This window comes from Miniopterus natalensis, chromosome 19 (genome assembly GCF_054644295.1).
Source record: "Miniopterus natalensis isolate mMinNat1 chromosome 19, mMinNat1.hap1, whole genome shotgun sequence".
Classification (NCBI taxonomy): Eukaryota; Metazoa; Chordata; class Mammalia; order Chiroptera; family Miniopteridae; genus Miniopterus; species Miniopterus natalensis.
This window is the reverse complement of record NC_142099.1, coordinates 39,237,995-39,516,724: the sequence shown is the minus strand read 5'-3', so window position 1 is coordinate 39,516,724 and position 278,730 is coordinate 39,237,995. Positions and strand designations below refer to the sequence as shown.

Genomic DNA, 278,730 nt, shown 5'->3' with positions numbered 1-278,730 from the left:
TCTGAGAGATCATTGTTGGTGTATAAAAATGCCATTGATTTCTAGGTGTTAATTTTGTATCCTGTTACCTTGCTGAATTCATTTATTAAATCTAGTAGTTTTTGGTGGAGTCTTTAAGGTTTTCTATGTACAATATCATGTCATCTGCCAATAATGACAGTTTTACTTCCTCCTTTCCAGTTTGGATGCCTTTTATGTTTTCTTCTTGTCTGATCACTGTGGCTCAGACTTCCAGTACTATGTTAAATAAGAGTGGTGAAAGCAGACAGCCCTGTCTTGTCCCTGTTCTTAAGGGAAATGGTTTTAGGTTTTGCCCATTGAGTATGATGTTGGCTGTAGGTTTGTCATATATGGCCTTCATTATGTTGAGGTATGCTCCCTCTTTTCCCACTTTGCTGAGAGTTTTTATCAAAAATGGATGTTGGGCCCAGTCGGCGTGGCTCAGCAGTTGAGCATCGACCTAGGATCCAGGAGATCGTGGCTCAATTCCTGGTCAGGACACATGCTCCGGTTGCGAGCTCGATCTCCAGTTGGCGTGCAGGAGGCAGCCGATCCATGACTCTCTCATCATTGATGTTTCTCTCTCTTCCTCTCCCTTTCTCTCTCTGAAATTAATAAAGATATATTAAAATTAATTAATTTTTAAAAAAGGTGTTGGATTTAATATTAAAAGTGGATCTTACACTAATTAAGCTTTCTTGTGTTAATAAAAACTTCCTTTTAACTATGAAAAAATGAGTGTTGGATTTTGTCAAGTACTTTTTCTGCATCTATTGATATGATCATGTGATTTTTGTCTTTCAATTTGTTTATGTGATGTATTTATTGATTTATTGATTTGTGAATATTGTACCAACCTTGCATCCCTGGAATAAATCCCACTTGGTTATGGTGTATGATCTTTTTAATGTTATTGCTGTGTCCTATTTGCTAATATTTTGTTGAGGATTTTAGCATCTATGTTCATCAGAGATATTGGCCTGTAATTCTCTTTCTTTGTAGTGTCTTTATCTGGTTTTGGAATTAGGATAATGCTGGCGTCGTAAAAAGAGGTTGGAAGAGTTCCTTCCTCTTGAATTTTTGGAATAGTTTGAGGAGACTAGGTGTTAGTTCTTCTTTGAGTGTGAACCTGGTAGTTTTTTTATTACTGCTTCAATTTCATCAGCAGTTATCAGCCTATTCAGGATTTCTGACTCTTCCTGATTCAGCTTTGGAAGGTTGTATTTTTCTAGGAATTTGTCCAGGTTGTCCGGTTTGTTGGCATATAGTTGTTCATAGTATTTTCTTACAATCCTTTGTATTTCTGTTGGGTCAGTTGTTACCTCACTTCTTTTGTTTCTGATTTTGTTTATCTGGGTTCTTTCCCTTCGTTTCTTGATGAGTCTGGCTAAGGGTTCACCAATCTTGTTTATCTTTTCAAAGACCCAGCTCTTGAATTCATTGATTCTATTGTTTTTTTGTTCTCTATGTCATTTATTTCCTCTCTGATCCTTATTATTTCCTTCCTTCTACTTCCTGGGGCTTTTCTTGCTGCTCTTTTTCTAATTCTTTAAGTTGTAGGGTTAGATAATTTACTAAAAATTTTTCTTGCTTGTTGAGGTGGCCTGTGGTGCTATGAACGTCCCTCTCAGGACTGCTTTCCCTCTGCCCCATAGATTTTGGGTTGTTGTCTGTTCATTTTCATTTGTTTCCAGGAACTTTTTGATTTCTTTCTTGATCTCATTGGTAACCCATTCATTGTTTAACAACATGTTACTTAGTCTCCATGTGTTTGAATGTTTTTGAGTGTTTTTACTGTAGTTGATTTCTAATTTCATGCCCTTGTGATCTGAGATGCTTGATATGATCTCCATCTTCTTGAACTTGTAGAGACTTGTTTTGTGTCCTAACATGTGGTCTGTCTTTGAGAATGTCACATGTGCACTTGAGAGGAATGTATATTCTGCAGCCTTGGGGTGGAATGTTCTGTAAATGTCAATTAAATCTATATGATCTAGTGTGTTATTTAGGGTCACTCTTTCCTTGTTGATGTTTTGTCTGGAAGACCTATCCAGTGAAGTCAGTGGGGTGTTAAAGTCCCTGACAATGACTGTATAGCTGCTGATGTCTCCCTTAAAGTCCTCCAGAAGTTTTTTAGGTATTTGGATGCTCCTGTATTGGGTGCATATATGTTTACCAGGGTTATATCCTCTTGTTGGATCAATGTCTTTAGTATTATGTAGTGACCTTCTTTGTCTCTTGTTATGGCCTTTACTTTGAAGTCTATTTTTTCAGATATAAGTATTGCTACTCCAGCTTTTTGTGTGTGTTTCCTTTTGCAGGGAAAAAATTTTTCCATCCCTTCACTTTCCCACTGTGTGAATCTTTTGTTCTGAGGTGGGTCTCTATAAACAGCATATATATGGGTCCTGTTCTCTTATCCATTTGGCTACACTATGCCTTTTGATTGGAGCATTTAATCCATTTACACTTAAGGTTATTATTGATAGATACTTATGTATTGCCATTTTAATTCTTTATGCCTATGTTCCTCTCTCTATTTCTTACTATTATTACAGCAGTCCCTTTAACATTTCCTGCAATGCTGGTTTGGTGGTGATAAACTCCTTTAGCCTTTTTTTTTTTTTTGTCTGGGAAGCTCTTTATTTCACCCTCTATGTTGAATGATAGCCTTGCTGGATGGAGGAGTCTTGGTGTCAGATCCTTGTATTGCATTACCTTGAACACTCCATGCCATTCCCTCTGGTCTGAGGTGTTTCTGTTGAGAAGTCAGTTGACAGTCTAATGAGAGCTTCTTTGTTGATAACTTTCTGTCTGTCTCTTGCTGCCTTAAAGATTCTTTCATTGCCTTTAATGTTTGGCATTTTAATTATTATGTGTCTGGGCATGGGCCTCTTTGGGTTCATCCTGATTGGGACTCTCTGTGCCTCCTGAGCTTGTGTGACTTTTCCTTCACCAGGTCAGGGAAGTTTTCTGTCATTATTTCCTCAAACAGGTTCTCTAACCCTTGCTCACTTTCTTCTCTTTCTGGTACCCCAACGATGTGGATGTTGTTACATTTTATATTGTCCCAAAGTTCCCTTAAGCTATCCTCCTGCTTTTTAATTCTTTTTCTTCTCTGATTGGGTGGGTTTTTTTCCTACTTTGTCTTTCTAACCACTGGTTTGATCTTCTGTCTCATTTAATCTACTTTGGGTTCCTTCCAGTGTATTCTTGATGTCAGGTATTCTTCATTTCTGCCTGGTTCTTGTTCATGGTTTCTATTTCTTGTTTCATGCTGTTGTAGTTCCCACTAAGTTTCTTAAAATTCTCACTAAATTGAATATCCTATAACTGTTACTTTGAATTCTGTAGCTGATAAATTGCTTGCCTTCATTTTGTGTAGCTCTCTTTCTGGAGTTTCCTCCTTTTCTTTCATTTGTGGGTTGTTTCTTTGCCTCCCTATTTTTCCTGACCCATTGTATTTGTTTCTGTGTATTAGATAAAATTTCTATGCCTCCCAGTCTTAGTGGGGCGGCCTTATGTAGTAAGTGTTTTGTGGGACCCAGTGGTGTGTAGTCCCCTTGATTTCCTGAGCTGGGTGCTCTAGGAATGTCCCTTGTGTGAGTTATTTTGGCTCCCCAGTTGTAAGTGGGTCTTGAGTGTTGTTGTCCCATTTGTGGGAGGAATGGCCTCTCAGGCTGGCTGACTGTGAGGCTTGCCCCCGACCATGTTGTACAAGCTATTGTGCAGATGCTTACAGAACAAAACACAACAAAACAGCCCTGGCCAGTTTTGCTCAGTGGTTAGAGCATTGGCAGACTGAAGGATCCCAGGTTCAATTCCAGCAAAGGGCCTGTACTTTGGTTGCAAGCTCAATCCCCGGCTGCAGTGGGGGTGCATGCAGGCGGCAACCCATTGATGTGTGTCTCTCACATCAGTGTCTCTCTCCTCTTCCACCTTCTCTGAAAAGCAATGGAAAAACATCCTCGGGTGAGGCTTAAAAACCCCACACACAACACAGCAAAACAAGAAGCGAAACAAAACACACACATAACCCTACAGCAACAAAGGCAACCGCAACAGCAAACAGGATTAGGAAGGAGAACAGAGAACAGTAATAGAAAAGGAAAAAAATACAAGGAGAAATAGCCCTGGCCGGTGTTGCCCAGTGGTTAGAGCATCAGCCTGTGGACTGAAGGGTCCTGGGTTCGATTCTGGCCAAGGGAACGGACCTTGGTGGCAGGCTCGATCCCGGACGGGCGAGCGCGGGAGGCAACCCACCGATGTGCCTCTCTCGTTGCTGTCCCTCTCCCCTCTCCTCTCTCTCTGTAGAGCAATGGAGAAAATACCCTCTGGTGTGGGTTTAAAAAGCCTACAGGGAGAAATGAAGGGGAAGGAAGAGGAATATGAAAGTGCATAGGTGGAAGAAAGAAAACAGGAATAAGGACTAGGGAAGGAGAGGGTTATGAAAGGAAGGGGAGAGGAAGAAAGTGCTGGAGGACAGAGAACAGAGAAGAAAGTAGGAGGGAGAAGATGAAAATAGAAAGACAAGGGCAGGAAGTTAGGGCAGTGACAGTGAGGAAGATGAAGAAAGGACAGGAAGGTGGCCTTCGTCTCGGCACAGCCAGTCCTCTCGGGAGCCCCTTCAGTCCGCTCTTTTGCCGCCTGCGGCCGACTGTGCTGTCTGCCAGGCCTGGGCTTCCCCACAGGTGCTCAGGTGTGACCACTGTCAGGAACGACCTCCTTTGGCTCAGTCACCTGTTTGAAGCTTCAAGGAACCCACAGTTTGCGTCTTTTTCCACAGGGCCTGGCTGCACGTGGGGGGGGGGGGGCAAGCTGCACTGGAAGGTGGGTTTGTTAGCAGCCAGGGCCCAGGGCTTGGTCAGCAAACTTCCCCAGGTTCCCCAGCTCCACAGCATCCGGCCTTCGCCTGCCGGCCAGCTGTCAATCTTCATCACTCAAAAGTCTATTTCTGAAAGGGCTTTAGGCAGGATCTGGAGTCTAGACCTCTGGGTCTCCTGTGAGAGGCAGGTGCTGTTCAGCTTTCAGGGAAAATGGTGAGTGTGTTTTCCTATCCCCGAGCTACCACTCTGCAAGTGTCCCAGAATATTACTCTGCCCTCGGCTGGACTGAGATCCTCGGATGCAGTTCAGTGGGATCAGCTGTGTACCAGGTGTTTCTATCAGTTCTCCTGTAGGGGAGCACCAGACAGGTTCCCAGGGTAGTGGGGTGGATGGCTTCAACCCCACACCAGTCTCCGAGCTCCGAGACTGTTCAAACTCCCAGGCTTGTCTCTGCTGCGAAGGTGGAGATACAGGGCATGGCAGGCGGGGCTCCTGAGGGCGGGGAGGGCTGTATCCCCTAGGGCCCAGTTTTTACCTTTTCTTGAGCTGTGCCTTCTGGGAAGGGCCAGCACCTCAGGAAAAATGGCCTTTTCAGTTTGGGTGTGATGAGAACAGATGTAGGTCTCCCAGGTGCTGCTTTTCCAATCTCCCCACAGTGCTTCCCACCCCAGCCTCTGAGGCACCTTTGGTCCGCACCGCCCCCCCTCCACTGAAGTAGCTGCTAAGGAAAATCCTGTGTTCTGGGTTTAAAAACAAACAAACAATCCCCTGTGGCTTTAACTCCGAGGCCCCCCCCCTTTCCCGCTGGATGTTCCGGGGGTGTGGAGCGCAGACAGGGCTCCTGCCCGGATCTCTCAGCTCCCTCTTCACTGCCGCTGCCCCCCAGGAAGCTGGGTCAGCCACTCTCTGACTTGGGCCTTCTTACCAGTCTTGGGGGTTTTCTGTCTTTCCTTGCTATGTCTCCTCCTCAGCTGGACCTCAGTTGGTAATTCCCGGTGAATGTTCCCCAATTTAGTTGTGTTTCCAGTCTGGGCCTGGGAAAGGTGCGAGAAAGGTCTATTCTGCCACCACTGTCTCCTCTCGATCTATACTTTTTTCAAATGCATAAAAAATTAAAGCATTCACAAAAAGCACAAAAATGTGGTACATTCACATTACTTTTGTTTTTTTAATCCTCACCTGAAGATATATTTTTATTGATTTGGTGGGGGGGGAGAAACATCAGTCGGTTGGGATGGAACCTACAACCAAGTTATGTGCCCTGACAAGGAACCAAACTGGCAGCGTTTTGTTGTGTGGGAGGGTGCCCCAACCAACTGAGCCACCAAGCCAGGAGCTCACAATTTTTTTTAAATGCAAACTAAAACTCATGAGATTGGCATATTCCAAAGTGTTGAAAACATACTTGGTTGCCTGGGTCCAGCCCCCGTGGTCCCCAAAGGTGTGGACGGGGTCAGCGAAAAATGATGGAAGTACATGGAGACTGCGTTCAGAGCACTAGGAGAATCAGCTTCTCCTTTATCGCCTTGTTACAACTGTGTTTATACTATTTGGTTTTGTTGCTGGTTAAACAACATGACATCATGCTATGTTCCAGTTTCTGTTTTGGCCTTTCCCAGTTAATGAATATACCTTTTTATCTGACCTTTGCTAAAGAATTTACATCTGTTTAGGTCTGTTAATTTGTCTTACCTACTGTTTATATTTCTGTAGGCTTTTCTACATGTCAATCCCTAGTTTGTTATTTATATTCTGAAGTTACTATTTTATGGCTCTACCACATAGCTAAAAGGAGAATAACTCAACCAGCTTTTCTTATGTAAATGTTATGCAAGTCCTAAGTAAGGGTTCTGTAGCTTGCCTGTGATTGTTTTTAGCTATGGTGATTGACCGCCTCTCTGGCACCTAGCCTTAGTCTCTCTGCTTACATTCCCTGCAGCAGTCCGTCCTCATTGTAATATTCTGTGTATAATTATTCTGTGTATGATAAGGGTTCAGATATAGATTGAAATAACTTCTTTCCTAGACTGCTCTTTCCTTGTGGGGATTCCCAGAGTTTTCCATTAGTATAAACATCCCCCAGTAATACATTCCTCACTGGGAACTCCCTGGTGGACTCCCTGTGGATGGCCCTGCACCAGTGAGTCAGCAGGGCCCGGACCCAGGCCTCTTCCCTGGTGGGGAGCTTCCTGTGGTAATGGGCCTAACAAGTCCTAAACTTTCTGCTGACAGTCTGAGTTCCTCATACGCGGCACATGATTTTCCGGTACTCCTTGGGGCTTTTACTGAATCTTTGTCTTTTCCAGTCCCATCCGACTCCCCTTGCTAGGGAAAAGTTTCCAGCTAGGGCAATGCCCTTTCCTGGTGCAGTGACTCGGGTAAGGATGCAGAGCCTTAGAAAGGGGAACAAGCATGGGAAGAGGGATATGCCATACACCAAGTCCCACGGAGCATTTGCTGTGCAAATGTCTCCTCCTTGAAGGACTGTGTCAAGCAGCAAGGATGGAACGGCTCCTGGCACTTGGTTGCCCCGGCTATGAGGAAACAGGTGGTCTAATACGTTGAGTGTGGAGATGCACACTAGTAGGGGAATTTGGCAAAACCCAGCTAGCACAATTACTGATGACTTTTCATGAAGCAATCTCACTTCTAGAAATCTATCCCAAAGATACTCTGGGAAAAAATGAAAAGAAGTGTACACTATTAAATGCAGCTACAGACTGGAAACAACCCAAATGTCCAAATGTCAGTAAAAGACCATGGAACCTCTCTCCACACAACAGAGAATTATGCAACTGGAAAAGGCAGTGAGGAAGGTGCTACTATGGAGTCATTATCAAGAAATACTTTTAAGTGAATAAAGCACAGTGTAGGACATGTGAATAGTATGCTATTGTTTATCAGAAAAGGAGATGTAAATATATGTATTTCTAATACAAAAATGATGGGAAAACCTTTAGGGAGAAAGAAGAAATAAGGTTGAAAGGGTGGGGGTAGAAGACAAACTCCTTTGAATACCTTGTTTCTCAGAGTTGATTTTGGACTCATGTAAATATTTTATGTAATTATACAATAAAATTACATTAAAAGCGAAAGCAATTCCTAAAATAAAAACACATGAATTCTCATTTTCACAACCGACTTTTACAAAAGAGATACTGGCTGTAATACAAGAGCTATGTAGACAGGTTAACATCACACATTTCATATCGTTTTCTGTCTTGAGACCAGGCCTCCCTCCGCAGACAGTGGTCTCAGAGCCAGGGCCCCGCACCCTGCACCGCTGAGGGAGGCTCTTTTGCCTTGTCTGCTGCGGCCATACCCTTTTCCTACTCAGGCATTAGGGTCACGAGGAGGATGTGGGGGGAGATAATGGAATAGCAGAGTCGGAGACAGTCAAAATTTAGAAGAAAGCAGGAGAGAAACGCGAGAGGCTCTGAGAGCCAGGGTTTGGCTTCCTCAGCCGAGAGTCGGGAAGAAACGTCAGCTTCCTCTTGGTGGAGGGTTCCCACGGCCTCTGGCCAGAAAGAGGCCGTCACCATGCCCCCTGGCTGCGAGCCGGGACAACCCCACAGCGCGTTTCCTTCGGGAGAGACCCCGGGGAGAAGTCGTGCGGGTGGGGATGGAGAGTATCCTGAGCCAGGCAGGCTGGCGGCGAATGCGGGCATCCCTCCCAGCCCACAGGATGCCAGGTGGTGACGGGGGAGGGGCGGGCACAGCCTCTGCAGTGCCGGCCAGAGGCGGCCAGACGGTAGTCCCCATTGCACGTGGCCTCGAGAAAGGCCTCGTGTCCTCGGCCCCCTTGGGTCTCCTCGGGCCTCAGCAGTGGCCTCCCTCGGGGAGCCTCTAGTGTGGAACCTCTCCGGACAGGATATGCCGCCTGTCACACTGTGGTCTCGGTCTCGCCCTCTGCGGAGAAGTTTGAGGGCTGCAGCTCAGCTCGCACCCCTAATCTTTACAGTTTCCATAAGAATTCAGAAAGCAACAGGCACAAAAAAGTCCTTAGCTCTGACTCCTTATATAGTGAGATCATGGTGCTTGTCTCGTTCCGGCTTTTCCCCCACTTAGCATAATGTCCTCAAGGTCCATCCGGGCTGTCACAAATGGCACAATTTTATTCTTTATAATGGCCGGATAGTCCTCCGTTGCGTGTGTGTGCGTGTGTGCGCGTGCGCGTGTGTGCGCGTGTGTGTGCGTGTGTGTGTGTGTGCGCGTGCGTGTGTGTGCGCGCGCGTGTGTGCGCGTGCGCGTGTGTGTGTGCGTGTGTGTGTGCGCGCGCGTGTGCGCGCGCGTGCACCACATCTTCATTACCCATTCCCCGGGGACACTGTGTCTCCGTGTCTAGGCTGTTGTAAATAATGCTGCAACCAATATGGGCGGCACATCTCTTTTGAATGAGTGCTTTTCTTTTCTTTCGATAAATACCCAGAAGTGGGATTGCTGGGTCACATGGTAGTTCCATTTTATTTTTATTGTTTTGAGGAAACTCCACAGTGCTTTCCGCAGAGGCCCCATCACTTTACATTCCCGCCAGCGGGCGAGGCCCTCCCTCCGCAGCCCGCCCAGCTCTCGCCCTCTCCACCGAGCCCTGCTGCCCGGGAGGCGCTGCCCCACTGGGCTCCGACTGGCGGTTCCCTGTGAGCGGCGCCGTCGAGCATCTTTTCAGTACCTGTCGGCCGTCTGCAGATGTCTTCTACGGAAAGATGTCCACTCAGATCCCTGGTCGTTTTTAATCGGATTGTTCTTTGTGTTTTGCTATTGAGTTGTATGAGTCCATGTATTTTGGACGTTAACCCTTTATCAAGTATGTGATTTGCAGACATTTCCTCCCACTCAGTACGTCGCCTTTTCGTTTTGTTTGGGTTAACGGGGTCCCACTTGTTTATTTTTACTCTCGTCTAACTTCTCCTTTGGAAGGAGATCAGTTAGATCTACTCAGAATCCATCTTCTCTCCACCCCGACAACTCCCGGGCAGCTGAATGAGCGAGGCCGCGGCCAAGTTCCCACGCCGGCGTCGTCGGGGTTTTATCGATTCTCCTGGAGCAGGAGGCTCAGATTTCTTCCGAAGGGACCCCACCTCCAGGGCGTCACTGGGCCACCTGGGGGTGTCCTGCGGGGGTGTCGGGAAGAGCCCCAGGCTCCCAGCTTCCCACCGTCTCACCCGCGGGCACTCCCCCCCTTTCGTGGGCGGCGGGGGGCGCACAGCCCTGGTTTGATTGGACTTCACAGCGGCCCCTCCACACGCTCCACGGCGAAGGTCGCTCTTTGTGGGGCTGGTCTCAAGCGACGCCCCGATTTAAACAGGGGTCTGTGGACAGTCAGTCCGCGGCCCGGGAGGGGCCGAGCTCCGGCGTCTGCTTCCAGCTTTGTTCATCGTAACACCCGCGTCACCGTCATTTCACGGGCCTGCTGAGGCGCTTCAGGGACGCTGCGAGCCACGCGGACACGCGGGGCACGTAGGGCAGCGGCGCCGTCACGGCGGGAAGCGCGCGTCGCACACGGTCCCCGCCGCCGCGCGGTTAGAGAACCGCTGCCCCCTGCTGGCCGGCCGGGCGGCGAGACGCGGGCGCCCCTGCGCGGGGCGGCGTCGCGACCCTTCTCCCCGCCCCGCGGCCGCGCCCCGCGCTCTGCGCCGCTTCCCTCCCCCCACGCGGTGCGGGGACCGCGCCGTCGTGACTCCTCAGTGTGGGGAGCCGAGCCCTCCCCGCGGACAGTCCGACCGGCCCGGCGGACGCCAAGGCTCCGGGCTGTGCGGCCCCGGGTGGCTCCGGGGCCTGTGGGGCGGGACGGGGGCGGGGGAGAAGGGGGAGGCGGGGGAGAAGGGAGGAGGGGCAGGGGCAGGGGGAGGAGGGGAGGGGGGAGGGGGAGGGTGTCTGACCCAGCCGTGGCGCCCGTGGGGTGTCAAGGCGAAATCATATGTGCCGAATGATTTGGGGGAAGTGAGTGTGAACATGTCTGTATTTTGTTTTTGAACTGAAAATTTTCTCAAAAGCTGGCCTTTACGTAAGCAGACTGCTCTTTTCTCCTGGTTCCTCTTGTCCTTTTACCAGGCTTGAAGTGTGTGTTGCACCGAGTCAGGTCACATACACTACTCGTTTCTATTTAGTATTAATAGCCTTTTATTTTAAAAACTTTTTATATTTTTGGAAAGGTAATATCTGGACATAATAAAAATACATTAAAACATTATGAAAGTATATGCACAGAAAAGTATGTTTTCTTTCCAGCTCTGCCCTCTCAGTTTCCCATTTCCTTTGCAAGGAAGCAACCATGTTACCAGTTTCTTGGATGCCCTTCATAAATAGCATATATATTTATATGTGCATAAATATATTTCCTCCATTTTCCTCACCCAAATACCACATATTATATGCACTGCTCTGCATTGAACCTTTTTCAGTTGACAGCATATCTTGGAGACCTTGAATGAGTCCAAAGGTGAACTGGTGCAAGATGAGGATTGAAAAGTGTCCTTCTATGGTTGGGCTTTAAGTACTTCCAGCTTTTTGTCAGTGTAGGCAGAGGGGCCGACTATGGGAATTATAGATGTGCTTCTGGCCCTTGCCATGCATTGGCTGTTTCTTTCTAAACAAAGGGAAGTGGCGGTCCAGTATTCTCACTGAAGCTGGCAGGCTGGTGCAGCCAGAGATTCCTGCCTCAACCCGATGCAGCCCATTCCCCCAGCAGTGTGTGCAGGTCTGAAGTGCCTAAGCCTGAATGGGATGAATTAGGGGCCTGTGCAGCAGCCTCTAGGAAAGCCAAGGTTGCTTTTATTTCAGCAACTAGATCCCCAAGTAGAAAGCAGTTGTTCGGACCACTGCTTTCAGGCCCAAATGCATGGCACACAGTGATTTTGTTATTTCTTGGGCAAGCCTCACTAATTGTATCCAGAAACTCTTCAGGAGGCTCATCATAGTTCCTTGGACCTGGGTGACAGCAGCCTGGGCTGTGCACGAGGGCAGAAAAGGGAGCAAGGTGAGAAGACCACGTGTGCCCTTAGGGAAATGCTGACTTTACCACTTCCACAAACAAGGCCTGTTTCCCATCCCTGGATTTCCCCCTTGCGCCCCACCAAAGACCAGACTTTGGAAGATCCTGGCCAGTCGGGATGGTGAGGCCTCTCACCCTCTATTTCTTTGTATTCTTCATTTTAGCCCTGAAATATTCTGACCAACAGAGATGGAATCTTTTCAAGGTCCACAAAGCTCTGAGGAGTTTGCTCACCCTCCCTGCCCCCAACTGCCCCAGCTTACTGGCATCTGCTTAAAAAGGAGCTAGTGGAATGGGCAACCTACTGGTGCTGGAGGGGTTGGTCTGGGACAAGGGTGAGGGGGAGGATCGAACGACTTTGGGCTCAGGACAGAGAAGAAAGCGGCCCCCCGAGGAGCTGTCCGACACCTTCCCTGCTGCTGTTCGGCTGTGTTTCTGTTTCTGGTCCCATCAATAAGCCCCAAGGAAACCCCACGTTGTGCTGGTTACTTGCACTTTTTCCTCTCAGATCCGGTCTCTGTCCCACATCTGCACTGCTCTGCGTTGCAGAAAAACGCATTTCCAAGGCGCCCATCCCACGCACAGTGGAAACCAAACTCTTTGCCGCGTCTTACAAGGCCGCCCACACCTGGGGCTGTGCATTCTCCTGAACACTGCCCGTGGGTTGGTCGGCCGGGCTGTCCGCCAAAAGAGCGAACCGCCTCCTGTTTCCGCCCGGTTTCGAACCGGGGACCTTTCGCGTGTGAGGCGAACGTGATAACCACTACACTACGGAAACCGGCGGCGGCAGGCGCGGCGCGCGCGCCCTTCCCTCCTCCAGCGCGGCCCCTGGTCGTCAGCCCGGCGGCCCAGCCCCGGGCCCCAGCGCTCGGACAGCCCCGAGCCTCGCACTGCGGCGGCCGCGCGCTCGCTGCTCGCCGGCGGTGTCCTCGGAGCTGCGGGCGGGGAGTCCGACCGCCCCGCACTTAGCGCCCCCGCCCGGCACCGGAGGAAAATTGTGCCGGCGACACGCAGCAGGAGGACTTGGCCAACTCGGGGACGCCAGCGCATATTTGAAACGATAAACATACACCTCACGTTTGCCAGCACTTGATTTAGGAGCGCCTTACCGAGAAAAAGCCGGCTCGCTCCTTCCTGGGCGTCCGCGTCGCTGGCCGCGCAAACGCCCGCAGTGAACTGCAGGACGCCCGGCGGCGTTGCCGAGACGCGCCGCGTGCGGGGAAACCTCCCAGGTGGGACCCGGAGTGATGCTGTGACGTGTCGTTAGGGGGACTCTCGGGAAAGGAAACGCACAGCCGGGAAGAGCTGGGTTCCCCTCTCCCGCACTCCCGCAACACATTTATTTAGTTTTCCAGCACTGCAATGCGGGAAATGTTAAAGATGTTTTAAAATGTGTAATGCGAAGAGGCTGAGCTAGGTAAATTTGACTTAAATTTGACTGCCTGTTAAAGCCAGGTGGCTCCTGGTCTTATCGGCACTAGGAGGCCTTAATATTCGAGGAAGCAGGAGAGAGTGGAGGCCTGCCCACCTCAGAGGCGGGAGCGAGGGAGGGTGCCTGGGGTGCAAGGAATCTCTGTGGATGGTGTTTAGGACCCCAAACATCTTGTGGAAAATGACAGCCGCGGTCAAATGACCTCATCTTCTCAATGGTGGGGAGTGAAATTACCTGGGGAGGCAGGGAGTGGAGACAGTTTGGGGAGGAGTCTGGTGAGAAAGGCATCAGAAAACGAAGAGGGGGGTGGGAGTGTTACTAAAAAGCAGTGAACACTAGCCTGCTCTTGGGTGATGCAAATGCCTTGGGCCCTGGACCAGCCGGGGCTGGCTGGCTACTCCAGGGGCTAGAATCTGGTGTGGCCTAGAGGAGAAAGTGGGTGTGGGGTGAACAAGCAAAGGAGAGAGTGTTGGGGAAGGCAGGTGAGAACCCCAGGGCGTAGATGACATGGGTTGAGCCTGTATAGAACTCAAGAGACATCAGAAATGCCAGTGGACTGAGCTCTCAGCGAATAGCAGAGTCTCTTGGGTTGAGCCGCTCTAACAGAAAACCCACAAGTTGGCTTAAATAATGAGGGGAAACATCACCTCACATTTCTAGGTAAGCCTGGGCTTCAGGCCAGTCTTGATACAGGCCCCTCAAATTATCTTGTTTCTCTTGGTCCTCCGTCCTCAATGTGGGCTCCATTCTTAAGCAGGGTGTCCACTCATGTTCTCAGAACGCCATCAGAGGCTTGGACTACATGCTCCCTGATTCATTTGCAGGAAAAAGTGTTTCTTTCCCCCAGAGCTCATAACAGATAAAGGGGACAGGATGTGCTGCTTAGTTGACCAGTTCAGGCCTACTCCTGAAAGCCAGCCGTGGGCTTAATCCGGCTGAAAACCTGTGGCTGACGAATTCGGAGTATCTCTAAGAAGAAAGAAGGTAGAAATGCCGAGGTGGCACCCTAAACGCTCTCTAGGGAAGGTAAGACCGCAGTGTTACAGAACTGGGGGAAATGGTCACTGGCTCAGGTGCCTGCGCTGGGAGGCAGGAGCACGGCGTTGGCTCGCAGGAGCCTTTGGTAGATGGGCTGGAGCACCCTACCGGGCTCCACCTACCACGCCTGGCGCAGGTGGGCAGGCGGAGTTTGCAGAGGCCCCAAGGGTGCCAGCTAGGAGCTGACTCTGAGGAGGGAAAGGGCTGCGATGGGTGTGAATCCGGCCGGGACACCGTGGTTTTGTTTGGCGGGCTAAAAAGTTGGGCAGCTGTCAGGAGTGGGACTTGAACCCAGGGCTCCAGGGGAGGCTGCGACCCGAACGCAGCGCCCTAGACCCTCGACCACCCTGACAGCAGGCTGGGACCCTGCCGCTCGGGTGGCTGAGACCCAACGTGAACGCCCGCGCCCTCCACCGCCGTCGCTCCAGACCCGCGGCCGTCTGGGCGCCCAGCAGACCCGCGGCGCGCGGGCGGACGGGGAGCGCGGACAGCCGGCTGGCTGGCTCGGCCGCCCACGGCCTCTCGCCCCGCGGCCCACTTGCTGCTGCTCGGGCCCCACCTGCCCTCTCGCGCCTCTCTCTCCCGGCGCAGCCCGTGCGTCGGAGGCCACAGGGAGCGCGCTCCGAGTTTTCAGCGCCACCCAGGTCGGGGTCCGGTCGGGGACAGGCTCCGGGTCCGTCTCGGACTCGCGTTTACCGGCTGCTTGGTTGGAGGACGCGGCTGGTTCGATGGCGGGTAGGGCACCTGCCGGTGGCTCCGTTAGGCAGGGCGGAGAGGGCCGGGGCGGGCGTCCGCAGGCCGCCGACAGGTCTCCCCCCTCTTCGGGGCAGCGGCAAGTGGCCCGCCCGCGAGCGGGCCCGGGGTTTGACTGCCCAGCGGGAGGTGACGTGGACTTCTCGGGGGCTGACCCGCCCTCGGTCCCGCAGGCTGCCTAGAGGGGCCCGCGTTCTGGTCCCGCGTCCTGGGGCCGGCGCGGCGTGGGCAGCGGGCAGCTGGGGCGCTCGCGAGACTCGGCTCAGGCGGGGGGGGGGGGGGGCAGCAGGCGGGTGCCGCGGGCGGCGCGGGGCTGCGGGTGAGCCCCGGTCTCCGGGGAGTGCGACGGCAGGGTCCCCGCGCTCGGGCGAGTCTAGAACGAGGGCTCGAGCGCGGCCGGGTCCTGCTGCCTTCCGAGCAGTTGGTTCCCGGCCAACGCAAAGGCCTGACCTTTCCGGTGCTTCGGGGACCTAGTGGCCGCTGCTGGACGCTAGGACCTTCGAGCCGGGCCCTGGAAGCCCTGGGGGTCCTGGGCGTTAGGCGCCTGGCGCGCGACTGCCAGCGAGTGTGGGACAAGGAGGCGGGTATTTTGCGGGTGCCGCGGGCGCGGGCGCGGCGGGAGGGGCGGCCGGGCGCCGTGTGTGGGGCGCGCAGGGAGGCCAGCGCCCGCTCCCTGGTGGTCTAGTGGTTAGGATTCGGCGCTCTCACCGCCGCGGCCCGGGTTCGATTCCCGGTCAGGGAACGTTTTTCTTCTCCCGGCCTCTCAAGCCCCGGCGCCCTTCTCTTTTAGCCGACGCTCGCTCCTCTCCCTCGCCAGCCCGAGGCCTTCAGCGCACCCCCCCCCTCCTCGGGAACGCCTCACTCCCCAGCCCTCAGCTCCAGACCACAGGGCCCAGCGCGGCCCGTCTCCCCGCGGCGGCCCCGGAGCATACAGCCCCCCCGCCCCCGCCCCGACGGTCCCGCAGCCCCGGCGTCGAGCGGGACAGGGGGAGCCTGGGAAGGGGCGGGGTTGGAAACCACACCTGCACCTTCGAGTCGGGCAATCTGCCCGAGCCCGCAGCGCTGCCCTTGGGTGCCCTTGGGTGCCCTTGGATGCCCTTGGGTGCCCTTGGCAGCCTCTGCTGCGGTGGCTTTCCTGCCGCGCGTCGGGCCCAGACCAGCCGGTTCTACCGTGAGCCGGTGATGGGGCCCAGGGGTGCACGTGCTCTCGGGAGGCGATGGGAGTGGAGCGTGGGACTACGGCGACCCGGAGATGGACGTGTGGAAAGGAATCTGGACACGACGTCCGAGGACCTGGGCCACCGACATCGGACAGCGGGAGATAGCGGAGGCCAGTGGGCACGCCCAGCAGCCACGCTGGTGGGAGGCGGTGCAGGCAGAGGGGCGAGAGGGGACTACTGGCCAACGTCGTGTTCGACTTGCATCCCCACCGCCGTCCATCCTTTCCCGCGGGGCAAGGACGTTAGGGGAGCACCCTCGGTCGCTCCCCACCTGCGCCCCTACACCCACCAGGGAGACCTGACTCCTACTACCCTCCCGTTCCGAGCCCTTCACGCTGTCCCCCCCATGTCTCCGTCTCTCTGTCCACCTGTCTCTCCTGCCCGTGCTCCCAGGTGACTCGCCTCGGTCTCCTTCCTGCCCAGTATCTCCCGCCCTTTGCGGCCAGAGCCCGACGTCTGTCCACACACTGCTCTCTTCCGGGCGAGGCCCTGGCCCACGAGCCGCACCCACTTGCCAGCCGCACACTCACCGGCGGGTTTCGACAGAGCCGCGTCGCCCACGCCAGAGAGCCCTGGTCTTAGGCCCACCCGAGCTCGGCGCCATCGCAGGCAGTTCCCTCCCGGGCTTCTCAGGTGTTGGGGGTGATTGTGGGTGGGTAGCGGTGAGGAATGAAGGCGTTCGTGCCCGTGGGTGGCCTTCCACGAGGGGGTGGGGAAGGGCTAAATAACTCCATAAACAGGAGTGAGTGCTGGGCTGCGCGTTTGGGGAGGTGAGAGGAGGGTGGGCTGTCCCGGTGAAAAGCGGTGGGGGGGAGGAGGGGGCGGCTGGCGGTGCTTGTGGAGGTGGTGAAGGGATACTGGTAGTGGTCCTGGTGGACTCGGTGCTGTTGGTGGCGGTCGTGCTGGGCTCCAGGGAGTTGGTTTTAATGGTGAAGCAGCTGGCCAGTGTTTGAAAAGTGTTGTGACTGAGAAGAGACCTGGAATTATTTTGCACCTACTTGTGGGCCACATTGACCTTCTGACCCTCCAGGAAGATGTGATCTCTCCATCTCCTAAGAGTGGCCACATTCCTGCTCCTGGCTGTGCCAACACAGTGTACTTTTTGGAGTGTGGTTGGAGCAAGCCAGAGAACTTGGAAAGGTGGTGAAAGGTGGGGGAGTCAGGGTGTGCGGGCGCCAGTTAAATGCAGTGCACCTCGGTTCCCTGTATCGAAGGGCATGACTCAAGCGTTGTGCAGGTGATCAGGGTCACCGGAGGTGTTGGGCACAGGAGGTGCTTAGCAGTCAAGATGTTGGGGCATGGGGTTCAGCTCCTGGGCCCAGTGAATCCCCTGTTATGGCAAAAGGAGAAGGGTGTGTGTGTGTGTGTGTGTGTGTGAGCCGTCAGGTGCAGGACAGATGCCTTAAGCCGAAGTCTGAGCTGGGGAGCCAGATGTCTCAGCTGCAGGACCAAAAGAGTACAAGTTGCATGGGCCTCCAGAATGGAACCTGGGCCTCACCGCGTGGCAGGCGAGAATTCTACCACTGAACCAACCATGCACCAATGGGAAGGAGGGTACCAGGGCCCGTGCCAAAACCTGTCCGATTTCAGCAATAGGCCAACCTGCAACCCAAAACGAGGCTGCAGGCACTTCTATGACCCTTGGGCACCGCGCACAGCCAAGGAGGGACGAAGAGACCAAAGACTCTGCTAGCCAATCCTGCGTTTTCTCTGCGGGCCAAGGCCGCTCCCAGACTCAGTGTCACCAGAGGGGGCCAGGAGCTGGACCAAGGCTGGCCCACGCTCCTACCCCAAGCAGGGCAGGCGACGTGTGGCCGGCGCAGCTGAGCGCCCACGGTCCCTTCAGCGACTCCCAGGGGCGGCCCTAAGTCCCTTGGGGGTCTGGGTTTTCTGCCTATTTGTGGTGCGGGAGGGAGGGTGGAAGTGGGCGGTGAACGGAGGGTGGAAGGTGGAGGCCAGAGTTTGCAGAAACCCAAGGGTGCCAGCTAGGAAGGACTGCGATGGGTGTGGTCTCCTGCAAAACGTTGCGCAGTTGTCAGGAGTGGGATTCGAACCCACGCCTCCAGGGGAGACTGCGACCTGAACGCAGCGCCTTAGACCGCTCGGCCATCCTGACGGCAGGCTTGGTCACACTGCGGCTCACGTGGCTGAGACCCTACGCGAACATCTGTGCCCTCCACCCAACCTCGCTCTGGCGGAGTGGCTGTCGGGGTGCCCAACGGACGGGCCGCGCGCGCGGGCCAGTGGGGAGCAAGGACAGCCGACTGGCCTGGCTCGGCCGCCCGCGGCCTCTCGCCCCCCGGGCAGGGGCACGACGCGCGCCTACCTGCTCTGCCTTGCGGCCCGCTTGCCCTCCCGGGCCTCTCCCTCCCCGCGCGGCGCCCGCGGTGAAGGCCATAGGCAGCGCGCACTCGGAGTTTTCAGCTCCACTCGCGTCGGGGTCGGTCTCAGCCTCGCGGTCAGGCTGCTTCGTTGGCAGACGCGGTAGGTTCTGCGTCGGGAGCCACCACTGGGCGGGCGTGGTGCGGGAGCCCGCGGAAGCCGCGGCCCAGAGCGCAGCCTGCGAGAGGCGCGGCCGGGCGTCCTCGTTAGTATAGTGGTTAGTATCCCCGCCTGTCACGCGGGAGACCGGGGTTCGATTCCCCGACGGGGAGGCAGGTGCGCGCCTTTTGGTTCCTGGATGCCAAATGCGTGAGCTTTTCCCGCCTCTGCCCCTCGTGGAGGCGGAGGCCCCAGCTGTTTCCGCTTGTTCCCCAGCATCCGCCCAACCCCCAGCACACCTGCCCGCAGCCCCCGCAGGGCGCTCTGTTGCGGATCCCAGCTAGGGCCTCCTCGGGCCGACGCAGTCGGGTCGACTGGCCCGGCGTGGCTGTTGGAACGTGCTCCCGGCGACGTGCGGTGCGGCCCAATGGAGAGGGGCTTCTGCTACCAGGGGGCTGGAGCCCGAGGGGCAGGAGCGGCCGCGCAGCGAGAGCGCCCCCGGGAGGCGGTGGGCGGGGAGGGTGGCAGCCGCCTGGGCCGGGGCCGCGGTCTCTGAAAGTGCCCCTCCGTGCGGCGTGGTGGTGGCGGGCTGAGCACAGCTGCCCCGGGTTCGATTACCGGCCAACGCAGCTGAGCGACAGTTTGCGCAGCTCCTCAGAGCGCGCCTCCCCCGAGCGTGCGGGGCCCCGGGCCCGGCGGGCCAGCGCGGGAGGCGGGCGAGGGCGCGTGGTGGGCGGGGGAGACGGGCGGCGGAGCTCGGAGACGCAGGGGCGCTGGCGCCGATGGAGAAGGGCTTTTGCGCGGAGCGCGGCGGGAGGAGCGGGCGCAGGAGCTGCGGCGGGAGCCTGGCGTCGCTCCCGGGGTCTAGCGGTCCGGGCTGGGCGCTCCGGGCGCCGCGCCGCGGGCTCGGTTCGGGTCAGGGCGCCTTCTCTCCCCTCTGCCTCCTACGCTGCCCGAACAGTCCCCACGCACCTTTTAGCCGAAGCCCGCAGCCGCCGTCTCCCGACGCGGGGCCGTCGCGGCCTCTCGGCTCCTTTCACGTTTGGGCCCAGCCTCCCAGGCGACGGCTTCCCGCCGGCGCGGGCCTTCCTCCCCCGGGCGGCCCTCGGCGCCCCCCCCGCCTCGGGCGCTCGCCCCCCCCCCCCCCGCAGCCCCAACCGAGGGGCCCGGGACGCCCGCCTCCCGCTGCGACCGCGCGAGCACCAGGCCCCAGGCCGACCACGGCACGTGCTCCGCCGGACGGACCCGCGGTGGACAGGCCACCCCTTCGGCGGGAGCCCGGGGGCGCCCGCACCTGCGCCCGCACCTGCGCCCGCACCCGGCCGCCTGCCAGAGCGGCTCGCACCGCGAGGCTCCGTCGGCCGCCGCTGGGCAGCTTTCCCGCGCGAGCCGGGTCCGAAAACAACTTTCAAGCCTTATTTTCAAGAGTTTACCGTTTTCATACAATTTCTTCTTCTGGTATCTATGGTGCCTTGAGATGTCTCCCACGCACCGACTCTGGGTTTTCTCAGCTCGGAGCTCCCTGTCGCTCCTCGCAGCCCGCGGGTGTCCTCTAAGCCCTGGAACTGCAAGTGCTGGAACTGACGCTCCGGTCAGAACCCAGAGGCTCGCCCGGGAACAGCCATCAGTGTCTCTGCGTTTTCACACCTCTTCTAGTTGGGCCTCGGATCCCTGGGCCAGGGGCCCGCGCCCGCCTCGCCCCTCCCGGAGCTGACGCGCAGGCTCTCGGCGGCGCGGCGACCTCGCCTGGCGCGGCTGTTCATCGGAAACGAGCAGGCGGTGCCCGTCTGCGCCCCGCTCCGTCCTGTTGCCATCTCGCCCGGTTTTTCAGTGTCTGCCACTGTCTCGGCGGTGTCCAGGTGCGGGTTTAGGAGTTTAGGTTCCGAGCATGAGAGTCCATTTCGGGGGGAGTGGTCCTTTGCTGTCTTCATTTCTGTGGTGGGCAGTTTCCCTCCCTGGCTGTGCCCCAGCGGATACAGATGTCATTTTGGCATCTTTCATCTGTGGCTGCATCCTGTTCCATGCAGCGTGGACCATCCCTGATTTCTAGTGTGTTGCGTGAATGCTCACCTTTCCAAATATTTTACAACTTCAGAATAATCATAGTTACAATCTATTTCCTAGTTTCATAGATCTATCCTTTGTAGTAGCTGGTATCATATGAAATATGTCTGTTTCTTTATGTTACTGGTACGTTTCTTTCTCCTTTGATACTTTGGCACTAGAACTTTTGTTTCTGTTACTCGATTGCTTTTCCAATTACTGACACATATTGTGGGAAAATGGTTTGGTTCCCTGGGATCTCGCTTATAGTAGCCTGAGGCTCACAGTTTCTATTTCCTCTATGCACTTCAATACTTTTGTGATGGGTCAAATAGTCAGACCTACATATTTCAAACCATAGTACCAGAACAATTATAATATTGGTGTGGGTAGATTATTTCTTTGTATGACAAAGTCACATGTTTTTACATGAAAAACATTCAACTGCTCAAAATCCCCATACACAGGGTCAAGTGGCAAAAATAAAACAACAGAAACATTGGCAATATTTGGACCAGGGAAATCAGTTGTATTCTCTATAATATTTTCTCAGAAATCAATAAGGAGACCAGGCCCAGTGGGTATGGCTCAGAGCTGAGCATCGACCTAGGATCCAGGAGATGATGGTTTGATTCCCAGTCAGGGCACATGCCTGGGTCATGGGCTGGATCCCCAGTGGGGGGCATGCAGGAGGCAGCCGATCAATGACTCATCAATGATGTTTCTATCTCTCTCCCTCTCCCTTCCTCTCTCTGAAATCAGTAAAGTATAAATATATATTATATATTTTTTAAAAAGAAAAAGAAAAGAAAAGGAGACCAGAACAGTTGAAAAAATATGTACAATCCACGAGGGTGTTCACAGAAGGATTTCAAATAGACAAGCCCTATATCCCTTCTTGCTAGTAATCTATGAAATGCTGATTAAAACAAGCTTGTGAAATTTTATTTTTTAAAATATATCTTTATTGATTTCAGAGAGAGGAAAGGAGAGGGAGAGAGAGAGATAGAAACATCAATGATGAGAGAGTCATTGATCGAGCCCGCAACCTGGGCATGTGCCCTGACCCCGGAATCGAAACCCCGACCTCCTGGATCCTAGGTCGACGCTCAACTGCTGAGCCACGCCTGTCCGGGCGCTTGTGAAATTTTAAATACCTTTCTCATTTTAATATGAACACTTTCATACTAAAAGCAAAAGTGAAAGAATTTTGCTCTGAACACTTGTGTAGTGGCTTCATAGTGTCCCTCTAAAATTCATATGCTGTCTGAACCTCAGAATGTGACCTTATTTGGAATAGGGTCTTTGCAGATGTAATTAGCTAAGGATCTCACGATAAAACCATTCTGGATTAAGGGTGATCCCTAAATCTAATAACTGGTGTCCTTATAGAAAGAGGTTGGGACATATAGAGACACAGGGAGGCCATGGAAGGAGGAGATGGAGGCAGAGCCTGGAGTCACACTGCCACAAGCCAAGGGATCCTGGGAGCCATCAAAGGCGAGGGGGAGGCAAGGAAGGGTACCTCCCCAGGACCCCAGAGGGAGCAGGACCCTGCTGAGGCTTGATGGACTTTGGCCTCTGAAACTGTGAAACAATACATTTCTGTTGTGTAAACTACTGAGTTTGTGGTGCTTTCTTATGACAGACCTGGGAAAAGTTACAGTGCAAGTGGACAGTGGCACTAAAATCTGAGAGGGTCCCTCACACATTTGCCGTTTTCTCTGAAGTTTTCTGTTTGAAGAAGAAAATAGCTTCTGCAATCCTGTTTTATTTAGGCAAATACCAAGCCGTGAGATGAGCCCTCAGGAAAACTGTAAGTTAAATGCCTTCAATTTACAGCTTTCCATCCCTCCCCAGAGCCCGCCCCAACCGCCACTCTCCACCTTTGCCTCCTCTGAGGAAACCACCAGCTGGAGAAACTAGTTCTCTTTAAGATGCTGATGACTGTGTCCTCAACAAGGGAAAATGTGGATTGCCAGAAAACTAAACCCTCTCAGATTAGATTAAGTTAAGACATACGGACTGTATGAGACTATAAGCATATATGAGGAAACCTCAAAGACAACGGAAGACAGGACATGCCAGGCCGCACGCTGGCTGACTGGAAATGAAACTGAAAGCGGTCTTGGGAAGCCAGAACCGAAGACGTGACCACACTGGTCTTCTTTTCGCCATACTTCTCTCCAGTTTCAATAGTTTCTCTCTCCCTTCCTCTCTACTTCCCTCCCCATTCCTTCCCTCTCCCTCTCCCACAGGACTTGCTTTACTTCCACAGGCTCTAACAGGGTCTGATTCTATGTTCAATTAGGTACCTGCCATCATCTAAAGCCTGCACCTAATTTGCCTTTGGTCAGTCTAACTGTCCTCTGTGGACAGTGATGGGACCTGGTCTGCAGCGAGGTGGAGGATGGTGAATAAATTAGCTCTCCCAGTCATCAGCAGGGCACGGACAGTGGGGCAGAAATGACTTCCGGAAGCCTGGAAGGTCTAGGATGATCTCTGACTAGAGAGAGAAAGGTGAGATCGTAAAGCTCGGATCAAATGGGGAAGGAGAGTCATGCTTCCAGAAAAATCAAAAGGTTAAAAACCCTTGGTAACACGCATAGAAATAAAAACTACTTTTAATCGAACTTTTAATTAGGTACCAGATAGTGTCCATTGTACAGATGAGAAAATTGAAGTTTGAGAGCTGAGTACCTTTTCCAAAATCCCATAGTCTGGCTTAAAAAAATTTTTTTTAAACTGTGGTTAAAAACACACACACACAATTTGCCATCTTAATTACTTTTAATAATACAGTCAGTAGTGTTAAGCCTGTTCACGTTGCTGTGTAATACATCTCTAGGACTTCATCTTGAGAAACTGAAACCCTGTCTCCAGTCAACAAAACAACTCTCCGCTCCCCTCCTCCAGCCCCTGCAACCACTATTCTACTTTCTGTTTCTATGGATTTGATTATTTTAGATACTTTGTAGACAGTATTTGCTTTTTGTGACTGGCTTATTTCACGTAGCATATCGTCCTCAGGGTTCATCCACGTTGTATGTAGCACATGGCAGGATTTCCTTTTTTAAGGCTGAATAATATTCCATTCATTGTATGGACAGCTTTTTGTTTATCCATTCATCTGTCAGTGGACATTTGGGTTGGCTCTTGTGGATAATGCTGCAGTAAGCACGGCATGTGAAAATATCTCTCTGAGGTCTTGTTTGAATTCTTTTGGATACATAACCAGAAGTAGGATTGCTGGATCCTGTGGTAGTTGTATTTTTAATTATTTGGAGAAGTTCCATACTGGTTTCCAGAACAGCTACACCACTTTGCATTCCCACCAGCAGTATCTGCACATCTTCACCAGCACTAGTTGTTTTCTGTTTTGTTGTGTTTTGTGGCCCTTCTACTGGGTGTGAGGTGATATCTCTTGGTTTTGGTTTGCATTTCTCAAACAACTAGTGATATTGAGTGTCTTTTCGGGTTTGTTGGCTATTTATTTATCTTCTTTAGAGAAATGTCTATTCAGTCTTTTGCCCATTTTATAAATCAGGTTGTTTGTTTTTGGTTGCAGGAATTCTTTATATATTATGGATATTAAACTCATCAGACAATGATTTGCACATGTTTTCCTCTCATTCTGTAGGTTTTCTTTGCACTCTGTTGAATGATGTGAGAAGCTTTAAGTCTGATGTGGTCCCGTTTGTCTATCTTTGCTGTTGTTGCCACTATAATCTGACTTTTTACCATTATATCATGTTGCCCTACCGAGTCACGCTGCACAGTCGCCTGCATAGAGCATACAGCCTTTGACACTATTTTACGACTTTCTTAACGAAATTATTCTTGATCTTGAAAACGTTCTTTTGTGTTTGGACTGTTGGGGGCCCCCCGCCCCCGGCTCTGCGGCCCCCCAGCTCTGCCCCCCCCCCCCCCCCCCCCCCCCCCGCGGCCAGGGGCAGGGGTGCGTCTGTGCAGCCGCTCGGTCGGCCGCCGGCTGGGTCCGGGCTGCTGACCGTTGGCAGAAACGGGCCTGGTGACCGGGAGCTGCGCCGGGCGAGGCCGTTTCCTTCCTCTTTCTCCAGCCGCCTCCGGGCCCCGCGCGCTCCGGCCCCGTCTGCGTGGACTTTGGACCCAAAATGTTTCCGACCCTGCGTCCCGGCGGCGGGTGGCTGCTCCAGGCGCGGACGGTGTCGGCTCTGCTGCTGCTGGGTGAGTGGGGCGCTGGGGGAGTTAGGGTGCGCTGTGGGGAGTGGGGCGCTGTGGGGAGTGGGGCGCTGGGGGAGTTAGGGTGCGCTGTGGGGAGTGGGGCGCTGTGGGGAGTGGGGCGCTGGGGGAGTTAGGGTGCGCTGTGGGTGAGTGGGGCGCCGTGGGGAGTTAGGGTGCGCTGTGGGGAGTGGGGCGCCGTGGGGAGTTAGGGTGCGCTGTGGGTGAGTGGGACGCTGTGGGGAGTGGGGCGCCGGTGTGAGTGGGGCGCCGGGTGAGTGGGGCGCCGGGGGAGTGGGGCGCTGGGGGAGTTAGGGTGCGCTGTGGGTGAGTGGGGCGCCGTGGGGAGTTAGGGTGCGCTGTGGGGAGTGGGGCGCTGTGGGGAGTGGGGCGCTGTGGGGAGTGGGGCGCCGTGGGGAGTGGGGCACCGTGGGGAGTTAGGGTGCGCTGTGGGTGAGTGGGGCGCTGTGGGGAGTGGGGCGCCGGGGGAGTGGGGCGCCGGGGGAGTGGGGCGCCGGGGGAGTGGGGCGCTGGGGGAGTTAGGGTGCGCTGTGGGGAGTGGGGCGCCGGGGGAGTGGGGCGCCGGGGGAGTGGGGCGCCGGGGGAGTGGGGCGCCGGGGGAGTGGGGCGCTGGGGGAGTTAGGGTGCGCTGTGGGGAGTGGGGCGCCGGGAGAGTGGGGCGCCGGGGGAGTGGGGCGCCGTGGGTGAGTGGGGCGCCGTGGGGAGTGGGGCGTTGGGTGAGTGGGGCGCCGGGCACAGGCGGGAAGGGGGAGAGGGCCCTGACCTCCTACCCTTCCCCTGGGCCCTAAGGTCACGTTCAGAGGTCCTTGCACAGTCCCTGCACCAAACATTCGTGTTTACTTTGTAGCCTGGTGGGAGACAGGGAGGAGGTGAGGACTTGAGCGGTGGGTGCCTTCCAGGACATCTTGTTTTGGGTGCTGGCGGGAGGAGTTGGGGCTCCCCCCCATTACAACATGTTCTCTGGGTTCCCTCATACTGACTGGCCTCTTCTTTTTCACAGCGTCTGCAGACAGGGGAGCTGGTGAGTCTGCTCTGTGCCTCCTTGTTTTATGGTGTTATTGCCTGTTCACTAAAAATCAGGCTTGGGTTCAGCATGGGTGGTTCCCCCTTTTTAGTGGGGCCTGGGGTTTGATTCTTGGTAAGAGTCCTGCTGGATCCACCAAAGACCCAAAGACACAAAGGGAATGAGGCTACTGGAAGTACATGGGTCTGTAGTTGGGTGGACAGTGGACTCTGGCCCAGTGCCCCTGGGAGCTCCTTTGACATCCATGGTCCCTCCAAGGTTATTTATTCCCATTCCTTTCTGCCCTCTGCCCCTCAGCAGGTCTCCCAAAGGCCGTGGTGAGCCTCCAGCCCCCCTGGGTCAATGTGCTCGAGGAGGACAACGTGACTCTGAGCTGCCAGGGGGCCCACAGCCCTGGAGACCACTCCACCCTGTGGTTCCGTGATGGGACCCCCCTCCTGACCCAGGTCCAGCCCAGCTACAGCTTCAAGGCCAGCAGCAAAGACAGCGGGGACTACACGTGCCAGACCGGCCAGGCCAGCCTCAGCGACCCTGTGCATCTGGATGTGACTTCCGGTCAGTGGAGGAGGCCGGGAGGGTCTGGAGGACGATGCTGTGGACTCTGCTGACCTGGCACAGGGCTTCTAGGAAAGGGGGTGGCCGTTTTCTGGGAAGCATGACTGTGAGCTGTTGGAAGTAGTTTCTGTCCAGTCATTTCCCCTCTCCCCCCACTCCTTTGCTTCTGTGTGGGTGCCTCGGACTATCTGAGGTTGTTTGGCCTCAGTCCTGATTGAGCAAGAAAGTGACAAGGCCACAGCCAGGCCACCAGGGGGTGAGAGAAGCAGAAGGAAATATTTGTTCCAGAAAACTGTCCTGCCCTCATGGCAGTGTGGTCAGCACCGGGGTGGAGGCCAGCAGAAGGCAAAGGCCCGCAGATGGGTGTGCCTGGCATGCGCAAGGAAGCCTTTCTGCCCAGGGGGCAGGAGGCTGGGGGCAATGGAATCTGGAAGATGAGGGCAAAAGTGGGGAGAGGCTTGGAGTTGGTGCAATGACTTCATCTTTTATTCCCAAAGGAGGTGAGAATTCATTAGATGGTTTAAATTAAGGGAGTCACATGATCTGACTTAGGTTTACGTATATCTGAGTGTTCAGTCTAATAGATTCTGTAGAGAAATCCTCCTACACACAAATCACGCCCCACCCAATCTCTGAAATGTGAACACGTTTATACTGTAGCTGACTTCAACTGCACCTTGGTGCATATGCCCTGAAGATGACTGCATATAAGCATGCAGTGTTAAAATTCTGCATAAGGGTGATTTTTTTTATAGTCTTTTACGGTTCTGGTCTCAAAGAGATCCTGGTGGTGGATTCACTTTCTGCTGATGGTGCTCCAATGAAAGGGGAATAACTATTGACATAGGTGTTCAGAACAGGCTCCCCAAGCTGTGCTACTTTGGCATGGGAATTATGTTGAGCTGAAGGTGTCGAGACCCAGTGGGTTCATGACGAACTCTTACCTCTCCCTTAAAGAAATTAAATTAAGAGTCATCACCAGAAATGACTTTTTATGGCCTGTCTAGGGGGCAGGGCAAACTACTAACAACTGACCGTCTGCTCTTCTTACTGTCCTGCGGTGACCTTCCCCCTCGGAAGCCTGGTGCCTCACCTCATCCCAAGCTCAGGATGCCACATATCCTTCACTTTCTCCTTCTGTCTGATTCTCTCATGTCTGTGGGGCTCCCGTACATATGCATGTGATTAAATTTATTCATGTTTCTTGTCAATCTGTCTCATGGCTATTTGATTAATAACCAAACAAAAGAACCTGGAAGGGTGGAGGGAAGTTTTTCCCTCCCCTACAGACTCAACTTCAAAACCTGCCCAATGACATCACCTCTACCTATCTGGTCTCTGTGTCCATTGCTGGCCCACAAACAGCCGGTTGTACTTCTCGCTTCTCCTACAAAATAGTAAAAAGTGAGATTTTATAAGTTGGATCTGAAGGGTCACTAGATGGGAAGCACCTGGTCCCGTCCCTACATTGTACAAATAAATTAAGCCCATGAGAGCTCAGAGCCCAGAAGTTCATGTAAAAGCCAAAATCAAGTCCTGACTGCAGGTTTCTGTTCCATGCTGTCTCATCAACTATGCCTTGCTTTTCACATTCAGAATGTGGTTTTCTTAAATGTTTCCATTTAAGAAATTGTAGCATTTATTTTTCTAGGATAGCAATAGCAACTGGATTTTTTCTAATAAGTTTTCTGAAACATTCTTTATAGTCTTGTCCTCCAAAGTGCCTGAACTTTGGAGTCTGACTACTCTGCTATCAATGAAGGGAGGTGGTGGTGGGGAGTGGGGATGTTTGTAGGCAGGGTGGGAAAAGCAATTTTACATTTGAAACCTGTTTTAATGCTCCTCTTGTCCAGAGTTGCAACTGAACACTGAAGTCAAAACCTCACACATTTTCATTGCTTCTGTGGATGGAACATTCCATTCAGGGCGGGCGAGGCCTTACTAGGGCTCCACTCACTCACTTTCCAAAACTTGTTCAGAAGTTGCCATTCAATTACTAATCTCTAGACCATAAACACTGTGTCCACACAAACTGAAGGCTTCAGGTCCTGTTCCATAACCTCTGTAGTTACTGAAGTGAACTAGTTTCCTGACTCCAGTGCAGTGTCACCGGTGTGTGTGTGTGTGTGTGTGTGTGTGTGTGTGTGAGGGTTCCTCCTCTTTATATTTGAAACTTCTGAAGACTTCTTTCCTTCAGGGGCCCCGCAGACTCACAGGTAACACCATGTTTTGCCTGTAAGAGAATGCTCACATGTGCCACGAAGCATCCTTTCACCTTCTGTGAGTAATGCAGCTGTGGGCACGATGCTGCAAGGGCCTCGGCACCTAGCCGCAGAACCTTTCCTTCCCTTTTGTGTCTTTCAGCCTGGCTGCTGCTCCAGACCCCTCGCCTGGTGTTCCAGGAGGGAGACACCATTGTGCTGAGGTGCCACAGCTGGAAGAACTGGCGTCTGTACAAGATTATATTCTTCCAGGATGAAAAACCCAAGTGGTTTTCCCATGCAAATTCCAGCTTCTTCATCCCACAAGCAAACGTCAGTCACAGCGGCGAGTACCACTGCTCGGGATTCATAGGGCAGATGTCACACTCATCACGGCCTGTGAGCATCACTGTCCAAGGTAGGAACCCAGGGTGTTGAAGGAGCTTCAGGCCTTGGAAGGATGTGTAGGGCAGGGATTCCTTCGGTACCCGTGTTCTCCTGAGTGAGCCTCTTTGACACCAGTGGGAACCCTCAGAGTCCTAGCTCCACCTGATTGCTGTGTGGACATGCAGTTCTCTTCCAGCTCCCTCCTAAAGGATTATAGAAATGGTGTCATTCACTTGGAGTGTTAACTCTCAGGGGACAAAAGCCACCTTCCCATCCTCCTAAATCCATATAGGAGACATCACCACCCTCCCTCTTTTCCACCTCATTCAGACCACTCCACTTTGTCACATGTCCCTCTGTCCATAGGATTCTGAGGCTTGCTTGTGTCTCCCTAGGCTCCAGGCTTAGCTCAGGGCAGCCATGTGGCATGACAGTCTCGCCACATGCCTTTCAGGGAGCATTCCAAACCATTTCTACCAGACGAGTGTTGGGCAGTGAACACAGCCCAGTCCTGGGCTCAGGAGGTGGTGCGGGAAGTACTGTTGATGTGGTCTGTGGGTTCCCTAGTTCACTGTTCTCCAAAGGCTGTTCTGCAGTCACATTATGTTCATAATACACATCAAAGGCTTCAAGAAGCTTTGTTGTAAAGAAAACTTTTAAATTAAGTTTCATAAGGCATTTGCAAAACCCACGTGACCACAAAACCTTTTCCTCTGTAACTTTGTAGGAGAGGAAGAAATGTCCTCTACCCTTCAAGCTTCTCTCATCTGGTCTAATAATTAAATTGATATGAAATAGATTAACAAGAAAATGAACAAATTTAATTACATACATACGTAGGGAACCCCACAGACAGGAGACGTTCAGAGACAGGAAGAGAAGGTGAGGAATATATGGCGTTCTGAGCTGAGGATGAGGTAAGGCATGGGGGCTTCAGAGGGCAGGGAGGTCATTGCGGGATAAGAGCACATGTTCTGTAGTTAGCAGTTTGCTCCGCCCCCTAGATAGGCCATAGAAAGTTATTTCTGGTGGTAGTATCTGGTGTTACTATGGGCAAGGCCCCTGATTTAAAATCTTTCAGGGAGAAGTAGGAATTTCTTGTGAAGCAGGGTCTCAGTTGCCTTCAGCTGAAAATATCCACATGCCAAAGTAGCACAGCTTGGGGAACCTGTTCTGAAACCCTTCAACTTCTGTCAGTGTCCCTCCAAACAGACGGGTGCACGATCACCCACTGAGAAGCGCTGACAGTGCTTTACTGGAAGGCAGGAGATGAAGGGGTGCTCTGCAGACTTCGGACCTGTCTACTCCTGACCACAGCCTTAGCCCCTAGCCTGGAGGACTTCACAAAGGGAGCACTGGGGACCTGACTGTTGATTCAGATTTCTGCTTTAACAACTGTCATCTCTCCGTTCCTCTGCCTCTTGTAATAGGTCCTGGGGTTCCATCCATCTCGCTGGTCTTTCCACCATGGCCCCAAATTGCATTCTGCCTGATGATGGGACTCCTGTTTGCAGTGGACACAGGGCTGTATTTCTTTGTGCAGAAAGAACTTCAAAGCTCAATGGGGGACTGGAGGGATGACAAAGTCACATGGAGCAAGAGATCTGAGGACAAATGACCCCTCATCCCCTGCATAAGAACTACAGCGCTTCTTCAGGCCAGCCCTCCCCCCCTCCCCCACCCCTCCTGGACGGCAAACAGGCAAAGGGGTCTGGGGAAAGGAAGGGCCTATAAGCTCCAGAGAAGCTCCACTAGGCTCGCCCTCACTGACGTCCTGGCGGTCAAGCTCTGTGAGGACTGACAGCAAATGTGTTCTCGCAGATCCTAGACAGAGGCTCCTCAAGGATACGAAAGCTCACTAAATTCTGCTTCTACTTTCAAAACAAACCCAGCACTCTGCCCATTTCTTTGCGCTGGCCCCTTGGTCCCAGCTGCCACCGGCTCACTTGCACTGCCACATCCTCCTCCTCAAAGGTCTGTTCTCACCACAACCACCAGAGCAATCTTTTAAAAATGTATTTTTCTGTCACACCTCTGCCCAAAGCCATGCATGCAGTCGTGTCCCCTTGCACTTAAGAGTAAAAGCTAAGGCCTTTGCAGTGTTCTCAGGCTCCGCCTGAGCTCGCTCCTCGCGGCCGCCCGCCCCTGGGTCCTTTAGCGCATCGGTCACACTTCTGCCCAGGGCTTGTTGCTCCCTGCTTCTGGAACGTTCTTCCTCAGAGATGCCTCGTCGCGCTTCGCCATGGTCTTTCCCGAAATGCCACCTTATTACTGGGTCTCTTTGGTCACTCAGTAGAATCCCACTCCCCCACCACTCGCAACTCCCCTCTCCTGCTCTGTTTTTCCTCATTGTGCTTACTACCAACCGATGCCCCTAATACGCTCACCTGGTCAATGGTTTAGTGCCCAGCCCTCCTGCCCTGGGAGTGTGGGCCCCGGGAGCGCAGGCCTCCGGCTGCTTCCCTCACTGCTGTGCACCTACAGTCTAGCTCAGGGCCTGGCACATGGTGAAGAGCTCAATAAATATTTGTGGAATGAGTAAATTCTTTAGTAAATTTAGAGAATTTTAAACCTTGAAAGTCCTCAGAAATGAGGTCATCCAATCTCCTCATTGTAAAACTGAGGAAGCTGTGGCCCAGGTGCTTGAAATGACTTGTTGAAGGGCATAGAGGTGGTTGGTCACAGGCCTTTCTGTACACGCTTTTGGATCATAGGACACATCTTGTTATACAACTTGCCTTTTGTACTCAGCCACAAGGGTCCCCCTCCCCTTCACAATGGCTATTTGTCATCAATGTCTGTTCTATGTTTCAAGATGCTCAGACTAAATTACTAAACATGAATGGATATACTGAACGGAAGGTCCGTGAATTAGCGGGTGAAGCAGCGAATGAGGCCGGGGGAGTGTGAGGCCGCGGTTGATGCGGCGGGAGCGCTGGACCCGCAGCCGGCGGGTGGGCGGGGGCTGGGGCCGCTGAGGGCCGGAGGCCAGGCGGCCCCTGGACGGCGGTCGCGGGCCAGGCCCCGCCCTTCCCGGCCGCACCTGCCCGCAGCCCCTCGGCTGAAACGCCCCGACGGTGACGGCGGGCCTGGGGCCTCGGCCCGAGAGCGAAGGAATTTAAGCGGCAACTTTCAAAAAGCTGTTGACGGAGAAAGGCCCGCGCCCTCTCCCAGCCCCGCAGCTTTCGGAAGGTGAAAGGCGCCGCTTTCGGGGAGGGTTTTAGCTTCTTAAAAAGAGCGGCGGTTGCCTTTGAATCGGGCAAATTACGAGGCTCCCTGCCCGCGGCCTTCGGCCCGCGACGAGCTGCGCGGTGCACCCGGCGTCCGCGGACGGGCTCGCCCCGTCCGCCCTGCGCGTCCCGCGGGCCCCGTGGGCTCGGGGACGCCGCCCGGAGCTCGAACGCGACGCTCGGGGCGCAGAGCGGCGGGAGGCCCGCGGGGGGCCGAGAGCGCGTCCGGGGCAGCCCCGCGGCTCCGGCTCGCGGAAGGCGACCTGCTGACGGAGGGGAAGCGGCGCCAAGAACCGGCCTGCAGCTCGTTGGTTTCTAGAGAAAGGCAAAGGGCTGCGGGGGCCGGGGGCCGAGCGCGGGGCTCCGCGGGGCAGGCGGGACGCTGCGCCGCCCCGCGCCGCCGACGGCCCGACCCCGGGGAGCTCGCCGCCCGCCGCACACCCGCGCGTCCCGCCGCAGCGGCCCCGCCCCGGCCCAGGCGCGCGTCCGCGGGGAGCCCCGGGGCCAGGCGGTCGCGGCGTCGCGCCAGCGCGTCCGTGGAGTCCCGGTGACGCCACGGGGGCCGTGGCCTCGGTCGCGTGGCTCAGGTCCGGCCTCGCTGACGGCTTTCGTTCTCCTGTGCGTGCCCGTCGCCGTCTTCAGTTCACACCTTGTGATTTAACTTTTTTAGCCTTTGCTCCAAGCGCGGCGTCTGGCAGTGTAAGTGCTGAAATGAGCCGCGTGAAGGCGCCCGCGAGCAGAGGGACGGACGGCCCACGGTAAGCGCCTGCCCGCGCCGGGACGGCCGGGACACCGGGCACGCACGCGGGGCACCCGGGGCCGCGTCGCAGCCCGCGGTCTGAGTCTGCGCTCCTAACGAGCGCCCGGGCTGCCTCGCGAGCCGCAGCTCCACTTCCATTTACCACAGCGAAGGAAGGCTCGGAGCGGTCAGAGGGATTCCCGAGGCAGCCCGGCAGCAGCGGCGCAGTTTGGCCGACGCCCCAGTCCCCCCAGGCCCCCGTCCCCCCAACGCCCCAGTGCCCCCGAGGCCCCCGGCCCCCGAGGCCCCAGTCCCCCCGAGGCCCCCGTCCCCCCAACGCCCCAGTGCCCCCGAGGCCCCCGTCCCCCCCAGGCCCCCGTCCCCCCAACGCCCCAGTGCCCCCGAGGCCCCCGTCCCCCCCAGGCCCCCGTCCCCCCGAGGCCCCCGTCCCCCCAACGCCCCAGTGCCCCCGAGGCCCCCGTCCCCCCCAGGCCCCCGTTCCCCCGAGGCCCCCGTCCCCCCCAGGCCCCCGTTCCCCCCAGGCCCCCGTCCCCCCAACGCCCCAGTCCCCCCAGGCCCCCGTCCCCCCCAGGCCCCCGTTCCCCCGAGGCCCCAGTCCCCCCAGGCCCCCGTCCCCCCCAGGCCCCCGTCCCCCCGAGGCCCCAGTCCCCCGAGGCCCCCGTCCCCCCCAGGCCCCCGTTCCCCCAACGCCCCTGTCCCCCCAACGCCCCAGTCCCCCCAGGCCCCCGTCCCCCCCAGGCCCCCGTTCCCCCGAGGCCCCCGTCCCCCCGAGGCCCCCGTCCCCCCGAGGCCCCCGTCCCCCCCCGAGGCCCCAGTCCCCCGAGGCCCCAGTCCCCCGAGGCCCCCGTCCCCCCCAGGCCCCCGTCCCCCCCAGGCCCCCGTCCCCCCGAGGCCCCCGTCCCCCCACGCCCCAGTCCCCCCGACGCCCCCGTCCCCCCGAGGCCCCCGTCCCCCCGACGCCCCCGTCCCCCCGAGGCCCCCGTCCCCCCGAGGCCCCCGTCCCCCCGACGCCCCCGTCCCCCCAGGCCCCCGTCCCCCCGAGGCCCCCGTCCCCCCCAGGCCCCCGTTCCCCCGACGCCCACGTCCCCCAGGCCCCGCCCTCACCCCCGGGGCCTCACTCAGCCTCCGGCTTGGCGGCGCCAGCTCCTCCAGGACAGCAAGGTTTGTCCGTAACTAGCGGCTCCCAGATCAGAAATTATCTCCTTTGTGATCGTCAAGAGGAAGGAATTGAAACGAGCAACTGCGCTCCCCTCCGCGCCCCGCCGGCCCCACGCGCCCCGCGGGCTCTTTTCCTGGCTTCGGGGACTCGGCAACCCGCGGAGGTGGAGCCCGTGGGGGGAGCGGGTCCGGGGGAGCCTGAGGCCTCGACGCCGCCGCTTGAGCGCTGAGAAGCCCAGTCAGCTACCGGCGAACCGAGGCCTGCCTTCGGTCAGGAGCCGCGGCCGCCGGCCCGCCCCGGGCTCGGCGTCTAGAGAAGGTTCAGCGCCTCGCTGTTGCGTAAAGAAAGGTATAGATAGGCCCGGAGAGGCTGGAGTCGAAAGGAAAAACATATTTTCATAGTTAGGGCTGGTCCTTTGTCCCAACTGCTCCCTGGCCCGACAGGCCAGTCTCTTACCTGCAGGAAGGAAACCTCAGCTCCACGTTCACAGCGCGGCACAACCTTCACAGTGGACACGCAGCGTGAAAAGTGGTGATGGACCGACAGTCCTTTCTCGGCAATTAAACTCTATGTGGGGAGGAAAAGAGTAAAGACACGTCTGTCAGGAGTGGGATTCGAACCCACGCCTCCAGGGGAGACTGCGACCTGAACGCAGCGCCTTAGACCGCTCGGCCATCCTGACCCGCGGAGGCGCTGTTGCTGCTTAAGGTTAGGTATCTTCATGATGGCAGGTTACGTCCGCTCGGAGTTTATTTATAGTGTTAAATAACCTAGAACTGCCCCTGGACTCTTTCGCCAAGCAGGGGCAATAAAGCTGCCTCCCTTTCCCTATCTCATCCTGCCTCACCATCCTAAACGGAAAAGACCCATTTTCCCGGGCGCCCCTTCTCTGGAGGGGCCGAGCCACGCCTGGTGGCACCTCGCCCGCGGTCTCCCTCACCCTCCGCCCCACATCGCCCGACAGGAGGAGCGAGTGCAGGTATGTTCTGAGAGGACGCCTCGGAGTCACCGACAAAATGCTCGAAGGCGCGCGGGGAAGGCGCCCGGCTGCACTAGGCTCAGGTAGGGAGCGGAGAGGCGCGCCGGCAGCGGGCGTTGGTGGTATAGTGGTGAGCATAGCTGCCTTCCAAGCAGTTGACCCGGGTTCGATTCCCGGCCAACGCAGAGGCTTTTTCTCTCTTTGCTACCACAAGGGGCCGCTGGATTCCAGAGGTTTCTCCTGCCTTTTTTGTAAACAGAGTTCCTAGAGGCTGTAGCCCAGCATCAGAGGAAGTGCAGTTTATTAATTGAATTAAATAAATGGAAAATCTTAAACACTCCCTCAGTTCAGCTACTGGGGATGTTTCAGCACTTTAGAAACAACTTGGGAATGAGCCCTCTACTTCCATGGTCAAGTTTATGAAATCTAAGTACTGGCCAAATTTTTCCGATGAAAATGTAACGTCCAGCTAAACCGTGTTGTGTGTAAGTAGCATACACAGCTGTGTGAACACTAAGTACGAAGAAATATAATTAATATGTTCATGTTAGTTACATGTTGAAATATTTTCATATATTGGGTTACATAAGGTAAATTATGAAAATTATCACCTATTTCTTCTTACTTTTGAAAATGGCTATTGGGAAGTATAAATTTCTACAGGACTCCCATTACGTTTTAGTAGTCACGCGCCGGTCTAGACAGCAAAGTTGCAACTTTGCTAGCAACCTGTATCTGTCACAGAATAAATAGCTCTTACTAAGTAGTTTACTAAGCAATGGTTTTCACACAACGTTGCAGAACATCCCCGCCTGACACGCGGGTTCGGTTCCCCGACGAGGAGGCAAAGGATGTCCTTTTTCCCTCCCTTTTTTTTTTCTTAAAAAAAAGATTCATGCACCTTTTTAAAAAGGTATATGCCTTTATCGATTTCAGAGAGAGGAAGGGAGAGGGAGAGAGAGATAGAAACATCAATGATGAGAGAGTCATCGATCAGCTGCCTCCTGCACGGCCCTGCTGGGGATGGGGCCCGCCGCCCGGGCGGGTGCCCTGACCGGGGATCGAACCGCGGGCTCCTGGGTCCTGGGTCGCCGCTCACCCGCTGAGCCACGCCCGGCCGGGCCTGCCCGTCCTTTCCTGAGTCCTCCCTTCGCTGAAACAAAAATTACTCTTACATAACTAGATTTTCTCTAAGGGTACCTTTCTCGCGTGAGAATTTCGAGGCGATGGGCAACAGCTCTGGCGGGTGCGGCCTGACCCTGGTGCTGCGTGAAACGCGTCGCGTCCTTACTCCCGCGGCGCAGCTCCCCGGACCCGCCGCCGGGGGCGCCTTCTCGCCGCGTGCTGTCCCCCCGCCCACCGAGCCCCCACACCCGCCTGCGCAGCGGAGGAGGACCCCAGGGCCGCGGCTCTGCCCCAGCCCCACGCTCGGAATTTCCGCCTTTCCCCCTCGTTCATCTCTCCCCGACCACCCGCGCGCTTCCCTGCGCCGCGGCGCCGCCGCGTCCTCAAGTCCGCCGCCTGCGCGAAGGCGCGCCAGCTGGGAAACGCCTCCCCACTTCGGTGACGGGAAGAAGCAAAGCTTTAGATCTGCACCGGACAGTCCAGAGAAATGAGCCCTGGTCTGACAGGGACCTGCTTTTACCACCAACCAACGGTCTGCTTATACTAAAGTCCTTTAATTCCCTCGGCTTCTGGTCTGCGAGGGAACAGGGCCAATTCCACAGGTTTCGAGAGCCTTCGTGGGAGTAAGTCCTCTGCAGTAATCCCTGCACCGGCACCTGGCTCATATTAAAAAATGTAATGTTTTTCCTGGATATAATAGTAATATATATGTTGGGGGCAGAGCTGTGGATCACGCTCTGTGGACGGTGATGGTGGGAGGCGGGAGGGCACCTAACAGGAAAGGACCGCGGTTGTCTGGTGATGATTCACCTCGCTAACGACAGACGCGAGGTTGTCCTACAGGCCCTGGGAAACTGGAGGACGTGCTCCGAGAGGAAAAACAGAGCTGCAGAAAGATAAAAGACACCTTGGGGCTGGATGGGTCCCTTGCTCAGAAAAGAAAATGCATTTTGAGAACAGGCCAAGGACAGGATGTGCTTTGATTTGGTTGCTGTGCCAGGACCCTGACCAGCTCTGGGAGTTTGCCTCAGGAATGGTGACCATTCTCAGGTCCCAGGAACTGGCAGAGCTGGGTTTTAACACCACTGAAAATTAACTACCTAGTTATCGGACTTCAGGATCCTGGAAGGAGACACTCGGACCACAGACCCTGCAGCCGCCCCGCGCCTCCCCCTGCCCGCAGCCCTTCCTCCCCCCGCAGCCCGCGGGCTGGCAGGAGGGGGCGGAGCAGCACTTGCAGGGCGACTGCTGCTCGCCCGCGCTGCCGCAGGATCGCGGTGAGCGCCGCGGGATTCAGCCCCTCTCTGCTTAATTGGCTCAAGTGGTGACAGGCAGCCTGGACCCACTGTGTCCGGTTTCATGTAGTTCTTGTAGAAAATATGGAAAATGAACATGTCACGAAGAAGAAAAGGCAGCCATATTTTTACCATCCAGGAAATACTTATTAATATTTTGCTGTATGTTTATCTCTGGTATTTTTAAATGCAAAATTGAAATCATACGGTGTATATTTTTAAATTTACTCGAGTGTTTACTTAAAATGTGAATATTTCTATATTCATTAAATATTACTCTAAAACATTACTCAGATGACTTCACTGTGTTGTGCCTTATGGCTACGTAATAATTTCTGTATCAGATCTCCTATTTTTGAGTAGTTATGCAGTTTCCAGTGTTTTCCTGTCTCCTTTGGGATGGCAGCTCCTGAAATCTCTGCTGAGTACGTGCAGCCCTTAGCCTCTGGCTGTATTTTCATCCTGGCCTCCTGGAGGCTCTGCTCAGTCCGCACCCAGTTCAAGGGTCAGCCAGAGAGGTGAGAGGGAATTCATCCGCAGCTGCGGCTTGCCGAAGGAGGCATAGTCATCTCCCTGGACGTCACTGGACAGGGTGGCGCCGCAGGAGGCCTGGGGGCAGGGGCAGGGGCGACGCGGTGCTCGCGCCCGGTGCAGCGAGGGGTCGGCCGGCCAGCGCCTGGACGGCGGGAGGCGACAGAGACTCAAGAAGCCTGTGGCCCTGAAATGGCCCAGGGACGAAGACGCGTCCCTCCTCTCTCTGGGTGGCTCTGGGTCATTAGCGGGCACCGGCCAGGAGCGCAGGTTGATGGTGTTGGAATAGGAGTCTCCGCGCGTGGACGCCGGGCCGACGTGACTGTGAAGCCCGTAGGCCGCGGGCACCTAGCGCGCCCGCAGGGACCTTCAGAACCGCTGGGTGGAGCATTCGGCTCCTTACTTGGACTTTATATTTTGCACGACATGACTGGTATTTTAAATTTCCACAATATTCGCGCCTGTGCACGTGAGCTCACAAACTGTCTAGATCGGCAGCAGCGCTCACGGCCGTCTTCCTCTGAGCAGGGCCAGCGAGCTCCGGAGCCCACCGGGCGCTCCCGGCCACGCGCGGCCGCTCGTCCTCCACGCGCCGCTCTGAGCCGCGAGGTCTGGCAGGTGCGGCCGGGGCCGGGCCGGGCTCCCGCAGCCGCCTGGGGTCCCGCGGCCCGCCGCGCCCCGCCGGCCCCCGCGAGGCTGCCGGTCCGAGCCCAGCGGGGCGGGCCCGCGTTTCGACCCGGCCGCGCCCGGGCTGCGCGCGAGGAGGAGGTCGCGGCGGCGCGGAGCCCGCGGCCGCGCCGGGAAGCGGGCCCTCTGGTCGGTACGACTTCCGCGAGCGGGAGTCCGAAGGCGCGGCCTCTTACCAAGGGGACCCGCCCCGACCTGCGGCCCCTGACGGGGGGCGGGAGCCCGGGCCCCGCAGAGCCTCCTCGCGCGCCGCCGGTCGGGCAGGGGCTGGGCGGCCCCCGCCGTCGGCTCTCCTGCCCCCGAGCCCGCTCTGCCGCCCGGCCCGCGGCGTCGGCGGGGCGCTCGGCCGGAAGGCGGCGCCCTCACCGCGGGGCCCGCCCGCGCCCGCGCCCGCGCCCGCGCCCGCGCCCGCGCCCGCGCCCGCGCCCGCGCCCGCGCCCGCGCCCGCGCCCGCGCCCGCGCCGCGGACCCCGCCGCTTGCCCGGCGCTGGCGTCTGCTCGGGCCCCGGGCCGTCCTCCCCTGCGGGGCAAGCTCCCAGGCGTCTTGGGCACACGCCGCAAAGGAGGCCTCTCCGCGCCTTCCCGCGGCCCGCGGGGCTCCCGCACTCGGGCGGGGCGCCGTGCGGCACCCGGCAGCTGTGAGTCGAAGGCCCGGCGTTCCCAGCCTGTCTCCTGTCTGCGCCCCACCGGACCCAGCCGGCTGGCCCGCGCCTCTGACCAGGCCCCCGCTCGGGCCCGCCCGCGCCCTCTCCTGCCCCACGCCCCGAGCCACCCGCCCCCTCTCCCCCGCCCCTGGAAAAGCCCGTCGTGCCCACTCGGCTGAGCGGCCTGTGAACTAGCAGGCTGACGGCTGGTTCCCAGGAGCTGGGGCCGGAGGCTGCGACCCGGAGCCGCGTCCGGCCGCCCGGCCGCTGGGGGGAGAGAAGGGCTCGCGCCCCGCCCTCAGCCCGAGACGGCGCGCGCGGCCCGTCCATGCTCCGTGGAATCGACTTCCTGCGGGAGGCGGCTGAAGCGGAGACAGAGCTGGAGCCCGCGCGCGCCGCCTGCTGCTCCGCGGTCCCTGAAGGGCCCGGGGCTCGGGGAGCCGGGGCGCGCGGGGGCGCAGCGCGTGCGGCGGTGCTACCCGGCGTCCGCCAGGGGGCGCTGTGCGCGCGGCCGCTGCCGGGTGCTCGGCGCCGGCCCCCCTCCCCCGCTGTGGGGCCCGCGGGCCCCGCCGGCCCCCCTCCCCCGCATGCCCGTGCCCCCCGGCGGCCCGCGGGCTCTCGGTCCGCCTTCTCAGGGCGCGGGCGGGGACACGGGCGGGCGGAGCGGCCCGGGACAGCGCCGTGGGTGCCGTGTCTCCTTTCCCGCCCCTTCCTCCCGCGGGGTGGGTGCCGATCCCTTTCCCGCGCGTTCCTCCCGCATCGCCCGTCCGTGGACCGCTTCTCCGCAGGACGAGGAGAGCGCGTTGGGGGGCACGCCCGGCCTCTGCCTTCCGACGGGGCTCCTGGGCACCCCCCGCGCGGCCTGGCACCGCCCACGCGCCCGCCCCGGGCCGCCTGCAGGAGCCCCGCGGAGCCCGAGAGCGTCTGCCTGGCAGCGGGGTGCAGGCCCCGGCTGGCACCGGCCGCCCGGGGGTTCAGGAGCGATGCCCGCGCCCAGGGCGCCGCCGGGGCCGCGCTGCTCCGCCGTGGTCTCCTCGTGAGGTGCATTAAATGCCGAGTCCCGGTGTCGTACACCTAAAACTGTCGTAACATTCTATGTGAACTATAAAATAAAATAGAAAAACAGATGGAGTACTGAAAGTGACAGTAATATTAAAAACAAGCACAGCCCCTTCCTTTCCACTGGAGCCCAAGAGATAACAGAGCTGGGGACGGCCTTCAGCGCGGGGTCCTGCCGTCGGGGGTGGGCGTGGGGTGGGCGTGGGGTGGGCGTGGGGTGGGGCGACGGCGCTGCGCGCGGAGGGGCGCGGGGGCTCTGCTTTCACCGCTCCCGCTCGTCCCCAGGGCTCTTGCTCCGCGTGACGCCGCCGTCTGTCCCGCCGTCTGTCCCGCCGTCTCTCCTGCTCCTCAGCAGGCTTCGAAGGTCCCTCCACACGGAGAAGTGCAGCCCCGTGTCCACTGCGAACAGCGCTCCCAGCAGCAGGCAGCACAGGGCGCGACGCCCCGGGGAGACGGGCGAGGCCGCGGGCGCTGCGGGGGGCGGGCCGGAGGGGCGGAGCTCAGGCGGCCGCTCGGCGCGGGAGCGGGCCGTCGGGGGAGGCGTTCCCGCACCTGCTCCCCGCGGAGCCCGGCCCAGCGCCGCCGAGCAGCACCGCCCCGCGCGCAGCGCCTCCGCCCGCGGGCCCGGCGGGGCGGGGCGAGTCGGGCGGTTGGCTTGCTGGGAATCTGAGGCAGTTGTTAAAGTTTAAGTTGGGGTGAGACCATTACTCCTTAATTGTGACTTTATCTTGAGTCTCAAAATTACTCATTGTTTTCACACCATGTGCGCTGTTCATTGTCACTAAAGGAAATCTGAAAAAAAGGTGAACCACTGAAATTCGCTACTTATTGGCAGAGAACCGGTACTATTTCTTTACCAAGGCCCAGTAACTAATCACCCAAAAGGGAGTGATGTGGAGCTTGTTGGCTTTCAGCCTCTCAGTCCTTGATGTTGTTATTTAAAACTCATTCCTTGCCACTGTGTACAAACTGGTAACATACTGAATTTTTTATTTCAGTTCTTTAACTCTTCATCTTGATTTAATTTCAAACTGACAAAAAGTTACTGGAATAGCACAGAGAACTCTCCCACATTCCCCTGCATTTACCAACTGTGCGCATTCTGACCCATGTGCTTTATTACTGGTCTCTTTCCCTCTCCAGCTGAGAGTGTTTACTTTAAATTTAAATTGTAATGGCATTATATTTATACAGATTATGACTTTGTTTTGTTAAAGTCTCAGAAGGTATGTGTGTATCTCACTGTTTTGCTATGTGGTCTTGGTCTGGTTACTGGTGGACGTTTTGTGACATCAGAAGCACTGAGTGTAGCGAGGGAAGCTCTGCCCCGAGGAGGGGGGTGTGCGCCACTGACACTGGACAACAGTCACCATAGGACATGGTGCCTGTCCGGTGATTTCATTTTGTCAAGTGGTTAAATAGACACAGGCTTTGACCCTCTGGTGTGACCTGCGGGGCAAATTAATTACCCCCCTTTATTTTACCTCAGTTCTTTCATCTGTACCATGGAGCCAGCATGACCTATCTCATCACGTGTTGGGGTCCCTGTGATCGCCAGGCAAGGCACCTGTGATGAAGCACTTAGCATAGCATCCAGCCCACAGACGGGTGCCCAACACATGTCAGTTGTCTTTGTTACAGAAATTGGGGTTCAGAGAGCAGTGGCTTAGCCAGTCACCTGGGCTCTGGGTCATCCAGGCCCATACCCCTCTCACCTTGAACAATGATGTTCACAGCCTCGGAAGACACGTTAAGAGTCCCGATGATCCCCCTGCAGAAGTAGGAGCCATTGTGTTTGCCAGATGCCTTGGGAATGTGGAAATCAAAATTCTGATAGGAAAACTGCACGCCTCTGCCGTTCTGGAAATATTGGACGTTGTGAACAGGAACGTTCTTCCAGCTGTGGCACCTCAACTTGATGGGGTCCCCCTCTTGGGCCACCCACTGGCGGGCCTGGAGCAGCAACCAGGCTGAAAGATACAGACCACAGGCCCAGGAGGCCTTGGTGAGCAGGGCCACGAACTGGAGCAGCAGACACTTGTCACCAGATGAAAAGCAGACAGGGAGCCCTTCCTACAAGCTCCCCTTGGAAAAAGCCTCCTGGCCTGTGAGAACTCAAGGCACACCAAGACCTTCTCTCTGACAGAGGAGAGGGACAGACAAAGACTGGGGCAAAGGGACGAAGTGACAGGCAGGTGAGAGGCCGTCTGCAGGGCGAAGGGCTGCCCTTGGGTTTGCTATGGCAGGTACCAGGAGCACCACATGTTCCAGGTCAGAGTAGAAATTGCATTTGAAAACTGTGATTTGCCTCATTAAAGGAAAGGTAGTCTTCAGAAGGAATAGATAGCTGAGAAATGTTGAGACTCTTGCAGCAGTCAGGAATGTGGTCCCTGGGTGGGCACAGGAGTGGCTACAGATACCGAGGGGGAGAGCTAAAGGCCAAGGAGGAGAGAGACAGGCGCGCCTGTGGTGCCCTGGGAACCGGGAGCCTCTGAGGGGCCCCAGGCCTCTGTAAGCCCATCTTTATCTCTGAGCACAGCTTTCAAGAGAAAATTCTTACGCAGCCGGGACAGTTCTCACAACTGCCTCACTCAGTAACCAGACTCCACACAGACAGCACGTGAACTCTGGTCAGGAGGTGAACCTCAACGATTAAAGATGAATTGCAGACAAATTTTAAAATAACATGAGGAACATTTATGAGACAATGTTGTCAAAAAGAGAATGCAAAAAGTATCTAGGCGCAGAAGACAAAAAGGAAGACAGTACACTTTCTTTTTTAAATATGAACTATTTTTCTCTGGGAGGTGGGACAACAGATTGTTTCAGTCTTTTCCCTTTTACTTTCATGTACTTTTGAAACCCAAATGAGTTTTGTAAGAAGAACAAAACAATAAAATTTACTCTAATTTAAAGAATCTAGTACCTTACGCTAAACAAAATTGGTAGCACATGAAAATTCTCTCCCTGGAATATTGACCAAACAGAAGGTAACCTTCATTATTTATTAAGAAATATCATTTATCTGCCCGGCTGGGCGTGGCTCAGCGGTTGAGCATCGACGTAGGATCCAGGCGATCGGGGTTCGATTCCCGGTCAGGGCACAGGCCTGGATTGTGGCTCGATCCCCAGTCGGGGGCGTGCAGGAGGCAGCCGATCAATGACTCTCATCATTGATGTTTCTCTCTCTCTCCCCCTTTCCTTTCCTCTCTCTGAAATCAATAAAGATGTATTTAAAAAAAATATCATTTATCAAAAGAGGCCACATGCTGATATATCCATTTGCTGTGTGAGCAGAGATGAATCGTTATTAGCGTAACGTGGTGGTTATAAGATTAGGTACCGTACGCACGTGGTCTTGTGGCCTTGGGGGAGCACACCTGCTCTGGTCTGTGCTGTCATCGAAATGTCCACATGTGTTCATCTGACAGGTATTTTATAGAGAATGTATGGTGTTGTGCAGACTGGGGACACCCAGATGACTAGGACACACCATCTGAGCCCCAAAGAGCCTGTAGTCTAGACTCAGAAATAATCCCAATAGAAAGTGGTAAGTGCTGCACAGTCTAAGATCTAAGGACTGCGCGGCCAGAGGATGGAGCCCAGGGATTCTGCCTGAGGAAAGTTAAGAAAAGGAAGGTACCTCGGAGGAGAGAAGTGGAGTGGGTCCCAAAGGGCGATCGGGGCTCGCCTGCAGAAGTCCGTGGTTGTGGTCCCCCCGGACTAGGCTTCTGAAGCAGGTCTCTAGGGTCAAATTCGAGACAAGCCAGTAGCCCCCAGGATTGATTTTTCTCCTGCTGCCTGCTGGCAAATCTCCATTTTATTTGGTCTTGGGTGGCATTTTCCTCCTAGCTAGACAGTAGACATCCCCCGTAGCTCTGTGCTGGAGGAGAGGTCAGCTCAGTGGACAGTCAGCTGCACAGGAGCCACCAAAACCAGCTTAGGGGCCCAATTCCATGGAGCTCGGTTGCAGGTCCACTGCATTAGCCCCCCTTCCCCTCCAGGCCAGTTCTGCCTGTGTCCATTTTACAAATGGGACAGCCTCGCCGGAGTCAGGCTTGCAAGGTGACTCGGCAAGTACCGGGCGTGTGGTGCAGTTACAGGGACACCAGGTGAGATCCCCGCTTCCAGTTCTCCCCTACCTGCCTCTGGTGCCTGGATTCCATTGAAAATACAGACTTTCTACAAGGGCGCACCCACACGACTGTCAGCTGATTTCTCAACAGAAACCTTGCAGGCCAGAAGGGAGTGGCAAGAAATATTCAAAGTGATGAAAAACATGGAACTACAACCAAGATTGCTCTACCCAGCAAAGCTGTCGTTTAGAACTGAAGGTCAGATAAAGAGCTTCACAGATAAGAAAAAGCTAAAGGAGTTCATCACCACCAGACCAGCACTACAGGAAAAGTTGAAGGGTCTCCTTTGGGAAGAAGATAATGAACAAAAGAATCTGATGAACTAAATAGATCCAGAGACATTGACGCATGTAACAGATGATCATATTTCAGAGGAAAGAGGGAAGTGGGGTGGAGGGTGGGAAGAGATTAACCAAAGAAGTTATATGCATATATGCGTAACCCATGGACACAGCCAATAACGGGGTGAAGGCCTGGGGAGAGGGTGGGAGCGAGGTGGAGGGGGCCAATTGGGGGGAAAATGGGACACCTGTAATACTTTCAACAATAAAGATAAATTAAAAAAAAGAAAAGAAAGACTTTAATTCCACAGTTGATATGCAAGGTGAACGGGCATGTGTGTATTAGGAGGACTGCATGCTGCCTCAGTTACGCTGTGAGTCTGAGTGTGGCATTGATGGGAGAGGGATATGACACTCCGCCATTAGGGGAGTTATGGGGCAGCTTAGGGCTTTGTGTGTCTAAGAGTGAGAGGAGATGGTGGTCCTGAGAACAGATCCACTAATTTATGCAATGAATACTATTGAGCCTCAGAGTCAGGCCCCAGCCTCTAGACCACACCATCCAGGTTGGGTGTGTCCTCTGTGGATGGGGCTCAGGTACTGGGTGGAGCAGCAGTCCTGTATCTGCTATATGCCAGGTTTAACACTGTGCCCTCCAGTGGTAGGGCCCTCTGATGTTACTCAGAGGGACCATGGATCATCTCATCTTAGTTCTAACCCCCAAGAACATCACCTTCTGGCTCTCCCCCAGTCTTTCCTGGCCTCTTGTGTCACCCTTTATTGGTGACTCCCCTATTCCCCATCACCCACTCACCAGCATGGACTTGGAGCAGCACCGGGTCACTGAGTTTGGAGAGGTTGGTCTGACATGTGTACTCCCCACTGTCATTAACTCTGGCCGATGAGATGACATAGCTGGAGTTCTGGTTTGGCAGGAGGTTTCCATTGTGCCACCACCGTGTGGAATCATGCCTGTTGGTGTGGGTCCCCTGGCACCTCAGAGTTACATTGTCCTTCTCGAGCAGCCTGTCCCATTCTGGGTACAGGGACACCACAGCCTTCCGGAGATCTTCTGAGGAGACAAGGGAATGTGGGTGAGGGCTGGGGATGAGCGTTCCCCACCCTGCATTCTGGGGGCTCCACACCAGAGTCCACCCTGTAAACCCACAGTTGGCAACTCTGCCTTAGTCTGTGACTCAGTCTTAGAGCATCTTGTCTTGGAGGCAGTTAGCCCCATTCTTGGTCTCTCTCTATGTTGAGGAAAACTGGCCAGAAAAGCATAGGGCTAAGCCCCAGTGTGTTGGGGCAATTGCCCCAGCCAAGCCCCCTACCCGCTGTTGCCATGGCCCATGCCTAGTGTCCTTACGGGCCTCACTTGATTAGTCTGACCCCTTGAAGCAAACTCACCAGCTTGGGTGCCTGATGAAGCTGCAGGAAAAAAGAATGAAACAAATATTGAGCACAAGTGGACAGCGGGTGCCTGCAGTGAGGGCTGAGCTTGGACTCCCCTGCCCACCCTGGCCCAGAGCCCGTGTTGCCAGGAACCAGGATACGTAGAGTGGCCAGCCGTCCAGGGACCTGCACTCTGGTCTCCAATGTCTGTGCTTCCTTCCCTCCTCCCTGCCATCCACCCAAATCCCTGTTTTCAGCACCACTCCCTTACTCCTTGGTCCCTGTTCAAACTCCCAAATTAAGGATACGCATTGAAATTCCCTGAATGAAAGCCTAAAAACAACCTCAACCCAAGTCCCCTGGGAAGAGTAGAGATTAAAAGTCTTAAAGAGGAACCTGGAATGTCACAATGGAAGAGACATACTCTTCCATACTCTTCAACTTACAGACAGGGAAACTGAGGACAGAGACGTCACAGTCCCCCTTCACCTTCGGATGGTGCCCAAATCAGAGCCAGCATTCCCCTCGTCTCTAGCTCCTAAATGGTTTGTCCTAGGAGCTAAATCTAGGGCTGTAGACATGAGAAGGGTCCCATCCGTGGCTTGATCCCTGGACATCCTGAGTGTCTCCCTCAGCGGGGACCCTGACTTACCCAGAAGCAGCAGGGCTGCGGTGAGTAGCAGCTGCCACATGCTGGCTGTGAGGATGAGTGAGTCACCAGACCTTGGAGCCCTGCGGTGACCTAGCTAACTTGAGAGAGGAAGTTGAACAGCCTTGCCCTGTACCCCACTACTCAATAGGTTCCTTTTTCTGGTAACATCATCGATTCCTGATCAGAACTCGAACAAGTGAGCCCTGGGTTGGGGGCGGGGAAGAGCTTGGAGGAGAAGCTCAGGTGGGTGTGTCCCTTTGCCCCACGTGGGCCTGTGCTGAGCACCTGGTGACAGCCTGTGGGGCACCCTCAGAAATCTCAGGACATTTTTCCCACCCAGGGCTGGGTCCATTCAGCACCAAGAAGGGGAGAGCTTGGCCTAGGGGACGGGCTGAGGGTGTTCCCTGAGGCTCTCTAGCTCCGTCTCAGGCCTCCCTCCTGCCTGGCCGCCTACATGGAGAGCAGGCATTTCAATCTTCAGACCCTACCGGTGTCCCTCCCCCTAATATCACCTCCACCACTTTCTTTCAAAATTAAAAACGCCTATGCCGTGGGATCTGTAATCCACAGGAGCTTCTAACTTTCTGTGTGAATTTGATCACAAGGTTCCTGCTGTCTGTGAAAAGAAACCCTGGCCATGGAGGAGAAATGGGCCTGGAGTTATTTTAACAGCTCAGGTGAGAGGTAGAGTTTCTCTGTTAAGGAAGTGGGCCTGCACTGGAGAGGTGGGAAGCAGGTAGAATGGGCAGGATGTGGGTGAGCAATTGGCCAGGAGGGGTGGCAGAGGCGGGGTCTGGGCAGTGCTCAGCCTCCGCTCAGGAGGATGGTGTCCATCTCATGGACGCGCGAACAGAGGGGGAGGAGCAGGCTTGGGGAGGGAGAGAGTGGTGGGGTTGGAGGCGGTTGTGGTGATTCAGGTGAGATGTCAAGTAGGCAGCTGGACACATGGCTGTGGAATTCAGGAGAGAGGTCTGGACCAAAGACAAGTTGAGGAGGCACCAACACGGTTGATGTTTTAAACTTTCAATAAAAGCTTTAGGTCCTTTCCCAGGAAAAAATGCAAATGAACACACCATTTTCCCTGTAACTCAAGAAACTCCCTGTGAGGCCCACCCAGACGCCATAGGTGCGGCAGAGCGGGGGTGAGAGCTCTGTGCCCGTGGAGGGCTGGAGAAAGGGGAATGGGGGGGGCAGGGGCAGGAACTTGGCTCATGGCAGCAGTCACAGCGTGCACCAGAGGGAGCTGCTGACACTGCAGATCGAGGAGAAGGGGCTGCCAGAAAAACAGAGGGGAGCCCAGAGGCCCCAACTTCAGGGAGGGAGAAGTCACTGTTCAAAACAGGAAACACTGTAGAAAAGTCCAGTGTGGCCATCTGGGGCTAGGGTTGGGACACAGAAGCTGTTAACTTTTGGTTGAAGGCTGAGTAGAAATAAAAGAGTTTTTAATGAATTACCAGTCTGTGTAAGCATCTCTATTATGAGGGCGCAGGGAGCCGTGTCTGGCCGCCCAGGAGCCCCTGCCCTTGTACTAGCACCTAGGTCTTCCTGGGGGACCCTTCTGTGAGCAGCCTCAATAGAAAGTGGTGATGGCCTTCACTGTAGAAACCAAAGGGGCTAGATCTCCCTTTTCCCACCTCGAGCTAGTGTGATGGGCTAAACTCTGTCTCCCCCAAATTTACATGTAGAAGTCCCAACCTTCAGGACCTCAGAATGTGACTGTATTTGGAGATGGGGTATTTAAGGAGTAATTAAGTTAAAATGAGGACATTAAGGAGGGCCCTAATCCAATAAGACTGGTGTCCTCCTAGGAAGAGACACAAACCTCCTAAGACACAAACATGCCCAGAGGGTCGACCATGTGAGGACATGGAAAAGACAGCCATCTGTATGCTGAGGAGAGAGGCCTTAGGAGAAACCACCCCTGACAGCACCTTGATCCCAGACTTCCAGCTTCCAGAACTGTGGAAAAATAAGTGTCTGTTTCAACTCTGTTGTCTGTGGTGCTTTGTTAGGGCGGCCAAAGAGCAGCCGTGTGATCTGCTCTTGGCCAGTGTGCCTCCTCCGGGTTGCTGAGTCCCAAAGGCCGGGCACGGGACTTAACTTACAAGGGAGGGAGATGGTGGTCACAGCAGTGGGATCGGCTGACCTGCCTCCAGATTACACCCAGTAAATTCCTTTCCTTTCCTACTATATCAGATTCTGAAACACTTGCTTAAATCAAGACCCTGAGTGATATCATGGGAGAGGAAAATCAGAAGCTTCACCTCCTAGAGGGAGATTTTATTTTGTTTTACATGAGAGACTTGAACTTGTTTACAGGTCACAGTGACAAGTGGTGTTGGTTTCCACTGCACAGGACTCCTCGGGAGGCGTGAGCCCACCAGTGTCCAGGGCAGGGGACACAGGCCTCATCTCTTGATGGTGAGAGTGAAGAGTAAGCACCGAGAAGACCGCTGTGTCCTTCCAGATCATTCCCTACACATCCGTGTTCAGGTAAACACACATCTGCCTGCACATATGTGCATTTTGTCCATTTTGTTGTTCATGTTTACATATCACATTACATTACACAACACAAACACACGCCACTCAATGTTTTACACATTTTTTAAAAATTGGAGAGCAAATGCTAAAAATATTTTTGAGGAATGTGTGGAAAGGAAGAATAGTGTCGCCCCCGACTTTCTTGCGTCTGAGACTGCATGTTTGCTGGGACCCGCTCTGGTCACGGAGTCCCGTCTCAGTGACTGTCAGCTAGAGTAAGGAGGACCCCCACCCCCCATTCTTTAGGCGCATCACTGGCCACAAAGAAATAAATGACTAAGGTCCACAGAGAGGCAAACAGAAATTTAACTGTCTTTTAAGGAAATATTCTACTTGTTCATTTTAATAACAAAATATAGTAACTTCTAAACTACAAATGCAACAGATATCAAAATCATTTAATAGAAGTGTTTACCGTTAGATCTCTGGTAAAATGAGGGAAAGAGCTAGGAAGGGAACCTGCCAGAATAAAAATAGGAGGAAGGAAAAGCTGAGAGGGAGACATGGAGACACTGATGGGGGCAGAAGGCACAGAAGAACCAACCAGGGAAACTGAGGAAGACAAGACCCCAGGATAGAAAAAATACGAAGAAAGATCCTGAGCCTCTGACAGAGTTGGACGTGCACAGGGAACGCACACCCAGAGGCCTGAACAGAGGGACATAGGAAGGCAGTGGCAGGGAAGACGGAGAAACCGCAAAAACAGGAAGAGATGGGTGGATGCAAATGGGCGAAACCAGGGGGACTGGACATCGACTGTGTGTGACCTTAAGCCACAGCCTGTTTACTGTGGCTGTAGTCACTAAAATAACACAGCCTGTTGAATATAAGACCTTTCCAGCACCCTATCTTGTTATCTCACCTCAGGACACATGTAGATTCTCTGCCCCCCAAACTAGAAAAATTTTAAAGTTTCAAAAGGAGAGTGTTGGTGAGGTGTTACCGGAAAAATACCAGTTGAGGAGGAAGTAAGTCCAGATTCTGGTTTCGGTCTGACAGTTAGGTGTTCAGCCACTTCTGTTCCGAGAGCCCTTTTCCTCGTGTAAGTGAGGTCACTGGGCTAGGCTGTGTTAATGTCTTTCCATCTCAAATGTTCTATGGTTCTGAATGCTGGCTTCCCATGGAAGTTTTGAGGCTTTGCAGAAGGCAGTAGCTTCTGTCATCTACAAATCCCAGTGAAAGCCAATGGACAACATTTGGGAGCCATAGAGATTTTCTAGCAGACCCAGCAACTTGCTCCATCTAGGATTTAAAGTTAATTCTAAATTATGAAACTCATGCTTTCACTCATATGCCAACTAGACAAAACCTTCTAGGAAGACAGAAAGTAACAAAAAAAGAAACTTTGGTTTTGAGCAGGAAATGGAGGTGCTGGTTGTGTTGAATGGTCATCAGTGACATCCCGCTAGAGACAAGGGGAAGTTTGGCTGCACCAGTCCCAGGCCCCCTCCCCTCTTCCTAGTCCCCCTCCCCCTCCTTTCCTCTCAGTCCCCCTTCCTCTCCTCCTCCTCCCAGTCCATCTCCTCCTCCATCTCCTCCTCCATCTTCTCCTCCATCTCCTCCTCCATCTCCTCCATCTCCTCCATCTTCTCCTCCATCTCCTCCTCCATCTCCTCCTCCATCTCCTCCATCTCCTCCTCCATCTCCTCCATCTCCTCCCCCATCTCCTCCTCCTCCATCTTCTCCTCCATCTCCTCCTCCATCTCCTCCTCCTCCATCTCCTCCATCTTCTCCTCCATCTCCTACTCCATCTCCTCCATCTCCTCCTCCGCCTCCTCCTCCTCCATCTCCTCCATCTTCTCCTCCATCTCCTCCTCCTCCATCTCCTCCATCTCCTCCTCCATCTCCTCCTCCTCCATCTTCTCCTCCATCTCCTCCTCCATCTCCTCCTCCATCTCTTCCTCCATCTCCTCCATCTCCTCCTCCATCTGCTCCTCCATCTCCTCCTCCATCTCCCCCTCCTCCATCTCCTCCTCCATCTCCTCCTCCATCTTCTCCTCCATCTCCCCCTCCTCCATCTCCCCCTCCATCTCCCCCTCCATCTCCTCCATCTCCTCCTCCATCTCCTCCATCTCCTCCATCTCCTCCTCCATCTCCTCCTCCACCTCCTCCATCTCCTCCATCTCCTCCATCTCTTCCATCTCCTCCATCTCCTCCTCCATCTCCTCCTCCATCTCCTCCTCCATCTCCCCCTCCTCCATCTCCTCCTCCATCTCCTCCTCCATCTCCTCCTCCATCTCCTCCATCTCCTCCATCTCCTCCTCCATCTCCTCCATCTCCTCCGCCTCCTCCATCTCCTCCTCCATCTCCTCCTCCACCTCCTCCATCTCCTCCATCTCTTCCATCTCCTCCATCTCCTCCTCCATCTCCTCCATCTCCTCCTCCATCTCCTCCTCCTCCATCTTCTCCTCCATCTCCTCCTCCATCTCCTCCTCCTCCATCTTCTCCTCCATCTCCTCCTCCATCTGCTCCTCCATCTCCTCCTCCATCTCCTCCTCCATCTCCTCCATCTCCTCCTCCATCTGCTCCTCCATCTCCTCCTCCATCTCCTCCTCCATCTCCCCCTCCTCCATCTCCTCCTCCATCTCCTCCTCCATCTTCTCCTCCATCTCCCCCTCCTCCATCTCCCCCTCCATCTCCTCCTCCATCTCCTCCTCCATCTCCTCCATCTCCTCCTCCATCTCCTCCTCCATCTCCTCCTCCTCCATCTCCTCCTCCATCTCCCCCTCCTCCATCTCCTCCTCCATCTCCTCCATCTCCTCCTCCATCTCCTCCTCCATCTCCTCCATCTCCTCCTCCATCTCCTCCATCTCTTCCTCCATCTCCTCCTCCTCCTCCATCTCCTCCTCCTTTTTACCAGACTTCACTTTTTTGCTGAAACCATGTTTGTTTCAAAATGCACACACATGATCTAATATATTCCTGCCAACATTTAATGACCTCTGACCCTCAGCTTCATGCTCACTTCTGGTTAACCGCAGAGAAGACTATTGTGTCCTTCTGGGACACATTTGTCCTCATGTAAACACACATCCACTTATACATATGTGTATTTTGTTCATGTTTTGTTGCTTATGTTTACACATTTTATTATGTGATTTTCAGCAACTTTATTTTTTATAACAGTCTCCCACACACAGGCACACAAATGCACACACCACTCAACATCTCTAACATTTTTTTAAATGAAAAAAAAAAAAATGCTACAAAACTTGTGAGGAATCTGTGGAAAGGAAGAGCGACTTTTGCCTCCTTAGAAGACTTGGGTCATGCCATCAGCACCAGAACAAGGGCCTTTCTTACACTGAGGTTGCCTGCCCATGGTTATTTCTCCCTCGCTCCCTGCTAGTGGAACATGATTCTGTTCAGCTACATGGTGGCTGTGAGCTTTAGTGATGGCTGAACCTTTTCCCAGCCCCAGGAGGTGACTTTCGTTTACCTTAAGTCAGTGATTCTCAAATTTGAGCTGCATCAGAGTCGTCTGGAAGGCTTGTTAAGGACAAGTTGATGGGCCTCACTCAGGTTTCCTGGTTCTGGTAGGGCCTGAGGATTTGCCTTTTTAGCAAGTGTCTGGGTGATGCTGCTGGCCTAAGGACCACACTTTCAGAACCAATGTGCTTGCCAGTGATTGACGTAGGACTGAACACGTGATATGTTCTGGACAGCAAACCCTCAAGGGCAACCTGCTGTGGGGATTCTGGGGCACAAGAAGTAATAAATCCCCTGCCAGGTTTGGGACATGGTGATGTTTAAGGATGTGATGCTTGGAGCTGCTGCCGTCATCTTGCTTCCATGAGGGAAGTGGCTGACATGCTAATGACAGCAAAGCAAAGACAAGGAATAATCTGAGTTACTAAAGGCATTATTGTGCTACAGGTTAACCAACCCTGGAGCTGCCTTATATTCAGACAACTTTACATGCAAGATAGCAAAATATTTTTTCTCGTGTAAGCAATGGGAGTGGAGTTTTCTGGAACTTGCTGCAGAAGTCGCCTGATTCATGCAGCTCTCTCTTAGTGCCCAGGGAGCTCAGCTGACAGAGCGACAGAGCAATTTATCTAAAGCCAGATTTTGTACATTTTTAGGTTGTTTCTAATTTTCATTATTTTCAATAGTGCTGCAAAGGCCAACAGTATTTTTTTTTTTTTAATATATCTTTATTGATTTCAGAAAGAGGAAGGGAGAGGGAGAGAGAGAGATAGAAACATCAATGATGAGAGAGTCGTCATTGATCAGCTGCCTCCTGCACGCCCCCTACTGGGGATCAAGCCTGCAACCCCGGGAATGTGCCCTGACCGGGAATTGAACTGTGATCTCCTGGATCCTAGGTTGATGCTCAACCACTGAGCCATGCCCGGCCTGGCCAACAGTATTTTTAAAAAATATATTTTGGTGTATTCCCAAAGGTCATTTTCCCAGAAGTGAAATTACAATGTCACAGGTATATACATTTGTAAGCTTTTGATAGTATTTCCACATTTCTTTCCAAAAGAACTGTTTGAATTTACTCTCCACCAGGAAGTCTATGAGAATCCACTGAACCACATTCTCTTTCTGAATCTTAGGTGACTCAGCCGGTGAGAACTGGGGTCCCACATTATATTTGCATTTCCTTGATTGCTAGTGTGTCCAGATGGTCCCTGGGTATTTGTTTACCAGTTGCATTTTCTGTATGAGGAGGGACGCTCTCAGAATAGCGTCTACACACTGAGACAGTTCATGCCAGTTTGACTACCTGATTTTGCATGTCTTTATTATATCCTGGGGGCCATAGTTCAGGTTTGGATACTCTGAGTTTGGGGTGCCTGTGGCACATAGCAGTGGTGGGTTCAGGACCAGCTGGGTAGCTGGGAAGAGAAGTTGGGTTAGAAGTAGACACAGACTAGAGCTGAACTGTGCTTGGAAAGCCGATGGAAGCCACAAGAGTGGTTCCTTCATTGCTGAGAACTTCAGGTAGGTTTATTTCCAAGAAGATAATTTTGAATCACTTAGAACCTCACTTGTCCTTCAAATGTCCTTGTCAAATATTTAGTTGCTACTCAGCAGGGGGCAGCGTCCAGCAGCTCTCAGCATGTTTGCCTTAGGATGGTGCCTCTCCTCCTGAGTCTCACCCAGGGATGCACAGAGACACAGGTACCAGTATGCGTACAGTTCAGGGTCACAGGCCATAAATGTTGGGATCTAACTACTCGTTTTCTACTACACCTTCAAATCCACCCTCACTACTGAGGGCCTAAAGCCAGGCTGTATATGAATGAAGCAGGTCTCGACTGCTGAATGGCACCGTCTGAGGCCAAGAGTAACCCAAGCCGAAGAGCAGAGCAATTGGCTTATAGCCAGAGCGTCCCCACTCCTTCTGGCTCCTGAACCTGCCTCTCACTCTTCCCATGTTAAAACACTCCGATCTTTAGTTTTCTTGAAAAATGAGTACCTTGCCCACTTTGTTACAACAGAGGGCAGTAGAGAGCAGCAAACAGCCTACATTTCTCAGCCAGAAATGAACAAAACAAGCCAGTCCATTGCAATATCCCAATGTCAAGGTGCGCAAACTGTGGCACAACGGACTTCCTGTGTTCAGGAATGGGGGAGACCTCTGTGGAGGCAGGACAGCCCTGGAGAGTCCGTTGCACTTAGACTCCCCCTCCTCTTGCAAGCAAGAGTTTAGTTGTGTGTGATTTATGGAAGAGTTTATGGAGAAGGTGTTGGGTCCTGAAGAATGTGTATGAGTTGGCAAGATAGCTTTGTTAACAGATAACAGTGTGGGTGAAAACACTGCAAATTAGAGTGATTATTGTGGATGAAAAGGGGCCATATGCTAACCAGACAAGCTCAGGGAGGGTCTGCATGGTGGCTTTGCAAACTCAGAGACCTAAAGGAACCACAAGGATGGTATGAAATTAAAACTTTTTTAACTAAAAGCAGTCTATGGTGGGTAGTTACTCCCTAAGGCAGTATTTTTCCCTAACAAAGGTTGATTTTCACCTTAACTAAGCCTGTCGGTTGTCTTTTTGCATCTGTGATAACATACCTGATTAACATGCCTTTGCAAAAACAAAGTACTTTTCCTTTTTCTGGACCCCTCAAAGCACAGGCACCACTCTGCAGAGGCCACAAATCCCCTAATTATCATTGTTATCATGTTAATTGTTGACTGTTAACTATCCTGCACCCACCTAAGTAAAAGAAGTGTGTCTATCATTTTACTTTTTATCCAACCCCAGAGGTTTCCCCACTTTGCTTTCTCCCGCCTCCCTAATCTACCACCAATGGATTTTATGTAACCCACTTACGTCTCATCTCCTTTTTTGATTGTAATCTATAAAGCAAGGTGCAAAACTGCCATTCTTGGGGCATTGTCTCAGTCCATTGAGATTCTGCTTCCTGGCATGTGTTGACAGTTTGGCTCAAATAAACTCACAAAAATTCTTCACAGGTTTGAATGTTTCTTACGTTAACATTACTGATATGTAAGTGTTGGTGGTGAAACGGCATCAGGTATTAGACCAGTGAGTCAGACTGGAATTTGGTTCAGCAACCTGGTTATTTGAGCACTGGTTACAAAAGAATTTAGGGCCAAGACTCAAACTATAAGAGAAAATGTATTTGGAAAGTCTCAGAGGTAGAAGTGAGCCGTTGAAGAAATGGGTTCAGGAAACAAGTTGCAGAGGCAGAAGAAGGGCCCTGCCAACTTAGGAGAAAGAGGGAGGCAAGGAAAACGTGGCTGGGGGAAGGGAGTGGGGAAAGGTGAGGGCATGCTCCATAGAGAGAGCCTGTCTTGAGGGAATTCATCTGGAGGTCTCAAGGGATGATCCCAATAGAATATTCATCAGCTTTCGGGGTGTGCTTTTTCAGGACTGTGGTCTCCACTGATTGGTCAGCACCAGGCCAGGTGATCATTGGTCAGTGCAGCTGGTCTCCCATCAGCCATGGCATCGTTTGTCTGGTTTTGCTGCTTTTCTGGGCCTGGAGCTGAAACATAGCTGAGGCCTGGATGTATTTGATGTGGGTCAGAACCTCACTGTCCTGGGTGCTGAATGCTTAAGGGCCATTCTCTGGCCCCCTTGTTCATTCCTCCTCCAAGGGAGTCTAACTCACAAGACTAGCAACATGCCGGGGGGAGGAAAGGTAAGGGGAGGGTCCAAACCGCATGACCAGCCATATGCTGGGGGAGGAAAGGTCACCCTGGGGTGAGGTCCTTGTGTTCCCAGTTTAGCCCGATGCTAGGCACCCGGGGCTTTACACCCTGGTGACCTCCTGTTCCTGGCCCACTGTCCTTGCTCTGCTCATGTCTGTGTAACTTCCTCCCACAGTAGGATGTCTTCTGGTTCATGTGTCCCTCCATTTTTTCTTGAGCTGTAAAGTTAGGAGGTTTCTGTCTAGAAATGGTGTGTTTTAAACACCCTCATCAAAACCAACTGAGAGTGGGGCCCAGTTATGATTAGAGGACTATGTGAGCAGGAGCCAGGCTGCGGTGGGGCTTTTCTAAGTGTCCTTCTCACCACCAGTTCAGTTTGAAATCTTTCCTTGAGCTTAGCTTTCACCACTGCCTGATGCTGTTTTCCTTGAGGCTGTGCTGTTTGAAACACAAACATGATTTTCATTTTGTGACTGCCCCAACCTTTCATGGTGCAAGCTTGCCTCTCTGAGCTGCTGTGCTCTTCAGCATTTTATCACGGTTATGTTATTAGTACCTGGTATTCAGACCTACCCTGCAGCTGACCTGCAGATGTGTCTGAAAGCAAAGCCCTTGTGGTTAATATTTTGGCTCTATAATCCATATTCATTTTTTCTAGCACTCACACTTTGCCTCAAGTTTTAATTTCAGTCACAAATGCAAAACTCCCTTCTGCTCCTGATGTAGGTGACGGGCAGGACACATCTGTGCTGTTTTTGTCTGTCTCCTGTCTCTATCTGTCCTCCCCTTTGTCATGAGAGTTCCTCAGGAAAGAGACTCCCGTCTCCTCATATTTCCTTTCTCCCCCTTCCCTGCACCACGTCTCTTACTGGCATGGGGTCAATATAGGGTTGAGCCCTGGGTGCCGACTGACTCACCGTCTCTGGTTAGCCCCTGCCCCTTGGGTGTCTTCTCCCTTGCTCAGCATCTGGTGCCTTTGCCAACCTCAACATCCTTCCCTCCAGTGGTTCAGAAAGACTTAGCTTCACTTCTGCAATCCTGCCAGGGCCCAAACTTTCTCCAGCCTGCCCATCTACACTGCACCTTTGCAGGGCAATCTCCTTCTGGGGCCTCCACTAAGACGGGGCACAGGAAAGAACAGATGCGAAACTGGGGACTACCACTCTCTCCTTATACAAAATAACTTCCCCTTTTCTAGACTGATAAACTGAGGGCCCATAGAGACTTTTCCATAAAGCTCCTCAACCAGCCACAACACTACCTTTGAAATTTGCACCATTGCTCAACTGCTTTGGGCAGAGGACCCCCTTCCCCCCCATATTCACATTCCTATCCCTTTAGGGTCGGTTCTTCTCTAGCGATCTGCCAATCAATGCACAAGAGGAACTGGTGGTGGGAACTTGGTGTGGATGAGATTTGTTCCAAACTGGGTCTGGATCCACCACACTTCCACCTGTCTGTGATCCCTCGTCCTCCAGTACTTCTGTTCTGAAGACCTGACTCTTCTGCTTGCTCCCCTGGGGGCAGCATGCCTGTTCTCTCCTGGCACAGCACCTGTCTTGGAGAGCGCTCGGGGTGACCTATCTCTGTCCCCACCTTCTTCCTGTGCGTTGCCCTGGGGAGCAGCATGCCTGTGTCTGACCTGGGATCCTAGCTCTCTCCTGTCCCTGCAGGTCGTGGAAGACTGGCCACACTCACCCTGATAATTATTATTGAAGAGATGATAGAATCTGGAGTCTGAACTGGGTAAAACTGGAAATGAATCAATGCTTATCTTCATTAACATAAGGTTAATGAGCAGGAAGAGCTCATTGTGGAATATTATGCAGCAATAAAAAAGAATGACATCTTGCCATTTACTTGAGACAACACAGATGGACCTAGAGGATATTAAGCTAAGTGAAATAAGTCAGAGAAAGACAATTACCATATGGTTTCACTTATATATGGAATCTAAAGAAACCAACCAGCCAAACCAAAGCAGACTCATAGAAACAGAGGACAAAAGGACAGTTGCCAGAGGGGTAGGAGGTGCATGAAAAAGGTGAAGGGGAATATAGTCAATAATATTGTGAGAGGTTTGCATGGTGACAGAAGGTGACCTGAAGTAATGGGGTGATCACAATGTAAGGTATAAAAATGTTGAATCACTATGTTGCACACCTGAGACTAATATAACTAATATAATATTGTATACCAACTATATTTAAATTAAAAAAATTTAAAAACAAATAAATACAATCAGGTCTCATTTCTCCCTCCCTACCCTGGGCCCTCCGAGATAACCCTCCCTTTGTCACAGGTCTTGGCTTCCTGGGAAGAGCCCTTCTCTCCTAACCCTTTTCTCTCCTCTCATCGAAGCTCAGTATCCCCCAGCTCTGAAACTGAGCAGTGAACAAATCTGCACTCTGAAGTCAATGGCCACAGAGCTCAGAGCATCTGCATTTCTGAAAAAGTTGTTAAAGGTGACAGCGCTGTCCCACAAGATATGAATTCCCAGGGGACATGAGTCTCCAGGCAGGCTCTGGTGGACACCTTGCGCAGCCCTTCTTCCCCCTGCGGTCGGCTTCCTGCCCAGGCTTCCTGCTCCTCGGGGGTCAGCAGCAGACTGCGGTGTTGCCGAGGGTGGCTCAGCTCTGGAGGAAGTGGCTAGAAGGAGGAAATCTTAGGGCGGACTCATAAAGCAATCATGGGAATCCACTGGAGGGTGGCTAGGGTACAAAGAGGAAGAGAAACAACACCCAACCAAGCAGAAAAGAGAGAAAAGAGCCCCTTGTGAAGCAAGTGGCTGGAATCTCAGGGAGTCCAGAGCTGGAGCCATTTGAGTTGATGGTACATATCTGCTCTTCTCAAAGTGATGCTTAAACACCAATCCCACTGGGAACATTGGGCCAGATTCTCCTAGTCTTTAATGACAATAAACACTAAATTTATATGTCAGCTTCTGGTTAAGAATTGTTAAAAACAAGACAACAGGCCCAACCAAAATGGAGTCACCTATGCTAAGTAAGCCCCACATCATCAAACCTAGACTTAGTTACAGTTTTGACTTTCTCCGAAATGGAACCTTACACAGGTCTATCAGGAATCGCCTGATCGGACTACTTAGGTGTCTGCCTGACACAGCCCTGCCAGCCCCTAAGGGAATGTGGCCTCACCATAACCAATCTCTCTGGCCTGGCGTAACTTTCTCGCCCTGCTCCTGTCTGCCTATAAAAGTCTCTCATTTTGCACAGCCCCTCAGAGCCAGACTGAATGCTGCTGGACTCATGAATCATTGAATAAAGTCAGTAAGATCTTTAATTTACTCAGTTGAATTTGTTTTTAACAGCATCATTCATAGGTTTTGTCATTAATATTCATGAGACCGTTATAAGGTAAATATTAATGTAATCTCCACTTTAAGACCAGCAGCAAGGCTTAGAAAGGACGGCTGAAACATCTAGGGACACACGGTGGGGACGGGGCAAGGCCCTTGGCTGGCTCTATTTCCAAACTCCTGCTCTTAACCACTGGGCTTTTTTGATTTCTGAATTAGTCATATCTTTCCTACCTCCTGACATACACGTTTTAAATCAAGCTGTCCCTTTCAAAGAACTCTCTTTTCATAGGCATATTCCAGTTTTCAACAAGTAGCGTGCCCTGTGCTTGTGTTCATTTCTTTTAGAAATGCCTCTTGTGTTTAGGGCGATTTTGTTCGTTTTTTAGTCTTTTCCCAACTGTCATGGGAAGAAGAGACTACTGTTTCTGTTTTGGTTTTGGAGGGGAGGGAAATAATTTTCCCTCTACCCCTCTAGGGTTTTGGCTGAGAACCCCCCCCCATAAAAGACAGATTGAAAAACAATTTAAATAACATGTATGCTTCCTGTATACCTGGGAGATAACCAGGAAAACCAAGTAACTCCCCCAAATGGCCAAGCCACCACCTTAAATACTATCTTCAGCTAAAGACAAAAGAAAGGTGTGTTTTTTGGGGGTCCAGTTTGGGGACGTTATCAAGAAAAGCGCAGCAGAGGGTGAGTTGTTACGCTGACTTAAGTCTGTGCCTTCTCCAACGATGATAAGAGTTTTCTTGTGAGTTAGAGTCACCTTGGTACAGAGATGGAAGCTTACCTTGTCAGTGTCTCTCACAGCAGGTGCTCAGGGCATCTCCTGTGTCCGCTGTTCTTAGAAATAACCACACCAAAGAAGCACATCTGGGGTCCGCATATTCTGCTCCCTCCACACCCGACCACAAGCAGCTAATTCAACTTTCTGATAGTGCAAAAGTGTGTGCTACAGCCACTTAAACAATGTCTTTGCCATGCATCTGCTTTCTCTGCAGGACCGTCTTTGCCCAACTCCTGCTGGTGGGGGGTTCCTAAGCCCTTCCGTTTGGCACTGCCCTGTTGCAGTTAATTATTGCTCAAATAAACTCCTAAAAATTGTATTACACCTCAGCTTATCTTTTAAGTTTCTTGATGTGCAAATGAGGGTGATATAACTTACCTTTCAGGCATTAAAGATAAAACATGTAAGGTGCCTCCTCCCAGTAGCATTCATGCACTCACACAGTAAGTATAAATTTTGGTCTCTTGGTGTGTTTATTGCTCTATGCCATTGTTTTATCAAATGGCAAAACTAAACAATTAAGGAATGACTTCGATGTCCTATATTCAAGGAAAAGCCATCCATGGGTGGGAGGACCACAGAGCCTCTCAGGCAGTGGAGCCCTCTTCTGGGGGGTTTGGGGCAAGAGCAAGTTTTATGGGCAGTTGGAAGAGGTGACTGGGACATGAGGTGTGGCTGGCCAGCAGGTCCTGTTTTGTAGGGTGGGGTGAGGTAGCTGACACAGCTGGAGCACTGAGGTTGGTGAACATTAGGTCCTCCAGAGGTGTTGCCTGTGAGTGTAAGCTGACTTACTTTAGATTTGGGATGTGGGCTGGGCCGCCAGGCTGTCTCCATGCTGTGGGTCCTGATTTATGTTACGAATTGACTTTATCAATTCCCCCACTTTGATCAATCCTCAGTGAGAATACTGGCAAAAATTTAAGGTATTAGCACCCTCTGAGCTACTGCTTTCTGTTGGTGTGGGAGCCAGGTTGGGTCTTGGACTGAGATTCACAGGTTAGAATATCAAGATCTCGGTCCCTTAGTTGGCTGTTTCCTTCATCTTGTTTTTGGTGTTATAGGCAAAGGGAGGTCATTTGTCCGGCCACCAGTGGCTTCATGCCTGCATTTAAAGCTTTTGAGAGAATGCAGTGCGTCAGGGAGGCCACTAGAATGACCGTAAGCAGAATAATGCCCAACGAGTAGAGGGCACCCCAAAGCCACAGCCCCCCAGCCCTAAACAACTTAGATCAAAGAGGTCAAACAAAAAGCCCATTGAACAAAAAGTCATTTTCTTAAGCCAAGTGGCCGAGGCTCAGTTTCTCCAGAACTGTGAATCCAGGGCACCAAGCGGTGTTTTCCACAGCACAGCCGCTTCCCTGCTCAGCCAGAAGATAACCAAGGGCTTTCCTTTCATAAGAACAACGTTGGTTGGGGAGTGTTGGGATTTGGGGGGAGGGGCAGCGACTTTTGGCTCATGAATGCCTCCTGGTAATTCCCTCTAGAGTCTGTGATGTAGGCTGAGAGGTGCAGCCCGGTTTGCATGTGCATAGTTAGCTCTGACCACAGATCCCCAGCATTTTCGTCTATTCGTCCCCAAGCGTGAGGGGCACTAGTCCTACACAGAGGGAGATGAGCCCTCAAACAGGTGGTGCTGGCGATGGGAAGAACAGGACAGGGTGATCTGCCAGGGCTCAGAATGGAAATAAGGACAGCGTGGGAGGACTGCAGGACTTCACAGGCACTCTTCTCCTGATTTCTTTCTATTGGTTGTTAATTGGAGGGAGGAAGATTGACTGTCTGGTCAGGGTTGGGGAGCCTGGCAGGTTAGAGAAGGGCCTTCACTTGGTCTAGAGAAACTGGAAACCGGGGAGGCGCTTGTAAAAGGTAGAATGACAGGGTCTCAGCATCATGGACCAAGCAGAGACTTTGGTGACAAAACCAGTGATCAAATAGGTTTCTGCTTGCGTGAGAGCCTTGGAAATGCCAATGGCAGCTTCCAAGGAGCAGAGAGAAGCCTGGCGAAGCAGCTCTGGCAGACTCCTGCTACAGAGTCAGGGGTGGGGGCGGTCTGCTTCTGACTCCAGCAGCTTCTCCTCCTGTGACCTTGATTTTGAGGTCTCCAGAGTTTGTAGAGGACCCGAAGTCAGGTGGTGCCCTCTTCATTTGTGACCTATGAATGCCAGGTGGACACCTTACAATCTATGTGGGTGGTAGAGAGCTCTGGGCAGCGTTCTTTCTATGAGTCTCACGTTGGCAGAAGACAGAGTAAAAGCAATGACTGTCTGTCAGTGACAAAAGACTTAAAACACCCTTGGATACAGATCCAAGTTCTTCGCTGAAAGTCAGACAAGGGCTGGAGGTGGCTTGGGGACGGGGGTTGGACGGGCCGGCAGCGGAGCCGGTGGCGGAGGCTGGGCTGTGGAGGCTTCTGAAGACTGCGGGTTTTGATGTCATTTCCTTGAGTATTACAGTGTGCTTCCTGAGAGGGCATTTGGGAAACAGCCCCAGTGGGGATGCCAGAGCAAGGCCTGTTCTGGGGTGCTGAAGGCGAACATGGGGCAAGGAGGATGAGGGGAATAAACACAAGAAGGAAATGGGTCCGGTGGACACCGCCCTGGCGAGGTGCCTCGCCAGCATCCAGACCCTCTTTATCTCCCAGCAGCCCCGAGTGCAGTGCTTCTCAACCGAGGGGACATTTCTGTGCCCACAACTGGGGGTGTCACTGGCATCTAGAGGCCAGTGGTCTGCTAAACACCCGACAAGGTACAGACAAGTCCTCCGAACAGGAGTCATTTGGCCCCAAATGTCAATAGTCCCAAGGCCGAGAAATCCTGCTTGGGGGGTCTTCATGTTTACGGGGTGGGAACCTGAAGTCTTGGGAAGCTGCCTGGCATCCACGCTTAGACGCGCAGGCAGGGCGGGCTGTGCTCGGGGGTTTGGTGCAGGATGGGTGGGTGGGAGCAGGATGAGGGAGGGCCAAGGGCCAGGACCGTCCTCCTCTTGCCCTAGCACACCTCTCCTCCTGTCCCACGCCCCAGAGGGGGCCGTGGGCTATGACAAGGAGGGCAACCCAGTGATGGTGGGCCGTCCCGGCCATCACTGATTTCAGGAGGGGTCTGTCCCCGTGCCCCGGCCTCCAGGTGTCACTAGAAGCATGACAAGACTGCCACACTCTTCGGAGTCACCTTTTCTGAAGAAACAGACAGATAGGAGGTCCCCAGCTCCTCTTTCTCCCAGGGCCCAGGTGTGGCCCCAGAGGAAGAGGAGGGAGCCGTTTCCCAGTTTCTAAAATTTCGGTGAATTTGGAGCTGGGCTGAGCCCGATTCTGGGAAGCCTGGAGTCTTCAGGGAGGGCACTGTCAAAGGAAAGAGCATGAGAGGGAGGGGCTTGTGACAAAGCAACCCTTCTCACTTCTGCTTTTAGATTTCAGAGCTGGCTGTCCTCTGGGGTGCGGCCTTTTAGCCTCCAGAGGAGCCTGCACTGGCCAAGCTGGTGCCCCGAGCCACTGCTTTGGGAGGCGATGGGGGTCCCCTCAGTCCTGCCCCCCCCTGCAGCCAGTGACCAGGCTGGCTGTCCATCCCACCGTCCTTGGGGCCACATGCTACTGTGGACAGCTCTGCTCTTCCTGGGTGAGTCAGGGTCCCAGGAGGGACTGAGAAGCAGGGGCAGGGGCCGGCAGGCCACCTTGGCTGGGGCCGAGCTTGGGAGAGGATGACGGGTGGCGTGGGAGGCATGTCAGGAAAATCAGGCTGATGGAGACCAAGCCCTGACACCCTGCTGGCCTTGGCAAACATCGCAGTGGCAGTTTGAGTTTTTTTAAAGTGTCTTTTGCCTAATCTCACTGGGCATCCAGGTCTCTGACACTCTGCCAGACCCACGTCAGAACCCGCTCCGAGGAAAGCCTAGTGACTGCCGCTCTCCTTCCTTAGAAATGTGTGTTTTTCAGGAACTACACCTCAGGGGAAGGCCAGCGTGCTCCCAGACAGCGAGGGGAGGAAGCCCTAAGACACGTGGGGGCTGTGGCCATTCTCTGCACCCCTAAACCCACACCAGGCAGCAGACGGCCCTCTGACCTGGTCTCCTCTGAGCTGCACTGCTGCCTGCGGGACAGAGCCCCAGTCCCACCCTCCCGGCCCTGGCCCTCCTCTCCTCTCCTCTCCTCTCCTCTCCTCTCCTCTCCTCTCCTCTCCTCTCCTCTCCTCTCCTCTCCTCTCCTCTCCTCTCCTCTCCTCTCCTCTCCTCTCCTCTCCTCTCCTCTCCTCTCCTCTCCTCTCCTCTCCTCTCCTCTCCTCTCCTCTCCTCTCCTCTCCTCTCCTCTCCTGGCCCTCCTCTCCTCTCCTCTCCTCTCCTCTCCTCTCCTCTCCTCTCCTCTCCTCTCCTCTCCTCTCCTCTCCTCTCCTCTCCTCTCCTCTCCTCTCCTCTCCTCTCCTCTCCTCTCCTCTCCTCTCCTCTCCTCTCCTCTCCTCTCCTCTCCTCTCCTCTCCTCTCCTCTCCTCTCCTCTCCTGGCCCTCCTCTCCTCTCCTCTCCTCTCCTCTCCTCTCCTCTCCTCTCCTCTCCTCTCCTCTCCTCTCCTCTCCTCTCCTCTCCTCTCCTCTCCTCTCCTCTCCTCTCCTCTCCTCTCCTCTCCTCTCCTCTCCTCTCCTCTCCTCTCCTCTCCTCTCCTCTCCTCTCCTCTCCTCTCCTCTCCTCTCCTCTCCTCTCCTCTCCTCTCCTCTCCTCTCCTCTCTTCTCCTCTCCTCTCCTCTCCCCACCCCTGGGTCCCCCTGCAGCCAGGGCCAGGGTCCCTGCACTTTCTGCTTTTCGGATGCCACAGACGACCTTGCCCAAACACTGATTCACTGCCACATGCGGGCTCTGTTCCAGGGACTGGCCGGCGCAGCACAGCCAGCCCTCCTGGCCTCCCTGCTCCCTTGCCACCCGTCTGGCTACACTGGCGTGAGCACAGGCCGTGCTCACCGCTGTTTGTGGGATGAATGCATGCTGGCGACTTCTCTCCTTTCTCATCTCTCTCCTGCCCCCTCTTCCTCTGTCTCTGGCTGGCCCCTCCTCACTGACCCCCCACCCTGCCAACCCTGCGTGCTCTGGGCTTCAGCTTTTGGTGCCTCTACATCAGCTTCCCAACCCCTGCTCTCACCTGTGTCAAGTACAATTTCATATCTGCACCTGCTGCTGGGACACAGCTCAGGAAAAACATATTCAGGCTCCAACTGACTGCCTTCCCACAGACACTGTCTTCCCTCCTAACCTTTCCCTAGTCGCCCACCATTGCCCACACCCCATCCTGTGCCATCTCTCATCCTGCCTCTTAAATCCCTCTCACGTCCCTTTCTTTTTTCTCTTCTCTTCTCTTCTCTTCTCTTCTCTTCTCTTCTCTTCTCTTCTCTTCTCTTCTCTTCTCTTCTCTTCTCTTCTCTTCTCTCCTCTCCTCTCCTCTCCTCTCCTCTCCTCTCCTCTCCTCTCCTCTCCTCTCCTCTCCTCTCCTCTCCTCTCCTCTCCTCTCCTCTCCTCTCCTCTCCTCTCCTCTCCTCTCCTCTCCTCTCCTCTCCTCTCCTCTCCTCTCCTCTCCTCTCTCCTCTCCTCTTCTCTTCTCTTTTCTTTTTTAATATATCTTTATTGATTTCAGAGAGAGGAAGGGAGAGGGAGAGAGAGAGATAGAAACATCAACGATGAGAGAGTCATTGATCGAGCCCGCAACCCGGGCGTGTGCCCTGACCGGGAATCGAACCCCGATCGCCTGGATCCTAGGTCGACACTCAACCGCTGAGCCACACCCGGCCGGGCCTCACGTCCCTTTCTATCATTACTACAACTTTGGGCTCTCCTGTCTTCCACCGAGAGTCAGTCACTCAGCGAATAATTTCCAGAGCATGGGCAACGAGATCAATGTGGCTACTGCCCTGTTTGAGCTTACATCCTACTGAGGGTGTAGCCACAGGGAACAAACATGGAGCCACGAGTATAGACTGGAAAAGGCCGCCAGGCGTCAACAGGATGCCTCGATAAGAAACCCTGCTGTGGGGAGGTCGAGGGCAGCGTGATACAGTTTCCTGAGGAGCCGCGTATCAGCTGAGACTTTAAGCGAGATAAAGGTTCAGCCCTTGAGGATGCAGAGGGAGCAGGACAGAGCGGCCAGTCCAGCCAGTACAAAAGCCCAAGTCTGTGGCTCAGCGAGCTCCAGGAAGGGGGCTCGAGAGGGCTCAGGAGGTCAGGAGTGGCCTTATAGATACTGACACTTTATTTTACGAGCAAAGGGAGGCCATTGGAAGCTTGTAAGCAGGGGCGATATTATCTAATTTGATGTTTAGCTTGTCCAATCTGTTGTCGGGGAGACAAAAGAATGTGGGGGACAGTTAGGGAGCTGTGGGAGGCCGGCAGGGACGCAGGCTAGTGTGGCGGCCACAGGCACGGAGAGGCGGGCCCAGATCTAAGCTGGGTGGGGCCAGGGGGAGAATAGAAGAGACTGCAGTTTCCAGGCCAGAGAAATGGGGTAGAAGGGGAGACAGGGAACAAGGAGACTGGGAGAGAAATGGGATGTGTTCCTCCACAGACCAAAGGACCTTCAGTGGACGGGGTGGGCAGAGAATGAAACAGTGATCAGAAGGAGACACGGGGGCAGGGAACAGAGAGAGACGTTTGAATTATACCAAGGGGGGAGGGTCAGGTGAGAGGTCTTTTTATGAAAGACACTGGAATGTACTTATGTTGATGAAAAAGATGCAGCTGAGGAGGAGACACGGGTGATACAGAAGAGAGAAGAAGTAGCAGAATCAAGGGGGTGGTTGGAGAGATGTCCCGGGGCCGAGGGGTGCGGGGCAGCTGCCAGGGAGGGTAGAGGAGCGGGCAGGCCGAGGGCTGGGCTGGGGAGGTGAGAGATGTCCCTGAAGGGACTGGAGAGGACAGCACAGTCTGGGGGGAGAGGGAGATGTGAACATCCCCCCCAAGGGCAGCAGAGCCCGCACTAGAGAACAGTGTCGGGATGCAGCTCAGTGTCCTTGGCACTGTGGAGACCACAGGTCTGCAGAGCCACCAGCCTGCCTGCTCGTGCTAACTTCAGCAGAACAGGTACAGGCGTGAGTACAGGGTTGGGGACAGAGCAGGGCAAGGCTGTCTGGGGGATTTGCAAGGTGATTATTTACAGTGATGCATGACTTTGCTTTCTCTCCTACAGTTCCTGCAGCCGGGACCCCTGGTAAGTCCCTCCCCACCTCTCCCTCCGACTGCCCTCTTCCTCTGCTCCCAGACCACACCCAGGCAGAGCAGGCAGGGTAACTGCTCCTCGCCCTGCCTCTGCCTTCCCCTCGTCCCAGGAGCAGGGTGGTGCAGCAGGTGTGCAGGGCCTTCCGCCCTCTGTTCTTTGCTCTGACAGGCACAGATATTGTCACAGAAAATAACTCCTCCCTCTCTCTTAGTCTACTTCCTCTCTTCAAATGCAATCTCTTCAAACGAGCCCAGGCAATTTTAGGTTCAGCCATGTGTTGATAAAACCTCTACTTTGCATGTATCTGAGGGCCCTGGGGCCTGGACAGGAACAGAGAGAAACCAGGGGCTCGGTTATGTGAACTGTGCAGGGCGATTCTCACACTCCCAGGGCCTGAGCCGGGCTCCCTTCCCTGGGCCTGGCCTTTCTCCCTCTTTCCCTTTCCTGGGAGTGGGTGTGAGGACCGGTCTGCCCTAAGGGGTAAAGAAGGACATGCAGTCAGGACAGAAACCCGCACCTGACATCGTGCTGACCTCACCCCCTCACTCTCTTCATCCAGCTCCGGGGAGAGTTTACCCACTGAGTCCAACGCCCCTGTTTACAGGGGGGAAATGAGTCCCCACAAGGGTGTGTGTGTGTGGAGGGGTACCCTGGTGAGGTGAGCCTTTATGTCTATAGTGTGTGTGCTGTGCCCTAAACTTGCTCCTGGCCCTCGCCTCTCCTGAGGAATGGTCAGGCTCCCTGTGGGGCCCTGGGCCCCGTGGGTACCTGAGAACCAGGCTTCAGCTGCAGACAGTTCTGGGCGGGCTCTGCTCTTGGTGTTAGCAGCAGGACCACAGGGGCTTCCCTGTATGAGATCCGGGGCTACTTGGCCGGGTTCCGGGGCTGCTTGGCCGGGTTCCTCTGCTCCTCTCTCTGCCCCTCAGCAGGTCTCCCAAAGGCCGTGGTGAGCCTCCAGCCCCCCTGGGTCAATGTGCTCGAGGAGGACAACGTGACTCTGAGCTGCCAGGGGGCCCACAGCCCTGGGGACCACTCCACCCTGTGGTTCCGTGATGGGACCCCCCTCCTGACCCAGGTCCAGCCCAGCTACAGCTTCAAGGCCAGCAGCAAAGACAGCGGGGACTACACGTGCCAGACCGGCCAGGCCAGCCTCAGCGACCCTGTGCATCTGGATGTGACTTCCGGTCAGTGGAGGAGGCCGGGAGGGTCTGGAGGACGATGCTGTGGACTCTGCTGACCTGGCACAGGGCTTCTAGGAAAGGGGGTGGCTGTTTTCTGGGAAGCATGACTGTGAGCTGTTGGAAGTAGTTTCTGTCCAGTCATTTCCCCTCTCCCCCCACTCCTTTGCTTCTATGTGGGTGCCTCGGACTATCTGAGGTTGTTTGGCCTCAGTCCTGATTGAGCAAGAAAGTGACAAGGCCACAGCCAGGCCACCAGGGGGTGAGAGAAGCAGAAGGAAACTCAACTTCACAGAATCCACTTTTCTGGTGAGGCAGGAGCACAGCCGGGTCCCTGACCCAGACGTTATCAGCCATGGAAACAGGACAAGCTCCTTCCCCAAGTCTCAGTTTCCCCCTTTGCTCAGTAGGGGTACTGACCCCCCATAAGGCTCATTTTCCTGCCCCGCCCTCCATGCATTTCCAGTCCTGACACAGGCAGGCTCCACTCATGTTTGCTGACCCAATGGATGATCTCACACCGCTCCTGGCAAAGAGCAGTCTCCATGCAGAGCAGCTACAGCGACTTACCCTGAGGACAGCACCGCTCACCACCCAGTCCCCTTCCCTCAGCCCAAATAGTCCTCAGAAGTGCACAGCAGCCAGGCAGTGCTGCTCCCCCTGGGGAAGGGGAGGAGTAGAGGGGACCCACTGAGACAGGCAAGTCTCCACCAAGGGCTACGCCAGGCCATGGGACCAGCACATGAGATGGATGCCCTCCTGGAGGACTGGGTCAGAGCACCAGCCTTGGGGCCCTGGGGCCACCAGAAGTCCAGCCAGCGCAGGGGCAGCTCATAGGTCGCTGTGTGCCCAGCAAGCAGGTGCTGCCCTCTTGCTCTATGGGGTGCTGCCCTCTTGTTCACTCCCAGCAGCAGGAAGCGAGCTTAGCTCCCCAGCAGCAGCAGGCCACTACCACCCAGGTGTCTGCCCCACCCCACTGGCCACCAGCTCCTCAGCTGGCCGGACCCAGGGTGGGACTTTCTCAGCACGTTCACTCTGACCCAGTCCGTGGTACTGGGACCAGCACCTCCCCAGTCCCAGGCCCACATATACCTAAGGCCACAGCTGGGAAACTGACGGCAGGTAAACCTGACCCTGAGCCTCCCAACACGCCCTGATGCCTACGGGTTGGTGGCTGCTGTCCAGCAGGAGGTGCCATGTGCTCAGTTTCGTGGAGCCCACGCTTACGCAGGGCAGGTGAAGGGCTTGGCTGTGAGCAGCCGCCATGCCCAAGGATCCACTGAGAAGGCCATTGCCCTGTCTTTACCTCCTCCGTCTCTACCCTTCCTAGGCCTCTCACCAGGCCCTTGCTGTGGCTCAGCTTCCTCTGGGGCCTCAGACCAGTCCCTCAGCCTCAGTCAAGCTAAGGGAGGCAATGGCAATAGCACCCCACGGTCCACGAGTCCAGGTGGAGGTGACCAGCACCTGGGCGTTTCGGTCGGTTGCCTTCCTCGGGGGGGGGGGGGGGAGGGTTGGTAGCTGTCCTGGGAATGGCACAGGAGAGCTGGAGCCCGAGCCTGAAGCCCACACCGTGACTGTGAGCGCAGCAGGCAGCAGGCCGCAGTAGGACCCTGACACAGGCTGCTACACCTGCCCCACCCACACGCAGGCCCAGCCCCACCCCCACTTAGCAACAGCAGCAACCAGCCTCAGGAGAAGCAGGTGGAGCTCCAGCAGCAGGTGCCCCCACCCCCCGCAGGGGCTCCAGCACAGCCAGGCCCAGTACTGACAACGCTGGCTGTCCCTCTGCCACCACTGCTGGGTCCCTGTTGCCCTCTACGTGCAGTCTCTGCAGCTGCTGGGCAAACCCAGGTGGTGGCTCTGAGGCAGCAGGCTGAGTCTGAGGAGGCGAGACCTTGGGTTCAGTGCTCGTTGCCCAGGCACTTCCAGCAGCTGGAGAGAAAGCTGGGCCAGTGCCCAGCAGGGGTGCTAACACCCCCAGCAGTGAACGGCAGCTGTGCTCCTGCCTTTGAGCACTGCCCCCTGCATTAGCCACAGTGCACACAAATGGGTGACTCAAACCCCCACAGCCCACTGGGAAGCCCCAACTGTCACCCACATCACTGAAGGCTTTTGTAACCAAGAAGAAGCAGAACCAGAGTGAGAAGCTGCTACAGAAGAGGCTGGGACAAGCTGAGTGAGAATTGGTCAGGAGCCCATGGGAGGAGCCACCTGTCTGCCAAGCAGACAACTCTTGTGTCCCAAACTGTGAGCAGTTTCGTGCCTCTGAGAGTTCTGTTCTGTGAGGTGCACCAGGAGGGACAAGATGGTGTGTGGCCACCAGGTCTGGTTGAAGAGGAAAAAATGAGAGTGTTTCAAGAAGCCAGCTGTGCTCCCCAGCCAGGGACCCTGCCACAGCTGGCGTTGCCTGTGTAACGAACTCCAGCTCTCTAGGGACAGGCAGAGCCCGGCTTGAGGAACGTGCCCTGGTGAACCTCCATAGGGCTGTGCCAACACTCGAACTACATGGCATTAACCCCGTGTCCCCTCCAGTCATCCTGGCCACGGAGTGTAGAGGAGGCATGTGTGTTTATTGCTTCTCTACAAGGCTCCCAGGATACTCATGGAAAGACCCTTTTATTACTAAACGAAGAACATGTCACGAGTGCCATGGACATGGAGCTGGCCCTGCCCCCAAGATCTGCACCAAGAGAAGCATCCTCAAGGAAACCTAAGGTGGCCCTTCACACAAACCAGACTAAGGCAGACATGCCCACTGTCCAGGTGATAGCCTGGTGGCAGCAGACTGTGGAGGGATTTCCCAGACAAGGCGAGAGGGCCAAGAACTGGCTGCTGGTGCTACAGGTGGCAGCTTTGACGTTTCTCTGGCTTCTACTCTATTTTAAGAAATCTTTACAATTTTCAGTCTGTCCACCTGCCCTAACTGGATCTTGATAAAAGAGGTAGTCTGGGGGACCAGGACTGCTCTGCCTCACCTGGAGTGGAGTCCACCAGGGTCTCAGTTCTCCAGGACAGGGAACATGCAGTGTGCTAAGGCAAGAGGAGGTGGGGCACAGGTGTGTCCCCGGTGGGAGAGGCAGGGGCTTCTAGCTTGTGTGACACAAGTAGTAAGAGCTGGTCTCCCCCCCCCCCCAGTTCCCTTTGCATTGTCCCAAGTGGTGGTGACCCTGAGTTTTCTCTCTGTTGTCACTCCCTCCTGCACCCTGGTTGGCTCACCAGCCGGTGCAGCCTCGGGCAGGGGCTGAGGGCTTGACTGGCATGCGTGTGGCTGCTGTCATTCTCTGCCCCCCTTCACCCTTCCCATTTCTCTGTTGTCTTCTACCCAGCCTTTCTTTCCAATTCCAACCCTGCTTTGTCCTAGAGCTTTGGGAAAAAGCAGTGCTGAACTCAGGACTCTAAGGGCCCTCCTTCGGCTCATTCCCTGTACAACAAAAACATTAAATATTTTTTTCTTCCTCAGTAAAAGGATGAAAATTGGGAAATTACACAGCAGACTAGTGACTCACACATGACACTGACAAAGACCCCCTGAGGGGAGTTAGCTTATCTGGTGAATGTTAGGGAATGTGGAGCTTCAGACAAAGACCTCCTGAGGGAAACCCCACATTCCCTAACATTTACCAGATAAGCTAACCTTTGTTGGATGTCCACAAGTTCTATGATCCCCAAAGACACACCTCTCCTAGGTCAGATTGGTCACTCCCTCCTGCCCTGAGGGGGCTGCAGTCCCCTTCTCCCAGGACAGGGAAGGGCATCTACAATGTGCCAGGAGTTATAGCTGTGCAGTGTCATTATGTCCATTTTCTCAGATGAGAAAACCAAGCCTCAGAAGTTAAATGACTTGCCCAAGGTTACAGAGGTCGTATATGAGGGAGCCAGAGAGAGACCAGGAGGTCTGATTTCAGACTTCAGCTCTTCCTTCCACACATCATGACCCACCAGTCAGGATGGCCTGGGTCTCAGAGGTGAGTCAGACCTCCTGGGTCTTCTGTTCTCCTGTGTCTTTCAGCCTGGCTGCTGCTCCAGACCCCTCACCTGGTGTTCCAGGAGGGAGACACCATTGTGCTGAGGTGCCACAGCTGGAAGAACTGGCGTCTGTACAAGATTACATTCTTCCAGGATGAAAAACCCAAGTGGTTTTCCCATGCAAATTCCAGTTTCTTCATCCCACAAGCAAACGTCAGTCACAGCGGCGAGTACCACTGCTCGGGATTCATAGGGCAGATGTCACACTCATCACGGCCTGTGAGCATCACTGTCCAAGGTGCGAACCCTGTCCAGGTGGAAGGAGGTGAGACGAGGGGATTACAGTTAGGATTAAGGTCACATGGGCATCCATGGAGAGCCGAGAAGTGCCACAGCAGCAAAACTGACCTTTGGGGCACAGAGAAAAGATATGGGGCCCTTTCTCAGCATTGGCCAGTGGCCAGAAGTATGGGCCAGAGCTTGGAGCCCTCAGCTTCCAGATGAAGAAGCTCCCCGTACCTAGGACAGCAGCAGAGTGAACCTCCTCTATGGGTGCAGGGGTTCCCTAAGCTCCTGGACACTCCTGAGAACTGAATTTCTCATGTTCTGTCCATCCCTCTCGAGGGTGTGGCCTGTGCCTGACAACTCGCTGCACTGGTGGATGCAGTGGTGCTGCTTCCACCATGGGGGGCTTCAGGCGCCCCTCCCCACTACCTCTTCAGTACACCTTAGGTTAATGGGCATACCTGGGGATGGGGAGACACAAGTCTAGCCGCAGGAACCCTGAGCATGTGAGGCTGGTGAAGGAAGTGAGTGCTACCCTTGTGAGTGGCTCAAACAGAGCAGCTGCAGGGGACCAGCACCGGGCACAGCATCGGGGATGGGAGGGACAGGGAGCACATTGCCTGTCCTGAGATCTGTCTTCCCCAGTGCCCAGCTCGAGCAAAGCCTTCCTGATTGTGACCACGGTTGTGGCTGTGGTTGCTGGCGTTGTTGCTGTGGCTGGTGTGGCTGCCGTGGTGGCTTGGGTCTGCTTCAGGCGACACCAAAGTCCAGGTTTGTGGCTTTTCTTGGTTTCTTTTGTTATTGGCTCCTACTTGGTCAAGGCCCTAAAACATTGCCAGAGCCCTTCTCTTTGGGCAGAGAATCCTCAATGTTCAAACATAGCCCACGTTTTAGATAGTCATTCATTTGCTGAACAGACTTGCTTACGTGTGGAGCTCCACGCTAGACACCGTGGACAACACCCAAACAAAGAAGCCCAGTGTGTGCCCTCAAGGAGCTCACAGGATTGCAGGCAGGGAGGACAGATCATTATGATTAGACAGGATAAGAGCAATGACAGAGAAATGCAGAGGCCATGGTAGGGGCACAGAAGAGCCCACGGAACCCGCTTGGGGTGGGACCTTAGAGATGCTTTCTTGGGAGGCCCACGTATGGGAGGCCGGACTGCCTGCAATCAAGTTTCAGCTCCAGATCTCACCAGCTGTGTGACCTTGGCTGAGCTCTTCAACTTCCCTGTGCTTCAGCTTCTTCGTCTGGAAAAGAGGACACTAAAGGAAGCTACCTCCTAGGGGTGTTACAAGGATGACGAGGCTGAAGCTCTTACAACAGTGGCCACTGTGTAGTAAACAGTTGCTGTCATTATGGGGGAGGTGATGCTTGAGGGCGGCAGTTAGCCAGGCAAAGAGGGCTGGCGAGCGATCCAGGCACCGGCCATGGAGATGAGGACCAGTGTGGCCAGGATGGGCTGGGAGGGGCGTGCATAGGATGTTGTGGAAGCCGTGTCCTGCTGAAGCTGTGCCCTGCAAGGCAGAAGAAAAGGAGAGAGGAAGGGAGCAGAAAAATGGGCAGGGGCAGGTCATGGACCATGCAGGCACCCATCACAGTACCTATCACCCACTGGATGCTCAATAAATGTGTGTTCACTAACCAACCAGCTGAAGAACTTCAACTCTGGGGAAGCAGCTCTTCCCCTCAGTACTAATTGATGCAAAGAGCTGAGGGAGAGGGAAGGTGCCTAAGAATCTAATGAGCAAATCATCATAATTCATCACATTGAAAAGCTAGGAAAGACTTAGAGCCACTGACAAAGAGAAAACTGCTAATAGCACACCAAGCACTTTGCAGGTTCACAGCCAGGGCCTTAGTTACTTACCTAAGTAAATAAGGAGACTCGGCGTCTGCCGGGAGGGAGAAAGTGGTGCTTTTTAAGGGCAGAGCAAGGCCAAGGAAGAAGCAATGAGTGGCCTCTCCCAGTGTCCAGGAGCCCCATGGTTAGCTTGACCAGCCCTCTTGCAGTCTGGGACATTTCCTGGCAGGGAGGTGGGGAGTGGGGAGAGGAGGCTGCATCTCAGTGCCAAAGGGTTGGTGTGGGTCTTAACCCAGTCCTAACTCTGGTCCTTGGTCCTGAGGACTCAGGCCCCATCCCATAATCTACTAACCTCCTGTGTGCCCCTCCTAACCCTCCCAGGAACCCCTAAGAACAGGGAAATGGGAGACACCCTACCTGAGGAACCAGGTGAGTGCAGCCCCCCTGGGGGCACCTGCTGCCCCACCTGGGGCTGCCAGATGAATTGGAGTGAGAAGTGGCTTGCCTGAGTTCAGCAGGGCACACAGGAGAGGGAGGGGGTGGAGAGGAGGGCAGGGGCTCAAATTGCTTGGTCAGCTCTGAGACTAACTCCTGGGCCTAAAGAGGACCTTGCTGGAGATGAGGCGAGGAACACCTGCCCCAGACAGAGGCAAAAATTCTCCAGTGTGGGAATTCCCGGGACTAGGAATGCTGGGAAATTTCCAGGGCAGGAAATGAAAGACAGCTGGTCTTCCTGGGGAGCTTTGGTGGAGTCTGCACAGGACAGGGGTTAGAAGATGCCAGATGGAGGCAAATAGGATTGGGGTAGGATTCTAAGAGGGAAGGAGGCCTGGGGGACAACCTGGACTCGTTGAGGAGTCTGTCTCTGTGGAGTGATGGGGTTTGGGTGGTCGGGCTTGGCTCTCAGAGGAATACAAGAAAGTTCTGGGGCTCTAGGGGTGTTCCTGGGCTTCGTGGGCAAAGCTCGGTCCTAGGCTTACTGCCTGTGGGATGCCTGAGTCCTGTCTCCATCAGGCAGTGGAGCCTTTAGCCAGTAGTGCTCCCACGTGGGCTCAGTCACCTCACTGAGGAAATGATCCCCTCCAGGTCTGACACTCTGAGAGCCAGTGGCTGTCTGGTCCCCAGCCCAGGTGGGACCGTGGGAATGGGGTTCCAGGAGACCTCCTGACCATTGTCAGACCCAGAGCATGAAGGCACCAAGACAGCAGGATCAGGCAGAAAGAGATCCTCGGGGACTCCCTCGATGGCCAGGGTGTGACTCAGAGCAGAACAACGGATTTGAGAGCTTGAGCGAGCGGTGCTGTCCAGCTGTGCTTTGAGCAGACCCTGTGTCCTTTGCCATTCTCAGTGGGGTACGGGCCCGAGCCTGCACCAGGTCCAAACCAGGCCCAGAATGAAGCCCGGACACCATGGACTGGCTGTTCCAATGTGTGGCTCTGTCTCCACTGGTGTAAATGTGTTTCACAAGGCATTTATTTCACAGCCAGGACTGGGGCTCAGGCTGGGGCTGCCCAAAAGTTGTGGCCAGGTTGCTGGGAATGTCGAGGTGCCATTAGAGGGAGCATGCAGGACAGGGAGGACACTGCCCCATTGTCCCAGACCCTCCCCTGCTGCGGCGGGCTCTGAGGCCACTTCCACTGGCAGAGGGGCGAGGCAGCTGGCTGGGCTCTGCTGTACGCTGGCTCGCTCGCTCCATCCCTTCTTCCCTCCCTCCTTGTGCTTGCTCTTTCCTTTCATTCGTGGAGCCACCAGATTCCTCAGAGTTCTAACAGGGATGCATCTCATCAGCCCAATGTGGCCACGAGTGTTCTCTCTCTGAAGCCCGTGGCTGCACAGATCCAGACATGGCCTCAGTCCGATGCTGTCCGGCCCCCCGCCCGGCCCCAGGGTCTCAGACCCAGAGGCTAACTGCTTCGCCGCTAGGAAATCTCCGCAGCTCTGAAAGGAGTGAGGCACAAATGCCTGCCTCCCTTAGCCAGCGCGCCCCGGGGCCGCGTGCCGGGGTGAGGGAGGGCGGTGGGCGAAGCCCCATGGACTCAGGCCCGCTTTGGCCTTGGGTGGGCAGCTGCAGCACGCAGTAGGCCCCTCTGGCAGCAGGGCCCTGGCTGACCTGTTTTTTTTTGCCCACAGCCAACATCACCAATGCCGAAGAGGCTGCCAAAGTGGAGGTGAGGCACCCAGCCATTGCCTGCCCCTCGCCCTCCTCCCTTGCCTCTTGCAGCTTCTCCGTGGGTCCCATTGCTCCTCTACTTTCTCTAGGCTGAGAATACAATCACCTACTCCCTCCTTCTGCACCCTGAAGCTCCAGAGGAAGACACAGGGCCCTCGGATTACCAGAACTTGTAGTCGTGGGGACGTGGGGACGAGAGCCAGACAGGCCAGGATCCTGAATCCCCTCAGGGCGGATGAGCGGGCCCTGCAGTTCCAGAGAAGGAGGGCTCCCCGGGGTTATCAGCCTGACCGCCAAGACGCCTGTTCCGACAGCCACAGATAGAGTGGCCCCAAAGGACAGGCCGTATTGACCCCTGTGCCCCCGCACGTCTCACCGTCACCGTCCTCTGTCCTGCGTCCACGCAGCCAACAAAACTTGCTTTTATTAAGAGATTGTAGCAACATGGGAAATGCTTATGTTACAGGTTACATGTGGAAGATTTTATAAATACATATCTCAGAAATGTGGAAACAGAGTAACACATGCCAACATATTAAAGTGGCTCTTTCAGGGTGGTGGAATTTGGGATGCGCTTTTCCTTTCTTTTTCTATACAGATCATGTATTGCTTTTATAATAAACATTATAAAACAACATTCCCTTTACCTTTTTAAATTTTTTTACCCCTCACCCAAGGATATGTTTTTATGGATTTTGAGAAAAAGAGAGAGAGAGACGTTGCCTAGGTATGTGCCCTTGACCAGGAATTGAACCCGCGACCTTTTGGTGTATGGGAAGATTCTCCAACCAGCTGGCCACCTGGCCAGGGCCCTTCACCTTTAAAGGCTATGCGGTTGGAGAGCGGGCTGCTCTGGGTCTGGTTTTCTTCAATGATAATCATGGGAAGGTAGAGATGGGCAGGAGGTGGGGAGAGGGAAGGTTTGGAGAGGAGGGCCAGTGTCCCCTCTTAAAACAGAATCTCTTCTTCCAGCAAGTTTGCACACGCTTCCATGCTTCCTTCCTCTTCCTCCGCCGCAGATAAACAATCGCTTTGCTTTGCAGCACCAGTTCTCAGGAAGCCCAGCTCAGATATGTCCTCTGTGAAGCCTGCTGACTCCCCCTGCCTCTTCCCCAGCTATAGTTACCAGAAGGACCTGACCTCAGAGAAGCCATCCCAGCAGGCCGGGGATGTGACTGACAGCCCCCTTTGGGGTTTGGTGGGTGCCCTGGGAGGGGCCTCGTCTCCCGGGGTGACCCTAACACAGCTTCCCCATGCGACGCTCTTGCAGTCAGGACTTGTCAGCTTCCCTTGTCGGGTGGTCGCCGTGGCTGTCTCGGGTACATTTCACATTCCCACAGAGTTCACACTCACGGAGTGTTATAACAATCGCAATTACTGGGTCATTGGGGGCTTACGTTATGCCAAACTACGTTATGTGCTTTAGAATTAGAGAGCTCAAGAGTATTCACTGTTCATATTTCTTCTTTTGTGATTTTTCTGTTCACATACTCTTGCCCATTTTTATAGGAACAATGTATGTTCCTTTATTTATAAATTAGAGTGGCCACCTATTTTATTTTATTTATACATAAATTATTTACTACACTAATCAAGTTAAAATACTGGTAAGCAAAACAGATAATTAAGATCACCTGTAAACCCACAAACCAGAAAGAATCAATGCTGACATTAAAAGAATGTTGGTCCACATTCCTGCCTCTAGCAATACGTGTTGGTGTGTGTGTTTACAACTGGATCACGTCGTAGTGTTACGTGTTCATAAGGACTCGCGGGAAGGACTCATGATCTGTCGGCATGTGAGCTGAGACAGCACAGAGCCGTGAAGAGGGAAAACAGAGGCTCCCTTTTGCCCTCACCCCCCCAGTCCTATGGGTGACCAGTGTTGAACGTCTGGTGTATATTTCTGGATTTTTATAGTTTTTAAAAAAATACCATAAATGTTATCATACTATACATATGCTTACGCAGTTGGCTTATTTTGATGAACAGCGGGTTGTGGAGCTCATTCCTTGGAAGTGTTTTCTTTCTGAGGATTATATGGTATTCCACAGTAAAATTACTACAGCGTATTTTATTTAACCTACATTTTGAATGTTACCATTTTTCATTGTAATACACAATGCTGCAATGAACTATATTCTTGGATGATATTTTTGACTGCACATGTGATTATTTCTGCAGGACGAATTCCAGGAGGTAGAGTCACTGGCCCCAAGGATGCCCTCAGACGGTCTTCATAAAGAAGTGTGCATGTCCTCCCATTTCCTCAGGGTATGGTAGGGTGGCCATTTCCTCCACCCTGCCAATGTTGGGCATTTTTCAATTTTTGCTAGTCTGCTTATAATGGACAATGTTACTTTTCCCTACCCTGAATTTCCCTTGATTCTGGTAACAGAGGCTGATTTTGCAAATAGCTCTACCTTCCCCTCAGTGTGTGTGAGTAGGTGCCAGGTGGGTGCTGTTTCCCTAGAATTTACATCTGAGCAGAGTTCACTGTGGAAGCAGGTGGCACTGTCCAGATGAGACCAACATCCTCCCTCTCCCAATCCACCTCATTTCCTGCAGTTTCTAAGGTCCTCCAATGTCCCCTTGTATTAGTTAGATTTGATAAGATTCTCCTTTAATAACTTATGGACTTGATACCTATTCTAGGGCAGATCTTTGACAAACTTATTTTTTCTGTCATTATTGGTTGATCAGGCTTTTCTATCTCTTTTGGAGTCAATTTTGAAAAATTTTACTTTCCTAGGAAATCATGTTATTGGTGTGCAGCTGTAACACTGTATTTTCTTCTATTTTTTTTGGTAATAATTTATGTGTCTATATTTATGTCCCCCTCTCAAACCTCACTCTGGGATTTTCTTTTATCAGTTAGGGTGACTTCAGCTGGAAAACAGGAAATCATGAATCAAATGGGCTTAAACAGTAAGGAAATGTACTATCTCACATAATAAAAAGCCCAGAGACAGGGCGTCCTGACATTTCCTGGGCTCTGCCCTGGGGCAGTGGCAGGAAGGTGACAGCAGTTCTGTTGTGCACACCCGGACAGCTAGAGAAGCGGGAACCACTGCCTCTCCCACGCGTCTCTTTCTTAAGCACGAGGAAGCCTTTCTCAGCAGCCTTCCCATGGCGTTGTAATTGGTCAGCCCGGGTCTCACGTCCAGCCCTGAACAATCACTAGGGAGAGTATGAGGCGACCGGCCGCAACTTAGCTGCATCATTTCGAGTGGAATGATCCTTGGAGAGCCAATCACCGAGATTGCCATATCTGATGATTTTTTTAAAAAAAATATGTTTTTATTGATTTTCAGAGAGAGGGGAAGGGAGAGGGTAAGAGAGATAGAAGCATCACTTGGCTGCCTCCTACAGGCCCCTCACTGGGGACTGAGCCCGCAACCCGGGCATGTGCCTTGACCAGGAATCGAGCTGGTGATCTCTTGGTGCACAGGTCAAAGCTCAACCACTGGGTAACACTGGCCAGGCCATATCTATTGCTCTCAATCAGACTTTCCAAAGGTTTGTCTGTCTTATTAGTCTTGTCACAGCTTTTTAAAAAATAATGTGTTTTATTTTATTTTTTTCCATCATCATTTATCCCCATCACAGCTTTTGACTTAGTGATCAAGTCTTTGCCTTTCTTTGTTTCCTAACTTACTCGGTCTTATACTTTACTTAGATTTACTATATTACTCATTTATTTCTAAACTTCTGTTTTTAAACAAATTCATTAAAACTATAACTTCTCCTCTTAATGCTATTTTGGCCAAGTCTATTAGATTTTTGATACACACTCTTGTCATTATTTGTTTCTAAGTAATCTATAACTTTAGTTTTATTTTCTTCTTAACTCAAGGTTTATCTAGAAGAGTGATTTATTTTGTTTATTTTCACTATCTCTTTTGTCATTTTCCACCTTCATTGCACAGTGCTGTGGTTTGTATGATTTGTCTGCATGATGTCTTTAATTGTATATGTGAAGACAATGATTTATTTAGTTTTTAAATAGATTTTATTTTCTACTAAAGTAACACACATATAATTTGAATTATGTAATAGAACACAAGGCTATAGCAAGCTATAGCTGTTCCTTGCCTTTCCCTTGCCCAGTGCTGTGCTCAAAGGCAATAATTTTCAACAACTTAAACTATGTCTTCTGTTAATTTACATTCATATTTCCAAATAATACAACATGCGCCCTTTTGACTCGTCAGTATTAGATACTATCCCTTTGGTTTCCTGCTATGGACGGTGAGGCCCGTTCTTATCACAGCGCGCGGGCTCCCAGCCCCCTCGCCCAGCCTCCCGTCCAGCATTGTCACAGCTTCAGAAACACTTGTCCCCGAGGCAGTCTTCTCTGATTACATTTCCTTTCCTAAGCAAGATTTTCCTTCTAGAGATAATAACTGCTTCATTTTTGTCATTTGCTTAGTTTTCTATGTGCCTATTTTTACCTTTTCCCAAATTTTTCAAAAACATTCTGAAGGAGTGTATTACTATTTCCCACGTGGTCAAATGACCAATTTTTCAGTTTCTCTCTCTCTCTTTCTTTCTTTCTTCTTTCTTTCTTTCTTTCTTTCTTTCTTTCTTTCTTTCTTTCTTTCTTTCTTTCTTTCTTTCTTTCTTTCTTTCTTTCTTTCTTTCTTTCTTTCTTTCTTTCTTTCTCTCTCTCTCTCTCTCTCTCTCTCTCTCTCTCTCTCTCTCTCTCTTTCTTTCTTTCTTTCTTGTCTCTCTCTCTCTCTCTCTCCCTCCCTCCCTCTCTCTCTCTCTCTCTCTTTCGCCATTAGCAAGAAGCCTCTCCTGGGGTTCTCTGTCTTTTGACACTAATTTATATGGTTTGCTCTCTTGGGACCCTGCAGGCTGTTGTCTGGGACTCCCCTTCATCTGTCTTTTGTACTAAACCCCATTTCCCTCGAATCTTCCATCTTCTAATTTCTTGGTTTACTTCTCTGCTTGGCTGGAGTGCGTTTGACAGGTGTCCTGAAAAAGAGTGCAAACGTCATGGTGCGCACCCCATAGTCATCGACTCGGGCTGAACTCACCGATACCTGCTGTCTGGTTCAGTTTCTCCTGAGCATTAAACTCTGGTGGGGGAAGAGTAGTTACCTGGAAACACCTAGTCCCCTGAGTGGGAGAAAGGCCCTAAGAGTCTGACTTTCCAGCTATGCTCTTATTTCTAAAACCATTTCTGATCCATCTCTTGGGTTGAACCTAATCCCTCTGATTCTGGAACCTTCCCTGGGGTCTTCCAGGAGAATTGTCCTGCTTCTCATCAGCAGTCCCCTCTTTAGGAAAATAAAATCAGTTCCCTATAACTGATTTTTTTTATAACAACATGACCAAAATTTGTGGACATCCCACTATTCCTATGTAGATACTAAACAAAATATTGTTCACTGGTTGAATATGAGACACCTTTATCTCTTAATCTGTTTATCCTAATCAGACTTGTCAAAGGCCTATTTTATTGCTCTTTTCACAAAATTAGCTTTGGTTTTCTGATCAAGGCTTTCTTATTTGCTTTCTATATTGTGCATTGTACGCTCTTCTACATTCATAATAATTTTTAGTCTTTACTAATCCCCTTTGTTATTTCTGATACTTTTGCATTTTTTCAATACCAAGAAATATGTTTAGATTTAAAGTCACCTACGAGACCAGTCTCTCTGTTTACTGTTCTCCTGTGTCCACTGGGATTAAATATTCCTTATCTTTTCTTTATTTTTAGGAAGGCACAATTTCATCAGAGTATTTAAATTATACAGGAATTTATATCAACAAGATTACTTAAGACTTCTCATCAAATGCCTTGTAACATACATTTCTATAACTTTAAGTCAGATAACCCCATAATTTATGATTTCCACATATCCATGGGCAATCTCCGCCTTTAATAGACCATGCTTTGGATATCAAGTCTAAGAACTCTTTGCCTAGCACTGAATCCCCCCAAAATTTCTCCTGTATTTTTCTAAAACTTTTATAGTTTTAGGTCTTATATTTAAGTCCATGATCCATTTTGAGTGCATATTTTGAGAGGTATGAGACTTGGGAGTGTTAGGGGTAGAGGTCCATCTCAACTCATTTCACGTTTTAGATTCTTATTGGGTTGGCCAAGACTCACCTTCCTCTCCAGGGGCTGCTGGGTCTCTCAGGCCACATGGGCTGCAGGGCTCACCGCCTCACTGCCTCCCCACACCCATACGCAGCCTGCGCTGGGTTCTGTGGGGCCACCTGCACAAGAACACATGCCTCTCAGATAATGGAAACTTTCCTGCAAATGCTTATTTTAGATTGAGAATGACCTGCCCTCTCGGGCCATGCTGCTAATATGTCTGCTTTGCTCTGTGGTTTTACATGGCTGAAGGGTCAGGTTGGCCCTCCCCCGCCTTCACGCAGAACCACCTTCCTCATTTCTGATGGCTCTCTCATCTCCCTGCAACTACTGAGGGCCTGGGGGACATGATGGGTGGTAGTGGGGGAGCCGAGGGTGATCCCTGTGAGGAGACGATGGCCCTGCCACTGCGAAGCCACGATCAAAGGGCAGACGTCACAGGCAGGGACAGTGGTTCCCAGGAAGCCACTGGGCACTGGAGGAGATGCTGCGACCTCCATGTCAACCCTCTTCCTGGGTGTCCTCAGGTTTTCAGGCTGCCCGATGCCTCCTGTCTCCAGTATCCTCGGGATCAGGGCCTTGGGCTAAGCCTGAGCCTGGGCTCCCTACTGGGTCCTCTGGAAACTCGCTCTTTCTCCCTCTCCTCTTTCCCAGGGGACTCTGCCTCATACTCAGATTCCCTCTAACATCACAGTCTCTGAGTGCGGCAGCTGAGACACGGGTCCGAGAACTTGTGTGCAGATTTGTGTGGGCCCTGGGTAGTTGGAGTTCAGGAAAGACTCAGCTGATATCTGACTTGGTGCGGTCAGTGTCCTCTTGCCCCATGTCCTGCCGAAGTCTTGTCACCAGACACAGAAAGTGTGGAGCAGGATGGGCAGGCCCCTGAACTCCCATTGGTGCCCTCACAGTGGTGACCTGTGCAGCCTTCAGGCAGCTTCTCCCTCTGTCCTCCGTTGCTCACTGGTGAAGGGCACAGTTGTGGCCTGGCCTCCCCCAGCGTGTGCGGGGGGCCCGTGGGATGGATGCCAGACAGCGACAGCTTCGGAAGCTCTCTGAGCTCCCCGGGGATTCTGGAATGATTGGCAGTGTTGTCATTTCACTCACAGCCTTCAGGACCCAGGTGACCTGGAACCACTGTGGCCAGATCTGAACGATGGAAGCCAATCAGAGTTGAAACTAGGCCCCAGATGTGAGGAGAGGAGACAGTTAGACTTACTTCCTCTTTTCTAATTTGAGAGGTTTCATGTTGATGAAATCAGGGTGAGTGAGGCTGCGAAGACCTTCACAGTCACCATGAAGCTGAGCGGTGTTGTCGCGGCCGGCGCCCGCCTCTCTCCTCCGGTGCTCTGGGCAGCCCAGGTGCTGCTGGGTGAGTAACAGGCTTGGACACTGCTGGGCACAGAGGTGCCTGCCTGGGGAGAACCCAACGGGAAGGGATGTGGGCCTCGGAGGGGCAGTGCTTAGGAGGATGTGAGTTGCAGGACTGAGCGGCTCTTTCTGGGCATGAAAACCTTCCAGCCTTTCCCGTTACCTCGTTCATCTCCTTGACTGCGATGCCCTCTTTAGTGACAACTTCAGCTCTGTTCTTGCGTTTTGCAGATGAAGCGTCACTCACAGTGCTCACAGTCTGGCTGCTACTGGGTCACTTTGACCCAGGCAGTGACGTCTGTACCCAAGGGCCTTCGTACACTTTTTAGTTCCTACCCTGCTGGACTTTGCTGCTGCTGGTCACTCATTCCCGCCTGGCGTCCGGCGCTCCCCAGGCCCTCTCCCATCATGTTCCTCTTGCCCTCCTTCTACCTCTTGGTCCCTTTGGTGATTTCCTTGCTCTCCCCTTAAAGCCTGCGTCTCCTGTGGTGCTTCCTCGCCTCCTACTGTTCTTTCTTCTTGCTCTCTCCCCAGCTGCTCTCAAGACATCTCCACCTGCACGTCCCAGGTACCGTAGCACCACGTGGCCGGAGCTCATCTGTCCCCTTCCTGCCCCTCTCCCTTCCATCTCTTACCCAAACACCCAGTCACTGGCTTGGGGGACTCTCCCTCTGCCATGCTGCGGAGACAGTCAGTTATCATTGTCCTTGGAGCTGCCCCTCCCCGAGCTGTAAGGAATGCCGTGTGAGGACAACAAGCCCTCGTCATTCCTGACTTGCGCTGGTCCAGTGATTTCCCAACTGATCTCCCTGTCTGTCTTGTGTCCTTGAAGTGAGTTCTGCACTTGTCCAGCCCATGCTCCTTCCTGTGGCACGAAGGACCTCCGGCCAACATGGCCCCCAGGTCCCCTCTGCAGCCTCTTCAGTCCCCTGAGCCCAGCAGGTGATGCTCCAGCAAACCCCAGCTGCTTAGAGTCACTCATCCTCACGTCAGACACTTACTTGCTCCCTCTGCGGAAATGAGCGCCATGGCCCCTGTTCCTGCCTCGCTCCTTTGGGCATCCTTAAACCCTCAGCCTAGGTGGCACCTTCCCCGGGAAGCTGTCCACGGGCTCTCCTCTGCTCTGATGGCCGCCTGACACCTTTTTCCTGTCACTTCCTTCCTTGAGCAAAAACAATGAGCATGTGGGCCTGTGCCACCCACTCAACAGTTATTTGTAGGTGGAGTGAGGCCTTTCATTTTTGTCTTTTAACTTCATCTTACCTGTCTTTGAATTCTTGGCACCTGCATGTCCCCCACAGTAATGTTGAATCGTTTTACTGAATGCACAGAGGCAGGACCGGGTGGCCAGTGTGTGGCCGGAACTCCAGACACTGTGGTTCCACCCTCCTTCTACTAACAATGTCACTCTGGAAAAGTCACTTTTTATATCTCTGGATTTGGTTTTCCTATTCACAAAATGAGAACACTGATACCTACCATGTAGTTTTCTGAGTGAAAGAGCCTGGCAGCCCAACCAGATTTTATGTCAAAAAGGAGAAGAGGTTGAGTCCTGCCGAGTGACAGCGGAGGAACCGAGAGGACAGCTGAGGGGGTGGAGGCTAGGAGAGGGTCTGAGGACAGCACCTGGGCCTGGCCCAGGAGAATTAGGAAGTAGGGAGGGGCCTCACTGAGGGAAGTGACACGGTCAGAGGAAAGTATGGGGCCTTTGGGAGGGAAAGGGTGGAAGGGAGGGCAGGGGGGATCGGCGAAGAGTGAGCACATGGCCGTGAGGCCAGAGTGGGGAGAGGACTCGGAGCGTCACGGAGGAGGGAGAAATGGAATTACCTTGCCTGGGTCAACCATGGAGTGAAGAGGTGGGCTGAGGAGATTTGGCGAGAAATCCATAACTCTAACTCTCAACCCAGAAGCAAAGAAGGAATTGCTCCACAGTGACCAGGGTTTGGGGACAGAAGGACAGGGAATGGCACAGTTCAAGGGACAGAGGACATCAGGGTAGAGAAGGAAGGAGATCAGCTGGGCACTGAGAGCCCCAGTGGGTAGATGGTCAAGACAAAGAGCCGGGCAAACTTGGGACAATGAAAGTTCCCGAGGGAGGCTGAGGTCAGGTCTGAACAGTGATTTTGGACTCAGACATACCTGACTTTCTCACTCCATTCCCAACCCCTTTTAAACTTTGGGTAAGTTAACTGAGTGTTCTAGGCCAGTTTCTTAAAGATTTATAAGCTGGGGGTGGAATTACACGCCTGGGAATCTCGTGACGATGAATGAAGGAGCGTGTGGAAGAGCTCGCCTGCCCGCACGGGCGCACACCGGCCACGGCAGCGCTGACCATCTCCCTTCCCTCCTGCCCTGTGTCGGCTGGCTCTGGCTCATCAATGACTGTGGTCTCTGGTTCCCTGTGTCCGCGGCAGCTGGATGTCATGCTGGTGAGTCCACCATCCTGCCATTCTCTCCCTGCCTCTTCCCTGAACCACAGCCCATTCACTGAGCACCTGGATGCCTCTGAGAGACGCACGTGGGTCTGTTGAGGAAAAGGCTTTGGCGTCTTGCTATTCTCACTCCAACAGGGGGGCTTCCCCAGGAGGAGGAACCCGGTGGAGGGCACTTTCCTGTCCTTCTCAGTCACAGCATCATTTTCTGGTTCTCCTCGGACCCTGCCCTCCTTAGCTGCCAGCTTTGAGGCCCTGCAGTGTGAAGGACCCGCCAGCACCCGGGACAGCGGCTGCCACATGAAGAGAGAACTGAGGGGTTCCAGGGAAGTTGACTTCCAGGTCAAGGGCTACACTTTCAGCCAACCCTTCCATCTTACTGTGTCCTACGGTGAGGTGCTGGGAGGGACTGGCAGGAGCAGGCTTACTCTTCTCTCATCTCCCAAACCCCTCCTTCCAGCCCACAGCCCCCATGGGGAGGTGCCCCAGGAAGCTGGCATAGGACACCCCTCCTCCCATATCTTCAGCCCCCAGGCCAGGGTGCCTTCAGGTCCGGACCCTAGGGAAGTTGGGGTGAGAGATACCTAGACCCTCAGAGAAAGTTTAGGGGTCTGTTGTGGGCAGCACTGAGTGGGTTCCCATGAAGGTGTGGACAACACTTTGCTCTTGCTCTGGGTCACAGATTGGCTGATTCTCCAAGGCCCAGCCACTCCCATATTTGAAGGGGACCCACTGGTTCTGCGCTGCCAGGCTTGGCAAGACTGGCCACTGACCCAGGTCACCTTCTACCGAGACGGCTCAGCTCTGGGTGCCCCCGGACCTAACAGGGAGTTCTCGATCACCGCAGTGCGAGAGGCAGACAGTGGGCATTACCACTGCAGTGCCACCTTCCAGAGCCCTGGTCCCAGAAGCCCAGAGACAGCATCCTCTGTGGTGGTCACAGTCCAAGGTGAGAGCTTGAGGCAGTGTCGTGGTGTCAGAGCAGGGAGAGGGGCAGGCTCGCTGCAGACCGGCCGAGCCTTCCCAGCCATGTGTCCCCCCAGCCCCATCCCCCACAGAGCCCCCTTGCTTCCAGCCCTCTATCCCATGCATCCAGTATCCACTGATTGGGCCTCTGGACTATTGTCACACTTGCCCATCACGAGCTCTCATCTGGTCCTGTTCACACGAAGACAGAAAGGCTCTGATGGAACTTCTGAGAGGCGCTCTGATGGTGGTGTGACCTCAGGAGGCCTGAGCCCGTCCTTCTCACCTGTCTCCCCTCAGAGCTGTTTCCAGCCCCAGTGCTCAGAGCCACACCCTCAGCGGAGCCCCGAGAGGGGGGTGCAGTGACCCTGAGCTGCCAGACAAAGCTGCCCCTATGGAGGTCAGCTGCGCGCCTCCTCTTCTCCTTCTACAAGGACGGCCGGGCCCTGCGCAGCAGGGGCCTGTCCCCGGAGCTGCAGGTGCCCGTGGCTTCAGAGGCCCACTCTGGGTCCTACTGGTGTGAGGCTGCCACAGAGGACAACCAAGTTTGGAAAAAGAGCTCCAAGCTGGAGGTCAGAGTGCAGGGTAGGTTGGTGTGTCTGTTCGTGTGTGTAAAACAGGGGGCAGGACGGTTGGCTCCTCAGCTGGGGTTGGGTGTGTGCAGGTTCCCAAAGGACACAGAGGAGGCAGGAACAAGGAGACAGGCCCCTGGAGATGGTGAGAGTGCAAATAGGGGGCTTCTCCCTCAGAACACAGTGACACCTCACCAACGCAGGATCCCAGCTGTCTCCACAGGTGCTGCCTACGTGCCTTATGCTCGGGAGAGGAGCTCTGGGCGCTTGTGGGAAACCAGCATGCAGATGCGGACGAGGAGTCTGGGGTCCACGTTCAGCCCGGGCCCCTGTGAAGGCTGCTCTGACCCAGACACAGAGGAGGGGTTCAGGGTAATGGGGACGTGAAGCTAGGTTGTAGGAAAATAATGGAGGGACAGGAGAGAGTCACCCTGAGGAGGAGGTGATGTGAGGGGCCAGCAGAGTGTCTCCCAAGCCCTGGAGGCTGCACAGGTGAGGAATTACATGAGAGCCACACACAGTGAGGAGGCTGCAAATATCCCACAGGGCAGGTGCCACCCCTCATGCAGGGAACCAAGGAGGAGCCTTGCTGTCCACAGCCCTCCACTGACCAGGCCTCACCATAGAAGGTTTTCAGGTTTGGACCAAGAGGGACACTAGGCCCTCAAGTCTCTGCTGCTGTGAGCCCCACAGCCTCTGTCAGAGAATAGGAAAGACTGACCAGGAAGGTGAGGGAGGGGCCAGGGCCAGGCTTCAGATATCACTAGTGTGTGTGTCTCCTGCCCCACAATCTAGGTTCCTCAAGTTCTGGCACACTGCCCACCTGGAGCCCTCCTCCTTTGAAATCAGCAGCTCCAGGAACAGCAGCTGTGGAGCCCCCCAAGCCTCTGCCTCCAACCCCCAGCCCTTCCTCGGAGGGTCCAGGCCACCCCTCTCCTCTGCAGGTGCCTGACCCTCACCTGCACCATCAGATGGGCCTTCTCCTCAAACAGATGCAGGATGTGCGAGCTCTCCTTGGTCACCTGGCCATGGAGCTGAGGAACTTGTCTGGCCACCTGAAACTAGAAACCAGGAAGGGCCCTGCCAAACAGGGGTGAAGGGTTCACCGGCAGTGCCGCTCAAGCACCCCAGTAAACCGAGCTCTCCTGCTTCTCTCTTTCTGTCCTGTACACGTGCACGGAGAATTCTTAGAGCAGTCTAGAGTCTTGTTAGAGTGGGAGGTAGGTGAGTGTAAATAAACTTGTACCAAATGGAGTTGTGCTATGCCGTGTACCCTCTCTCACTGAGGCGCCGTAACCTGAATCCTCTCCGGGCCAGTAGTCGCCTTCTGTTGCGCAGCCGGTCAGGTGACTGGAGAGAAGCAAGGAGATGGGCTTAGTGCCAGTCTCCATCAGACAACCCTGCCCAGGGGACACTGTCAGCTGGGGGAGGGGTGCCACTGTTGTCTAGTGAATAGGACACAGGGTGCTGCTAAACATCCTGCAACACACAGAGCAGCCCCACCACAAAGGATTCTCTGGCCCCAAGCGTCATGGTACGGAGGAGCAAAACCCCACTCCCCCCATTTCAGCCTCGCTGAGCCACGACCGACTGAACAGGCTCTGGCCCCGAGCTGCCTCTGCTCCTGCTGAGTGGGGGACCTGTGAGGTACACACGCGAGTCAGTGCCCCTGCCCATGAAGCAGTGAGCACCCTACCCATGACACAGCTGAAGCCGGAAAGTCCCCACAGGGTCCTCTGGACTCAGAAGCCTATGGGCCAGCCCATGTCGCTAGAGCTGCAATGATTTGTTTTTATGACTTTGTCTCTGAACTATTTTTCTTTAAAAGCATATGTAAATCTATTTGGGTCCATAATAGTACTTCTCCTGTGCTTGGATGGCTACCGTACCTTCTCAGGCAGTGAGCCAGACGACAGGTGCACAGTCGCCTCTGGTCAGAGGGTCTGCACATGGTTCCACATGGACCTCAGCCGCGGCCTCCCAGGCCCGGGTGGACTTACTCACTTCCTCTGTCTTTGTGCCGATTATTCTGATCCACGGTGATTTACAAAAGATGTGACCCCCTCAGACACATCACAAAGAAACAAGGGGATGGGTCCTAGCAGGTCGCTCAGTGGGTTAGAGCATCGATCGTCCTGATATGACGAGGTTGCAGGTTCGATCCCTGGTTAAGGCACATACAAGAAGCAACCAATGATGCATGAGTAGGTGGAATAACAAATCTATTTCTCTCTCTCTCTTTCAAATCAATTTTAAAAAAGAAACAAGGGAAAAAAGTCATGCTGGATGTTAAAGTGGTCGTTTTATGAAGTGATATTGGGAAGCTCTTGACACAGTGTCCGTCACGTGGGAGTGAGCTGGTGTCCTGGTCCTTAGCACCCTCCACTATTCACAGACTCTTATCAGATGATGGCATAGCTTGTCCAGAAATGAGGTCATGATAGGCTTCAAAGAACTGCTTGGGTAACAAGTGGTAATTGCTAAATTTCTGTGTGGCATAGAAATTAAGAGTTAGAAATTCTGTGGGGAAAAATACTGGATGCAGAAAAGACCCAACTTGGGAAAAATGTGGAGGAGAGCCAAGAATAAAGAAATGCTGGGGGTGCGAGGGAGGAGGGATTTTTCAAGTCAAACTCTGAGCACTGTGATATGAGCCTGTGGGTGATTCAGTGGGTTGAGGGGAGGTTGCACGCTTTGTGAAGTTTGGGTGTAGTTGGATTTCTTGTGGAATCTGGTGAAGAGGCTGAGGTCTGTGTTCTGAGGGAAGAGAAGCCAAAAGAGAGGCAGCCGGTGTAGACTGAGGGCACAACTGACGAGGTGTCACATTCCTACCACAGAGGAGGCCCTGGCCGGGGTCAGACCTCTGGGGCAGGCTGTGGGTGATGTGGGAGCCAGGAGGGATATGGGGGTGCAGGCAGTTCATGGTCCCTGCTCCCCGGATCTGGTCCTTTCCTCCCCCGCCCCAGCTCCCGAGCACCTAATTAAGGGCCTTCCAGACCCTCATGACACTATCTCTCGTTTATCAAAAGCTGCTCTCAGAACAGGATCTGAAGGGACCAGCATAAATGAAATGATCAATCAACTTTCCTGAGAGGTATTCGAATTTTTAACAAGGACCAGCACCTGAAGAGGCACTAAGAGGGAATTAATTCTCAGAGTGGAGCTGTGGGTGTCCCCAAGAAAGAGGGGAAGGACCATCATCAGCAAAGTTAGGGCTGTCTGATAATCTCCCTCCTGCCAGCGTTCCCAGGGAAGGAGGTGCTCCATGCTAACAGCCACAGGGGGGACAGGAGATTGTCCAAGGAGATATACTATCAGGATGGAAAATTCATTAAGTATTTACCTGAGGATTCAGGCTCCCTGTTGCTCAGGGTAGGATCACATGGCTTGAAAAGAAGTGGAAGTCGTAACAGAGGTGTTTCTGAGGGGCTGATGCAGTGACTTCTCTGCACAGGTGAGGGGTGCAGCCAGAGTGGCTGGGAAGGGGTGGGGGATGGACAGAAGGAAGGCAGGCTCCAGTGAGTAGAGGTGCCACAGGGCGAGGTCACTGTGATGGGTAGGAGAGAAGGGTTTAGGGTTTTGGGGAAGGAAGAAAGAAGGGGAAACACATTACATCTCTGCCCCTGATGGGGACCCTGGAGTCCTGTCTTCCTGTCTGCTCACCTGTGGGAGGGTGTGAGCCCTGGACACAGGGGACCCACTGTCAACCTCACTAAGCCTCACACCAATGTCTGTCCTCAGGGAGTGAGCAGGAGAAAGGCCCTGGGTGGGCCTTGAGGTCATGAGGGTGTGTCTTCCTCAACTGAGGCTCATAGGGCCAGCTGGACAGCAGGTGGCAGGGTCACCTGGGGGAACCTGGTCTGCAGGGACAGGCTATGCTCAGCAGGTCTCCTCCACAGGGGTTGGGGCTGGCCTGAGATTCGAGGTGCTCACTGAGTGGTAGGTGGGGCACCTTGAGGGTTGACTCATATCCAGCCTGTCTCCTGCTCCCTCCAGCCCACCATCTACAGGAGTTAGGAGCAGCTGAGAGAGGCAGTGATGTCTGCCTGTGCTGGGTGGTCAGCACTGGCCCTTCTCTTCCCTCCCCCCCAGGCAGCATCTCCATCTCTGTGCAGCAGCTGCAGGCAGGTCTGTCATGTGGACACTGGTGGCCCTCCTGCTCCTGGGTGAGTCCGTGAGGAGGCAGGGGGCTTGGGGTGTGTGTGTATGTGAGTGTGTGTGTGTGTGTGTGAGTGTGTGTTTGGGGGATATGCAATCCTCGACTCCAAACAGTTCATTATCTTGGAGGGGGAAATAGGAGGGGCTTTCTCAGAGCTGGGGAAACTGAGGCAGAAGAAAAACAGGGCTGGATTCCTGTGACTCTCTTCTGTGGTGGAGAGAGCCCCTTCCTTTCCTCTCATCTCTGGCATTTTCCTTCCTCCCTTCTTTAATTCCTGTTTTGCAGCTCCGAGCAGTGGACAAGCTGGTGAGTGTGACCCATCCCTCATTCCAATTTTCGGCACCTTCCGCACCAACCCCTGAGTGGCCTGCTTGGGTCTCCCCACTTCTTGGTTGTTCTGGGAGAGTCTTTTCCCCTCCGCCCGCCGCCGTCCTGTGACAGCTTACCCACAGGCACTTAGGCATGTCTACTAACTGTGGGATGGGTTAGTGATGTGGGCTGGGTCGTGGGACCTGAGGTTTTCTGAGATTTCCCAAACTCAGAGCACACATTTGGGTGCCCCACCTTGACCCTCTTTTCCACATGGCCCCTCCCCCACCCTTTCAGCTGCTCTGGAGAAGCCCACTTTGTCTCTGCACCCGCCCTGGACCACCATCTTCAAGGGGGAGCGGGCAACCCTGCGGTGTGATGGGTACCACCCCCTGGTCGTGGAGCTCCGGCCCATCAGCACCCTCTGGTACTTGGGCCACCTGCTGCTTCCCTCTCATGGGAAGAGCATTGAGGTACAGACCCCAGGAGTGTACCGGTGCCAGACGCGGGGAGCGCCGGTCAGTGACCCCGTCCACCTCTCTGTGTCCAATGGTGAGTGTCTGCGGGCGGTGGGGGTGCAGCAGCCGGCTCCTCCGATGATACTGGCACTGGCTGTCCTGTGGGAGGGGACGCTGGGCCACTCCCATTGGGGCAGGAAAAGGGGGGCTATCTTGAATCTTGGGATGGGGTTCATGGCGCTCTGTGAGATATGCAGTAAGGCTTGCCTGTCCCCAAAGGTCCCCTCACCCTCCTGACACAGGGGTGGCAAATAAGCACTCCTGTTTGTTTGTGAGACAAGCTCTGAAGAGCAGAGGCTCTGAAGACCCGGGACACTGGTCAGAGAACTGGTGGGGAGGGGCAAGGAGAGAAAAGGCAGAGCGAAGCAGAGGTGAGGTCCCGGGCAGGCTGTGCAGCTGGGGTTACTCTACATGGGTGCGCCTCTGTGCCTCCCACAGTAAAGCAGGAACAGTAAGAGCATCTACCTCTGGTTGTTGTGAAGATCGAAAATGAATGATGACCTTTTGTTAAAGCAAACAGGCAGCAGCTGACCAGGGCGCTTCGTCAGAAGTCTACTGCAAACGTGCACGTGTGCATTTAGCAGTTAGCTGAGAAACTGGCCCTGGGGATACTTACAGGGTTTAAAACAGAAAGAGAAATAACAGAAATTTGTTCATCAGGGCCCAGAATTGGCTACTTAGTGGGGAATATTACATTATCTGGGCCCCGTAGGCCACAGTTTGTTCAGAATTTAATGATCACTACTCAGTGCTCAGACTGACACACAGACCTCATCCCACTCAGTATTTCTTGGTTGGAAGTGACAGTGGGTCAGGTAAGGTACTGGCCGTGACAGATTGTGGTTACTGCCTGCAGAGCTGAGGGTGCACACAGGGTGTGGCTAGTACCTGCAGAGTTTGTTCTCAGTGTAGAACACCGACAGTGCACCTCGCTCCTTCACGGCCATGCCAGTGTTGGCTGTGAGGATGGTGGTGATGGTAAACATGGGTGCTGTGGGAGATGCCTTGGCAGATGGGGGGCAGGGGAGCTTCCTGGAGGAGATAGGTCTCCATCTAGACCTGCAGGACAAGTGGGCTCCGACGAAATTGAGAGAAGGGGTCTTTCTGGCTGAGGAAGCAGCAGGAACAAGGCTCTGGGCTCCAAGCAGGGCCAGTTTCCCCAGCAGTTCACCTGCAGGGGAGTAGATAGTGGGGAGGTAAAGGAGACTGGGGCAGAGGGCAGGTAAGCAGAGAACTGGCAGGAAGGCCCTAAGCCATCCTGAAGAGGTGAGCCTGGATCCTGAAAGGCATTTCTCTTTGAGGCTGGAACCAAGGCTCAGTCTCAGGCACCTTCCTCTCCCAGGCTCTCCCGGTGCCTGCAGCTGGTGGGTGTGAGGGGAAGGGGGGCTGCTGCAGGAAGGGGGTGCGGGAAGAGCCGGGGCCCCAGGGCTGTCCCTGGGAGCTGGCCGTCTGTGGTGACTGTCTAGACTGGCTGATTCTGCAAGCGCCCTACGCCGCGGTGTTCGAGGGCGAGCCGCTGGTGCTGCGCTGCCGCGGCTGGTACGACCAGGCGGTGCACAAGCTGCGCTTCTACCAGGACGGCCGCGCCCTGCGCTCCTTCCCCGCCGGCGCCAACTACACGGTGCCGCAGGCGCGCGCGGGCGACAGCGGGCGCTACCAGTGCTCGGGCACCCTGCGCCTCCCGGCCGAGAGCGCGCCCGTGTTCTCCGCCGAGGTGGCCGTCACCGTGCAAGGTAGGCGAGGGCCGGGCCGGGATGCGCAGGGGGCCTGGGGGCTCCGGGCTGGGCACCAGGCAAGGGGCGGAGGGGCCAGGGTCGGGCAGCCGCCAGGCCGCGTGCGCCTTCCTCTCCTGCTTCGCGGTGGAGGCGCCTGACCCGCAGCCTGTGGCGGGCTCTCATCCCCACGCGCAGTGGGGACCCACGCAGGGGGCGGGGGCAAGGGCGAGGGTCACTGTGGCGCCGGGCGCGGCGGGCGCAGCGCCGCCCCTCCAGGCGGGGAGCTGAGCCGGACGTCCCCTCCCCCGCGGGCCCGTTGCCACCTTTCAGGAGCCTTTCCTCCCACCCGCGCTTGGTCCCCTGGCGGGCGAGGCGCCCTCGGGGGGCCCCGGCGGGCGAGCGGGCTCGGGGGGCCCCGGCGGGCGAGCGGGCTCGGGGCCCGGGCGGCGTCCCTGACCCCGCGCGCTCCCGCAGAGCTGTTCCCCGCGCCCGTGCTGAGCGCGGCGGGCCGCGCGGGGGCGGGCGGCGTGGTCCTGCGCTGCGAGACGCGCCTGCACCCGCGGAAGCGCGCGCTGCGGCTGCAGTTCGCCTTCTACAAGCACAGCCGCCCCGTGCGCCGCTTCGACTGGGGCGCCGAGTACCGAGTCCCCGAGCCCGAGGCCGGCGAGCTGCAGGCCCACTGGTGCGAGGCGGCCACCGCCTCCCGCAGCGTGCGGAAGCGCAGCGCCCGGCTGCAGCCCCCGGCGCGCGGTAAGCGCCCCCCGCGCCCGGCCCCCGGAGCGCCGCCCGCCGCCCGCCGCCCGCCGCCCGCCGCGGCCTGGCCCTTCCCCGTGACCAGCCCGACCCCTGCACGCCCACAGGGTCGCCCCCCGACTCGCCCACCACCGCCCGGGGCCCGCAGGCCGCACCCGTGGCGCCCGGGAACAAGCCGGTTTCTTTCCGAAAGCCCCCGCTGTCCACGCCGGGCCCGTCGGTGCCGTCCGTCTCTAACGCCACCTCCGCGGCGCTGCGGGTCGCGCAGGGCAGAGGCCGCGGCGCCGCTCCGGCCGGCTGCGCTCCGCCGGCGCCCCCGGGACGTCCCGCGGGGGCCCTGAAGCCCGAGGTGGACCTGCTGCTCGGGGAAATGCGGCTGCTCAGAGGCCTTCTGAGCCAGGTGATCCTGGAAATGCAGGGCCCGGCCTCCCCGGCGCGCGAGGCAACGCTGGCGACCCCCAGGGCGCGCGGGGCGGAGCGCGCGGGAGCCCCCGAGGCCGGCGCGGCGGGGCGCTGAGGGCGGCGCGGCCGTCCGGGCCTGTCTGTGCCGCCTCCGCCCCGTCCCCTGAGCCCTGCAGAGCCACCTGCTCTGGCCTTCGTGTTGCTGTGGTTTTCAGAGGAACGTAAAGCACGGTGCCCAATCCGATCCCCGCAGCCTGTTGGAGCCACAGGCCCCTCCGCTCGCAGGACTTGGGGAGCGAGGGGGGCGCGGGCTCCGCCGAGGGCCGGGCCGGGCAGTGCGCCCTCAGCCGTCCCGGAGCCCGCCCGGACAGGCTTCCGCACAGGCCGGTTTGGTTACTTCAGGTCCTCGAGGTGCTGATAATTAACTTAATGCTAATTTAAAAAAGACTTTCAGTTCTATTTCTGATGAGTTTATACCCTCAAAATTCTGGGTTCGCTTTAGTTTTGGAGACGTGAAGGTGTCTGCGCGGGTCTCCCCTGTCCGGCCGAGGGCCGCCGCGGCGCTGGCCGCGCTCGCTTCAGCCAGAAATTAAACAAGCGCGACCACCGCATCCAGAAATCTTTTCAAAATTGCTGAGTTCTAGTTCTTAGCAGTTTTTGCTTCCGCGGGAGCCATTCCAACACTAGCACACCTAGACACACGCAGGGTGACTTCGCTCTACCTGAAGGAGAAATCAGGCCAGTCAGGTGCGGGGCCTGTGTCCCCGCAGGGCCTGTCTCAGCAGGCCCCGCGCCTGCCGCCGTCCATGCCCTAGGGCTGGCCCTCGGGGGCCTGTCCTCAGGGGCCGTGCTCAGCGAGCTCCCCCAGAGCTGACAGCAGCCCTGCCCCCCTTCACTTGCACTTGATAGACATCCAGCCACAAACCAATTTCCCGTGTCTTTGTGGGCAATTAGCCAGAAAAACATCAACACCCTTCATTTACCCCTCTCAGTGATACTCAACATGTCACTGCAGAGCCCCCAGACGGGCACCGGGCGGCGGGCACCGGGCGGCGGGCACCCGCTGGAGCTGCAGGGTGTGTCAGTGCTCTGGGAGGTGCCACGGGCTCCGGAGAGGGAAGCGAGTCCCGAGGGACAGGCAGGGGTGTCCGAGGGCAGCTGTGGAAGGACTGAGGAGGCTGCCGTGTTCACCGAGACGCGGAGCGCCCCAGCCTGGGAGGGGTGGGAGAGCTGTGCAGTTATGGGGGCCAGGGGAGTTTCAGGGAGAAGGTGGCAGGACATGATCACCGGCAGTACAAAGGGACCAGAACAAGGGGGTCATGTCTGAATGTCCTCCCATCTGTTGGCTTCTCGGGGTAGGTACTTGGAAGTCTTCTTTCCTGAGGCATCGATGAGCCTTCTTGGAGGAGACGCTCATGTAAACTAGAAAAGAGGAACCAAACAAACTGATCTCGAGGGCACTTGCTTATCCCCAAGAAGGTCCACCCAGGTCCCTGGGGTCCAGTCCTGGGGTCTTGGCTACCAGGGATTTGTGGCTCTGATGTCCAGCTTCACTGGGCAGGTTCATCCCCTTCTGAGGACCTGCTCCCAGCAAGCCCTGCTAGGCTGGCACCACTCTACACCTTCCTCCTGACTCTGTTCACCCCCAGGCTCTAGCCGCCTCTGATCCAGACAGGAGAGGACTAGCATTAGCACCTAGGGGCTTAGCAACCGAAGGATCTCAAGGCATAAAAAGATCAGTTGGTCATTTTGTGAGACAGCAAAAAAGTGAGCTAAACCCTCACAAGAGAGCTAGTAGGGCTGTCTCTCTAACATCCTTCCTGGCAGCCAGCTGTCTCCAGTTAGAACTGGAGAGGTGGGGCGGGGAACAATAGGACTGATGGGTGATAATGACAATCACTCATGACCCAGCTTTTCTATGAGTGTGGGGGGTAGATATTGACTTTCATGTCCTCTCGACCTCACTGTCGTCAAGCATATCCCGTGGCCTCCCAGGAAGGCGACACAGAGGAGATATCAGGCAACCTGCTGACCATGCTCCTCTGCGGGAAAAGCCCTCATCCACCTTCAGACTGAGGTCCCAACTTGCACTTAGGAAACCGAAGGCCAGGCAAGCCTGGGCTCATTCCCAAGCAGCAAGGGTGGCCTCAGAATGCTGAGGACCTGGGAGAAAGCTGCTTCTGTCTGGTTCTCTAATCAGCTCTGTGTCTCAGACCCCAAACCTGAGGGTGTCCATTCCAGATGGCAGACAAGGGAGCCAATGTCCTTCATCAGAGAGCAGAAAAGGGCCTGCAAGTCCCTTTTCTTGGTGTCAGCCTCACTCTCCCATTCTGTGCTCCCTAAGCCTCAGTTTCTCCTCTAGACTTTATGGAAAGAGGGAGCTCTTTGGGTTCCACACTTAGGACTTTCTCCCTAGGGCATCACATCAGTCCTCTAGGGATAAAGCCCAAGCTCCCTCTCCTGGCACACAGAGCCCACTCACCCCCAGCTGCAGCCATGCCTGCCACCTGCTCAGCCCAGCGCACCAGGCCCATTAATGCCTCCCTGTCTGCTCCTGTAGGGGGCACATGGGCCTCCTGAACCCAAGCTTCCTCATGTGCAGAAGGTGGAAGGACAGACACATCAGCAGATCCTCTCTTTACTAGAGGGTTTAGGATGGAGGATTCGAGGTGCTTCAAAGCACAGAGGAGTTCTGAACATAGAGGTTCAGAAATCTCTTCCTGTAGAGGTGACATCTGCCAGGCCCTATTGATGTTCCTAAATGTTTCCTGTTTTAAATTGTGCTGCAATGACTATCCTCACCCCTACATCCCTATGCACATATTTGTGTATATCTGTGGGATAAGCTCCTAGAAGTCGAATTGCTGGATCAAAGGATGTAAATTTTTTTGATTTTAATAGATATTGTCAAATTATCCCTTACAGAGATTTCCCAGTGTGCACTTCCACTAATTCTGCATGAGAGAGCTTCCCCTCCTGGGGAGAACCATCATCACTTTTATTTCTTAATTAGACCCAGTGAACCTCCGGGCACTTTATGCACTGCTGAGTACCCCCCCCCCCCCGTGGGTCCTGATGGTATGACGACCTCGAACAGGCAGCCGCCCCACGCGGTCCCAGGCAGTGCCCCTGCTGGGACGCTCCCCAGCCTCTGAGCTCCTGCCCCCTGGTCTCCAGTTAACCAGGGAAACGCACTCCTGACCGCACTTCCTTATTAAACAGGACTTCCTCCGAGTGGAGCTCTTCATCTAAACCGGATTATCCCAGGTCTTCATCAAATTTCTGTTAAATGTACTTCGGTTCTCCGGTGTTGGTTTAGTTTTTCCCTCAGTCACGACGCCTGCAAAGACCATTGTCTCATAATAATAGTTGTATACCCCTGGCTCAGCCAACATCGAAGGATAAAGAGTTGGTACCATTTAGTTTAGTCTTTTTCAGTTCAGAGGAGCCAATCTCATTCCAGTGATGTGAGATGACCATTGTCCCATCTCTCAACAGTAAGCATGTCCCTAAGGTAAGTCTCCTTGGACCTGGAGGTGGGAGAGTGTGGAGGTTTAGACCCTGGCCCAGGGGTCAGTAGACTTGGGTTCATGTGTCACTTCTGTGACTTACCAGTTGTGTAGCCTTGGGCAGGACACCTTGGCTCTGAAGCTATTTCCTTGTTGTAGGACTACAGGAAACCCCGAGAAAGAAAAAGCATGACCAAGTGATCACACAATGCCTTTCTGGCTTAATTATAAATAGAATTCTTAAAAATCCTAACTCAGCCCTCCATGTGCATAAAAGGGGAAACACAAGGGAAATAAACTGGGTACGATTTTCCCCGAGCGTGTTCGCCGTCAGAGCCTGGCTTTTTGAATCACTTCTGCTCAGGTTTGTGCATTCAGGCCTTTCCCCTCTTGTGACGTCTCTTTCCCACGGAGGGCATTAGTGACGCAGTGTTTCTTAGAAGAAGCCGTGCTAAGACTGACAGCCGTGCAGCTGGCCTTGCAGTCACCCGGAGCTGGCTTGCTCTGCTTCAGGATGCTGCTAGATGGGCCCGGCCCGCCCCACCTCTGCCCACAGACTACAACGGTTGCTGTTGTCTCTAGAAATCTCTTCCCAGCTGCCCACACCCATTCTGTAAATTTGATGCTGGCACTTTAAGGTTCCTGCTTATTAAGCAATAAAAACTATAACAAGACAGCAATTAATGATAAGAGCGTAGAGATCACAGAGGTGTTAAAACGTAGTTTAAAAAATATGTCTTAGCATTAATAAAATACAAAATGCAAATCTGGGACAGCAAATTTCAAAATGTCTAAAGAAAAAGTTACGTGTGACCCTGCAGGTAGCAGAGACTAAGGTGGAGGTCTTTCAGGTGGACTGGAGGTTCTCAAAAATCCAAAGGGGCTTCAAACGCTGTTTACTTCAACCGTAGGCCACTTCTAGAGACTTACCTCAGAGGACAGCCCGCTCTGTCTCTGGACGGCTCTGGAAATCGGAAAGTTCCTTATACATATTAAGCAAAATGATTTCATTATAACTTCTGCTCCCTGCACCTCCTAGATTTACACAAACAAATCTAATTCCTGGTCCTCTCGTCAGCCCTTTGGATAAATGTAAAGACACCACTTAGGTCACACTTAGGTTTCCTTAAAGACAGACTTCACTTTTAACTGTTTTTTTAGAGTTTTCACCTGTTCTCATTTCGAGTTCCTCCTCCATGCAGGCTTCTCATCTCCAGTAGCTCTGTGTTTGGCTGAAATGTGGGACCCATACTCACTGTTACTCCTCAGAGGCAGAAAGGCAGGGTTTTATTTTAATTTTTCACAATTAAGCAATTGTACTTGTGCCCTAATCCAAATTACTAAAACAAACAAACAAACAAACAAAGTTGAAAAAACAAATTAAGGAAATTTGGGTGATGATTCTGTCTCACTGGAGAACTCTCTTGATTGCCACTGGCCAATTTTTCACCTTTTGAGTGCAACTGCTTAACCAGTTACCAACCTAACTCAATTGCTCTAGAGTATCCAGCCCATATGCCCTACCTTGTCCACAGGAGATCCGTCCTGCGGAAGTAGGGTTCAGTGTGTATTCCCCTGATCTGCTTGTCTAGTCCTTGCGTGGAAAGAGAAGGGGCCACCGGGACAGGACTACTCTTAGTAAGCTCGTGCTGCCCCCTGGTGGACGCTTCTGCTTCTTATATTAGACACAATTGACATGTAACATTAGTTTCAGGTGAAACAATTCAATATTTATATATATTGCAAAATGATCACATTAAGTCTAGTTAACATCCATCACCACACAGTTACAAAATTCTTTTCTTGTGATGAGAACTTTTAAGATCCACTCTCCATAGAACTTTCAAGTATACAAGACAGGATTAACTATAGTCAACACATGGTTAAGATATAGTTACTAAAACTGCTGCTTTTTATAAGTGCCCACAAGTCACTCCTGCAGTAACCTGCTCTGGAATATCGTTTCCGGCTGGAGGTAACCTTACTGGTTTGATAGCCTGAAGGTATAGAAGCAGCTGGGCTCATCCACTTAGAACCCTGTGTCCCCACGAAGGGACTTGGAGACCCTCTGTGAAAGGGGCTGTGGAAACATGAGGCCTGTGAGGGGCCTGTAGGAGCCACTTCCTTCCCAGGGGCTGCAACTCTGCGTGGCCACTGTTAGGGCTGGACTGTGGCCGGCACGGCTGAACTCATGTCCTGGGACAGCTTGTGAAGTCTCTTTGGCTAGATATGTTAGGCACATTTAGTGAAACCATCTTGTGTCGTGGGCCTCACGGCTGTGTCTCACCTCACTTGACCCCCCCATGCTTCCAGGCTTTTCCCCAGTCTCCTTCGCCTGTGGGAAAGACCAGCTCAAATGCACCTTCTGGGAGAATTTTCCCGGTTTCCTCCAGTCAAAATGGAATTATTTTTTTGTCTGAGCCCCAGCATTTTGTTTGTACTGTCAGTTTAACACATGGCTTACGTAGATACCCCTGTCTACATGGTGGAAACTTGCCCTTCGTCTTATTTGTATCCCAGTGCTGAGCAAGGACTAATAAACTGAGGTAAAAATCATGGGGTGGGGAGGTTGTTAAATAATTTTCGAAAATGTATTGCCTTGGGGCCATATTAAAGCACTTCTACGGAACATTCAAAGCTAGTTTTTTCTTCTTTTGGGGGGCAGTTTCCTCCTGCCAACTCAAATGTTGGTAAGTAGCCTACGCAACTCTGTTTTCAGTCTGGAGGTGGGGGACACGTGAATTACTGGTAGGAGTAAATACAGAAACAGTTTTTGGAAGAGGCGAGAGAGCAAAGGTGAGACACTTAGAAGAAGCAGCGCATTTGGTGGTAAGGACAAAGCAGCTTTTTGAAGGGTTTGGAAATATTCTGCATGCTGAGCAAAGGTTTACAGGATCTCTGATTTTTACAGTTTAAAGTCCTTCAGGGAATGTCAGAGTAGGCACGGCTCACCTCGTCTTTTCTGGATGGGGACACTGAAGTTCAGAGAACTCACTGACTTGGTCACGTCATACAAGTCACAGATGACAGAACCAAAACCTGAGACCAGTCAGAACTCTTTCCAGTCAGAGCTCACTGGACTGATACCAGCGGCAAAGAGCTCCAAGGGTGCCACGTGACAAAGGCTGGGAGGGGAGCGAGGCCACGGCCACACCCTGTGTGTCTGGGGGGATGGAGGGACGGGGCTCTGCAGCGTGCAACCCTGCGGGGCCTGGGGGGCTCGGCGCGGCCGTGGTCCCCTTTGCTACACTCATCTGACCGTTGATCAGTCTCTCCTTGTGCCAAAAAGGAACTGAGAGCACAACCCGCAAATCACAGCCTGTCCCCCTGGGTTTCTCAGAAGGACAGCCACACAACCTGATGACTCTGCAAATGTTGGGGGCCACAGTTGGGGGTCAGGCAGGGGAGTCATTGAGTCAGTTGGCCAAGCTGTCCCTACACAACAAAAGTGGCCCAAGTCTATTCAGTCATCTCTGTGGAGCTGAGGTTATTCCCTCAGAATCTTGACAACAGGTACCTTCTCCAGGGAGGACACCTCTTTACAGGGACAGACTCTGAACCAAACCGGACTCAGGGATGTGGCCGCAGCAGCACAGGTGATTAGGGTGACTTTCCCTTGTTCTCATGAGCACTGGATTCCCAGGCTCAGTGGCTCCTCTACTCCACAGCTTCCTCAGGAGCATCCCTCTCTCACCCCTCCCTCACCCCCCACCCCTAACCTCCATTCAGGCTCCGCGCTGTCCCCTCCCAGCTGCTCCCCATGCAGAGGCTCAGCTTGGGATGACTTTCTCCCACAAATAGGACATGTTGATAAGTTAATTCTTACTAGAACTCTGCAATGTGGTCACACTCAGTCCTATTTTGCAGATGAAGAAACTGAGACTTAGAGAAATCATACAGTGTTCTAAAGGCACATGGTCACACGTCGGGAAGTGCCAGGGCCAGAAGCAGCTTTGCATTCAGACCTAGGTTTTCTCTGGCTTCAGACTGTGCCCTTCGAGACAAATTGGAACTCACCGCTATCTAAGGCACTCGCCTTCTACTCACAAACACAAACACAGACAAAATTATAGGATTATGTTATTGTTGTTCATTTATATAATTTTAATTTGGAGGCCTCAAAGTATGTTTCATGTGTATCTTCATAAGTGTCCTAGAGCTTAACTCCCAAACATTTACTGATGACTAATTGGGTGTAGGAGGGCCGGGCAACATGCTGGGAACAGAAAGAGGAACTTGTGGCCGTGATGGGGAGGTGATGGGGCAGAGGAGGGGTAATTTCCTTGCTTACTTCTCAGCAAATATTTTGAAAGATGGAAATGAACATCAAAATTATACATGTGACTACAGCCAAAAGTCTTTGAAGGATCTGAAGCATCGGAAGTCTGGGAGATGTTCAGGTCCTGTTACATAAAAATGGGTGTCTTCTCGAAATGCAAACTACCGCATACTTGATGATCTCTTAGCAATTACAAGAATTTTTATTTAACCCATATTTATCAATGAAAGGTTAACGTGATGGTGTGCGGGCAGCTAAAAAGCCATCTCAGGCGAGAGGATAAAAAATACTTAATTTATTAAAATGGGATGGGGATATCCAGGATACCCAAAGGGAAGGCTACACAGCACTGAGCCAAAGGGCACTGGGTCCATGACAGCAGCAAAGTACACTTGGGGCAGTGAGACAAGAAAGAACATAGAAGCCGCAACAGGAGAGCCTGGCTGGGCTGCTCTGGTTCCCTGTGAGGTCAGAGAGAAGGGGCCTTGGAGACAGTTTCCGGGGATAAGCCTGGAAGAGCTGCCACTGCCCATTACTCCCCTGGCTGCAAGTCTCATGGGGTCCCCTCGGAGGAATGGAGATGGCGCTGGCGTGCTTCCCTGGTGGGGAGCTCGTGCTCGGTCCTTTGTCCTGAGTGTATTTATCTCTTTCTTGGAGGAGGGACTCTTAGGGGAGGCCTCAGGGGAGGGTCTCAATAGAATATTCATCAGCTTTCCAGGTGTGTTCTTTCAGGGTCATGGTCTCCACTGACTGGTCAGTGCCAGGGCAGGGGGTCATTAGTCAATATGTCTGGTTTTGCTGCTTTTCTGTACCTGGAGCCAAAGCACAGCTAAGGCCTGGATGTTTAGAGAAGAAAGGTCAGGGGGTCCAAACTGCAAGACCATCAATATGCTGGGGGAGGATAGGTTACCCTGGGCACAAGGTTCTTGTTTTCCCAGTTTTGCCCCTTGCTAGGCATCCGGGGCTTCCTGCCCTGGTGAGTCTCCATACAAGGTTTCTGTACCTGGCCACCTAACAGTCAAGGTTGAAGGTTTGCTGGTGATAAAGTGAACAGATCAAGCGTGCCTGTGTGTGTGCCTGAGTGTGTGCCTGTGTGTGCCTGAGTGTGCCTGTGTGTGTGCGTGTGCGCCTGTGCCTGTGTGCCTTGTGCGCGTGTGCCTTGTGTGTGTGCCTGTGTGCGTGTGCCTGTGTGTGTGTGCCTGTGTGTGCGTGCCTGTGCCTGTGTGCGTGTGCCTGTGTGCGTGTGCCTGTGTGTGCGTGCGTGCGTGTGCCTGTGTGCGTGTGCCTGTGTGTGTGCGCCTGTGTGCCTTGTGCGTGTGCCTGTGTGCATGTGCCTGTGTGTGCGTGCATGCGTGTGCCTGTGTGCGTGTGCCTGTGTGTGCGTGCGTGCGTGTGCCTGTGTGCGTGTGCCTGTGTGCGTGTGCCTGTGTGTGTGCGCCTGTGTGCCTTGTGCGTGTGCCTGTGCGTGTGCGCCTGTGTGCCTGTGTGTGTATGTGCCTGTGTGCGTGCCTGTGTGCCTTGTGCGTGTGCCTGTGTGTGTGTGTGTGTGTGTGTGTACCAACTCAGGGACAGAGAGCCCCTCTTCTCTTCTTGATAGGAAGCAACCCAGACCCCTCTCAACACAGCGATTCCTTTCCTAGACCCCACCTGCCTGTCTTACAGGCTCCCACATTCATTTGCCCTATTTCAAGAGAGGTGCAGAAAATACATCTCCTGGGAGGGCCTGTGGTGCCACCTACAGGCCGAGAGCACAAACACCGGAACTGGAGAGGACGCCCCGCCCTCCGGGGGGTTCTGCTCCCGGTTCGGACGGTCCGTGCGGGGCTGGCGGGTGCCTCCTCTCGTCCTCCACGGGGCTCTGAGGGTCCGCAGGAGACTTGCAACCAGGGAGCAGCTCGTCCCAGGCAGCCCCTGAACCCTTTTCCAAGAACCCTCCTTTTACCTCTGTAACTTGTTCCCTGAGTCCACGCAACCCCTCCTGGCTCCCCCCGTGGCTGTGGTCTTGCCTCTTCCATCTGAAGCCTTTCCCGTTTCATTGTCCCGGCTTTAATAAACGTCCTCGCGAAATCACCGGACTCCTCCTGCATTCTTTCCTGCGGGAAGGCAGGAGCCCGCACCCTGCAGGCCGTGCAGGGCCCGCCGGCCTGGGTGCGGGCGCGCCTCGCGCCCCCGTTCGTCCCAGGCCCCTCTGCCTCCCGTCTGCAGCTCCTCCCTCGCTCCCAGTGCTTCCCCGCACTATTGAAAAGGTTCAAGTCTTTCCAGTTAGAAAAAAAAGAAAAAGGAACCCGTCCTTCAACTCCAGGTTTCCATCTTTCTTGAAAAGACACCAGATTAATACCTTAAAAAACAGAACAGTAGGCAGCAACAAAAAAGGACTCACACGCCCATAAAACGCTGGGCAAAAGGGGGAAAAGAAAAGGAAAAATAGTCACGAGAAAGGAACTACAAACACGTGACTTCGTGAGCGTTGGAAGAAACGTTTTACTTCAAATGCATAAAATTATGCAGCTGGTCCGGTGGCGGCACCGTCGTTTGCAGTCCGACTTCAGCGCCCGTGCGACAGCCCAGAAGGACCGCGCGGCCGCGGACCTGGAGCCCGGGGCTCGCGCTCCGCGCGGACCGGGGCGGGCGGACACGGGCGGAAAGGCGGCTCCGAAAGGCTGGGGCGGGAGCAGCGCTGCCCCCGAGCGCGCACCTTCCGTAGTCGGCCGGGCCCTCCGAGGGCGCTGCCGCGCAGCTCGGGCGGCGGCCGGCGGAGGCCGCTCTAGCCGGCCCACTCGGTGGCGGGCGCCGCGCTCCGGGCGCCGCCATGCTGCGCGCCGGGGTCCGAGATGCTGCAGGTGCGGCCCGGGCTGTACCTGGGCGGCGCCGCGGCGGCAGCGGAGCCGGGCTGCCTGAGGGCGGTGGGCATCGCGGCCGTACTGACGGTGGACGCGGAGGAGCCCGACTTCCAGGCGGAGGGCCTGCGGCGGCTCTTCGTGCGGGCGCTCGACGAGCCCGAGACCGACCTGCTGAGCCACCTGGACCGCTGCGTGGCCTTCGTCGGCCAGGCCCGCGCCGAGGGCCGCGCGGTGCTGGTGCACTGGTGAGAGGCCGCGCGGCCGCGGTTCCGCTCGCAGCTTCGGGGAGGCGGCGCGGAGCGAGAGCGGGGTGCGGTTGAGAGCGGCGGCGAGGCCGCCGTGACCGAGCGCGGGCGGGACGCCCTCGGGGGCGACTGCGTGCGCGCGCGCGTCGGGGCGCGGCGTGGGGGGAGGCGGTCGGGACTCGCGGAGTCCCCAGGCTGTCGCAGTGGAGAAAGACGGGAAAATCGTGCTGGGCGGCGGGATTCCTAAGCGGTCCCGCTCGGCCGGGTTGCGGTGGAATAACCGCATTTAGGTTCATTGAGCCAGTACAGCAGGTAGTGATAATAGGAAAGAGGTCTGAGACCAGATCTCCGGGGCCCTGCATGCCGAGAGCAAAGGAGCTGGGGGTGGTTCAGAAGCCGTTAGAAAAAGAATACTGTAATTATATTTGGGTATGTAATACACTCACATGGTTTGGAATTCAAAAGGAATAAGGAGATAAAGGAATAATTTTTTGCACATGGGTAGTGTTTTAGAGGCAAAGAGTTGGAAGCAGACAAGTGGAGCTGAACCTGACCATTAAGAGAAAGGTGGAGTTTTGTTTGCATATCTGTTTAATTGTTGCTATTCACTATTTTATTTTAAGTCATGCAGGAGTCAGTCGAAGTGTGGCTGTAATGACTGCTTTTCTGATGAAGACTGACCAACTTACCTTTGAAAAAGCCTATGAAAACCTCCAGACTATGAAACCAGAGGCCAAGTGAGTTCTTTGCTAGAGTAATTATTCTGCTTTTGTGGTGTGATTTTATTTATTTAAAGAAAACGTAACTTTGTATTTGTTTGTCTTTACAGGATGAATGAGGGGTTTGAGTGGCAACTGAAATTATATCAGTCCATGGGGTGCAAAGTAGATACCTCTAGTGCAGTTTATAAGCAGTATCGTTTAAGAAAGGTTACAGAAAAGTATCCAGGTAAGTAATAATTGCTAGTACGTATTGGGACCTTTCTGGATGCTGTACACTCTGACACTAAACACTTCAGGTACATTATCTCACTTTCCCAGCAATCTCTTGAGACAGATCCTTTTATTTCCTTTTGAAACTGCTTAGCAAGAAATAGCTTTTTCAAGGTCACATAGCTTATGAGTGGTGGTGGACTGGTTATTGAAATCAGGCAGTCTCTGCCCAGAACCCAAGGGCTCTCCTGCCTCATCCTGCTTTTTCAACACTGGATGCCCCTCCCTCCCTCCCTCCCTCCCTCCCTCCCTCCCTCCCTCCCTTCCTTCCTCTCTCTCTCCCCTCTCTCCTTCCTTTCCCCCTTCCCCCCTTCCCCCCTTCCCCCCTTCCCCCCTTCCCCTCTTCCCCTCTTCCTCTCTTCCCCTCTTCCCCTCCTTCCCCTCTTCCCCTCCCTTCCTACCTTCCTTCCTTCCTGTTGCCTCAATTTGACATTAACTGAATTTTGTCTGAAAATGCAGAGAGTTGATTTCAACCAATGGATACATTTTCCTTGTCATGTAGAACTGCAGAACTTACCTCAAGAACTCTTTGCTGTTGATCCAACCATGGTTTCACAGGAATTGAAAGATGAGGTTCTTTACAAATGTAGAAAGTGCAGGTAAAATATTTTCTATTTTCTAGAGATTTTATCTTGTCTCAGCAGCTGAAAACCACTGGAAATTTCAGTTTCTTAAATCTCTGTAGGGAGAATTTGATTTGGTTGACTACAGAAATTTTGAATTCAAATCTGCTTTCAAGAATGTAAATTCTTAGTAGTAAAAGCAATTAGGTTACTTGTAGAGACTATTGAAAATTAAAGTAGCATAATCAGTGCTATATTATTTTGCCCTTTAAGAAATACTGCACATTTCATCTATTTTTTTCTGTTTTCTTTTTTTGCCTCTCACCTGAGGATATTCTTTGCATTGCTTTTTAGAGAGAGTGGAAGGGAGAGATGGTTGGGGAGAGAGCGAGCGAGAAACATCGATGTGAGGGAGACACACTGATTGGTTGCCTCCCACATGAGCCCTGACAGGGGCCAGGGATTGAACCTGCAACCCAGGTACGTGCCCTTGACGGGGAATTGAACCTGAGACCCTTCAGTGCAGGGCGGATGCTCTAACCACCGAACCACACCAGCTGGGGCTATTTTTTTTCATTTTTTTGGAAGTCATTAATATTTTTGTTTGTTTGGGGGGTTGCAGGCGGTCTTTATTTAGAAGTTCTAGCATATTGGATCATAATGAAGGAAGTGGTCCTATAGCCTTTGCCCACAAGAGACTGGCACCATGTCTCATGCCTGTCATGGGGAGTCGGGCTCAGTGCACGTCCTATTTCATTGAACCTGTACAGTGGATGGAACCTGCCTTGCTGGGAGTGATGGATGGACAGGTGACACATTTTATTTTCTAGTCTCATTAAATCACCTATATTTTGTTCTGTCTTGCATTTTAAACCATATTTTGTCTAGTGTTTTATTCCATCTTAACTAATTTCTTTCTGAAGATTTTATCTTTCTAGTGTAGATAAGAATCTATCAAAAATTAAACAAAAACTAGGTGATCTAAAATAGTGAACCACTATGCATGCATGAATTTGGATTTATGGCAGGCCCTTCCCCTTGGGTCTCTCCTAGTGCCCTGTGCCAGAGCAAACTGTGGCCTCAAACCATTGTCTGGCCTCTGCCCGTAGGCCGTAAGCATGGAAGCTGGTTGCACAGTGGAAAAATAAAAAATAGTGAACTACTTTTGGCTGAGAGGTTGTTGGTCTAAGTTAATTCTTTTTAGTGCTATAAATATATTAGAAGAAAATACAGTGGACTTGTTAAGCATTTTTAGATTTACCTATTTTACTGGAGTATTAGTTTGTTTTTAAATAGGAATCTGAAGCCCAACTAGTTAACTGTTAGTTTCAGTTAGTAATAGAACATGAGAATCCTGATATGCTTTCCCCCACCCTTTAGTCATGATTTTAGCTTGAAATCTTAAGTTGCAGCTGATTTAAAAGCCAAAACATATGCCACATCCATGAAACCTGTTTCATGTCTCAAGCTTCACCTTTCTCTTCTCATGCTGGAATTAGTGCGTTCCTCCTCAAGCCTCCCAGGGTACAGTGTGCTTCTTAACACAGCTATTGTAGTAAATTGCTGTCCCATTTTATCTTACTGATTAGATGTGAACTTCTTGAAGTTAGGGGCCATAGATAATTGTTTTGTATAAAAGCTAATGACTGAAGTAGCACATTTGCTTTATTTCAGCTTCTGTGCCCCAAATGCAGTGCTAAGTTGGGTTCTTTCAATTGGTACGGTGAACAGTGCTCCTGTGGTAGATGGATAACACCTGCTTTTCAAGTCCATAAGAATAGAGTGGATGAAATGAAAATGCTTCCGGTTCTGGGATCACAAACGAAAAATGTGAACTTCTGACATTTGATAGCTGGGAAAGAAACTTGTCTGCTGAAACATGCTACTTGTCATTCACATGGAGTGTCTGGTGTTTAGGCTGTTAGCATTTCATTTGAAATGTGAGAAGATGAAATCACCTGATGTGACTTGGACACTGTGTTTAAGTAGAATACTTCATATGGAAATAAAAACTTGTTTTTAAAATTTTTGCTAGAGGGTATGTTTTTTTATTGATTTTAGAGAGAGGGGATGGGAGAGGGAGAGAGTGAGAAACATTGATGTGAGAGAGAAACATCAATCGATTGCCTCCCATACTTGCCCTTGCTGGGACTGAACCTGCAACGCCGTTACGTGCCTTTGACCGGAATCAAACCCAAGACTCCGGTGTGCAGGCAGATGCTCCAACACCTGCCAGCACAGGCAACTTTAATTTTCATCAAGAAAAAATTCTTACTTAATGGTAAAACTTAAAACTTTCACGTTAAAGTTGGGAACAAGTTAAAAAGATGTTTGCTCTTGCCTGTGCCTTCAATACTGTAGTAGCTGTCCTAGCCATTGCCATAAAATGAGGGGAAGAAGTTTAAAACTTAAGGAAAAAGCCTGAACTCACTGATAAATCTCTAAAATCAAGATAATTAGAAATATGTGCCTCTTGAAGTATTCTTGCAAAATTTTGGAAACATAAAAGCAAAAACCACCTAATCAAGCTTCTAGATTCAGTGGGCAGTTTGTAGAAACAAATTGCCATGAAGATACAATCAGCAGAAACACAGTGTGGAAAATTCTGTAGGACAATTGACAGATTCCTGTCTCTAGTGTTTGAGATTTTCCACATTGAAGAATAATTTTTAAAAAGGTTGCAATGTTACATAAAATCAAATTTTATAATGTGTTTGCATACAAGTTTTTCCACATAGAAAATCCTAGAAAATTTCTAGACAAAATATTAGAATCACATAATTCAGCAAGATTCCTTCCTTCCTCCCCCTCCTCTCCCCCTGCCCCCCCTCCCCCCTCCCTCCCTCCCTCTCTCCCTCCCTCCCTTCCTTTTCCTTCCTTCCCCTCCCTCCCTTCCTTTTCCTTCCTTCCCCTTCCTTCCTCCCTCCCTTCCCCTTCCTTCCTCCCTTCCTTCCTCCCTTCCTTCCTCCCTTCCTTCCTTCCTTCCTTCCTTCCTTCCTTCCTTCCTTCCTTCCTTCCTCCCTCCCTCCCTCCCTCCCTCCCTCCCTCCCTCCCTCCCTCCCTCCCTCCCTCCCTCCCTCCCTCCCTCCCTCCCTCCCTCCCTCCCTCCCTTACCAGAGGACACTTCCTCCATTGATTTCCAGAGAAGGAGGGAGGGAGGGAAGCAGAAAGAGACAGAAACACTGATTTTTTTGGATACAGAGTTGCTGTATAAAAATCAATAGTTACTATACCCCAGCAGTAACTGAATTAAAAAAATGTAAAGACTGTAAAACTATGAAAAGAAAAAAACCCTAAAAAAACGTAGTGACCTCAGGATCGGGAAGGATTTCTTTAGCAAGATGCAAATAGCAGAGATCATAAAAAGGGTGGTTAAATGTGACTACCCTGAAATGAAAACCTATAGGACAAAACCCCCATAAACAAAGACAAGTGTCAGCCTAGAAGGTATCTGCAACATTTGTACCAGGTAGAATAAGCTGTCTAAACGTACCCTAAATAGAGAAAATCCAACAGCAAATTTTTAAAAGATAAGAATGGGAAATTCACAGAAGAGGAAATAAGGTTTAATAAACACGAAAAGAGGCATCATGACTTTGTCAGGAAAAGGTAAATTATAGACACACCCTCCACAATGGCAAAAAACTAAAGTCTGTCCATACCTAGCGTTGATGAGAATGCCGAGCAAAGGGAACTCCTGTAAACGTATAATTTGGCAAATACTATTTTTACTCTGACCGGCATATATCTTAGACATGCTGGCATATATGCATAAGAAGACTCATGCAAGAATAAGTTTTGTGTAACAGTCAAAAATAGAAACAATGCAAATGCCCATCAGGGAAATGAAAAAAACTACTATATACATATATGTGTGTGTGTATATATATAACAGTTCATACATGGATGGATCATCAATGAGTGAGAAAAGTGATTTGGAAGAAAGTATGATATATATTTATGTAAATTAACCCCCCCAAACAGCGCTAAATGTACATAAGCTTTTTAAACATAAATAAAATGGAGGGAAAATGGAGTACATAATTTCTTATGAAAAACCTGAAGTGAAAATGGAAAATGTTAATATTTGTTCATTTTTGGTGATAGGTACAGAAATGTTTGTTTCATAATCATCTGCCCTTTTTGAATAAAAGATAAAACTTGAAAAAAAACCCCGCTGGAGTTCAATCATGGTGATTTAAAGAAGTCTCTGATGATACAGAATATTTGACTCTTGCTGGCTTTATTTTGGTTTTTATGTCACTTTTTGAGTCTGCAGCTGGGTGAGAACAAGCGTGTCATAAATGTCACCCTAATGAAGCTGCTCAGTTCCCCGACGAGGGCGGGAGGCCCGCCCCGCGCCGGGGCCTGGCGCCCCCTCTCGGCCGGCCTGGGCCGTGCGCGCCGAGCTGCGGGCCCCGCCGCGGCCGCCCCGGGCGCGCGGAGCATCCTGGGAGCGCGCTCTGCCGCCGGTTTCGAGCGTGGGAAGACGGCGCTCGGCCGAAGGGGTACGTGTCCCTAAGGTAGGGTGTTTTAAACGTCCCTGCTGAGTGTGCGTTCAAAACAAATTCTATTCAGTCGCGTTCTCGAAACTTTTATGAAACTCAATTCACTTTCGGGTCGGAGTTGGTGATTTTTTCTGCACCAAGCCGAGTGTCCGTGGGTGGGGACGTCTCGTCGCGGGAGGCGCGTAGCCACTCGCCCTCCAGTTGTGGGCGAGGGGACTGCCCCGTCGGCCGGTGGGCGCGGGCGGGCCGCCCCGCAGGGCGCTTTCCCCCCGCGTCTGCCGAGCACCTGCGCGGGGATCGCGGGCGCCGGGCGACGCCCCCTCGGCCTCCAGCGCCGCGCTCAGGCTGTGCGAAGGCGCCCGGGGAGCCCGCCCGTGTGTTACTAGGGCATCGCCTTTTGACTTTTCAACTAAAACATTTTCAATTCGAAATTATTTTGTATTGGGTCCGGGCGTACCGCACAGCGGTCAGGCAGCGGTGCGGTCAGGCGGCGGCCGGGCTTCGCCTTTCAGCCGCGTCAGCAGCACTTCCTGTTTCGCTGACGCGCTGTTTACGTGTCTTTTTCCCTCTCTCCTCCTTAAAGCAGCGGGACGGAGTGCGGCAAACTCGGGAAGGAGCTGCCGGATCCCTCGGTCTGGATGCCCCCCTCCGGGCTCGCTCGGGACCCCCGCGCAGTGAGGACCTTTGTCCGCGCCCGGCCACCGTCGCGCTCGCGCCGCGCCCGCCCGCCGCCGCCCCGGCGCGTCACCGAGTCCCCGGGCCCGCGGCGCGTGCTGGGAGCGCGGCGGCGTTGCCGGCACCATGGAGTCGCCCTTCAGCCCGGGGCTCCCTCCGCGGCCGGAGGAGGACTGGGGTGAGCCTGGGGTCCGGGAGAGGACCGGGTGGCTGGGTTGCTTCCTCCCCTCCCGCCCGCGGCGGTGACAGGTGGGGGTGGTCAGCCGGAGCGAGGCCCGCGCGCGGCTCTGGTCCTGCGGGTCGGGCCGGGCGGGCGCTGCTGGCTCCCGATTGGAATGACTGTCGGTTGTCACTGTCGCCCCAGGGGCGCACCAGGCGGGGATTTTGTGGGTCGGGAGGGCGTCGTTCGGCGGCGGAAGGCAGTAGGGCCCCGGCGGGGCGTGGGACGGGGTGACTGTCGCGGAGTGTGCATGCGTGTACCTGCGGGCGCGTCTACACGTGTACGCGTGTACCCGCGTGCGTGTGTCTGTACGCGTGTGCGGTGTACCTGCGGGCGCGTGTCTACACGTGTGCGTGTGTACGCGTGTGCGCGTGTACCTGCGTGGGTGCGTGTACCCGTGTGTGTGTCTGCGCGTGTACCTGCGTGCGTGTGTATGTGTGTGCATGAGACTGAGTGTGCAACAGATGCTGGTCTCGAGCGTCCGCTGCTGCTCTGGGCTGATGTCTGTTCGTCTTAGCGGAGCAGTGACCTGGGCCCCTGGCCGTGGCCCGCTCGCCGGGATGGACCCACAAGCTGTACAGTCCTGCCTGCTCTCCAGATACAGCTCTAGGTTTCCCTGCTACTGACGGATAGTTCCCAGTTTCTTAGGTTTTGTAGTGGGGAGGGGTGGAGAGGTGTTGGTGGGAACCAGGGTGGCATTGTCATCTCAGTGTTACAGGTGGGGAACCATTTTTTGCCCAGGGCCATTTGGATCATCATTCGTGGGCTATACAAAGTTATCAACTTAACAATTAGCCTGCTGTATTTCGTCAAACATTTAATTAACTCACCCCTAATGGGATGGCTGGAACTGCTTCTCTTTGGTGAGGCCATGGCAGGGCCCTGCCAAATGGTTTCTTGGGCCCTATAAGGCCTGCGGGCCAGATGGTCCCCACCCCTGGCTTAGAGGAACCTTATCCCCCTGGGAATGTGAGACCTAACGCCAATACTCTTCTTGGACTTCAGTGAGCATTTGGGGTTGTGTAGGTCCTGGAGTGGCCTGTGCTGAGCCTACACCTTTCACCAGCTTTGGAATTTGGGGGGAAACCCAGACCGGTCTTTATCTTTCCCCTTGGACCATCATTTTCAGCAGCAAGAGTGGCATCTCAATACCGTATATTGACCTGAAGTCCTCACTTGATTTTCCAAAGGCAGGACTTCTTTTAAATTATGTATGGTTAGCGATTTATTTCAATCCTTGGGTAGATTTTCTGAGTTGTTGGAAAAACTTTAGACTATCTATTCCAAGAGTATTTTCCCAAGCCAAATGTAGTAGAAATAAGAACAATTGCCATTTACTTAGCACTTTATTGTGTCAGGTGCCCTGCTGAACTCTTGCGTGTATTATCTTGTTAAGTCCTCCCAACAGTCCAGTGAGGTTCTGTTGTCTTACAGGTGAGTAAACTGAGGTTGAGAGAGACGAACGTGGTCTTAGAGCTAGTGAGCGGCAGAAGCAGGATCAGGATCAGGATCAGAACCAGGTTGGTCTACCTCCAAACACTGTGCTCTAGTTGCTGTTCTGTACTGCTTCCTAAACTACTTCTACTGGTTGGATTCTTACCAAGATCCCCCTGTTATGTTAGGTCGTTAGGACTGTTTTCTCAGCTGGTGAACTACTAAATGTTCACAGTATTTCTTTAGTTATAGCCGTGGGCGCTTCCTGATAGCGTTACGTTACATTTTTGTCTTCTGGTACAACAGGCTGCACTTTCCTGACTAATCTGAGCAGCCGACTCCAGGTCTTCATGTTCTTGTTAAAGAGCATTCGGGTCTGCTAGTCAGGCACTCCCCCTCCCTGAATGTGCCCACTCCCATGTTTTCCAGGCTTTCTTTTCAAACTGTCCACAATCTTTTCTTCCTTGAACATTTCAATTCTTATTCCTCAGGTGTTCAGTAAGTAGGATAGATTTTGCAGGCACTAGAGTGAAACACTTCTGTCTACTAGCATGTCTCAGTAGAATATGGATTCTATTTCTGGGAAATACTTAAGTGATTTGATTTTTTTATTAGAAGCTGATCAGTTCAATTTAAAGGGTCAGATTATGTAATTAGTACTTCTTGTGACCCTAACAACTGAGTAATTTAACTAAATTGATTAGCTCAGAACAGCTTGTGATGGGGAGTGCTTTTTCTCCTTTAACTTGGGTAATGAAATTTTAGAGCAGGATTTTGCAAACATTTTTGTGAAAGGTCCAGGTAGTAAATACTTTAGGTCATGTGGTTTCTGTTACAATTCCTGGACTCCACCTTTACAACTTTATTGTGGACACTGGAATTTGAATTTCACATAGTTATTTCAATGCTTAATAGACTTTATTTTTTTGTACAGTTTTAGATTTGCAGACTAATTGAGCACTTAGTACACTGAATTCCGTATTATACCCCCACATATACACCTTTTCCCCTATTGGTAACATCTTGCACTAGTGTAGTACACCTGTTACAATAGATGAGCCAGTATTGATACATTATCGTTAACTAAAGTCCATAATTTACATTAAGGTTCACTCTGAGTTGTACATTCTGTGGATTTTGACAGAAGCATAATGTCATGTATCCACTGTTACAGTACCACAGAGAATAATTTCACTGTCCTAAAATACCTGTTCTCCACCCATCTCCCTCCTCCTTCCTGGGCAACCACTGATCTTTTCACTGCTTTCCTAGTTTTTCCATTTCCAGAATGCCTTATAGTTGCGGAGGGTAGGGGGGGAGTAAAAGCGGAGGGAAAGAAGGAGGAGATGGAGGAGAGGAATAAGAGGGAGAGGCTGGAGTGTAGGGGGAGAGGGAAAGAGAGAGGGAGATCTTTCTCTTATAAGGTCACAGTCCTATTGAATTAGAGCCTCACCCTTATAACCTCATTTGACCCAGTTGTCTCCTAAAGACCATCCTATCTCTGGATGCAGTCACATTGGGAATTAGTATTTAAATGTATAGATTTTGGTGGGACACAACACACAGTTTGTTTATCCATTTCCCTGTTGAAGGACATCTTGGTTGCTTTAAAGTATTGACAACTATATATAAAGCTGCTATAAATATTCATGTGCAGGTTTTTTGCATGGATGTAAGTTTCAGGTCATTTGGGTCAGTATCAGGAGCACAGTTGCTGGGTCATGTAAGAGTATGATTAGTTTTGTAACAAGCTTCCAAACTGTCTGAGAAGTGGCTGCACAGTTTTGCATTCCCACCAGAAGTGGACGAGAGTTCTCTTGCTCCACACCCCACGGCGTTGGGCATTGCGGGTGTTGTGGATTTTAGCCATTCTGGTAAGTGTGTCACATCTCATTGCAGTTTTTATCTGCCTTTCTCTGATGAGAGGTAATGTGGAGCATCTTGTCATGTGCTTATTGGTCACCCCTGTTTCTTCCCTTTCCTCCTACTTCCCTCTCTCCCTGCCCCTCCCTTGCATCTATGCAAATACCACTTTTCCCTCCACATATAAGATATGTGTACTAAGATCCACGTAGGCCTTGGATCCCCTCCTTCATTATGCAGGAATGTTGCTGAGCACTTTGTTCTTCTGCTTCCTCCCCAACAGATCATCTCTGTCAGTTAACGCACATGTGGTTGCTTCTCCCATCTGCAGTGAAAACAAAGTAAAAAGACCCCAAACCCTGTTTAGATGTTACTTCCCCTCTAGGTGCCACCACACTTCTATTTCACAGCAGAATTCTTTTTAAAAAATGTCCATGTTTACTGACTGGTTTCTCCTCTCATTGTCTCTGAACCGACTGCAGTGGGGCTGCGCCACTCCACCCCACTGCTCTTACTAAGGTCACCACTGATTCCAGTGGCCACTTTTTGTTTTATAAGAAGTTGCTGAATGGATACATAAATGGGTAAGGTGGAGGTCAGGTGGGAAAGCTACCATAGTTGACTACTGTTGAGGGAAGTAAAAATAATAGTGTGGGATCGGTATAGACTTGAGGGATGCTTGAGAGGTGACCAGAGCTACCACTTTCTGGGGATCCTTCTGAGATCTATACATGTACAAGTGTGTTTCTGGACCCATTTTCTTTAAGTGTTCGGAAGCCATGGAGAATTTAAAGGTGTGTACAGTGATCACCTGTATTCCTTCATCCAGACTTACCCACTGTTATCACCCTGCTGTACTCTAGAGTGGGTGACAAGTAATGTGAAACTCCTGGACATTTCACCGTGGCTCTGTCAAGAACAAGGAAATCGATATTTTTAAAAAGCGTGGATTCATACCAACACCTGCATTTCAGAGCAGTGCCACATGTTCTTTCTCACCTTCATGCACGATGTATTTCTCCTTTCCTTCTGTGAAAAATCCTGATTCCCAGTACATCCAAGGTTTTTCCTAGGCTCGCTTTAGCTGCTCTGTTGAAAACAGACCAAATGACAGGCAAGGGCAGAGCAGGGGGATCATTTGGAGGCTACTGAAGAAGTCCAAGTGATTTGTAATAGAAGCAGTGGAGGTGATGAGCTGATGGATTATGGATCTACACACATGCACACATGCTTTTTAATTTAAATTTTGAAATAGTTTTAAACCTACAGAAAAGTTGTAAGAACAGTATAAAGAACTACTGTATGCGCTTCACACAGATTCCCTAATTGTTAAATTTTACCACATTTGCCCCATTTCTCTCTCTCTCGATGTGTTGACCCATTACCCCTAAATTCTGCAGTAGTGTATACTCCGTCTCCCCAAATGGGTATTCCTGTATTCCTGTCATACACTTCTTCCCTCCAGGGCGTAAACTTTGGTACAGTATTGCTGTCCAGTCCACAGCCACCATTCAGATTTTGCTATCTGTCTTATTTCTTTTTAATCTTCACCAGAGCATATTTTCCATTGCTTTTCAGAGAGAGGAGAGGAGAGAGAGAGAGAGAAACATCGATGTGAGAAAGACACATCGATTGGTTGCAAAATCGAACCTGAGACCCTTCAGTCTGAGGGCTGATGCTCTAACCACTGAACAAAACTGGCCAGGGCGCCATCTGTCTTATTAGTGGCTTTTCCTTTCTTGACTAGGGTCCTCTCTGCAAACATGCGTTGCTTTCACTTGTCTGGACTGGTCCCATAGTCTTTTCCTATCTCTTGTGGCCTCGAGAGTCTTAAAGAGCACAGGTCTTTTATTCTGTCAGATGACCCTAACCCTGGGTCTTTCCCCGGTCTCCTCATGACCAGAGTCAAGTGTGCATTGTGGGGATGCTAGGACATGATGCTGTGCACTTCTCAGTGCATCGCATCTGGAGGCACATGCCGTGGACGTGTCCTGACTGTATGGTCAGGTTGGTGTCTGCCGGCTTTCTCCACTGTCAAGTCACTGTTTGGGGGAGACAATCTTCCATGATACCAATATCCTGTCCCTTAGTAAACCTGCCCCCAGCAGCCCTGGGCTCCATTGCTGACTGCAGCCTCAACCAGCCCCCACTGTGATACCAAGTAGGATCATCTCTGATATTGTCCCCATTTATTGTCGACGTTGTGCTCTAAGAGAGGGCCTCCTCTGTGTGTGTGTGTTTCATTATGGACCCATTGATTTCTGCTTGACTCGGTGGGTTGTGATCTGGGACTCTCATTTTATTTTGATGCTCAGATTTTCCCAGATTTGACCCGTGGGGATCTGTTCATATCAGCTGTTCTTTTGACATGCTCCCATCATTCTCTGAGAATTTCCTTATTTTCTGTCACAACAACATTTTCTGGTCTCATCTTGCACTTTCCCTGCTTCAGCTGTGGAATGAGCCATTTCTCCAACGAGCCCCTTAGTGGACTTCCGTTTAGTGGAGGGTGGTATTGAGTTCTGAGATCTGAGCACAGTATTTTCATTGCTACTGGATATCATTGCTGTTAGGACCTTTCAGGGGAAGGTAGTCCTTTTCTGAGAGCTGAATGAATAACTTTCATTATTACTACATACGAAAGTTTTGCTTATGGATTACTTTGTTTGAGGTTGGTGAAGTGTTTCTGTCATCGGTCAGTTAGTAATAGACTGACATGAAATGAGGAGACCAGATAGAGCAGTTTCAGTGACGTGGTAACACGAGTATGAAAGGCAAACCTAGGTTTGGAAAACTCTTCAGAGTTCTTGAGGTTCTGAAAATGTTAGAGAAAATAGACACTTTACCAATTGTACAGTAATCAGCACCTTGACTTTTCTCTACAGAAAGTTTCAACCTGGTTTATTGAAGACTGTTTCCTGTGGCCACAAATTTCTTGGTTTGTAACGAAATCTTATTAGGAACTTGGAATAGTTAGATTTGGTGAAATAAACTTAATGGTTGAGATGAGTGAGTCCTTTATTGTTTAGATAGAAAATTGGTTGTCCCCTAACTTCTGGCGTGGGCGGCAGACGGTGCATGCGCTGCCCTCGCCCGGGGTTAGTGATGCTCCAGAAAGTCACTACCAACTAGTCCAACATGATGTGACATGAAGCCTGTTTTTAAATTCCTGGTGTAAGATTGAGTTCACAAGGTAATTATGTGGACACCAGCACATAAATTAGAATCTAGCTTTGAATTGGTTGTCATTCACACTGCCGGAGTTTATCAATAATAGTAATTGATAGCATCAATAATAGTAATGCCAGCTGCGTCAGCCCTGTGCCTGAGAGAGTCAGCATAGGGATACAGTGCTTATTCCTTCGTCAAAACATTGAATTGACAGTTCACCTCTGTTCTTTTCTTGTGTCCGAAGATTCTGCTCTGTTTGCTGAACTTGGCTGTTTCACAGACACCGAGGACCTGCACTTGGAAGCAGCAGATGAAGCTTATGTAAGTATCTGCTAGAGGAGAGACGTGGAATTGTATGACACTTCATTCCTACCTGAATTATTGCAAGAAGGTTTCAGGATAACAGATTTAAGCTAGTTATTTAAGTTTAAAGAACTTTAAGTATGAAAGTTAGCAGCCATTTTGTAGTCAGTAAATCTAGGGTTGTAGAAATTGCATTGATCTTAGTGCAAGAAGACTTGTACTTTAAGTCCACCTTTGGCTCAGGGGTGGGTGACCTTGGAATACTCACTTCCCTGCCTGCTTCTTGGTTTCTATAGATAACTTGCTGCACAAGGGAAATGGTGACGTGCGTCACAGACCCAGACAAATAGAACTTACTAACATTTTAGAAGTTACTGATCCACAGTGTAGAATGCTATGAAACTTGGATATGTCCTTACTTTTTGCCTTTGAGTGGTTGGAAGTCCTGGTATTGTAGTATCTGGGTCCTCAAAAATACCTTAGGTTTTCTTTTCTGGCTTTGTACATTTGTGCTAGGACACAGCACACCAGCTGAGAGAACTCTTACTTGCCTTAGTCTGTAATGGATGAGGTGCTGTTTCAGTTGGGAAGTAATTCACCTGAACAGAGTGATTTTATGTGCACATCAGTTGGATCAAATATTTATCCCTTATTTTTTAAGCTCTCATTAACCTGAGTATAAAAATATGTATTACTTGCTTAGTGGGTTTTTCGGAGATTTCTCAAAGAATAGTTTAGCGGTTGTTTTACTATGAAGAGTGTAAAAACACAATGTATTTTATAATCAGTGCATGGCATTTTGATGGTTTATGTTACTTTTGTGAGATGCTTAGAATGTGTTCTGTTGATTAAATTGACAATACTGGCTGGTTGCCTAAGCAACAGATGTTCTTTTACAATTTCTGCCACCTAAAACCATCAAGAAACAGTGCAGTAAGTTGGAAAGGTCCAGGGAAATGTGCTCCTGACTTTATAATTAACATTCTTACCTTACACAAGTCACTCAGTCTTTCACTTCCTTAGTTTCTCTAGTATAAAATGGAGGGGTTGGAGCAGATGGTTTCTGAGGGCCCTTTCTGGCTGTGAATTATATTGTCGTCTTCCACATGGCCATGGAGTTTCCCAGGGGAAGTCACTGAAGAGCCAGAGGACATAAGTACCGATGGGTTTCACTTGATGTAAAGCGGGCCTGTTAAATTCCAACCAGATAAAATGCTTATGCTCTAAAAGGAATTTGCCTATTTTGGCTGGAGGCTGAGAGAGTGTCTTAGGCAGGTCGTGATGGGTTAGAAAGCATTGTTGGCACTCAGGCCAGCCTCGTTGCTCAGGTGACACAGGCTAGGAAAATTTGAGGATTTTTTGGTTGCTGAAAGTACAGGGCTGCCTACTTTTTGATATGTGGATTCAAATAAGAGAAACAAGCAAAGGAGATTGATTTAAAAAGTGGTTCTTTCATGATCTAAGTAGTTTTTTCTTTTTTTTTCTTGTGAATTTGTACAGACTCTTTTTATATAATTTGAATGGTATTTACTCAGTTATGGGCAGTGTGATAAGAAAACAGTTTTCCTTCTCTTTCTGTTATATTCTCAGTAAAAATCAATCTCATGGTAGGTGTTTAAAATGTTACTCTAGAAATTATTACCAAATGGTTGTTAATAATTATTCGATCAATCTTTACTTTTTGCCTGAGGCTTACTTTCTCTCTTGTTGCTGTTTTATCTGTCATAGTAAGTTAACATTGCTTTTCTTTTGACTTTGTTGTGCTGTTTCTATATTAAGTTTACTCTGTTCTTGCCGCCTGACTCCAGACACTGTAAATAGTAGCGGTACTATCTTGATCTCCAACTCCTGTGAGGGCTCTGAAACCATGAGGCAGTTCTCTGTTTATGTCTATGGTCTAGATTGCGATCCAGATAGCCCACAGTGTACTTATATTTAAGAAAAAATTATCTAAATGCAAAGAAACTGAGAAATGGAGAGTCCTTTTCAGAGGCTTATGACCCTGATTGACCTAGATTTTATCTTCTAGGATTAAAAAAAATTTAGAAATTTTATTTTAGAAATTTGAAAAGTACAGGATAGTACAAAAAAGAAGAAAATGACCCACCCTCCTGCGGGTCCCTTCCTTCTCACATAGCCACTGTCCTTTGGTGACTTTGAAGGTTCAGGTAAGGCCTGTGATTTGTGCTGGTCTTTGGTGTCTGCCTGTGCTCTGTCCATTGTGTGGAGGTGATGCGATAAGTGGGCTTTGGCTCTGAGTCATTTTCCTTAGTGGCAGCAGGAAAACTTATGTTATTTTGCTGGGTCTCCCTTATGACAGATACATATTTGGTGACTCTTGTAATGGTCTGTCCCCACTGGAAAACATGGGGTCTTTCCTGGCTGTTACTGCTGTGCCTTGGCGACTGCATTGGCTCCTCTGGGCTCTCCGAGGTGAGGGCTCAAGGTGAACCGATTGAGAAGATTATTTTTACTAAGTTGGGTGATAGCACTGATGTTATGGCAAATTGCAGTTGATAGTTTGATTTCTAGATGTATATATTTTATTTTTCTAATATCTTTTGCTGATTTGAAACCTACAGGAAAACAATTTTGATAACCTTGATTTTGATTTGGATTTGATGGCATGGGAGACAGGCATTTGGGACACCAACAGCCAGTTCTGTACAGGTAATGATGTATTTCATTGGTAAAAACTTTAAATGGATGCACTTTATTTTGTAGTTTGGAAATAGTCAAAATTAGGTGGGGTTATTGGGTTACCTTGGTGGGTTAAAAAATTCCAGGGATTGTCTATTCTGCTCCTGGTATGGCAGTGCATACAAAAAATTCTTGCCATAACAGAGATGAGCATTTCATAGTTATGTTTCAGTCACATACACAAAAAAGAATTCCTACCAGTAATATTGATTTTGACTTACGTATAAAATCTCTATAAGAGATTTACCAGAGAACCAGACAGACTTGGGGAATCAAAGGAAAAAGCTTGTGGTTACCAGAACTTAGGCCTTGATGTAGGGCCCATGCACGTGGTGACGCACTCTGAGGAGGGGCTTGACAGGCTGGGGCCTGTGCCACCTGTCCCTCCTGCCGAGGCTGACGGAGGATGGAAGGCTCTCTCCCCTCCTTCCACCTGTCAGCATCCTTCTGGGGTCCCTACCAGCAGGCCCTCATGGCAGCCCCGGGGCCTGCATTGATGATGTGCATCTCAGACCACAGGAGGTGGGCTCAGAGCTAAGCGACGGGGGTGGGGGGGTGGGGGGATTGGGGGGGTGGGGGGGGTGGGTAGATAAGCAGCATGTCCCCTTGTAAATTGCAGTCCCCTCCTTGCACTTCCTCGACCCTTCCTTTTGGGTATTTGTGTCTCTTACTCGGTGCCTGTCTTCCCTCAGAGCATGTAGGCACACAAGCCAGTGTTCTAGTCACTACTGTTGTGCAATAAATGACCCTACAACTTAGTGGCTTAAAACCACCACCGTTTTATTATGTTCCCAGAATCCATGGGCCAGGAGTTGTACAGGTGCACCAGAATGGCTTGTCTGTGCTGCAGGGGTACAGACCTCAGCTGGGAAGATCTGGAGGCTGGCTAGCGGGATGTCTTGGGGCCAGAAGTCACTTCAGGCTTCTTTATGAGCATGGTGGGGCCTGGTCTGGAGTGACGTGGAGACAACTGCCCACTAGAGGGCCCACACAGGGCCTTTCTCTGTGCTTGACTCCTCACACGTGCTGTTTCATGGTCGTCCAACCTGAGGCTGGAATGGGAGTGTTCCCGCACACAAACAGGAGTTTACACAGCATTACTGGTTAGGGGGTCACGAGCCCACCTAGATTCAGTTGGAGGGGAAGTACACCACTCCTGGGTGGGGAGGTGGCAGGATCCCCTTCTAGGTCATGAGGGATCGTGAGGTTTTTGCAGCCTAGGACAGGTAGACCGCTTTTTCCACTCATATTTCACTCCGTGATAAACTTTGGGGACCTTAGCTTCCCCAGGATTGAATTTTAAGAGTAGATTTTACCTTCTTTTTTATTCACTTTATTCAGAGTTTATATTGTCCAGTGGGAACATTTTTACTCTGTGTTTTTCAGTTAAAGATATTAAGTCAGAACCTCAGCCACTTTCTCCAGCCTCCTCCAGCTGTTCGGTGTTGTCTCCCCAGTTAGCGGACTCCTGTGCTTCCACTCAGCACGTTCCTGTAAGTAGCCCGTCTTTTACAGTGGTTTTGGTTGTGATGCTGCCTGGACAGTATGTGTACAGGGGAGGCAGTTAACATTTATTAGGTGTACTTGGGGCCTTATTATCTCTTCCCATCCTGAGGAAACTGAGTCGTGAGGAAGGGCCTTGGGGATCAAGGAAGCTGTGCCTCCCTGGTCTTGCCCTCTTCCCTGTGTTGATTTGTTGGTTGCACTTCCCCAGGATTCAGGTTTTTTTCGTTTATTGCTTATTGTCTTCTCTCTCTGCCACCTTCTCTCTTCCCTGTTGCAACAGACATTCTTTGAGGACATGGAAGACTGTGAGATGGTTGCCTTTGTGAGTCCTCAGCCATGAACCTGGAATGCAGGTCTTAGTTCAGCCTGCGTTTCAAATGGCTGAGGCTTTAAAAAAAAATCTGGGTGAGGATGTGTGTTTATTGACTTTAGAGAGAGAGGAAGGGGGGAGAGAAAAACATCCATCAGTTGCCTCCCATATGCACCTCGGCCGGGGATCCAGCCTGTAGCCTCTTGGTGTGCGGGGCTATGCTCCCACCCTCTTAGCCACCCTGCCGGGGCATCATTGCCGAGAGTTTTACAGAAGTCTGATAGCTCCTTAGAAACGATTCTGCGCTCCATGCAGATAAGAGTTCCAGGGCCAGGAAGAGGGAGTGAAAGGATTCAGGTGCTCTCTGGGGTGAGGAAAACACAGGAGGAAAGGTTCAAACTCAGTTTCCACACAGCACGCCCGAAAGCCCCGACCTCGTCTCTATGAATCCCCATGACTGTGGGTGTGATGTCTCCAGGACTCACCTTCCTGGTGCTGCCAGGCCATCGTCATCTCACCACACCAGGTCGATAGGACTATGCCTGGTCTCTGCTCGTGTGCCCCAAATCTTCATTAGCAGAGGAATCTTCAAAGAGAAATCTTTCAGAATTGCACATTGGATTGTGTCAGTCGCTTGCTTAAAACCTTTGAGTGACTTCTTAGCCCTTTGAGGGTGAAATTCACACTCCCAGTCTGCTGGGCCCTCTGTGCCTGGCCCTGCTTCCTTTCTAGTCTTGTTTCTCACTTTCTCCCACCTGCGAGACTTCCTGCCTGAGAGCTCATTCAGCCTCTGATTCTGCATTTTGTTATTTTTCTTTCAGTATTGGTGGGTAGGGTCTTAGTACTTAATGTATAAAGGTTCTGATACATCACACTTTTGCTTTGGAGTTGTCTTGAAGTGTTTCTCTATTTCTTTGTGGGTCTTGCCTCTCTAAGCTCTTTTCTGCTCAAGGACTGTGTTCTTCTGTGTGATTTGTGTTTGATTTTGCTACAGGAGGAGCTGGATTTATCTTCCGCCTCCCAGATGTCTCCCCTTTCCTTCTATGGAGAAAGCACCAACAGTCCCTGCTCAGCCGAGCCACCGAAGGAAGACAAGCTCGTCACAGGTTCCAGGAGCAAAACCGGTATTATTCTTTTTTTTTTTTTTTTTTTAAATATATCTTTATTGATTTCAAAGAGAGGAAAGGAGATGGAGAGAGAGAGATAGAATCATCAATGATGAGAGATTCATCGATCGGCTGCCTCTTGCACGCCCGAGACTGGGGACCGAACCCGCAACCTGGGCATGGGCCCTGACCGGGAATCAAACCCCAATTTCTTGGATCCTAGGTTGATGCTCAACCACTGAGCCACTCCTGGCCGGGCTAAACCGGTATTATTCCATGTCCCCATGGCCACTTGTGCTGTAGCCTGAGCTTAGGTTCCATTCTCAGAAGAAAATGTTGGATTAGTGTGTGTTTATTAATCCACTTTTTGTTTGTCGTGGAGAACCGATGTGGAGAGGACAGGTAGGAAGTCCTCTTCTTGGTTGCCTCTGTCTTTAGAGGTGAAAGAGACTTTACAATAGACTCAGGCCCCATCACCTTCAGGTTAAGGGACTGGGCATGAGGGCTGTTGGGCTCTGATGTCTGTAACCTTTTGACCTGTAGGCCATGGTCAGTTGTTTACGGTGCTCCTGCACAGTTCACATACCCTCCCCAAAGCTGCAGCTGTCAGAAAAGAGGGCCTTATTCCACTGCGAGATGAGCTAGTCCTGGGACATCATGTACAGTATGGCGACTGCACTCAAGTGATCCTGTCTTGCAAGTTTGAAAGTTGCTAGGAGAGATTTTAAATGTTCTCTTTATAAAAAAAATAACTTTGTAACTGAATGTTGAAAGATGTTAATTAGACTTACTGTGATGATCATTTGGTGGTACAGATATTGAATTATTATGTTGTACACCTGAAACTAATATAATGTTACATGTCAATTATACTTCAGTATCAACAAGGGAAGTCAGATTAAGGACTTTTCTTCAGTCTTTAGGCATGGAGTAGCTATACCTAAACTTCAGTTAAAGATAGTGACTCAGAGGCCAAGATAACCTCAAGATAACTGATTGCAGAGGTCAAAGTGTGTATAATAGAACCTGTTTCCTAAGATTTGCTTGTCTTCAGATTGATTTGAGGTTTTGTTTTCTCACAGAAAGTGGACTGACTCCAAAGAAAAAACTTCAGATGAATTCAAAACCTTCAATTCAGCCCAAGCCTTTGTTGCTTCCAGCAGCACCCAAGACTCAAACAAACTCCAGCGTTCCTGCGAAAACCATCATTATTCAGGCACTTCCCACACTGGTGCCGTTGGCCAAGCAGCAGCCGGTTATCAGTATACACCCTGCACCCACTAAAGGTGCGTGAGGCAGCTCGGGCTGCGTGTGATTAACTGGCAGCCACCAAGGCTTGTGCCATACGACGCTTTAATTCAGGTTCTAATCTCCCAGCACGTGCCATGTGTCGGGAATTGACCTTGACTCTAGGATGTTGCAGATGACTTACTAGTCAACTTATTACATATGGTTCCTGTCCCAGCCAGGGAGGTAGCTCTCCAGCCAATCGTGTCCGACATGCCCTCTTTCTTACGGTCCGGATTATGAAGGGCTCGTGGCATAGACACCACTTCTCATGAAGAAGGAAATCTGTGAAACTTTCTTAGTGACGTTTTATCCTGAGACTTTCTTGCTGTAGTGAGAGGTCAGTATTTAAACAGTGTGGTCCATTCCAGGTCTGGTAGGTGTGTTTTGGCAGTAGAATCAGGCTCTTGCTGTCTGAGGAGTGAACATGGTCCAGAGCGGCTTTGGACACCTGATCTCTGTCTTCACCTCGTTAAGACCATGTGTGTTTCTACATTTCATCCACAAGATGGCTGCACATACTTGATTCTATAAGAATCAAGTTGAGGTCAGTATTTAAAGAAAGATGTTCGAGTTTGAAGCTTTGGTACTGTTGAGATTTAGGAATCATGGCACATCACGGTCGCTCTGCAGGTGACTTGTCATGGCCTTTATGCCGATATATGTCCACATGGGCCTAGGACACTGTGCAGTGTCCTCCCTGGGCCTTGCTGTTGGCTCCCAGGAGGACGAGGTGTTTGTTAATGGGGTACAGGTTGCCCATAAGCATAATGTTGCATTTGCTTTCCTGGCTGTATTTCTAGCTATCTCTTGTTAACTCATTTCTTCGGACTGTGGTTTTAATGAGGGCAAGGTCATAAGTTTGATTCCTAGGTAGCTTTGTTCTGTTCCTCTGTCATAGACAGTAGACATGGATTGAAAGAAGAACTAGGTGAGAGAGTGTATGGGTGCAAGCAGACCTGAAATGCCTGCCCTCTCAGTTGCAGGGTCAGAACTGCTGCCTTTTTCACGTGGAGAGAGCACTGCTGTGGAACAGGCATTCTTGTGTCTTTGAGTGGAGGCTAAGCGTTCATGAACTCCTTGGCATAAAATGCAAGAGTTAGTGTATGTCCATGTGTGGCTTTTCTAGGGATAGTCTCCAAAACCTTCATCAGAGTCTCAGAAAGATCTATGTCTTCCCAAAGGCTAAGAATTTAAACTTGTGAAGACTCTCATTATAGCTCCCATAAGCTATTAAAACTCGTATAAAAAGTAAAGTCTAACATTAACACAACTAGTGTATAAAGCAAGGGGTATTCTAAGGGTTTGCTCTTAGCAGACCGTTGGCCGTTTAAGTGTTAGGAGGTCTTACCTGTAACGAGAAGACAAACTTCTTTTCCGAGCAGTATTTCAGTGTCAGAAACTGGATCCTACCTCACTCAGAACTTGGGTGCTTTCCCAGTAACCACAGGTAGTACTTGTTTTGCGGAGCCTGTGCTGATTGGGCTCTTGTCTGCTCTCACAGAGCAGGCCAGAGAGGTGGTGTCAGATTGAAGTGTTTGTTTTCCATTTGTTTGAAAATGGGGAGGGAGGGGGAGAGGGAAATACAGGAGGGGCATTTTATGGTAATGATGTAAACTTCTGTAGTAAATGTTTTACCATTGAGAACAGGAAGTAATTCTTAGAGGATCATGTTGGAATTCTCTTGTCTGGAATGGAAAGCCCTGGAATGGAAAGCCCGTCCTGGTTTGGCTTCAGCTGTTTTCTCACTTTGTATTACTGCATTATCTTTTTCTACAACCCTCTTTCTAGCCCAGTTAATCTGGCCATTGCTCCTAAAATGCCTTGTTTTTCCTAATTTCTTGTCTCATACCATCCTCTCTGCCTTGAGCAGCTTTTGCCATTTCCACACCTAAGTCCTGTGCATCCATTTAGACTGTGTGAATGGTGCAGGTGAGAGGTGAGGGAAACCTGGAGTGTCTGTGGAAATGGGGAGCCAGGGTAGAATCCCAGGGCTTGGTAATCAGACGGTATGGAAGGGGTCAGGGAAGAGAGGACAGTGTCCTGTCATGGTCTCTGGGTAGAAGATTGTGTGAATCTTTGGGATGGGGGTAGAGGTGTGTACTTGGTCAGGTCACTGTGCTGTGACGGGCAGGCACAGGGTCTGTGAATTAATCATGATACCACATTGCCCCTGGGAGAATGCTGAGCTGTGGTCATTGAGCTCAGGAGTTAGCAAGTTTATGTAAACAGTTAAATACAGGAAGTGTGAGAACTAATGAATTAATAATACGTGCAGCGACCTTGTGGAAGCTCTTCTATAGGTGGATAATAGTGATTACAAGAATGGCTAACATTTAAGTTTCCACCTGTGCCAGACACTGGTCTCAGTGCTTGAGTGTGTTGGCTTATTTAATCCTTACATCAACTTGGTGAGGAGAGTGCTGTTACCCTTGCCCCGGTATAAGTGAGGCAGTCAGGACACAGAGGACTTATCTGGAGTCACACAGCGCCCTGGTCATGCAGTAGGTGTTTTGTACATCACTTGAAACCTTTGAAGACAGGTAGAAAGGAGGAACTGTCACAGTAGGTAGTCATTCTTAGTGGCATCCAGCATTGTGTCCAGCAAGTCCCATCAAGGGGATTTGCATGAAGTCTCAAGAGGATGTTGAGGGCCCAGAACAGATAAACAGCCTGGGGTGTGTCCCTTCCACCTGTTTCTGCATTAGGAACAGTAGCGACTAAGTTCAGCTTCGAACTGTTTAAGGCCCCAGATAGGCCTTTGCATTGCAGTTTGGGATCTGGTGAGCAGGTCCCTGAATAGTGAGTCACCAGGGAAGTTTTTAGTTTTTTCTCAAACATGCTGTATAGAAATTTAGTTGTTTCTCCCCATTCTGTCTTGATCCTTGATTTAGATGCTGGCCAATTTGCAGGTAGCTGGGCACTGTGCAGGGAGAGGGCCTGATGTGCACTGTGGAGAAAAGGAGGCAAGGAGCTGGCAGGACGTGGAGCCACGTGGTCCCCAGGCATGGAGGTCATGCTCTCTGGGCTCCTGGCTGCAGCTCTCAGCAAGGAGACGGTGATAGCTCGACAGTGACGGTCAGTGTGAGGAGGATACTTTTCTGCATTAGTTTTGAGACAGAGGACAAAGCCCCACCTGTCCCGGCCAGCTCTGCAAACCTGTGACTGAGCTCAAAGGAGGGTCCTGTCTTTGAAAAGACTCAGTTCTCCATGTTGACCACAGCCTGCATTCTTTGCAATAATAGTGTTCAGTCTTTTGGGGTCTTTTTACTTTACTTTTTAAACTGAGAAGATGTGGACCGCTGCTTCTAACACGCCCTTGCAGAATTACTGGTGGGAGCCCCTGGCTCTCCCCATAGACCGGGGTCCTGGGGCGGCAGTGGTAGAGGAGTCGGGGTCCGCCCGCCTGTGCAGCCCGTGCCAGAGATGCAGCCGGTGGTTTGTCTCGTAAGTCCGTACTGCTGGCTTCAGGTTTGTGGCTACACTTCTGGTTAATAAGCTGCAGATCCATTTAAACTCATTGCTAAGTTCTTAATAGGCTTTTCTCATCACGCATTTCTGAATCCAGAGAAACTGAAGGGACAGGATCCTGGGTGATGTGGTGCTGGTGATGTGAGACTAGAGCAGCAGATTCAGGGCAGGGCCGAGCAAGTGCTGTGTCATGATGAGCATGTCTTCGATGTGCCAGAGTGACTAGTTCTTATTAAGTGTTATTAAGAGACCTAAAACGGTCATGTGCTATTTATTTTATTTATTAATTATTTTTGCATATTTGGCCTAAGTGTATTTATATTAGCTTTTGAGTCATTTCCTCATTTTATGTTTTATTTCATAAAATAAGTTATTCCAAGGGAAAATGAGAGATACAAATGTTTAGTGATTATTTATGCCCAAGTAAATTGTACATATTACAAATCCTTGGAATTATTCTTAGATTTTTTTACTAATTTACTAATTTATCTGGGACAAAATGCTATTCTGCTACTTTTAGCATGCTTTCTGAGGCCATCTGAAACTGTACTGTGATTTTATAGAAGTGATTTTTTTCTTTAAGTGAAGATAGGTGTTCTTAACAAGCAAATCTCCTGAAGCGTTATGTTGATCTCGAGCTTCCTCCATCCTTTGAAACATGAGCTGAGTTTTACGTGGCTCACGTTACACTGTCTGACTATGTGATGCTTTTCCCCTTAAAGGTGAATTATAAATACATGACATTTTAGTTGCTGGTTACTGCAGTGCCTTTATATTGCTAGGTAGGCTCCAGCAGCTGTGTATATTAGGCGAGGCTTTCAGCACCTGATAAGCTGGGCCAGCACTGAAGGGAAATGCTCAGCAGGCCAGTAAATGTCTTTAGTAGAGTTAGGAGCTTGTGAGTCTTCTTTCTTTAGGTCATTGATACTGATTCTGCTCAGATTGGCATAATTTTAAAGTAATGCTAAATGTGAAGATTAAGAAAAGACGCCTGGCTGGGTGTGGCTCAGCGGTTGAGCATCGACCTAGGAGCCAGGAGAGCTCAGTTGGATTCCTGGTCAGGGCACATGCCTGGGTTTTGGGCTTGATCCCCAATAGGGAGCGTGCAGGATGCAGCTGATCAGTGACTCTCTCATCATTGATGTTTCTATCTTTCTCTCTCCCTCTCCCTTCCTCTCTCTGAAATCAATAAAGATGTATTTAAAAAACACACCAAAAACCCCCCAAACGCCATATTTAAAAAAAAAGAAAAGATTTGTAGGGCGTTTTCAGGGGGAGTTATTATTTACAGGCTGTTTTATTTTGATTTTATTTTATTATTTTTTAAAATTTATCTTTATTGTTGAAAGGATTACAGATGTCCTCCTTTTCCCCCCATTGACCCCCTTCACCCCACCCCGGACCCCATCTACAGACTATTTTAAATTACAGATTTATGTTTCCTGTGCTTGTTAGGTAGGAATTCATCTCAAATGATTTTAACATTTTAAAAAAAATTTATCTTTATTGTAAAAAGTATTACAGATATCCCTCCTTTTTTCCCTACCACTCCCCTCCACCCCACATTCGCCTCCCCCCAGGCCTTCACTGCACTATTGTCTTTGTCCATGGGTTATTCTATATGCATATAAGTTCTTTGATCACTCTCTCCCCACCCACTCCCCCATCCCCGCCTTCCCTCTGAGATCCCTCAGTCTGTTCCATGCTTCTGTGTCTCTGGATTTATTTTGTTCCTCAGTCTATTTTATTAGATTCCGCATTTGAGTGAGATCATGTAAAACTGAATCAGGAAGAATCAGAAAACGTGAATAGACCAGTACAACTGATGAAATCGAAGCAATAATAAAAACTCTCCCAGCAAACAAGAGCCCTGGTCCAGGCGGCCTCACAGGGGAGTTTTCTAATTCTTTCAGTTGTAGGGTTAGGTAGTTTACTAGAAATTTTTCCTGCTTTTTGAGGTAGACCTGCAGTGCTGTGAACTTCCCTCTTAGGACTGCTTTCCCTGTGTCCCATAGATTTTGGGTTGTTGTGTGTTCATTTTCATTTGTTTCCAGGAAGTTTCTGATTTCTTTCTTGATCTTACTGGTAACCCATTCATTGTTTAATAACATGCTATTTAGCCTCCTTGTGTTAGAATGTTTTTGAGTGTTTTTACTGTAGTTGATTTCTAATTTCATGCCCTTGTGATCTGAGATGTTTGATATGATTTCAATCTTCTTGAACTTGTAGAGACTTGTTTTTGTTCTAACATGTGGTCTATCTTTGAGAATGACCCATGTGCACTTGAGAGGAATGTATATTCTGCAGCTTGGGGATGAAATGTTCTGTAGATATCAGTTAAATCTGATCTAGTATGTCATTTAGTCACTGTTTCTGTGTTTATTTTTTGTCTGGAGGATCTATCCAGTGGAGTCAAGTCAGTGGGGTGTTAAATTCCATTACTATGACTGTATTGCTGTTGATCTCTCAAAGTCCTTAAGGTTATTATTGATAGGCCCTTATTTATTGCCATTTTAATTCTTTATGCTTATGTTTCTCTCTGTTTTTTTTCTTTTTTTTTAATTTGACTATTTTTCTGTTTTCACCATTAGATTGTAAGCTCACTGACTTTTTTTTTTTTAAATTTTAATTTTTAATTATATTGATTTCAGAGAGAGGAAGGGAGAGGGAGAGGAGGAGATAGAAACATCAATAATGAGACAGTCGTCATTGATGGGCTGCCTCTTGCATGCCCCCCACTGGTGATTGAGCCCGCAACCCAGGCATGTGCCCTGACTGGGAATCGAATCATGATCTCTTGGGTCCTAGGTTGATTCTCAGCCGCTGAGCCATGCCCAGCCAGGCTGTTTTTAATTCTCGTTCCCTGCCATGCTGGTTTGGTGGTGATAAACTCCCTTAGCCTTTTTTTTAATCTGGGAAGCTCTTTATTTCACCATCTATCTTGAATGATAGCCTTGCTGGATAGAGTAGTCTTGGTTTCAAATCCGTGTTTTGCATTACCTTGAACACTTCATGCCATTCCCACTGGCCTGTAGAGTTTTTGATGAGAAGTCAGCTGACAGCCTTATGGGAGCTCCTTTGTAGGTGACAGATTACTTTTCTCTTGCTGCCTTTCAGATTCTCTCTTTGTCTTGAATTTTTGGCATTTTAATTATGAGGCGTCTGGGCATGGGCCTCTGTGGATTCTTTTTGCTTGGGACTCTCTGTGCCTCCTGAACCTGTTTGACTTTTTCCTTCCCCAGGTTAGGGAAATTTTCTAACATTATTTATTGAAACAGAATCTCTAACCCTTGCTTACTTTCTAGATCTTCTGGCACTCCTATGATGTGAATATTGTTTCATTTCATGTTTTCCCTCAGCTCCCTTAGACTGTCCTCCCGGTTTTCAATTGTTTTTCTTTTTGGATCACTGATTGAGTGATTTTTTTTCTACCCTGTCTTCTAGTTCACTGATCCAATCTTCAGCTTCCTCTGATCTGCTGTTTATTCCTTCCAATGTATTCTTTAACTTATTTTTTTTTATTTTTAAAAAAATATCTCTTTTTTTTTTTTTTAAATATATGTTTATTGATTTCAGAGAGAGGAAAGGAGAGGGAGAAAGAGAGGTAGAAACATCAATGGTGAGTCATGGATTGACTGCAGCCCGCAACCCGGGCATGTGCCCTGACCGGGAATCAAACCCTGATCGCCTGGATCCTAGGTCGATGCTCAACCGCTGAGCCACACCCGGCTAGGCTAAAAAAATATATCTTTATTGATTTTAGAGCGAGGAAAGGAGAGGGACAGAGAGAGATAGAAACATCAATGATGAGAGTCATTGATCGAGCCCACAACCCGGGCGTGTGCCCTGAAGGGAATCGAACCCCAATCACCTGGATCCTAGGTCGACGCTCAACCACTGAGCCACACCCGGCTCGGCCCAATGTATTCTTTTTTAAAAAAAACAACCTTTATTGATTTCAGAGAGAGGAAGGAGAGGGAGAGAGAGAGAGAGAAACAAAAATGATGAGAGAGTCATTGATCAGCTGCTTTTTCTTGTTCTTTCATTTGGGGTTTGTTTTTTGTCTCCCCATTTTGGCTGCCTATTTGGTTTGTTTCTATGTATTAGGTAGATCTTCTACAACTCTCAGTGTTGTTGGACGGTCTCTGGTGCAGGCCAGTGTCAGATACTGTTTGTGACTGACCTTGAGTACCCTGTTTGGAGCTGTCAACAACCCACGGCTTGAAGTCCCCTCTGTTGGAGCTGGATACATTTGGACAGGACCAAGATACACACCAAATTCTGCTTTTCCAAGGCCGGAGTCCAGAAGCAGATCAGGCAAAGACTCAAAGCACTCTGAAGTCTGCCTCTGCTTGCAGGATGATTAGTCCGATTTTCTTAATGAGCCTCAGGTTGTAGAAACACTGGAATAGGGCAAGAGGTTTTCCAGCAGGGTGGGGCAATTGCTTCCTCCTCAGGCAAATGCTGCTTAGAAGGTAAATGTCTGCCTATGAAAGATGTCCTCTGCAGTATGGGGGAATGACTTGGCACAGGAATCCAGAGGGGTGCCCCCTGAGCTCTCTCTCCAGATCCCACAACCCTAGGTTCTCCTCACTCAGCTCCAGTCTACTCTAACCTCCCTCTGCTGGAACCCAAGGTGAGTGGCTGCACACGAAACTTAGTGCATTGGCTCTTTAAGAGGGTGCCTGCATTTCTAGCCATTTCTCCCTGGCAGACAGAAACCCTGCAGCTTTTCACAGCCAGATGTTATGTGGGCACCTTTCTCAGTTTGGTGCTCTTGGCTGGGAAGCCCAGCCTGGTGTTTAGGCCCCAGAGTCCTCAGTGGAAACCCCCACAGCTGAGATCTCCCTCAGGACCTTCAGCTGCTATCTGTGGGAGCTCAGCCAGCCCTCTTGCCTCCGCACTTCCTACGTGTCTCTATGTGGTCTCCTCTTTTCCTCCTTGTTTATGAGAGTGCTCTCCAGCTCGTCTTCAGTTGCAGTTGATTATTCAGGATGGTTTTTCTATATTTTAGTTGTAATTCCAGTTTGGTCTTGGGAGAGTGTTAGTGTAGCTTCCACTCCGTCTGCCGTCATCTTTCAGGAATCTTAACAGTTTTGATATTTGTAGCCCTGTGCTGTTCCAAGCATTGAGTTAATGAATCTCTGTTTATGTATATATAGTTTTTGGTGGTGTATTTCTAAATCCCATTAATTTGAAATATATGGTACTCTGTGTCAGTATAAAAGGTTTGTTATTTTTTAAATTTATGATATGAAAAATCCTTTTAGCACTAGTACATTTCAGAGGTTAGTGCTTAGGGAAATTTATGTATAACTTAGCAGATTGGATATGTGTGCAGTTGAGGAAAAAAAACATGGAATTATACTGTTAACGGTAACATGAAAGGGAACGAATCTGATTGGGCTTATTAAAACTGGGCAGGGAACGTCACCATGTGTGTGCTACTGTTGCCAGTGCTCGATCGGTGGTTTCACCTCCCTCATTGTGATCTTGTCTGTTGATCTACCTGCAGACCGCATCTCCATGTTGAACAGCTCTTTCTGCCACAAAGTGGTGCACACTCTGACCCCTGTCTTTTCTCTCCACCAGGTCAGACTGTGGTGCTGTCTCAGCCTGCTGTGGTACAGCTGCAGGCGCCCGGAGTCCTGCCCTCTCCCCAGCCTGTCCTGGCAGTCGCCGGGGGAGCTGCACCGCTTGCTAATCACGTGGTCAGTGTGGTACCAGCCTCTGTGGCCAGTAGCCCAGTGAATGGAAAACTTTCTGTGGCTAAACCTGTCCTACAGAGTACTGTGAGAGCTGTGGGTTCTGATGTAAGTTTGGACGCATAGTGCCTTTTTAATGCCTGATTTAAAAACCAGAACAAAACACACTTCTGTTTTTGTTGCCTGTTTTTGTTACTAAAGCATGTTTCAGTGTGTCAGTGTGCTGAAATTGCACATCAATCTTCGGTGGGAAATTAGGGTAGGGTTTGTGGTGTGAGAGTCCACTGGAAGGCTTAATTAGGTCTGCAGTGGTCTGATAAGAAGTGTGCGTGCCTTCCTTCTCTCTTCTTCCTGAACCCTCTGGACATTTCTTACGCCCCGCCCCCCAGCCCTTCACTAGTATTTATACGATTCTCGATATTACCTGACTGAAGTGTTTTTGGCAACTCATCAGATACTAGTCTGTAGACTACTTTTTAGTCGGTGTTTATATTTAACATCACTCTGACTTATGGAAGGGTTTTCGGCACTGCATAAAGATGGCTTGCTACTCTGGGGATCCTGTCTCTTAATGATTACTTGGTATTTTCCCATCTTTATAAATCTCCAAATTTCTAGCATGTTGTAGGGATTTTTTTTTAGTTTATATATCATAGAAAGTTTCCTAAAATCTGCCACTCCCTAAAACCAGTTACAGCACTTGCCAGCTAATTCTTACTTTCTTTAAAAGTGAACAAAATACCTCATATCATGTATTAAACAGTAGTACTACGTCATGGTGTAAAGTTTAATGAACATTAAAGTCAAATGATTAGTCTAACAGTAGGTTCTCTAAAATTATGATTGGGAAGGGAAACCCCATATGCTGTATGTAAAATAAAAGTGGGCATGGCCCTCGCTGGTGTGGTTCAGTTAGTTGGATGTGGTCCTGGGCACCGAAAGATTGCTGGTTCGATTCCTGGTCAGGGCACATGCATACAGGGAGGAACATGAGTGTCTGGAGCAGACATGGGTGGGACAGAATTGCACTTGACCTATGTTTATGTTGAAAACTGGAATAGTGAGCTAGGTAATATAGCACAGCGGGCAGTAATGATAGTGTGCATTTCAGGGCAAGATGGAGTGAGCAGGTGCTGGGATTTACTTTAAAACCTCTGTGGGGAGGTAATGAGCACAGGTGGGAGGAGAGAAGATGGCAAATACTGGTGATGGTTGACGTTGGGTGCATAATCTTTCTTTCCTTTTGGTGTTTGGGAACATTTCTACAGTAAGTAAATGATCAATAATAAAAATCTAAAAATATTCAATGACATTTTAATTAAAAAGCTGTACAACCAATAAAAAAATAATATTCTTTTCATAGGAGATTGAGGAGGGTAAGAATGGTGAAAGATTTAAAAAAATGATCCCTTAAAATTTTCTGTGAGTCATGAGCTTGAATGTTTCCCATCATACTCCCAAATAGAACCAGCAACAAAATATGTTCAAAGTTGTTTTTTATAATGTGTTAGGACATTTAAAATATGTATGATGAGATGTTTTCGACATGATAAAGGTAATGACTAATTGGAGCTTTATGACCACAGATCAGCCATCTGTCACAGCTCCTAGAAACATCGGTGTGATCTTAGTTTGCGTTCATAGAATCATGGCAGCCGGGCATGGGTCAGCCCAAGAGCTTAGCCAGGCTGGGGGGGGAGGTCTAGAAACCGAGTCACAGGTAGAGGAACGGTCAGGATAGGCATGACTCAGTAAACTGAGGAAGAGGGCTAAAGTAGGGCCGGCTCCTAAGAAATGAAGGTTGTTGTGTGCAAAGTGGGCTCACGATTTGGGGTTGCTCCTGAGGACCCCTGAACAGTGTGGGTAGGTTCAAGGAAGGTCCCTTTAATCATCAGATTCTTGCCTCAGTCCTTGCGCTTACTGTCTGAACCATGAGCATCTCCAGGTGGGCAGTTGCCGCATGTGCTGCTGGTCCTTTGTAGTCTCTGAACGTTTCCATGAATTATTTGTCTCTTAGCTGACGTCCTTTATAGGTTCTCATGTGAAAGACCCTGTCTGCTCTGCTTTTGTGCTGTGAGAGCGGCTGTGAACTGGGAGAATAGTTTCCTGATGAAGTCCACATGGAGGAGCTGGGACATGACAGCTGAGAAAGTGCAGAACCAACAAGCATCATCTTTTTAGCAATATTTATTGGTTAGCATTCTTGTTACTTTTCAGAATTCACAGTTGACAGTATTGTAAAGGAAAGCTTCAAGGACTGTGCCCAGTGCAGCAGACGTAATGACGGTTAGAGTGGATTTCCTGGTCGACCGCCTTGAGGTTCTTATGCTTAGTTTTCCTTGGCCAGCACGTCAGGGAGTGAGCCGAGTTCTTCAGGGTGAGTTTGCTGGTAGAGGTTTTGACTTAATGTTTATTTCAAGTAAAGAAACGTCAGCCTGGCCCCTCAGTTGGCCAAGTCACTCAGGAACCCAGAGTCAGTGGGTTCCAGAAGTGGCTGTGAGGGTACAGGCCTGCTCAGAGACACGCCCTGTGGCTGGGGGCCACCCACCAGGGCACGTGTCTGCCAGACGAGTCATGCTCTGTTAGGAAAACTTGGATTAGTGTAAATTTGTGATTTAAAATGGCCAAGAAGAAAACTTTCATTATGTACTGTTTCTTTTAAACAAAAAGCGTGGTGAAAAGTTGTAATTCAGAAAAAAAAAAGAAAAAAAAAAAGAAGGAAAGGAAAAATGTATCAGTGTTTTGTGGCTTTGTAATGCTGACATGGCTCCTCTTTCCTGCCTTTGTTGTCTTGGCAGGCTTTGTGCTGGGGCTGCTGCTGCCCTTGTGTGTGTCTGGCATTCCGTGTCCTGCTGGCCGCACTGACTGCCTCATTGTCTCCGTGAAATGGTTGCCTGGTTCAAATTATAATCTCTTTCTTCCTGCCTATTGCTGGTAAATCTGTTCTGTTTGTCTGGAAACCTCACCTAAGTTTTCAAGAAATATGGTTGGTTTTTGGCTCTGATTCTGATGGAAAAAGTGAACAGCTCCCTCGTCTCGGAGGGGAGCTCCCAGGCATGCTCCGAGTCAGTGGCAGGGGTGCCTTCCCAGGAGAGCTTGATCATCTGGCTTCAAAGGGCTACTGAGTGTTGCCAGACCTGGACCAAGCTTGCAAACTGGCGCCTGTTTCCACCTGCAGGGCACCTCCTCCCTCACCTCCACCCTTTCCCTTATAACTCATGAAGTTCACGAGACTATGGCCTTGGCTTATGGTTATGAAGTTACATTGTTTTGATTATTGGGACAAACGACCAGGAAAAAGAGTGGTGAAATTATATTGTACATCTCCCTCAGTGGGCCAAGGGGGCACAGAACCCTTCTTGGGCATCAGAGTGTGGGAACAGAAAGAAATGACTCAACAGCCTCAGAGGGTCATGGACTAAGGATGACAGCTGCCCTGACAGGAGGCCCAGGCCTTCCTCTCAGCTCATCTTCCAGAGCATGTCTTACCTTGCACCGCCTTCTAATTCTTTACCCAGTGACCTGGGCCCTTCCCATCCCAGTCCCCACATTTAGGAGTCCCTGTGCTGGGTCACCAGAGTCATCACGAGGAGCTGGGTGCCCATAGGTGTGGACATGGTGTGAAGGGGACTCCCCTGGCATAACAGACTGGAGCTTTGTATTTCTTTTTCCGGGGCCAGTGTTGTACAATGAAGTTCAAGATTTCAGGTACATCAATGCTGTGAGTGTGGAGGACGGATGTGGCCCAGCTGGATGTTGGGAGAGGAGTGCTGAGCTGGGGAACCTGCTGCTCTTATAGGAAGCAGGAACCAAGCCTCCCCACTGTCCCAAGGGAGCCACTACCTCATCTCTCAGCATTTCTTGCTGGAGACCCACCCAACCCTGAGAGATGGCTTAGGTAGAGGGGCAGGGCCTCTGTCCTTCATTTACCCACGAAGACCTGTAGTGTAGCACAAATCTCCAGAGACCCACAAGAGAGCCTTTCAAGAGAAATGTGGGTGTAAAATAACCTGTTTTCAATGCAAAGCAAAGAAGCTCCTGGAAGAACAGAATAAAGTGGCCACAGCCTAACCCTAACCTAATGCAGTACATCAGGAGAAAACACCTTCTACCCGCATCCCTTTCAAAGATGTTGTAACCACAAATCAAACTCCTGGAACAGGTCCTGTTCCAGAAACAAGGTGCAGCTCTACGGACATTGCAGCTGGATGAACTAGACTAGGTCCCCTCTTAGGCCAGGGTGTGGGCCGACTCTCCTAGACTGTGTGGCTAGCTTAGTGCTAAGGAGATAAACAGTGAATGCTACCTTTCATTAAGTAAACTCTTTAACAAAAAGACACAGAAATTATGATATTTCTTTAGGCTGTAAAGTAGAGGGATCCATAAGAACAAATGCAACAGGAAGGATTTGGAGATCTGAAAAGCCATCCCGATCCTAGTAAAAAATTACTTTTGTGCTGACTACCTTTTGGCTTTCCTGCTACCAGGGGAAAAACATGCTGTGTTAAAATATTTTCAGTTTCTCCTTAGGTGGAGGTTTGGGGCTTCTCAAAATTTATCTTGAACAAGAATTTTGGCTAGAAGTTTGATTTGTGGTTACAGCATCTTTGAAAGGGATGCGGGTAGAAGGTGTTTTCTCCTGATGTGTACTGCATTAGGTTAGGGTTATGTTGTGGCCACTTTATTCTGTATTTTTCAGTTCAGCATCTTGATAAGGTTAAAAATAGCTATTTTTTTAAGGACATGCTGATTTATATCTTAATAAATACTTCTCTCTGTTCTTTGAATTCTCTTTTGTAACCAGCCCCTGCAGACGCTGTGTAATGCTGCTGTGAACTTTCATGTACAAGTTTTCATAGTTTTTTATAACCATTTTTAATATATAAAGAGTATTTACAAGTCATTGAGAAAAATGCGAGTTGACCCAGCAATCAGATAGACAAAGTGCTGTCTGCATAGATAGTTCACAGAAGGGAACGGCAGGTTTCTTCAGTGGGAGTATCAATGCTGTGTATTCTGGAAGGGTGTGCCCTCTGAAAGCTGCTATTTTACAGATATGTGGAAGAATATTACTTGTGAACAGAAGAGAACTTTGGGTTGGTTAAAGCTGTTAAAGAGTGATACTTGGGGATCAGCAGTGTGACAGGTTTTCTGTGGCTCTCGCCGCCTTGACTGTTGAGTTCTAAGGGAAGTCTGTGTCTCCCAAGTGTCATGCACACTGTGTGGGCATGTATGGTTAGTCTGAACATCATAATTTTTTTGCCTAGGAAATAATAATTAAAATATAAATTCAGATGGCTGAAGGCAGCTTGCTGAGAGTAAAGTTGGAACTCTGTGATTCCTGTGAGCTCCAGTTATTTTCACTTTCTTCATCCTTTGTATTTACTGATAGTTTTGAGTATTCACTTTATTTTCAGCACTGTTATATTGTATCTTTTCCATGGGGAGAAATGAATGCTTGGCCACAGGTGGTTTTCATTGTTTGGTATGAGGTGTGTGCGTTGACAGCCTTTGAAACTTTAACGCTGTGCAATGTGCAGGTGCTCTCATTTTTATAGAAATCCCCAGTCCTTGTTTGAAATTTATTAAGTGGTGTGTCATCTGTAAGCCTCTCAAATTCCATAGATAATTGGCTGTTAAAGTAAGTTTGCTTTTGTCTAACTCATATATAAAGTCTCCTTCTTGTTTGTCCTATCCAGTGTGCTGTGCACATGGGTGCTCTGGGAATAAGTGTTAGTATGGACATCCTCTTAACCAGGCAGGTTACAAACATCAGCAGTCGATGGAACAAAGTGGCACTGTCCAGAGAAGAGCTTGACATCGGGAGCAGCCCCTGCATCCTGGCTGTAGCGTGTGCGCACGTGTGTGTGTGCCTGCTGCATGTGCATGTGCATCTGCTGCACATGCGTGTGCATCTGTTGCATGTGTGTGTGCCTGCTGTGCGTGTGTGTGCCTGCCATGCATGCGTCTGCATCTGTTGCATGTGTGCCTGCTGCGTACGCATGTGCGTCTGCTGTGCATGTGTGCCTGCTGTATGTGTGCACGCTTCCTGTTTGTGCATGTGTGCATGCGATTGCGTGTGTGCACATGCATGTGCATGTGTGTTCATGAGTGTATGTGCATGTTACTGAAGGGTGGGGTAGTTACTCCATAGGGAAATTTCATAGATGATGGTTTTGTCAGTCAGCAAAAGGGTAAAAAATGGAAAAACCACCCTTTTCTGATACTTCATGTGATGTTTCTTTTCCTCTGGATTCTGAGTGAAGGTTGTTGACAGTATTTGGTGCTGAGATTACTTGGTTGGCTTTGGTATAGCTGTTTCTGTGAAGTGTCATATGGGGTGGGAATTGTGCTGTAATGTAAAAATCCATATTAAGTTGTTTAACTTCATTTACTGGTCTCATTAAGAGTTATTGAACACCCCACTGTAGAATGTTTATTTTTCAAAGTCATTACTTATAGAAATCAGTAATTCAGTCTTGTGTGTACTTAAAATAACCAACTTAATATTATTTGGTGCTTCTTATGGCCGACATTTTGCTACCTCACCCCCTCCTCAAAATAAGTCAGACTCATGCTGTAACAAGTAGGGTCCATACCTTAGTTTAGAAGACACAACAGAACAAATTGTGCCCAGTAAGTTTCACTGTAATAGTATCATGGGCAGTACAGGAAAAGTAGTATCACATGGTTTTGGTACAAAATCTAGGTGGAGGGAGAGTTAACATCATGAAACAGTGGAGACCATGAGAGTGTTGAGGTGTATCTTCAAGATTATAAGGGCATAAGAAATTCAGAGAAAATCAAAACACCCAGTAGTTTAGCAGGGCCTTATAATTAGGCGTGTGGAGGAGCCGCAATGACACGGAGTATGTGGTGTAAACGCTGGGATGAGTTAGGCGTGTGTGGAGGTCACGGGTAGTCCTTTATAAGATGTGGGTTGGGGGTTAGAGCAGAAGGTTTGGGTCAGTGGAGTGGCCATGGCCTGGAAGGCCTCGAGAGCTGAGGTGGTGGCTTTTTATCTCCAATACAGCAACATGGGAAGGTTTTTTGGGGGAAGTTTTCTTAGCTGTGGTAGACAGGAAGAGATTCCTGCAGTTGGAATGGCAGGAGGCTGCTGCAAAAGTTTAGGGATGGGCTCTGAGCCTGTGGGAGGAGAGCAGGGGCAATGGGCTGGAGGGGGAGGTCAGAGGGCGTCAGAGCGGAGAGCGGCAGGAGGTGAGCGAGTGCGTGCTCCTCAGTGTGTACTGTGAGGCTCGTGCCCCCCACAGGAGATGGAGAGGGAAAAACCCAGGGAGAGGGGACATGAGTGTGGTTTGCACGTGAGTCTGAAGCGGTGGTGGCTCCACGGTCGAGTGGCCTTAGGCGTGGTCGGGTGTGTGGTCCCAGAAAATAGTTTCTTCAGAGACATCTGGCGGTGTGTGGCGTTCAGGTGCCACCAGGCGGGCTCTGAGACTGTCCTCTCGGGAAGCTGGAAGAGCAGCAAAGCCTAGAAACAGGAGAGGAAGTCACAGAACATTTAGGTTTGAGAGCCCTTATTGAATCATTGGACTTCAGTTTGAGTATATTTTTAAAAACCTGTTTTGACACAACCAGCAATGTATGTTTTGAATAACTGTTTAAAAGCAATTGTGAAAGTCAGTGTTCTCTGACCTGGTGGGCTCTGGACCAGACACCTCACTCCGCGCCACTCTTGCCAGGTGGCCGTGCTGAGGAGGCAGCAGCGGATGATCAAGAACCGGGAGTCGGCCTGCCAGTCCCGCAGGAAGAAGAAGGAGTACATGCTGGGGCTGGAGGCGCGGCTGGAGGCCGCCCTGTCCGAGAACGAGAAGCTGAGGCAGGAGAACGGGTCGCTGAGGCGGCAGCTGGACCAGGTCGTGTCAGAGGTGAGCGCTGGTGGGGAGCTGGCTCGGGGTCAGTGCCCTTTCTTTCTGAAAGGCTGGTAGGGAATCTTAAATTTCAGATTTGGTTGTATAAAATAATAGTGTTAGGAAAGGGGGCACGGTGAGCCCAAAACGCCTGCCAGAAGGAGGACTCCTGAGGGTCCCCAGCCTGCAGTCACCAGCGTCTCCGTTCCCTGCTTCCTGAGGCTCAGGGGTCTGGCCTGGCCCCCGCTTTGGTGCTCATGTGGTGCGTGCTGGTCCAGGCAGGTGGACCTCAGTTCTGTTCGTAAAGCCTGTGCTTTCAGAACCCTGCAGGACTGTCCTGAACCAAATGCACCTCTACCTTGCCCCTATCCCGTCTGCCCTGTTCCCGCGGGAATGGCCTTTTGTGTTACTGAAACAGGAACAGGGACAGGGACAGATGGCAGGAGCCTTTCGGGAGAACGTAAACTTGCTGTTGGCACCGGAGGAGCTGAGAAGGCTCTGTTCTCTTCCTCTTAAAAGTGCCATTGGCTCACCTCTGAGCTTTGTTTTATTGTTTAAGCATTTGTGTAACTGGTGAGGAAGAGCATTCTTGTCTTAGACATTGCTTCTTGTGAGGTGGACATGCAATTTACTTTAATTCATGTGGCCATTTTCTTAGAACCAGAGGCTTAAGGTTCCCAGTCTGAAGCGAAGAGCCATCTGTGTGATGGTGCTGTTGGTGCTGGTTGTCTTGAACTTTGGACCCATCAGGTGAGTGTGTAGATACGTGTTTTGATATCAATGCTAAACATTTAAATTCTTGTTGTTTATTATTTTTATTTTTTATTATTTATTAGTTCTAGTCATAAACTAGAGAAAGATGGATTTGTTTTGTTCTCAGAGACAGGGGAGAGGAAAGATTGGCTCCTCTTTCTGTTTTTTGCCTGGGTCTGGAGAAAGTTCATGTTCTTCAATGAAGGAAGCTTAAGTTATCAAACAGATCACTGGTGAGGCAGAAAAATGGACTAAGACCAAGGGCCTTGAAATCAGGCTGCCTGAGTTCAGTCTTAGCTCACCCTGCACTCCGTGACTTTGTTGTCTTCGGCAAGTAGCTTAATGCCTCCGCACCTCAGTTCCTCACCCCTCCGATGGATGTTACGATAACACCACCTCCTGCCTCAGGCTGCGGTGCTTGGGCAGCAGTGACGATGGGATGTGTGGCTGGCACCCTCCCCAGCTGGAAGGTCAGCAGCAAGATCGGCAATTCCATTTCTACTTTTGTAGGTTGGAAAGGGGATCAGGATCTGGGCATCTGTGAACATCCTGATGGGTGGTGGTGCAGGCTTTCAGCTCAGCACATGTGAGAGGCACTGTTTCCAGGTGGAGTCGGAATGCGGGAGTGCAGTGGGATCCCAGAGGTCATCTCAGGTCCCACTCACTGTGGCATAATCAACACAAGCACCATGAGCACCTGGACGTTGGAGTGAAAGGGAAATCAGGCAGGACCAGGTCTTCCGAGGTCCTTGACACCCTGGGAGGAGAGATGTGTGCAGGGTGCATGCAGGCTGGTGTGACAACAGTGTGAGAGGGTGTGTGCGGGTTCCTGGGGAGGTCGTGTAAGATTGGAAGCTGAGTCTTGCAACGTGGTGGCAGTTTGCTGGGTGCAAAATGTTGGAAAGGCATACCAAGCGTGTGAAAGGTGCAGTGATGAGGTGGCTTGACACTGTCAGAAAAAGGGACACATTTGCTGTGTCTTGTGCAGGTGGGAGCCTGCAGAGGGGAATCCAGTTGGAGAGGCAGGTGGGACCAGGTAACAAGGGCCTGGATGCTGCTGCATAAAGGGAGAGTCTGACAACGTCAGCATGTGTACTGGAGGAGCACTTGGGTGGCATCTGGAAGGACTGGACTGAGCAGAGAGCATGTTCCGTCCACACTGCCCGGAGTGCTTGCCCTCAAGGCTCTCTGTGCCATGTCCTGGGCCACCTCCTCTGGTGCCGCCTGCTCTGCCTTTCTCTCCACAGCCCCGCTCACCTTCTCACCTCGGCTACTTGAGGTGCTCACTCCCTTGTTTATTCAGACACACAGCAGGTACACTTGTGGAGCCACACTGTCTGCCAGTCCTGAGCCCAGGGCCAGGGGTGTTGATGTGCAGAAACAACTGGAGTATGAGGAGGAATTATGCAGATGTCACGTGAGATGTTGGCCTGTTTGTGAAGAAGCCTTGGAGTGACCAGTGACTCTGACAGTGGCCTTCATGGAGGCTTGGCAACAAATGCAGATGGCGGGATTTGCTTCAGGAGGGGAGGTGGTTCTGGGAGCCCTCATGAGTCAATAGAGATTTGAAAGGAAAGGCAGGAACCAAAACCCTTGAGTGAAGTCATGATCTCACAGCTGCAGAGAGGCACAGGGTGGGTGAGGGGCGGGATCTCCTCTCCATGAGCAGGTACCCTGGTCTGTTGTGGATGGAGGAGATGCTGGTTCCACTTTTTCAGTGAGGGTTGTGTTAGGAAGCTGATGGACTATACAAACGGGGTGAGGAGTGGGCAACTTTAAATACCTGAATCCCGAAGAGCAGCCGGAGGAGGCTGGTGGAGGCTCTAGGAACCGGAAACCAAGGTGTAGGGGGAACCTGAGGAACTATTCAAACCTAAAAAGCATGTTAAAAGGCTTAGATTGAAGAAAAGCAACAGTGAGAAGAGCTGGAAGGAATGAAGAAATATCAGAGCACCTTGACAAGTTGGAACATCTCCAGGCACCAAGAAGAAAACAGGAGGGAAACTGGCCCTGAAACTCACACAACCAGGGACGCTTCTTCCAGAGAAAATCGGGCACCGACAGTGAGATATTGAAGCCTCAAGAACAGCAGCAAGGATTCTAAACACTGAGACTTGCCCCTGAACCTAACTCAGGCGAGGGCACGTTCCGCGTGTTTGCTGTTCTGAAGCGTTTCTTGATAGACACCATCACTGGTGGCCTCTGCACTGCAGGGTGGAGCTGGCCGGGGAAGCAGGAACCCCCAGCGAACCTGGTTTGTGCCACTGGACGACATTCATTGAACACCTTCCACACCTGTGGCCTTATGTAGCCAAGTGCCATTATGTTTAATTGGTACAGAAACTGTAGGCTTTTAAAAAACAGGTTGTGAGTTCTAACTGAACTTTTCTCAGGTACCACAAAACCAAGTTCGGCCAGAGAGAGAATTTTAATCAGAGATTTCCAAAGCATTTTACCTGTAGAAGGCTGAACTCAAAACAGGCCACGTTACCATGTGAAGGTGTTAATGTTGATTCTGGTGCTCAGGGCAGGATCGAACTTGTGTGCTTACTGGGGTTGGTGCAGGTGAGAACACGAATAACCTGCAAGGCTGGCAGACATGGGCCTGGTGTAGGAAACTCCCTCACGGCCATTGGCGATGAAGTGCAGATACATCTTACATTGGAAGGGGGGTTTGTCACAGTCACGTGCAACAAAATGGACCTGGTTGAGGGGTTTGGGGCTACTGCATAGTTATCACACAGAGAAAGAAAATACCCACCAGACTTAAGAGGGTTATATTTCCTGACCTCTCGCAGGGGATGGTGAAGGAGGCATCTAGCTGTTTTTGGCACAGGATTCAAGGATTGGTCCCACTCCTGCAGCCTGAAAAGTAGTGGCTCTCAAATGGGAATAACCTCCTCCTCACATGCTACTCTCTGGGGTGGATTCTGGGATTATTTTTTATTTTTTTAAAGAAATATGTCTTTATTGATTTCAGAGAGAGGAAAGGAGAAAGATAGAAAGAGAGAAACATCAATGATGAGAGAGTCATTGATCGGCTGCCTCCTGCACGACCCCACTGGGGATGGAGCCCGCAACCCAGGCATGTGCCCTGACTGGGAATCGAACCTCAATTGCCTGGATCCTAGTCGATGCTCAACCACTGAGCTGTGCCCGGCCGGGCAGATTCTGGGATTATTAATCCTAGTTTATTGTGAAGGAACTAAAATTTAATCCAGGTTTCTTTTTAAAATTGTCATGAACAACTGTCTTTTCTGCGAAACCATGAAGTGTTTTCCCTCCACCCTTGTTCAAGAAACCTTGAGGACGCTGTTTTAACACAGTGACTAGCGGTGCAGAGCAGCCTCAATCCACCAGGAGGCGATGGCTAGAAACCGGTCAGAGCTCATTTATTTAGTGGCTGGACTTAGGACATAGGAAGGGCTTCTTGGAGGCCAGAAGTAGAAAGGTCCTGTGAGCCTGGTGGCGAGCTCGTCCTGCAGGCGTTCCGGACCTTTTTGGCCTAGAGTCTGGCGACAGGAAAGAAAGCTCTGGAATGAGCTAAGGTGGGAAGTCATGGATGGGCCCTCTCCACACCCTGCCCAGATAGAGCTGGAACTCCCAGAGAAAGGCATTTTGTTGCTGAAAGAGGGACTGCCATTCCCACAGGGAGAGAGCTTCTAAGAGCCTGCCTTGGTGTTGGCTTTGAGTAGAGTGGAAATAAAGAAAAAGTCTTCCCAGGAATTTGTCACCAGAAGCCCTAACTGGTGCAGGTTTGAGTCTGAATTTACACTACTGATGTGACCTTCCCCTAACCCCCAAAACAAACCAAACATGGAGCTTTGGTGGCCTTGCTTCATGAGAGCCTTGCTCAGACCCGGCCTGACCGAGTCACTCCAGAGTGTGGTTTGCACTGCATTCTGTGCTGATGCCTTTTTGTTTGATTTGGAAGTTCTGTGGTTGTTTTAAATTTGTCTTCATGACTGTTTTGGCATTAGGCAAGTTTAATTCCTGCCCTAGACCCCGAGGACTGATGTAAATGTCAGACTTGTTGAGACGTCCAGGAGGTGGGCTGGGCAGGGGAAGGAACAGCATTCATTTGAGATGCTTGTAAAATAGTTCTTTGTGGAAGGAAGTTGAATTAATTTAAGAAAAGGGGGGGAAAGCAAGGGAGGAGAAATGGAAAACAGATTAATTTCGATGGAAAAAAAAGAACTTCCGGAAGGTCCTGTTAGCGACATAGAGTTTGACCAGCAACAAGTTGTGCTAAAAATACTCCCCTCTTTATAAAGCGGGGTGACAGCAGCTGGAGAGGCATCGGTCTGAGATGACTTGCAGCCTGTTGTCAGCTCGTTGCGCCCTGAGTCCTCCTGACGGTTGAGTAAGGGTAGGACAACAGCCTCTATCACAACAGTTTGATGTTTTGCACTTGTCCTACCTCCAGAACAGTTGGGATGGCTCTTTTGGTTTCCAACGTAGCTTTACATGATCATCACCACAAAATCCTGAAAATTGCTCACTGAGCCCCACGCCCACCTGTGGAATCTGGTAGGGTGGGGCTGTCACTTGTTTTAAAGGAAGCATTTTTCTCAGGTGATTCTGTAGTATGTCCAGGGTTAAAACTACTGTGCAGGTTCCTATTTCTTTCTGTCTATACAGTGGCCCCTAAGGTAGTGGCTGGAGCACTTATGCAGTAACACCAGAAGGTAGTGTGTAAGAGAAGTTCACTGTGTCTCTAGACAGACACTGTGTTTATAGGTCTGTTCGTATAACTGGGGAAATAAATGTCTGACTTCTGTGGGACAGGCAGGAGCCAGCGTGACCTGTGAGGGGAACTTCTCCTGGCACATGGGTGGCCTTGAGAGACTCCGTCGTGCACGTGTTCCCTTGGCTTTAAACCACCACCATCACCCTCCTTTTCCAGACAGTGAGGCGGCGTCTGCAGGAGTTTCGAAACATGCTGGGTCTTCAGGACGTTAGCGAGTGATGGGGTGGCCAAGCCTTCTCGCTTGTTCTGGGTGACATGCGGTCCCATCACCAGATTGCAGTCTTTGTAGTTTGTGACAGACTGGACAAGGAAGGGGAATCACACTGTTTTCTTAGGAGACGATGTTAGGAAGGAGGTGATTGCGCCAGGTGTGGCGCTGAGGTCGCTCGTCTGGAACTGCTGTTGTCAGCTTTCTGTGGTTTCACAGGAAGAATTCTGGTTCTTATCTGGGATGAGCCTGTCCCCAAACCTGCTCCAATTCTTTTTCTTTGCTGAGCGCATTTCGCTGTATGATGTCACTATTGGCTGTGGGTTAAAAGTTACTATATAACTTAAGTGTCAGAATTCAAACCACCAACTATACATAGTTTCGTTCATCCATATTTTTAAATGAGATCTAATTCAGGTTCCTGGCCACCACGCCTTCCACATTTATCAAAGTGACATGCAAACTGGAGGAACGCAGTGCGCCTAAGCACCAGGCATCGCTGAGTCCAGCCTGCGAGGGCTGCACTGCCAGGCAGTCATCCCCCCAGAGGCAGTTTACCCACGTTCTTCTGAAGACCGTGTGCACAGAGCAATTGCTTCTGTCTTCCTTTAACCTCCACAGAGTTCATCCTTTGTTTTTATTTGTTTTTTATTATTATTATTTTTAAAAAATATTTTTATTGATTTTAGAGAGAGGAAAGGAGAGGGAGAGGGAGAGAGAGAGAAACATCAATGATGAGAGAGTCATTGATCAGCTGCCTCCTGCACGCCCCCGACTGGGGATGGAGCCCGCAACCCGGGCATGTGCCCTTACTGGGAATCGAACCCCGATCGCCTGGATCCTAGGTCAACGCTCAACCGCTGAGCCACCCCCGGCCGGGCCATCCTTTGTTTTTAGGACAGGCTTAGAGTCTATCAAGTGCAGAGCTTGGCTGATTTCTGTAGTTTCGCCTTCATGTGAGTATGTGCTGCAGGCTCATCGGGAGCATCCATGCCTTGGTCACGTGGTGCTCGGCTGCCATTTCCCCAAACTCGAGTTGGTATGAAGAAGGGAAAGGCAGTTGAATGGGAACCTCCATGCTTTGCCAACTTCTTTCTTTACCTTGAGAGTCACTGTGTCCTTTTCAAAGAGGAAGGAGATGTTGTGGGAGCTTCTGCTGCCTCTGTCTGGAGGGAGGGGTCAGTGGGAAACTCGGCCAGGTGAGAAAACTGTTGACTGTATGTTGAGGTCCTTTCATGTTTTCTTAAGACCACAGATCTCAGGTCACACAAACAGGTCAGTGGGTGGTTTGCTAAAGTGGCTTCCCAGCCACCACATTCAGTACCTAGTGTCTCTAGGTGGAACCCTGGCAGTAAACTGCAAGCGTGGATAGTGAAGAACAGGTCCTTCCTGCAGTGAGTGGAGGTGCCGCCTGATACTGAGGCTGTGCAGGAGACTTTAAAGGTAGGAAAATATACATGCAGTTATGACACATTGCTTAAGCTTTGGGATGGTTTGCCATTAGTGCCTCTTTTGTCTCCAGGTTTGAGCTGTTGTGTCATTTCAGTTACCGTTTGACACTTAATATTTCAAGTCCATTGTGGTGCGTGTCAGCCTGAGTTTTGTGCTGTGTGCTGAGGCTTCTTGGTGTTTGCGTGTCCTGAACACACACTGGTGTCAGTATGGCGAGTCCACAGCCTATTTATCACGATCCACTGTCTCTGAGAAGCTGCAGCTGGGGAGTTACAGATAATCTGTAGGCCTGTGTGGCTCTCAGTCCTGTCACCAGAATTCTCAATAAGCAGCTTACTTTCATTTTTCTTCCCCATGTTGTGTGAATTTAAAAATGAGAGATAAATGGAAATAAGACAGGAAAAGAAGATGAATAAAAGTGAAGATATGGAGAATAATATTAATATTCATAGTAATTGTTATTGACACTTGTATTCTAGAATAATCCCGGTTGGCTGTGAGTTGGTACTGTGCTGTGTTGGTAAAGGCAGTGGTTTTTGTGTGTGTGTTAAGCTATTTATCAAACTCTTACTGTGCATCAAGTACTGGTCTAAGGGCTTTACATAAATAATTCCTCCCAGGACTAGAAGCTGAGTGTGACTGTCCCCACTTTGCAGATGAGGCGCTGCAGGCACAGCTGGTGTGTGGCAGAGCTGGGATTCTCAGTCTGTCTTTGGAGCCCTCGCCTTAACTGCTAATAGAGCAGCAGCTACTCAGCCAGAGAAGAAGTTGGTGTTCACAGAGGGAGGAGTTAGGGCCAAGACCCAACAGTTCTGCGCGTCCCTGAGAGGTTAGGATTGACTGTGAAATGAGAAAGCCTTCATTTTACGAATTGACTCGATTGACGTATAGGCAGACCTCGGAGACTTTGGGCGCTCAGGTCCAGACACCATTTACGCTATGCTGTAGATTATTAAGTGTGCAGTAATAGCATTATGTCTAAATAACAATGTACGTACCTTAAATAAAAATACATCATTGCTAAAAATGCTGACCGTCTGAGCTGTCAGCGAGGTGCAGTCTTTCTGCTGGAGGAGGGTCCTGCCTCGCTCTTGATGGCTGTGGACTGATTGGGTGGCTGCTGAAGGTTGTGTGACTGACAATTTCTTTCAATAAGACAGCAGTGAAGTCTGTCGCCTTGTCTCTCTTCCTTTCACCAGTGATCTCTCTGTAGCACGAGGTGCTGTTTGGTACATTTTACCCACAGTAGAACTTTTCTCAGAATTGGGGCCCGTCCCCTCGGACCTGCTGCTGCCCTTTATCAGCTGAGTTTACATAACGTCCTGAGCCCTGTGCTGCCATTCCAGTGTTCCTCACAGCACCTTCCCCAGCCGGCCCTGCTGTAAGACACGCTGTCGCTCGCCCACCGGAGCCTGTCCTCTTCCAGCACTTGCTGCCTCGTGTCTGCTGGAAGTGGTGCAGGAGATGTGCTTGACGCGGGCGCCACAGCCTTCATTTTAATAGTGCGGAGTCCGCCTAGTGCCATAGAGCCAAGCACAGAAAGTGAGATACGCCTGTAAACAGTCACAGCTGCCTCTCTGACGTGGAGAACCTTCAGAGGCGCCTTTTTCAAGCGAGAGGACACCTCAGACTTGTCTGCACAGAGACTTTTCCTATTGACACCAACACTGGCTCCAGCCTCCACACGTGTCGTGTGTTAGTGGTCTGATGCTATGTACAGACCATCCCAAACTTGAAAGGCTTAAAACAACAGTCATTTCCTTTGCTGAATAAAACACCTGCATTTTGGGGAGGGCTCTTTGCTCCGTGGTGTGTCACCTGGGGTGGCTCTAGTTGGACGACCTACTTTAAAGAAGGCTCAGTCCTCATGGCCAGCAGGTTGGTGCTGACTCTCAGCAGGGCCCTGAGCCAGGGCTGTGGGCTGGGGTCTCATTTTCCTTCATTTGGGCTGCTTCACAAGCTGCTGGCCTGCCTCACCGTGTGGTGTCTGGGTTCAGGAGTGAGCACCACCTGTTGGAAGACTGCTCTGCTGAATGAGGGAGAGAATCTCAGGTTGTTTCTTACTGTGCTGGCTCGCTTGCCGACTGCAGACCACACGTTTCTTCTCAGGGTCTGGTAGCCCCTGGTGCTGAGAAGGCTGTTAGAGGGTTTTTTTTATCTTAAGTTGAAGATCTCTATTTTTTTCAGTCACGTTTCTGTTTCTAGTAAATTACCCCGAGTCACTATTGGCCTGTGGAAGTCATCTGTGAGCTCTTCAGTGAGCAGGGAAGAAACTAGATTTGTAGATCTCCCCCAAGAACTCTCTGCCTTTACCTCATTGCACTGAAAATGCACAGTTTCCCATTCCTAGATCTGGAGGTGGTATAGTAATGAGATTGCCACCTGCCATTTTTGAGTTTTGGGTTAGTTTTCCTAAAATAAGGTCTAGGTTTTTCTCTTGGCACGAAGTGGAATGGTACATAAAGTTCACTGATTTGTTGTTAAAAAGAGAAAAAAGGAAGGCCTCCTATGGGCCAGGCATTGTCTTAGAACAAAGCAAAGGTCTCTATTCTTCTTAACTTACATTCTAGTGAGGGCAGACAGTAAATGCAGTAAATAAGTAAAATGACATCGTTGTAAATTCTAACAAAGGGATTAAGTAGGGCGAGTGGTTTTACCAGGGTGAAGGGTCGCTGGAATTGTAGTTGCAAGTAGTGATCATTGCGAAGTAGTCGTTTGTACCAGCCAAGGCTTCATGTTGAGAAGCTCCCACAGGGTGTGTGGGGAAGGGCATTCCTGCAGTGGGAACAGCCAGAGCGAGGCCAAGTGGAAGTGTGCTGGCTTGTGAAAGCCAGTGAAGGCCAGTGAGGCTGACAGCAGGTGGCGAGTGGTAGGAGATGACGCCAGGGGCTTAGATGCAGGGCAAGTATATGAGGCCTTTGTCCTCGGAAGGCCTTCCCCAGGACAGAAATGCAGGGCCATCCGAAGGCTTGAGCAGAGGAGCACCGTGTGACAGTCTGGCCTGGGTTTTCAGTGGGCCCTGCAGTTGCGTCGTTGGCAATAGCCTAAACCTGGCAGGCGGGAAGATCAGCCCTGCCACTCACTGCCATGCCATCTCTGGGGCACATGGACCTCCAGAACCTTCGGAAAACCCTGTGAGATATTTGATGTTTGTTTTTTTTCCTTTTTCCACGTGAGGAACTGGGGGCGGGGGGCTCAGAGCCACACCTTGAGCCCAGGTCTCCTGTTTCTGGGTCCATGCTCTTCCCACCTTCCTGCGTTGAGCCAGAGGTCAGCTCATGTGCTCAGAGGTCATGTGCGGCCCTCTGGTCAGCAGCTGCAGTCTCAGCTGCTTGTGGACTCCTTTGGGGGATGAGAACCAGTGGTATTCTTACCTGCTGAGGTGGCTAGACTTTAAAATTGCCCTGCTTGAACCATACGAAAGCAGGTTTGCAAAGGGTGGGATAGGTTGGGAGATGTGCCATTTTTTGCTCAGCTACTTGGTATGAAAATTGGGCATCTGAAATCATATCTTAAGGATTAAGTGGCTTCATAAATAATCTAAAACAGTTGTTGGCTTTTAGCATTTCATAAATGAAAAAGTAAAGTAACAATTCTTATAATACTTTTCCAGACCTTTGGGGAAATTGAAATTGCTTGTGTTTTATTAATCTATGTGCTCCAGGCACGTTGGCCCACAACATGAGCAAGTTTATTGGTGTGAGGATTGTTTTGTACTTAAAACTGTGTGACTTGCAGGAGCGAGGAGTAGAGAGCAGTATGTTCTGATCCTAGAGACATAGCAGCTTCTGTTTTCCTGATATTTAGTTCACTTTAAAATACTGGATAGCCAAAAGTGACATCGAATGATGAAAAAACACTCATGTCAAGAACCTGAAAGTCCACAGCAATGCCCGCTGCCTCATACTCTTCTGTGTGTTGGTCTGTCACAAGGACGGTCAGCGCCACTTGTGTTTGTGGTGTCCCAGGCATCCTGCCCACCTTGCGCCCTGGTGGTGAAGTAATGAGAACAGGGAGAGAGGCACCTGCAGGCACTCAGATGGTTAAGTTAGTTTGCATGGCCATTTCTTAGGGTTCAAGCATTTACAGCTTTTTGAGCTTGTCCTTAACGTAGCTTAGAAAATTAAAAAGTACAGGGAATGGAGACCAAATGACAAAAGCAACTTAAAAAATAAATGAAAAACTTTAAAAGATTCTTTGTAAAATTTCTTAATATGTAACCTTTCAAAACGACATCCTGGGCCAATGGGTGGATAGTAAAATTGAGCCTCTTGGGCTGTCTGGATGCTGATCTTTGCTGTGCCACTGGCCCACTTGCTTGTTTACAAGGCTTTGTTGACTCCACAGTGGTGGTGTTGTAAAGACTATTTGGTGAAGTCTGCTGAATGACACCTGAGCCCTTTGGCTAAAAGAATCCAGTGACTGCAGTCGCTGTGGTGAAGGCTTGTTGTCCTTAGGCTGTGACAGTAATCCCCCCTGGGCCAGTGGAGGGCCAGTGGAGAAGCAGTGATCACATAGAAGCCAAACAAGTGGACATCCAAACTGACTCCAGCAGGTGTGGCTGCTGAGTGAGGATGCCAGTCCAGGTCAGACTGAGTGGACCACACGGCCATGACACTCTGGGCACCTGCCTGTCACTCACAGATGCAGCCGAGAAGGGAAGTGCCAGTTGTCACAGTGGCCGTAGCATCACGTGAAGAACAGCCACCAGTAAGGGCTTTTTAAAGCTTCCAGCTGTTAACAGTTCTGCACTGATTTAATTTTAGATCATCCACACACCGTGCAAGTGGCCCTGTGATGCACCTTTCCTCATATTTGGAGGCAAACTACCATACTCCGAAGACTGTATAAGAACACAGGCCCATAGCTGCCTCTTCATTAACCTCATGTCTCTCCCACTCTTCCTCCCTCTGGGCAGAATCTGGTCTCCTCCTCTGGGCTTCCACATAACTAGGGTGGGTTATGTGCGCCGTGGTATAGAATAAAGCTCATACACAGAATAGGGTACCGATGAGCCAGGTTTCTAAGCCCATGATGAATGGGTTGATGTGTTAGACGTGTTCAAGAACTACTGCAGTATTTTCTATGTAAGTGTGTGTTTTTGTTTACCCCACATACTTAGGTCCATCAGGAAAACGTGCATTGATGAATGAAGCTGTTAGCGGGATAGGAAGAAGTAAATAGGAAATTTTATTTATTACTCACTTATTTTTTAATCCTCACCTGAGGATATTTTTTCCACTGCTTTTTAGAGAGAGTGGGAGGGAAGGGGAGAGAGAGAGAGAAACATCGACTTGAGAGAGACACATCGATTGGTTGCCTCCCGCAGCTGCCCTGACCAGGGCTGGGATCAAACCTACAACCCAGTTACGTGCCCTTGACCAGGAATCGAACCCATGACCCTTCGGTATCTGGGCTGACGCTCTAACCACTGAGCACATGTAAATAAAAATAGAGGTATTTGATAAAATAATTTATGTTGGCTTTATTTGATAGCCTGCCTCCTAGGATTGTGAAAGGGAATGCATTTGGCTGTTGATACAGAAACTCCTGTTTCACTTGAAGGACCTCCTCATTGGAGAACTTACTCAGTTATCTGAGTTTAGAATTTGTTTATGTGCATGCTATACTACTTTTAAAAAGTATGCTATTTCTATATATACTAACATAGAGTAAAGGATGTATAGGATACTGACCTTGTCTAAACAGCGTATAAATAGGTACTTTTATACTTACAAAATTTATTTTCAGAATTGTTTTCCATATGTTCAGCATGCTGGACCGTGGCTCGGGCCGTGGCTCTGACCACGTCAGCGTGCTGTGCTTGCTCTGTGCTGGGACCTGCGTGGGTGCTCCGGTGTGCTTCAGAGCTACACGCAGCATGTGTGCATATTTTTATTTCACCTCTTGTTTTGTATTTTTAAACATTCAGCATATTGGAACAGGATTCCAGGAGAATGAATCCTAGTGTGAACCCTGCAAATCAAAGGAGGCATCTTCTTGGATTTTCTGCTAAGGAGGAGCAAGACCCACCTGACAGCATCATCAGGAAAGACAGCTACAGGTGAGATGGATGGCGTGTGTGCTGGGCTGCTGTAGCGAGGCTGAAACAGGTCCTATAGCACAGCCCACACCTGAAGCACGGTACACAGTCACTGTGGCTAGGAGTGCGTTCACTGTTAAGGTTGGTCCTAGGAATAAACTTGCTTTCTGAAACCTCTCCCTGTTTTAGAATTCTTATAGAGACGTGGTCTTAAAGTCTCAGTTTTTCTGCACTAATATACATTTTGAAACATACACAGTATATACATATTATGTTGTATGTGATGTCTTTAACATAGTTATGTTACTTACCATGTGTGCTGGGTGTGATGTGGTTGAACCTATTTTTAGTCATCAGATAAAATCATTCATACTTGTTTATTATGATCTTTGTTAAATTTTTCTCCCTTGTTAAAATTTAATACTGTCTTGGTAAATTTTCATATAGCTTGTCAATCGTAAGAGACAGTGTTGTGGAAATAGAATTTCTACGTTTTGTTAACTAGAAGAAGTTAAACACGTAGTGGAGTTAGTGGACATATTCAGAGTTGTATACTTTTTGATAAGCATTTCTCTGTGTTATTTGGAATCTTAATGAGAGCCAGACGGAGCCAGGTCTTTGACTGACAGCAAAGAGAGGTCGTAGTGGCAGTCGTGGCAGTTGTGGTGCAGTGTGATGCTTGACAGTCATTGAAGATTTGTTTACTCTGAACTCGGTGAATGTAATAGCTGAGGCCCATAGGGATCCTTCTGCTGATTTTCACTGTTACACCCCCACTGCTGAGTGTGGTTAGTACCATAGTCCCGCAGGCTTGTCTCCGTTTTGCCTTCTTGGAAAAACTGCTTGTACTGTGCTCATTTTTTCAGGCATCTGTGGTCTGTAAAGCACGATGCTGCGTGTGGCGAAGGATTTGGAGGATTGTATGGCAGTGTAATGCAACAGAAATGTGACTGATGCCACGGTGTGGAAAACACACTTCGTGACTTCTGAAATACCAATCTTGGTGATCCTTTAACAGTGTCCCTGGGTGTTGCCAGAGTTTAATAGTGTCTTTAATTTTACAAAATCTGTCTGAGTTTGCTGTACATGTTTTGCAATTTTGAGTCCTGTTGTTCACATGAGACCATCAAAGCGACATTTTAGATTTAATAGTCTTTGGATTTATGAGAGTTGAGAGTGTGTCCCTTAGGTATATGTAGCTTATTGATTAGATATCTGACGTTATAGTCAGGTGACCTTTACAAAATTGTTACTTGTTTCCCACCTGTTTGTCCACAATGGAGCAGGTGGCTCCCAGAAAGGTGTGCTTGGGTCATCCTAGTTCCACCTGCATGTCTAGATGACTTCCAGGGTAACTCACAGCTTTCACAGTAGGACATGAAAGGCAAGCCCTCTCTCTGTCCCTAGCAATGTCACCACAGTGCAGAGTAGGGGCTACAGGTCTTGGTAAAAATGGAAGAGATTCTTGGCTATAGGCAAGTCTCTTGTAATAGCTACAGCAACTTGGGAGATTTAAGTAGTTATCAGTCCAGTAAGTTGATGTTCTTGCTTTTATCATTATAAATGCTGAATAAGAGATACTAAGAGTTTGCAAAATATTTGACACAGATTGGTTTGGAGCAGAATTTTAGGTGATTTATTTGTACTCTGCCATGTATTTATTTATTTATTTTCAAAGTAACCGATTTATTTATTTATTTTATTGGAGTGACAGTGATTAATATGAATGTATAGGTTTCAGGTGTAGGTTTCTATGTTACAAGATCTTGTATATTGCTCTGTGTGCCTACCACCCAACAATATTTCTTTATTGATTTTCTGTTCAGTTTACTTGTCTAGAATTGTCAGTAGAGTATTAAGTTCCCCAACTATGATTTTTTTTTGTTTGTTTTTGCTTTTTAATATATCTTTATTGATTTCAGAGAGAGGAAGGGAGAAGGGGAGAGAGAGAGAAACATCAGTGATGAGTTATTGATTGGCTGCCTCCTGCACACTCCCCACTGGGGATTGAGTCCGAAACCCGGGCATGAGCCCTGACCAGGAATTGAACCGTGATCTCCTGGATTCTAGGTCAACGCTCAACCACTGAGTCACGCCCGGCTGGGCACTATGATTGTGTTTTGATCTGTTTCTCCCTTTAGTTCTGTGAGTAGTTGCTTTATATATTTCGGTGCTTCCTGGTTTGGTGCATATAAAGAAGTGTTATGTTTTCTTGATGTGGTGTCCCCTTTATCACTATGAAGTGTCCATCTTTGTCTCGTGTTACCTTTGTTGTCTTGAAGTCTATTTTGTCAGCTATAAGTGTGGCTACACCTACTTTTCAGTGGATGCTATTTGCTTGGAGAATCATTTTCCACCCTTTTACTTTGAATCTACCTTTGTCTTTGCAGCTTAGATGTGTCTCTTGTAGGCAGAATGTGGTTGGGTTTTGTTTTTTGATCCACTTTCTATTCTGTGCCTCTTTATTGGTGAATTCACACCATTTACATTTAGGGTAATTATTGATGCATGAGTATTTCCTGTAGCCATTTTATCTTTTGTTTCCTCGTAGCTCTGTGCTTCCACTGGTTCTTTTCCTTTGTGCCTCTGTTGTTTTTGTTTGCTGATGATCATATTTCTTTCCTCTGTGACCTCTTTTTTTAAGCTGTGTGTCCTCGTTTGGGTGTGGTTACCATCAGGTTTATAAAAAATAAATTTGCATATATGCAGTACTTTTTTTTCCTTTTGAGTGCATCTGATGTCCATCCTTTTTCAGTTCAGACCTTTATCCCCTCCCCTTTATGTTTTTGTTATCACAAATTATCCCTGTTTATGCTATAAGTTTGTTGGTGATCTTACTCGTAGTGTTGTGACCTTATGTTCTTTGTTTCAGGTAGAATAACTCCCTTGAGTATTTCCTGCATTGGAGGTTTTCTGGTGATAAATCCCTCAGCTTCTGTATGTCTGGGAAGGTCCTTATTTCTCTTTAGTATTTAAAGGATACTTTTACTGGAATATTATTCATGGCTGGTAATTTCTCTTTTTCAGACGTTTGAATATTTGGTTTCACTCTCTTCTCTCTTGTAGAGTTTCTGCCTTGAAGTTGGATGAAATTCTCATGTGTTTTCCTTTGTAGGTCACCTCCTTCTTTTCCCTGGCTGCTTTGAGAATTTTTTCTTTGTCATTAATTTTTGACAGTTTTAATACAATGTGCCTTGGAGAAAGCTTCTTTGGATTGAGGTAACTAGGTGTTCTGTTTGCTTGGATTCAAGGATCTAGTTGTTTCCATAGGTTTTGGAAGTTCTTATGCACTATTTGTTTGAATAGACTCTCTGTTCCCTTCCCCCTCTCTTCTTCTTCTGGAATGCCTAATATTCTAATATTGCCTTATCTGATGGAGTTTGATAATTCTCGTAGAGCTCTTTCATTTTTCTTTATGTTCGGGTCTCTCTCTTCTTCCCTCTGCATTATTTCTAGATTCCTATTTTCAATATCAATAATTCTATCCTCCATCTGGTTGGCTCTGTTTTCTGTGCTCAGTAGCTCATTCCTAGTCTCCTTAATTGCATGCTTCATTTCCAGGATTTCTGATTGGTTCTTTTTTTTCCCTTAATATATATATATATATATATATTTAATTTTTATTTAAAATATTACAGATGCCCCTTTTTTCTCCCCATTGACCCATTCCACCCCGTCCCATGTCCCTCCCCAGGCCCTCTCCACATCATTGTCCATGTCCTTGGGTTGTGCATATATGTATATAAGTTCTTTGGTTAATCTCTCCCCCTCCACCCACCTGCCCTCCTCCATCCTCTGAGATTCCTCAGTCTGATCCATGCTTCCATGTCATTGACTCTGTTCTGTTCATCAGTTTATTAAGTTCTTTAGATTCCACATATAAGTAAGATCATGTGATATTTGTCTTTCTTTGCCTGGATTATTTTGCTTAGCATAATATTCTCCAGGTCCATCCATACTGTCCCAAATGGTACGAGATACTTCTTCTTTACAGCTGCATAGTATTCCGTGGTGTAAATGTCCCACAGCTTTTTTATCCACTCATTTACTGATGGGCACTTGGGCTGTTTCCAGATATTAGCTATTGTACACTGTGCTGCTATGAACATAGGGGTGCATATATTCTTTCTGATTAGTGTTTCAGGATTCTTAGGATATATTCCTAGAAGTTGGATCACTGGGTCAAAAGGCAGCTCCATTTTTAATTTTTTGAGGAACCTCTGTACTGTTTTCCATAGTGGTTGCACCAGCGCGCATTCCCATCAGCAGTGTACTAGGGTTCCCCTTTCTTCACATCCTCGCCAGCACACATCATTTGTTGATTTGTTGATGACAGCCATTCTGACATGTGTGAAGTGATACCTCATTGTGGTTTTAATTTGCGTCTCTTTGATGATTAGCGACATTGAGCATTTTCTCATTTGTCCTCTTTGGAGAGAGTCTATTTAGGTCCTTTGCTCATTTCTTAATTGGATTGTTTGTCTTCCTCTTGCTAAGTAGTCTGAGTTCTTTGCACACTTTGGAAATTAGCCCCTTATCAGATACATCATCCTTGGCAAATATGTTTTCCCGGACTGTGGAGTTCCTTTGTATTTTGAGGTTGTTTTCTTTTGCTGTGCAGAAGCTTTTTAGTTTAATGTAGTCCCATTTGTTTATTTTTTCTTTTGTTTCTCTTGTCCTAGGAGATGTATCTGAAAATTCTACTATGTGGGATGTCTGTGACTTTACTGCCTATGTTTTATTCCAGGATTTTTATGGTTTCGTGACTTACATTTAAGTCTTTTATCCATTTTGAATTTATTTTTGTGTATGGTGTAAGTTGGTGATCTCGTTTCATTTTTTTGCATGTACCTGTCCAATTTTCCCAGCACCACTTACTGAAGAGACTATCTGTACTCCATTGGATGCTTTTGCCTTCTTTGTCAAATATTAACTGACCATAATGGCGTGGGTCTATTTCTGGGGTCTCTGTTCTGTTCCATTGATCTGTATGTCTGTTGTTGTACCAATACCAGACTGTTTTGATTACAGTGGCTTTGAATACAGTTTGATATCCAGGAAAGTGATCCCTCCTACTCTGTTCTTTTTTCTCAAGATGGCTTCAGCTATTCAGGGTCTTTTTTTTGGTTCCATAAAAATTTTCGAAATGTTTGTTCTAGATCTGTGAGATATGGTGTTGGTATTTTAATAGGAATTGCACTGAATTTATAAATTGCTTTGGGTAGTATGGACATTTTAATGACATTAATTCTTCCAAATCATGAGCATGGTATAGTCTACCACTTGTTTAAATCTTCCTCTATTTCTTTTTTCAGTGTCCCATAGTTTTCTGAGTACAGGTCTTTTACATCCTTGGCTAAGTTTATTCCTAGGCATCTTATTTTTCTAGTTGCTATGGTAAATGGTATTGCTTTTTAGGTTCTCTTTCTGAGAGTTCATTGTTGGTGTATAAGAATGCTATTGATTTCCGGATGTTCATTTTGTATCCAGCTACCTTGCCAAATTCATTTATCAAATCTAGTAGTACTTTGATGGATTCTTTAGGGTTTTCTATGTACAATATCGTGTCATCTGCAAATAGTGATAGTTTTACTTCCTCCTTTCCAATTTGGATACCATTTACGTTTTCTTCCTATCTGATGGCTGTGGCAAGGACTTCTAGTACTATGTTGAATAAGAGTGGTGAAAGTGGACATCCCTGTCTTGTTTCTGTTTTTAAGGGAAGTGGTTTTAGTTTTTGCCCATTGAGTATGATGTTGGCTGTAGGTTTGTCTTATATGGCCTTTATTATGTTGAGGTATGCTCCCTCTATTCCCACTTTGCTGAGAGTTTTTATCAGAAATGGGTGCTGGATTTTGTCGAACGCTTTTCCTGCATCTATAGATATGATCATATGATTTTTGTCCTTCATTTTGTTTATGTGATGTATCACATTTATTGATTTTTGAGTTATACCAGCCTTGCATCCCTGGAATAAATCCCACTTTGTTTTTTTAATGTATTCCTGGATCCAGTTTGCTAGTATTTTAGTGAGGATTTTAGCATCTATGTTCATCAGGAATTTTGGCCTGTAATTTTCTTTCTTTGTAGTATCTTTATCTGGTTTTGAGATTAGGACGATGCTGGCCTCATAAAAAGAGTTTGGGAGTTTTCCCTCCTCTTGAATTTTCTGGAACAGTCTGAGGAGGATAGGTGTGAGCTCCCGGCTGCAAGGCTGCATCTGAGGGCCATCTGTTTTGATGTTTTGATGCTCAGGTCTCTCAGGTGTGCCTCTATGTTGAGTAGGGAATTCTTTGTTGAATTATAGTTGATTAACTTCTTGAAATTTCATGAGGAGAGGCCAGTGGGATCTCTCATGCTGCCATTCCTCTGACATCACTGTATTTATTTTTTAATGCAGCTTATTTATGTTTTGTTTTTTAGAAGAGTTATGAGAACTGGTTCAAATAAAAAAGTAGACTCTCATAATTTATAATAAATACTGTGTTTGTCATTTAATAGTTGACTGCATGTGTTTTTTCAGTTCTAGAAATGTGTGGTATAGAGTGAGATGACCATATGATTTGTCACCCATCTGGGGCATTTCTGAGAGTGAAAGGTAGTGTTGGTAATCACTACGCCAGGATTTCCGGCTCCAGGCAGGACTGTCCTGGGTAAACGAGAAAGGATGGTCACCTCCATAGAAGGCATCAGCTAGGACCTGCCTTGAGTCCAGGACTCCTGTTTGCACTGCCCTTGACTCTGGAGTTTTATTTGCTAGGATTTTACCATTGAGTGCTTCACCAGCCACTTGGAACCTGGGCCATTTCAGAGGGTTGTGGACCTGATTGTCTCCAGACGGATGCTGGCTGAGTCTCCCTTCTTCCTCCCCTTCAGCTCTACCCAGGCTCTTTCTGGTATTTCTTCTATCAAATGTTTCTTTTCCAAAGAATATTTTGGCTAATAGAACAAAGCCAGTCAGCACAGATGTGCAGAAATGATTACTAGACTTGATCACGTGGAATAAAATTACAAATCAAAAATGTATTTTCCAAAGCTGCTTTGGACTCTCCTGGTGGATGACAGCTCTGCGCTTCTGCTAGTATGCAGGACTGATTTCTCCTCAGTGCGGCAGACAGCCTCTGCTGGCACTTGAAGTTTACCAAGTATGAGGCAGACTTCTCTCCTCTCTCAACACCTAAATTTAGGCTGATCACCTTTTGTGTGTGCAGTCATTGCCTGTGTAGATCGCCTGTTTTATTCCAGACAACATCACCCTGACAGGTGGAAAGAAGAAAGGACGTGAGTTAAGTTGCAAGGAAGATCTGTGTTTCCGCAGTAGCTTCTTGGCCCTGTGTGTGGCCTTTGTACAAGTCTCTTACCTTAAGTTACATTTCCACTCCGCCAAATTATGTTTTTCAAAGGGGCTGGTGGCTCTAGCATTGCCAGAGTCAATGGAAACTCGTCTCCATCTGCCTTGGTCTTCCTCAGCACTCGACTGTGGGTCCCTCCTTCCTTGAAACCTTGGCTCTGCTGTGTGTTTGAGTTCCAGTTGTGGCACCTCCTCCATCCAGACCCGAGGTTTGGGGCTGTGAACTCTTGTTTTCTTTCTGCCTAGGTGCCCATCCATAACTCAGCACACAGTCCAGTCTGTGTGTCCGACTCTCAAATTCATTTCCCTCCAGACTTCTGAGTCGCACACTCTTCTATGCAATAGTTTCCATGACTTTTCTGCTTTAACCTTGCAGAATGGACACATGCACCATGGAGGTTGCGGCCCTCTCTGCACTCAGTTGCCAGCCTCTTTCAGCACCAGAAACCCCAATTCCTCCCTTTCAACAAGTGCTGTTGGTAGTTTCCAAAAATCACCTTGAATCCCACCCATCTCCATCTTCTCCACTGCCCCTCAATGCGCCTGCCTCAGCTCTCGCCTGGTTCACCATAGCCCTCTCCTGATGGTCTCCCAGCCCCCCTTGCCTCCTTTAAATCCACTTTGGTGGTACAGTGGTGAGGCGTAGACGTAAACTGAAATTAATCCCTCTTGTCGATTCTTGGTGCCTTAGTAATTCCTTATCATATGTGCCTGGGTCTCTTGCTCAGCTCTCAGCTGGAGAGTGGTCTCCTTTAATTCCTTAACCTGCCCTCTCACACCAGCTTCTCTGTGAGCGCCCTGCCCTTCCTGTGCTGCTGCTTGTTCTTAGTCCGCGACTGAAACCCCAAGTCCTCCTCAGACTGTTTCTCTAAGGTAGACATGGCCATTGGTTTTTTTCCTTGAGCCGTCTGCTGCTTTTATAGCTCTTGCCACAGGATGGGTTTATTTTATGTTTGTGTTCTTGTATGTAGTCCGTCTTCCACATCAAGGTCTTGAGGATAGAGACCCCATTTCTCGTGTTCCCAGCTGGATTCCTAGTGCCTAGCACGTACCTGGCACAGAGCTGGTATTTAGTAAACATTTGTTGAATGAATTAATGAAAAGTATGAATCTAGCCACGTCCAATTTTGTGTTAATATTTTTCCTTTCTGGATTTAGAAAATTAGCATATCTAATTTTTCCTTTCTGGATTTAGAAAATTAGCATCATATATAGAGAAACTCAAGACAGATCTAAGATCTAAGATTTCTTAGTGAGGAAAGTGTAAATAGCAGACTGCAGGGAAGAACTGGCAGTAACATCCCCAGTTCCCATTCTTGTTTCCACCTCAGGCTCTGCTTCCTGCGACACACCCGGGTATGAGCTCTCGTATAAAGATCAGCGTGGCTCTGGCGGACGTGTGCTTTCCAAGCTAACAGAGTAACTGGCTAGTGTCCCCCTCATGTGTATCAGGAATTCAGATCCCTCCTGATTCCAAGTTTTGCAGCTCCCCTTCCCCACCACACACTGCATGAAGAGGCTGCTCAGTTCTGTTGTCACAGGGTTGAGTGACCGCAGAACTTTAGCCCTGGTCACATGACGCTCTCTTTCCTGCCAGTCAGTGGGTGCTCCCCCAGGTTCCGGTCACCATCTCACCCCTGTTCCTGCAGCACTGTGTATGCCTCGAGCTCCCTGAACACATGAGCCATGTGTTACCATTGTATCCCTAGCTTCTGGCAAATAATTGCTCAATAATGGGGGCTGGATAAACAAATTATGATGGTATCTTTGTAGAAATCAGGAAATGACATTTGCTTCTATCTTACAGTATGTTCCATTTACTATGTTTTTATTTCCATAAAAAGTTAATACTAGCCCTGGCTGGCGTGGCTTAGTGGTTAGAGCGTCGGTCTGTGGAACTGAGGGTTGTGGGTTCGATACCGGTCAAGGGCATATACCTGGGTTGTGTGTTCATTCCCCAGCCCTGGTCATGGCACGTATGGGAGTTAGCCAATTGATGTGTCCCTCTCACATCAATGTTTCTCTCTCTCACCCCCCCCTGCTCCTTTTCCTTCTACTCTAAAAAAATCAATGGAAAAAGTAATACTAGTGATGGTTTTCTTTTTTTAAATATGTTTTTACTGATTGCAGGGAGAGAGAAAGAAAGAGACATCAGTGATGAGAGTCATTGATCAGCTGCCTCTTGCACGCCCCCTACTGGGGATCGAGCTCACAACCCGGGCATGTGCCCTGACCGGGAATGGGACCGTAACCCTCCTCGTTCATGGGTCAACACTCAACCACTGAGCCATGCTGGCTGGCTAGTGATGGTTGTCTTATAGCAAAGTTCTTAGGAGTTTAGGATGCAAGGAGACACGTGTGTGGTTGTTTGTTTCAGCTATGACCATTCTGTCTCCAACGACAAAGCCCTGATGGTGTTGAGTGAGGAGCCAGTGCTCTACCTCCCGCCCCCGCCGTGCCAGCCGCTCATCAACACCACGGAGTCCCTCAGGTCAGTGCTGCAGCCAAGCAGGCTGTGTTTGCTTCGGAACCTAGGAAAGAACTGCTTCAGATCTAGTAGATGGGGGAATCTCTGAGTTGCTCATCAGGTAACCACAGGTATGTCAGTTGTCCAATTACTGTGCCAACCTGATCGAGATGGTGTGCTCATTCCATGGGGTGGTATTGGGGGTGTAGACTTCAGATGCCTCCTTTGAAAACCACAGGGTGATGTTAATATAAAAATCCAAGTGAGTGCTAGATTGGGGGTGGTGACACTACCAGCAGAACGGACTTTTCCTCAGTAGGAAGATGACAATTGGAATACGCACGACTCCAGAGATACTTTCCCACCGGGCACTTTTCTTATCTGCTTCTCCCTTGAGTTTTTTCTGTGATTTTGGATCCTTCCCTTTTTTGTGACTGGTAGTAGTCAGCTGTGGTCAAGGGGACATGGTCGCACTGCTTATAGCTGTGGCCCAGGGGACGTGGTCATGCTGCTTATAGCTGTGGCCCAGGGGACGCAGTCACGCTGCTTATAGTGGTGGCCCAGGGGATGTGGTCACGCTCTTTATAGTGGTGGCCCAGGGGACGCGGTCACACTCCTTATAGTGGTGGCCCAGGGGACATGGTCACACTGCTTATAGCTGTGGCCCAGGGGACACTGCTTATCAGCTGCTGTGGGAAGGAAGGAGAACAGAGAGTGTTACAGCAGAACTAGGCTTTTGAATTTCCGGTTGGAAATTGGCCAGTTGGATGTAGTGCACTTGAGTTGCCTCTTTTCCGTCTCTCAGGAGCGTCGTTTTCCAAGGCTTTGATGTTCTGCTGTTGCTGGCGCCTGGGCCTGTCTCCCTTGCGGCCTGGATGTTGCCCAGGAGCAGCAGCAGGAGACACTTTCTGTGGAAAACCTTCATCCTACTTTTACGCTCAGCAGGCCTTTGGCTTTGGTTTTCTCTGAATTTCGAACTCATGACTGAGGAGGCTACCATCTGACAATCCCTGTCTTACTAAAAACAACTGAACGTTAAGTATCTTAGCTTTCTCAACCCAAAAAGCGATATCGAATCCTCAGGCACTTGGCATGCTCTTTGGAACCTGTAAAATGTGGTTAAATTCCTAACCGGGGATGAGACATTTAGTCCTGTGTAATGTGCGAAATTAATGACTCTGTTTTACAGGTTAAATCACGAACTCCGAGGGTGGGTTCACAGACACCAAGTGGAAAGGACCAAGTCAAGAAGAACGACCGGCACTCAGCAGAAAACGCGCATCCTTCAGGTGGGTTTCTGCTCGTCTCCCACATGGATGGCGTCTTTGTAGGAAGGCTTCCCCAGCTGGTTGCTCGGTCCCTGGAAGATTTGGAAAGTCTGACCTGTAACCGCCTCCCATGGCCTCCTGCTTCCCCGCCTCTCCAGGGTTGCCAGCACTGGGTCAGGCTGCATGCCTCAGATTTCCTGCGCAGCCACTGCTGTTTCCTGCTCTCCCCCAAACTTGCTGTCAAGACTTCCATACCAAGTATTTGGGCACAAATGGTTTAATAGATAATACTTTTTATCTTTGTTCTTAGAGCTTTTCAAAAAGAGGGGGTTGAGATGTAGGGAAGCTTGGAAGGGAGGGCCCTCTCCATGGAGGGTGCCCTGAGCTCATTTAGGACCTGTGTAGTTGGGCATGGTTCATAGTCACTCCATACTCCTTCACTCCTCAGATGTTCATCACAGCTCCCGGCGAACATTTCCCAGACCCGGGGACGCAGCAGTGGGTATCATACAGCCCTGCCCTTGTGGAACTTACATTATGGTGGGAGAAAAGAACAGTCAACAGGCATGTGGATATTTAAGTGCACTCAAAGTAAGAGGCGCTCTCTAAAGAAGAGGCAGGGTTGGTGGTTAAAGTTTGAACTGAGAGATGGTGGCTGCTTTAAATAGGGTGTTTAGAGGTTTCTCTAGAGAGGTTCCACTTGAGTGAGGTACTGTCAAAGTAATTAATGCTGGCAGTTGTAACATCTAGACTCAAATTCTCAGTAGCTTCTGGAGTAAAAATTCATTTCTCACCCACATAAAGTTTGATGTACAACCCCATGGTTTCCTCTGAGCAATGACTGAAGAATCCAGGTCTCGAGCTCAGGTTCCAACATCCTGACAGTCTAGGATTGTTCAGTATGTACCTCTCTGGCCTCTCCAACACCTTTTGTTCAAGGATTTTGGCAACTTTATTGGTTGTTAGTACTTCTGGAGGCTGTGGGTAACCATGACCAGTGTTGCTGGTAGCGCAGCGTCCTATAGCTGCTCACTGGCATCGGTGTGCAGCGGAATGGTCCTGCGGAACTCATGCCCCCACAGTGCACATTGGCACTCTGGCCAGAGGAGAGGTGCTTTGTTCCCCTGCTTCTGGATCTGGTGCTTGTGGGTGGGACCAAAGTAGTAGGACCCTGGTGGCTAAACATTTGACAACATCATTTTGGGGCTTGTGTCCTTGCTGTGCAGGGACAAGCGAGGGACAGCCGGAGTGGAGGATCCCACAGCTGGTGAATGGGCTTCATGGACCTAGATTAAAATCCTTGGCCTGAATGAGTTGCTTTGCCTTATCTTTTGATGTAATTTCTTGTGATTTTATCCTGTTCATTAGATGAATAAACAAAGTTTACTGTGTGAGGGGTGGTTGGTGTTCCTTAATCTGGAAGGAATTTTAATGGAATGAAGATAATTTTGGTTAATTTCACAGTCTTGGAACATTTGGGGGAGATTTGTAAAGTCTTTCCCTTTCTGTGCATCTCGGGTGCACATCTGTCTGTGTGAGTGTGGATAGTGGTCAGCAGTGTGGGACAACAAGCTGTGACAGGGACAAGAAGGATGGGGGGCCTGAGTTAGCCAGGGGAGGAAGCTCTGATCATCAGAGGAAGGAAGCACCTCTGTCAGGCTGCGTCCACACCAGAGCTTACAGCAGTCCCTGACTTGCCCTCAGTGCCAGCCTGCCACCGCTCTGCCTACTGCTCTTTCCTCGTTTCAGCCTTTCCCCCCACATCACCCCTTTCAGATGCTAGGTGGACCCAGGAGTATACTAAGATCCTTAGTATATCCGCCAAATTGACATTTCTTTGAGATTTCTGTCATTGCTAAGCATTATGTAGTTGATTCAGCTTGTGTCATTTCATAATTCTATCTTCTTCCTAGATTGAATTTTTAGAAAAGGTAGAGTGTCAAGACAGGGAAAATATCTTTCAAAGTGAAGGCACAATACAGATATTCCCAGACAGATGAGAACTGCAATCCTTTAGCTCCAGATCTGCAGTAAAGGAAGGGTTTGGGCGGAAGGAAATGGTGTCAGGCAGAACTCCGACAGCGTGAGGAGGCCAGTATCAGTGAAGATAAACGCCCTCCTGTAAATATCTTTAATTTGTGTTTATATAAATGTCTTTAGAAGACTTGTTTTTTTAAAGCAAAACTCCGAACAGTTTGTTATGGGGTTTATGGGTTATGTAGGAGTAAAATATATAATGACAAGAACAGAAAGGTGTAGGGGCGGTGAACGCAGTGTACTCTCAGGAAATTTTCATGTTGTTGAAATAATACTTCAGGGTTGGCTGTGGTAACTTAAAGACCAAAGTATAGTCTCTAGAGCAGCCACTAAAAACTATAACACAAAGAAGTACAGTTAAAAAACCAGTACAGGAAATAAAAATGGAATACTAAAAACATATATTTCGGCCAAAAGAGGGCAGGGAAGAACAAACAAAGAACATAGGAGAAGTAGAAACTATATTCCAAGATAACAGACCTAATCCCGGCCACACTAGCAGTGAAAGGTAGGGGGGTAGACACACCAGTTTAAAGGCAGAGGTAAAAGGTAACACCCAACTCTACATTGTTTACAAGAAATAACATTTTAAATATGAGCACACAGATGAAAAACCAGTGGGTGAGAAAGTGCAATATTGTGCAGACATCGAGCATTAGGAAGCCGGTGGCTCCACTAGTCAGACAACGTAGACTTGCAGGTGGAGAATTTTATAGGAGCTGAATATGGAAGTTTCACAGTGATGAGAGGACGTTTAATCAGGAAGACAGAATTCTAAATACACAGGCTCCTGATAACAAAGCTTCAACATACGTAAAGCAAAAAGTGACGGAACTGACGGGAGAACAGCACAAGTCGGCAGCACAAGGAGGTTTATGTAAGGTCTTATTTCGTGGACGTCTGTCTCACAGTTTGCTGATTGTGACCTTTTGCTAAATCCCTATAGCTACAGATGCTAAAGCTTCATTGCCAGTTTTTCAGAGGCTTATTTGTTAATTGGTGTAAATCTTAGGTGAGTAAATGTCATACCCAGTTTCTATTTGCCTAACGTCTCTGTAAGTCAGTGATTTACAGCCCGGTCATTTCTGAATCTAGGGACAAATCTTGCTTGTTTTGGGGAGCTCCCTTAAGGGTGGCTTAGTCCATGGGTGTATTTAGGCAGGAAGACTGTCATGTTAGCTCGTAAACAGTAGGATCACGCTTTGTTAAGGAGACCTTCCACACTTTAGGAACTTTTCATTGGAAAATAATTTTAGCAAACATAAATTGCTATATTTTCAATAATACTTATATGACTTGGTCATAAAACTTGTGATATTTGAGCTAAGCTTTTGGGCTATTTTTAGAAAAACTTCATGGGAAATGTCTCTTAAATGTCTTAATTTCCAGAAGACACATCCCTCAGCCAAGAATGTGACCAGAGGAGTTCTCACTTCCGTGTTGGTGTTGAATCATGTAAACTCAGTTCGTTGGACTGTTCATGAAAAAATCCACACAGATGCCTTAATGAGAGTACAGTAAATGAAAATGCCGAATGAGTCAGTGCAGGGAGATCTTCATGTAATTTCAGTACATGGCGTTAAATTTTTTGTCTTCTTCTAGGGTGCTCTGGAGCAGGGCTCCAGCTCTCAGCTCATGGCTGTCCAGTACACAGAGACCACCAGCCTCAGGTGAGAAAGAAAGTGGGCACACCTGGTCCAGGAATTGAAAATGAGTTGTAGTTGCCCTCACTGTTCATTGTTCTGTATTTGTGAATCCACCTACTTGCTAAGATTTCTTTGTAACCCCAAAATCAATACTCAGGGTGCTTTCGTGGTCCTTTGCAAACGTGTAGCTGCTCCCAGGTGAGTGCAGGTGTCCTTTCCAGGTGTATCAGTGCCATGGTTTCCACAGCCCTGTGCTTTTTTTTGGTGATTTCACTGTTTAAAATGGCCCTGAGTGTCAAGCTGGAGTGCTGGTGGCTGTTCTCAAGCACGGAGAAGCCGGGTTGTATGCCCTGTGTGGGAGCATTTGTTAGGTGAGCTTCAGTCAGGCCTGAGCCACCCTGAGTTCAGTGTTAGCTAGTGAACAGTACATGTTCAGGAAGGTGTCTCTGAACAGAAGCACAGAAATCCAGGCTACACGTTGATGAAAACACCTACAACCTGACCCCTTAGGACAGGGGTGGGGAACCTTTTTTCTGCCAAGGGCCATTTGGATATTTAAAACATAATTCTCGAGCCATACAATATTGTCAGCTTAAAGCTAGCTAGGAAAAATCTCCAAGATTGATTGAATTTCAAGTCCTGCCTGCGGTTGCCTTGGCAGGGCCAGACCCAATGATTTTGTGAGCTGGATACAGCCCATGGGTCATACGTTCCCTACACCCTGCTTTAGGAGAATGGTTCACTCTTTGTGGATTCAGTGTTCGTACAGAAGTGCCGAGGATACTAATTGACTGTATATTCAAGACGTTATAGTCAGAAATGGCCTAGTGAGCAAATGGAATTACTTCAAAGGAAGTTCTTATGACTCACTTATAATTTCCTTTTAGGGCTACTCTTTTTTCCTCTTAGGTTAACAAAGATCAATTGAAAAAATAAACATTCATCAAAAACACAAAAGACCATATAAGGAAGAAACACATAAGCGTTTTTTGGGAGAAAAATAAGTATTATTTCTTTAACCCTCCTTTAACCTGTGTACATTGGCTCATTGTGCTAAACAGTGAAAGATCCTTGTTATTAAGAACTGTGTCCCTGTCATTTAAGTGGATCTTGGGACAGGCTGTGTCTGAGGTATTGCTGTCCAGGCTCTGTCCTGGCTCTTTAATGCCTACAACTGAGTGGTGCCGGGAAACAGGACCCTGCGGGTGCCCATGCACCGCCACACCCTGACCTAGTCACAGTACTTTTGTTGATGAGGAGCTGGGGTTGCTCAGAGGTGGATCTCCCCGAGGACACCCCCGTGAGGAGGAGCCAGGCCATTTGTCCTCGAGTCCTAAGCTCTTTCCTCTTCCACAGCCACAAAGGCGACACCTGCACGGGTCTGACTGGGGAGCAGCGCTGTCCTCAGACTCATCCTTGCTACCAGGAATTCAGCATCGCGCACAGTAGTGCAGAAATCTGTTTCCTGATGTTCTGTGATTTTCACATGCTCTTCAGTGCACGTGACTTTCTGTGACGCTTTAGTCTCAATTCAGAAACAAGAGTTTTAGCGTCAGTGAATTGAATCTTACAAATCTCCCGACCTTGGGCTTTTCAAAATGTTATAAAAACTGCCAAAATGCTACTCATATTTTGGCTGAAATTCTTACAAGCAGACATAGGCTGAAATGTACTTTCCGAATGAAAGTAGTTCTGAGAGGATGTGACAGTCTGGAGTGTAAGGACACTGCCTCCTTTTTCAGCAGGAACTCGGGGAGTGAGCTCCAGGTGTACTACGCTTCCCCCAGAAGTTATCAAGACTTCTTTGATGCCATCCGCAGAAGGGGAGACACGTTTTACGTCGTGTCATTTAGAAGGGTAAGTGTGTTTGGAAGGATAAAGGATGCATTTTTGAGTACCTGCTCTGTGCAAGGCGTTGGGCTGGACGCTGGGACAAGAGGCAGCGTGGAAAGCGAGCTAGCTGTGGGAGCCTGTGGAGCTGTCTCAGTGCTGTGGCACCTGCTGGACTCCTGTAGCCTGTGTAGGTGAACTTGGGGTTGGTGCCCGGCAGGGACTTTGTCTTTAGGAAACATAAACTCCTTACTGGTGTTTGTGTCATCCCTATAGCCAAACTGTTTAGAGGTTTGGCTACAGGGATGAAGGTTTCTGTTTAGACTTGTGGTAGGATTCCCATTGGTTAGTGAGAAGTCGACGTCGCACAGGTGAGTTTCAGGTGGCCATGGGCTGGTTAGTACAGCGGTCCTGGGCTAGTTAGTACAGTGGTCCTGGATTGGTTAGCACAGTGGTCTTGGGCTGCTTAGTATAGTGATCCTGGGCTGGTTAGTACTGTGGTCCTGGGCTGGTTTGTACTGTGGTCCTGGGCTGGTTAACACAGTGACCATGGGATGTTTGGGTCTTGGTCCTGGGGTTCTGGTTCTCTCTCTCCTTCAGCAAACATTTATCCTGCTGGTGAGGGATGTGGTAGATACTAGTCAGGTTATGCAAAAGGCAGTGCCGTACGAGCACTTTTGAATGTTACATGCAAATGGAAAAATACATTGCCATTTACTCCATCTATTGTTCCTATAAAATGAAAATGTATTCTTCATGGAGTTGCCGTATGAGTATCTCTATGTTGTATGTTAACCAGGAACGAATGAATGGGCCAGAATTGGTGGTTTGTATCCTAGGTTTTTCTTGTTTTTTCCTAAAGACTATGGAGGGGGGTGTGGTTATAAATAAATGTATTTCAACAATGGGGTAAACAGTGCATTCTCCGCTTGTTGTCACCACTGAACTCCCCAGGAACTCTTTCCTAGGAGTAAATGCCGAGGAGTTCAGAACTTTAGGACCAGAGACTTGACCCTTGAAGATGAGGGAAGTCAAGCATTTCATATGTTTTTAGTTCTCACATATGCCAGGACATTTGTAATTCTGTAGTGGTGCATCTCATGGTTCCCGCCTTTGCACAAATCCCTGCACTCAGGATGGAGTTGGTGTTTCTGCACAGCCACAGCTGTGGCCACTTCACAGCAGGGGGCAGCCAAGAGCGGTGATGAGACCCAAGCATCTGCCATAGTGTCCACATGATCATGTTCAAAGTGGAGAGAAAGTAAACTTAAAAATGGGAACCAGCACCATGAAGAGGACCCCGGGTGGATGTGAGGACAGAAGTGTTGAAGCTGGGGCTGTCAACTTACCTAGAAGCATGTTTTCAACAGTCAAGTAGCAGAATACTTAGCTTCAGCACAGTTCTCCTGCCATTTCATCAAAACAGCCGAGCAGGTGTTAGAAGTAGCAGCCGTGCAGCCATGGGCTGAGGTCAGGTTAGTAATGCTTTTCTAGGGACTGCTCTTACAGAGGAAGGTGTGGGGCTCCTTCCCTGCACCTCCCCATGTCTTGCGTGTGTAAAAGCTACTTCTCATTAGTTTTCTGTGTCAGGTGCTGTTGGAGAATTTTCTACCCCCATAACCTCCTGTTCTAGTGGACAGACAGTCTGTCTCACGTCGGGGAACCGTTAGGGCTCTCCCTGTCTGCACTCTTCATTTCCTGATGACTGACGATCTCATCTTGGCGCTTTACATCACGGAGAAGTAAGGATAAACCTGAGCTCCCATAGACATGCTGTTGGAGACAGCGACGCTTTGCTTTTGCAGTGGGATAAGGAGCTCGTTTCGTCATGATGACCATAAACTGTGTCATGGGAAAGGAATTTGCTCTTTAAATCCTGGGTGGTGCCTTTGTCCTTGCTGAAATGGAAATGAAAGAAGTGATGCTTCTTGAAGTAGCTGCCCGTTGTTTAGTCATAACTGTTATCTTTGATGAACCCTTTGCCAGACGCGCAGCCCTCACACCCTGATCCTGTGCCCTGATCCTGTTACGGGGAGCTGCTGGGCGCTTTCCCAGAGCTGACTCGCCCCGGTGGGAGAGGGGAGGGTGCTCCTGCCCCCGCGTCCCCTGTGGGTCTGCTGACCTTGTCCTGCTCCTTCCTTTGACTCCCCTGGAAGTTTCACCCCACCTCATTTAGTTCCAGGAATTCACAACTGGTCTCCCTGTTTTACTTCTCTTATTCCCCTGTTTCTGTTTTACTGTGATTTGGGGCAGGGGGTGGTAGAATATAACTTTTTTTCCAAGTCATGTTGAGTGTGGTATAACGGATACATTAGTAAGAAAAATTCAGTAAGTTTAATGAGTGTTTTTTCTTAATACTTTCGTGTGATAGTGTATTTGGGAGGGAGGGGTGGACACAGGAGCACAGGACAGAAACTGAGACTCGGGAATGAGGCTCCAGAAGCGGACACAGGCGACTGCAGAGGGCGAGGTAGCGCTGGGGCGGTGGAGGACAGCGTCCTCTGTCGGAGCTCCAGCACGCCGAGCCTGTCGGTCCCCTCTCTGAAAACACTGGGAAGATACCCTGGGTGAGGGTTTAAGAAAACAGAGCGGAGCTGCCGGGTGTGCGCTGTGACCTTACCAACCACACCCGTGACATTCTCTGGGTCCTTTTCTGTCTCATTGCAGTTTTTTGTGTGTTTTTTTAATTTTAATTTTTTAATCCTCACTTGAGGATGTTTTTTCCGTTGCTCTTCAGAGAGAGTGGAAGGAGGGGGGAGAGAGAGACATCGGTGTGACAGAGACACGTCGCATATTGATCGGTTGCCTCCCGCATGCGCCCTGACCAGGGCTGGGGTTTGACCCTGTAACCGAGGTACATGCTTCTGGCTGGCATCGAACTCAGGACCCCTCAGTCCACAGGCCACTGCTCTAACCACTGAGCAAAACCAGCTAGGGCTGTCTCATTGAAGTTTATTCAAACGCCGACACCTTCACTGTAAGGCCCAATGCAGCGCACAGGTTTCTTTCACCTCCATCACCCTGTTGGTCCCTCACACGTAGGGGTGAGTATTCCTGCTCCTGTTTGTAGATCAGAGGCGAGGCAACGGGACGCGAAGTGGCTTGTGAGGACACAGCTGGTACCGGCAGAGCTGGGCAGTGACTGAGCTGCCCTGATGGACGGGGAGCCTCTTTATGCTCTGGTGCTGTGTGTTAGAATAACTGAACAGAAAGCCCTCTTCCTCCAGCGCCCGCCATCACTGCAGGTCGGCAGTGCCGGCGGAGCTCTTGCCGGACAATTCCGTTTGTTGTCTATTACTCTGTGACTGTAGGTCACGCACTTTACCAGGTTACACTTTCACAACAGGAAAGAGTAACCTAATGGTTGGAAAGGTTATGATACAGCTTCAGACTTCAAGCCAGGGAGTAGGGTTAATAGGCTGGAGAGCTTCTGGTTTCTCTTTAAATAATTGGAGAAAAACGTCTGCTATTTATCAACAAGGAAGAAATTGAGTCACAGCGGCCACTACTGTGGTGACCAGCCTCCAGCACATCGCAGCATGAGGAGTGGTCCTGTGCGTGTGTGGGCGCCAGGTCCCTGTGAGGAGGGCTGTTTGATCTGAAGCTCCTTGCTCCCTGTGAGTTACTGCTGTGGCTTTAGGGGCTTAGTCATTGGTTCCTTGGCTCTTTAACAGACTGCTGGCAACACAAAAAATCAATTTGGATTTCTTGGTTGCTCACTCTAAAATATCTTATTGTGTGTTTGGGAAATGACTGTTCAGTGGCCTCTTGGTATCGAATACCCACGGGCGCTGAGTACTAATGCTCTCAAGTGATGCAGTCTCAGAAGTCTCAGGAAGGTGGCAGGTCCGCCTGAGCCGGGACAGCTGCTTCTGGCTCTGCCGAGTGGTCTTCGCTCTGCACTGTGTTCTGTGTGTCGTGGTACCTCGCCCTTCAGGTTGCGTGCCTTCAGGATGAGGCATGGTCTGTGTACAAGGCCTGGTGTGGGTGCTGCAGCGCTCAGAGTCCCCATGGGTGCTGGCGTGCGCTGCCTTTATCTGTACCCTTGAACCTTGTTTTTTGTGCCCTCAATTCAGAATGTTACTAGAGCTGGGGTTTGCAGAAACTAAGAGGGAAATTTTCCTCAATGGATGTTTAAAATTACTTTTGGAATTTAAATAACAATGCAAATTTGAAAAATCTATAGTCTACTCTGACATGGATAGACCTTTAGCTGCAAAGTAGTTGCTGAAAGACTCCAAGTCCCCTGCAGACAGCTGAGGTACTGGCAGTTTCCCTATCAAATTTCAGACTTTTGATTTTTAATAGCTGGTGGTCTTGCAGTTTACTTGATCACTGTTGTAGTGCTCACAACATGACCATCCTGCATCCTCACATGTCCCTCCAAGGCGGTGCAGTTATTGTCCTCATTTTCGGAGGGGGCGCCTGAGACACAGAGCGGTTCATCCATTTGTCCAACAAAACACCTTTTGGAAGTGAAAGTGTGACTCCAGGGTCTATGTTTCTCTGATCACTTCCCTGTGTTGTCTTTCTGGAACTTTTATATCTAAATATCTTTGCTCTCCAAGAACTCAACCTGGAATTTAATTCCATTGATCTCTCTGTTCACAACATACTTTGAGTTACTTTAGGTTTATATTCCAAAGAGAACAAGACCAAAGACAGAGCCCTGGGAAATCCAGCCACATGCAACTTAGAAGTAAAGGTGTGGGGGAAGGACTGCCTGCAGGGAGTGGAGGAGGTGACCAGAGGCGAAGGAGGAGGTAGGGACAGTGTGCCACGGAGGAGGGAACAAGACACTTATTTTAAAACATGGAGGTCAAGAGAGAAGAATTCAGAAAGGAGGCATTTAGCAGCGTCATATGCCAGAGCTTGCTGAGAATGAGAAGGGAGAAGACGCGTTTGTCTCTGTAAACCTGGACCCCAGTGTGACCGGAGACTGCAGTCACAGTGGAGGGGTCTGGACGGAATCTAGACCAGAGGCAGTTAGGATGTAGGGGGAGTGGAGTGGGGGTTGGCACACCGGCCTGGAAGGAGGGGCCGCCTGGACAGTGGGTTTAAGGCCAGGAGTGATAGAAAGGTAAAGTCAAGGTAAGTAGAGGCCACTGCGGTTTACTTGTACCCATGTACTTTGACAGATGTTTTAAAGGGACATAAGTCTGTGCTTATTCATTTGAACTAACGTGTTCTTCTCTTTTCTTTCTTTTTTTTTGTCCTCACCTGAGGATATATTTTTTATTGATTTTTAAAGAGAGTGGAAGGAAGGGGGAGACAGAAAAGCGTCAGTGTGACAGAGACACATTGATTGGTTGGAATCAGACTGGGGTCAGGGATCGAGCCTGCAACCGAGGCACGTCCCCTTGACTGCTGAGCCAGACTGGCCAGGGCTTAACGTTTTCTTTTTAAAGCAAAGCTTGGGGAAAGTCGAGAACAATTTTTGTTTGTTCATTTGCAGTAAGACTACAACAAAAGAAGAGTATAGAATAAAACCAGATTTTGAAATATAAAATCATATTTAAAATATTGCTTAAGACATCAAAAGTCTTCTAAATCTTACATAAGGAGCTAGTTTTTAGTAATGGTAAAGAGATTTAAAAATATAAAGGTGAATAGAACTATTTCTAATTTAATTTATTTGCAGATGGTCTTGGAGTTGTTCTGCATATAAAGTCAGAAAACTAGCAAAGTAGCCTGTTAAATCAACCAGATTTGGTGTGAGCTTTTTGGTGATGTAACAAACTTAATTAAGGAGGCAGCAATTATGATCGTTAGGAAAAGCTGATAATTTATGACCTGACTCTGGATGAAGGTCTGAAACACTGTGTCATTTCCTCCCTGCCCCCACATGTGGTGATTTGTTCATTTTGGACTTTGATTTGTTTAACTTTGACACTGTCAGCAAATCTGAACCCTGACACTTGGTGTTTAGTTGTGTGACATTTATTTCCAGGCATGGACGCTAATCTATAAAGAGCCTGTTGTGGGTGGGCTCTGAGGACGTTCAGTTCACAGCTTGGGAATCACACCAGAGCCAGCAAGTGACGACTAGGTTAGCTGAGACTGGGAGGGTGGTGTTGGTCCAACTAATAATTGTGGGATTTCTGTGTAATGCTGGCTTCCCCTGCTGGGCCTTACACACCTTGCAGGCAGGGACCTTCTGTCTCTTAGTCATCACTCTACCCCACGAGCCAGCCTGGAACCAGGTGTGGCGCAGGTGGTCTAAGTACTGAATGAGGGAGCCCACAAATGAACGGATGCCGAGTCCATCAGTTTTATACCAGATTCTAAATTAATCGACACCATCACCATAATGTGTAGAGAATTTGTAAGAGACAAGCTTCTTGATCACTTTTATCAGGACCATCTGCGTCTCAAGGTAAACCTAGGAATCAGTCTTTGAAAAACAGTGAGTTGAGATGCAGTTTTAAAAGGCTAGCTACCATTTGCATGAAGCTGTGCACCCAGTAACGTATCTGGGTACAGGGACAGAGAAGATGATTTTTCAGTTATGATGCTAAATGGACCGCAGTGTCACTTTAAGCTCTAGAATGAAGTAAGCTCCATGTTGAGGCCCCTCTGTATTGTGTACTGTGTCTGTGGTGTCCTGGATGGAGGGGGCAGTGCCAGCATTTCATCCCCACCACACTTTAAAAAAAAAACAAGTTTTTTTTTATTTCAGAGAGGGGAAGAGAGGGAGAGATAGAAACATCAGTGATGAGAGAAAACCATAGCTGGAGCCCCCTACTGCACACTCCCTACTGGGGATTGAGCCCACAAACTGGATATGTGCTCTGGCCGGGAATTGAATGGTGACCTCCTGGTCTGTAGGTTATGCTCAGCCGCTGAGCCACACCAGCCGGGCCACACTGTTTATTTTGATCATGGAAGGTAGTCAAGCAAAGCTTGACATAAGCTGTTAAATCTTCCATAGCCTATATTGTAAATAATTTAATTTTAAAATTTTTTTGAAATTTATCTTTATCGTTGAAAATATTACACATATCCCCCCCCCCCATAAATCCCCTCCACTCACATCTGCCCCCCCAGGCCTTTAGCACACTATTGTCTGTGTCAATGGGTTATGCATATATGCATATAAGTTCTTTGATTAATCTCTTCCCACCCACTCCCCCATCTCTGCCTTCCCACTAAGATCCCTCAGTCTGTTCCATGCTTCTGTGTCTCTGGATTTATTTTGTTCCTCAGTCTATTTTGTTTATTAGATTCCACATATGAGTGAGACCATGTGAAACTGAATCAGGAAACCTGAATAGGCCAATAACAACTGATGAAATTGAAGCAGCAATAAAAAACCTCCCAGCAAACAAAAGCCCTGGTCCAGATGGCTTCACAGGGGAGCTTTCTAATTCTTTCAGTTGTAGGGTTAGATAGTTTACTAAAAATGTTTCTTGCTTTTTGAGGTGGCCTGTGGTGCTATGAACGTCCCTCTCAGGACTGCTTTCCCTCTGTCCCATAGATTTTGGGTTGTTGTCTGTTCATTTTCATTTGTTTCCAGGAAGTTTTTGATTTCTTTCTTGATCCTATTGGTAACCCATTCATTGTTTAATAACATGCTATTTAGGCTCCGTGTGTTTGAATGTTTTTGAGTGTTTTTACTGTAGTTGATTTCTAATTTCATGCCTTTGTGATCTGAGATGCTTGATATGATTTCAATCTTCTTGAACTGGTAGAGACTTGTTTTGTGTCCTAACATGTGGTCTACGTTTGAGAATGACCCATGTGCACTTGAGAGGAATGTATATTCTGCAGCCTTGGGGTGAAATGTTCTGTAAATGTCAATTAAATCCATCTGTTCTAGTGTGTCAATTAGTCACTGCTTTTGTGTTGATTTTTTTTCTGGAAGATCTATCCAGTGAAGTCAGTGGGGTGTTAAAGTCCCTGACTATGACTGTATTGCTGTCGGTCTCTCCCTTAAAGTCCTTAAGGTTATTATTGATAGGTCCATATTTATTGCCATTTTAATTCTTTATGCCTATGTTTCTCTCTCTATTTCTTTTTCTTATTACAGCAGTCCATTTAACATTTCCTGCAATGCTAGTTTGATGGTGATAAACTCCTTTAGCCTTTTTTTTGTCTGGGAAGCTCTTTATTTCATCATCTATTTTGAACTATAGCTTTGCTGGATAGAGTAGTCTTGGTGTCAGATCCTTGCTTTACATTACCTTGAATACTTCATGCCAGTCCCACTGGCCTGTAGAGTTTCTGATGAGAAGTCAACCTACAGCCTTATGGGAGCTCCTTTGTAGGTAACAAATTGCTTTCCACTTGCTTCCTTTCAGAGTCTCTCTGTCTTGCATTTTTGGCATTTTAATTATGATGTGTCTGGGCGTGGGCCTCTTTGGGTTCTTCTTGCTTGGGCCTGTCTGTGCCTCCTGAACTTGTGTGACTTTTTCCTTCACCAGGTTAGGGAAGTTTTCTGCCATTATTTCTTCAAACAGGTTCTGTAAACCTTGCTTACATTCGACCTCCTCTGGCACTTCTATGATGTGAATATTGTTATGTTTCATGTTGTCCCACAGCTCCTTGAAACTGTCCTCCTGTTTTTTAATTGTTTTTTCCTTTTGGATCTCTGACTGAGTGATTTTTTTCTACCCTGTCTTCTAATTCGCTGATCTGATCTTCAGCTTCCTCTAATCTGCTGTTTATTCCTTCCAATGTATTCTTTATTTCTGCTATATCATCCTTCATTTCCTTCATAGTTCCCATGTCTTTTTTCATGCTGTTGAGCATCCTTATAATTTGAACTCTATATCTGATAGATTGCTTATCTCTGTTTCATTTATCTCTTTTTCTGGAGGGGCTAGTTTTTTTGTCTCCGCATTTTGGCTGTCTTTTTGGGTTTGTTTCTGTGTATTAGGTGGATCTGCTAGGACTCTCAGTCTTTTTGGAGGGTCTTTGGTGCAGGGCAGTGTCAGACGCTCTTTGTGACTGGCCTTGAGTACCCTGTTTGGAGTTATCAACAACCAATGGCTTGTGGTTCTGTCTGCTGGGGCTTGTTGCGTTTGGACAGGACCAAGATGCATACCAAAGTCTCCTTTTCCAAGGCCCAGGTCCGGAAAGAGATCAGGCAAAGAGTCAAAGCTCCCAGAGGTCTGCCTCTGCCTGCACGCTGATTGATCGTAATCTCTTAATGAGCCTCAGGCTGTAGACCACAGCAATGTGTAAACTCCACAGGGTTGGGTGAGAGGTTTTCCAGCAAGGTGGGGGCAATTGCTTCCCCCTCAGGCAAAAGCTGCCTGGCTGGCAAAGATCTGCCTGAGAAAAATATCCTTTGCAGTATGGGAGAATGACTTGGCACAGGAATCCAGAGGGGTGCCCCCTGAGCTTTCTCTCCAGATCCCACAACCCCGGGTTCACCCTGCCGTCCCTCTGCTGGAGCCCAAGGTGAGTGGCTGGACACAAAACTTAGTGCATTGGCCCTTTAAGAAGGTGCCTGCATTTCCAGCCATGTCTACCTGGCAGAAAGAAACCCTGCAGCTTTTCACAGCCAGATGTTATGTGGGCACCTTTCTCAGTTCTGGTGCTCAGGGCTGGGGAGCCCAGCCAGAGTCCTCAGTGGAAACCCCCACAGCTGAGATCTCCCTCAAGACCTTCAGCTGCTGCCTATGGGAACCCAGCCAGCCCTCTTGCCTCTGCACTTCCTACGCGTCTCTATGTGGTCTCCTCTTTTCCTCCTTGTTTATGAGAGTGCTCTCCAGCTCGTCTTCAGTTGCAGTTGATTATTCAGGGTGGTTTTTCTCTATTTTAGTTGTCATTCCAGTTTGATCCTGGGACAGTGTCAGTGTAGCTTCCATTCAGTCTACCACCGTTTTGGAATCTCTCATGGGGAATGATTTTAGTCATCTGTGTCTGATTGTAATATGCCTAGAAATAAATCTGAAAAATAAAACAAATATATCAGACAGAATAAACGGGCCTCTGTTATTCAGTTTAAGTTTTATAGGCATTTCTCTTATGGTTCCATTTATTTTTGAAAGAAATTCAGTGACTTTTATTCTGTTAAGAACGAGTCTGTCTTGGACCTGGTGTCAGATGTTTATTTTGAAGTTCCTTACGGAGACGGCTTGCAGTTTCTAAAGTAGTTCAAGGTAGTGTTTTCATTTCCTTCACAAGTATCCCCAGAAGTGGGTTGCTTGATCATATGGTAGCTCTATTTTTATTGTTTTGAGGCACCTCCCTACTGTTTTCCATGGTGTGTTATTTTTTAAAAAAGAAACAGCTTTATTGAGGTATAATTGACATACAAGAAACTGCACATATTTAACTACACATTTTACAAGTTTTGACATACGTATATGTCTGTGAAACCATTCCCACAGTCAAGATACTCAGCTTGCGTGTCTCTCCCAACCCTCTTCCATCATCAGGTGACCTCTGATCTTCCTCCTGTTACTATAAATTGTTTATATTTTTAAAATAATTTTTTATGAAGGAATCCTACATGATATATTTTTTCTTCTGGCACAATGGTGAGATCCACTCACATTGTTCCTGTATTAGTAGTTATTCCTGTACCGAGTGGACTTCCATGAGGGACGTAGTTTGTTCACCTTCCACTTTGAGCTACTACAGGTAAAGTTACTATAAATATCCCTGTACAGGTCTTTTTAGGACATGTGCTCTCGTTTCTCTTGTGTAGATACCCAGGAGACTGGATTGGTTACATAGTTGGTGTGTGTTTACCATTTTAAGAAGCTGCCAAACTATTTTCTAAAGTCGCTGTGCCATTTTATGTCCCCACCAGCTGTGAGAGTCCCAAGCCCCATATCCTCTCCATTGCGTGGCATGGCCATTCTCTCCATTGTAGCCTTTACTATAGTTACATAGTCGAATCTCATTGTGCTTTAATTTGCATTTTCCTAATGATTAATGATACTGAACATTTTTTCATATGCTTATTTGCCATCATATCTCTTCTTTGGTGAAGTGTCTGTTCAGATGTTTTACCCATTTTTAATTGGGTTGTTTGATTTGAGAGTTTTTTATATATTCTGTATACAAGTCCTTTGTCAGATACATGATTTGGATATATTTTCTCCCACTCTGTTGCTTGTCTTTTCAATTTCTTATCAGTGTTTTTCAAAGAGCAGCATTTCTTAATTTTGATGAAGTCCAATTTGTCAGCTTTGTCTTTTATGGATCGTGTTTTAGTTGTCCCAAGAAATCTTTGCCTAACCCAAGGTCACAAAGATTTTCTCACTTTTTCTTTTGAAATTTTTCGTTTTAGGTTTTACATGTAGGTCTATGTTTCGTTTTGAGTTAATTTTTGTATATGATGCAGGGATGGATCAGTGTTCATTGTTTGCCTATGGATATCCAGTATTGTATGATGTTTAATGCTGTGTTTTCATCCAGAAGCCTTTACTGGAAGAATTAAAGTAAACCCAGGTGTAAAAGGTGCCCTGGGCTGTCAGGATTTTGTGTGTTATCCTTAACTTCCTTGTTAGGCTGTACATTTTGCTGGAACTTGTTAAATGGTATCCTGTGACTGAACTTCTTCAACCTCACATTTCAGTCTTTATACTTAACCAATGAAATGTTATTTATATACTCTTTGGAAACATAACATATACTGTAGATAATTATGACAAAAACGTAATGGATAGTAGAAGATATGGCCAAACCAAGATTCTGGAGCCCAGATGAAATAAGCATACATGTCCCTCTACTCATCACAATCTAGGAAATACACAGAAAGGTAAGTAAAGACAAGCTGAAAATAAAGTTCTTGCTAGAACTTGCTGCTAGTCTTTGTCTAATCTACTGGTGGTTTTTTTTCTTTATTTGGTGAAAGAGAATTCGTCCATAGAATTAATCTTTTGAAATATATGTGTTATGCATGTATAAATGTGTGTATATATGCATATGCACGCATACATGTATTTTAGGCATTGGCTTAAAGAGCAGACAAACAGCACTGGGCAAAGCTAGTTTATCCTGTGGCATTGTGCAGCCTTATTCAGAGATGAGGAAAATGTTTTCCCACTCAGCTATGAGTCATTACTTTCTGGTTTGGGGGCTGATACAGCATTTTTTGTATGTAATCATGTAGGCATGGGTTGTGGGTCAGAGGATCTGGGTTTCAAACAGCCTTCTTCTACTGCTCACAGGCTCGAAAGACTTTAGGGAAACACTTTTCAGAGTCTCAGTATCCTTCTCTCTAATATAGGAACACAGAGCAAGTGTCAGTATATGTGTATGTCTCTGTCATCCGGTTGACCTCAAAAACATATGGCTATAGTTTCAAGAACTCGTAAATTGACTGGACAAGGGAGAGAGTTTGTTTTTCACCAGATGTCGCACACTCATCGTGATGCATCCCCCACCCCCAGCTCCCCATGGATATTCACTTTAATGTTATTATTTTCCTTATCATCCGACAGATAGAAGATTAGCACATTTGGAAAGAGTATGAAGTCTGCAGTATTTTACAGCAGTGTCTTTTCATGACTAATAGCCTTTAAAACAGTGACTTTAGAGTTCTTCTATATATTTCCTGTAATGATTCTCACTCAATGTTCATTCAACATGATGTCAACAGAAGTCAGAGACTTAGATCACACACAGAAAACTGAGTAACAGCAGATACTGGATTTTCTGCAGTCTTTAGGGTTTATTCAAATTGACTGTAGCACATTGATTTTGACGGATTCAGTGATACCAGCTGATGAATGGAGAGAAATTTTCTTTCTTTTGAAAATTTATCTTTATTGTTGAAAGTATTACAGATGTCTTCTTTTTTCCCATTGACTCCTTCAACTCCCCCGTACACCCCTGTCACAGGCCTTTACTGCACTATTGTCTGTGTCTATGGGTTATGCATATATGCATATAAATTCTTAATCTCTCCCCACCCATCCACCCCCTCCTTCCCGCTGAAATTCCTCAGTCTGTTCCATGCTTCTATGTCTCTTGATCTATTTTGTTCCTCAGTCCGTTTTGTTCTTTAGATTCCACATATGAGTGCGATCATGTGATACTTGTCCTTCTCTGCCTGGCTTATTTCACTTAGCATAATACTCTCCAGCTCCATCCATGCTGGTCAAAGAGTACGAGATCCTTCTTTACAGCTGCATAGTATTCCATGAGCTAAATGTCCCAGTTTTTTTATCCACTTATCTACTGATGGGCACTTGGGCTGTTTCCAGATATTAGCTATTGTAAACTGTGCTGCTATGAACATAGGAGTGCATATATTCTTTTGGATTAGTGTTTCAGGATTCTTAGGATATATCCCTAGAAGTGGGGTCACTGGGTCAAATGGCAGTTCCATAAATCCATCTGACCTAGAGTGTCATTTAGAGTCACTGTTTCCTTGTTGATTTTTTATCTGGAAGATCTAGCCAGGGATGTTAGTGGGGTGTTCAAGTCCCCTAGGATGACTGTATTGCTGTCAAGCTCTCCCTTTAAGTCCTTCAGAAGTTTTTTATATATTTGGATGCTCCTGTATTGGGTGCATATATGTTTACCAGGGTTATATCCTCTTGTTGGATCGATCCCTTTAGTATTATGTAGTGACCTTTATTGTTTCTTGTTATGGCCTTCATTCAAGTCTGTTTTGTCAGATTTGAGTGTTACCCCAGCCTTTTTTGGAAATTTTTTTCCTATCCCTTCACTTTCATCCTCTGTGAGACTTTTGTTCTAAGGTGGGTCTCTTGTAGACAGCACATATTTGGGTCATGTTTTCTTATCCATTCAGCTACCCTGTGTCTTTTGATTGGAGCATTAAATCCATTTACATTTAAGGTTATTATTGATAGGTCCATATTTATTGCCATTTTAATTCTTTATGCCTATGTTTCTCTCTCTATTTTTCTTATTACAGCAGTCCCTTTAACATTTCCTGCAATGCTAGTTTGATGGTGATAAACTCCTTTAGCTTTTTTGTGTGTGTCTGGGAAGCTCTTTATTTCACCATCTATTTTGAACTATAGCCTTGCTGGATAGAGTAGTCTTGGTTTCAGATACTTGTTTTGCATTACCTTGAATACTTCATGCCATTCCCTTATGGCCTGTAGAGTTTCTGATGAGAAGTCAACTTAAAGCCTTATGGGAGCTCCTTTGTAGGTAACAAATTGCTTTTCACTTGCTTCCTTTCAGATTCTTTGTCATGAATTCTTGGCATTTTAATTATGATGTGTCTGGGCATGGGCCTGTCTGTGCCTCCTGAACTTGTGTGACTTATTCCTTCACCAGGTTAGGGAAGTTTTCTGCCTGCAGCTGTTCTTCAGGCAAATCCTCTATCCTTTATTCTCTTCCCTTTCTGGCACTCCTATGATGTGAATATTGTTATGTTTCATGTTGTCCCACAGCTCCTTGAAACTGTCCTCCTGTTTTTCAATTGTTTTTCCCTTTTGGATCTCTGATTGAGTGATTTTTTTCCTACCCTGTCTTCTAATTCGCTGATCTGATCTTCAGCTTCCTGTAATCTGCTGCTTATTCCTTCAGTGTATTCTTTATTTCTGCTACGTCATTCTTAATTTCCTTCATAGTTTCCATATCATTTTGCATGCTGTTGAGCATCTTTACAATCAGTATTCTGAACTCTATATCTGATAGATTGCTTATCTTCGTTTCATTTAGCTCTTCTTCTAGAGAATTCTCTTGTTCTTTCATTTGGAGCTTGTTTTTTTGTCTCCACATTTTGGCTGCCTGTTTGGGTTTGTTTTTATGTATTAGGTAGATCTGCTAGGATTCTCAGTCTTTCTGGATGGTCTCTGGTGCAGTTCAATGCCAGACTCTGTTTGTGACTGGAATTGAATACTTTGTTTGGAGCTCTCAGTGATCCACCGCTTATGGTTTCCTCTGCTGGGTCTGGGTACAGTTGGAAAGGACCAAAATGTGCCCCAAGTTCTGCTTTTCCTAGCCTCAGGTCCAGAAGCAGATCAGGCAAAGATGCAAAGCATCCAGCGATCCGCCTTTGCCTGCAGGCAGATTATAATTCTTAGTTTCTTAATGAGCCTTAGGCTGTAGACCACAGCCTAGTGTAGACTCCAAAGGGTGGGGTGAGAGGTTTTCCAATGGGTGGGGCAATTGATTCCCCCCTGGCAAAAGCCACCTGGATGGTAAAGGTCTGCCTAAGAAATATGTCCTCTGCAGTATGGGGGAATGACTTGGTACAGGAATCCAGACTCTCTCCCTAGAGTCCCCAATCCTGGATTCTCCTCACTCAGCTCCAGTGCACTCTGCCCTCTCTCTGCTGGAGCCCAAGGTGAGTGGCCGCACACGAATTTTTTTGCGTTGGCTCTTTAAGAGGGTGCCTGCATTTCCAGCCATCTCTCCCTGGCAGAAAGAAATCCTGCAGCTTTTCACAGCCAGATGTTATGTGGGCACCTTTCTCAGTTCTGGTGCTCAGGGCTGGGGAGCCCAGGCTGGGGTTTAGACCCAAGATTCCTCAGTGGGAAACCCCACAGCTGAGATTTCCCTTTAGACCTTCAGCTGCTGCCTGTGGGAGCTACTTCCTACCAGTCTCTGTGTAGACTCCACTTTTCCTCCTTGGTTATGAGGGTGCTGTCCAGCTCATCTTCAGTTGATTACTCAGGATGTTTTTTCTTTTGGTTGTCATTGCAGTTTGGTCCTGGGAGAGTGTTAGTGTAGCTTCCTCTTAATCTGCTGCCATCTTGGAATCTGGAAGTCTTTAATCTGACTTTTCCATATTGATATCAGAGAGAAAAACCCTATGACTGATATGTCATGATTTCATACAGAAAATATAAAAACATTATTTTCATTTTTAGCATAAAGCCAGTCCTACTTTCTCATAAGTAGTAACAACATATACACATAATTGTGTACAGATTTAAAATCAATGACATCAGCCTAAGTTTAATCATTGTCAGTGCTGTTTAACAAGGTTGCAACCCCTTGTTTCTCGTTTTTAAGTGGAGTCTGTCACCTGACAGTTTTATATATAAAAGAAGTCCATAGGTTATTAAGAGAATTAAAAATTAATGATAGAGTTATTTGAATTAAGATTACAAATGAGTTCAAGTCTCTTTTGATGAAACACTTTTGCTTAAGTCTGAGGCTTTGGGGTCAGCTTTTTAGTTATAAAGTTTATCTTATTTTTTAGTAAAAAGTGTATGTATATATAACACTGTCCCATATAGAAAGAAGTGGTCAACCTATTTTCTGTGCGTACACAATTGCTGATTATTTTAAAGCTATTATCCTCTTAGGATTTTTCCAATTTTGTGTTCCACTTAGATTAGGGAGAACATAGTGTCTCCTTAAACAAAATACTTATTAGAACCCAAACAAGTCCAGACTCAGTTGTTTTTATTAGTACTTTTTTGGGTTTTAATGTATGTACTTTAGTCCTCACCAGAGAATATTTTCCCCATTGACTTCTACAGAGTGTAGGAGAGTGAGGAATGGGAAAGAGAGGAACATCAGTGTGTGAGAGACACGCCGATTGGTTGCTTCCCGTACTCCCCCAGATTGGGACTGGGAACCTGCAACTCAGGTATGTGCCCTTGACCAGAAATCGAACCTGGGACCCTTCAATCCGTGGGCCAGCGCTCTAACCAATGAGCACACTGGCCATGGCATTACTGTCTTCTTCCATCTCCAGAAATGTGAACCTTAATTTCACTTTGAAACAAACAGGTCTATATTAAGAAGGTAAATGGTGCCCTGGTGGGGGCTTAGTTGGCTGGAGTGTCGTCCCATACACCAAATGTTCCGGGTTCGATTCCCACTCAGTGCACATACCTAGGTTGGGGGTTTGATCCTGGTCATAGGTGTATTCGGGAAGCAACTGATTTGTTTATCTCTCTCACATGATGTCTGTCTGTCTCTCTCTAAAAAAAATCAATGAAAACATATCCTTGGGTGAGGATTTTTTTAAAAAGAAGGTAAATGGTAGTAATTAATACCAAAATCTAAAATTTTTGCACAAGTAGTGCCTCTATTCTCTTTAATAGAAAATATAAATATAAGGTATCTTCAGAGCATGAAAGGTTTTCTTTAGACCTTTTAAAAATTTTATTATCCAGAAAAACTGTATTCATGCTAAGTTATGACTATTTGAATAATTATTTTACTTTTATAATTACAGAAAGGTCTCCTAAATGCGCCTATCCTCTTATTTTATCAAGAGATTTAACTAACTCTCTCCATCATCAAACAAAGTATCTGTGTAGCCATCATTATGTTCCTGGCTGTTCTCACTGCAAAAAAACCCCAAAATCCATTGATAAACAAAACAAAACCTTTAGGTTCTAGAAACACATACAATAAATAAACGGAAGAGGATTTTAATTTGTGATAAGTGCTAAGAAGAAAAAGAGGATGGTAATTTTGAGTGAACATTGAAAAGGGCCATTTTTTCAGGGTGAAGCATATACATTCTTTGTCTCTTTTTTTTCTTTTGACTATTACTATTGCTGGTGAAAATTATTTGGAGGAATTAGAAATTTATTGTGTGTATTTTGTACACTAATCTAAAAATTTAGCCCCAAGGAGTGAACTTAGCATTTATAAGTGGGCGTGACTATGGAGGAATGAAACCTCTAGTTAACCATTACTTTACTTTTAGCAGTAAAGTGTGCATCTCATGAAATTTGTAATTCTGGAGTGGTTTCAACTTGCACCAGCCCCTGGGAAGCCTGCTGATACAACACAAGATTAGTAGTCAGCTGTAGAAGTATTATGCTTAGGCATTTTCTTACGTCTTCATCTCTCAGTCAGTTGAAATCTTGTATTTTTGCCAAATAGAACAAATCCCATACTAACAGGAAGCTATCAAAACAGCAGGAGCGTGAGTGGGGCCAGCATCACCCTCACTCTCCGTGTGTACCTCTCTGGTACTCCCTGAGATGTTCATTTTGCACAAACACAAAGTACTGCGTTCCACAGACCAACTCCATTCAGTTACATTGTTATGGCTGTTTTTAGAACTGGGCTGCACTGTGACTGGTGGAATCCTGGCACGTTACCACAGTCAAAAGCAGAATGTGAAACTCTGCTGCTATTGGTGGGAGAAAGAAGCACCATGTTTTCTACCTCTCCTGCAAGGAGAGTTCAGCCCAGAAGACTGCTGTAAAATCTCTAGCATGGATTTGTATAGGATATAGCATAGTTCAGCAATTTTTCAGGGAAAGAAAAGAAAGAAAAAGTTGCTTGAGAGTCCTGTCTCTTCTGCTACTCACGTTGTACCCGATTGTATCACGTTGTCTGATAAGTTGTATCCGATTTTGCTTCATTAATATGTAAAAAGGAATAAGCGGAAATCCTTGTCCTCAAGTTTATTATAGTGGAGAAAAGTGACTTGTAAATAACAAACTACAACACTGTGGTAGGAACTATAAGAGGGACATGCAGAAGACTCTGGGACCACCAACAAAACGGCTACTATTTATGAAGCACTTACTGTTACAGGCGTTTTATGTAAGATATTCATTTAGTCCTGCAACAGCTTTAGGTGGATAATGTTGCACTGTATAAGTTGTGCTGAGGGCTAACTTCACCTGGGAAGGGGAGAGGGTGGTATGGGGGAGGTTTTCTTGAGTTGACTGTAGAGGGTGGAGAGTGGGAGGAAGATGAGGCACCTACTTGAAAGCAGATCACGTGCTGTTGGGAGCAGAGCAGGTTTTGGGAGATGAAGGCAGCGGGACTCCCATCAGGAGGAACTGTGAACCAGGCTCAAGGAATTCAGTACCTCCCCTAGAAGATAGAAACAGGAGCAGACCCACATCCCAGGAAGAAAGCTGCCACTTTGCACAAGGCATTAGAAGAGTATGTTCACTTTTTCTTTTTTTAATAGATCTGTATTGATTTCAGAGAATGGAAAGGAGAGGGCGAGAGAGAGAGAGAAACATCAATGATGAGTCATTGATTGGCTGCCTAGCCCACAATCTGGGCATGTGCCCTGACTGGGAATGGAGCCCCGATCGCCTGGATCCTAGGTCGATGCTCAACCACTGAGCCACGCTGGGTCGGGCTCAGTACGTTCACTTTTACAGGAAATTCTCTGGCATTGATTTATGTTTACGTACATATAAATGTCAAACTTGAAATACCTAATCTTTCTAGTTTTACAACTATAAAAGCAAATACTTGTATAAACTGAATATAAATAATGTTACACAGATAAAATTCAAGTCAGCACATGATGTTATGTGACATGTTTTTGTGAAAGTCACAACTGACAAGGGAAGGTGATACTGACTGTTGTGGTGCAGGTCCCCTGTTGGGCCACGAGAAGAAGCCGTGTTCTGACTGATGAAGGGTTTGGGAGGAGGAGGAGGATGAGGCACCTGTGGGCTCCTCTCTCATCAACTCTAGCAGTGGTCCGAGGCGGCGCCCAAATCATCAGGAATGCAGCTGCCGGCCTGGTCCCGGGCAGTTAGGAGAAGACCCCAGCGCGCTCGCGTCCGTTGTGTCACCATCGGAACGAGGACGGACGCCCAGGTAGCTAGGACGGGGCCTCCTTCCTGAGGAGCGCAGCCTGGAGCTCGCAGCCCCCAGGAGCCTTCGTGCAGGGATTCTGTAGACGAGGCAGCATCAGGGTCTCGGCCAGAGCAGCTTGAAAAGGCAGGAACCTAGGGCCCGGTGTGTTTCCAACCTGTACCAGCCTTGTAATTTGTGAGACTGAACTTGGGAAGGTTTCGCTGTCGCCGTAGGGCTCGGCTCGGACCTCGGCTGCCGCATGTGCAGACGGACGCCCGCGGCCGGGGCTTAGCCGTGCTCAGCGCTGCCTGGGGCCTGCGCAGAACCCGCGCCTCGGGGCTTCGTGCAGAACCCGCGCTCGCCCTTGGAAGGGACACGTGGGGCGGCTGGGGACAGCCGCCCCAGGACTGGGCCATCCCTGCAGGTGCTAAGTGGCCCTCCTGCCGCCGCGGCCCCGGCGCCCTGCAGGTGCCCAGGGAGGGACACCCGGCCCGGTGGCCGTCCAGGCTCAGCCCGCGCGGGAGGTTTCTCCGGGCTGCTGGAGGCGGGAGCTGGCTGTGGGGCGCGGTGCCCGCGGCCTCGCTGGACCACGTGGCGAGCGCGGGGCTGCAGCGGGCTCGCGGGGAGGCCGAGGACCTGGTGTCCACCTTCTTGCGGAAGCCGCGCGGCTGGACGACCTGTTGGGGGTCCTGGTGCCCTTGCCGACCGCGACCCCGGGGGCCAAGCGCCGCAGCCCAGAGCGGGCCCCGGGGGAGGCGCGGCGGCCGCACGACGGGCCGCGGAGGGCGCGCCCCGAGCCCCGAGCCCCGCGAGCCGCCCGCGGGTGCCCGGAGCCCGCCCTGCGCGGCGTCCCGCAGGCGCGCCGGGGGGCGCGCTGCCCGGACCCACAGGCGGCGGCGCGGCCCCTGGACTTCACCCGGTTCCTGGTGTCACTGGTATTTGACGTTTTGGGGGGAGAAAATGGGGCAGACCATCTGGTGCGAGGCCGTGGGTGAGGCCCAGGAGAAAAGACTGGTTAATTTTATTATTATTACTTGTCCTCACCTAGAACTTCCCCACTGCCGCTCCGGGGGCGTGAGTGGGGAGTGGCCGCCTCGCCCCCGGATCCACGCGGACCCTTCCGCCCAGGCCGACGCTCTGACCGCGGAGCCGGCGGGCCGGGCCGAAGGCACCTATTTTATTTTATTTATATTTATTTATATTCTTCTTTTTTGTTTAAAATATTACAGATGTCCCTTTTTCTCCCCAATGCCCCGTTCCACCCTGTCCCTTCCCCCTCCCCAGTCCCTCTCCCCACCATTGTCCGTGTCCTTGGGTTGTGCATATGTGCATATAAATTCTTCGGTTACTCTCTCCCCCTCCACCCACCCGCCCTCCTCCATCCCTCCGACATTCGTCAGTCTCATCCATGCTTCCACGTCATTGAATCTGTTCTGTTCAGCAGTTTATTAAGTTCTTTAGATTCCAGGTATAAGCGAGATCATGGGATGTTTGTCTTTCTCTGCCTGGCTTATTTCACTCAGCATATTCTCCAGGTCCATCCATACTGTCCCAAAGGGTACAAGATTCTTCTTTACAGCTGCGTAGTATTCCCTGGTATAAATATCCTACAGCTTTTTATCCACTCATCTACTGATGGGCACTTGGGCTGTTTCCAGATCTTAGCTATTGTAAACTGTGCTGCTATGAACATCGGGGTGCATATGTTCTTTCTGATGAATGTTTCAGGATTCTTAGGATACATTCCTAGGAGTGGGATCACTGGGTCAAACGGCAGCTCCATTTCTAATTTTTTGAGGAACCTCCACACTGTTTTCCACAGTGGCTGCCCCAGTCTGCATTCCCACCAGCAGTGCACCAGGTTCCCCTTTCCCCACACCCTCGCCAGCACCTGTCGTTTGTTGACTTGTTGGTGGAACCATTCTGACAGGTGAGAGGTGACACCTCATTGTGGTTTTAATTTGCATCTCTGATGATTAGCGACGTTGAGCATTTTCTCACGTGTCTCTTGGCCACCCGTATGTCCTCCTTGAGAAGTGTCTATTCAGGTCCTTTGCCCATTTCTTAATTGGGTTGTTTGTCTTCCTCTTGCTGAGCACTATGAGTTCTTTGTACACTTTGGAAATTAGCCCCTTATCAGGTGCATCCTTGGCAAATGTTTTCCCAGACCGTGGGTTCCTTTGTATTTTGAGGCTGTTTTCTTTTGCTGTGCAGAAGCTTTTTAGTTTGATGTAGTCCCATATGTTTATTTTTTCCTTTGTTTCTCTTGCCCCAGGAGATGTATCAGTGAAAAGTCCACTACGTGGGATGTCTGTGACTTTACTGCCTATGTTTCCTTCCAGGATTTTTATGGTTTCATGACTTACATTTAAGTCTTTTATCCGTTTTGAGTTTATTTTTGTGTATGGTGAAAGTTGGTGATCTCGTTTCATTTTTTTGCATGTATCTGTCCAATTTTCCCAGCACCACTTATTGAAGAGACTGTCTTTACTCCACTGGATACTCTTGCCTCCTTTGTCAAACATTAACTGACCATAATGGCGTGGGTCTACTTCTGGGGTCTCTGTTCTGTTCCATTGGTCTTATATGCCTGTTGTACCAATACCAGGCCGTTTTGATTACAATGGCTTTGAAGTACAGTTTGATATCCAGTAAAGTGATCCCTCCTACTCTGTTCTTTTCTCTCAAGATGGCTGCAGCTATTTGGAGTCTTTTGTGGTTCCATATAAATTTTTGAAATGTTTGTTCTAGGTCTGTGAAATATGCTGTTGGGATTTTAATAGGAATTGCATTGAATTTATAAATTGCTTTGGGTAGTATGGACATTTTAATGATATTAATTCTTCCAATCCATGAGTATGGTATAGTCTTCCACTTGCTTATATTTCCCTCTATTTCTTTTTTCAGTGTCCCGTAGTTTTCCAAGTACAGGTCTTTTACATCCTTGGTTAAGTTTATTCCTAGGTATCTTATTTTTTTAGTGGCAATGGGAAATGGTATTGCTTTTTTCATTTCTCTCTCTGAAAGTTCATTGTTGGTGTATAAGAATGCCATTGATTTCCGGATGTTGATTTTGTATCCAGCTACCTTGCCAAATTCGTTTATCAAATCTAGTAGTAGTTTGATGGAGTCTCTAGGGTTTTCTATGTATAGTATCATGTCATCTGCAGATAATGACAGTTTTACTTCCTCCTTTCCAATTTGGATCCCTTTTATGTTTTCTTCCTGTCTGATGGCTGTGGCAGGGACTTCTGGTACTATGTTGAATAAGAGTGGTGAAAGTGGACATCCCTGTCTTGTTCCTGTTTTTAAGGGAAATGGTTTTAGTTTTTGCCCATTGAGTATGATGTTGGCTGTAGGTCTGTCATATGTGGCCTTTTATTGAGGTATGATCCCTCTATTCCCACTTTGCTGAGAGTTTATCAGAAATGGGTGCTGGATTTTGTCGAATGCTTTTTCTGCGTCTATTGATATGATCATATGATTTTTGTCCTTCATTTTGTGTATGTGATGTATCACATTTATTGATTTTTGAGTTATACCAGCCTTGCATCCCTGGAATAAATCCCACTTGGTCGTGGTGTATGATCTTTTTAATATATTGCTGGATCCAGTTTGCTTATATTTTAGTGAGGATTTTAGCACTATGTTCATCAGGGATTTTGGCCTGTAATTTTCTTTCTTTGTAGTGTCTTTATCTGGTTTGGAGATTAGGATGATGCTGGCCTCATAAAAAGAATTTGGGGGTTTTCCCTCCTTTTGAATTTTCTGGAATAGTTTGAGGAGAATTGGTGTTAATTCTTCTTTGAACGTTTGGTAAAACTCGCCTGTAAATCCATGTGGTCCAGGACTTTTGTTTGCTGGGAGTTTTTTGATTACTGCTTTGATTTCATTAGTTGTTATCGGCCTATTCAGGTTTTCTGCCTCTTCTTGATTCAGCTTTGGAAGGTTGTATGCTTCTAGGAATTTGTCCATTTCCCCCATGTTGTCCAATTTGTGGGCATATAGTTGCTAATAGTATTTTCTTACAATCCTGTGTATTTCTGTTGGGTCAGTTATATCGAAAAGGCACCTATTTTAAAAAGCTTTATAGGTCAATGTAGCCAAGGTTTATTTCCCTTTTTTTAATGGTATTGGCCACATTGAATGGTCAGGGGTTACTAAAGAAAACCCTAATGTTTAAAAGAAGGTTAAGTGAAGCTTTTTCTGAGGTTGTGCTTTGTATTTCTTTGTTCAGACCTTAATCTCCTTTTGCACCATCATTTGTTTTCTGCAAGGAAAAGAGTTTAGAGGGATGTGTTTAGGTCATTGTTTGCCTCCAGTTTAGCAGATTGAAATAAAACTTGATTTTAACATTTTATGGTGGCTAAGAATGCTTATCTGAACTTCAATTTTCAGATGTCTAGAGTTTCCCTCCTCAGTTGGACTTTGATCGTACCCTTGATATTTTTCAACTCTGATATATAAGAAAAATGAGCAATAGAGAGTAATAGGCCTTCAATGTTCTAAAGAGGTGGACGTCGTACTGTTATAGCTTAACAGAGAGAACAACAAAGATCGCCAGCCACACTCAGAGTCAAATGTAGGAGCAAAGTTTATTGCGCTAGCGGACGACAGCGGCACTGCACCCAAATCTGCCGTCCCCCGTCCCCTACACTAGCAGTATTTAAAGCAATAAAACCATCTCCTCCGTGGATGGAGGGGGATGAGCTGTTTTAATGGTCTTGCGAAAGCTGTTGGGTACAGAAGCCGAAACAAGCATTAGTTAATTTATCTTAGGCACCATCTTAAGTTTCCGTTCTGGGAACCGGGGGCAATTTAAAAAACATTCCCTTGTGTAAAGGTGAGAGCTTAATCACAGAGTTTCAGTTGATTTCTTTTCCCAAGCTTGTGAGTCCAGGTGGGGCCTTGGGCCATAAATCCAGATTACTATAAGCCCAGATCATTCCCCACGGGTTTTTGTGACTTTTGAGTCAAATCATAGACTCATCTTCCTAGGGGAGGGGGTTATAATTTTCTTTTATAACTAACAACTTGACCCAATTAATGCGTCTCTGAATGAACTAGAGAAGCCAGTTAATCATGCAAGGTCTGAAGATCAGGGCCATTAGAATCATTAGGAGGGTCCTATAAGGCGGATGATCCACTTCCGTATTCCTCCCCAGATTGGCCAGTTTCCTAGGTTGAGGGGGCTCCCTGTTAACAGTGTGGGGAGCACTCCCTTTCTCGGAAATGGGCAGGCACAATATTTGACCTGTGTACAGAGTATTAGTAGGCTCAAGAGTCCGGCACCCTTGAGCGTCTTATCTTTAAAGAATCCAAAGAAACCTGGACTGTCCATCCTGTCTTCTCCGCCTTTAGCCGCGAATGATGTAATCAAGTCAGGATGCTGTTGACCTTAACAGCAGTAGGTGTGGTGAGGACAGTGTAGGTCCCTTCCAGGCAGGTGTCAGTCCCTGGGTGGTGAACTTCTTTACCTACACGGAGTCACCAGGCTAGAAAGGGTGCACAGGCTCTGACGAGGGAACGGGCGCGGCTTCACAGATAAGCTAAGCTTATGCACGGCCTGTTGGACAGACTGCAGGGCCTGTAAGGACTTGAGCAGGGACTGGTTATGGATTTTGGTCTTCATCTCCTCCTGGAGCTTGGGGAGGAGTGGAGGTGGCCTACCATATATGATTTCATAGGGGGAGAACCCTTCCCTATAAGGGATGCACCTAGCCCTCTGAAGGGCCAAGGGCAGTAATGTAGTCCAGTTTTCACCGGTTTCTAAGACAAATTTAATTAGGGTTTCTTTTGGAGCTCTATTCATGTGCTCTACCTGTCCCGAGCTTTGGGGTTGGTAAGCACAGTGAAGTTTCCAATTAATATTCAGAGCCCTTGCTATGTTCTGAGATATTCTGGCTACAAAATCGGGGCCATTGTCCAACCCTATAGTTACTGGCAGTCCGAACCTGGGGATTATTTCCTGGAGCAAATTTTTACCACTACGGAAGCCGTTTCTGTCCTAGTGGGATATGCTTCTACCCACCCTGAGACGGTATCTACACCGACTAATAAGTACCTGTAGCCTGAGCCTGGGGGTTTCACTTCTGTGTAATCTATTTCCCGATGTTCCCCAGGTGCAGCCCCCGCTTCTGATTCCCTCGGGGGTCTTTCCCTCGCCTCGCATTCATGTGGGTGCAGGTGCTGCACCTCTTGACCGCGCTGTCTGCTCTGCGGCCTAGATTTACAACAGAGTACTTGCTTCTCATCAACTCACTAAGCTTGGTACTTCCTAGGTGGGTGGGCTGATGTAGGCAAGTTATTAAAGTCTGGCCTAGGGCTTCTGGTACTAACAGCCTCCCGTCTGGTAGGATCCACCACCCGTTTTCCTCTTGAGTGGCCTGTTTCTGTTCGGCGCACTTCTGTTCTAATTCAGTGTAAGTGGGGGACAAGGGCAAATCTGTGTCAGGCACAGTCACTAGGATTGTAAGTGGCCCCACTGGTTTTTAGGGCCGCTTCCCGTGCCGCTGGTCGCCGCCCGGTTTCCCCCGCCTCTACTGCTTCCCTTTTGACGTCCCTTACAGCCTGCTGTTGCCACTGCCCAGGCCACCAGATAGCCTCCAGCAAAAGTAAGAGTTCTTGTTTTTAATGTCCTCCCTGGCCGAGGTCAGTAATCCTGGTGCCCTGTAGATGGCACTGTGTGCATGGCAGCAGCGATACCTGCTCTCCGTTGGATGGTCACCGACTTGTCCTCCTCCGGGGGGGAGCCTGGGTTAAGGCTCCTAGCTCGGCCTCTGTGCCGAGGGTCCGAGGGTCCGGGACAGCCCAGACAGCCCGGTGCAGTCGCTGCTGCTGCCCCAGCGTACCGATGCCTTCCTGGACACAGCTTCCTGTCTGTGCACAGTACCCCGTCAGGCTACGGCAGCGGGACATTGGTGAGGTCCGGGCGGGCGGTTTGTATGATGTCAGTTACCTCTAGGCAGTCATGCACTGGCTCCTCAGGGTTATTGTCTGGCAACAGACTCAGGGTTGATGGCCAGGGTCTTGTGAAACTTGATGCAGGAGTGCCTGGAACTGGGTGATTCGGGTGTCTGACATCCAGCGCTCCAGGGCACTCCAGAGAAGGGTCTCAACTGCATGGGGCACAGTCACAACTAATTCCTGTCCTAGAGTCAGCTTATCTGCCTCCTTTACCAGTAGTGCTGTAGCTGCTACTGCCCGGAGACAGGCAGGCCATCCGGCCACCATGGGATCAAGCCTTTTGGACAAGTAGGCCACTGGCCTTTTCCATGGTCCAAGGGCCTGGGTAAGAACCTCCTTGGCAATGCCCCTTGCCTCGCTTACACACAGGTGGAAGGGCTTTGTGACATCTGGTAAGTGCCAAGGCTGGTACTGAGACTAGAGTCTTTTTAGTGTCTCAAAAGCCTGTTGTTCAGTTTCATTCCATTCTAAGGGCTGTGTTCCCCCTGTGCTGGCATACAAAGGTTTGGCAATGTCCGCGAAACCCGGAATCCACAAGCCTCAGTATCCTACTGCCCCTAGGAATTCCCAAACTTGTCTTATTGTTCTGGGCATGGGTATTTGTAGGATTTCTTCTACCCGGCTAAGGGATAGTGTCCTTCTGCCTTTATTGATGTTGTACCCTAGGTATGTGATGCTGGGGGAACACAGCTGAGCCTTTTTAGCTGAGACTCGGTAACCCAGGGCCTGTAAGGTGTTCAGTAGGCTCTCGGTAGCTTCTTGGCACTTTTCCTCACTGCTTGCAGCAAGTAGGAGGTCATCTACATACTGGAGCAGGGTGCAGCCAAGGTTTCCCTGCCAGAATCCCCTCAGGTCCGAGCTCAGGGCCTCGTCAAACAGGGTGGGATAGTTCTTAAAACCCTGAGGCAGCCTGGTCCAGGTTAACTGGCCCAAGAACCCTTCTTCGGGATCAGACCCTTCAAAGGCGAAGATGGGTTGGCAGGAGCCAGAGGGATACTGAAGAAGGCGTCCTTTAAATTCAGTACAGTATAAAACTGTTGTTCAGGGGAGCAGGAGACTCAACAGGGTATAAGGATTTGGGACCTTTGGGTGGATAGTCTCAACATGCTTATTCACTTCCCTTAAATCCTGCACCGGCCTATGGTCCTTAGTTCCTGGTTTCAGGATGGGCAGTAAGGAGTGTTCCAGGGAGATTGGCAAGGAGCTAAGATTCCTGCTGCCCGAAGGCCCCGCAGCTCCCTCCCTAGCTTCTAGGCTCATGGGGTACTGTCTTACCCGGGCTGGAGTGGCAGTTGCTGTCAGCTGGACTACAACTGGAGGTTGATGGCCTGCCAGCCCCGGAGGGTTGTTCTCTGCCCAGACCATTGGGAACTGCTCCTGGAGGTGCCTTAAGTACTTTGACTCAGTAGAATCCGGGCTCTGAGGTTCAGCATTCCTTTCCTGTAGGAGATACTCTTCTGACATAAGACAGGTGGGTAAGAGGTGAGCTTGGGAAAGGAGTGGCTGGTGGAGTCCTTTGGGTTCCTGGGGGGCCACAGAGAGATGGGCCTCTTTTCCTTCAAAAGATATGACCGCCTGCAATTTCTGGAGAAGGTCCCATCCAAGGAGAGGATATGGACACTCAGAGATGACTAGGAAGGAATGTGTCACCGTGCCCTTGCCAAGATGAATAGACCTGCGAGTAGTCCCCGGGTAGTGGGCTGTTTGACCTGTTGCTCCCTGTATTGGGGTTCGTTTTCCTGTTAGCGGGCCTAAGGGCTCGGTCAGGACAGAGTGAGCCGCCCTGGTGTCTATCAGTAAGCTCACTGGCTTCCCCCTACTTGTGCAGTCACCCTGGGCTCCCTGGGGCTTAGTGGGAAGGAGCCCGGTCCCGTCAGGCCTCAAGGTTAAGGACAGCCGGTGTTTGTTCTTTCTTCCCTCCTTTGTCTGGGCAATTTGGACATTCCCGTTTCCAGGGCCCTTCTTCCTTGCAATAAGCACATTGATTCTTGCCTAGTTGGGGCCTGGGTCTGCCTGCCTTGTTCCTTCCCTGGTCTTCCCTCCTGGGTCTCTCCCTGTTGGGGGGTCCTGCTTCTCCAAGTGCAGCTACTACCACCTCAGCTATTCTTTTGTCTTGCTTTCCCCCTGGGTTGTCCCTATTATTAAAGGATTATCTCCACTAATTGAGAACGGTTCATCCCTTCAAAACTCTTAACTTCTGAAGCTTCTTTCTGATGTCTGTGGCAGACTGAGTGACAAAGGCCACATTTATTGCCCTCTGGTTTTCTTGGGCGTCTGGATCTATAGGGGTGTAAACCTGGTACGCTTCACACAGACGCTCCAAGAAGGCAGCAGGCGATTCCTGAGGCTCCTGAACAATTTCAAAAACTTTGGACAGATTTGTGGGCTTTCAGGCTGCTGCCTTCAGCCCTAAGAGCAGAAACTGGTGAAAAGTATCCAGGGAACTTTTCCCACCTGCAGTGTTGGGATCCCAGCGGGGTCAGAGGGAAGGGAAGACCTCAATCCAGTCCTGACTCTCTTCTAATGAACTTCCTCCCGGCCCTATGATCGCCTTCTTTGCCTCCTGTTTTATTCTCTCTCCTCTGAGGTAAACAAGGTAGTGAGGAGCTCCTGACAATCATCCCGTGTTGGTTTATGGGTCTGAAACACTGATTCAAGCAGGCTGATCAGAGCCTGAGGTTTTTCTGAGAAAGGGGGATTCTGGGCCTTCCAATTATACAAATCACTGGTGGAAAAGGGGACATAAACCATGAAGGGCTGCCCTCCAGGATTTGCACCCATGAGAGGTCCCTCTCTAAGGGGGAGGACAGTGGGAGTCCCCCGTGGCCCTGTCTTTTCACCATATTCAGACCCACTCCTGGTGTGTGGTGGTGAGAGTAGGGGTTCCTGGTCTTGGGCCTCAGGTTCTTGTTTTCTGGGCCCTTGGCGACTAGGATTGTATTGCGTAGGGAGATCAGCCTCCTCCGGGGAGCGGACAAGACAGGGGGCTCTGTCCTTGCCTTTGCCCTCGGTGCTTTTGACCTGAGAACAAGGACTTGGGCCCCAGTTTTTAAAGCACAGGCCTGCAGCCACTGGGGTGGATGTTCTACCAGATTAAGCCATTAGTCAAAGTAAGGAAACTGGTCTGGGTGACCAGGCTCCCCTGTTACTACATCCCACATGGCTCGAACTAACCTGGGGTCAAAGGACCCAGTGTCTGGCCACTCTACTCCAAATTTTGGCCATTCCAGTTCACACAGGGTTCGCAGGAACCCCTTCGACCATTTTTTTATACTATACCCTCCTTCCTCTTCAAACCTGTCTTTGAAGTGCTTGAGGAGGTACCCGAGGGGGGTTTTCTGGGAACTATGACCTCCCCCCATGATGAGGGAGAGGGAGACAACGACAAGGGACAAAAGACAGAAAAGGGATAGCCACTTGGGTTTTATGTCCAAAGTCTTCCGAGGAGCGTGGCCGGACCCTGGAATAAAAAAAACACCGGACTTATCACTGAGAAAACAGACAGAAAAGGAGGGAGGAGGTGAACAAGGTGATCTCGGGAGGGGAATAATCCCTCCAAGTGCCCTGAAAGAAAAAGTCAGTTATCCATTCACAAATGCCTTCAACTGTCACAGAAGTTGGATAAAACCAATTGATATCCCCTAGTATAGAGCGAACGAATCCACAAAGAGAACACAACAAACACCGCGGCCGCATGCAGGAAGGGCCGACAGACAAGAAAACCAGGCTTCACTCAAATGTCTTGGAGGAAGGCAACCTCTTAGCGGAGGTCTAAGCTGTGTCCAGCTACTCCACTAACCAGGACCTGCCGTCCAGAAACAGAAACCAGACTTGACTCCGGAGGATTTCCAGGCTGTTGCTCCAAAAAGTTTGGGTGACATGGCGGTGCTCTCAACGGACCTTTTCCCGAGCCCCTGGGGCCAGTCTTTGGGGCCCTGTAATATCTCAGGGGGCACCTCCCCTGGAGTCCCCCTGAGTCTGGGGGTCGGGCTGGAGGCACTGCCATATCGGCGTGAGGCGTCTGTCGTCTGGGGACATGGAACACCAGATCTCGCTGGGGCCTCCAAATGTTATAGCTTAACAGCAAGAATGACAAAGATCGCCAGCCACACTCAGAGCCAAATGTAGGAGCAAAGTTTATTGCGCTAGCGGACGACAGCGGCACTGCACCCAAATCTGCCGTCCCCCGTCCCCTCCACTAGCAGTATTTAAAGCAAAAAAGCCATCTCCTCCGTGGATGGAGGGGGATGAGCTGTTTTAATGGTCTTGCGAAAGCTGTTGGGTACAGAAGCCGAAACAAGCATTAGTTAATTTATCTTAGGCACCACTTTATGTTTCCGTTCTGGGAACCGGGGGCAATTTGAAAAACATTCCCTTGTGTAAAGGTGAGAGCTTAATCACAGAGTTTCAGTTGATTTCTTTTCCCAAGCTTGTGAGTCCAGGTGGGGCCTTGGGCCCTAAGTCCTGATTACTGTGAGCCCAGATCAGTACCTCCCTTCACATGAGAGGAATATTTGAAAATGGCTTTCTTGCGCAGCCTCTAGCATCTCAGCATCTTCCAGTTTAGATTTTTCTGTGTATCCATGTAGCTTATAAGTCCCAGCTAAATCCTTCGTGCTTTATATCACCCCTTTTTTTTCTTAGTCGATTTTCATTTCTTGTCTTCTTTTGTCTCTTAAGATACTTTCCTCATTAGAGTTTCCCTCTCACATTATATGGGTCATTCTTTAAACCTAAAGATTAAGTGTGACCCTGGGATTTTCCTCCTACCTGCTTTTGTTGCCTAGTTGAGGGAAACAACTGGCATCTTCTCAGTGAGCTTTACTGTTGATATTTTTCAAGTTCGGCATTTCCAGATTTCACTTGCAGGTAAGTCACCACACTGGAGTCACCTGGTGCATCCGAGAGAACGTCTTGCTTGTGATGCAATATGATGAGTCCTGTCTCCATAATGGTTTTTCTTCAGAATTGTTTCTTTTCTGATAATAAAGATACTCTGCCAGCTGAAGTGTATATATTTTTTTAGTAGAATCGTTTGAGGATCTTCCATCACTTGTGGAAGTTCTGTAATACAAAATTGGAAAAAGCAGTAGTAGTGGGAATTATTTTTGATGCCTTTTTATATACAGCTGACTCTTGAACAATGCCAGGTTTGGTGCTCTGACCCTCAAATAGTTGAAGATTCCCATATAACTTTTGATTCCCTAAAAATTTAACTAACAGCCTGCTGTTCACTGGAAGCCTTACCAATAGCACAGTCAATGAACACATATTCTGCATGTTGTAGGTGGTATATACTGTGTTCTTACAAAAAAGTAAACTAGAGAAAAATATGATTAAGAAAATCACAAGGAAGAGACATTACATTTCCAGTATTGTACACACTTGTTTATTCCACGCGTGTAATGAAGCACACCCTTGTTGCTTCATGTAGGAGTGTGGTCATTCCTGCGCACAGCTGACAGTGTCATCTTTCTCAGTCACTTAACTGTGCCTGAATCTTAATATTTTGGAGGCTGCGAGCGTATGTAAGTTCTGACCTTAATCTTTTAATTATTTTATAGCAATACTATCAAGCAATAAATTATTTTCTCAAATGAATTTGTGGGAAAATTATGAGGGATTAAGTTTATATTTTGTGAGAAATGAGAATGTATTTCTCATGGAAATGTCTTTTCCACATAAGACCCTTTGAAACTAGGTGACCATATAAGAGTCAGAGTGTGGTATCTATTATTCAGACTTAACTTGTAATTCTACCTTTTTGCCATATCTTTGAAAGGATATATTCTTTGCTGTAAATAGAATTGTCTTCAGATCTTGCTATGGATAGGGTCATACATGATTATTTTATTCCTTCTTTTAATTGAGACTGACCATCCCTCCCCCCACTTACCCTTTAATGAGTGAGGCCACTTGAAGGAGACTTTTTTCCCTGAGGTGGTGTCAGTGTCTCTTCAGGACGTGCCTCATGATTCCTGACATTTCTTTTCCTTTTTCATTTTCCTTCTCTGTCTCACCTGAAGCAGTGAAAAGACTAGTAAGGTGAATTAATTTGGGATACAAAATTCTGTTTTAGTCACCGTTGTTTTTGTATTTTATCTGCAGGTATATCTAGAAAATGTACCTCATACTTACTAAAATGGATATGAATATTTGTCTAATCTAACCTATAGAGATTAGAAAGATTTGTAAACTGGTTTAGTGGAAACTTTGTTTTCAAAGTAAATTCCTGAAAAATGATACCATGGTAAAACAAGTTCATTCTTTTGCTGAACTTCTTGAAAAGCTTGCATCTTTCAAATCTGACCTTAAAAAAATAAAACAACAACAGAAGATATTACCTAATAGAAATACATCTGTTTGCATTTGACACCCCCTCAAGAGTTCTCTCTGTCTCCCTGGTTGTGTGTCATTCCAACGAGGAGCCCTGCATCCGTTCATACCGCTCAGCAGCCATGTAACTGCACACAGTGTGTAATGGACAACACCAGGGAAGTCCCTGCTGGCTTAGTTTCCACCACAGCTAATTATCTAACATTTAAAATATCTGTTCTGTACATAATATAACCATCATCTTTGGCTTCTTCCTTTTGCTCTTAAGCTGTTAAATTCTATGCCAGATAGAAATAAATTGTTTCTAACACCCAGGCATGCCTTTGACTAAGAAAATATGCATATCCTTTGTAAAGATTTTTGGTATTTGCAGTTTTCTCCCTGTTCTAACACTCTATCAAGCTAAATTGGAGCTGGAGTACTTTTATAAAGTCCCTATTTATGCAAAAATTAAGCCCGTGGTGATTTTCCCCTTTCTTGCAAATGGTTGTAAAAGCATTTATAATAATGAACCGATCTCATGAACTGGTATCAAATCATGGTATCCAATATAAATCATTTGCCTTTTATTACTTAAATCTCTTTTTTTGTTCCTTTTCAAAAGACGACTGAAGAGTGTGTGTGTTTGATTTTTGCTCCTAAGAAGCAGTTTTAGCCTGGCCAGCATGGGTCAGCAATTGAGCATTGACCTGGGACCCAGGAGATCTCTGTTCGATTCCCAGTCAGGGCACATGCCCTGGGTTGTGGGCTCCATCCCCAGTAGGGGGCGTGCAGGAGGCAGCTGATCAATGACTCTCATCATTGATGTTTCTATCTCTTTCCCTCTCTCTGAAATCGATAAAGACATTTAAAAAAAAAAGTTTTAAAAACTCATTTTGGAATTAAATAAATTTAGTTTAAATTCTCTTTGCAATTCATGAAAGTTCCTAATTCAGATTTGATTGGAAACTGAAATCGGTAGATGTGGCTTTAGAACTGAGTGGAATACTCTCTTAAAGCACACGGATGGTGTAAATGAGGCTTAATCTTCAAGTTCTTAAACTGTGGGGATTTGAGGTTTTACAAATTACTGAATTGTTTATAAACCCTTTGGTTTGAGGCAACACTTTGAAAAGTCTTTATGAGGTTTTCATGTTTATGTATCATTCTTACCAAATGGTCTCAACCATTAATAGATAACTGGTAAATTTTAAGTGTTTTTTAATTTCAAAAGGACTATCTTAATGCTCAGAAATTTGAAAAATAAACAGGAGGAAATCACCCATAACCCACTAGCTCAGCAAAATTATTGAAATGTCATCTGGGTTTCATTTATTTAAAAAGATACATAGAATATGCGTATTTCTATAGAGGATAAACACATATTTAAATTCAGTCTTACCGATATTATAATTTTCTTTGATACCTTCAGATTCAGATAGGAATAGAGAAACCTCCCTTTCATTCTGACTTCCAAGGATTCTTCAGGCTCCCATATGTAACTGAGACTGTCAGTCAGAGGCAGGGATTTGGACAACAGTGTAGAAAGGAGATCAGGTAGCCAGGAGGATGTGTGCCTGCATGACCGAGAGGGAATGTCTGGGTATTTATTTGTTTATTTTAAATTTATCTTTATTGTTGAAAGTATTACAGGTGTCCCATTTTTCCCCCCAATTGACCTCCTCTACCTCGCTCCCACTCCCTCTCCAGGCCTTCACCCCGTTATTGGCTGTGTCCATGGGTTATGCATATAGGCATATGACTTCTTTGGTTAATCTCCTCCCACCCTCCCCCCTCCTTCTCTCTTTCCTCTGAAATATGATCGTCTGTTACATGCATCAGTGTCTCTGGATCTATTTAGTTCATCAGATTGTTTTGTTCATTGGCTTCTTAAAGAAGACTCCTCAACATTTCCTGTAGTGCTTGTCTGGTGGTGATGAACTCCTTTAGCTTTTTCTTATCTGTGAAGCTCTTTATCTGACCTTCAATTCTAAATGACAGCTTTGCTGGGTAGAGTAATCCTGGTTATAGGTTCTTGCTTTTCATCACTTTGAATATTTCTTGCCATTCCCTTCTGGCCTGCAAGGTTTCTGTTGAGAAATCAGCTGACAGTCGTATGGGTGCTCCCTTGTAGGTAACTAACTGCTTTTCTCTTGCTGCTTTTAAGATCCTCTCTTTGTCTTTAACCTTTGGCATTTTAATTATGATATGTCTTGCTGTGGGCCTCTTTGGGTTCCTCTTGTTTGGGACTCTCTGTGCTTCCTGGATTTGTAAGTCTATTTGTTTCCCCTGGTAGGGGACATTTTCTGTAATTATTTTTCCAATTTCTTGCTCTCTTTCTTCTCCTTCTGGCATCCCAATAATATGAATGTTGGGCCTCTTGAAGTTGTCCCAGAGGCTCCGTATACTATCTTCATATTTCTGGATTCTTTTTTCTTTTTGCTCTTCTGCTTGGGTGTTTTTTGTTTCCTCACGTTCCAAATTGCTGATTTGATTCTCAGTGTCCTCTACTGTTGATTCCCTGTAAATTATTCTTCATTTCAGTTCCTGTAGCCTTCATTTCAAATTGGTATTTTATTATGTTATCAATTTTCTCAGTTATTTCCCTAATAGTCTGCTTAAACATCCTTACAAACAAAATTTTGAACTCTGTATTTGTTAGCTTGCTTGGATCTATTTCATTTAGTTCCTCTTCTAGAGATTTCTTCTGTTCTTTCCTTTGTGACATGTTTCTTTGCCTCCTCATTTTGGCTGCTTCCAGGTGTTTGTTTCTATGTATTAGGTAGAGCTGCTTTATCTCCTGGAATTTGTAGAGTGGCTTTGTGTAGTAGGTGTCCTATAGGGTCCAGTGGCTCAGCCTCCACAATCACCTGAGCTGGGCCTTCTAGGGGCTCCCCTGTGTGGGCTGTGTGCACTGTCCTGTTGTAGCTGAGCCTTGGTTGCTGTTGGCGTCCCTGGGAGGAATTGACCCCCCCGACCAGTCAGCTGTGAGAACCAGCTGCAACTACAGCCAAAGAGCTGCTATGCTGGAGACACCCCTATGGAGCAGGATTTACTTCAGTGGGGCTTTGGTGTTCACCAAGTGCGCCCCTTGAGTGTGTCATTCATAGATGTGGTAGGGTTGTAATCAAGCATGGTCAAGTCTGACCACCAGGTGCACTGTCTCTGAAGCCTCCTGGGAGGTGCAAAGTCAGCCTGTGCCAGTGCCTTGCCCAGGGCCACCCAGCATGAGCTACACAGCAAACCGTAGTTGGCTGCTACTTGTGCTGGGCTTGGAGGTGTCCAGGAGAGGCCAAGCTATGAGCCAGTGCAGGCTGCCACTTGTGCCAGGCCTGGGGCCACTTATCAAGCCGTATGGGGCCTGCTGCTGCTTGTTTGAGCGATTTTAGGAAAGTCCTAAGCATGAGGCTTGAGAGGCCACTTGCACAGAAAAGCCCCTGGAAATGGCCCGGATGAGCTGCAGGTGGGGAGGGTCGGGGCCTCCGGAATCACGGGGCAGGGCCAAAGGTGTGAGTCAGGTGCTGGCGATTCAAATATGGCGACTGCCTGCGGGCTGTGTGCCGGGAGGACTCGCCAAAGGAGCAATGGCCTCCGCCAGCTCTTCTGCCTGGGAGGAGGCCGCCCTCCAGCTCTCGCCCGGATCTCAGGCAGGTTAGTTCCTCCCCGAGTGTCCCGGGTCCTTTCAGGCTGCTGCCCGGCGCTGGGCTCAGAGGGAGCGTCGGAGTGAGTCCGTGCGCGGGCCTTTTAAGAGGAACTGCGGGGGCTCCTGCAGCCTCCGCGACCCTCAGCCACAGTCCCCGCTGGTTTCACAGCCCGGAGTTGTGGGGACGTCTCTTCCCGGCCTGGAGCCCTGGGCTGGGGGCCTGCTGTGGGGCTGGGACCCCTCACTCCTACGGGAAACCTCTGCCACCGAGATGTCCCTCCGGGGTTTACACCACGGCACTGGGTGTGGGCCGGTGTCTCTGTGATTCAGCCCCAATTTGTCCGAGTCTCCACCCCTCCTACCGGCCTCGGTGCTTCTTCAGTCCCCTCCTTGTAGGGCTTTTGTGCAGCCAGATTTCAGGAGGTTCTGGGTGATGGTGGTTCTGTATTTTAGTTGTAATTTTGATGTCGTTGTGGGAGGCGGTGGGTACACGGTTACCTACGCTGCCATCTTGATCCCCCCCATACTTAGATAGGACTGCACTCTGCTTGTCAGTTGGGCTCTATAGGAGACTGTCAATATATCTGTGATCATTTTATTATTTATTGCTTATCCCCCCCCAGTCCCCCAAAAGAGCATTTAATTGCCTCTAAAATATATAGAAGAAAAAAAATTCCTGCGTACATGGTTTGGGGTGAGTAGGAGGAAACCCCACTTCCTCTGTCAACATTGAAACATTTCTGAAAGATGCTATTGTGCACTGACATCGAGGCTTTTTTTAAAAAACTGCTCATCTTTTTGAAAAGACAAAGGATTCAGTCAGTTACAGAAACAGGTGCCGGACCACCCTTGCCGTCTGCGTCAGAGCCCGGTGCTGCTGATAGGCCAGTATCTGCCCCGGTGCACTGACTGGCAGTGTCCGGGGGAAGCTGGGTCTCTGGGTGATCCTTTCACCAGCAACAGTAGGTGCTTTGTGTTGGTGGCTGTACATTGGTGTATGTTTTCTCTTTGCCTTTTTATTGTGATGAGACTTTAGGTTCCTAGAGGTCACTTAGTTTAGTGATCACAGCAACTCAAGTTTAAAATGTTTCACTGGTAACGATTCTAACGAATTCTCTCACACAGAGAATGGCATGTTGTTCTTACTGACAGGTGAAAGGTAGCAGGAGCTGATGAGCAGGAATTGAACCTACCATCAGAATTAGGTTCCTTTCACAATTTGGCCATTTATTTTGGCATTATTATTTACTCTCACTTTTATAAAATTTCGCAACAACATTATGTTGGAAATAATAAATTTCTTCAAATAATGTTGCTTTCAAAGTGTGAAGCATTTTGAAATTCTTGAGTAAATATATAGTTTCCAGTTGAGAGTTTGAGATAGAGAGATGTGAGATGTACTTTTGCCCCTTCATTTTACAGAAGAAGAAATTCAGACCCAGCGAGTGGTGCAGCATCACGCACCTTGTGTGTGAGGAAGCACCTTCCATTCAGGCCAGCGCCCTCACCGCCCACACCACCACCTCCTCACCTGTTAATGAGGTCATGTTAAGAAAGGTTTTCTAGGAATATGCAAACCAGTAGATGTCACAAATTAACATATCCCTAGGAAGTTATTTTATACTGTGAAATTTAAGAGAATTCAAAATATTTCTAAACCAGAGTGGGCTGTAATATTTTTAATTAAAGATTATTAGAGAAATCTAAAAAGAATCTGTAAGTTTTTGTTAAACGTAATTAAATTTTGGTCATAAAAATTACCCTGACTACACAAAATCCTGGGGGTTTTGGCACTGCCAGCCCCTCCCCTCTGAGGAGGGGGCTTCTTGTGTCAGTAAGACATAAAGAGGTGAAGGCCATTTGAGGCTTCTGCTGAAACGTTTTTCATAACCCAACACAATAAACGTCTCAGAGCACCTCTGCCACACCCCTTCAGTGATCCCAGTGATTCCTTTCACACGCTGGTTATTCCAAACATCATGTCGAACCCCGCTGTACAAGCCCATCTGAGAAGGCCACTCCCCTGCTTCCAGCATCATAATTCTCTTGTTACTCTCTGACCAAAAGTTAGAGGGAAATAGGTTAGTGTATCAGAGAGGGAAGAGTCCTGAAGTGTGTTTTTCAAGCCTGATTCTCTATGGTCATGTTAGGTGTGTCGGGTAAGGCTGATAGGTCTTGGTGTCCCATTCCATGACCCCGGCCACCCTGCGTGTGTGCGTGATGGTGACCTTATGTGATGATGATCCAGCAGAATGAACTGCACATGCGGTGTTAGTGCACTGCTTGCTATGGTCTCTATAACCAGCACTGTGCACAATGAAGGAGGAATCGTTCCCTTTATGTGGGCTCCGCGGGCCTTCTTTATGCTGGGGATCTCGCCTCTGAGACACCCCTTGCAGCCTTCCCTCCCTTGATGGGTCGTGAACTTAATGCTTTAATTTACCCCACCAGATTTCTCTGTTTACAGGTTAAACACGAGTTTCTGAAATATGTAAAAGTGACAGTGTTTGCTAACTACTTAAGAAGAAATCCTTTTAGATTGTATTAAGTTTTATTTGATAATATAAATACTTAAAACATTTTGGGTGAAAGTTATTTCATAAATTTTGAACAGTTTAAATAGAGTTATGTGTAGTGACCACACATCACTCCCTAGTCCCCTGCTTCTTTAATGTTGGTGAACATTTTTCTTTGCAGTTTTCTACATTTTATGTTGTGAGACCAGGCGAAATTGTCGAACCCATTACCTGTATATTTCACATCTGCTAGGCACCCATCCAGAACTGAAGACATTTGGCAGACTGGGTGGCCGATGTCCCATGGGGGAGTAGTCCTCAGCTGATGCTTATAAATAATTAACAGATAGCAGGAAAAAAGACCTCTTGGAAAGCCATTTTATGAGCCTTATGAGCCAAAGGTTAATATTTTCAATAAGAAGCCAGTAAGTCAAATATAATCTTTTGCATTTAGACTCCACATTATTGCTTTGCATTAAAAAAAAGTTTAAAGACCAAACAGTATGATAGGAAGAACAAAACTTTATTTATTTATTTATTTATTTATTTATTTTTAAACATATCTTTATTGATTTCAGGGAGAGAAAGGGAGAGGGAGAGAGAGAGAGAGAAACATCAGTGATGAGAGAGTCATTGATCGGCTGCAGCCTGCAACGCGGGCATGTGCCCTGACCGGGAATCGAACCCCGATCTCCTGTAGCCTAGGTCAGTGTTCAACCGCTGAGCCATGCCCGGCTGGGCAAAACATTATTTAGAAATATAATTTCTGTTTATACTTTTAGAAAGAAGATTAAGAATATTGGCAACAGGTGAAATCAGAATAGCTTGATTAAAGGAAGCAAACGTAGTTTATTAAAAGAATATCTCCTAACTTTTGCTCTTTGAGGGCACACATGGAGACGTAGAACTGTGCATCACCTGGTACATGCTCATGCTGGGGGCGTTTGTGAAGAACTGACACTCCTCCCTCCATAAGAAAATTTAAAAATTTGAAAATTAAAAATGACATTTTGAAAATGAAAAAATGAAAACTTTGATAAAAGCAGAGGCTATGGGATTTATCATAGAAAGAAATGTTATATTATTCATGACTTTTAGCTCTTCTATTCCTAGCTCAGAAATCATTTAAATTTATCGAAAAAGTTTTAATTTAAAAGTTCTGCCTAGAAAATAAACTTGAGGGCTTTGGTATTATTTCAAAGTAGTACCGTGTTTGATCTCTTAATTTTAACATTTCATAAACATATGTTTACACAAGAGGCAGATCGGTGCTCTTTTAGTGAATTAATGCCAGAATATAGTTATTCCTTTACTTATTTAGTCTTTTTGAAACTTCACTGATTTCTAAACTAATTTACTCTGAAATTTTAACCAGGACATTACAAGAAATTTAAGGGATATGTTTTTCTTCCACTTTGTGGTCTGCCTTGTCAGGACCCAACCCTTCCTAACACGCCTGTGAGGGAGATTTCACAGTCCTCCCGATTTCTTTGTGTGAAACAGAAAGACCAAATTGCTTTGGAAAGAAAAGGGTCTGGCTCTCTAGTGAAGATGGGGCATCCAGACACAGCCAGGGAACTTCAGAGATAGAATCCAAGTAGGGCCCCTGTCTTCTCCACCGCCAGGAAGTTGTAAAATCCCTGTTAAGGAGGAGCCTGCTAGAGTAATACCTCCTTGTGCTCCCTTCCCAGCTTGCTGTGCTGCTTGCACACGCATGCACATGTACAGACACACTCATACACACGCACATGTACACACACATGCACACACACTTAAACACGTGCACACATGCACAGACACACGTACGCACATATACTCACATATCTGCACATGCGTGCACACATGACTCCAGCTTCTCTTGCACAAGTTTACCCCATTCCTACAGCGTCTGCCTAGAATTTAAAAAAATTACTTTTTGTCCCAACCCAGCATTTTCCTCATTTTTTTTCCAACAAAAAAATAACATAATTCTCTTAGATATGTGTAACTTTTTCCTTGAAGTGTTTCCTAATAATCTCTCAGAAAGCTTGTTGACTCAGTCGCTGCAGCCTCCCCCTCCCTGCCCTCCTGTGGTTTGCTTTGTGAGCATGTCTAGGATGCAGTTTAATCTTCAGGAAGTTTGCTTCCTACCCAGAGGTCCTCAGTAAAGTGAATTTCTAAAACGAAGCATCTTGTGAACAGTATGTCTGACAAGCCCTCATGTGGTTAAACTCTTTATGAATTTAATGTTGGATGCTTTTCCTTAAGAGGACATTCTTTGATTGCCACACTGCTGGCACTCAACTTATCTCCCTGAAATATACAGCTCTGTGTGATAGCTGACAGCGTTTGGAACTTGGATGCACTCAGGCTGTTGAACGGAGTAATAGGAAGTACAGGATCGGAGACTCCCTGGCCCTCTACCTGTCCAAAGCAGGTACATGTTCATGTTGGTTCGTTTTATCACACATATGTGCATTCATTTGCCATGTTTAGTGTAGGGCTAATACCTCTCCACTAGAGTTTCTTGTTGCCTTTCCTGCAAAAACTGTGCTTAATGCATCAACCATAATCCCAGAATCCATTATTACTCTAAATTAGAGCAAGAACAATATGCTTGTTGGCACTCTGAATGAACACCGCTGCGATTTGTTCCCAGTCTTTCATGGTTGTCTGGCAGTGAGAGAAAAATTTTAATCTATTCACTTTTATCAAATCTTGCTGTCTTTTCACATGGTATGTTAGCAGCTTATGCACTGTTTTATTAAATTACACAATTACACTAACAAACACAAATAGCAAAGGTAGTTTTGGAAAAACACACAAATCAGCTAGTTGTGAATGTTCCATGTGCTGGGGGTGTCAGTAAGTTTTAGGGGTGGATGGGTCATTTAATCGAGCAGGTCAGCTTCAATGAGGTCAGTTTCTACTCTACCCGACATGTGGAATCCACATTTTACAATCTTCCTAGGACCTCAGTTTCCTTGTGAATCCCCATCCTAGCCTCCAGCTGAGCAAGACGTGGTTCTGTTCTTTTGGCAAGTTAGTCTCCAAAAAGAGAAGAAACAACCTTGGATGCTGTGTTATGCACTAATAGTTTGTCTTTTTCTAACAATGTGCCAGAAAGAGGGAATTGGGAGAATTGTATGAAAATAGCATATTTTCTCAGGCACGACATTGCATAACATCAGAAAGCTGATACTTCATTCTCATGGTGAAGCATTTGGGTGTTTTCCACCAGTGCTGCTCTGGTTCCAGGGAATGAGTAACAACATTGATTGTGTCCACATGGCGCCTCCCTGCAGAGATCCATGGTCCCTCAGCCCTGCGAGGCTCTGCAGGAGTCCGTGAAGACGTCGTAAAGTTAGCCACGTCGTTGTGAGTGGCAGTGCCAAAGTGTATTGCATCTGTGCCTGTGGCAACATCTTTTCTCTGCTTTTCCTTTTTTTTTTTAAGTAGCTTCACCTCTGCTGCAGCTGGATCATTGTAACTGATTTAATAGGAAGCTAAGGGTTTCGTTCCATTTCATCAAATGACATCTCTACTTTTCCAGGATTTAATTTCCTCTGTAAGTTCTTTAATAAATAAGTAAAAATAGTGAGGGGGAATAGATCAAGAAGGCTAAATAATATTTTTATGCTGTTAAAATAGAGACAAGCTGTATCTGATTAACCCTTATTGGGATCCCTCTTGACTCAATACCTTGAGTACTGTTTCACAGGTTTTTAACATAACTAGTAATTAGGTTTAGGTTTAGCTATGAGTGACAGAAAATCCAAAATGATAGTAGCTTAAACAAATTAGAATTTTATTTCTCTCTCATGTGTCGGTTCCAGAGATCGTGTGGTACCTCCTTGGTCATCAGGATGCCTGGCTCTTCTGTCTTGTTGCACCATCACCCTTAGATTGGAGCTTCTTCCTCATGGTCCAAGAGGGCTGCCCGGCTCTGGCAGTCATGTCTGCATTCCAGCTGCGGGGGTGGGGGTGGGGGTGCTGCCACCCATCATCACCACCGTTCCTCCCTGCAGCCCATTGGCCAGAACTTGAGTGTGTGGTCTCAAAGGAGGCTGGGAATGTGGTCTGTGTTCTGGGAGGCTTTGTGCCCATGCCCAACTAAACCTGGAAAGGATGGCAGATTTGGGCACACGTGGCAGTTTCTGTCACAGCATTGTTTCCCCCAACAGAATGAAAACCTAGACTTGTATTCTTTAACAAAAAATAGCCTCTGTAGCGCAGTGCTGGGTACAGGCAGGTCTGTGTGTAGTCAGTTCTTTAATGAATGGGATGAGATCAGTAACGAAGCTCCTGTGTTTCTGCACATGTAGCTGATGGACTCAGTGACGTGCTGAGGGGAGAATGAAGGTTCACAGTTGTGGCAGGAATGTTAAATTCAAAGAAGTAACACTGGACATTTAGTGAAGCCACTGTGCTGTCCCAGGTGTGTGTGCACGTGTACTGGTGTGTGCAAACTGTTTCTGATGTAAGAAAAGCTCTGCTAAGGTTTATAGTATACCAGCTCGAGTCCCTGCAGTTGCAGTCTTTAGGCCTCTTGGTAAACGAGCACTTTAAAATACAGCCCCCCCTCCCCAGTTTGCAAACCTTTAATAATTAGAGGTACAGCGGGTTAAGTGTGATAACTTTTATACGTTCAATATCTGATACTTCTTTTTCATAAATAATAATGTCTGGTTTTGGCTTTCTGATGCAAATGTAACTAACTTGTTTGAAATTCAATGAGGAGGGAAAGTAGGAGATACTATGTTCAGAAAATGAAGTTTTAAAACAAGGTTTAGGATGGCATCCAGATTGCAGCAGGAAATTCAGACTTTGGTCTGAGCCTGACCTTAACCCGTGACCAGTGGCATCTAAATGTGTTTATTTTTACAGTAGCCTTAATTTGGGGCTTGTAAGTTTGTTGGTTTGTTTTTCTCATTCAGTTTTGGGGAACTTGAAGCAATATTTTAATTATAGTATTTCTAAGTTTCGTGGCATGAAGATCAGCAAATTTTGGGTTTTTTTTGGCTATAATATGTTATTTTACTCAGAAATTTGTGATCTTTGTGTCTAACGATGCTTTTAAAAAACTCCCTTTCTGCAGTGCTGGGATTCTCAGACCAGCTTCACTCGTCTCCCCCCTCCCCCCCCGCCTTCTTTTAAAAAAACATGTTCTCTGAGAAATGTTGCCTCATATTAGACAAAGCATGCACTTACTGGAAATGTTTTCTATCAGTTCTGTTCACATGCATTAATTTCAGTCCACAGATTTTTTTCTTAGCTTTGCTAACAATTACATTTCACAGTCACATTGACTTTGAACTAAGTTGTTCCCGTTCATTTACTCGGCACGGTGACCTGCCTGTACCCAGCCTGTGCTGCAGAGGCTGTTGGCACTGAGTTTTATCACCCTCAGCTCTGCTTTTTGATGAGTCCTTCCTTATAGCGGGAGTGATGAGTGAATGATGGACGAAGGAACAGGAAAGCAAGTGTTCAGCTCGAGTCTCTGCCTTATCTCGGCAGCCTGCTCCCTCCAGTGGAAGCTCTAACGCACACTTTTTTTTTTTTTTAATATCTTTATTGATTTCAGAGAGAGGAGGGGGGGGCAACATCAGTGAGGAGAGAGTTGTCATTGATCGGCTGCCTCCCGCATGCCCTCAGCTGGGGATGAGCCTGCGACCTGGGCATGAGCTCTGACTAGGGAATCGAACTGCAATCTCCTGGATCCTAGGTCGATGCTCAACCACTGAGCCACGCGTGGCCGGGCTCTAACGCACACTTCTGCCTTTTTCTTTTTTCTGTAACAATTTCTGTTTCTATTAGGAAAAGGGAGTTATTGAAAATAGTAGTTGATACCCAAGTCATAAGTCATAGTCCACCTTGGAACACCTATGAGGTGCACACCTTTCCCAGAGCATGCACCCCCCTTTAAAGCTGCACTCCTCTTGTCTGGTTCCTACTTTTTGTACTTGTGTGGGTAGAGCCAGGAACTGCAGGTGTTCAGTTAACTTAGAGATGGTGAGAAGTTGGCAGGATTACATTTAACTGTGCTCGACACACATCTGTACTTTTCACATTCTTCCACTAAACTGTGCTTTTTAAGAGCAAGGGCCCCCACACCTCCTCTAGTGCACATGGACCTGTTGCTAACCTGTTGGAAACGTGCACTCCTGCGGCCGCTTCAGAGGCACAGAGGAGGCGAAGTGGCGTGGCCAGACCCCTGCCCTGCTCTCTTGTGTGTAGTAATAATTTGGGATCAGAAGTTTATTTGGGGGGATGTTTCTCTTCTTTAAAAAAAAGTTTAAAAATGACTCTATTGGATAGATAACTCTAGGCCAAGTTTAAGTAAAAACTATCATATTTTATGATCCTGCTGAACATTGGTGTCTTAGACACCCTAAATTTGGCCTGTTACAGAACTAAGCCAATTGTTACATATAACAGATTGTTCTTTGTTAATCTCAGGATCACCTGCTGTTACCAGCGACCACCCATAACAAGACCACGAGACCAAAGATGTCCATTGTGTTGCCAGCAGTAAACATCAATGGTAAGGGCAAGTTTTGGTTTATCAACAACGAGATTGGTTTGTTTAACTACGTGCTTTGTTTAACCACGATTCTCTGGATTAACTAAAAGAAATTTAAAACGTTTGGTTGATCAGGTATATATCCATGCATTAATTTCAAAACATTTCCTACTACTTTCACAAAATATTATTAAAAATTTTTTATATTGTTTAAAAATGAAAAAATTTATAGTTACTTTTTAAATTACTGTATTTTAAAAGAAAAATTTATTCTATTTGTCAAATTGGAAAAGTCAGCATCTTGACTGCCCTGACCTTGTTGCCGCAACCTTTCTGGTTTGCAGGCTGAGAGGCCTATACCAGAGGCTTGTCAGTTGGCTCTGGAACTCAGAGCAGTGTCCTCTGTTACATAAGTGGTGATAGGACTCCCAGACCACACCTCAGAAGCCTTGTTATAGTTAAGCCATAATACTGATGAATTTGATATTGATAATGTTATATATTGCATTTTGTTCTCTAGGGCTGGATATTAAATAAAACATGTAGAATGTAACACTTAAGACTGTCCAGAGATGTTAGGGGAGAGAGTACTTGCTTCTTATACTTGAGAAGGAGAAGTATGGCACAGAGCTCTACTGAGGGAGGTCCTGTAGGACCATACAGAGTCCGGGGGGAGTTCAGTGAAGGAGCAGTTACTTCAAACTGGGCTCTCCATGGAAAAGAGAAGTGTCTTCCTCCCAATGCCAGCGCATGTTGTGAACGAGGAGAGGGCATTGCTGACTGACTGCTTCTCTGACACCTCATGCTGGGCTCTAACGACAGCCGGACTGGCCCTGCCGCAGGCCTGGGTGCCGGTGTAGCAGGGCCACCAGTTACCTCTCTGTCTAGTCTCAGTAGGGTGAGAAGGAGAGCCCTTGAACCAGCCTGCAGCTGACCCAGCCCACATTCTTCTTGGTGCTCCCAACTAACCATCAAATACAGCTATAAAACTAGATAATGTCCAGTAAACTTCAGTCTTAGCGAACACGTATTAGACATGCACGAAGGCTGTCCATGTTCAGTGAGCTGTAAACGACTCAACAACAACAACACGGAACGTGGAGGAGCTCAGCTTCCTTCAGCACAGACGCAGCCCCGAGCCCTGTCCTCTGGTTCCAAGACAGTGTGTCCAGAGCGCAGTGTTTCTCGCTCCGAGAGCATGTTCAGGAAACACCCACCAGTCTCTCCCCATAGGTGCCTGGGCTTCTCTGTTGGGGCCAGAGTAGGTTTAACTTCTGGCAGCTTATGCTCAGAAAGGCTGCTGTCTTCATTTTCAGCGAGGCAGAGCCCATGTGGCTCTGCTGTGCTGCTCCTCGGTCCTCATCTAGAAGAGGGCCCGGTTATCGCAATTTGCTCTCCACTTCCGTTAAGCCAAAAACAGTAAGATGCTGTTGGACTCTGTTTATCTTGGCCAGGGGACTAAATTTTGAAAATGAACCTTTCATGGATTTGAAAAATGCAATCTCTTGTGAATCATTTTCTTTTTAATCTAATTTGGATTCCTTTGTAAATAGATTTCTTTTTGTTTTTTAGAATATAGTAAACTATTAGGAAAGTTAAGATTCAAATTCAGGAATGTCCATCCTCAGGCCCTTTCCCAACACCCCCCACCTTGCTCTGACTGAGGCTGCTTCTCACTTAGAGCCTGACTCCTCCCCTCCCCCGCCCGGAGGCTCCCTGGGACCTCAGGGGGTGGGGAGAGGACAGCGTCCCTGCCCCACTGCAGCCTCAGGTTGTCTCCCCTCCCTCTCCTACAGCCTCCCTCACGTCCTTCAAGTGTGTGACTTACTGCTGCACCTTCCTGGTTGCTGTGTTCTGCCCCCACCCCGACCCAACCCGACTCCATACAGCTTTGACAGCTCTGTGCCATCAGCATCCTTGTGGAGGACGAGACTTTCACTCTGCACCAGCTCAGCCTCGGTCCACACAGTCACCCACAGTAACTCAGGCCTCTGAAATCTCCTCAGGCACCCACTTTGTTCCTTCTCTCTCACTGTCACCACTTGCCACTCCTGACCTCAAGACCCCCGTCCTCTGACACTGCCACCTTTTCTGTCCATCACACCCTCAGTGGCCATGTGCACCTCTTTACCTTGCTATATTTCATGTCCCTCCTACAACCCCCCCACTACCCACAACTCCTTTTGTCTTAGGTCCCACTTGTCTATAAAAATCTCACAGGAGCCGTCCTCTTTCTGCAGCTGGAAATTGCTGGAAATAGTGTTGTTAGGACTTGTAGTCACTTTTGGTTCATGACCATTAATTCCAAGCAGCATTCAGTCCTACCCTTAAACCCCTCCCTTCTCTCCTCACCCCCCCCCCCCCCGTGACCTCATTTGCACCCACAGCCTTCCTTCCAGGGCAAGGGAAGTCTCTGCCCCGGGTTTCTCAGTCTTGGCTTGGGCCGCTTGTTAGGGTGTATCCCTGGTCTTGGAGTTGCTGTGAGAGCTAAATGAGGGAAGGTGCTTTCGGCAGTGCCAGCTGTTCCAGGTTAGAGGCTGTGGCACCTTAGTCACTGTTGTCATTGCCACCATGATCACTGTCCTCTGATGAGGCTCCTTCCTGTGGACGCAGCATCCTAGCCCCTCTCAGGTTCAAAGTCTCTGCTCCTGCCGTCTGTCCTCAGAGTGGTTCCTTCTCTGCCGGACCACCCGTGAGCACGGCCTTGCTGTTACCTGCTGTGGGGACTCTGACTCCTCTGCACTTCCCAGTGGAACCTTGGAGGAGCCACTGGCTGCATCACCCCCATTTGCTCCCCTTCTGCTGTCCCGCCCACTCCTCTCTGGCGTTTACCCCTCATTCTGCGAAATGTTCTTCCAAAAGGGCCATGTCTCTGTCCCCTTTACCTGACCTCTCAACAGGTTGACATGGTCCACTATTTGGTCCTGCAGTTTTTATTTTTAAGGATTTCAAATCAACTGAACCATTGAAAGACAAGTACAGCAAGTGCCTACATTTCACCATTAGCATTTTCTAAATCTTTATCTGTTTATCTGTCTACACTCACGTATTTCTTGAACCACTTGAGAGTAAGTTGCAGACATTCTGACGCTTGACCTTCTAAATGTGAGAATGTGCGTCTCCTAACAATGAGATATTCTCTCGCATGCTCACAGTTACATGGCCACACTTTAAAAAGCTTAACACCATGATACAGCACAGTTTACTATGTTGTCCATATTCCAGTTTTCATGTCTGTCCCAAACACTCTCCATGGGTTTTGGGGAGGTCTTCAGAATCCAGTTAGGTCCTGTGTTGCCTTCACTTGTCATGCCCCTCAGTGCCCCTGCACCTATTCAGCCCTGCCCTTGTCCTTCCTGACAAATATGTGCTTCAGAAATCACTCATCGTGGTATAACGCACATGCAACAAAAGTCACCAGTTTTGAGCGTACAAGTTTGGTGAGTTTTGACAAACGTAAGCATTGTGAAGCCACCACTCGCGTCGTGACGCGAATGTTTCATTGCTGCAGAGAAGTCCTTGCACCCTGCAGGTGTGTCTGACGTCCTCTCTCTCAGACGCGTGGTTTGTGGGCTCTGTGACACCACGCTGGTTGGCTTTCTCCTGCGTCCGCTCAGCCGACTGCTCTTTGAGCACAGGGCTCCAGGAGGGCTCTGTCTGCATATGGGAACCGGAGCAGTGCCGTGGGAAGCACTGTGGACGACCCCTTTCATCTGTTAGTTCTGTGTCTTCATAGATGAGACATTGAAGTTCAAGTAACTGGAACCTTTTCCACAGACATTGAAGCTCAAGTAACTGGTACCATTTCCACAAGCATTGGTTAGCAGAGAGGCAGGATTAAATGCATGGTGTGTAACAGGTTCCCATCATTATGTTGTTATTTCTGTATTAAAGGCACATGTGCAGATACCGCAGGTATTTGAGGTATATGTTAAACGGCTGTGTCCCTGTGTTATAGGCTGTGCCAGTACAGTGTAACTGTGTGGCACCATGCACCGGCAGTGCAGCGCAGCACAGCACGAAGGGCATAACACAGCCACATGGCGTAACACAGCAACAGTGTATCACAGAGTAACAGTAACAGCTAACACAGCAACAGTGTATCACAGAGTAACAGTAACAGTAACAGCTAACACAGCAACAGTGTATCACAGAGTAACAGTAACAGCTAACACAGCAACAGTGTATCACAGAGTAACAGTAACAGCTAACAGCAACAGTGTATCACAGAGTAACAGTAACAGCTAACAGCAACAGTGTATCACAGAGTAACAGTAACAGCTAACACAGCAACAGTGTATCACAGAGTAACAGTTACAGTAACAGCTAACACAGCAACAGTGTATCACAGAGTAACAGTTACAGTAACAGCTAACACAGCAACAGTGTATCACAGAGTAACAGTAACAGCTAACACAGCAACAGTGTATCACAGAGTAACAGTAACAGTAATAGCTAACACAGCCACAGCATAGCGCAGGGTTTGAATCTGATGGCACGTTTCTGGAGGGGCAGGATCAGTAAGGTACATGTCACTTGGTTATTACTTTGTGGTCACTTGAAGATTTTACTATTTTAATTCTCTATATGATTAAAAACAGTTGGCAAGCACAGTTCTGTCTAATCCTTTCAAGTGTGAAGTAATTGAAATACGTGCCAGGCTGCCTCTCACCGTGTTGCGGAGATTTGAAATTCACAGTAAAGAGCGAATTGAAATTATTAATGTCCTTTTCAACAGTGGCTCTGAAAGGAAAACACATGTAAAAAATTGACCTACAGAACCCTCCAAGATTCAGAGACAGATTTCTTTGGCTTATCAGGCATAGGAATTTGACATTTTATGTTATAAATTATATAATGTAAGTTATATAGTTTATAACCTGAAGAGTAAAAGTTATAGGCACAGAAGAGCTTGGGTAACATTTACTGAAAGAGCAGACTGTTGTGAGTTCATCTCTAATATCAGAGTTTTTCATCCTCAGCAAATGAGGACTTGAGAAAGTTGAATACAATACAATTTCTGCTGTCTCTGAGTTAAAAGTTCCCTGTGACTTGGAAAGAAAAATGAGTTGTGGGTTTGCTCCCCTCAGACATGGGGGAGCCTGAGGACATGAAATCAAGTTTTATTGAGCAGCTGGTATGTGTAGGACCTGGAAAGGGCATTTGGGAAGAGGGATTTGATCTTCCAGTTTTAGCAAAGTAAATTGGATTCCCAGGGCAGTGTCTGGTCTTCAGCTGTAATGTAAGACCTGTGGTTTTGAGCTGTGTGGACCTCTGCATTAGAGGTGGCTAAAGAGTAGAGCATGGTTGTGAAATTAATGCCATTGAGAAAATATCAGTCACACCTCTTTGTTCTCCAATTACTGTTCTTCACTCTCCGTTCTCTTTATTATTTAATTTCTTTTGTGTCATAAGAGGGTTGGGAGCAGGTTAGTGAGCTGCAAGGAAGTCTTGTTTGTCTGAGGGAATCTTCACACCAAAGATCATTGAAGTAAAATAAAATGCTGGTTACACTTTAACAAGACTTTAAAAAAAGTAATGGGGACAGTTGGCAGAACAGTGATGATGAACTAAAAGTGCTATTTTTAAAAAAGGATCTGGAAGTTTTTGCTCTAAAGTCACCATTTCCTACTTTTAAATTATTTCCACTTATGTTGTGGTTATAAGCCGCTCATTTCCTTTCAATCTTGATAAATAATTCAGCAAAATAGAACACAGAGGAGATTTTTAGATGGTAGCTGCTTTGTAGAGATCTTCCATCAGGGAGGGAATCGCTGGCAGCAGATGTGTCCGTAATTTGACCATCGCTTAGTAGTCGTGGTCGAGTGGTTCTCCCCGCATGTGTTGCATCTGCAGCCAGTGTGGCCCCTGAGGGATCAAACAAGAAATACAGCTATTCCATCCTGTTGTTACTAAGGGCCCAGGTAGGAGAACAAATGACTTCAAGGTTACACAGTAATTATATTTAATCTCCAAGTCATTTCCATGTAAAGAAAATCGAGAAGAACTCACTGGCAATTAAACACTTGTTTAGTTACAGAGGATATGATGAGGGCAGGAAGCAAACCGCCCAGTAATGATCAGAGAATGGTGACACCACTGCCTCCATCCACGGTCAGTCTCACACAGGCGTCCTCCTGAGGAAAACACTGGAAATGGCATTGTTAGGGACGGTTCTGCTCAGGCAGCCGGTAGCCGAAGAGCCTTGTGCCTGGAAGTCGTGCCTTTGCTCTTACAAATCCGTTTCTCCTAGAGGCCCGCGGGCCGGCTGTGTTTATAGTGTTCTGTTTTCACTGCAGCTCTTTCCGTTTCAGTGTCGTGCAGTGGAATCCAGACCGTTGAGTGAGTGGAGTCTTCTCTAAACCGCATTTTAATTTTTTAATGCAGAACGGAATACTGGTCTGAGTTTTGACTCACTGCCCAAAGCAGTAGTAAAATTTCCATGGTGGCCATTTCTACTGAGAAAAGGAGAGTCCCACTAGTCATCTGAGAAAAAGAAGTTTTCCTCTCAGAAAGACACACAGATCTATTACCTATGTATAGATCACAACTGCGGCTGCAGTGATGAGTTAATGCTTACTGACCACGGTGCGCAGCACCTTCGTAAACACCTTGGTTTTTATTTTGAGCCCCTGGGTGGTGGTGGCAGTTTTCTGGGAGAAGACAGTCACTACGGGAGGCAGACTATGACTCTGGTTGTCTTTAGAATTTGGGTAAAATTTGGCTTAGTTCATGGATCCTTTTGGCTCACAGCCCCATTGATGCTGAGTTACCAGCTGGGCCTGGACCCAGGGTGATAGTTTAGTTCTAACCCAGAAACAGTGTGCTGATTGACGGCTTAAAAGAGAGATCAGTTAGTTCCTGGGTAGTTACAAATCCCGATGCTTGTGATGTAGGACCAAAAATGAGAAGAACGTGAGAGATGATAGACTCTTGGTGATAATACCAGTCTGTACCGTGGGAGATGAAACTCAGCTGTAAAGGAAACTTAAGAGTGTCGGATGAGGAGAGGATGAGATGGTTGCATAGGGGTTGCATCCAGCTACAAGTACCGGGAGCCCTAGCGACTTACTGGCTTAAGTAAACTGGATTTATTTTCCCTGTATGTTGAGACATCCACAACAATAAACCAGTCCTGTTGCTGCTGTTGGTCCAGCGTCCTAAGGATGCAAGAACTAAGGCTGCTCACCTCTCTCGGCCTCTCCCAGATGATCTTAGCATGGCTGCTGCAGCTCAGCCATCTTTCTGTATTTTAGAAGAAAAGGGGAGGAGGGCATGGCATCTATCAGGAAAGCAACATTTTTCAGAAGTTTCTAGCAGACTTCTGCTTATGTGTCACTGGACATAAACTGTGCTTATGCCCAGCTTCAAGGGAGTCCCAGGAATCTAATGTTTTATTTAACTGGAAACATTGCAATGTGAGAAAAGCAAGGAGTCCTCTTAGGACGGAAATAATGGCACCAGGCAGGCGCTGAGCAGCCGCTGCTCACCACGCACCATGAGCCCTAAGCTGGGACCCAGTGCGGTGTCTGGACAGAGTCCACAGAGAGAACCCTTGCTGGAGAGAGACAAGACCAGGCGTGCAGGCTGCAGCTGGGTGGCTTAGGTCATTAATGAGCTAAGGAAGTGACTTTACCCTATTAAACAAAATTATGACAAAATTACGCCGTGGAAGCTCTGTTAACAGACTGTTACTCTGGCTGAGGTCTGCAAATAGAAAGAAGCTGGGAGGGAAGATGAGCCTGGAGGAAGACCAGAGCATGGCAGCTGCAGAGATGAGCTGAGAGACGTGGCAGCCGCCGGGGTGAGGTCATTGCGGGCCTGGAGTGGGGAGGGAGGGACAAAGTCCAAGGAAGTTTCAGAGGGAAAATCTGTGGTGCTTGGCAGCTGGGGACGTGCAGACCCTGTCCTGGCTGCTCCTGGCTGCTCCTGGCTGCCCCCGGCTGCCCCGCGTTCTCTGACTTCCTCTTGTTGCTTGAAGTCACTGGTGTCCTTTTTAAACGCCTCCCAAACGTGAGGTTATCCCCACTTAGCGTAGCCGCTTCTGAACCTTCTTCCACAAAGCAAATCTGAAAACCGTTTGTAACACGACGCGGGCGTGAGAAGGGTTACTGCCTCGGGACTCACTGCAGTGACACAGGTAACGTTCTCCACAGGTAGTTTGTCTTTTTGTGTTTGACTTACTGAAACGCCACTTAACCTGTAGGAACTTCCACAGTTCCTCAGCAGTTGAGACGGGCCTGTGCTGCATCCCCCAGGACCCGAGTGCTTCTGATTGCCAGGCCCTCTGCACCCCCCGGCCCTGAGTCCTGTTGGCTTCCAGTGAGGTCACTTCCTTTTCCTCCCTGTGGCAAGAATCTGTTTCTACTCACACAGATGGCTTAGCTTTCAGCCAATAAAAACTAGAGCTCAGACCTGGCTGGTTTGACTCAGTGGTTAGAGCATCAGCCCATGGACTGAGGGGTCTGGGGTTCGATTCCAACCAAGGGTACGCACCCTGATCAGTTACAGGCTTGATCACGGGCCCTGGTCGGGGCACATGTGCCAGGCAACCAGTCGACGTCTCTCTCACATCAATGTCCCCTCCTTTCTCTCTCTCTGAAGAGCAGTGGGAAAAATGTCCTCAGGTGAGGATTTAAAAACACCTCAAGAACAAAAGCCCTGGAGCTAAGTATCGGTTTAGGCCAGTAGAGCTGATTGGAGCCGCCTCCTGTGAACTGTCCAGAACCTGACTGTTTCTCTGTTTTACATGCATTAAGTTCCTCAGATGGATTATCTTTGTCCTGGAAAATTGGGAACGTGGTAGTGAGTATGTCAGAGACTGAGCCATTTCACAGTCTTGGGTGTCTGTCTCCACAGGCCTGCTGGGCCAGCCCAGGGTCAGACCTTCTGTGTCTTTGTGGGGACAGCAGCGGTGGGGGTGACAGTGGCGGGGACAGCAGGGCTATGGCTCTGGGCGTCGTGCAGCGTTCTGTGGCGTAATTCCATCTTTACTCACAACTGACGGGGCTGAGAAGTTAAGAGAACCACAGCCGCACTTTCTGAACAGTCCTCTGCAGTCAGTTTCCTGCAGCCTGAGTGCTGGCCCCTGGTCTTCAGTCCCGTCCTGACCAAGTGCAGACAGAGGACTGAGCACCAGGTGACAGCTGCTATGCTTACCTTCCAGGAATCTATGAATATTTCATGCTAATCACATAACTTGGGACAATCGCCAACAAAAGGTATAGTATTTATATTTGGAATAAGGTCGAGTGGCCACAGGCCAGCTTGGAGTTTCTATGATAAACCAGAAACTTTCCCCCACCATCTGAAAATAGGAAGAAACCAGTTCTGAGCTGCTAAGCTCCGGCATTCTTGGCGTCTTAAGTTTACCTAATTAAAGCTCTTTTACATAAATTCATTCCGTCCACATTCAGCAGACGTTGACTTCAGAGTTTGCCTGCTTTTCCATGTATTTAATCATACAGAAGTCTTGTTTATATTTTTTAGTCAGTAAATCTTAGTCTTTTCTCTAAACTAGCCTGTCCCAGACCCACAGGTCAATTCTACGTTAAAAATAAAACATATCACTTAATCATAAAAATGTCCTCTCACTAATGAATTTACTGTCCGTGTTTCTGTAACGGAGGCCACGTGCTCTCGCAGGCGGTCAGCTCAGAGCGCGCGAAGGTTGTGCACAGGCTGACAAGTCATGTCTCTACTTAAACTCTGTGTTTTGGAAAAAAGATAAATCACGAGCTTGGTTTCTGATGACAGTAAACGTCCATGGACCCAGAGAGCTGCAGCCCCACGGCCCGCACAGCTGTGTGTTGTTTTAAACAATAGTGTTTTCCCACACAGTGCGGGTTAGGCCTCAGCTGCAGCAGGGGAAATGCTCGTTGAATTCGTCATTGTTGTTCTTGGCTCCTGTTTTTATGAGAGCCTTTTAGCGTCCTGTTTCAATAATCTATTTCTCAAGTAGATTTTAAGCCATAACGTACCTTACTTAACATTTGCAGATTAAATTACATTTATGACAATGAATTCAAATGTTATGTTTCAAAAATAGTTTTATCTCAATATGGAATGTGAGCCTCTGCATCTGTTGTGGAGAATTTTGGAGACATTCTGTATCCACTGGTCAGCGATTCGCATTTCAATTCAGTCTATTCAGTGATGGAAAAGGCAGCAAATTATGCATTTGAAATAAATAACATGAATCAGCTGAATAAATGCAAGGTTTCCACGGCAGCTGTACCTTCTGTGTTCCCAGCAGTTGTCGGAGGTCCCGCGTTCTCCGTGTCCCAGCAGCACTGACTGCTGTCTGTCCTGACCACAGCCGTCCTAGGGGCGGAGGTGCTGCGTCCAAGCTGGGCATGGTTTGCATTTTACCTTTGGCTCAGGATGCTGGGCGTCTGTCTGTTCACGGTGACTGGCCGTTTGTCTGTCTTCTTTGGAGAATTGTGTCAGCTCATTTGCCCATTTGAAAATATGATTATCTTTTATGATTGGGTGGAAGGAATTCTTCACATACTGTGGATGCTAGTTCCTTATCAGGCATATGATTTGCAAATGGTTTGGGCATTGGGCGGTGGTTCAGCCGTCTCTCGTCCCTGAAGCTCCGCAGTGGCTCCCCATTGCCACTGGGATCAATTCCAGACTCTGGCCCGCCCCTCCCTCCTCTCCCCCTGTGTCCCCACTTTCAGCGGCACCTGGTGGAGCCCTGCCTCCTGTCTCCTGCCTTCATGCCTGAGTCATGCTTCCACTCCCGAGAGGCCTGCCTCAGGCCAGGCCGAGGACCCTGGAGTGCAGCTCAGCCGTCACTTCCTTCCGAGAGCCTTCCTTGTCACCTGCCACCCCCCCATGCTGGGGAAGGCACCCTTCTCTGTGTTCCCGTCGCACTGCACGCTCACTCAGACTTGAATGTCACCGAGGGAGTGCTGTACCTGTCTTCTAGCACCCAGCACACCACTGCTGGGTAAATACTTGTGTAATTGGATCAGGCTGATCGCGGGCGCAGACTCCCACTGGGAGGGAGGACATGGGCCCTGCTTCTGCATCTGAGCAAAGCCCTGCTTCTTGTGCTCTGGCTGACAGCTGCTGTGATGCATAGTGCATGGGTATTTTAGTCCCCACATAAAAAATAGGGTTAAATTGAGCCTGTCTGTGTTCTGCGAAGATTACGCAGTGCCTGCACTTCCCGGGGTGGGACGTGGGAGCCCAGCTGCAGGTCGGGGGTGTCCCTGTTGGGTGGCATTTGGCTAGATGAGCTAATGGTGTAAGTAACAGGTCACAGCTGGCCCCAGGAAGGGTTGGGTGGTAAAGCCTTCTTGTTTTAAAGTCTTGCTTCTAAAAAACCCCAGGAAAAGCAGCTTTTAAGAATGTTTATGGGCCTGTCTTCTAAGGCGAAAACCAACCCAGTTTTCCGCCATCATCCGGGTCCCAGAGATGTTGATGGTGACCATGGGTGGACATAGTGTGGTGGCTCCCAGTGGTGGGGAGGGCAGGGTTCTCACTGAGGAGACAGCATCACGAGACGCTGGTGGGGAGAACCTGCCTCAGGAATGAGGAACGACCGTGCCTCCCGGTGCTGGCTCAGGCTCGTGGGGGCCTCCGTGTCCCCGCGCCTGTGTTCTTGCACTGCCACCTGTCTTCTTTCTTTTCACACTGAGTCACGGGACTCAGGACGCTCTGGATGATGTGTTCAAGCCAAACACATCCTCACTCTTTCTAGCACTTTTCTGGATCCGTCACTGTCTCCCTTGTGGGTCTGGTGATACTGTTAACAGTGTGGTGGGAGCATCTCCCATACACCACAGGATGGTGGCTGTCGCTGTGACCCCTCCACAGGGCAGGAGGCCACAGCGGGTCCACTGGACCCCGGAGGCTTGTCCTGTGTTCTGCTGCTTGGACACTCAGCCCAGAGCGCCCCACATACCTGCACGGCTGGCTGCCTCAGTCCCACCTTTTCACCAGAGATCACCTTCCTGCTCCAGCCTGCCCAGACCTCTTTCTGAGCTCCAGTCCAGCCCCACCTTCTGGTCTGCCTCTGGCTTGAGCTTTGTCCTTTGTCTGTGGCACCTCCCAGCTGGTCTCCTGCAGTTGCGTTTGCTCTGCCCACTGGGATGGAAACACTGATGTCCTGTTCATGCCAGCTCCAGTCAAGAACAGCGGGCATGGCACATAGTAGGCACTTTGAGACTTAGGGGAAGTTATAGGCGATGAAGGTGACGGTGAGGAGACAGTGAGGTGAAGCGTCAGATCTGGGGCTGCACTGTCTTCTCACGCCCAGTCTCAGGCCAACTCTTGCTGAGCTCTGTTCCCAGTGGCACCCAGGACACTCCCAGCACCTTGGAGGTCACACCCAGCCGGGCCGTTGCCACACAGCCAAGGCCTCGTTCACGCAGCTGCTCAGCCTCTGTGTGGTCAGCAAATGGGAGTCCTGCTGTCTGGGACGTCACCTAGGAGTCAGGTAGAATGCAGCTTCGGAACCAGTGTGTCCACGGAGCCTCGGGAGTTCCCAGGCCCTGACCGGTCTCTGCCTCCCGTGGCTTTCCACCTGCGCAACTGTGGAGGGAGAGATGACTCCTCCAATTGAAGGTGCTGTACAGTCTTCTAACCATATCCACGGGAAACTCAGGGGTTTGGGTTTTAGTCTAAAATTGCAGCACCCGTCAGTCTCGTCATTTTAACCTGTGGGCAGCTGTTCCTGGCACTTGAGTGAATTTTTCTGAATGCGCCTGGTACTGTGTGACTGCCATCCCAGACATTTCAGAGTCCCTTTTATGAGAAGTATGCTGGGCGTCTCATAGGAACCTATTAAGGCTCTTTCGCGACCTGAAACTCTGGCTCAGTGATTTCTGCTAATAGCTGACCCTACTCAGTAGGATGGCAGAGATGCTGCAGAGGAAGGGAGAGGGAGAGAGAGAATCGATGCAAGAGTGCACATCCATCGGCTGCCTTCTGCACGCCCCCTACCAGGGATCGAGCCCGCAACCCGGGCACGTGCCCTGACCTGGAATTGAACCTTGACCTCCTGGTGCACTGGATGATGCTGAGCCACACTGGCCTGGGTGAGAAGGCCTTTCTGACGCTCCGAGGAGAAGGGGTGAGTCCCATACCTTGACTCAGGAATAGCTGCGAGGTTGGGTGGTAATCTGCCCGCAGGGTGGTTGTCTTGGATTTTATAGAAGTGCTTGTGAATGTTGGTTCAGTTTTTATGGGTCCCGAATCTCAGGTTGTGACACCATATCACAGTTTTCTAGTACCTGTGCCAGTGGTTTAATTATTTATTTATTTATTTATTTATTTATTTAATATATATATATTTTTTATATATCTTTATTGATTTCAGAGAGAGGGCAGCAGAGGGAGAGAGAGATAGAAACACCAATGATGAGTCATTGGGGATCGAGCCCGCAACCCGGGCATGTGCCCTGACTGGGAATCGAACATCGATCTCCTGGATCCTAGGTCGATGCTTAACCGCTGAGCCACGCCCGGCCGGGCCAGTGGTTTAATTATTAGAAGTGGGAAAGTTATTGGCCATCTCTAGCCTTGGGCCCCAGGCCCCAGTCGAAGCTCCAGGGTGGGTGGTTTATATACACTGCTCTAGGCCTGCACTCTCTTCAGTGTGAAATTGTTACAGATCTTCTAACCGCATAAGCTCTCTCCTACCAGGCTTCCCACTGCCCCCAGGAATAGTGACCAAATTCTGCCCTGTCTTACAGCTACACATATGACAGCTCACCCACCCTGCCTGCTTTGGACACTCCCAGTCCAAATCTCTCCCCATCAGAGAAACTTTGTTTTTAATTTCTTCTGGCAAAGGGCAGACGTGGTGGTTGCTAGGAGCTCTCTGTATGTCCAGAAGGTTCCGTTGCCATGAGCAGCATGACTCAATTGCTCACATTCTTTCTGGCCTATGGAGGAGGTTCCAGTTCTACCCCCAAAGATGCCAGCCGTTTCCTCCAGGAGCCAGGCTCCTGTAGATGCTTCACGGTGTTCAGGCAAGTGGCACGTGCATGTTATCAGTTACAGGGGAGAAGGTGGCGTCAGTCCTCCGGACGTTTCTTAGACCTGGGACTTGAAATGGGATGTAAAGGGTTGACAGAGTTTGCCTGGGGGGAGCATTTCCTGGGAGTGCAGAGCAGCAGACGAAAAAACACCAGAAGAGAGAGTCCTTGCTGTGGGGGGCGATCAGAACCAGGCCTCAGGAGGGAGCTGGAGAGAAGATTGGCAGGTGGGTGCAGTTGCTGCAGAGGGGACAGTGGCCTCTCCATCGTCACTGTCCTGCCTCCTGTCCCTCCTCCTGCTCCGTCCCCCTTTCCTACCCCCTCCAGCTCTTTCCTTGTTTTTCCATCGGCCTGTCTTGGCTGACAGTGTCTTGTGAGCTGTGCCCCCATACCCTGCTGGACTAAGGCACGGCTCCCGCCGCCTGTCACTGCCTGGCCTGGCCTCGCTAACACAGCTGAAGGCTTCTTGTTGGGGTCAGCTCTGATTCTGCACAGAAAACTGTTTTATCCGATTTGCTTCTTTGCAAAGCAAGGTGAAGCCTTGTCATTTCTCGATGACACTTCCTGTAAAGCTGTGTGTGTAACTCTCTTTGGGGTCAGGGCTCTGGGCCGAGAGTTAGTCAGCGGGTGGCCTCTCAAAGCTTCCCGACTCCAGTCATCGAGTTTATGTCCCTCGACACCCACGTCACCTGTTTCCCACCCCAGGGTCATGCCCTCTGCGCTCAGTCACAGTGGTGCTGGGTTTGTAGCCCAGCCCCCTTCCTCTCATGGCCTGAGGATGCTGCACTGACTGTGCCTGTTTCACACCTTCCTGACTTGGTGTTTGTCGCTGTGCTCACCTTGGAGGCCCAATGTTTGCCACAGGAGAGGCTGCGGCACCTCTAACACTTCACTCCATTCTCTTCCTTTTGCTTCCATAGTTCCCGGGCAGCCACTTTCTCTTCTGTCCAGTCCACGGAACGGTTTAGCAGCCTCCGAGGCCCCCACACTTCTATATGAGCCTTGAGCATTCCTGTTTTCTCTGATTAGTGGGTCACCGAGGCCGGGCCCTACCCCTCACATCCTGCTTGAACCACCAGAGCCTGCAGGGCCTCAGGGCCACCTCTGACATCCTCTGTTCACTGAGGCACAGACCAGAGGCAACACTTGAAAATGTCATCCTGCCAGTGTGGGCTATTCTCAACGTGGTCAGAGCCTTAGAGAAAGGCTAGAAGGAGGTTTGTCTGCCTCCCGAGAGCCTCCGTGAGCAGGGGTGGGACGTCTCCTTAACTGTCCAGGGTAGAGCTGAAATGCCCACGCTAGCTGTTAGAAGGTCCCGCAGAGTGGACAGAGACTTGCTGCTGCCCCTTTAACTGTTTTTTAAGGTGCTGGGTAACTTGGGACTCCTATTGGCCTCTCACATGAAACCCTGACGTGTCCAGCTTGTTATTCAGAGGGGTTCCCTGGATTCAGCTCAAGGCGGACACATCCCCTCTCTTCTCCTACTAAGCCCGATGGCCCTGAAGTGCTACTTTCAGAAAGGAGTGAAGCACAGAGCTGTCTCAAAGCAGCTAGACTGTCCTCAGTCCAAGTATCCTCCGGGCTGGGATGTTGACGAAGGGCCATCTCGGCCACGGCTGGGACTCCTGGGTTTGGAATCAGTCACAGCTTTAGTTTCCCTCGGAGCATCTGAGCTCATAATCCCAGGTTTCCCATCTCTCTTGGTGTTTAAGGTACTAGAGAACTTTGGTCACCACTTCAAGCCATAGCAGGCACATGGGCTCCGATCACTTCTGCAGGTGGACAGCCTGGAGGGAGACGAGTCTTGCTCTGAAACTGTCATCTGGGTTCTGAGTTTGTCCTGGAAAGCAGTAAAAATTACTAACATGTGTGACATGCCTCTAATCCATGTGCTTTCCATCATCAGTTTATCTGTGCCCAGTGTGCACACACATGCATGCAGGCACAGGCGTGCACACACATGCACACGTGCACAAGCACACATGTGCACATGCATGCATGCACACACGCATATGGCTTCCGTTTTTCTAAAATGGGAGGGGCCGTGGTTCCAAAAGGAGATGACATTGTGGCACCTGGAAAGTGCACCCAGTCACATGTTCTGAATGAAATGACACCAGCAGCTTGTCTTTCTTTCATCTCCTCCTTCTGGGAAAGAAACACTCTGATAGGAAACATTAGCTCATTTACAGGCACTGGGACTTAATTCTCTGAAGATGGGAAATGTCTGCTCGCCATTGCGAGCGGCGGGACTGCAGACTTGGAGCTGAGGGTTGCATGAGGGTCTCACGGGCAGGCAGGTGAGTGGACACCCAGCAGTTGCGGCAGGAGCGGGGAGAAGGGAATTCACTCCGATTGCAACAAGAAATTTGTAGGCTTGGAATGGAAAATTCATCATCAGTGGAGACTTTTAAAAATTGGAACAGATAGCCAGCCAATGGAAAGTGGAGGAATGATGTTTTCTGTTGGCTTTAAAATAGAACATCTGCTCAAGACACAGATGAGGGATTATTAGAGCTGATAGTTTTTAATATTTGGGGGGGGTACAGACCCCACTGAGGATGGAGCACCTCTCCACTGAGCTGCACCTGCAGTTTCAGGGAGCTTGGACTCTGAAGCCTATGCGTGGTCCCTCACTGAGGACCCTGACTCAAGGGACCCATGTCTCCTGGCCTCGTAGTGAGGACCCCACGGCTTCTTTCCCCAAACAGTGAACTCTGAAGCTGAGTCAGACTCTGCGCGTTCTTCCTGCTGGTTTGTAACTTGGCAGCACAAGGTCAGCGTGAAATGGATTATGGGAGAGAAGGTATTTTACTTCAAGTTCCATCCTGTGTCCTAGAGAAGCCAAGTGCTTGATTTCTGAAACCTGTTGGCCCTGTATCATTTCCCTACAAAGGCATCAGGATGAGGTTGGCCTGCAGCCTCTCTCCCTTCCCGGCAGCTCTGGATTTGCAGATGGAAATGCAGACCGAGAAGCCACACTGATGCCTCAGCGCCCTTCCAAGTGGATGCATCTCCTCCTGGTCACTGTGGAAGTCCAGCGGGGCGGGAGGGACGTGATCTCTTTATAATTCTCTCATCAGTTTATGCCCGGGTTTCACTTGACTACAAGTTGGAAAACGGTCAGATCCCCTGGAACACAAAAGAAGAAGTGACTTGGCCCCTCCCTCAGTAAAGTGAGGATGGAGGTGGCACGTGTCTGTGAGCACTAGGCTCTGGATAAGTAGTCTCCCCCTGAGTTTATGTGGCTGTTGTGGTTTTCCTCTGTTCTCCGCAAATAGCCTGTGTTTTACCTTCAAGTCCCTTTATCCCCATTGGAAATTGTCTCTTTGTACTGGAATCAGGACTCTGTGTCTGAATTAAAGTCACCTTAACATGGAGGGGAAGTGAGGGTGGCCCCTGAGAAAGAGCACAATGGTCAGATGTCAGTCTTCAGGTGCTTGACTTCTAAGGCAAACCCTTAAATTCGTCATTGGGAACATCTTAATGAAATTAGAAATACTACTGATGAGTAGGGGCCACCCAGTGCTAGCCGAGGTCTCCTTTGCCAGTCACAGGCAGTGTTGGTCCTGTGACAGTTTCTCCTTCCCATTGTTGGGGTTCTTCCCTTTCCCCCACTATAGCCTCCGTGGGCTCCAGGCCCAGTCTGTCCTGCTCACACGGGAAGTACATGAGGCATCATATGTGTGGACAGAGCCCTTACTGGGCCATGCTGGTTGTGTGGGAGCTAGAATTGAGGTGAGGTCAGGCCCTCCCATTCGGCCCCAGTCCAGCATAGCTCTGCTCGGTGACCAAAGTCCCTCTGGACCCTTGGAGGTGGGTTGAGAGCTCCCACCCTGTACGCTCATTTCTGTTTCTGGGATCCAAGCTTAGGGCAGAGTTACATGTCCTGTTCTGTTGATGACTCGCCCCTGTTGTTCCCCCTGCAGAGAATGTTATCAATGGGCAGGACTATGAAGTGATGATGCAGATCGACTGCCAGGTGATGGACACCCGCATCCTCCACATCAAAAGCTCGTCTGTTCCACCCTACCTCCGAGACCAGCAGAGGAACCAGACCAGTACCTTCTTTGGGTCCCCACCCACAGCCACGGAGGCGGCCCGTGTGGTCAGCGCCATCCCGGAGTCACTGCAGTAGCACTGGGCTGCATGGGAAACCAACTGGGACCCTGCAGGCTGGGGAGGGGCGACGGGTGCTTCCTCCTGCCTTCCCGGTGGCACTGCCTTCCCATGGTACCCAAGAACTGCCTCATGATCGCGTTTGGGGAGAGAGAGAAAAGGAGCTGCTCATGTATGTGTCCGCCCATCCCCTGGGAATGCCTGGGATTCAGACGCAGGCCACCTTTCTCCTGGCCGCGTAGCCCTTTCCCTGCAGTGTGGCCTCAAGTAGACCCCACACTTTCCTGAGCTGCTTCTCCCGCTGTGTGTGTTGTGTTCAGTCTTCATCTTTCACGTCAGAGCTGCTTCCCTCTCTGCCCTTTCATGTGTCGACAGTTCGTCACTGCCCAGGTTCCTGACTAATTCACTGCAAACCCACTGTGCACACTATGCTCATTGGAAACAGGTTTGAAAACCAGAACAGCCAGATGCATGCCCCAGAAGTCAGAACGTGCAGAGCCTCAGGGAAAAAGGGAAAGCCTATCAGTGGCACTTGTCCGCACTCGCTGTCCACGGTTCACACCCCAGCCCACACACACTTGCCTGTTGGGGGCCTGGCGGGTAGCAAGTCCGAGAGAATGAGGTGGAAGGAACGGGCCAGTTGTGGGTCCTGCTACACATGCTTGGACACTGAGTGTCTGGCGTGACTGCTGCCTGCGGGCAGAGCCTCGCTCCCGTTTCTTCTGTGGACTGGAGGCCACTGAGTGTAGCACCCTTGGTGGGTCTTCTCCCTCATGACTGGAGCTGATGCCAGGACCTCAGAATGGACCCCGCCCCCACCTGTCACACAGTGACACCTCCTCAGCTGAGGACAGGCGGGCAGGCGGCTTCAGATGAAGCAAATGAGAGCTTTGCTGCTTGAGAACTGAGGCGTTTTATTCCCGAAGCCCAACTGTGCAGATGGGCAGCCTGGGCTCCTGCTGGGGGTGCGTCCTGTCAGACGGCCATCGTGTCAGCGCTCCAGCGAAAAGACAACATTCTGTCCTCCACGGTCAGAGGGAAGAGCAGAACTAAAACTGCTGCCCTTATTTCCCACTGGGGCTGCCCTGTTCCTAAGGCGGGTCTTCCTGCCTGTCCTCCTGCAGGCTCGCGTTTCCTCGTGGAACTCGCTCCACCAGCACTCTGCTCACCTCTTCTCCCTCGTCAGACCCTTCCCTCCCCTCCACACACTGTTCCCTCCCCTCCACACACTCTTCCCTCCTCCATACTATCAGTGCCCCTTTTCTAAGAGATGGACAAAGATTCTGAGTCCAGGAGATACCAGCAGCTCGTGGGCTCTGTCTGGGAATTGGCGAGGCTCTGACATGCTGGGTGGGTGCCTCTGCCCAAGCAGGTGAGATGTTTCCAAGGACTCGGTTTAACCCTGTGAGGGGATGGGGCACTGCTGCTCTGCTGCCCGGGAAGCTGGCATGTGACGCATGGAATCAGCTGTTCCCTTCCCAGTGCAGACCTTTGGGGTCCACGTGGCACCCCTCTGACCTGGTGTCCTGGGTGATGTTCTGGCAGGGCTGTTCTCTCTGGGGCCACTCGCACTTCTAGTGGGTGCCTGTGCCTGGTCCTTCTTGTCCTGTGTCCTGTGAGCAGGCCGAGGGAGGGGCTGTAGCTGGGGCTCCCAGGCAGTGGCCGTGGTGGTGCAGACGTGCTGTGTGAGTGGTCGCAGGGCTCCTTCTGCACTGAACCACGTGGACGTCTCCCCCTCCCTCTCCTCCTTGGCTTTGACGTGATCTATCCACTCCCAGCACGTCCTGTGCCCGCTGACCTTTGCGTCAGATGAGGCCGTCTTGCAGGGGGCGACGTGGGGTTCGGGTGGCATCAGGACAAGGAGTGGGTTGGACAGGCTGTGCGGTGACGTCAGTGGGCTGGGAGCCCCTTCTCCCTGAGGTGCTGGGCACGCACTTCTCAGGGCCGAGTCTCAGGAATGTGTGACAGGCAGCTGGCAAGCAGAGGACGGGACTTGTGTTGTTGCTGCCACGCCCTGGGATCACTGGGCCCCTCGCTCTGCCAGGGTGACAGGTGAGGCTGATGTTTGGCTTAGTTTTTTGGTGAGGTTGCCTTTTGGAGATTGCAGCCAGAATTCTGGGGGCTATGTATGTGTACATAATGGTTTAATTTATTAAATTCATAGATGGGGTTTGCACACTGAGAAGCTTCAATGGGCTTGGGGAGGAAGCATGTCTGCCTGCCCCTGGGCGGCTGTGCCCAGAACAGACGGGAGGCTGCAGGGAGGCGCACGTCCCGGGTTCCTGGGCTCGATGGAGGTGGACACTCCATGCTAGCTGCTGAGTCAGGTGTCACGTGTCAGCAGCATCTTCCCAGGTCAGCTGCTCGAGGGAGGCAGCGAGGACAGCCTCGTCCCGAAGTGAGCGTCTGCGAGGCTCAGCCTCGGAACCTGTGCATCACTTGCCACGCTCACAGGTATAAATTCCCGAGTAAAACATCCCTGTGACTAAGTGCTCAGAGCATCTTCTGATCTTGTTTTAGTGAGCGCGGCTCCAGCCCACAGTGGGCACTGCTGTGTCTTGTGCAAAAGTGGGCACAGGTGTCTGAAGGCTTGATGTGAGCTGAGTCCGTTTCTGGTGTTCTGAGTAAATGTTCCTGGGAAGCCAACAAAACACTTGTGATTCAAACAGACTTTCTGTCCTTTTTAAAGACACTGTCCTGTTGAGCTTCCAAGCCAGACCCCTCCGATCCTGGGCGTGTAGCCTGCGCAGGCACGGTGGTGACCCCCAATGTGCTGCCCCGGCCTCTGGTGCCCTTTCAGCTTTGTGTCCCGGTTCTCGCCCTCCTACTAAGCTCAGGTTGTGAAACTTAACTAGGAGATGTTGCAGGGACCAACTGAGGTTTCCAGGAGACTTCGACTTTCAAGTACCTCTTAGAAACAGCCACTGAAGAGCCTGAGCAAGAGCGATGCCACTGGCAGTCTGACCTCTTGGAAACCCCACCCCTTCCTCAGCAGCCTCCACGTGGCCTTTTGTCCTCTTGGCTGTTTCACCCAGATTAACCTCCCCGGTAAGGTTGCTCAGGCCCCAGCACAAGACACTTGTGGGCACCTGTGAACCCCTTGTTCCTTTGACCAAAAGGGCATGTCTGTCCATCCTTTCAATCCACAGACGTTAAGGGTCTTGGCTGCTATATGAACACTAATTATAACTTACCCTGAAAACAAGAATAAAAGAAAGAACATGTAATAAATTTTCATTCCCACCCCAGTAAACTTTGGGGTGGGGCATTTCCTATTTCCCCACCCCTAGGGATTGTGGTTGGTTTTAAATTTTCTAGGAAGCAGAACCCTGAGCTTCACCCACAAGATGTTGCTGGGGCCCCAGGGGCACTAAGCAGTTTCTTCCTGCCTGAGAAAGGGCGTCAGCGTGTCCTGCTAACATATTTTTAATAACTGCTCTTCAAACAGGTTTATTTTGGATAAGACTAGGACTTCCAGCAGTTTGTTCTGATACCTGTGTTCTATGTCGGGTTCTCTGTCGGGAGCTGTGAAAAGAAGAGAAAGGTTCCTGGTGGGCCGCCTGGTCCCGGGTGTGGCTCTGTCAGCCACTGCCAGGCGCTGGTCCCGTTCTCTACGTGGATTTGCTGATTTGAGCCTTAGAGAGCTAGGACATTGAAAGCCATAGTTTGTCATTTGCGAAGGTTACAAACTCCCTGCTGTTTTGCTACTTGTCCCAGTGAAGTTGGTGGCCACTAGTTAAGTAAACCAGGAGACTTGGCAAGTTCCTGGTGTGATAATCCCAACAGGTTAGCAGGCTGACCTTCTCGGCAGATGTCCATTGGACGTGATGCCTCACAGGGAGCCCGACTTCCAGGTCGGTCTCCAGAATGAGAGACGGTGGGTTTAGAGCTGCAGGTAGAACCGTTAGGCACCTCGGGCCTTGGAGATGCTGCTGGCCTGTTCTCAGCACGTTGGCAGTGTGGTTGGGCGGCCACCCCAGGGCTGCCACCATGGAGCCATTGGCTGAGGAGGGAAGGCCCATGCCAAGGAGAGGTGCCCATGTTCCGTTTAGTATTTGTGCTGGTTTACAACACGAGAGACAGTGACAGACTGTTATGTGCTTTCAAACAATCTTTACAATGCAATACTTGTTCTTTGAAATTCAAATAAAGAATTTTTAAACTTGCCTTGTTCTGTATGAGAGAAAAGACTCAAATGCGTCTTCAATGCTAAGTGATTAGTAATGAGGCTGAAAGCCTAAAACCAGTCACTGTTTAGATGAAATTATTGAATTCTCCCAGCCTGGTGAAGTAAGAGTTTCCTTTATTGTGTCCAGAAATTTGAACTATAATCCTATCAAGGAAAATAAATCTAGAATCTCATGTTTTACCCTTCTGTGGGAACTGGATGACTCAGCCACACTGAAGGCCGAGTCCCAGATGACAGACAGCACTGAGGAGAGGCTGACCATTGACCACTGTTGTGTCCCTCCTCCCAGACCCACTTTCCAACATGGTCCCTTGACTGGTGAGCAGCAGGACCGGTGTGTGGACCCGGCACACGACTCCTCACCACGTTGCCCCACCTCCGGAGCTCACACTTGAGCAGCAGAAGAGTGAAGGTGGGACCCAGCCACATGGCTAGGTCTCTGGTGGCAGGAGGACAGACCCTCTTCCTAGTCCCAAATCTCCAGTAAACACTTTGTATCAGAGTTGTTTTGGGGAGTGAAGTATTGGGAGTGGGGCTCAGTGTGGTGTACCTAGAGAAGGTAAGGCCTCATGACAGAAAAGCAAGACAACAGGTGAACTGGAGTCAGAGAAGCAACGAGTGAGTAGGGAACTAAAACCCCCCACCCCGCCCCCACCCCGTCCATCAGATCCACCCTGCCCCCGCCCCCGCCACCAGGTCCATCCCCACCCCTGCCCTGGCCACCAGATCCCATGGCACTGCCCCACAGGACTTCCCACTGCATGTGGGATGTGGTTCTAGGAACTTTGGGGATCTCAAAGGAAAACCACAAGTGGTAATGTTTCTACCATCCATGGTGCCGCAAATAGGAAGCTGTTCTGGCTCGTACCCTGTCATTTATCTGATGGCGCCTCTCTTGTTGACACGGAGACCATGTCCGGTGTTTTGCTGTGCTTTTCACTCTCACAGCCATTCATCTGTTGAGATCTTGCACGTGCCCGCAGCCCATCCCTCCCCCGGGTCACTTCATGATGGCAGCCGAGGCTACTGAAGACAGCCTCCTAAGCCACGTTGCCACCAGCCTTTAAAGCCAGTGAAGCAACAGGAGACCGTGGAGACAGAAACCAACACCTGTCCCAGGGAAGCAGGCTGTCAAGACATGCTTGAGGGGCAGTTGCTAAGGGCAAGTCCAATGCTGTCGGGTTTCTGGAGACAAGTCATCCCCTCAGAGGACGTGTGCTCAGTATGGGCAACGTGTGAGGCCCCGGGGCTGCTGCCCTGCCCTCCTCCTGGGCCCAATCTTGTCTTAGGTGAGTTCCCCGGACTGCTCCTGTGTGACATTCCATTGTCCCCAGAGTGTGTCCACTGCCAATCCTCCTAATCAGGTTTTCACTGCAGCGTTGACCAGGTGTGGGCGCTGGGCAGGGCAGTGAGAGCCGCTGGTGTAAGAGATCACCAGTCTCCAGATCTGAGATTGAAGAGCTCTGCCCAGAAGTGAAGGACACCCCTTTCAAACAGAGGCTGCTCCACACTAAGAAATGGTGTGGCCGCGCTGGGCAGGTGGCCTTGTGAAGTGAACCAGAACCCACAACTTCAGCTGTCCACAGGCACAGCCTGTCTGCAGACATCAGCTGATCACAGAGGACAAATGAGAGCCACAAAAGCCACCCTGACTCACTTTTCAGCTGGACTTACAAGGCCTGCGGCGTCACCAGGATTAGCCTAGAGAAACGTGGGTTCCTGGCTGCGTGTCTGCACAGATTATGGGCTGCAGGTCATGGCCCCAGAACTTAAACCTTTGCCACAGATGCTTGGTGTTGAACCAACCTTGCACGTCTGCCACGGACCCGTGGGGAGCTGGCAGGTGGACCAGACCACGCCCTTGTCTTCAGAGACATGCATGATGTCTTTTCCGCGGGACCAGGTTCCCACAGGACAGTGACGATAAACTCCAGGAAAGGGAGGGTTTCTGAGCCTGAGAGATGAGTGCTGTCCAACAACAGCTGCTCTCGGGAGCTCTTGGGGGGAAGATTCGTGGCCAGTGTGTCTTGGCCACAGAGCTTGCCCACATACCTGCCGCCCCCCAGGACACAAATGGTGAATTTCACCCTCCCATCTCTGGTTCCAGAAGATGCTGCTGGAATCTCTCCTGCTAGTGACTGGTTCACATCAGACCAACACGTTGCCTCGATTCTGGGCGCCATGTCCCAATACCTCCTTCAGCTGCTTCTGTGTGGTGCTTAGCCAGGGACCCAGGAATTCACCTTCAACATGAGAGCAGGAAGGAGGCAAAGATGTTTGACCTCCAGCTTCCACTGGCCCAAAGGGTCACCTCTTGGGCGACCACAGCTGGTGGCACATCCCACCTACCTGAGGTTCACAGCCTGGCACAAGCAGGGCATGTGGGGTTTCAGGAAGGAAAATCCCTCAGGCAGTTGGATTTTCTTTTTGGATTTTGTTTTGTGCCTGGAGCAGCACCTGGTCCTCCTTTCCAAACCCTCACATCTGCAAGTGCTTGTTTAGTATCTGCAATCCCTGTGGGATGGGGACCCTTCAGTGTCTCATCCAATATTTTGTCCTTAGTAGGGATTTGACACTATGCCTGGGATATGGCTCTTTGGCATTTTAGGCTAAATCAGTGTTTTTTGCTGAGTTGAATTATTGAGCATTTAGAAAGCCACAGACGTTTTTCTAGGCATCTGTTCTGGTGTGGCAGCCTTGTCACCACATGCACCCACCCGCGGACAGGCTGCCCAGTGCTGAGGCAGGACCATGGGGACACAGGAGGCAGATGTGGCAGCCTCAGCTTCCCCGTGGTTCCCTGGCTCCCGTCGCTGATTCCTCTGCTTTCAGTCTGCAAAGTGGAGGAGGCCCTGGTCCAGCAGGTCTGCAGGTGCCCCCACCCTGCAGCAGCAGTGGCACCTGGAACTGACTGGAAATGGTAGTGGTCTGGCCCAACCAGACCTCTTGAGTCAGCCTGAGGTGGGGCCAGTAATCGGATCTGACTGGAGTATGAGAAGCACCCGTGCAGGTGACTGTCAGGCTGAGGGACAGTGTCAGACCACAGACAGGCCTCTGGTGGCTGCCAGCCCCGGCCCAGGCTTTGGGGTCACCGGTATTGCCCAGGGGATCCACCTTGAGAATCACCTGGCCTCCTGCTGCTCAGGGTGGCCACACGCCCAGCTGAGGGCAGGAATTGGAGGTGAGCCCCCACAGCTGGGGCTGTGTCCAGGGAGGAGGGAGGGACCTGGCTGTTTGCCTGGTGCCAGCACCCTCTGTGTGGGGGCTCCTGGCCCCATCGGCCCTCAGTGGAGCAGATCTGCCTGAGAGGCCCAGAGAAGGCACCTGGCAGCTGAGAACGAGGTTCTGAAGGCAGGTCAGTTGGCTGCGGCCTAACCCCCTTTGGTGCAGCACTGTGTCCCTGGTTCCCAAACGTTGCTGCACATGGGAGTCACCTGGGGGGAGTCTTTAAAACTTCTGCTGCCTGGCTCCCACCGGCACATTCCCAGTTCCTTGGTCTAGGGTGTGACCTAGTCATGGGGCTGTCAGCGCCTCTCCAGGTGATTCCAACATGCAGGAAAGTTTGGGGACTGGGGAGCTATGTCTCTGGAGGCCAAGACCCAGCTTGTGTTCCCAGGTTACCAAGCAACACGTCCCTAGAGGTGGAGGGTGGCACAGGGTCCCAGGACCAGCAGGCTGCCTGTGAATCCTCAGGAGTCCGGACAGCAAAGAGCTGGAGCAGGGGGCGGGGCGGAGGGGGCGGGGCCAGGACTGGACTCGCTGGCCGAGGTGATGTCAGACATTCCTTTGCCATGTCAGACCTGGGGAAATGCTTGACAATAATGTGGCTGTGAAAATGGAACTTTCTGTGAAGTGGCATTTTCTTGGAAGGAGAGGGAAGAGGGAGGGAAAAGGAGCAGAAGGGAGGAGGGCGAGGGGAGGCCAGGCCCTGGAACAAGAAGAGATTCTCTCTGAGGCCTCTGGACTCTGCAAAAGTGGGGAAAACATGAAGATGGCAGAGAAGTGCAAAGTGGGGAGGAGTCCTAGTGGGCAGAGGTGGGGGTGCAGCAGCAGCAGGTGAGAAGAGCGGCAACAGGGAGGGTCCCAGTGTGGGGCTCGAGGGCGGATGGACAGATTCTCAGCACGGCTGCCCCGCTGAGGGTGGGACTGTGCGTGTCATGCGCATCCTTTCTGTTCCTCTCGGCTTTGAGGGGCTCACAGAGGAACAAGTCCAAAGGGATTGTGGCAGGTCCGCTCCCCTCACCCAGCTTCACCCAGCCCTGGTTCTGGGATCTCCTCTAGTGGCTTGCCTCAGGGACAGTGTCCCAGTACTGAGTCCCGGGGGAGAGCCTTGCAGACACAACAGAAAAACCTGCCCAGGCTCAGAGTTTCTGGAACACAGTCCCCACCCTCTTGTGTAGTCAGGGTGTGACCATTCCCCGAGTGTTCAGCAGCAGGCCATCTGCACAGCAGGCCAGCATGTCACACAACGTGGCCCCAGAAGCTCAGCTGGCTCAGCAGGTGGCAGGCAGGTCCTGCCCTCACTAGGCAGAGGGCACAGGATGGTGGGGGGGTTAGGGCTAAAAGTCCCCCCAATTCTGCGATCAGCACTTCCCATCGGAGCTGCTTTCCTGAGAGGGTCAAGGTGCAGCCCACAGTCAGGAACCACCGGCTTCTCGGAAACTAATGCCACCGCCAAGTGCTTCAGGATGCGCAATGCCAACATGACACCCCCCCCCCCCCCCCGGATGTCTCACCCATGGCCATGGGTGCTCCCTTGAGTTTCCAGTCATGGTTTTCTGTGGGAATGTGGTCCAGGGCTGACCCTGCACAGGAACAAGTAGATGGGCTTTGTTGGAGAGATGGCAGGCCTGGGAGGCCTTCCTGTAGAAAGTGGGCTTGGGTGAGATCTTAGGGAGGGGAGAATTAGTCAAGTGGTGACAGGAAGGAAACTGGTACTCAGTAACCTTCTGCATCTCAAAGCACCACTTTTGCTGATACTGGCTTTGAACAAGACGAGTGGCTCCTCGGACTCAGCAGAGGCCCCTGGGAGGGGACACAAGTGTCATCATGGGCAGCCAGGACACACCTTGGGGTCCTCAGTCCCTGGGCACAGGAATTCCTTCCACAGCACGCTGACCAGAGGAGAAGTTCATGGAGTTAACGCTCACTGAACCATCCAGTGACACCGGCTGCTGCTCGCCCTGGCCGGCTGGACTCAGTTCAGCCTTGAGCTCAGGGGCCAGATGAGCTGGCCTGTGGGAGACACTGGGGCAGTGAGCTGCGGGTACTCGAGCTCGGAGAGCTTGTGGGGACTCCTTGCATAGCTGAGGCCGCGAGCTGGGCCATGTGCAGGGTAAGTGCAGAGAAGCAGAGTGGCCGCTCTGAGCACCCCGAGGGACAGAGGTGGGGCAGCTCCTGAACCTGCTGTCTGGGCCCCTGAGAGTACAGTGACACCTCCCTGAGTATCTGTGGGACGGCCCTGTGTCTTTACAGTTCTCTTCCATTTGTGTGACCTCTGACCTCTGACCAGGAGCCCCCTGAGGAGCCTACCCTCCTACCTCTGTGCTCAGTCAGGAAAGGCCCGCTTCTCAAGGAGGCTGGAGGGTGGAGCTGGGGTTCTCTGAGGGCAGCAGGCAGACCTCTGCCTCTCTGGCCCGGGCCTCGCCCCCGGGAAGTGCACCAGTTCTCCAGCCCGTGCTGGCCCTGCTGCCGCTGGCTGTGCTTGAGCTCCCCGGGCACTGCCAGTTTCCCGGGGCTCTGGGCCAGGCCTGTCCTCCAGCCAGGGCTCCACTGAGGTCACATGGAAAACAGCCCCAGGGTCCCCCAGCCTCCCTGCCCCCTGCCCCCCCACAACTGTTCTACCACAGGTCAGATTGCTGGGCGGGCAAGTCTGATACAGCTTTTGGGGAAAGCGTCAAAAGCAGAGAACTCCTGGGAAACTGCGTGGCATTGTGTCTCCGTGGCTCCCAGACTAGCCTTCCGGCAGGAAAATACCCAGGCGGATGGCCTTGCTCACGTCACAGCTCGTCTCCATTCTGTAGGGAAACAGACCACAAACCACGGCAACACCAAGCTGGCGACGCAGAGAGAACAGCCTGGAGGCTAGCCCGGGACCAGAGCGAAGCGGAGGCAGCAGGGACGCCTAACGGCGCCCGCCACGGGCACTGCGGCCCTCCGGTCCTGGCAGCCGGCGTGAGGAGGAGCCTGGTCCGTCACGGAGTCGTGTGCGAGCTGAACTTTGGAGAAGCCATCCTATCCGAAGTCTCTTAGTGGAGGGTGTGGCGGCGAGGCGGGACACGTGGGGACAGTGTGGAGACACGGTGGGCTCATCTCCCCGTGTCCTCCCGCAGCCTCTCGAGCCACTTCCTGCCCCCGTGTCCTGTGGATGGCAGGGCAAGCCTGGGGGCAGCAGGCAGTGCTGGGGCTGCAGCCCGCGTCCCGTCGCAGGCCGGCCCCTCGGAGGGAGGACAGCCTGGCTGGGTGTGAGTGTCCAGGTGAGGACAGGGCTGTGGGGACCGAGTGTCCAGGAAAGGAGGGAGGAGGTCACACCCTCAGCTGTTTCAACAGCACCCAGCATCACCCGCGTGAAGAGGACAGGGATGGACTGGTTCCCATGCCTTGGGTGCCTCTTCCCGGTGAGGGGCCCATCAGCACTAAACAGAAACACACTGGGGGTGGTCATTTTAAATTCATTCTTTATTTAAAAAGCGTTTTCTGGGTTTTTAAAACTTCTCCAGTACATAAAATTTCCCTGCCCCTTAGCACTTCCTTCCTGCCTCCTCCACTCCCGCTCCGGGTGCCTCGGCCACAAGACCCACGTGGAGACCTCGCTGTGGAGACCTGGGAGCCGGAGGGGCAGAGGGCTCGGAGGAAGGTGGTCACTGGTCAAAGGAGAAGTTCATTTGCACAAAAATATAAACTGTGAAGGATGAGACCAGCACATACATGTATGGGTTGATCTACAACCCATATAAAAAAAATAGACCCAAACTGTCACTTTACATTATACAAAATAATATATATTTTTTGAACAGCACTCACCCATCTGCGCGTGCGCGCGCGCACACACACACACACACGTACACACAGACACGTACACACGCACACATGCGCACACATGCACGTACACATGCGCACACAAGGTGCAGCGGCCCGGGCACATCCGTGCAGGCTGGGGGTCAGTAGGCGAAGATGACGTGGTAGGTGACCTGGTGGCCATTGTCCCAGGCGTAGAGCAGACGGTCCTTGGGGTTGTAGTCGACCTGGGTGGTGTAGGAATACTCATTCTCAAACAACAGCCGTGGCACGACCTGCGTGTTCGTGTGGGTGTCGAAGGCATAGGAGATGTTGGCATGGCGCTGGTTGTGGCTGTCCACGGCGTACAGCACCCCACAGATGACAAAGCAGTTGCCATACAGGTTCCTGCGGAGCCCTGTGCGCCACGTTGTCTCCTTCTGCGTGCTCAGGTCCACGGCATTGAGCTTGCTCAGCACGATCACTTCCTGGCTGAAGCCCTGGTCATCCAGGGCCGGGTAGATGAGCCACAGCCCATTCTCGTCCACGGCAAAGTCCACGTCCGAGTGGCCCTGCCAGCTCCAAGGCGTGGCCTCCTCATAGGCCACGTCGTGCAGCATCGCCCAGGCGGCCACGTAACGGCGGCGGAGGTCGTACTTGATGAGGTTGCGGGTGAAGGCCCGGCTGTAGTAGAAGGCCCCGCCGTACACCACGTGGCCCGTGCCCACCCAGCTGTAGGGCAGCTTGTAGGAGTTGCTCCAGCGGCCTGTGGGGACAAGGCGGGGCTCAGGCGGGCGGCCCAGGTGCTGGGATGAGTGAGGGGTCTGCCACCCAGGTTTGTATTGGTCTCCCCACTTTCTACATTTTACAGCCAATAACTCAACCTCTCCACACCCCAGCACCCTCATCTGTCCCATAGAAATGGCCGGAGCCATTCGCCTCACTGTGCTGTTTCAGGGACCCGGGTGCTACCCCACGTGAACGTGGTGGCGAGCTGTTGGGGCCATGGGAAAGGAGGTCCCGATTCCACACCATCCCATCTCCAGGGAAGGCCCCATCAATGGCAGAGAGCTCCCTTTCTTGGCCCTGGTCACCCCCAGACTAGCCATGATTGAGGCAGAGCCCAGCGGAAGGAAGGGCCTCCAGGGGCCCCCAGAACGCACCCTGCTTGAAGTTCTCCAGGTTCCGGAACTCGACCAGCGTGTTGCCGTAGTAGTAGTTGGTCACGTAGATCCGCTCGTCACTGGCCAGCGGGTCCTTCATCCAGGCCCCTTCATTCCGTCCATATGTGTTCTGGGTGGTAGGCCCCGTGATCGTGGACAGTGTGTCCTTGCACCTTCCTAGGGGAGAGGGGGGTAAGGGTGAGGGAAGAAAGCCCCCCAAGCCTTTGGCTAGTTCCCCACTTGGAGGCTGGACTCCTTGGCATGTTCATCCCCAAGTAACCCAACCGGACATTTCTCAGCCTTCGCTCCTGCTCTTTCTCTCGGCCTCCCTCTCACAGCATCCTGTCGCTCTCCTGGGCCACTGTCACCCCACACTTCCCTCCCGCTGCCTCCGACATCTGATTCCCAAACCTGTCCCCAAGGATCTCAGCTCTGTGTCCTTTCCCGACACCATGGCCTGCTCCCAGGGTGCTGTGAGCGCTCCTCCTACAAGACACATCTTCTTAGCAGTGTGAGTGCCTCGCTCCCCTCCCCAGGCACAGGCAGACGTCTGAGACTTGGATGAGAACATGGCAGTGTGACCGGTGTGACCTGAGGCCAGGGCTCTGAGGGGATGACCAGGAACATGGTCCATCAGCCACTGAGGTGCCCAAGGGGGCTGGCCCAGGCTGTTTGGGGCGCAGAGACCAGCCCTGCCTGAGCAGGGGACGTTCATGCCCCTGAGGCCACCTGCCAGGTCTAGACAGCTGTCCTCAAGCCTGTGCCCATCACTGCTGTGCATTGGATGCAGGCTCTCTGCCTTCAGTGGCGTGGCTGGCAGGGTGCTTGCTCTGGGGTGGGACCTCCTCCTCAGGTCAAGTCTGCTTTAGTGGGACAGGAACTCAGCAATATTCTGAGGGGCTCTTTGGAGCAACCTGGTGCCCAGGAGAGGCCCTGCCACTAGGACATACTAGGCTCCAGGACTGGTTGGAAGCCTGAAGTGTCCTGAGTGACCGAGACCACGTGTGATGGTGGAAGGCATGTGTTGTCCCTGCCGCACCCGTGGCCTGGGGAAGGCGGAGGAGTCTCGCTGTCATAGCTCTGTGGGCCTTGCAGCGGGACCAGCAGGACACACACTCCCAGCGTCAAGCTGGGGCCACAGACGGGCAGCCGGGAACAGAACAGTTGCTCCCTCACACTCACAAAGGGCTACAGTTCCGATCCAGGTGCCCTAAACTCCAGGCCACCCCCATTTCCAAACGGTCCCTGTCTGTTCCGTTGTCCTGCGTCCCGTCAGTGGTGGAGGAAGGAGCACCATGGTCAGGACAGGGCTGCCAGGCGCTGGGGGTGGAAGGTGGTTCCCAGCAGACCCTGCAGTGGAGGACAGTGGCAGGGTCCAGGCGGCTCTGCAGTAGATGCCTAGGCCCTGGTCAGGCAGCGGGGAGGATTCCGCTCGAGAGGCTGCACAGGTGTGCGGTGGGGCGCCAGTCAAGGGACTGAGGGCACCGACCGGGACAGCCCCTGGTCCGAGCGGTCTCACGGCAGGCAGCCCATCCCGGCCCACAGCCAGAGCCAGCCAAGTCTCGGGGGGCTGAGGTGGGTGCTTTGTGGGGGAGACATTCTCCCTGATGGTGGTATTTCCCAGCTTCAGTAAGACACAGGCTGTCCCTGCTGTTGTGCCAACTGTTCTCTGTGCTCCCCCTCCCCCAGCCAGCCCCTTCCAAGCCAGGAACTGCCGTCCTCAAAGTCGGAGTCCCCTCAGCCTGGGCTGTGTGGCACAGCTGCTTTCCGCTGGCGTTGCTCACATGGCGCCCGCGGGCCTGTGGCTGGGGACCTTCCCTTCGGTCTGCAGGCCCAGCCCCCATCCTGCCTGCCTCTCTCTTCCCCATCCTGGAGCTACGCTTTCACCAAACGCTTGTTTAAACAATCAGAAGTCAGTTCTAATTTTCTTGTTCTGGAATTTGTCTAGAGTTTTACAACTCCCCCGAGGAAAATGGTTGACCTTTTGGGAGATCACAAAATCAGGTCTGGAAACCGTGGGATAGAATGTTTCTTTTAAAAGTAGCCACACATCTCAGCCCAAAATCAAGACTGCCAGACTCATTAACCAGCAAATAACCTTCTCGGGCAGCACATCAGTGGCCGTGGCCGTTTCAGCCACGCGACTGTCATGTAACTGATAATGGGGGGTGGTCCCACTGGGCCAGGCACAGGCGTGGCAGATCTGCAGAGAAGGTTCTGGAGAGGAAATGCCACGCACGACAAGCCCTGGACAGGCACGGCAGTGATCAGTGGCTCGTGGAAACAGAAGTGCAGGAACGCACGGCACCCACAGAGCCGGCCTGTCCCCCTTGGGGTTAAAGGACAACGCCTGTGTCCACGTCCCTGTGTTTTCTGTGCAGCAGAAGCAAAAGGCAGCACCCAGCTCTGAAAGGCCAACAGGCTAGTCCTGAGGGCCAGGCACTTATCCTCTGTGATGATGTCCCTCCAGTTGAACAGGATAGTGACCAACAAGAGAGAATGTACCCCACCCCCCAGCTTCTGTGGCCCCTGGATGCCAGGACACCTCCCATCGGGGCCTCAGCATCTCAGCCAGGCTGCTGGAGGGGGCAGAGCCCAGAGAACCCCAGCAGGGTGCATGCTGGGGTCACACCAGAAAACCCCACTAGTGGGAACACCCAGGGATGGGCGGACAGAGGCTGGGTGTGGGACCAGGCAGGGGTGGGGGAGGGCAGTGGAGAGCTCCACTCCTGCTGGGGAGCCGTGCGGAAGGTCGCTCCCAGGCAGGTAAACGCCTCCCTGGGCACTCAGATGTGGGGCCACCTGCAGCCTGCACTGTGTTCTAGCCGAAGGCAGGGGGCGGAGGGGGCAGATTCCTGTTTCTGGGTGTGCTTCCCTCCCCCTCAAGGGTGCTGTGGTGGAGGAAGAGGACCCCAGGGTGTTTGCCACCATGGCAAAGGGGCGGTGCTGGGTTCAGGGATAAGTCCCAGGAGCATGGTCACAGTTGCCAGAGCTGGGTAGAATGGGAGCCTCCTCAGACCCCAGGGTGTCTGCAGCTTCGGACTGTCCATGCAGAGGGACGGCCCCACGCGGCAGTCAGCCATCCCCCATGCAGGACAAGGAGAAGGCGGCACCCGCTCCCCTGCCCCACCCATCAGGATCCAGAGGGTCACACAGTAGGACCACGGCCTGACTAACTCACTGCAAACCCTCACTTCACTTGACACCCATATACCCAGTGCCCCACGCAGGATGCACTGCCAAGTGTCTAGAGCTCAGGAGGCCAAGGTCTCGGCTCTGTTGGGTCCTGTGAATTTTAGACAGGATGCCGTCCCTCTTGGGTACATCACCCGGGTGTTGAGGCCGAGCACTGCTGCCCACTCTCAGGAGCAGTCCCACCGTCTGGTTCCAACCCATATCCAGGCTCGGCCTTTCACCTGAGCTGACTGGGAGACCAGGCCAGGAGAGCTCACCTATGACATTCCGGATGTCACCCTCCTCTGGGTGCAGGGTGGGGCTGGCGGGGGCTGTGCCCTGCCTAGCAGTGTCTTTCTTCCCCAGCGAGTCTGTCCCGACCGTGCTGGGAGGCACCGAGGCTGAGTGTGGGGTCCCCAGAAATGTGTCTGCAGGAGCCAATGGCAGAGAAGCCAGGGCTGGAGGTGGCTGGGTGGCCGTGTGGGCCACAGTGGTGGCTGGCACCTGAGTGGAAGGTGGGAGGACTGTCTCCCCTGGGGGGCCTGGAGACTCGGACACGGCTGGCAGTGGTGTGGAGATTGGGTCAGCTGAGGCAGAGATGGTAGGGACGCTGGGGGCCGAGGTGGAGGCCGGTGACCTTGCAGAAGGCAGGGCTGTGGCCTCGGTGCCTGCATCGGTGGTCACAGCAGCACCATGACGGGTGGCTGGGGGCCTGCGGGGTGCAGTGCTCAGCAGCTGATCCTCAATCAGCAAGTCCACTCCGCTGTCACCGCTGAAAAACTCGTCCTCTGGGAAACAAACAGGGTCACGTGGGTGCAGGAGAGAATGGCCGTTAGAGGACCAAGAGCAGACAGCACTTTGCGGGTTGATAAGAGATTTCTTCCCCCAAAATGACGCCCTGACTTGGGGATAGAGCCCCAAGAAGAAGGTGAGTGGGGGCATGGTGTGAAGGCGCTCCGGACAGGCTCTCTCCCGGGGACTCTGACTACCAGGAGGACAGTCAGGGAGGAAGCCAGGCCACCCATCCATCCACTCAGCTGACAGCTATGGGGCAGGAACAAGAGTGAGCAGAGTAAGATCCTCGCCCTCCCGGAGCCACTGGTGGGGATGTGTGAACAGAGGACACGATCGTGCAGGGACCGCGTGGGGAGGGAGGCCGACGGGCGAGGAGGGTGCAGGACCTGCAGTGACAGGGAGTTAGTGTCAGGATGGCTGACCGGGAAGGGGGCACGAGCAGAGGCCTGAAGGACATGAGGGAGTTAGCCAAGCAGGTACAGGGAAAGAGTGCTCTGGGGGAAACAGTGGCTGGGCAAAGGTCCTGGGGCCGGAACATGCCTGTGAGGCTGCGGGCAGCCGGCAGCCAGTGCGGACAAAGTGGAGGGTCGAGGTGGGGGTAACGGGAAGTGAGGGCAGAGGGCGCTGGGAGCTGGTCGTGGGGCCTGGGCGCTGTGTGTGGGCTTCTGTTTGAACCAAGTGAAACGGGGAGTCTGCAGGGTTTGAGCAGAGGAGGAATGTGGGAGGCACAAGCCTCCTAGGGACACAGAGGTGTGACCACAACAGAAGTGGGTGACAGTAAGTCTCCTCTGCTCCTCATAGGCTCCCTGAGGGACTGAGGTACAGGTCACAGCAGGGAGAGTGTGGCAGTTCACCTGACTCGCTAGGCACTTGTCCCAGAATACACAAAAAGCTTCCCACAAATCAATGATAAAAAAGACAACAAATAGTTAAAAATGGGCAAAATGATTATGGCAGCAACTGGGTGAGCAGAGCCAAGGATGAGTTAGGGACTGGACCCTTCGGGGTGCTGGGGAGGGGAGGGGAGGGTGGGAGAGGAGAGTTTGGGGAACCAGATAAAGATGAGGAAAAGCCAGCATGTTTCTGGGGAAGGCGAGGATGGAGGGGAGGGGAAGTGCCGAGTGTCAGTCACGAGGCCCAAGGCCCCTGGGGAAGGGACAGGCACACCCAAGGGTTGTGACTGGGGGGAGTTTTCGGGTGACAGGCAGCCACCTCGGGGTGCAGCAGTGAGCAGACTGCAGAAGCACGAGGCTCCCTCCCGCCTTCCCTGGCCCCCCCACTCACGCTGCTCTTCTATGTCATTCTCGCCCTCGGGCTCCTTGGCTTTGTAGTAGGTGAAGCCCCGGATAACGGTGGGCTGGGAGGCCGGCCGGCCGCGCAGGTGCACCCGCCTCTGGAGGGGCCGCTGTGGCGGCACCAGCTCGGGCGGAGACAGTGGCTGCGTCCGCGGGAGCTCGATGGAGTTGACGTGCTGGGAAACAGTTTCCTCCCTCAGGAACCTCTCTTCGTACTGTTACACAGAGGGGACACGGAGTCAGGTCACTGGCCAGGTGGGACAGTGCCAGAGCCCAGGCCACACCAAGGACGGGCTGATCCTGCAGGAACTTGTTCTATGGCCCCCACTTACAGATTAGGAAACTGAGGCACACAGGTTACTGAGCAGGGTCTGTGAGCTGGTGTGCTCAGAGTCAGGGCCACCCAGAGATCCAGATCCTAAGGGTGGTGGCCCCATCGGGGAAGCGGTGGGGACCTAAGGGGTGTGGCCCAGCTCTGCTCTCAGCCACCAAAGCCACGAAAGGCCCCTCTCATGGTGGACACTCCCTGAGATCCTGCCACTCTCAACTGCGGTGAAATCCACCCAGAGAGCAGAGCCACTTGGAAACAAAACCTCTGTCCCCAGATGCCCGGAGACCTGAGGGGCAGAGCAGCCCTTCGGGGTCACTGAGTGTCAGCTGGCAGGAATCCCTGGTATCATGGCCAATGTTCTCACTCTGCTTAGGAAGGAGCAGATCGGGCTCTCGTGTTGACCTTTAAAATCTGCCCTGGAGGAAACGTGGAGTCCTCACTCCCAGCCACACCCCAGGTCTGCGCTGGGTTCCCGTGATGAATTTGCCCAGATGGCGCACCAGACATGCATTCCTGGCACGCAGTGGAGACCGAGCCCTGGAAGGCAGGGGTACTGGCTGGGGCCTGATAGGTGCCCAGAGGCACCCGGCCCCACTCCTGCTCCCTACTCCCACTTCCTGTTTCTGGCCATCGAGGTGACCTTTACCAGAGGTGCAAAGGATGCATTTTAGTGAGCACCTACAAGGCCAGACAGGTCCCTTTAGATTATTTTCCACCTCTCTCACACTGGGGCAGGCCAATACTATCATTCTCGTTTAACTGATGAGGAGAGAGGCTCAGCAGCTTGGAGCAATCTCACTGAAGGTCATTCAGTTAGTGGCTGAGAGGGGCACCTACTGTCACATGGCCGTTCAGCAGGCCCAGGGATGCCTGCCTTCAGAGCCTGAGTTTTTCCCTGCATGAAGTCACAGGGTCACAGCCATGACCACAGGACTAACTCGTGTCTCCAGAACCTCTCCACGTCCCCCGGTCCTCAGGGTCACATCTGGCTGGTGCCCAGCAGGCCTGGGGATACCGGTTTCCCGCCGGACAGAGCTGCCTGGGAGGCAGACGAAAGACCCAGGCCTTGACTCAGACACCTAGAGCCATCTAATTGCTGGGCCCTGGTGCCCTCTGCATTTCAAAAGCCGCTGCCGCTTCCCTGAGGCAAGCCCCAGGAGCTGCCTTTAATTCTGGGCTCTCAGGGATGGGTGGGGCTGTGGCTCCTTCTTGGAGCCAAGGGGATGGGGCAAGACCTTGCACAGACCCAGCCAGAGAATGTGTCATTTCCCCAATTCCTGGCTATAGGCCGTGAGGGCCACAGCGGCGCCACCAATCTCAGATCCCTTCTCTGTTAATCCAAGACTCTGTTGTGTGACTGCAACTCCTGGTGTCCAGCCACCCTCTATTCTAGCTGGTGCCCAGGGCTGTTACCAACCCTCCAGGCAAGGACCTTCTTGGAAAGAAGCCCCCAGAATTGTCAGCCACCATTCTGAGAAACCGTGACATCATCTACAAGAACCCTGAAAATACTAACTAAACCCAGACACTCACTTCGTCCCATCATCATGGGGCACATTGAAGGGACGGGGTGAGAGAGACAGGAAGGCCCAGCCTCGGCCCCTCCTCCCTCGCTGGCCTGGCTCTGTCCCCGCTGCCGTTTGAATGGACTGTGCTGCCTGCAGCAGTGTGATGACTGGGACCTCAGAGAGGACAGGGCTCTGCTGAGCAAGGAGAAAAGTCTGGTATTTGAGTTGGTTTGCTGTTTGCCCTCAGGAAATCTGAGCTGGTTCCTGAACACACCACATAATGTGTCATCGAGACAGTGGGTGACTCTCGAGCTTGGCCGCCTGGGACACGGGAGGCCAGGAGGGCAGGGAGTGGCAGCCTGCACTGGGCATCAGGCAGGCCGAGGGCACCCACAGGCCGCGAAAGGCGCCTCCAGGTTCCCTTCCAGCCCAGACACCCTTGGCTCTGAGGTTCTGAGCTCAGCCGTGCTTGGGGTGTCTCACCAAGCAGACTAGGCACATGCCCAGTAGCTACCACATTGGGACACCCTGAGATGGGGATGAATATAATCTTTGAAGGAATATGATATTTCCCAAAAGCATCAAAGCAGTCACCATGGCAAAACCAGGAAAGGAGAGGCCTTCCTATACTCTGGTTTGGGGCTGGTTTTGTTCTGAGTCACATGCTGGGCAGGGTGCAGGCACCGTGCTGTCCTCAGGGCTAATCCGCTGCGTCCTGCCCTCAGAGCACATGTGCCCGATGTCCCAAATCTTGGCACTGACACCCGGCACTGCTTGACGTTGCTCTGCCCAGGAGTCCCAGGCCCATGGCCAGGCTTAGTACCCACGGACTCCAGTGCTTGATGACCCAGGAAGTAGGGCCCACAGGCAGTGCCACCCAGCCCTCCACACCTGATGGCAGCCCCGGGCCTGGCCCTACCCATGCCCTGCCTGACCGGTGGCCTGGGGGAAGGTAAGCGAGGTAGCTGTCACTGCTGCTCCCCAGGGGGCCAGGCACCTCTCCCATGCTGACCTGCCTCCCTGGTGGCACCCGCACTCTTGACGTGTTTCCTCCAGTCTTTTGGGTTAGCTCCCAAATTAATGCCTGTTTCTTGGGCATCCACTTAGGGGATAACATCTAACCACCAGCACAGAGACGTAACCTAGTAACTGGAGCCAGAACAAACGGGCACCGGAGGGGAGGAACTTTGAAGCAGGAGGGTCTGTGGGTGTCGCTCAAATCTCCTCAGACAGTGACCATTTCATGCACAGCGACGTCATGCAGGGACACAGCTGGGCGAGCAGAGACGGAGGTTTGAGACCCCTGCCACCACTGAGTAAGGGGGACCCTGAACTCTCCCAGTTCTGTCTGCTCACCTGCAAAGTGAGGCTATGACCTCTGTCCGGCCCGCTTTCCAGCCTGATCGTGCCTTCAACACAATCCCCGAACCTCTCTGGGCCTCATGTTGGGTAAAACGGGTCGACCCACCCCATCCTGTCCACAGAGGTGCCCTGGGATGAACGGGACCATGCCTGTGACAGCATCGGGTCTGAAGGCTCTGCAAGCCGGGCGCTCCTGCGCGGGGGCTGTACCTCGGGGTGGGCGTAGGCCGCCGCATCCCTCTGCAGGGCCGGGCCCCCGGCCGGGAGGCCGCCCGCCACGCTCTGGGAGCAGCTCTCTTGGCCTCGCTTGTTCATCTCGGCTTGAATCCCTTCCACGTTCTCTTTCATTTGCTTGTTTTCTTTGGTGAGGTTTTTAGAAACTTCCTGAGAAGAGAAAACATTTAAAGAGGATTCATTACTGTGCTCTGAAGACAAGCAGGAGGCAGCTGGCTGCCATCTTTTGCTCAGAGCACAGAGACCCGCCAGACAGGCTGAGACACTGGCCAAGAAGTGACTGGGGCCCCTGAGTGTGTCTGGCTCTGTGCTGAAGACCCGGGTCCAAGGCAGCATTTCCCATAGGAGCCCAGCCTTTCTAACCGGAACCTACCTTGTGGGTTTAGGGTTGAGCATGGCAGAGAGAAAGGCTCTAAATGCACCTGGAAGTGGTCCTGAGGGGGAGATGGCAACTCTAGAGGAAGAAGATGACCAGCCACCCAGGCTCTGTGACTGCACGTGAGGTCCAAGATTCAAGAGCGCAGGAGGGAGGTGGGCCCGCGCAGCAGAGGCGCATGCTGCAGGTGGGTCTGAGCCACGGGCAGCTGTTGGGCTCAGAGGTGCCCCTTCTCCTCTAGGCCTATCGACGTTTACTGCGCTGAGGTCCAGCGCCGTCCCGCTCTGGCCCCATTCTAAGGTTTCCACGACCATCGGAGCTCTCAAATGCCACGCCTTCCTCCCGGCCGTGCCAGGGAGGGTGGACGGGCAGCAGGCTGGTGAAGTGGCGGACGGGCTTGCTTCCCGTCTTTGACAGACGAGGGAGGGCAGCCTGGCAGGATGCACCTGTGTCCTCGAAGGAAGCCAGGAGCCCAGGCGCACGGCGACACCCAGATTCCATGCTCGGGGCTCCTACAGGCCAAGCTGTCTCGCTGCAGGGGACGGGCTCCGTGACCCGTGGGGCACAGGCCACACCGCCCCCTCTGTTGCACAGAACTTGCTGTGAGAACGAGGGCCCGTGAGAAAGAGGCCTTGTTTCAGGCCCAGAGCGAGCGGCCTCACGGGGCGTGCTGTCCACCTGACAGGTGCTGTGGGGTGGCCACGTGCAACCATTAGGTGCATGGATTCTGGAGGAAACGGCACAGTTCCCATCCCGTGCTGCTGCTTCCAGACCGGTGCCCATGTGTGAAACCGGGAACTACTAGCAGTTCACCTGCGGGTTTTCATATAAGGTTATGGCTGGTGTGGACCCAGAACTCAAGCCTAACCTTTTATTTCACAGATGAGGAAACTGAGGGCCAGAGTAAGGATACGATTTGCTCAAGATCATTTGAAACAAGTGGCAGAACTGAACCGGGCCCCTGGCCTCCCTACCCTCTGGATCTCTGAGAACTCAGCCAGCTTTCAAGCAGCACTGTGGACACCAGCAGGGACAGGGAGGGTATCCTTGCTCCTCAAGTGTGGTCCAGAGGCCAGCAGCAGGTGTCACCCGCCACCAGGAGCTGGTTAGAGATGCAGCAGCTCAGGCCCCAACCAGCTTGTGATGGGAGCTGCCTCCCAACAAGCCCAGGTGGTCTACATTCAAGAAGGGACTGTGGAGCTGCCTGAGACATGGGCAGTTGGCAGCTGTGCCCGCTGAGAAAGGACAGGAGGTGAGAGGGGTATTCACAGGAGCCCGGTGCTTTCCGAGGTCCTGGTGGGTTCCATGGTTCTGTCCTCGGTGAGCACCTGCGGACAGTGGCCCCAGTGTCGGTGACCCCGTGGGGTCCGGTTTGATGTGTTACATCATCACTAAGGGGCCAGTGGTCAACCAGATCTGCAAGGACCACGATCTGTGCCGATCCCCCTCTGTGAGGGGAAGTCAGGGCGACGTGGCAGACACAGGAGCTAGCCCCTCAGTACTGCCAACGACAGTCTCTGGGGGGACTTAGGTGTATCTGCTCTGCTTCCCAGCATGGCCCCAGGACTCCACTCTGAAGGACTGAGTGGCTTCACCCTATGAAGCCTCATTACCCAAACAAGGCCCATGATTCCTGACAGCTTGAGAGTAGGCACTGGCTGTGCACTGGCATGGGGCCCCACACATTGGGATTGCTCGGCCCCTGGAGGCCCCTGGTCACTGATTTATAGCCCATTTCTGGGTTTTCACAGAGCAGACTGGAGGCAGCCTGGACCCCAGAGCCCAGAGGGGCCCAGAAGCCACTTGCCTCATGGGAAGAGCAGAGCCTGCCCGCTGCCTGAATAAGCGCCAGTCTGGCGGTAGCATCACTCCATCGGCTGTCCCCCTACCACCCTCATCCTGGTCTCCTCCTGGGCTCTGTTCCCCTCACACCAAAGGCCTGTGTGGGGCACTTCTCAGGGGTGCAGGGTATGCCCCCACACTGGGCACTCTCGGTCCCACCCTGCAGAAGGGAGAACCCTGTGACCTCAGGCTCAGGCTTTTCCCTGGGACAGCGGCAACCATGACAGGTACAGGCGCATGGGCCACACGGCGCTGTGGTGGGAAGGTGCATATCTAGCAGGGCAAGCTCACCCTGTGGTCCCCGCAAGGATTCCTGGGAGGAGGATGGGCGGAGGGGAAGAAGGGCTGACCAGCTGGCCTAGGAGCCGTGGGGGCTGGAGACCTGGGAAGTCTGTCCTGAATCCTTGGGTGAGGCCCAACAGGGGACTAAGAGGTGTGCACAGATCAGGTGCCTTGTGCTGGAGGGGCAGCCCTGGGTGTGGGGGCGCCTCCACATAGGCAAGTGGGGGCCTCTCTGGTCCCAGGTAGGAAAAAGCAGGAATTATGATACTTGCCTTTCTCACCAGGCAAAGCTGCAGCTTGGCACCCACGGGCTAGGTAGAGTGGGAGGGGCCCTGGGGGCAGGGAGCAGGGTGGGGACCCAAGCCGTGTGTTGTAAAGAGATGCCCAGACACTTGGAGCAGACCACGCGAGATGGCAGCTGGGCCAAGCAGGGGCCCCCACATCTGGAGGTGCCTGGCCCATAGGTAGGTGGCTGGATGTGCACAGGGCCTGGATGAAGAAAGCAGGCCTGCGGGCAAAGGGAACAGGCTTCCTCGTGGGAGTGATACGAGCAAGTGTGGGGGTCATAGACCCCAGTGGGAGGGCTGGAGTTCCCGGCAGCTCAGCCTGCCATTCCCTTCTCTGAGCCCTCCAGGACACAACTAAGACCAGGTGGCCGGGGATAGCCATCCCTGCTGACAGCTGTCTCCAGCCCCTGAAACAGCTGGTGCTGACAGTCAGCACAAGCAGGACGTGGCCCAATCCCTCTGACCACAGCTGACAGAGACCGCATTCAGCCTGGGGTGGAGCTGCCAGCTGCTGAGGTCAGTGCTCCCCAAGCAGACAGCTGTAGAGCATCCAGCCCATGTCAGGTGCTGGCCAAGACCTAGGAAGCCCCAGGCCTGTGATGACTGTCCATATTAGGGGGACCTACCCCTTGACTATAGCCACATTGGTTCTTCTGTATGAAAAAGAAGATATTTATATTATGGTTCACTGATTCTCTTGGTCACCAACAATGTGCCTTCTGAAAACACATGTGGGAGATTGGATACACTTCTGGGCTCTATCCAGAGAAAGACATGGAGACCTAGACCTCTCCTTACCTCCTCCAGCCTGTCCACGCGCCCCGCCAGCTTGGTGGTGACCGAATGCAGCTTCAGGAGGTCCAGGCCATAGAGGGCCCCTTCCAGCATGTCGATGATGGTGGCAAGCTATAGACAAGGGTGGGTTAGTTTGGGCAGACAGACCCAGGCGAGACTAGCAGGGAAGCCCCAGCCAGGAGCTGAGAGGCCCGCAGAGGCTGGCACTTGTGTAGGCGGCCACGCAGGCAAATGCAGTGGCGTAGGTGTATCTGCCTACTGGATCTTGGGTAAGCAAGTGGAAGAACCCTACAAGGACAAGTAAAACAGTTTATTCCTCTTAGTGACTCTGTCCACGCAGGCATGTCTGTCTTTCCTACTAAACTGCGAGCTTTTTGTAAGTAGTGCCTATGTTTTCCGTTCTTTGTTAGCATAGCGCCTGGCCCACAGCGGGTGATCTGTGGATACTCAGCCAAGTGGCTGTGAGCTCCGTGCCTTGTGGATAGACTCCCACCCCCACACGCTCACCTTCATGGTCTGCTGAGGCCAAGAGACCCATGCTTTTCCTTAGCACCGAAAGCTAAGCTGACCCCGGTTTACAAGAGCCGCGTGACCCACCTCTGGGGCGGCAAGCTATCACGGCACAGTCTTCTCAGGTCCTCCGGCGCTGCCCTTCCTGCCAGTACAGAGGCCCTGGAGGAAGGTAGCCGAGGCTCTGGTGCACCCAGGGCTTGTGGGCAGGCTCTGGCAGAGGGCAGATGCTTCACCGAGCCTGCCACTGAGGGCCTCCTGGAACAGACTGCTGGACACAGACTGCACCTCTGCTCCCTGCCCAGCTCCCAGCCCCAGGATTAGAGACAGAACTCAAGTACCACACACCTGGGTTTGGAAGGTCTTGCTCCCCACCAGACAGAGGCAGCTGACCCCTGGGTAAGGCCACGAAAGGGTGCCTGGTTCTCAGGTACTGTGATGTTCTGATTCCTGTTCCAGGAGCCCCCAGTGTTCTACCCTATACCCAGTGACTGTGCCTCAGGGCAGAGCGGCAGCTCTGAGGGGTGTGGCTGAATCCTGGGTCTCTCACTGTTTGCTTAACACCGTCCTGCTTAAAGAGGTATCAATGACCGCCAGTGGCCAGGGGCACTTTGCAGGGCCATTCATTAATGCAGTGTGTGTCTGTGTTGGTCCAACAGTGTGCTGGACGGTTGTCATCTCAACACTCATAACAATCCCACAAAGAAGGTGATACTATTCTCACTTTTCATTCAAGGGGGCTCAGGCCAGACAAGGAAATGACCTGAGTTGATGATGCAAGTGGTGGCAGAGCAATGACCTGAACCTGCCTGTCTGACCCCCAAACCAAGCTCCTCCCTGCTGCCCACAGTGCAAGGGAAGGGGGCAGGGGGAACAGATGAGGCCCTGGCCAACCCTTAGGGCTGCCCTGGGTAGGCCTGAGCCTCCTGTCCTATGGACCAGGATCGAGGACCACAGCTTGATGACCGGACCCAGGGCCCTCCTTCCCAGTGTCACCCAGCCCTTGCACTGAGGACTGTGTGTGTCCCTTGCCTCTTTGGGTGCATGCTGGTGTCAACTGAGGCAGTGCTCCAGGGAGGAATGCCAAGTTCTTTAGGCCACTGGGCCTAGCAGCTGCCCCCAGGCCCTGCCTCACTGGCTCCTTCAGAAAGACGGGCATACTTGGCTCTCAGCATCTCCCTTGGATGTCAGGACTGAAAGTGATCAGTTTGTGTAAAGGCTAAAGCAGGTCCATTTACTCAAAGGCCTACGATCCCAGGCTTGTTAGACTCAAGGCTCCCTCAGGTGCCCCCTCACCCATGGCATTCCCCACCAGGTCCTACCTTCAAGTCCCGGCTGTCAGCCTCCCGAAGCTTCTGGAGCCTGAAATCCCCCTCGCAGGGGTTGAGGGCGGAGGGCGGAGCGACACAGGCACACTTGCAGGATGAGCCGGAGGTGACAGTCTCCACGGTGTAGAAGTCCTCCTTCCCAGAGGCCCCCGCCTTGACCCTCTGGCAGGCGTCTTGGCCCAGGGGTCTCACTACACACTTGCACTGGCAGTCGGAGCCCTCGGACACGGCCTTGACCTTGTCATAGTCCCCCAGCAACTAGACAGACAGAGAGAGGAAGGTGGGGCATGCAGACATGGCCCGTGAAAAGGCTCTCTACTCACCAGGCCAGAGACCTCAGACAGCTCTGACCATGGCATGAAGAGTCATCGCAACACCAACTGCGACTGTGACATTCCCTTGAAGGCACCATGTGCTGCTTCCTCCTTGTCCTGGGAGGCTGTGGGTTTCTCAGGGGCCTCAGCCCTGGCTTAGAGCAATGAGACGGGACCGACAGAGCTGGCCCACTGATGCGCAGGCTTGAAGACGGCTGCCTCCCAACCCACTCCCCTCCGGCACTGAGGGCCCCTCGGGCCGGACCACGCTGGTGCCGGAGGGTGAGGAGATGAGCCCGGTTGATTGCTGCTCTCGAGGACCACAGCCCACAGGGGAGGGAAGGACAGTCGTGGCAGGCAAGATGCACGTCCCCGTGTGCCTGGCGCAGTGGGAGCTCAGCCAGGGCCACAGTGCACCAGCCAGCACCAGGAAGACTTCTCAGAGGAGGTGGCATTTGACCTGGGCGTCGAAGGATGGGTTAGATTTGGAGAAAGGGAACTGGGTGGGGAAGTCGGTAAGGATTACTCAGCTTAAGTATTTATTTGACTCCTAGAGCAGCTTCTGAACTCAAACTCCAGGCCAAAGCTAGGAATGCAAACTGGCAGCCCTTTCTGCTTCTACGATGCGAACCATTTCCTCAGAGCGCTGGCCCCGCCAGCCCCTCCAGGCAGGGACACACCACAGCAGGCCCCAGGAGCCACCCTGCTGGGCACTTGTGGAGGAACAGGCTCCTCCCAGCTCCTCTCCAGCAGGGCCTGCACCCCAAAGCCAGGCTACCGTTCTAGGCACTGACATAGGGTCCTTTTGTCCCACTCCTGACCCCCTGGCAGGTCATGAGCCTGCTGCAGGGGAAATGTTCCTGGGATGCTGGTTGACGGAATAGGCTTGCCAAGTTTTGTTTTGTTTTTTTGCAAAGGTTGGGTTTCTTCTAACACTAATATATATGTATTTATTTATACCTTTATTGATTTCAGAGAGAGGAAGGGAGAGGGAGAAAGATTGAGAGAAACATCACTGATGAGAGTTGTCATTGATCGGCTGTCTCCTGTACGCCCCCAACTGGGGATTGAGCCCCCAACACGGGCATGTGCCCTGACTAGGAATCAAACCATGATCTCCTGGATCCTAGGCTGACACTCAGCCGCTGAGCCACACCCAGCCGGGCTAATATTTTTGGGGGGGTTGTTGTCAAAGACAGTGGTTCAGTGGATGAAGGCAGTGTAGTTCAGGGTGACTGGTGGCTGAGTTGACAATCATTGTCCGCCCTCTGAAATTCCTCTTGGTGTCCTCCCTAACCTGTACCGAGACCCTTCCAGAGGCTCAGCTGCCAGGAAATCTTCGCCAGTGGCCCTGCAGAGCCCCCATGTCAGGAGTTTCTGTCTTTTGGATGTAGGGGTCAGTGTGAGGTTGAGGGTGGGTACATACAGGCATATGTCAGCATCGTTATTAAGGGAAGGCCCAGGAGACGGTGTTTGGTAAGAGCCCCAGTGCCAGGGTTTGTGGAGGTGCAGGCAGCTACCCACTCCAGGGTCCTTTCTCAGCCACCCTGTCTTTAGATCATGGTGACACCCACCTCATGTCATAGTGCTGGCTCTGGGGAGCATGAAATAAACAGCCCAGAGAGAGCTGTCCCTGACAGGCAAGGGGTCTGGGCTAAGAGTGTTGGAAACTCTGGTTCTGCCCACTCTCAGCTGTTCCCAGCCTGATGGTCCTTAGCTGTGGACTGGGAATAGGGTGTATGAGGACTGAGTCATAAAACAAGGAAAGTCCTTTGTAAAGGGACACTTCATAAAGCCATCCCTATCAGCTGTCACTCCCCCCACCCATCTGCCAGCCCTGGGTGGGTCTGCATTTCCATGCTACCTCCCTAGTCAGGGATCATCAGTCCCTCTGTGTTGGGGACCTCACACTCATCACACATGTTGCTCTCTGGCCACATTCACCCCATCTCCAGGGTATCTCACTCCTGCAGTGAAACAGCTCCCAGGGGTCCTGCCATCTGCCTCTGGCAACACCTGCCTTTCACATTCCTGTTCGGACCCATGGCCATGCAGACCAGAGGTGGCCTCCTTTCCCCAGCCCTGCGCCAAGGGGCTTGCATTGTTCTCTCTGACTTCTGCACCGTCTCCTGACTCCATCACCTCGAAGGACCCCATGACTTTGAGAGGAGGACCCATGCCCCGTCTAAGAAAATATTCTGATCAACCAGAAGCAACTGCCTTCATTGAGCCTCCTGGCTCTTGGCACACCTGATCCGGACAGGCAGGTGGCAGGGTACCGTGCCTACCTGAGACAAGACGTTCTCCTGGTTGTCCGCCTCGTTCTGCAGGGTCTCGGCCTCCGGGGGTGCCACCGTCTGCCCGGTGGGGGGCTCCCTGGCTCCTGCGAGGACAACGCCGGACACGCAGCCGGGAGCCACACCCAGAGCCAGGCAGACAACCAGCAGCAGAGGCTTGGCCATGAGGGCGCGACAAGAAGGGGCTCGGCCCCGGGTACGACTGGCGTCCGGGTCCGGCAGCAACTGAGGCAAGAGGGTATCTCGGCGGGAGTCCGAGGGTGGCTGCTCAGAGCACTGTGTCCAGCTGGGCGCAGCCGAGCGCGCGTGGAGGGTGCGCCCCAGAGACCCCGGTCATCGCCCCGGCGCGAGCAGCCCCGACTGTGGGCCAGCGGCCAGCGGGGCGCAGGGAAGGAGGCGGCGGCCCCGGCGGCCTCGGGCGCGAGGCAGGGGGCTGGGCGGGAGCGGGCGGGGCGCGCCGGGAGCCTGGGGTCGCCCAGGGCCGGTGGCCGGGAGCTGGGGCGCGCGGACCGGCGCCGACTGCCGGGCGAGGACGGGCGCGGAGCTCGCCGAGGGCGGGCGGAGCCTCTATTGTGCGGCCTCGGAGATACAGCCAGTGACAGCGCGGGGGGGGGAGACGGGGCGGGGCGGGGCAGCGGGCGGGGCGGGGCAGCGGGCGGTGCGGGGGGGAGACGGGGCGGGGCGGGGCAGCGGGCGGGGCGGGGGGGAGACGGGGCGGGGCGGGGCAGAGGGCGGTGCGGGGGGGAGACGGGGGCGGTGCGGGGCAGCGGGCGGTGCGGGGAGGAGACGGGGGCGGGGCGGGGCAGCGGGCGGGGCGGGGCAGCGGGCGGGGCGCGGGGAGGGCGGGGACCGAGGGCGGGGCAACGGGCGGGGCAACGGGCGGGGCAGCGGGCGGGGCGGGACGGGACCGAGGGCGGGGCGGGACGGGCTGGGGTGGAGAGGAGGATCCAGACGCCCCGGGGGAGGGGTCAGAGGGGCGCCCCTTTTCTTCAGTTGACCGCAAATGAAGAAGGGAGAGAAATGGCCCTGAGCCGGGTCTCTGAGGTTTGGGGTCCCTTGGGCCCGCTGTGGGGGGCGGGCCCTGGGGGGAGGGGCCTCTGCTCCCCGCGTCTCCCTCCCCCGGACTCGCACCCCCACTTGGCGCCGCTCCGCGGCTCGGACCCGGCGCCACCGCCACCCAGGAGACAGCCGCCGCGCTGCCCGGGGAGCCGGGTGCGCGTGAAATAGAAACGCGGGGCTTCGTCGCTAAACCCCGACGCTCCGTGTGCCCCCGTCAAAGGTGCTGCCCAACACGATGGGCAAAGGGGACGTGTCGCCTCCTTCCGGCTTGTGACAACTCTCAGGTCTCTGCCACCAGATCTTAAGGAAGGCGTCCACTGTCCACACAGCGATTGTTACTCTGTCCCTTTGCTGGGGCCTTTTATAAACCTTCCGTGCCTTCGGGGACAACTGTCACCCTGGAAAGACTGAACAGAGCCGGACCGTCAGAGACGTGAAAGGTATTACGGTCCTTAAGAAATTTAAACACCTGCCTCTTATGCTAGCGAATAAGGGTTATGATTATCTACACCAAGGAGACTTCAGCTCAAATAAGTGCTCATAGTTGACAGAAGTATAATAATCTTTATTAATGTATTTTAATAGATTTTTTAAAAAATCCTAGTTTATGGACAAAAATCCAAGATTTGAGTATTTGTGGTTGTGGAAATGTCACACCCATGTAAGCTATCAGATCTCTGTCAAATGCACTTTTCAATTCAATTAAGTGGAGAAAGCTGGCTAAGGGCGAGGCCGCAGCTGGGCTGCTGGCTATTTCACGCAAGACGGACAGCCGGTGTCTTCCCGCGGGGCGGCGTGGGCGGAGGCGGAGCAAGTGCGCAGATCGCAGGGAGAGGCCGAGCCTTCCCGCGGCTTCAAGGGAGACGGCCGCTTCCAGTTGAAGGGCCAGGGTCTCATGAAGAGGGATACTCGTGGACCTCGAGGAGAAACACAGGTATCCTCCAAGGACTCCTTATGGGTACCTGGGCTCAAATTCATAACTGGAGTCCAGCAGCTAACAGGCTGCATTTCAGAGAAGAGCCGCAGGCTGGCCCGCCCGCCCGCCCGCCTCGGGCCGTTTCCGTGGGCTGAGCATCCTTCGAGGCCCTGGAACTGAATTCCAACCGACGGGACTGAGACTTTCCCCATCCAACTGGAGCGGCCCAGCTGCGTCCCAATTAGCATCTTCACCAACCAATCAGAGTGGCTGCGTTTTCACCAATTAAGACAGTGCCTTTTGGACCAATGAAGTTGTGAGGATTTAGAGCCCTCATTTGCATGAAGACAAACCAATCAGGAGCCAGGGGTGGAGATTTCTCTCCATCAGTCGGCCTCTGCGGGCGCGCGCCCGGTGTCCGCTGCGGGCTGCTGGCCCCTGGCGCGGCTGGACAGGCCAGGCCAGGCCGGAGCGGAGCGGCTGGACTGCACAACAGAGATGTCTCGCCAGAGAAAGGCCGCCTTGCCCAGGGCTGATTCATAGCCATGCTGTTTCACAATTGTGCCATATCACAATTGAGCTGTTCGCTCTGAATAAAGTTTCCTTCACAGCTCTCCAAACTGCGGATTACTGTTCGCCTTGAATTGGTGCCAAGCAGCAATGTCATTTAATTTTAGCCTTGTCAGGCAGCCTGGAGCCACCATGGAGCCCAGGCTTTGGGACCAGACAGGCGGCATATGGGATCTGGTTTTACTATACTTACTGCTGAACTTGGGTGAGTCACATAACTTCTGGGAGCCTAGGCCTCCTCGTTCTGACATAGGGACCACAGGGACATCCCCCTCTGCTTGCTGTGTGCTGACCATGTGTTCTTTCTTTACCATCACAGGCATGAACCCTGACCCCCAATTCGAAGGCTAAACATAATGGGCACACAAAGATCACAGAAGGCGTAATAAAGGGTAAGTGGGATTTAGCATCCAGACACTGATACAAGGTGAAGGTTACCTAGGAACAGGAGAGATGATTCTATTCTGAACTTTGAAGGGCTTCAGAGCCTCAGGCCTGGAATCTAATCACCTGGTGGGTGATTGTGGACAAGTCTTTCTCCTCTAAGCCTTAGTGTTCTAATATTGCTGGGTTGTGTGGAGATTGGGGATGTCTAAAAACTCCTGTCCTACTGCCAAATATTTGTGAACGTTGAATGGATGGTAAGATAGTAATCATTTATTTATTTTTTAAATCCTTACCCTAGGATATTTTTCCATTGATTTTTAGAGAGAATGGAAGGGAGGGACGAGGGCAGGGGAGGGGGGGGAGGGAGAGAACATCCACATGCACCCTGATTCCCGTATGGGGATCAAGCCTGCAGCCAAGGTACTGCCCTTGACTGGGAATAGAACCTGAGACCCTCTGTCCATGGGTCGACGCTCAAACAACCAAGCCAAACTGGCCAGGGCAGTAATCATTCATTAAATGGGGGTATTATTGTTCCTGTTTCTGATTCTCTATGTGAACTTAGTAGGAATTCTCTCTGTGCCTCAATTTCCTTATCTGAAAAAGGAAATGATCCTGTTTGATTCTGTTCCTTGTGATTTAAGTAAACAAGTTGTTCCTTTTTGGGGGGTTTGCTTATTTCAGGGACTAAACTTGAACAAGGTGTCGTTCTAAAGCTTGAGCGGTTCCGGAGGTGTTCTTGGAGACTGGGCTTTGCAGCAGCTGCCAGCCTCCTGTTTTTGTTGGCTGAGCAGCCCGGGCACAGCCTGCCCAGGGAGATGTCTGAGTGCAGAGGGCCAGGGAGAGGCTCCCCTGGGAGGACAGGTGGCACGGTCCGGAGCAACCCCTGGCTTGACACTGAGTCCCGAGTGAAAACCCCAGGGTGAGTCACTCCACAGAGGAGGAAACCCAGCTGTGTGCTCCGAGGGCCCAGCTGGCATCCAGGGAAACTCTAAAAAGCGCCGTGACTGAGACGGGGTGGCGCGCCCAGCGTCGGCTCCGCCGGCATCCTTTTCTCTGCTCTAAAAAATTGCCTCCTTCCTTTCGAACACCCCATTCAAGTTGCTCCAGTTAACTTTGGGAGCACCCCAGCCCCACCGTTCCTAAGCTTCCTTCACCTCACTGACATCTCCACCGCAGCTCTCCCTCCCTCCTCCTCGTAAGGAGAAAGCCATTCGGAGCTGTTACCTGCTGACAGGTGTGGCTCCTGAACACCAGATGCTGCTCACAGCTCCCACTCTTTCTCAGGAAGTTTTCAGCGTCTGAGTTTCACTTCTTTTAGACCTGGAACTGAGTGTCCTGTGACACACTGCCCCTACACAACTCCAGGGGACCATACATTGTGAATGGTGTCCCCGGGACTAAGGACGGTCTGAGCGCGTTGTACAGCCAGGTGCTGGCATCTCAGGTCATCCTCACAACCACCCTGCAGTGAAAGGGTTACCCTCAAGCTGCGGGCAAGGACACTGAAGCAGAAAGGGCGACCGTGTGTTTAAGGATGAAAATACAGAGCTTGTGAGGGGCAAGCTGGCTCAGCCTCATGCCTGTCTGGCTCCAAGCTCGGTCTGTTAGTCACACCCCATCCCCCAACACCTGACTTTAAAAACCCAATAAAACCCCAACTTCAGCCCCTCACCCACATGCCCTCTTATCCTTCCAGAATCCCTACTTAAGGTTCTCCAACCACATACATGCAAAGTGGCACCTCTTTGGAAAATAACTGCCTGCAGGGGCCAGGGCAGTGAGACGTCTCATCTGGGAAGTGTGGCATCTAGTCTCAATGCTGCCAGTCCAGCTGTGTGTGATCTTGGGAGCCACTGGCCGCTCTAGGAGGTCATGGCCTCAGCTTTGTCTGTTTGCCAGGAACTGAGTGATTTCTAGGGCATCCCCTTGAGCCCTAACATTCTGAAATCTTCGTTCCATGAACATGATTTATTGGTCCTTCTGCAGTGTTCTGGAACACAGGAGGCTTGGATGTAGCTGCTCACAAAAAGTATTGTTGTGTGTGTTTCTGGAAGACTACCAGTCACTAGAAAGTGTTGCGTATTTGAGATGTGAGAAGGGTGGTCGGTCTGCACTCTCCATGACATGTTCCTCAACAGCTGTTATAATAGGTGTTGCGGAGCCATGCTGTGCAGTCTGCACCTTGGAGGTGGTGGGAGACGGGGGAGGAGCAGGGCTGCCTGGGCCACCAGGAGAGTTTGGCCAGTCTGGTCAGAGGTGGTGACCACTCCTGACAGAGCGTGTGTCCTGGCTGCTGCTGGCTCCTCTGGGACGGGGGCCAGCTGGGCAGAGGTAGCCGCATTCTCAAGCGCGCTACATGTACTGTAACTAGTCAAAGCATGGCTGGGTGGCAAGCGCAGTCTTCTCATTTTGTCAATAAGAAAACAGGAAGTGTAGGTAATTAGACCAAGGTCACGGAATCGCCACGGAGCTCAGGCCTCAGCTTCCTCATGAGCGAGAGGAGGGCTGGACTGGGCCTCCCCCCCACTCGCATGCCCTGGGGGTACCTGAGAGTATTTTAGGCGGTGCCCTGGATGTTCATGAATCTTGCTGGTTGGTTTTGTTTTAAAGTGCTTTAGAAAAACATGACACACATACAACTTGCTAGTTCATAGATGTTGCTTAGGAAAAGTGAATTGATTGAAGGTCTATTTAAGAAAAAGGTCAGCCCAGTCGGCATGGCTCAGTGGCTGAACGTCGACCCTGGAACCATGAGGTCACAGTTTGATTCCTGGTCAGGGCACATGCCTGGGTTTTGGGATCGATCCCCAGTAGGGGGCATGCAGGAGGCAGCCAGTTGATGATTCTCTCATCATTGATGTTTCTCTCTCTCCCTTCTCCCTTCCTCTCTCTGAAATGAATAAAAAAATACATATGAAGAAAAGAAAAGAAAAGAAAAGAAAAAAGAAAAGAAAAGAAAAGAAAAGAAAAGGGTTGTCAGTCCAGGTGATGTGGCAAAAATTGTGGAGGTTTGGGGACCATGAGTCAGGAAACATGCCCCAGTGTCCATGATGACAAAGCAGGACTCACACTGCTCTGACCCCCAGCATGTGTCTTCAGCTCTCGGGCATTTGGAGCCCTTTTAATGGGGAGAGACTGATCTATTGTGTATAGAGAAGAGAAACTGGCCAAGGCTTGGTTACCCCTCTATAACATCTACCTGCCCGCCCGTGGCTCCGGAGGCAAAGCTTTGCTGTCCACTGTCCTTGTGTGGGAAGCTTAGGGCGTCGGTGGCAAGCTGGTTGGCTGCAGGTATATTCAGTTCAGCCAGTGCAGCAATTGCTTTTAATTTCTGAATATGAATGTCTTTAGGGAGGGCTCTCCCGTGTGCACAGACCTCACCTCTCCACATAACATCATCCTTGGTAACTCCAGGCGCCTGAAAGCACAAAGGTTGGAGACCCCAGGTTTAAGGCCTTACCTTTTCCAAGATCAAAACCCTTAAAGGCCCAAAGCACCAAAGGTCTTTGGTGGTGGGAATTCAGAGCACAGAGGTCCCTGGTGTCGTCAGCCCAGCTAATGTCTTAACACACCCAAGTCTCTCCTGTGTGCGGGTTTCTGTGCCAGCCACACTGGCGTGAGGGGGGCGGGACAGGAGCCCAGTGAGGAGGCGGTGAAGGCCCAGCGTTACACAGTCCTCTGGAAGCTCAGCTGTTTTGCAATGGTCAGACAGGAAGGCCAGTGACACCTGGTGTCTGGTGCCTCTTCATCCCAAACCAGGCGTCACCAGTGATGTCGCCTCTTCTCCCACGCCCAGTCCACAGCCAAGCCTCTCAGTTTGACTTGCGTTGATGTTATGTATCCTGTCTCCTTTTGGCTCATAAATTCTCACCCCCACATCTCTGCCTGATTAATATTCCTACCATACAGTTCCACCTGATCCTCTGCCTGAGGTCACCCCCCCCAATAAAGCCCAAGGCCTCTGTCTGCCCGTGACGTGGCCCCAGGTTGCCCTCCTGGCATTTCCACGGTTCCCCTGCCCTTCAGTGAGGCTCCAGGCCTCTGAGGTTCCTCCTGTGTGGACCACTCTTTCAAGAGAAGTAGAGAGAAATAGGAAGTGGGATGATCCAGAGACGGAGTTTCAGTTTTGATGGACAGAGGTGACTTGAATATGGTTTCAGGTGGAGGTGAAACATCTGTCGAGTGGGAGGTTAACGACACTCACTGGACAGCTTCTGGGGTCCGGAGGCTGGACTCTGTTTCATAAGGAATCACTCGCTCCTTTTGCAGCCTCACAAGAGTGGCTACTATTACTGTCCCCATGCTACACATAGGGACACTGAGGCCCAGACCTCAGTCACAGCCAGAAGGCAGTGGAGCCAAGATTTGAAAGGCAAGCCTGTTGTTACCACCTCATGTAGGAGAGGGCATGAGAAGCAGGGCAGAGCCTTAGGACTTGCAAGAAGGAGGAGGAATGTCGGTCCGTGGCCTCGCTCAGGAGGAGGCGGCCCTGAGACTCACAGGTGGCAGAAGAAGTGGGAATACTCCTGCTAACAGATCAGAGGGCAGCACAGGGAGTGCCTCTGCCTGTCGATCATCAAGGGCCTTTTCTGTCTGTCCTTCCCTTCTCTGTGTGTACCTGGGTTCCAGCTCTAGCAAAGGCGTGACTCCAAGGCACAGCTGTCTCTGGAGGTGCTGGGCTGGCTAGAGCATCCTGGGCCACACTGATAACTTCACTCACCTCCCCAGGAACCAGTCATTTTCCGGATTTTTCAGAATAAAGAATTTATAAGTCAAACAATCATTTTTTTTCTATTTCTTTGTTTCTCATAGCAGAGCTTTAATGCCTAATTAGCCTAACCTGCTGTTTGGGCAGTGGTGACTAGCCCCCCAGTTCCTGCCGATGAGCAGCATCCAGCTTGAGGCCCAGGTCTCAGCTGCTAGAGCGTTGGAGGCGCCGCGTGACCAGTCCTTCCCAGGTCTTGGGCGGAGGTGAGGATGAGCGTCACGCGGCCGCTGGCCTCTGCCTGCGTACGGAGCACCCAGTGGGGACAGGAGGAGCCTGGGACTGGCGTCATCCCTTCTGAAGGCAGCTGCCCAAATCTGCGTGAGCAGGAGCGTCCACTCCACATTTGTGTAACTGAGAAACAAGTGTTTATGGTGCTTGGTGGCTGAGATTTGGGGTTGGTTGGTACAGCAGCTACTCAAGTGTGCTGACTCGTTCGACCTCCTCAGAGTGAGGTGAGGGTGTAATAGGAGCAAATGAGGGCAGCCTGTCAGTCGCCTGTGTGAGAACAACCCTCCTAACCAGCAAGCCAAGTGCCCAGAAGGCCAGACCTGACATGTGCAATCGGCATCCCTAACAGTCCTGCCCGGAAACATAGGGCTCAGACCTGCTTGCCAGGCGCTCTGTGGGGCCCATGGGAGGCTCGCGGAGGAAGAGTCAGAGTCCCCGAGTGCCTGTCAAGTAGAGGCACTGATAACTGCTAGTAGAATTGGAGGACCTGAGTCAGATGCACAACAAGCTCCCGCGTAAGGTAAGTGTACAAACGGGGCTGTGGGAACGTAACAGGGCAACTCGTCTATGTTGGTGGTTAGCAGAGAGAGGCCGCAGTTTCCAGGTGTCACAGACATGCTCTCACGGCACCAGGCCCTTGCAGCTCACAGGTAGAAGTGCAGCCTGCAGTGTGGGCGTCCCTGCTGTCATGGCTGCTTCAGGACTCCCAGGTCTCTGGACTCCTCAAGCAGCCCCTCCCTCCAGGTGGCCCTTTGCTGGTCCCCTGTCCTCCTCCCCCTCCCGCCCACTCTGTAACACACACCCTGCAGCACCCACCCCTCCCAGCCCTTCTTCTCTCTGTGCCGTGACACTAGTCCCCTCCTGTCCTTGATGAGAGGGTGGCACTGAGAGGGAGGAAACCCACATCCCTGTCTCCCATGGAGTCACCTTGCCACATCCCACTCTGCTCACATATTCCAAGTTCAGGTTCTGGAGAGGCTCTTGGGGAGCATCAGTGCAGCTTGTGTTCAAACATATCTCGATATATGTCAGCATGTTTCATGTATCTAAAATGAAGGGGAGAATTCTGCAGAAGCGGGTGCAGGTGGATGGATGGGGGTTCCTGTCTGTAGCCACTACTCAGTTCTGCCAACCGAGGGCAGCAGAGACCGCTTTTCTGTAGCTGTGCCAGGCTGGAAACCGAACCAGGCCCCAGTGGGCTGTGTGACCTGTGAGCAGTTCATGCTTGGCCACAGCTCAGCTCTGCAGAGCTCTGAATGGCAGGTGGAGGGCAGCCGGGTTCCTGGGATCAGGACAAGATCTGAAGCCTGAGTTCAAGCTCCCACTGTGCCATCAGTTAGCTGTGTGGCCTTTCAAAAGTCACTCAACCTCTCTGGGCTTTAGTTTCCTTTCCTGGGAAAGGATTGGGGTGAAGGGAGCTGACCCAGAAGGCGTCTTCCTTCAGTGCTTTGAATTGCTCTAAGTGCTAAGGAAAAACGGAAAATGATAGAATAGCAGAGATTTTTATGTCCTGGAACCTTTGAAAGTGTTCTCCTCTTGACCAGCATGACTAGGAGCAAGTATGGCAGGGTTGGGGGTGACCTCGGCAGAACCGTGAATGGCAAGGGAGGAAAATGAGGGTCAGGAGATAAATGGGGTGAGGGTCTCACAGGTCTCCCTAACCTAGGACCCCAGCCAACATTGGGAGCAGACTCTGGAGGGGATGGATAACCTGTAGCCATCTCAAGCTGCCCAGCTGTGGATGGACTAGTGGCTCTGAGCCACAGCGTGACCCAGACATACCCATTAGTGTCGGCGTCACTCGGTGTTCTGAGGCGCAAGTGAGCTTTCCTTTACAATTCATTTCCACACCTGAGTCATGCATGATATTTTGGTTCGCACCAATTCATTGGGGTAGGGACATGAAATGCATGTATGTAGAGTTGTCCCTGGACGAATGAACAGATGGACGAATGGACGAATGAATGACTATGGAGCCAGCTCTGAGTGGTGGCATCTGGGCTGTGAGGACAGTAAAGGGAGTTCTGACTTGGCACAGTTCATCTGAGGGTTGGTCTCTGGCTCCCGAGCAGGGCGAATGTGGTGGCCGGTCGCTGGGGTCCAGTGCACTGTGCCAGGTGCTGCCTGTATGTAGGTTAAACCCAGAAACCGCTGCAAAGGCCTCTAAAGAGAGCAGTGGGCAGTGGGGAGGGTGGTCTCGATGCCGTGAGCCCGGAGGCAGGTGTGCGGGCCACAGGAGGCGCTGTGGGTGCCAGGAGCCCTCCTGCCTGTTGAGGCAGCACAGCTCCTTCGCTCTGGGCCTTGCAGGGTGTCGTGTGGAGCCTGTGCCGGTTAGGCTCGGGCATGGGGAAGGGGACTGCTCAGGGGAGGCCACAAGGCTGGGCACCCACTGTCCCTGAGGACCCATCAGGGAGCAGAGGCTCCTCCCCACAAGGAGCCACAGGCACAGGGCTTCCCCGGGCAGAGGGGAGGGGTGGGCGTGGAGGGCTCACCCTCTGGACCTAGCTCTGCTGCCCACGCCAGTGCCATCCTGGGCACCGAGGCCTCCCAGCAGAGGACAGGGACACAGTGACTGAGTGAGGTCAGCAAATCTGACCCTGTGTCATCTGCCTGGCTGCCCTTTTCTGATCCTGCCCACGGAAGGAACAGGCTCCTTTAGTGCCAAGCTCCAACAGGGCCGCCTCCTCGGGGAAGCTCTCCCTGCGTCTTTACCACCTCCCACCAGCACCTGCCCTCCTGCCATACAAAGGGGTTTCTCTCACTCTGACCCCTCATGGCATCACTGGTATCTTTTCAAGCACTTTTATTGCTTTTTAAAAAACGATCTGAATACCTGTCTTAACTCTGTGATAGATCAGTGAGTCCCAAGAACAGGAATGGTTCTGGTTTCTACTGTTTAGAGCTGTTCACAGAAGACACGATCAGCAGCCAGTAAGTGTCTGGCGAGTAGCTGGTGAGTCTCACAGCAGTGGCGCGCAGCAGGCACTCAGTAGATGCACACTGAGTGACAGGGCATCTGTCCTCAGCAGCTGGGAAACGCAAGGCACTCCATCTCTGTGGAAATGTCCACGGAAATAACTGTAAAAGCTGCCTTGAGGTCGCTGAT

General features: G+C 50.6%; 8 protein-coding genes and 7 non-coding genes across 21 annotated transcripts; 10 read left to right on the top strand and 5 right to left on the bottom strand.

Moving 5' to 3' along the window:
- Positions 1–12,522: 12,522 nt before the first annotated feature.
- TRNAV-CAC (transfer RNA valine (anticodon CAC)) lies at positions 12,523–12,595 on the bottom strand. The gene has a single exon. It is a non-coding gene; the product is annotated as a tRNA-Val (tRNA).
- Positions 12,596–15,710: 3,115 nt separating this feature from the next.
- On the top strand, positions 15,711–15,782 carry TRNAE-CUC (transfer RNA glutamic acid (anticodon CUC)). Its single transcript has one exon. It is a non-coding gene; the product is annotated as a tRNA-Glu (tRNA).
- Positions 15,783–18,293: 2,511 nt separating this feature from the next.
- On the bottom strand, positions 18,294–18,376 carry TRNAL-CAG (transfer RNA leucine (anticodon CAG)). The gene has a single exon. It is a non-coding gene; the product is annotated as a tRNA-Leu (tRNA).
- Positions 18,377–18,842: 466 nt separating this feature from the next.
- On the top strand, positions 18,843–18,914 carry TRNAD-GUC (transfer RNA aspartic acid (anticodon GUC)). Its single transcript has one exon. It is a non-coding gene; the product is annotated as a tRNA-Asp (tRNA).
- Positions 18,915–24,865: 5,951 nt separating this feature from the next.
- LOC107535118 (low affinity immunoglobulin gamma Fc region receptor III-A-like) lies at positions 24,866–31,078 on the top strand. Its single transcript, XM_087828042.1, has 5 exons — positions 24,866–24,990; positions 26,006–26,026; positions 26,327–26,584; positions 28,949–29,203; positions 30,603–31,078. The coding sequence occupies exons 1-5, from the start codon at positions 24,918–24,920 to the stop codon at positions 30,788–30,790; spliced, it is 795 nt and encodes a 264-aa protein (XP_087684168.1). The 5' UTR covers positions 24,866–24,917; the 3' UTR covers positions 30,791–31,078.
- Positions 31,079–34,920: 3,842 nt separating this feature from the next.
- TRNAL-CAG (transfer RNA leucine (anticodon CAG)) lies at positions 34,921–35,003 on the bottom strand. Its single transcript has one exon. It is a non-coding gene; the product is annotated as a tRNA-Leu (tRNA).
- A 410-nt stretch (positions 35,004–35,413) lies between these two features.
- Positions 35,414–35,485, top strand: TRNAG-UCC (transfer RNA glycine (anticodon UCC)). The gene has a single exon. It is a non-coding gene; the product is annotated as a tRNA-Gly (tRNA).
- A 5,418-nt stretch (positions 35,486–40,903) lies between these two features.
- Positions 40,904–47,142, bottom strand: FCGR3B (Fc gamma receptor IIIb). Its single transcript, XM_087828222.1, has 5 exons — positions 47,103–47,142; positions 46,466–46,486; positions 45,873–46,130; positions 42,357–42,611; positions 40,904–41,112 (listed from the first exon to the last, which is right to left on the bottom strand). Exons 1-5 carry the CDS (start codon positions 47,140–47,142, stop codon positions 40,904–40,906), a joined length of 783 nt encoding a protein of 260 aa, XP_087684348.1.
- Positions 47,143–64,393: 17,251 nt separating this feature from the next.
- FCGR2B (Fc gamma receptor IIb) lies at positions 64,394–77,654 on the top strand. 3 transcript variants are annotated; one of them, XM_087828129.1, is made up of 8 exons: positions 64,394–64,502; positions 68,043–68,063; positions 69,002–69,256; positions 73,260–73,514; positions 74,147–74,272; positions 75,690–75,737; positions 77,439–77,476; positions 77,568–77,654. In XM_087828129.1, exons 1-8 carry the CDS (start codon positions 64,394–64,396, stop codon positions 77,652–77,654), a joined length of 939 nt encoding a protein of 312 aa, XP_087684255.1. The 3 variants fall into 3 exon arrangements, with proteins under 3 accessions (XP_087684255.1, XP_087684254.1, XP_087684253.1); XM_087828128.1 differs by having other exon boundaries at positions 68,999–69,256; XM_087828127.1 differs by lacking the exon at positions 68,043–68,063 and having other exon boundaries at positions 64,394–64,532; positions 68,990–69,256; positions 73,260–73,541.
- Positions 77,655–84,886: 7,232 nt separating this feature from the next.
- On the top strand, positions 84,887–90,028 carry FCRLA (Fc receptor like A). The gene is made up of 7 exons (XM_016210460.2): positions 84,887–84,962; positions 85,901–85,903; positions 87,376–87,390; positions 87,632–87,784; positions 88,076–88,342; positions 88,660–88,944; positions 89,727–90,028. The coding sequence occupies exons 1-7, from the start codon at positions 84,887–84,889 to the stop codon at positions 90,026–90,028; spliced, it is 1,101 nt and encodes a 366-aa protein (XP_016065946.1).
- A 3,038-nt stretch (positions 90,029–93,066) lies between these two features.
- On the top strand, positions 93,067–96,902 carry FCRLB (Fc receptor like B). Its single transcript, XM_087828221.1, has 6 exons — positions 93,067–93,097; positions 93,376–93,396; positions 93,697–93,951; positions 95,384–95,650; positions 96,107–96,382; positions 96,493–96,902. The coding sequence occupies exons 1-6, from the start codon at positions 93,067–93,069 to the stop codon at positions 96,900–96,902; spliced, it is 1,260 nt and encodes a 419-aa protein (XP_087684347.1).
- Positions 96,903–107,406: 10,504 nt separating this feature from the next.
- DUSP12 (dual specificity phosphatase 12) lies at positions 107,407–111,240 on the top strand. 2 transcript variants are annotated; one of them, XM_087827756.1, is made up of 6 exons: positions 107,407–107,660; positions 108,284–108,397; positions 108,490–108,608; positions 109,155–109,251; positions 109,838–110,024; positions 110,890–111,240. In XM_087827756.1, the coding sequence occupies exons 1-6, from the start codon at positions 107,407–107,409 to the stop codon at positions 111,055–111,057; spliced, it is 939 nt and encodes a 312-aa protein (XP_087683882.1). In that variant the 3' UTR covers positions 111,058–111,240. The 2 variants fall into 2 exon arrangements, 1 of the variants encoding a protein (XP_087683882.1); XR_015716104.1 differs by lacking the exons at positions 107,407–107,660; positions 108,284–108,397; positions 108,490–108,608; positions 109,838–110,024 and having other exon boundaries at positions 108,985–109,251; positions 110,890–110,974.
- Positions 110,221–110,354, top strand: LOC148090961 (small nucleolar RNA SNORA42/SNORA80 family). The gene has a single exon (XR_015716140.1). It is a non-coding gene; the product is annotated as a small nucleolar RNA SNORA42/SNORA80 family (small nucleolar RNA).
- Positions 111,241–114,450: 3,210 nt separating the features above from the next.
- On the top strand, positions 114,451–242,782 carry ATF6 (activating transcription factor 6). Of its 4 annotated transcripts, none has more exons than XM_087827897.1 (16): positions 114,451–114,576; positions 121,331–121,407; positions 123,972–124,059; positions 125,476–125,582; positions 126,900–127,029; positions 128,094–128,297; positions 137,362–137,582; positions 145,175–145,360; positions 146,001–146,092; positions 158,438–158,569; positions 168,277–168,390; positions 169,556–169,655; positions 173,274–173,341; positions 175,063–175,174; positions 220,439–220,523; positions 238,426–242,782. In XM_087827897.1, exons 1-16 carry the CDS (start codon positions 114,525–114,527, stop codon positions 238,632–238,634), a joined length of 1,977 nt encoding a protein of 658 aa, XP_087684023.1. In that variant the 5' UTR covers positions 114,451–114,524; the 3' UTR covers positions 238,635–242,782. The 4 variants fall into 4 exon arrangements, with proteins under 4 accessions (XP_087684023.1, XP_016065948.2, XP_087684025.1 ...); XM_016210462.2 differs by having other exon boundaries at positions 114,453–114,576; positions 175,060–175,174; XM_087827898.1 differs by lacking the exon at positions 114,451–114,576 and adding an exon at positions 115,755–116,138 and having other exon boundaries at positions 175,060–175,174.
- A 6,691-nt stretch (positions 242,783–249,473) lies between these two features.
- On the bottom strand, positions 249,474–268,114 carry OLFML2B (olfactomedin like 2B). Its single transcript, XM_016210434.2, has 8 exons — positions 267,685–268,114; positions 265,077–265,340; positions 263,248–263,355; positions 259,639–259,812; positions 256,217–256,442; positions 254,416–254,925; positions 250,964–251,140; positions 249,474–250,566 (listed from the first exon to the last, which is right to left on the bottom strand). Exons 1-8 carry the CDS (start codon positions 267,856–267,858, stop codon positions 249,965–249,967), a joined length of 2,235 nt encoding a protein of 744 aa, XP_016065920.2. The 5' UTR covers positions 267,859–268,114; the 3' UTR covers positions 249,474–249,964.
- Between the last annotated feature and the right edge of the window lie 10,616 nt (positions 268,115–278,730).

What these genes read in the sequence shown, in the direction of transcription:
- OLFML2B (XM_016210434.2), bottom strand. Translation starts at nt 267,858, where the DNA reads ATGGCCAAGCCTCTGCTGCTGGTTGTCTGCCTGGCTCTGGGTGTGGCT. An exon ending in CTGACAGCCGGGACTTGAAG is followed by an intron (nt 263,356 to 265,076) that starts GTAGGACCTGGT and finishes CCTTGTCTATAG; the next exon opens with CTTGCCACCATCATCGACAT. An exon ending in GCGTGGACAGGCTGGAGGAG is followed by an intron (nt 259,813 to 263,247) that starts GTAAGGAGAGGT and finishes TTCTCTTCTCAG; the next exon opens with GAAGTTTCTAAAAACCTCAC.
- FCRLB (XM_087828221.1), top strand. Translation starts at nt 93,067, where the DNA reads ATGTGGACACTGGTGGCCCTCCTGCTCCTGG. An exon ending in TCCGAGCAGTGGACAAGCTG is followed by an intron (nt 93,397 to 93,696) that starts GTGAGTGTGACC and finishes CCACCCTTTCAG; the next exon opens with CTGCTCTGGAGAAGCCCACT. An exon ending in GCTGCAGCCCCCGGCGCGCG is followed by an intron (nt 96,383 to 96,492) that starts GTAAGCGCCCCC and finishes GCACGCCCACAG; the next exon opens with GGTCGCCCCCCGACTCGCCC.
- FCGR2B (XM_087828127.1), top strand. Translation starts at nt 64,394, where the DNA reads ATGGGGGTCCCCTCAGTCCTGCCCCCCCCTGCAGCCAGTGACCAGGCT. An exon ending in GTCCCAGGAGGGACTGAGAA is followed by an intron (nt 64,533 to 68,989) that starts GCAGGGGCAGGG and finishes GCTCCTCTCTCT; the next exon opens with GCCCCTCAGCAGGTCTCCCA. An exon ending in CAGGCGACACCAAAGTCCAG is followed by an intron (nt 74,273 to 75,689) that starts GTTTGTGGCTTT and finishes TAACCCTCCCAG; the next exon opens with GAACCCCTAAGAACAGGGAA.
- LOC107535118 (XM_087828042.1), top strand. Translation starts at nt 24,918, where the DNA reads ATGTTTCCGACCCTGCGTCCCGGCGGCGGGTGGCTGCTCCAGGCGCGG. An exon ending in GTCGGCTCTGCTGCTGCTGG is followed by an intron (nt 24,991 to 26,005) that starts GTGAGTGGGGCG and finishes TCTTTTTCACAG; the next exon opens with CGTCTGCAGACAGGGGAGCT. An exon ending in GTCTGCAGACAGGGGAGCTG is followed by an intron (nt 26,027 to 26,326) that starts GTGAGTCTGCTC and finishes TCTGCCCCTCAG; the next exon opens with CAGGTCTCCCAAAGGCCGTG.
- ATF6 (XM_016210462.2), top strand. Translation starts at nt 114,525, where the DNA reads ATGGAGTCGCCCTTCAGCCCGGGGCTCCCTCCGCGGCCGGAGGAGGAC. An exon ending in CTTCCACTCAGCACGTTCCT is followed by an intron (nt 125,583 to 126,899) that starts GTAAGTAGCCCG and finishes ATTTTGCTACAG; the next exon opens with GAGGAGCTGGATTTATCTTC. An exon ending in GCCAGCAGTAAACATCAATG is followed by an intron (nt 220,524 to 238,425) that starts GTAAGGGCAAGT and finishes TTCCCCCTGCAG; the next exon opens with AGAATGTTATCAATGGGCAG.
- FCGR3B (XM_087828222.1), bottom strand. Translation starts at nt 47,142, where the DNA reads ATGTGGCAGCTGCTACTCACCGCAGCCCTGCTGCTTCTGG. An exon ending in CGCAGCCCTGCTGCTTCTGG is followed by an intron (nt 46,487 to 47,102) that starts GTAAGTCAGGGT and finishes TTTTTCCTGCAG; the next exon opens with CTTCATCAGGCACCCAAGCT. An exon ending in TGTGAACATCATTGTTCAAG is followed by an intron (nt 41,113 to 42,356) that starts GTGAGAGGGGTA and finishes CGCCCCCCGCAG; the next exon opens with CGCCCGCGGCCTCGCCCGTC.
- FCRLA (XM_016210460.2), top strand. Translation starts at nt 84,887, where the DNA reads ATGAAGCTGAGCGGTGTTGTCGCGGCCGGCGCCCGCCTCTCTCCTCCG. An exon ending in CCATCTTACTGTGTCCTACG is followed by an intron (nt 87,785 to 88,075) that starts GTGAGGTGCTGG and finishes TCTGGGTCACAG; the next exon opens with ATTGGCTGATTCTCCAAGGC. An exon ending in TGTGGTGGTCACAGTCCAAG is followed by an intron (nt 88,343 to 88,659) that starts GTGAGAGCTTGA and finishes GTCTCCCCTCAG; the next exon opens with AGCTGTTTCCAGCCCCAGTG.
- DUSP12 (XM_087827756.1), top strand. Translation starts at nt 107,407, where the DNA reads ATGCTGCAGGTGCGGCCCGGGCTGTACCTGGGCGGCGCCGCGGCGGCA. An exon ending in CGCGCGGTGCTGGTGCACTG is followed by an intron (nt 107,661 to 108,283) that starts GTGAGAGGCCGC and finishes TTTTATTTTAAG; the next exon opens with TCATGCAGGAGTCAGTCGAA. An exon ending in TACAAATGTAGAAAGTGCAG is followed by an intron (nt 109,252 to 109,837) that starts GTAAAATATTTT and finishes GGGGGGTTGCAG; the next exon opens with GCGGTCTTTATTTAGAAGTT.